General features: G+C 31.8%; 20 protein-coding genes, 1 non-coding gene and 1 pseudogene across 24 annotated transcripts; 10 read left to right on the plus strand and 12 right to left on the minus strand.

Moving 5' to 3' along the window:
* Positions 1 to 927: 927 nt before the first annotated feature.
* On the plus strand, positions 928 to 2,931 carry LOC124831565 (AAA-ATPase At3g50940-like). The gene is made up of 2 exons (XM_047305586.2): positions 928 to 2,144; positions 2,252 to 2,931. Exons 1-2 carry the CDS (start codon positions 1,152 to 1,154, stop codon positions 2,639 to 2,641), a joined length of 1,383 nt encoding a protein of 460 aa, XP_047161542.1. The 5' UTR covers positions 928 to 1,151; the 3' UTR covers positions 2,642 to 2,931.
* A 997-nt stretch (positions 2,932 to 3,928) lies between these two features.
* Positions 3,929 to 9,249, minus strand: LOC124831564 (bifunctional dihydrofolate reductase-thymidylate synthase-like). Its single transcript, XM_047305584.2, has 12 exons — positions 9,066 to 9,249; positions 8,123 to 8,581; positions 7,631 to 8,030; positions 7,511 to 7,555; positions 7,262 to 7,327; positions 6,277 to 6,338; positions 6,117 to 6,191; positions 5,860 to 6,025; positions 5,644 to 5,767; positions 5,127 to 5,233; positions 4,894 to 5,011; positions 3,929 to 4,427 (listed from the first exon to the last, which is right to left on the minus strand). The coding sequence occupies exons 2-11, from the start codon at positions 8,563 to 8,565 to the stop codon at positions 4,901 to 4,903; spliced, it is 1,599 nt and encodes a 532-aa protein (XP_047161540.1). The 5' UTR covers positions 8,566 to 8,581; positions 9,066 to 9,249; the 3' UTR covers positions 3,929 to 4,427; positions 4,894 to 4,900.
* A 7,685-nt stretch (positions 9,250 to 16,934) lies between these two features.
* LOC124831576 (phosphatidylinositol/phosphatidylcholine transfer protein SFH3-like) lies at positions 16,935 to 21,147 on the plus strand. The gene is made up of 10 exons (XM_088109491.1): positions 16,935 to 17,257; positions 17,339 to 17,438; positions 17,628 to 17,894; positions 18,135 to 18,212; positions 18,281 to 18,382; positions 18,472 to 18,521; positions 18,758 to 18,857; positions 18,936 to 19,028; positions 19,133 to 19,189; positions 19,395 to 21,147. The coding sequence occupies exons 1-10, from the start codon at positions 16,935 to 16,937 to the stop codon at positions 19,875 to 19,877; spliced, it is 1,653 nt and encodes a 550-aa protein (XP_087965617.1). The 3' UTR covers positions 19,878 to 21,147.
* LOC124831562 (phosphatidylinositol/phosphatidylcholine transfer protein SFH8-like) lies at positions 20,872 to 25,973 on the minus strand. The gene is made up of 14 exons (XM_088108986.1): positions 25,684 to 25,973; positions 25,290 to 25,593; positions 25,102 to 25,201; positions 24,696 to 24,962; positions 24,531 to 24,608; positions 24,289 to 24,390; positions 24,139 to 24,188; positions 23,916 to 24,015; positions 23,716 to 23,814; positions 23,481 to 23,594; positions 23,043 to 23,181; positions 21,908 to 22,308; positions 21,237 to 21,311; positions 20,872 to 21,152 (listed from the first exon to the last, which is right to left on the minus strand). The coding sequence occupies exons 1-14, from the start codon at positions 25,715 to 25,717 to the stop codon at positions 21,135 to 21,137; spliced, it is 1,881 nt and encodes a 626-aa protein (XP_087965112.1). The 5' UTR covers positions 25,718 to 25,973; the 3' UTR covers positions 20,872 to 21,134.
* A 20,486-nt stretch (positions 25,974 to 46,459) lies between these two features.
* Positions 46,460 to 47,982, plus strand: LOC148201829 (bZIP transcription factor 44 pseudogene; annotated as a pseudogene).
* Positions 47,983 to 70,492: 22,510 nt separating this feature from the next.
* On the minus strand, positions 70,493 to 77,177 carry LOC124839044 (coatomer subunit delta-like). The gene is made up of 12 exons (XM_088108633.1): positions 77,030 to 77,177; positions 75,920 to 75,973; positions 75,244 to 75,283; positions 74,407 to 74,630; positions 73,283 to 73,525; positions 73,026 to 73,200; positions 72,563 to 72,867; positions 71,834 to 72,032; positions 71,603 to 71,756; positions 71,222 to 71,284; positions 71,025 to 71,121; positions 70,493 to 70,853 (listed from the first exon to the last, which is right to left on the minus strand). Exons 2-12 carry the CDS (start codon positions 75,920 to 75,922, stop codon positions 70,764 to 70,766), a joined length of 1,593 nt encoding a protein of 530 aa, XP_087964759.1. The 5' UTR covers positions 75,923 to 75,973; positions 77,030 to 77,177; the 3' UTR covers positions 70,493 to 70,763.
* Positions 77,178 to 80,838: 3,661 nt separating this feature from the next.
* LOC124839045 (V-type proton ATPase subunit E2-like) lies at positions 80,839 to 82,454 on the plus strand. Its single transcript, XM_047314786.2, has 6 exons — positions 80,839 to 81,044; positions 81,232 to 81,332; positions 81,438 to 81,594; positions 81,672 to 81,877; positions 82,029 to 82,128; positions 82,431 to 82,454. The coding sequence occupies exons 1-6, from the start codon at positions 80,943 to 80,945 to the stop codon at positions 82,452 to 82,454; spliced, it is 690 nt and encodes a 229-aa protein (XP_047170742.1). The 5' UTR covers positions 80,839 to 80,942.
* A 7,050-nt stretch (positions 82,455 to 89,504) lies between these two features.
* LOC124825309 (putative nucleolar protein 5-2) lies at positions 89,505 to 93,647 on the plus strand. Its single transcript, XM_088108987.1, has 9 exons — positions 89,505 to 89,615; positions 89,852 to 89,952; positions 90,392 to 90,433; positions 90,603 to 90,782; positions 90,878 to 91,042; positions 91,934 to 92,134; positions 92,326 to 92,823; positions 92,900 to 93,034; positions 93,115 to 93,647. The coding sequence occupies exons 2-9, from the start codon at positions 89,875 to 89,877 to the stop codon at positions 93,478 to 93,480; spliced, it is 1,665 nt and encodes a 554-aa protein (XP_087965113.1). The 5' UTR covers positions 89,505 to 89,615; positions 89,852 to 89,874; the 3' UTR covers positions 93,481 to 93,647.
* Positions 93,648 to 99,026: 5,379 nt separating this feature from the next.
* On the plus strand, positions 99,027 to 103,378 carry CLV1 (Leucine-rich receptor-like protein kinase family protein). The gene is made up of 2 exons (XM_047297899.2): positions 99,027 to 101,847; positions 102,716 to 103,378. The coding sequence occupies exons 1-2, from the start codon at positions 99,210 to 99,212 to the stop codon at positions 103,072 to 103,074; spliced, it is 2,997 nt and encodes a 998-aa protein (XP_047153855.1). The 5' UTR covers positions 99,027 to 99,209; the 3' UTR covers positions 103,075 to 103,378.
* A 1,636-nt stretch (positions 103,379 to 105,014) lies between these two features.
* Positions 105,015 to 107,892, minus strand: LOC124825313 (basic transcription factor 3-like). Its single transcript, XM_047297900.2, has 6 exons — positions 107,743 to 107,892; positions 106,555 to 106,622; positions 106,123 to 106,271; positions 105,977 to 106,033; positions 105,412 to 105,450; positions 105,015 to 105,329 (listed from the first exon to the last, which is right to left on the minus strand). The coding sequence occupies exons 2-6, from the start codon at positions 106,620 to 106,622 to the stop codon at positions 105,160 to 105,162; spliced, it is 483 nt and encodes a 160-aa protein (XP_047153856.1). The 5' UTR covers positions 107,743 to 107,892; the 3' UTR covers positions 105,015 to 105,159.
* LOC124825314 (small nucleolar RNA Z159/U59) lies at positions 107,190 to 107,274 on the minus strand. Its single transcript, XR_007027775.1, has one exon. It is a non-coding gene; the product is annotated as a small nucleolar RNA Z159/U59 (small nucleolar RNA).
* Positions 107,893 to 112,723: 4,831 nt separating the features above from the next.
* On the plus strand, positions 112,724 to 120,815 carry LOC148201830 (cytochrome C oxidase subunit). The gene is made up of 7 exons (XM_088109281.1): positions 112,724 to 113,261; positions 117,389 to 117,726; positions 117,846 to 117,998; positions 118,782 to 118,874; positions 119,150 to 119,208; positions 120,175 to 120,268; positions 120,460 to 120,815. Exons 1-7 carry the CDS (start codon positions 112,859 to 112,861, stop codon positions 120,676 to 120,678), a joined length of 1,359 nt encoding a protein of 452 aa, XP_087965407.1. The 5' UTR covers positions 112,724 to 112,858; the 3' UTR covers positions 120,679 to 120,815.
* A 4,264-nt stretch (positions 120,816 to 125,079) lies between these two features.
* On the plus strand, positions 125,080 to 128,062 carry LOC148201831 (uncharacterized). Its single transcript, XM_088108531.1, has one exon. The coding sequence runs from the start codon at positions 125,394 to 125,396 to the stop codon at positions 127,668 to 127,670; it is 2,277 nt and encodes a 758-aa protein (XP_087964657.1). The 5' UTR covers positions 125,080 to 125,393; the 3' UTR covers positions 127,671 to 128,062.
* A 695-nt stretch (positions 128,063 to 128,757) lies between these two features.
* Positions 128,758 to 130,046, minus strand: LOC124820145 (uncharacterized). The gene is made up of 5 exons (XM_047291790.2): positions 129,948 to 130,046; positions 129,762 to 129,864; positions 129,546 to 129,655; positions 129,314 to 129,435; positions 128,758 to 129,206 (listed from the first exon to the last, which is right to left on the minus strand). Exons 2-5 carry the CDS (start codon positions 129,862 to 129,864, stop codon positions 128,897 to 128,899), a joined length of 645 nt encoding a protein of 214 aa, XP_047147746.2. The 5' UTR covers positions 129,948 to 130,046; the 3' UTR covers positions 128,758 to 128,896.
* Positions 130,047 to 130,421: 375 nt separating this feature from the next.
* Positions 130,422 to 132,731, plus strand: LOC124820148 (Papain family cysteine protease). The gene is made up of 4 exons (XM_047291792.2): positions 130,422 to 130,921; positions 131,003 to 131,122; positions 131,947 to 132,193; positions 132,298 to 132,731. Exons 1-4 carry the CDS (start codon positions 130,484 to 130,486, stop codon positions 132,573 to 132,575), a joined length of 1,083 nt encoding a protein of 360 aa, XP_047147748.1. The 5' UTR covers positions 130,422 to 130,483; the 3' UTR covers positions 132,576 to 132,731.
* Positions 132,732 to 134,038: 1,307 nt separating this feature from the next.
* VHA-A2 (vacuolar proton ATPase A2) lies at positions 134,039 to 146,071 on the minus strand. The gene is made up of 18 exons (XM_088108994.1): positions 145,746 to 146,071; positions 145,104 to 145,148; positions 144,203 to 144,322; positions 144,004 to 144,111; positions 141,020 to 141,130; positions 140,753 to 140,926; positions 139,896 to 140,033; positions 139,253 to 139,360; positions 138,944 to 139,051; positions 138,673 to 138,821; positions 137,579 to 137,732; positions 136,278 to 136,438; positions 135,969 to 136,175; positions 135,600 to 135,783; positions 135,417 to 135,500; positions 135,132 to 135,325; positions 134,892 to 134,951; positions 134,039 to 134,544 (listed from the first exon to the last, which is right to left on the minus strand). Exons 1-18 carry the CDS (start codon positions 145,893 to 145,895, stop codon positions 134,343 to 134,345), a joined length of 2,457 nt encoding a protein of 818 aa, XP_087965120.1. The 5' UTR covers positions 145,896 to 146,071; the 3' UTR covers positions 134,039 to 134,342.
* A 2,982-nt stretch (positions 146,072 to 149,053) lies between these two features.
* Positions 149,054 to 154,465, minus strand: MCM4 (Minichromosome maintenance (MCM2/3/5) family protein). Its single transcript, XM_088108271.1, has 18 exons — positions 154,315 to 154,465; positions 153,558 to 154,223; positions 153,341 to 153,469; positions 153,161 to 153,242; positions 152,277 to 152,409; positions 152,112 to 152,183; positions 151,908 to 152,030; positions 151,716 to 151,829; positions 151,427 to 151,639; positions 151,250 to 151,348; positions 150,909 to 151,069; positions 150,561 to 150,657; positions 150,316 to 150,477; positions 149,912 to 149,992; positions 149,756 to 149,834; positions 149,524 to 149,660; positions 149,377 to 149,433; positions 149,054 to 149,270 (listed from the first exon to the last, which is right to left on the minus strand). Exons 1-18 carry the CDS (start codon positions 154,346 to 154,348, stop codon positions 149,196 to 149,198), a joined length of 2,514 nt encoding a protein of 837 aa, XP_087964397.1. The 5' UTR covers positions 154,349 to 154,465; the 3' UTR covers positions 149,054 to 149,195.
* Positions 154,466 to 155,696: 1,231 nt separating this feature from the next.
* Positions 155,697 to 156,558, minus strand: LOC148201832 (uncharacterized). Its single transcript, XM_088108748.1, has one exon. The coding sequence runs from the start codon at positions 156,464 to 156,466 to the stop codon at positions 155,930 to 155,932; it is 537 nt and encodes a 178-aa protein (XP_087964874.1). The 5' UTR covers positions 156,467 to 156,558; the 3' UTR covers positions 155,697 to 155,929.
* A 5,664-nt stretch (positions 156,559 to 162,222) lies between these two features.
* On the minus strand, positions 162,223 to 167,898 carry LOC124822882 (Coatomer, alpha subunit). The gene is made up of 4 exons (XM_047294962.2): positions 167,648 to 167,898; positions 167,126 to 167,358; positions 165,822 to 166,316; positions 162,223 to 165,538 (listed from the first exon to the last, which is right to left on the minus strand). The coding sequence occupies exons 2-4, from the start codon at positions 167,331 to 167,333 to the stop codon at positions 162,576 to 162,578; spliced, it is 3,666 nt and encodes a 1,221-aa protein (XP_047150918.2). The 5' UTR covers positions 167,334 to 167,358; positions 167,648 to 167,898; the 3' UTR covers positions 162,223 to 162,575.
* A 2,033-nt stretch (positions 167,899 to 169,931) lies between these two features.
* Positions 169,932 to 176,424, minus strand: LOC124822883 (uncharacterized). Its single transcript, XM_047294965.2, has 11 exons — positions 176,267 to 176,424; positions 176,089 to 176,180; positions 175,014 to 175,119; positions 174,791 to 174,889; positions 174,630 to 174,695; positions 174,415 to 174,531; positions 173,501 to 173,575; positions 173,162 to 173,264; positions 171,105 to 171,152; positions 170,488 to 170,609; positions 169,932 to 170,364 (listed from the first exon to the last, which is right to left on the minus strand). Exons 1-11 carry the CDS (start codon positions 176,330 to 176,332, stop codon positions 170,263 to 170,265), a joined length of 996 nt encoding a protein of 331 aa, XP_047150921.1. The 5' UTR covers positions 176,333 to 176,424; the 3' UTR covers positions 169,932 to 170,262.
* Positions 176,425 to 190,975: 14,551 nt separating this feature from the next.
* LOC124834999 (B-box zinc finger protein 20-like) lies at positions 190,976 to 192,320 on the plus strand. The gene is made up of 3 exons (XM_047309845.2): positions 190,976 to 191,321; positions 191,456 to 191,914; positions 191,999 to 192,320. The coding sequence occupies exons 1-3, from the start codon at positions 191,136 to 191,138 to the stop codon at positions 192,209 to 192,211; spliced, it is 858 nt and encodes a 285-aa protein (XP_047165801.2). The 5' UTR covers positions 190,976 to 191,135; the 3' UTR covers positions 192,212 to 192,320.
* Positions 192,321 to 201,722: 9,402 nt separating this feature from the next.
* LOC124835193 (kinesin-like protein KIN-7D, mitochondrial) lies at positions 201,723 to 213,844 on the minus strand. Of its 4 annotated transcripts, XM_088108999.1 has the most exons (26): positions 213,643 to 213,844; positions 213,215 to 213,517; positions 212,977 to 213,074; positions 212,761 to 212,850; positions 212,475 to 212,527; positions 210,860 to 210,925; positions 210,486 to 210,539; positions 210,200 to 210,259; positions 209,772 to 209,850; positions 209,593 to 209,660; positions 209,256 to 209,312; positions 209,062 to 209,166; positions 208,800 to 208,904; positions 207,753 to 207,860; positions 207,481 to 207,612; positions 207,195 to 207,377; positions 206,315 to 206,491; positions 205,772 to 205,912; positions 205,027 to 205,146; positions 204,860 to 204,910; positions 204,644 to 204,691; positions 204,384 to 204,530; positions 203,348 to 204,082; positions 202,402 to 202,531; positions 202,212 to 202,311; positions 201,723 to 202,117 (listed from the first exon to the last, which is right to left on the minus strand). In XM_088108999.1, exons 2-25 carry the CDS (start codon positions 213,436 to 213,438, stop codon positions 202,226 to 202,228), a joined length of 3,117 nt encoding a protein of 1,038 aa, XP_087965125.1. In that variant the 5' UTR covers positions 213,439 to 213,517; positions 213,643 to 213,844; the 3' UTR covers positions 201,723 to 202,117; positions 202,212 to 202,225. The 4 variants fall into 4 exon arrangements, with proteins under 4 accessions (XP_087965125.1, XP_047166052.2, XP_087965124.1 ...); XM_047310096.2 differs by having other exon boundaries at positions 213,215 to 213,794; XM_088108998.1 differs by lacking the exon at positions 206,315 to 206,491 and having other exon boundaries at positions 213,215 to 213,794.
* Between the last annotated feature and the right edge of the window lie 2,107 nt (positions 213,845 to 215,951).

A 215,951-nucleotide genomic window follows, 5' to 3' on the forward strand; every position in this document is an offset into this window, starting at 1 on the left:
AATAAGATCCTGATATGAAGTACATGCAATGTATCATTTAGAAGTAATTGATCTCTGGGAACTTTACTGAACCATCCAACAAAGAAGCTGAAAATTTTGAATTTTGAATACATTTCAAATGATCATTATGTAAATATATACATCATGAACACTGAAAAAGGAAAGACATGATTTTAATCGTTTTGGTAGAACTAACGAATGGAGAAGAAAAGTTTTCCATGCCACTCATGTCAATTTCTGTTTTCTAAAATTGTGTCATCACAATCCATTTTTAGAAAACTATAACAAACGTTTCGTTGTTTTAAGTGATTCACCCAAAAACTCAAAATATATTTTTAAATTTTTATATGCATACAACTTCTGTATGAAAACATTAGGCCCATATACCCATAATTCACAGGCTTTTACAACGTCGAAGTGGCGTCACCAGTAGCAATGACAACAACTCAGTAGTCACAGGAGAATATAACAAATTTAAAAGGTAAGAAAACATTTAATATAAATGGTGATTGCATGAAATTAACTTAATTTAAAGTGTATGACATTAAAATCAAATGATGTATTCACATCATTTGTGAAAGTATTTTTAAACCAATCAATATTGTTTCGTTAAATGTAATTAAATTAGTTATAGTTTAAATTAATTTATACTAGTTAAATTTTAAATAGTTTATATTAAATGTTTTTTTATAGTAATACATCTCCATTCAACAAATGGGAAAATTCTATATTTTTTTTCCTTTCTTCTCTATTATTAAGTTTCTGATATCACTCTGACCTCAACAATTTTCGTAATTGGTTTTGACAAACACGGCGTAAGCGTACCTTACACTCCGAGTTAAGGGTATTTGAGGAATTGAGGTGGTAAATGCAGTGAAACTCAAAAGAAGTTTCCTGCAATGGAAGAAAGAAGACCTATTAGTCGAAGTCAAGGTCAACGAAGAGAATGCAATGAGAGAACAACAATACTGAAAACAACTAAACTCTCAAATTCAAATCAATGATCATAAATTGCATCAGTTGATAGTTTCAGATTTCAATAATAAAACCTAGATTCCCGTTATTACAATAATATTCATCAGTTTTGTTTTTCTTTCTGTTCGTAGCGATTATTACCGCAGCCCGACAAATTCCAGCCCAATCAGGGCCCAATGATGACTCCCAAATTTCAAAACGTAGTCTCCACGGCGGCGTCCGTGGCGGCCACCGTGATGCTCCTCCGCTCTTTCACCCGCAATTACATTCCCCCGGAGTTCCAAAACTACCTCCACTCAAAACTATCAAAACTCCTCTCCTCCTTCTCCACGGAACTCACCCTCGTTATCGACGAATTCGACGGGCTCACTACGAACCCGCTCTTCGCCGCGGCGCAGCTCTACCTCAAGCCGCAGGAGGCGCCGAACACGAAGCGCTTCCGCGCCACGATGCCTTCGAAATCGCGCCACGTGTCCCTTCTCATGGACGGCAACGACGAGATCACGGACTCCTTCAACGGCGTGCCGTTCCGGTGGAGGCTCGTGTCCCGACGCGGCAAATCGAATTTCGCGGTGCACTTCTTCGAGGTGCGGTTCCACAAGAAGCACCGGGAGATGGTTCTGTCGAAGTATTTTCCGCGCGTGATGAAGGAGGCGGAGGCGGCGCGTGAGCGGAGGAAGACGCCGAGGCTCTTCACGGTGAAGGACAAGCGGTTTCGGAGGGGAGGGAGGGGAGGGAGGGGGGAGATGTGGCAGGGCGTGAATATTGAGCACCCTGCGACGTTTGCGACTGTGGCGATGGATTGGGAATTGAAGGAGATGATAATTAGGGATTTGGATAGGTTTGTGGAGAGGAAGGGTTTATATAAGAGTGTTGGGAAGGCGTGGAAGAGAGGGTACTTGCTTTCGGGTCCCCCTGGAACTGGGAAATCGAGTTTGATTGCTGCTATGGCTAATTATCTGAATTTCGATGTCTATGACTTGGAACTCACTGCTGTTAATGGAAATTCTGACCTTAGGAGTTTGTTGATTGCCACCAGCAACCGTTCCATTCTTGTTGTGGAAGACATTGATTGCTCCCCTCAATTGCAGGATAGGCTTGCAGAACCTAAATCATCACAACCCCATCGCTTCATCCCACGCCATTTTCACTCATTTCCAGCACCCCAGGTATAATACAATACAATCACATCCTTTTCTTAGTTTCAGATACCGATGAGTCAGTTTTATACCCTTTCTTTCAAGCGTTGAATCTCGCTTACTGTTTTGAATTGCAGGTGACATTATCGGGGTTCCTGAATTTCATAGATGGGTTGTGGTCGAGTTGTGGGAATGAGAGGATCGTAGTGTTCACCACGAATCATAAGGAGAAATTGGACCCTGCTCTCTTGCGCCCTGGGCGTATGGATGTGCACATTGACATGACTTACTGCACCCCAGATGGGTTCAAAATGCTGGCTTCCAATTACCTTGGGATCACGGAGCACCCACTTTTTGTTCAAATTGAGAACTTGCTTGGGATGATCGATGTCGCTCCGGCGGAGGTAGGGGAGCAGTTTTTGCGGGACGAAGATCCGGATATTGCACTCAACAGCCTGATAGAGCTCCTTCTTGAGAAGAAACCAAATCATGAATTGCAGATAAAAGTACCTCTCACCGTTGAATGATTTGAGTCAAGTGAAATGAAGATCATAACATACACTTGGTGCAATTAGACTTATAACTATAATTTGTATAAAGAAACAACAAAAAATTAAGGAGAAACTATAGATAAACATAGTGTTCTAAGGATTAAACCCATCCAGTTGATTTAAAGAATTTCTTTAGTGTGACACTGAAGAGAGATAATTTTGTTTTCCGTTGAAAAGAAAAAAAAATACTTTACTAACGAAGTAAATTTCACTTCAAAATATTTCTTTATTTTAAGATATTTAATGCTTATATTTTTCTTAAAGCACGATAATACATAATTATAAAAATTCTTCTTCCACTTTCAACTCTGATCTGACCATCCTGCGCAACCGCCATAAGCGGTGGTGCTGCCATGCACGTCACCACCTAGTTTCCCAAGGTTCATATTTTTGTTTGTATATTTTGGTGACTCGTAAAAAAGCCGATTATAACCTAAAGGAATTGTTGAAATATCTTGTCCATTATCATGTAATAGAACATATGAACTAATGAACTACTCTAATTCGTCAAGGTCGACTCTAGATTCTCATAATTTATATATTTAAAAAATATCTAATTTAAATACAATTTTATAAAAACAAACTTATATAGTAATGATTCAATGTAAATTTTTTAATATATAAATATAAATTTGTATTAATAAATACTAACGTTAGTTAAAAATATTCACTGTAATTTCTTGCAAAAGCTTTATTTACTAATTGCATAATCTTACAGTCCATGATTAACAAAACAGATCAACCAACTGTTTGATTTTACACAAGTCAAACTTTTACTCGTCTACAACCTATGGTGCACACATTTCAATCACACTAAAAATTAAGTTAACTCAACTTTAAAACAAAAGAATAAGAAATACTTACTGAGATATGTTTGATGTTTCTTTAAATTTTAATCTTAATTTATTTAGGTCACATCACTTCTAACATTTTATGGTAAATCTTACTCCAACATAAAAATCTTAGCAGATCTCACTTTAATAACTTTTTTAACTTATTAAATGAAAGATTGCTCTTAAGATAAAAAAAAAACTTAAGATTTTACATTTTATGCAATGTCAAGATACTTTAATAAAGATCTTGAACATCACAAATATAAATAAAATCTTTGCTCATATTTATTCTCTAATCTTGTGCAAATTTAGCATTTGATTCACAGAAGATCCAAAAGGGGTGGACTGTGGAGACTCCAATATTTACATAAAGAAAAGAGCAGCAACACCCACCCAAACATCCATGGATAATTCAGAAAAGCTGGTAAGATATAAATAATTAACATCTTTTAAGCACCTTTGAGTTTTGATACATATATGTATTTTTTGAATCCATCCTTTACTCATTTCTGCGCTGATAGCTCCAAATCACAGCGGAAAAATGGAAAGGACAATATACAGAAGCAACAGAAATAAGAACCAACGAAGAGTGTCGAAAGATTAAACAAAGCCAGACAAAAGATGTAGCAATGCAACATCCCAGTTATTCTGGCACTTCTTTCCTCTCTGTTTCTTTTTTACTGTGGCCGGAGGAGATAAAGAATCATAATAAAATGGCCAACACAATACATATTAAAAATCCCTCAAAAGTCAAAAGTATACCAGGACAATGGAAAAGAAATGAAAAAAACCCTTAACCTAAATCACCCTAGAGCCACGAGACACGTGGACCTAAAGGATTCCCAGTAGTAACAAGCAAAGCTTAAAGTGTATCCAGCGATATTCTTTTATTTGTCCATAAATTTAATATATAGGTTTTATGGTTATACCTGAAACAAGGAAAATACCATGTTTTAGTTTGATGACCAAAATATGGAACACATATCAAGTGACTATGCTTTAAAAAAATGTACAGCACACTACCTATGCATTCTCTGTAAATTTGAGAAAAAAAAAATTAATAACGTATTTTCAGTGTGCGCCTTTAAATTCAGAAAATTACTAGTGAAATTGGTTTTCAAAATTTTTATGTCGTGTAATAAACAATTTTGAAAAGCCACTTTTACATCAATTTTGGAAGAGCGGAATTTTTACTGAATATGAATCCTAATCAGCAGTTTTTTCTGTTTGCCACAGGTGCAAATGTCAACCAGATAATTTAAAAATTCCTTACATAAATAAAATCAAGCAAATATAATATATATATATATATATATATATATATATATATATATATATATATATATTACTTGCCCCATTTCAGAAAGCATAGAAGCAGGGTTTTGAGAATCTTACAAGATCCTTAAACAGCCATCTTCATTTCTACCTTCTTGTGAGGGTCATATCCTATGAGCTTGAAATCGGTAGCAACAAAGGAATCTATATCTTTCTTATTTGGGTTTATCTTCAAAATCTGAATTGAGGTATAGGCAATCAACAAGGAAAAGGCAGTTTATACGAGTGCATAATTGTTATTATTTTGTGGGCATCTACGTTAAGCAAATGTTTTTTTTAACATTTACACCTACCGGAAAAGGTTTTGGTTGATTCTGAAGCTGTTCCTGAAGAGGTCTCACATGATTGCGGTAAACATGTGCATCCCCGATAACATGACTAAAATCACCCGGAACAAGGTCTGACAAGAACAGGATATGATATGGTTAGATCAGTCCAATATCTGATGTCAATTTTATTTTAATATAAATGCTGTATTTCTCTACGTAAGATTACAACCCAAATACATCAGAGCCACCCCCAAACTTTAAACGGTGAAACAGAACACACCCAAACCTATATCTTTCTTTTTAAGAGCATTCTAATTTTTCAGAGAATCTGATTATTGGCATCCAAAAGGACTATTTTGCCATTCCATACAAAAAGTATGCTAATCATAATAATATAAAATCTTTGTGAATCATAACCCATTAATCAGCTTAAAGTCATTTAAAATCAAATAATGACGAATCTGTATCATGAAAAGGAATTAAGATGCCATGTACGTCTGAGAACAAATTTAAGTATATGACACTGACATAATTTGCTTACCACAAACATGAGCAATCATGCATGTCAAGAGAGCATAAGATGCAATATTAAATGGCACCCCCAGGCCCATGTCCGCAGATCGCTGATACATTTGACACGATAATTCCCCATTTGCTACGTAAAACTGCAGAAATTTTTTTGTTGACAAAACTTCATGAAAGGAGAACGAGAGAAAGAGATAGTTATTCCAAGATAGACCCAAATATAGCTGCAGACCTGCGCAAACATGTGACAGGGGGGAAGTGCCATCAATTTAAGATCAGATGGATTCCAAGCTGAAAGAATGATGCGTCGATCATCAGGGTTATGCTTTATCTTGTCAATAACATCCAGAAGCTGGTCAAATCCTTGGCCAGAGTAGTCAGCATGCATGTCAGTATACCTGTAAAATGTAAGATGGAAAATTAATAAGGAACTAAGCAAGACCACCAAAATGATGCCTAATGACATAAAATAAAGGTACATCCACCTACTTGGCTCCAAAGTGCCTCCACTGAAACCCATAAACAGGTCCTAAGTCACCCTCCTCCCTTTCTCTCAAACCAATGCTGTATATAAATTGTAAATCCAGTTAACAAACGCACGGAGAAGAAAAAATTGTAGTTCCAACAAAAATTAGTAGGTCATGCTTGCCTATCAAGGTATTCTCTAGATGCATTGCCATCCCAGACATGAATGCCTTTTTCTTGCAGCACCTGTCAATATAAAATGATTTCAGAATAAAATTCACTCTGGATGTATCCAATGAACCGGACATTCTTGTAAACCACTAATATGCCTTCACGCAACTCAGTGATTTAATTGAATTTTGGTTCAGCAGCTTTTTATACTCTAACTATGTTTGGAAAAATAACTAAAAATTGTTAACAGAAGCTATTAAGCTATATTATTGAGGCATGTGTTTTGGTAAAATTATTCAATATTAATAATGCAACATCCAGGTGCTAATCATGTCATCATGAAACCGTTCTATGATAATATTTTAACCATTGCAAATAGATTAAAAAAAACTTGAGTATATGATCAATTTACAAAATATAAATAGAGACAATCCTCATCTTATAAATCGATTTTTAAAAATTAATTACCCCTTAAACTCACTTCCTAATTCACAATAATGCCAATTTTATGGACATACGGATTTATTATCAAAATTAGAGTCAACTAATGTAAAGCCCCCAATTTCATGAACATAGGCATTTATTATCAAAATTAGAGCCAACTAATGTAAAGCCAGCCTACAAATTCTCGAAAGCCTGGCTTTATCACGACGTTTAGTCACTAATAAATCGTTGAACATAAAAGGTATTGATATTTTAGTCATCAGTGCACAGATTAATAAGGATTCAAACATGTTATATCATTTTGATTCACAACACAACAATGTATAAGTCGATTAAAAATTTGAAAAAAAAAACAGGGAATAATGAGTTGGGTAGGAGACTCCAAAGCTTTCCATGTGTCTATCCCCATTCTTTACCAAGCTAAAATAGTATCAAGCAAACCAACTTAGTTGCCCAATATTTGGTTCGTGCTAGCTACTTCGTGAACAGTAACATAACTAGAAAAGGGCATGTATGCACGTCTGCGCGGAAAAGATTGGTACAGATATCATTACCTTGGCACTTGTTGAGCCGCTGATAAACCAAAGAAGCTCCTCAACAACCCCTCGCCAAAATACTTTCTAGGAACCAAATTAAGAAATCATGTCAACTTTTATATCATGAAATACGATATATATTCTTCTTCAGTCTTCATAAACATTAAAAGTGACAAAACAAACAACAATTACATCAAAATAACATAAGGAAACGAAACAAAAAAATAAGAAATTAATACGCAGTAGTTTATACAAATTCATACATACCTTGGTTGTTAGAAGGGGAAAGTTCCTGCGCAGATTAAACCTCATCTGTGGAATTATAGAGAAGGTGTAAGCATACATATAAATCATTGCAACTGCTGAACAGAGCAATCGAGATGTTACCTGGCAGCCAAATTTCGACAAGGTACCAGTCCCTGTCCTATCATCCTTAATTGTGCCTTCAGAAATAATTTCTCGAACCAAACTTAGATACTTAAATTCCTCATGTCTCTCATAAATGAACTTCGGAAGAAAAGAAAATTCATTGACCTCGAATTTTAAAGAGTCTGAACCATTATCAAAAACTGGATCAGCATTCTGACGTAGGGACTCAGCCGGAGAACTCCTTACACGCACATAAGTGTTGAAAGAATAGCGGAGGTTGTCTTCCACCAAAGGAAATGATGAATACCATGACTGAAATTGAGAGGTATCAACTCGAGGCATAAAAGTATCACACTCAATGCTTGCCTCAATTTCTGTAATATGAGCAGCTTCGCATCCAGGTACATTAAGAGCCTCTCTGAACATAACAATTATCACCGTTAAAAAAAAAAAAACTTAATATGATTACAAAAGGAAAGAAGCAGGAAGGTAACTACAATATAAATATACCTGAATATCTCACCACCTCCTGTAAGAAATACTTTCTCAATTGACAGGCAGTACGGAGAAGCAGCCAACAGTTCCATAGCAGAAGACACACTTCCACATATTATAACATTCTCTGCAGTTGCAATATCAAAGCTACCCGAGCGAGTCAGAACAACGTTAAGGCGACCAGGAAGAGGCCTATCCTCAGGAGGGATACTCTCCCATGTTTTTCTACCCATCACAACAGCATTCTTCTTCCCCGGATCAGACGTTATAGTTGTGATCTCATCAAAAAATTTGAGATCAGTGGGTAACGTCCAGGGCAATTTTCCATCCTTAGAAATGCCCATGTCTCTGGTGGCAATCACTACTGCTTGGTAAGTCCTCCGTGGAGGAGGCTCTGACTTGCCATTGTCATTGCCATTGCCATTACCATTGGAAATCACAAAAGAATCACTTGCCATCAGAGGACCAAAAAGCCTGGAGAACAAATAAAGTTGAATCTAAATCCAACAAATAAAACAGGTGCAGTATAAAATTAAAGAGTAAATAAAAAATCCATCCTCTTCCCCCGCCTTTTCCCCTGACTGCAAAAAACAAATTCTCTGCACCAATTCAATTATTCTAAAATACAAATTAGTATAAGAAAATTTTCAAAAATCCAGTCGCCTACTTAAACTAGATTAATCAGAAACACAACACTATCATCTTTCTCATGGCATCACAATAACTCAGCAACAGTAACAGAAACACACAATGAAACCATCTAAACAATTGAGAAAAACAATAAATTAAGAAGCAAACATAATTTATCACACTGTGTACCAACCAACATCAACCAACACAATCTAAAATCCATAAACAAGATTCAAAAATAATAATAAAAAAAAACTAGAAATACAGAAATCTAAATGTGCACAAGGAGACAGCGAATCTAGAACGGAGCCTGCCAAAATGCACTGACCTAACAATGCTGTGCCAACTATTTTCTGCTTCTGTCTAAAAATTGCAAAATGTGAAGCAGAAAAAAACTGTGAAAGAAAAAAAGAAGCTGAAACTGAAAGTCAGAGTGTGTAAGAAAAGGAGAAAAGAGGTTTCTTGGCAGAGAAAACAAAGGAACAAGAGAGAACAAATATATAGAGAGAGAAAGCCAAATGGAGAGAGAAGAAAATCCAAAACCACAGTTGACGTGAAGTGGCACGCAGAAACGTAGACATGCGACGTAGACATGCGTTTCTCTGCAATGTACGTTACCCCTTACCGTATAGTGAATTTCTATACATCTTTTCTCACTTTCTCATAAATGCCCTTCCGCCAAGCCCATACGCATTTATTTTATGTAAGACAAATATTTAATTATATATAACCAAATTTATACTGTACTAAATAAACGTTTTGAATTTAAAAATAAATAAATTAAATTAAAAGATCAACTGCAATGTTAAGGTGTATTAATTGAATTAAATGACAAATAGTTATTAAGAAATTGATTTTAAAACTAAAATTTAGCAGTATATTTAAAAAATTCAACAATCTAAAGGATTAATAATATTAGGATAAGGAACTTGTATTCATTTAACGCCAATTATGACATTTAAAAAATAAAAAATATATTGAATATTAGTTCAGAATAAAATATTTATTTTATATAATTATTTTAATAATAGATAAATAAGTTTTTAGTATATAAATTATATTCAGTTTTATAGTGAATACATTTTTTTACATATTATTATAGATGATTCATAAATGTAATTTGAAAGAATACAAAATTGAGAAAATTTATAAAAGGATAAAACTATTTTGGTTCAAATGGGTACATATATTAATTTAATTAGTGTTACATTTTTGTAATATTATTGTAAGAAAGCATTTAATAAATAATTAATTAATTGTATTAAATATATTCATTTTATTAATTTATTAAATCTTATTAAATAATTTCTTTGTATAGAACAATTTTATTAACATATACAACAACGCTATATAGTCCTGTTTAATCTATTCAATAGAGCCACATCTTTCTATATATATATATATATATATATATATATATATATATATATATATATATATATATATTGTAAGGTTAATTAAAAAAAATACGTTTTTAAATTGTGAACTATATTAAAATTTATAGAAATCATTTAATAAAAATTTAATAAATAGATATGATGTTTATTAAATAAATCATATATACATGGAAGATTAATCAAACAAATCATTTAGCTTTAAAAGGTTTTGCATTATAAAATTAGAAAAATATTATTAAATTTTAATGTATTTGAAAGAATGTATTAACTAATTTTATGTAATGGTTCATTTTGAATAAACTCATATGAGAATAATTTATTTCTATTCATGATTTCTTTTACCAAAATTTTAATAATGGTTTTAAATAAACAATTTTACTTTTATATGATTATATCTAAATGATATGTGTTCTCTTCATAAAACATTAATTAGAATCCAAGAATAGTGGTTAAAATTAAAAATTATTTAATTGCTGAAAAGCCTAAAATTGTATTTTTAATAATTTTTTTCTTTTTCTCATTATTTCAAAATACATACAATTTATATTGACCAGTAACTTATATACAGATAATTCAACAATCATACACGGCTAGTCAGTCATGAAAAAGTCATACAAAAGTTTTATTGAAAAATAGTTTAAAGATCATTTTGATCTTCTATCAACTTGCTCAAAATTCATTTCTTTTATTTTTAATTTTTGTATATTTTGTACATAATTTTAGCCTTTTTAATTTTTAAATGTATATAAATAGTTTTACTTTTAATTTAATTATCTATCAATAATAATGTTATCTTTAACATCACACAGACGTATTATTATAATGGTACTTCTTTTTACAATATTGAGAAGGATAGCAGTTATAAAAATCAATTACCATATATTAATTTAATATTGATTTAATATATTTAAAATTAAAAAATAAGTTCTGAATCAAAATAATAAAAGTATTAATATTAAATTATTTTAATAAATTATAAAATAATTTTAAAACCAAATTATATATTTTGTAAAAATACGTTATCAAACTTTCAACCAAAAGAAAATCAAACTAACAGTATAAATTAGCTGACTGTTACTATTAATATAATAGAAGTTTAATTTGGTAATAATATTGAGGTTGCGAGGGTATTCTTGGAATTCAAATACGAGGATAATTAAAAATGTAATATAATACAAAGTGCGGACCCCACGTTGGTAATGGCGGGAAATTCTTATACCCATGACACCTATCAAATTGCATAGTATGTTTGACTTATTGATCTTAGTCGTCCACGTGGCAATCACATCATACATCTTGTTAATTAATTGCTATTAAACACTTATATTTAATTTTTATTTAAGATTCTTTTTTATGGAATCTTGACCATGTCTTCATCAACAGAACACACCACAGTTTATAAGCTATTATTATATGGTTTCTTATATGTTATTTTACTTTTAAAAGATTCACTTATTATTATTATAATAAAACTTATGGTATGTTAAATGTATTATTTTATTTGTCATCATATCATCAATTAATATATAGTTTTACACATAAAATATGTATATCTTGACACAAAAGTATGCTAAATAAGATTAATTTAAAATACATATGTAAAAACAAACTTTACTTTAAAGTTTGCTTATTTGGTCAAACCTATATTTTATTAAAAAATAATATCAAATAATTTGTATATTGACAAAAATTTATTTCAATATTAAAAACATTATATACAACTATATATATAAAATATATATATATATATATATATATATTTAATTCATTAAGATTTTTCTTAAGAATAAGACTGTGATAAAAAAAATATTGTTTTATTGAAAATTTTATATTTGTAAAATTGAGTTAAGTTTAAAATTTATTTTATTAAAAGAATAATATAAAAAATAATAAAAATTTGTTTCAATGTATATGTATTTCTTTTAATTTATTAAGATTTTTCTAAGAGTAAGACTATGATAAAAAATATATATAACATTGCGAAACTGATAAATTTTGAATGAAGTATCATAATTGTGGTGGAATGTTGTCCCTTAAAGAACCTATAAATCTCGATTTAAATAATAATAATTGAGTAACACTAATGTTCAAATATATTATCCGTTATTGTCTGCGAATACTGTTTTGTCATTATTTGGGCATATGGCTTCCGATGATGCTTACTATTACAGTCTATCAGCATTTGTTTCTTAATGATAATATTATTTAGTTAAAGATTTTTAACGGATATAATATTTTTTTATAATATTTTAATATTATTTACATGTCATTAATTTATATTAATATTTATGATTATTTTTACTAATTATAAAGTAATTTTATACCAATCACATAATTACATGTAGATGATATTAAAATGTTGTCAAATATTATTATCAATGAAAAAAAAAAACAAAATTCATTTATACATTGATGCTCATGAAAATGCGGAAAATAAATATTTGATGGTTAATGGTAGCATGAACTTGCCTATTGCCATTATATTCTCTCTTGGTAGATGGAAGTAGTTGGAAAAAATGAACCTTCCATTGTCTTCTTCCTTCTTTTTCTTTTTGCACCAACAAGCCTTCTTAAAGTTAAAAACCATATGCCTTCACACAAATCAGCCATGGACTTTTAAGGATTTACTAAAAGATTCATTAATAAAATGTGAGTCAAAATTAAATTATTATTTTTTAGTCCAAAATATTAAAACAATAAATTTATACATATTTTATTCTATATGGTTGAATACTTTCACTTATAATATAAAATTTAATTTTTTTAAAAAATTGACTTTAATTTAATCCTATAAAACCAATTAATAAATATGAAATATTCAACACAATTCCTTTATGCTAAAACACATATATCTAACGAAATATTAAATATGATATGATAAGAAATAACACGATAAATTTAATAAATAACAAATCATCTTATAAAATAAATTTTAAACTTAATTTAATACTATAAAATAAATAAAATTTATATGTATGAAATCATCTTATTTCTAATTAATATATAATCTTATTTATATTAGTCTAAAGTCAATCAATTACAAAATTAATTATTATAGATATGCTAGCTACTACATTTAATCTTGGTATTTTTAAATGCTGGATAATCTTATGTATTCAGGTGCAATTTCAACTTTCAAGATAAGAAGAAGCTTTATTTTAATAATCATTACTTTCTTCCATTGTAAGTTTTTCCCAATCTCATGCAGGGAGCAACTACACTATGAATGGCCAGATTAGCACACAGACAAGGAGAAAAAGATCATATGGTTATGAAAATGGAAGTAGTTCATTGATGTTGATATTGTTGAATAGGTGGCATAGAAGGCGCAACAAAAATGGATGTGTTGAGAAAAGGATTTATGAGATGGATAATGATACTTTAACAACATTTTTTTTGACAATATTGTAATATCATCTATGTGTCATTCTGTGATTGGTCCATGTTAGTGTTTATGATTATTATTATTGATTGTGGAGTAATTTTGGACCAATCACAAAATGACACGTAAATGATGTTAAAATATTGTCAAAAAAATATTCTCAAAGTATCATTATCCTTATGAGATACCAAACAGAAAAGAAAGAGTTGTAGTTTTCAAAAGATGAAATACAAAAAAGGTCAAATCTTCAATATATAGATAGAATATCATATTCAAAACATAAACCAATTATAACAACCAAAACTTAACTCAATATACTGCTTTTTTGCATTATAAGAGCTCCAAATCACATACAATTTTAAAATAAGGATACTATATCATAATATTGGGCTTTCCAACTAAATATTTTGAATTTATATATTTAAACAATTTTTTTAAAAAAGTAGACAAGTTATGAGAAGATTAGACGACTTTAAATAAAAAAGTCGTGTTTACTACACAACTTCAATCTAATATATAAAATAATTAGATTAATTAAATTATTAAAAAAGTAAAGATGTAGACGTATACTCCCTTTTAATAATTTATTTAATCTAAATTATACCTACTTGATATAAATTAATGAAAATATAATTTAAATAATATAATTTTAATAAATATTGTCTACAATTAATTAATTGATAAAATTAGAAAACAAAATTAATTTAATTACAAACATAATTGTATATCAAATATATATAATTAATTATATTTAAAAACATAAATTATTAATTAAAAAATATTTAGATTAATTAAACTTTTAATTAAAAACATAAATTATTAATCAAAAACATAAATTATTAATTAAAAACATAAACTATTAATTAAAACCATAAATTATTAATTAAAATTTTAATTAATCTAAATCATTTTAATTAATAATTTATGTTTTTAAATATAACGAATTATATATATTTGATAGTATTAGTTATGTTTGTAATTAAATTAATTTTGTTTTCTAATTTTGTCAATTAATTAATTTTATATAACATTTATTAAAATTGTGTTATTTAAATTATATTTTCATTAATTTATATTAAGTAGATATAATTTAGATTAATTAAATTATTAAAAAGTTGAAAAGGATATACGACTTCAACTATAGAAATCGTATATCTTTTAAATCTTCATTTTTTAATAATTTAGTTAATTTATATTACGTTTTTTTATAGGTTAGAGTGAAATCGTGTGGAAAGATATAACTTTTTCATTAGTCGTCTTGGTCCAACAATTTACCTATATTTGTAAAAAAGGATATTACTTAAATACGTAAATTTAAAATCATTTTTTGCCTATTTCGGTGAAAAAAATCATAATATTCCAAAGCTAAATCACATACATTTATGTATAATTCGCTAGCTAACATTACCAATACAACAAGTTCAGTAAAGTAAATTATAATATTTCAAAATATATAGAAATATTTTCTAAAGCATACTTCAACTTTGTATTTAGAGAGAGTTTCATAATTTATAAAATATTCAAATAGATTGAATTTGAATTAATTTTAATTGTTTATTCAAATAAAATATTTCACTTATCATTCTGTAAAAAAGTTTGGTTAAATATCGAACAATTTTTAATAACTTAAAAAATACCAATAATGATAGTTTTTAATTGATCTTGGATTGATGTTATTTTGCTATTAAAATTGATCAATTTTTTTAATTGGCATTAACAAATTAACCTTAGTTAAAATTATTTTTAACCAATCACAATTATGTACCTAATACTATCGAAATGATTTTTTTGTTAACTTTGTTATATTCACTAAACAATTTCCCACATGATAAAGAAATCGTATATAATAATTGATCTCGCCAATAAAAAAAAGTATTACAAAGACGTTTATCAATAAATAATGCAGGATTATTACCAAAAGTTCAACCACTAATAAAATACAAAAAAAAAATGATACATAAATTTTTATACAATTACAAGTAATTCAACTACTCATAGAATTTTATAAGTTAAATTTACATACTATATAAATAAATAAATAAATAAATAAACATATATGTTAAAAAAAACCTAGAATAGAAGCATAGTAAAGAATATATAGAAAGGGTTGCGTAGTGGAGAGAATATGAAAGAATGGAGCTGCATGCATTTCGCCAACACCATCTCCATCTGTATTCCTTCTAGTAGAAACAGAAGCTCGAAAAGAACGATGCAATAATATAAGTAAACAAACAAAAAACAGCAAACCCTAAAAATGAGTTGCACCAACCTCGCTTCTTTTTCTGGCACTTCTATATATTGTCACAGACTTATTCGGATCATAAATTTACGTTTTCTTTGCTTCTGCAACGCCTATATTCCTGCAACAAGAGGTATTTCATCTACTATTCTACTCCATTCTCTCTCTCTCTCTCTCTCTCTCTCTCTCTCTCTCATGTTGATTCATCAACTTTTTGAACCCCCTTAGGTTCAACATACCTTCTTCAACTGCATTGTATCAATATTATATGTATCATTGTAAGCATATCTTTATGCTTTTGGCTTTGATGTTTCCTTTTCCAATGTATGATGAATATAATTGAAAAAGGGTTCATATTGGTGTTTAAAAGAAATGGTTTTTCAGCTTCTGACATGCATGATGTTATTTGATGGCTTAAGCTAAGGAGTAGGCGCATGAGTAAATACTGTTGATTCTCTTCTACCTTACGTCTGTTCTCATTTGAGGAGCTTACGAGGTTCGATAATTAATCATGTGTGACATTGTAGCTGTGCCCTCCGTAACCATCACAGATCGACCTGCTAAAGGTGGTAAAATCTATGTTTTCCAATTTCATTCCCTTTTCGTTCTTGGTTGATTACTTATATATGTTATGCATGTGCTGTGAAATCGATTTTTCCACACCCTTTAGGTAATGACGTTTGAATTTAACTGTTTTGTTTGCATGTTGACATGTTCTATGTATGAAGATGAGAAGAATGAAAATTGAAGAAAGCTGAAATCAGATGATTATATATATCTGACAAGCATTTGCTATTTAGAATGTTTTTATTATAAAGCTCCTTCACCAGTTAGAGGAATCATTGATGGAAATCGAGATGATTCAGATCTTTGATTGCCTTTGTAGTTGTCTCTGAACGTATTATCAATTAATGCATGATTATTTGCCTTATGGGTATATGAGAGAGATCTTATTCTTAAAACGGATAGAGTGATTGTAATGTGAGGTTCATAACAAAAAGAAAGAAGCTAAAATTCAAATTAATGTTGTGGTAATAATAGAAAATGATCGATGGGTTTTTGCTGTATTAACATAACTTATATGTTAAAGTTCATAATAATGTAGTTTATTTGAATAATGTTGTGCTATTATCGGATGTTGTTTATTGTTAATAACAAAAATAAAACAGGAGGATGAAGATGTCTAGTTTGCGAATTTCTTGTCTTCCTTTTGAAACTTCTGTGAGTAATTTGGGTTATGCAAAAACAGGTGCTGAGATGGAATACTCAGAGGATGATAAGAAAACAAAGCTTGGCTCTTTAAAGAAGGTAGCAATCAGTGCATCTTCAAAGTTCAAGCATTCCTTGCAAAAGAAGGGGAGAAGGCATAGCAGGGTTATGTCTATTGCAATTGAGGATGAAGTTGATGCAGAAGAGTTGCAATCAGTTGATGCTTTTCGCCAAACACTCATCTTAGAAGAGCTATTACCCTCAAAGCATGATGATCATCATATGATGTTAAGGTTTACCCCTCAGACCTTATGACTTAGTTTCTTGTCAATTTGCTGATTTACTAATAGCTGTAATATAAAATGGTGGCCTAGATTCTTGAGAGCAAGAAAATATGAAATCGAGAAAACAAAACAAATGTGGGCAGATATGCTTCAGTGGAGGAGGGAGTTTGGTGCTGACACAATTCTGGAGGTAACTTCCTGTGGATAAAGAAAAAACAATGTCCATAGATATACTTTTATGTTTGTTGAAAGTCTAATAGATACCACCATTTTATAATATATATAAATAGATACAAACCTAGACTTATAAGAATTACATTTTAAAATTTACATCATAATATATTGAATGCAAACCTCATTTTATCATTGTCCCGTTTAGGATTTTGAATTCAAGGAGTTAGAAGAAGTCCTAAAATACTACCCGCAAGGGCATCATGGAGTTGATAAGCAAGGGCAACCTGTTTACATAGAAAGGTTGGGTCAGGTTGACTCTAACAAGCTGTTGCAAGTCACAACTTTGGATCGCTATCTTAAGTACCATGTGAGAGAGTTTGAGAGGACATTCGCTGTTAAGTTCCCTGCTTGTTCCATTGCAGCCAAGAAACACATTGACCAAAGCACAACAATCTTGGATGTGCAAGGAGTGGTATGTATGAAAATATGCAGCAATACTATAATACCACATGTGTAGCTTTTACTTTCTGTTCCTTTTACAAACAAACCAGAAAGAGTACAAGTTCACAATAACACCTTAATTAAATTATATCATGCATAAGTTACATTTAGGAGGTGACATCTGTATCTCAACTCCGTCGAATATCATATTATCACCTGTTTTGTATGTAAAAGAAGTTTCACATGATTGCTGACTAGCATCTGTATTCAGGGTCTCAAAAGTATGAACAAAGCTGCAAGGGATCTCATCCAACGTCTTCAGAAGATTGATGGTGACAACTACCCTGAGGTACTACTTCACGTTCCTGACTAAAATGTCACATTCTGAATTTAACCTGACTGAACTTTTCTTTTCAGACCTTAAACCGTATGTTCATCATTAATGCTGGTTCAGGATTTAGGCTGTTGTGGAACACTGTCAAGTCATTCCTTGATCCTAAGACCACCGCCAAAATCCATGTAAGCAATTTTTATATACTTTTCACCTCCAAGCAATGTTGGTTTCAGTTAAGCAGGAGATCTCAATAGATTACTGCTTTATTTGCCAGGTCCTAGGTAACAAATACCAGAGCAAGTTACTTGAAATCATTGATGCCAGGTGAATGTTTTTCTCCATTCTCACTGAAGTGTTTTTTCTCATTCTCATCCGAATTCAAGTTTATCACATTGACGACATGCTGAGAGACAGTTTAGATTGAGTAAACATTAATGACAATCTCGGATCATACTCATTAACGAGGATGTTCTTTTAACATGGTGTACATCATATGTGATTGAAGAACAATATACCATTCAAGGCCATACATAACACATTGTTCTTATATCATTTACCAGTGAACTTCCAGAGTTCTTGGGTGGTACTTGTACCTGTGAAGACAAAGGTGGTTGCTTGCTTTCAGACAAGGGACCATGGAATGACCCAGAAGTCTTGAAGGTAGTAAGCTCAATTTTTTTTTAGTTGTGCGATTAGGAAAAGATAGTAATGAAGTGATGTTTTGTTTGGATGCACTAGATGGTTCAAAATGGAGCAGGAAAGTGCAAGAGGAAAACTTTATCTGGGATCGAAGTGAAAACCATAATTGAAGATGATACAGAATGCCAAAAGGTAATCAGTTACCTACCTTACAATTTCAAATTAAGTTTTGCTCTGAAACTTTCTTGCCATTGTCAGAAAATCTGATGACTTGATTTGTTTTCCTATAATCTTAGGAATGCGATTCTTTTAAAGAATCTGCAGCCATGGAGGATCCCTGTTCTGCTCCAGAAGTAAGTTTCTTAGATTTTCGATCATTTGATGTTTCCATTCTATGTGTATTTATCTATAAACTCTAGCCTATGTATCTGAATAACATTCCGTAATTTTCATGGTGAGGAACAAGAACTTTTTGCATGAAATATAAATCAAATGTTTGATAAGAACATAACTGCAGAATTGACCATCTCTTTGGGTACTCCCTTTGCACATTAGCAGGTGGCATTTGCCCCAGTGAATTCATCTTGGGAAAAAGCAGAACAAAAAGATCAGTTAGCCCTTTCTAAAAATTGTTTGTCTAGCAACAGTAATTCTAATAAGTTTAGAATCCCTTTTACTGGTGGAATCATGTCCGTTCTTATGGCAGTGATAACAGTTATCCGCCTGGCAAAGAAAGTGCCAAGAAAAATCACTGGAACTGACTTGTTTAGTAACACAGCACATAGTAATGATAACAAAATGAAAGCACCTGCAATTTGCATGGATGATCAAATGTCCATGATTAAGCGCATGGTTGAACTAGAAGAGAAGGTGAATATCCTCTCTAAGAAACCTGACATACCAGCTGAGATGGAAGAATTGCTGAATAAGGCTCTTAGCAGAATCAGTACGCTAGAACAAGACTTGGCTATTACCAAAAAGGTATTATTGGTTTTCCTTCATACTACAACCTCATCATCATTTGAGAATAACATTGATTGATATATGATTAAAAAAAAAAAAGTCTTACATTTTTTGTATTTTTTTCTGTTTCTTAGTCACTTGACGATGCCCTTATCCGACAAGTGGAGCTTCAAGGTCAAATTGATAAAAAGAAAAAGAAGAGGACGGTGAGTCATACGAACCTTGACTTTGATATAGTATCTATCACGTTGCGTTCGTGAGTCATGTGAAGTTTGTAAGATATAATAATTTGTTTCCTGTGTGTAGTGTTTTCCCTCCTTACACAAGATTTCGGGTTCGTGATTGCAGTTCCTCTGGTAAGGTGTTGGGTGTCAATTGCTGTCTGACCTCAATCAAATATTAACATTAGCATGAGTTGTATATTCTTGGAGGCGTTCCTTTTATCAGCCCCATCGGATCCTATTACATTCACCTTGTATAATTTCTCCTCTATTCCAATTAAATATTATGTATTAAGACAGTAGGACACTCTCACAATTGTGTTTACGCATAAAAGCATAACCATGTAACGAAAATGATCGCAAAGGCAACATTGTTAAATTTTGATATTATTAGAACATTGTTTTTCTCAAAATGTCCTTGCACTAACTAGTTGAACCAAATGACAGACGTTTTCGTCAGCTTAATCCCCAGTTCCTGTTGTACTAAAGTCGTCCCTGTGATGAAGTGAAGTTGGTTCCAACCGTCTAAGACACTCTACTTGCTATTTGACTGACAAACGGAACTTCACTTCAACCATCTACGACAGCAGAAAAAGGTTACGCCAAACGAATCCACATATTTACTGTATTGTATCATGTACGCACAAGCCCTTTACCATCATTACCTTCTAATTTGAGAAATAAAATTACCATTGTTCGCGTGCCTTATTTATACGGGATTTAACACGAAATATGTCCCGTTTCCTAAATGCTTCAGCACCTATGATGTTGTTGAGGGGTTATTTATTTTTTAGCTTTGTCTCCCCTCGATATCCCCCCAAATCGATTAATATTTAAGGAAAGTCATGAGATCATCAGAAGGGCACGCTTCTCCAATTAACGAGACAATCACACCAAATATAATAAAGGTGGGCAGAGAGCAAAAACAAGGGTTGTTTTTAATCCGGAAAAAAAGCTATTAGCTATACACGAGGTTGACACAACTCTCGAGTGTACGCATTAAACAGAAAATTAGTGTTCAGGGATCAACCTAATGTGCAAGGTGTCGGCACTAGGAACACCATGATTCGAAAAAATGCCCTCTCCCAGAGTCCCTGTATCAGCCAGCCAAAATTCACCAGCAAAACTTCTTCTGATAAACAGCAATAAATAAATATCAGAGATTTGCATAATATCCATAAAACTGTATTAAAAAATATAAAAGAGACAAACTTACCCGCGACTTAGCTTCTTCTTGACTATCAATGTAAGCAAGCAGCTCTTCTTGCCTCATTAATGCTTCATATAGAGCCTATCGAACAATCCAGAAAGTACAAATGTAACAGTATTCTTCAAGTAAGGAAACAGTAAGAAACTAAGTACTCATCACATTTTCACGGTCAAATATGAAATTCACACCCAAACATAAATAGGAGAGAAAAATACATGTATGAGAGCAAAAGCACAACTGCAATAACAAATTTTCCTATTTCACCATTAAACGAAACTATACAGGAATTAAAATCTAAAATAACGAAACTGCCATAACACAGATACACCCGCTTAACAACCAACACACGACATATACTCTGATTGGCTAAGAGGTGATATAGGCAAGCAAAATATCGTGTGATTTTTTAACTTAAAATAACTATCATACCTTAGTTCCATATAGACAAAAAAAATTGGTTAGAATTTAAAAAAAAAACAGACATGAAAATATTGCATTTATTCATTAAGAATGTGCTCATCGATATATTCTTGTGGCGACCAGCTAACAGGAAAGGTAAGATTTTGGTTTTGCATTTAAAGATAACAGATAAAATAAGAGATGGAAACACCTCAACGTAATTATCACGACTGCAGTGTTTAAAAGAATTATGGAAAAGCGAAAGTATAGCATACTACCTTTTTAGTTGCAATTAGCTCTGCTTCCAAAGCATCCACCCGACATACAGCAGCATTTAGCAATTCCACTTTCTCATAAGGCATCTCAGATGGCTTAGATTGGAGTGTGTCAACCTTCTCTTCAAGCTCACCTAACCTTTTCACCATTGAGGAAAGGAGATTTGCCTCTGTGTGTGCTGGAGTTTGTGACGGAGGATGGTTGTCTTCGCTTGTTGTACTAACGGGTGTCTCTGAAGTGCACTGATCCTCATTAGATGGTGAGGCAGGAAGTTTCTTGGTCACACGGTATGCGACTGAATGGAAGAGGGTAAACAGCATCATAAAGAAAGCAGTTAGAGCCCCCAACATCCGAGCTCGAACCCCTATGGGAGTTTGTGGAGGATCAGGGAGGGAAGGTGTTCCTGTAATACAAAATTCAATTTAACAATCCTGAAGAAAATTAAATCAAAAAATTCAAATCAAGAAAACAAGAAAAGAACTAACGCTTCCTAAATCTTAAAAGACAAGGACTTATGCAATTGCTTATAATCCCATATAAATCCCGCCCTGACAAAAATGCCAAGTTAGGGACCAACTGTTCCAATACCTTAAACTCTCAAGTGTGGGTCCCGAAACAGTTTGTCTCCTACGGACTAGAAATTATAGAACACACCCGATATAAAACACCATTTATCATCACAGTAAAACATTCGAAATTCTAAAACACGAGGGCATTAGATTATAAAAACAAGGGGGGAGGATTACTAACAAGAGCATAAGCGGCAAAAGAAAATCAAGTCATGCCTTCAATAGCCTATCAAAAATTGAGTTAATTTGAATCAAACGTTGATTAACCAAAATTCATGATTCAATTGGGGTATAATCTTTTGTATAATGACACAGCATAAGGCAAAAACTGATGACATTGACGCACTTACAGCCATCAAATGTCCTGCAAAAGTTAAAGCACAAATAGTGTCACTATGCTGCTAACGAAACAAGTTTTAACTGATATTTAGAACAGAATGCAGATACAAGATCTTAAACAACGCACTTATGTTTTAACCTTTGGTGTTATTTTCTTTTTATGAATAAGAACCGTGAGAAGATTCATACAACAGATAACTATAATAACAATAAGCTAAAGTTGTTTTACCTTTTGAAGTTTGAGCCCTCTGGAGTGATGCTTGTTTGTTCCAGCCAGCATCAACAGCTTTGTCCACCATCGGAACATATTCATCATACCCAGCCAAGTTACCACCACCAACATAGATCGACTTTCCAACAACCTTAGCCTGAACACAAAATGTAAATAAATTCTCTGTTTGGAATAGACCAGGGAAAATCCTAAGAACAAGTTCCTTGAGAAGTAATATATTTTGATCATCCTCATTAAATCATTAATTATAGTGAATATCTTCTGCATATAAATACAACTGATCAAAAGGTAACGAGTGCAAGAATGATCAAAGAAAATTTTGCAGCCAGTAAAATTAAGTGGAGATGCAGCACAGAAGTACTACAATCAATGAATTGAAAATTCTACCAATTTAATGAAAACTGTGAGTAAACCTAGCAGAAAATCAACACTTACTTCCTCACGAACAGGTGTCAACCTAAGGTGAGAGTAGCTCTTCATCGCTTTTGGAGAAGCAATATCTTCAGCTTCAGACCCTGATTCAGCTGTGGATGTGTCACTACCTTTTACCTGCAAGAAAGAAGTGACACAGTCAATAAGGTTACAAAATGAAAAGGGGCCTGAAGAAGTACAAAGGAATCAATTCAGCCTCCACCAGGTTCAAGCAATAATAAACCATACAACATATTACCATTGGGTATTGTGGTCTGGCATATGCAATAACCTTTCCTTCACTGTTTAGAACTTTTACAACAGGCCTTGCTCTTCGTGCTTCACCGCTAAGAATCATCTGCAAATTTCCCCGTGCAATTAACAGTACAGTTAGCATGTAGCAAGATTCGTATCATATAGCAAGTGTTGAGCCTTTTAGAAAGAAACATCAGTGCATACCTTCAAAATTTCTGGGTTTTTCCAGGGTCCCTTATCAGATCTGAGGCAACCACCCTGATCTGCACATGTACATGTACCTCCCAGAAATTCCGGCAACTCGCTTCATTAAGTGCACAAAAATATTAAGCAAAGTGTTGGTGATGGTTAAATACATTATTAATACAAGCATATAAATTACAAAATTTCTAACACTTGGTTATAGAGAAATAGGCCCATTGTGTACCTGGCATCGATTACTTCAAGCAATTTGCTTTGATACTTATTTCCAAGAACCTAAGGAATATTTTCCAAACAGGCACCAAGCAATGTCAGCATTCATAAACCAACAAAAAAAGGAGCCTTAAGCAACTACAAAACAGCACTTTTTACATACATGGATCTTTGAAGTTGTTTTGGGATCAAGGAAAGACTTGACGGTGTTCCACAGTAACCTAAATCCAGGGCCGGCATTTATGATAAACATTTGACAAAGAGTCTGTATCATTAATAAGAAAAAACATATCAATCATCCTCAACCATTGACACCTTGGTAAAAGTTATTCTTTAAATTTTTGGATGAAATCAAAACAGGAACGTAACGTAATACAAGATTACACACAAACTGATATTACTCACCTCAGGGTAATTGTCACCATCAATCTTTTGTAACCGCAAAATTAGTTCCCGGGCAGACTTTGTAAAGTTCTTGAGGCCCTAAAAGTTGAAACTACACCATAAATTTGCCGTATGTCACAGGAACACACAGACACATACAATGAGGAACAATTAGCAGCAACATACCACTCCTTGAACATCTAATATCGTGGTGCTTGAATCTATGTGTCTTTTGGCGGCAATTGTGCAAGCAGGAAACTTTATCTTAAAAGCTTTCTCAAATTCCCGTACATGGTATTTCACATATCTATCCATGGTTGTAACCTGCATAAGTTTGTTCGGATCTACTTTCCCAAGTCTCTCAATGTAAACAGGTCTTCCCTCCCTATCAACGCCGTGATGACCATGCGGATAATACTTCATAACTTCATTTAATTCTACGAACTCAAAATCCTAAAGCAAACACAAAACATTAAGCAAATATTATCCAGAGTATGCAGCAATCCACAACAAACAAATCCAACCATAACAGAGGCTAATCTTGAACCCTACACTAAACATCAAACATTATCCAAATCCAATCTGCACTAACCTCCATAATAGTGTCAGCACCAAACTCCTTCCTCCATTGTAGCATATCAGCCCACATATGCTTCGCCCTTTCAACATCAAATTTCCTCGCTTTTAGAAACCTGCAAAATGTATAAAAATCAAGCAAAAAAAAAAAAACTAATTGAGTTTGTTCATTTAACACCTCACATTTATCTGGTTAATGCACACCTTAACATGACATGGTAATCATCGTGTTTTTCGGGGAGCATTTCGTCGATGATCAAGGACTGACGAAATGCATCAACAGCCTGCTGCTCCTCGAAATTCCGAACATCCTCGATGGAAACAGAGCTGACGCGGCCATCGCTCTTCCTTCTGCTGCTCTTCTTCTTCAGCGTGTGTTTGAACTTGGACGACGCATTCAGCGCCTTCTTCTTGAGAGATCCGATTCTGGTCCTCCGTTCGTCCTCGGAGTTCTCAAAATCAGATCTCCGCTCCTTCTTCTCGTCACTCCCGGAAAAACCTTCGAAACCTGCAAGGCAGAGCCAAAACAAACCGTTTCATCAGCAAAAAAGAAAACCTAAAACCCTAAAAAAGAGTTCGATAGAGAAAGAGAAGTCACATGGTCTGGCGAAACGGTCGAGAGGGCCGGACATTGTAATGTGAAGAGTCAGTGTGCGAGCAAAGCCGCATTCAGCATTCAGCAAACCCTAAGATTTTTTACAGAAGAAGAAGAATGGCGCGAGTATTGAGAGTGGAATCGCGCGCGTGGAGCTGGAATAAGAAGAGAATGTTCGGGAATCACGAGGAGGAAGAGGAGGAGGAAGGAATGGATGTTTCACTCAGACACTGCTCTAGCTCTGTCCCTCTGCGACACTGTGCGTACAGTGAGTTTTGCTTTTCCAGTTTCTCACCTATCTGATGGAATATTTTATTTTGTTTCTTAGGTATGGTGACTGGAGTAGCCGGTGAAAGTTAGGGACAGCTTGTAGAGACTGACACGTGGCGGTGGAAAGGAAATTTGTAATGGCAAAGATCGAGTGATTTGGTGAGCGAGCAAGCCTAATCACTGGTGGCTACTGCCTACCCTATTGCTCTTGACCACTCACCAAAAATTAACAAAATTCTTCTCTTTCTTATTTATCACCAATCATCTAATTAAACTTTGTTTTTTCAACCACACACGAAAATCTAGGACGAAGCTTTCGTTCAATTATTATAATATTTTTAAATATTATAATATTTTTAATGTAAGTTTCGTATCTAAGATGGTATATATATATATACACGAAATTAAGATACGCTAAAATCATAGAGGGTCAACTACACGTTTAGTAATTTAAAAAGCAAAGTGTCATTATATGATTTACTTTAATTAACTATAACAACCCATTGCCGAAAGATAAATAAATAAGTGATATGATTTTGGGTAGAATAATTTCCATGTGAAGAAAATGGGACGTCTTAATAAATTGAAAATAATTAAGAAAGTTAGATCACGATCTTGATATAAAATAAATTAAAAGATAGAGCTGAATTATCGCCGAAAAGAAGGGTTGTAGGGCAAAATCCGTATGAAACATCCGTAACGGGACCCTCTATGAAATTTCTTTGTCGTTGTTGCATTGCTATAACAGATGTGGATGATGATGTTGACCATCTTTTCGGGTGAGGTAACTCTTTGAATTTTCATCAGTTTCTTCTTTTCTTTCTCCATTTTTTGAACTGTTACTCTTTTTATTTTTTATTTCTCGTATTACATATTAATTTGTTTATGGTAAACTCTCGTGTCATCTTCTTTTGAGTTAAATATGTTTTTAGTCTCTAAACTATTGGTCATTTCTGGTTTTCGTCCCTCTTTCAAAGTAAGATACAATTTGATCCTCATTCTTTTCGAAACGTTCGTTTTAGTCCTCGGAATTTTGGTTTTAGTCCTCATTTATTGCTAAATGAGGATCAAATTTTTAAATAGTGTTTAGTTTTCGAGGACTAAAACGAACGTTTCGAAAAGAATGAGGACCAAATTGTACCTTACTTTGAAACAGGGACGAAAACTAGAAACGACCAATAGTTTAGGGACTAAAAACATATTTAACAAATTATGTTATCACTAAATTCATATTTTAGTTCTTAATTTAAAGTTTAACTCAAATTTATAAAATTAATTTATATAAAATAAGATGTATATTCACTTTATAAATTGATTTTAATGTAAAATTTTTAACACATTTTTTTTATATCGAGATTTATATATCAAACACTAGGTGATCCAATAATAATTTAATAGGAGGTATAATAGTATGTTTAAGAAATAATAAATATTTCGATAACATAATAAATAAAAATAACGATAAATCTTGCTAAAATAATAACATTATTACTATATCAAGAATTTAGTTTTTCACGTAATAAAAATGAGTTTTTTTCTAGATAGTATACATGAAAAGCAAATATAATGTGAATTGTAGTATTTTCTATATTTTACATTTAAATGTTTAAAACAATGTAAATATCTCAAGAAAATGACTACTAAAGCGGTTTATTGATATTATAACAAAGAGTGTACATTAGTATCTTATTACGGACCACATGTATTTCTTAAAAATTGTATTTTAAGATAAAATCATAAAAGAAAATATTCAGTGTAATTTTTATTTATGTAAATTTGTGGTTTTACTTTGTTTAATTTGGTTTTTCTTTTGTTTTGCATTATATAAAAAATAAAAAGTCTTACGGGTCTTGTAATTATCTGTCTAATTTTGTGCATATATAATTTTTTTATCTTAACCTGATTTCCTTTCTCATTCTTCAATAATAAAAAAGGAAAATATCTTCCTTGTAATGAAATAATGCTTTTTACTTTATGCTAACTTCTAAACAAGTTGCAACTTTTTTATTAGTTCTTTTGATTTGAGTAACCTCTTTTTCATGATAAATGCTTCAAAGAGAGGCAATCAATGGTATTCCCGCGTGAGATCATATTCATGCATGTCCTCTAATTGTTGCATTCTTAATTATTACGCAAAAAACCATTGAAAGGAAAATTCGATTCCATATTTTTTAAATTTTGACGACTTTTTTATGATCTGGTTTTTTAAACAAACACGTAAGAGACAAAATTGTTATTATAATGTTATTTTGTCTCACGTACGATGTTTTCATAGTGGTTGTTGTCTTTATTAAGAACATGTGTTTCAAGAAAAAATGCCTGAGTTTGTGAACCGTGTTTGGTGGATTCATATTTATAATTACACTTCAAACTTCAAATTCGCGAGATTTGATATATTGTCTTCTTTTTATGAAATATATATGCTTTAATAGTATAATGGGATGAATAGAAGTGATTTTACAAGTATGTATATTAATATAATTATTTTGAGTAAATTATTAAATATTAATATAATTATTTTGAGTAAATTATTAAATCATATTTGTTTTGAATATGAGACTGAGGTTAACATTTTCAGTAATATAATGAGGTTCGAAGTCTAAAAGTTATTCAAAAAATAAGTTTCCATTTGTATTAAACTGGTTAGAATATATATATATATATATATATATATATATATATATATATATATATATATATATATATATTAAGAAAACACTATCTGATGCCAAAATTAGTTATACTCGGTCTTTAATTTAAGAGTAAATGCGTATATAGTATATTTTTGTCTCATGTCTTTATTTATAGAGTTTAGAATGAATTTTTTTATTAATGTTGACTTAATTAAGACAAAATTGTAAATAAATATATTTTAAGTTGATTAACATTAAAATTAAAATTAATGTATTCGTTCATGAATCACTAATTTACTTAACACTCAATTAAGTTTAATGAAGGTTCAATAGATGATCGGAATTATAACTTACCGTTGACTATAACTATCATACAATACTATACAAAAATACCCAATGCAATATAAATTTAATTGTAGATAAAATGTTGTCGGCAGTGTGCCCTTTGTTTGAAATTGTTGCATTAAAATATTTCTATTTTAATTCTAACTTCTAAATTAAACTGTTTCTACTAGGTTGATGGTTTTTTGTACTGATATTGATATTTCTTTGGTAATTTGTTTTATAAGTATACATGACAAAAAAATAAGTTGAATACACAATAAATACTTTATTATTTAAATGTCTCTAAAATAAATAAAAAGATGTCTCTGTTTTTAAAATATTATATTTTTCTAATCCTATAAAATATTTTAATAATATTTCTATTTTGTCCTTTATTCAAAACACGTTACTTGCACAGATGAGTTTTAAACATGTCAGTTGATTGTATGTTTTATTTGAGTAATTATCTTTTCTCTAAAATATAATATTGTATAATTAGATATTTTTTGTGTAGATGCCTTTTTGTTATCATATATCCCCCCTGTCTACATTCACAGTTATGTATTTAATTTTTAAATTTGACTTTCTCAAAATATAAGATGCGTATATCATGACATTTCAATTAGATTAACATTTAAAATTTATAAAGATTTTCCTTAAATACATAGGACTTCATCTTAAGAGAATTAATATTCTTTTTTTTTTCTTAAAAATAGAAATAGACGTATGAGAATGAAAATGAGATTAAAGATCTTATGATAAACACTTGTATGTATAGATTTTTTTTGTTCTTGTTACGTGTGGTTTAAATTTAATATAAAATGTGAATGGAAGGAAATCAATATTTTGACCTTTGATTGATTTTTTTTATTTTTGTAATTATAAAATCACTAAACATGGTCTATAGAAAAATTATAAAACATTTTTCTTCAAAAAAAATTGAAAAATACTTTTCAGCGAAAAAAAAAACTCCAAAAATTTGTTTCAAAAAGAAATAGTAAACATTATACTATGAAATTTTTTTTATTACAGATACGTGTTATGAACTATTTTTGTGTGATTAGGTTATATTCTTAATTTCAATCTTTTATATATATAAAAAAAATTGCTCAATTTTAAAGTTAAAAAACAAATTTGTTTTCTTGTTTCAATAAGTATGTATTTTTAGTAAAATACAAGCAAACCATTAAAACAGTCTGCAACAGCAGATGCTATTCATGTTTGATTCTGAGTTACTGATTAATTATATTAATCATACAACGTTACATTTAAATACGACAAAATTTGTTTTGTTAAATTATTGATTTTCAATTTGAAATTCAAACCAAATCATTCAATTTAGGAAAAAGTATATTTGAAAAGTCCCATTGATTTTTTTAATCAGTTTAACTTTGAATATTCTTAGTTTATACGATGCTTAGCGTTTGTTTGTTGATAATAAGTGTGTTTTTCTAGAGATTTTTGTAATTTAATCAATCCAGTTGATTTCTTTTTGTGTATTTTTGTTAGTTTTTTTTAATTTAATTAGAGCAGTCTTTATTTTTATGTAAAGGAGTTTAGTTTTATCATATTTTCATACTTAATAAATGGATAAATACAGTTTTTTTCTCTTTACTTAAGAAATTCATTAATACGTTTATGATTTCTCCCTTTGTCTTTATTTTTAACAAAAGGACAAACTTTTCCTTGTATTTTTTCATTATTTTTTTCATTATATTCTATCTATTCATTGAAGAAGTGATGATCCAACAATTCTTACTCAGAGAATTTTTGGACTTCGATTAAGTTATAATGTTAACTTTTTTATGTACAAATGATGAACCATGTCATTCTTTTGATTTTAGATATATTGTATGTTTTTATATTACACATGTATATTTTAAGTGAAAATAATTATTCTTTCTTTCTTTCTTTTGTTTATCTATTTTTTTCCTTGTTTTCTTGTTTCTTTTCAAAACTTATGACATCCTATGTCAGAATGCTCCGTAATTGGTTTTTCCCTTTTTGTTCCTATTTTACTGTTTTTTATTTGCTCCTCTGCTACCCTATATATAAGGGGCACTCCTTTACTTTTATATACACAATATACATTTTATATTCACATAATATCATTGTGTAGATTCTTCTTTCTTGATATTCTGCTTTTCCAAGATTACTTTTGCCGCTTCTGCCTACTCTGTAAGTCTTTCGTCTTCATTGCTTGCTCATCATGATGCGCACATTCTCACACACGAATCACTCAGTTCATAGACATGATTCTTCAAGAGCATCTTCTGTTGCTCTTCCATGATGGTATCAGAGCTCTTCCTTTGAAGAGCTCTGTTGCGCCTCTAAACCCTATTTTTTTTTTTTTGGTTCCTCTTTTCTTCTCTTTGCCTATTCTTTTACAGGATATTCCACGATGATGGAGGAACATACTCTTTCTTCCGGTCTCCTGTATCTTCATCCAAGCGAAAGCCCTGCAATTTCCCTTGTTTCCCCTCTCTTAGAATCCAACAATTACCATGCTTGGAGCAAATCAATGTGCACAGCCTTGAGTGCCAAGAACAAGATTCAATTTATTGATGGTACCGCTACACCGCCGCAAAAGGAAGCTGATTTTTATCACGCATGGACAAGATGCAACAACATGGTGGTCTCTTGGCTCGTACATTCTGTATCTCCGGACATACGCCGCAGCATCCTCTGGATGGATAGCGCCCAGGCCATATGGGACGACCTAAAATCAAGATTCTTCCAAGGAGATCTCCTACGCATTTCTGAGTTACAAAATGAAGCCGCCACTCTAAAACAAGGGGAAAGAACCGTGACAGAGTTTTTTACCAAGCTGCGTATAATATGGGATGAGCTCGACAACTTTCGTCCTGAACCGACCTGCTCCTGTGAAATCAAGTGCTCTTGCAAACTTATTTCAACAATTGCTCAACGAAAGCATGAAGATCGGACTCTACAATTTCTTCGCGGACTGAATGAACAATACGGTAACATTCAGTCTCACGTTTTGCTTATGGATCCTATGCCTCCCATTTCAAAAATCTTTTCCTATGTTGTACAACAAGAAAGACAGGTTATGACCAATAATTTTCTCAATGGGTTGGAAATTAAACACGTTGCTGCTGTCGGCATTGTCACTTGTTCATACTGTGGTAAAAATGGTCACAACGAATCGGTTTGCTTCAAGAAACATGGATTCCCAGCTAACAAAAATACTACTGGTAAGAAGATTTGCTCTCATTGTGGAAAAACTGGACATACAATTGAAGTCTGCTACAGGAAACATGGGTTTCCTCCGGGTCATAAACTCCATAATGGAAAAAGTTTCATGACTACAAATCAAGATACCAAGAATGATGGTTCTTCAGATGCCAATGATCAAGAGGTCCGCTTGACACAACATCAATATCAAGCTCTCCTGACTCTTATCAAGCCCTCTCACGACACAGGAACCTCATCAACTAATCAGATCAGTTCTGTAATATCTAATTCAACTGATACAGGTAAATCTGTTTTTACCCTTACTTCTCATGAAGGCAAAGGTATTATATCTTGGATTCTAGATTCTGGCGCAACAGATCACGTTTCCTCTTCTCTCACTCACTTAAGCTCTTATGAAAAAATTACTCCTGTAACCATTAATCTACCTAATGGCATGCAAACCACCGCCACGCATAAAGGCATTGTTAAAATCAGTGAACATATTATTCTCAAAGATGTTCTGTTTATTCCAGATTTTTGTTATAACCTCATCTCTATCTCTAAGCTGGTTGCACATAATAATATCTGTATTACTTTCACTAATGGAAAATGTTTTATTCAGGATTTGACAACAAACAACAAGACTGGTTCAGTTGATATCAATGGAGGGTTGTACATCTTTCGTGGATCCACCAACATTACACAGCATTTTACTCACTCTGTAGATAAGCACACTCCTGCTAAATCTGATTGTAAAAACATTTGGCACAATCGGCTAGGTCATTTGTCTGATAAAAGACTAGAAATTTTGAGACAAAAGTATAGTTACATTGATTTTAGAACTGAAAATTGCAATGCTTGCCACACTGCTAAACAAAGACGTCTTCCTTTTTCTCCTAGTATTACTCGTACCTCCCATGCTTTTGATCTTATACATATTGATATTTGGGGACCATGCTCTAATCCCTCCTTGCATTCTCATAGATATTTTTTAACCATTGTTGACGATTATACTAGATATACTTGGATACATTTGATGAAACATAAATCTGAAACTCGTCAACACATTCTTCATTTTATTGCATATGTTAAAAATCAATTTAAAACTAGCATCAAGATCATTCGGTCTGATAACGGCAAAGAATTTGCTATGACTGATTATTTTAATTCTGAAGGTATAGTTCATCAAACTTCTTGCATTGAAACACCTCAACAAAATGGTATAGTTGAGAGGAAACACCAACATCTTCTCAATGTAACTAGAGCCTTGCTTTTTCATTCTAAAATCTCTACTCAATTTTGGACATATGCCCTCAACTATGCTACTCTTTTAATTAACATAATGCCTACTCCTTTTCTCAATAATTATTCACCATATGACAGATTGTATCAAAATGATTTTGACATTTCCAGGTTAAGAGTCTTTGGCTGCCTTTGTTATGTTAGCACTCTTCATTCCAATAGACAAAAGCTTGATCCTCGTGCCAAGCCCAGCCTCTTCCTCGGATTACATCCTACTACTAAAGGTTACATTACATATGACCTTGATAGCCACGTTATTAAAGTTTCTAGAAATGTTGTTTTTCTTGAAACTGAATTTCCTGCCATTACTTTCCCCTCTATACAAGATCAGTGTGTTTCGATACCTTTATCTACTAATCCCTTTATGCATAATGATGATCACAATCACACTGTTGTTCCCATTGATAATGTAACCATAAATGATGAACATACTCAGGACCCTGCAGAAAATGTAAATCATGAAAATGACTCTCCTAGACGATCTACTAGAATTAGAAAACCACCACCCTATCTAAAAGATTTTCAAATCTCTTCTTATAGTACCACTAAAACAAAATACCCAATTAGTAATATCCTATCTTTTTCCAAATTATCAACTGCATATAAAGCTTTCATTTTCTCTCTAGATAGTGTTACTGATCCACAGGATTACAAAGAGGCCATACAACATGATCATTGGCGGCATGCTATGAAAGAAGAAATCATGGCTCTAGAACACAACAATACGTGGACCATCACCACTCTCCCTTCCAACAAAAAGGCCATAGGCTGCAAATGGGTATACAAAACAAAGCACAAGGCCGATGGGACCATAGACAGATTCAAGGCTCGCCTTGTTGCCAAGGGCTATACTCAAATGGAGGGTATTGATTATTTTGATACATTCTCTCCTGTTGTTAAACTGACTAGTGTTCGTTTCATATTATCTTTAGCTTCAGCTAAAAATTGGCACATCCGACAATTGGATGTCAATAATGCATTTTTACATGGTGACTTAAATGAAGAGGTTTACATGCAAATACCACCGGGGGTCCTTGCAACAGGTAAAAATCAGGTTTGTCTCCTTCATAAATCTCTTTATGGTTTGAAACAAGCTAGCAGACAGTGGTACGACAAGTTATCATCTTTTCTTCTCTCTCACAACTTTTCACAAACATCTGGAGACCACTCCCTTTTTACAAAGCATACTGGGAATAACATTACTATAATGCTTGTTTATGTTGATGATATAATACTCACTGGAAATAATATTCATGATATTGATCAAATAACAAACCTGCTTAATGACAATTTTAAAATAAAAAATCTTGGTAATCTATCTTACTTTTTGGGATTTGAAGTTGCTAGAAGCAGTGCAGGGATCCTTTTAACCCAGAGGAAATATGCTATTGATCTTCTCACAGAAACAGGAATGCTTGATGCAGCTCCTGTCAGCACCCCTATGAACTTCTCCACCAAAGTCTCTTCTGATGGTGTTCCTCTTGATGACCCCGCTGCATTCAGGAGGCTAATAGGAAGACTTATCTACCTCACCAACACCCGTCCAGATATCACTTACGCTGTACATCGTCTCAGCCAGTTTGTTGCTGCTCCTACCACGCTCCATCACCAAGCTGCCTTTAGAATCTTACGATATATCAAACAAACTCCTGGCCAAGGTATTTTTCTAACTGCAACTAATAACCTTCAATTAAAAGCTTACAGTGATTCCGACTGGGCCGGTTGCCCTGACTCTCGCAAATCCACCACTGGCTACATTGTTTACTTGGGGGACTCGCCAATATCATGGAAATCAAAAAAACAAAACACGGTCTCACGCAGCTCATCCGAAGCAGAATATCGCGCTCTTGCCCAAACCGTATGTGAGCTCCAGTGGCTTAGCAATCTTATGAATGATCTCCATCTTCCTCTTCCACAACCTGCCACCATATATTGTGACAACATGTCTGCCATCAAAATTGCCACCAATCAAGTTTTCCATGAACGAACAAAGCACATAGAGATTGACTGTCATCTCATTCGGGAAAAAGTTCAACAGGGCATTGTAAAGCTCCTCCCCATCCACACTACTCTACAACTTGCTGATATATTGACCAAGCCTCTTCCTCCTTCAACCTTCCATAGCATTAATTCCAAGCTTGGCACTCTTAACATCTACGCCAAGCTTGAGGGGGGCTGTCAGAATGCTCCGTAATTGGTTTTTCCCTTTTTGTTCCTATTTTACTGTTTTTTATTTGCTCCTCTGCTACCCTATATATAAGGGGCACTCCTTTACTTTTATATACACAATATACATTTTATATTCACATAATATCATTGTGTAGATTCTTCTTTCTTGATATTCTGCTTTTCCAAGATTACTTTTGCCGCTTCTGCCTACTCTGTAAGTCTTTCGTCTTCATTGCTTGCTCATCATGATGCGCACATTCTCACACACGAATCACTCAGTTCATAGACATGATTCTTCAAGAGCATCTTCTGTTGCTCTTCCATGATCCTACATATTCTTTCCTAAAACGTAAAACACAAAAGCACCATATATGACCCAGTAAAACTTTTGTCCAACTACCACCAATTGTCATGTTTGTAATTGTGGTTGTCGTATATGTATTTGATAAAGACTGTTGTTTTGAAAATTGAAAGAAAGAGATGAATGTGGAAGATAATAGCTACAAAATTGCATATAAGAAAAAAAAAATTAAATGTTTGATGCATGTGTATTACATAAACACATTGTTTAAAAATAGATTTCAAGTCCAAAAATGAAGAGTTAACGTGTCTTTTGTCACGTAAAAGAAAAAGCTAACACTGTTATACAAGGTAATCTATTAATGAATTTCTTAAGTATAGAGACATCAAAATTTGAAATGTGGTAAAAAACTAAACGTGCATTATAGTTTAAAGAAAAAAAACACAATTAATCATATAAATATTTATAGGATACTGAGAGAGATGTGTAGAAAATATTCTTATTTTTAAATATATTTATATATTTTCTTAAATTGAAAATATCAAATTTGAATATAATATATTATTTAAATATTTCAGAATATTAACAATAGTTTTTTTTCTTTCAACAATATGAGAAAAATAATAAATTTGATGTCATTACCTCATTCAAATGACACATGTTAATTGTTTAAATGATTAAAAGATTAAACAATGTTAGTCCTAAACCTATAAAAATGTAACACGAGAAGTCCATATTTACTTCAAAATAAGATAAGAATTCTCATTACCTAAGTTGTACCGTATGATCGACCGACTTATCATTGATCGGACGGTCAACATCTCTATAAGAACATCTAGTATTAAGTTTATGCAAACCGAACAACTATTCAATAGACCGGTCAGTCGTGTATCTATTACGCACTCATATTATAAATCAAACACATCTATAGGTAAATACTTTATCAAGTTTTGGGTTGTGAATAGGTCAACTCTAATTAAAAACTCATTTTAAAACTCATAAACACAAAAATAAAGTAAATAAATAAGTTATTGCATTTATTGAAAATTTAAGACTAATCGATGAGATATATAACAAACTTGAAATTTAGAGTACCTTTGACAAGTATCACCCGATTCAAAGGATAAGAAGAAAAGTGTCAAGAAATATTTTGATTATGATATCAATTTCACACCCAAAACATAAGTTATCACTGGTGAAAAAAATTATAGAATTAAATAAGAAACAATTAATCAATATTTAAATTATGTGTAAAACTATATTTTAAAAGCTTAGAAGTTTTATTATATAATAATTAAATTGTTGATTTTTGTCGTTACAAAACTGCTCTTCATTTTTATCTAAATTACTTTTATTTTCAACTTTTTTTATTTTCTTAAGTCTTTTCAAGTAAAACTTTAATTATAAATATACATGAAAAGAAATATAAATATACATTCTTGACTTGTATTTTACCTGTACATTATAATTTTTTTCAATTTTACACCATTAAATTAAAAATATTTTTTATTGTGATAAAAAATATTTTATGACTTAAAGTAGAGTCATACATGAGTATTTTTTATTTTATTGTTATATTAATAGGTTCCTCTATCAAGCCACCTAATAGTTTTCGGTGGAAAAAAAACAGAAAACAATATTATACAAATTAAAATATTCAAGTCCACAAGGAAATGAGTGCAGACCCGTGATAGAAGTATGAAAGAAGCTGTAAGTAAAATTAATTGCAAAGAGGTCAAACGTAGTCAGAAACTGAAAACCTCTGAGAAATGGCAGAAAACAACATTGCATGTTTTTGGCAACCAACGAAACTTGGGATTGAGTCGAAGGGTTTTTGAAGATGTCAAGGATTTACCCATCACAAGTTCATATCAACTTCTGATTTCTAACACTATGCTACATTCCAACATATATGTTCTGTCACAATCGACATAACTGTTCAACACTTCCTCTATCGTTCAAACTACTATTATTTTTTCTGAGAAAAAATAATTTGACATAGATTCTTTTTATGATATTTTGTTATAACATATATATTAATTTTTAGGATAATGATACTTTAATAACATTTTTTAAACAATATTTTAATACTGTTTACGTATTATTCTGTGATTGATCTATATTGGTGTTTATGATTATTATTATTGATTGTAGAATAATTTTGGACCAATCACATAATGATACCTACGTATTAAAATGTTGTCAAATATTATTGTCCTATTTTTTATTAGTTTATTATTTATTGAAATTTATTGAGAAGTTGTATTAAAATATTATAAAAACATCTGGATTTACATATTATTTTCTTTTTCGTTTTATACTTTGTTAACAATTTCTTCAGAAGTTCTCACTATTTTTCTTATATATTTTTTAGTGACTTACTATTTTTATATTTGTTTTTATGCGTAAATAAGTATTTTCATCACTAAATCCGCCTAACTTGTTAAAAATAATGCTTATAAGTAATATCATATAACATTTTAAATAATAGTTCTATTAGTCATTTATAAAACAAAAAATATATATATTTATATAAGAAATAGACAAACTACTTCTTCTAAATTTACCATGCTCACCGCACTCTAATTTTTTATAGATTTTTCTCCCATGAGAGAGAGCCCCCTCTAGATAATATATTATTTTCTTACTTAACTTTTTATTATATTTTTCTGTAAATAATACAATAATTTTGCATGATAAATATTTCTTACAACATTCTCAATAACATTGTATGTTAAGAGTCATATAAAATACTATATTTTTTTTATAAGAAGACAATGGAAATAATTGATATCTTAATTTACTTGTTTCACTGGTAGATCAGATTCAGTTCATTAAAATTATCAATAATTTCGTAAAAGTGTTTTATGGAGACCTCATATTGAACCTATTAAATAGTCTTATAATTTTAAATATTGTAATTTAATACTAAATTGAATGACATAACAATTAAGTCATAATAAATATTATATATATATATATATATATATATATATATATATATATATACTTTCACTAATTCATATTATCTAATTATTATCTCACCATTGAAATACAGAAAGAATAAGTGATTATGATATAAAAATTTATAACGGTGCAAGAAGAAATTTTTGGAAATGCAGAAAACGGTCTAAATTTGTTGTAATTGGGGTAATCCAACCACATAGCCCAATGGGTTCATAATTGGGCCTCAAAATCAAATATTAAAACGAAGAAACAAGGCTTTTCCGGCCCATTTATTGTTTTTGGGCAGTCTACTATCATGGGAGGTCCCTTCCATTAGCACACCTTCGGATATCAGTAAACTTATTTATAACATTGAAAAATCTTGATTTAATAACATAGTTTTTATATTATAATTTTTTTAAAATCCTAATTTTCTCTCTTAATAAATATTTTCTACAGATATTTTAAATATATAATACAAGAAAAAGCTTGTTAGTAAAATTATTTGAAGAAGGTGAACTGTGTAATTTAAGTTTATCTGTCTTGCATGACATAAAATTAAACACTATTATTATTTTTAACTCAAATACTTTAATGATGTAAGGTAAAGGTTGATTAAGAAAAAGTTATGAAAATACATAGTAACACTTCTATCCACTGTAAAATAATAGCATATATGATAAAAATTCATTATTTTTTGTAATAGTGATTAAAAAATCATATAATTTCTAATGATTAACTGTATATCTTTAACTTGTACTTCAAAATGGGTAACTGCAATTCGATTTTACATAACAGTTTGAATTACACAATATTATGTAATCCATAAATCAAATGACTTATGGATAATGTAATTAGATAGTTATTTTTCTAAAAAAAAAAAAAATTTCAAATTATACATTTTGGAAGTCAGTGTTATCTTTCAAATACGAAAACTATTTAAAATGAATTTCAGATATTATATTGCTGATTTTTTTTTTTACTTCCGAATTACACCATCAAAAAAGTCAAAAAAATTGCCTCGAAATTGTACAATAAAATGGAAAAAAAAAATTACGAAAAACAAATTGTCTCACCTATCAAATGCAAAAATATAATTTTCTTCACCCAAATACTATTTTTATAAATAGTATGTCCTTTTTTAAGATCAGAATTCAATATCTAGACAATCAAATTCTGAACGGTTACTTTTTACAATGTTCTTTTCAAAATTTTCTTCTTCCTCTTTTTTAAATAATTCTTTTACAAAAATTAAAGCTATTTTTCAGCCAATTTCTTTTCTATCCTAATTTAAAAACAGATTTGTCAAAAATTAAATTCTAACTTAAAGAAAATCATACTATTTATATAAATGGTTAGAGATTTCACGTCCACTAAAAATAAGATATTTTATTATCTATAAATTAATTATGTGAAGTTAAATTGGATTTAAAATTTATATTTTAACATTTTTTGTCGTAGCAAAATTTATATTTATTGAACATATTATTTTATTTCATCAATTTATATATAATCACAATATGTATTATTTTAATATATAAGAGTATATTAATAAAGTGTATATATATATATATATTTAAACTTTATGGAATTGAATATAAAATTTATTTTTTAACATAAATATTTATCATAATGAGTTTTTAATCCATATATACTATTAAGTGAAAAAGTCCAGAAAATGAGAAAGGGACTAAGATTGGCAATACCATAGACCAGGTTATTGAAATTGAAAGACCAAAAATTGTGCATAATTGACACAGAGCATCACAGAGAGTGACCATAACATCGTTGTCGACAACATAGAATTGTCGTTTTCTTGAGAAATTGTCCTGAACATATAATTTTTTGGTTGGTGCAGTACATTAAATGCAATGATATTTTTAACATTGCCTTCACTGATAAGAAAAGCATGCATAAATATACACACATATGGGTGGTTGCAATTGCAATTCATCAGACACTGAAAGCCAAGATTTTCTCTTTCTTTCTTCTGTGTCTTTGTCCACTTTCTACCTTTTACCTTTTCAATTACCAAATGCATGGTCCTTAACATCCTCTATTCATATGGCTCTTAGCATATTAAATCTATGCACGATACATTTTTTTTTTCTACAAATAAAATACCACATGGAATAAAATAAAAAATATACATAAATTTATATATACATAAGATACTATTTTAGGTATGAAATATTTTAAAATGATACTAATTTAATATTTTAAAATGATACTAAAAATAAATTAGTGAGTACTTAATTTAAAACAGACAATATCTTATAGTATGATGATATTATTTATAAATATATTTATATTAACCTAGACAACATTTTTTACGATTAATTAATAATAATTAAAAACGAAAATTTTCATGTCACCATAGAAATATCATTGCAACTGTTATTACATCATTGATGTTCTAGAAAGTTTAAATCATATGAAGAATTAATGGTGACGTGTAGAACAGACCCAATATTTCAGTGGTGTAAAGGAAAAAAAAAGAGTTTACTTTCAGAATCTTCTTGTGGCGAAGAACTATGTCCATCAATTGCAAGAACTTTAACGCAAACATAGACTTTTGCACATTGGTAAAAAGAAATTTACTAATAAAAATATTTTATGTATATATAATTTTATATTTATTTTTTATTTTATTTCATGTGAGAAATTATTTATATCCTAATATATATTTCATATACATATATGATTTGGGACATTTAGATTAATATAGTTATTGATTTTTTTTACAAAGTAAAATAAAAAAATAAGAATTACATGCGATCGACAAAGGGTGTCCATAATTTAGTATATGTCTCCAACATTATTAAGTACATTTATATCTAATTTAGAAAACAAATTGTAGACTGAAAATGACATGCATCATTTTGAATTATTTCTTTTCTTAAATAATATTATTCGAAATAAACCTTTTATTGTAGTAACAGGAATTCCGGAATAATACATTACGTGTTTAATTTTAATAAGTATTTAAATATGCTTCTAATGTTTAAATTTGAATGTAAAATCTGATATATTTTGATTTTAAAATTTAAAATAAATATTTCATTTGGAAAGTGTCAAGTACTGTAAAAAGTTTAAATACTACTCTGAAATATAAAAAGAAATTAACTAAATTAAATAATTATATATTTTTTTAAAAAATCTGAGACTAAATTATATTAAAATATAATATATATATATATATATATATATATATGTATATATATAAGGTCTAATATTAATGGAAAATGACACTTGAACAACCATTTTTGACAACATTTAGACACGCGCATACGTGTCTAAATTTGAGTGGTTCATTTTCATTTAATTTTTCCAACTGGACCACTCAAATTTAGACACGTGTGCGCGTGTCTAAATGTTGTCAAAAATGTTTGTTCAAGTATCATTTTTCAATATTAATTTCAGTTTAACCAAAAACGAAAACATGTTTAACCATTTTATTAATTAATGATAATTATATTTTATATTAAAATATTGTGGCAAAAACAATTACAAGGTTGAAGGGTAACATTGTAAAAACAGATGTGGGAAGAGTGTGGTGGGGCCCAGATCTGAAAAGCGAGATTGAATTGGTAGGGCACACCAACCAAGGCTACATCCCATCTCGGTTGCAGTATTTTATATTTTAATTAATTAATAATAATTTTCTGAATTGAAAAAGTGACTCGTGTCAGAACATTACCTAGTCTGGACTCTACACTCTACTTAGTGGCACGTTTTCGCCACTCGCCACACTCCTACCGTCTGTGTTGTGTAAGCGCCCCTTCTTGCGTGTGGGCGACAACGACATTTCGTGCCCACCAGACAAGAATATGGCAGCAAGTGTCACGCGCACCACTAACAGTTCTGCACTCGCGTGTATGCCACTGTACACGGTAGACTACAATTCTTTTTATTATTATTTATATGTGAGTATTCGAGTAGGATAATGATACTTTGACAACATTATTTTATAACATTTTAATATCATTTATGTATTATTTTGTGATTGATATGTTAGTATTTATGATTATTATTATTGATTGTGGAATAATTTTAAATCATTCACTCGTAAATAATATTAAAATATCATAAAAGAAATGTTGTTAAGGTATAGTTATCCTTTTTATTAATAGCTAACCAGTATTTTTATAATATGATTAAAAATGAAAATTAATCATATTTTTTTGAAAACAATTTTCACATAAATAATTTGAGAAAATATAATGTTAAAATTTTGCTGAGAGAGATTCAAATTTGGACCACTGATACGTTGTTAAAGTAATGAAATTAAGTCTAATTGAACTTCGGTATTTTAGATTACAGAGATTAAATGTGAAAATTAAGAATATTTTATTATGAATTATTCAATAAATTCAAATATTGAATGCGATAATTTCGTAAGTTGTTAAAGTAATGAAATTAAGTCTAATTGAACTTCGGTATTTTAGATTACAGAGATTAAATGTGAAAATTAAGAATATTTTATTATGAATTATTCAATAAATTCAAATATTGAATGCGATAATTTCGCCATTTCTCATATTATATATTGTAATTTGTATTGTTTTAATTAATAACAAATTTTAAAGGATAATAATTAAAAATATTTTATTAAAAAAAGAGCAGCCCATTTGCAATGTTTGAGAAAATCTGTCTTAAATTAGTGTGTATTAGATAGTTGAAATCTGGGATTTAAAATAACTCAAAGTTAATATGCTTGTGTAATTTTTCAAAATAAAATCATTACGATATCATTTTAAATTTTTTTAATAATACTTTAAATATTAAATTATATTCCTAGTATGGTATATGGGAATACGTAGATGTAGAATTTACAACATACAATTGTCTGCTTTGAAGTTGAAGCATTAGCACTGGGTGATATATAGTTTGTAATGCGACGTTAATTTGTTTTTAAATTTAACTGTTCGTTCAACTATTTGGTGAGATTTGTGGTACTAATGTGACGATTTTTCGTATTATTATTGTATAGTTGTACATTGCAAAACTGATTGTAATGGCGACTGTCTTTTATATATATATATATATATATATATATATATGATTATACTTTAATAACATTTTCTTAATAATATTTTAAATAGTCCAAATTTATTTATTCACACGTAACATTTGATTTAAGAAAAATATAAAATAAAGGAAAAAAAAGTTAAAATGATTTTTTCAGTACTTAATAATCTCAACAGGAAGTTTAAATATATTTGTTTTTTCATTAAAATTGATATAGAATTTTAATTTTAAAAGAAATAATATTTCAAATGTATAATGATTAATTTTAAGACTCATAGATTAACTTTCGATTAACTTTCTTTCTCATTGATTCTACCAAATAAACTACTTCCCATTTCATTCATTATTTTGGCCTTCTTTTACTTTAATCGAATTATCTATTACATAATATAATATTGAATAATGATACTTTAACAACATTTTTTATAATATTTTAACATCATCTACTTGTTATTCTGTAATTGGTCTATGTTGGTGTTTATGATTATTATTAATTATAGAGTAATTTTGGACCAATTATAGAATGACACATACATGATGTTAAAATGTTATCAAAAAAATATTGTTAAAGTATCATTATCCTATATAATATTTTTTAAATAACGAGAAAAAAAAATCAATTTTCAAATAATCTAAAGGGTAAATCAAAAATAATTTTTTTAAGTAAAAGAATGATTTATATATATTATTATTATTTTGTTAAAGTTAAACATACCATTTTTGAAATGTTTTTTCTTAACTCCCGAACACTAGAAAAAGTGGAGGATCATTTAATTGGTCAGACATATGATTATGTTGTGAAAGAGGTTTTCACTCTGTGAGGGACCACTAATTCACTCAAAAATATAAAATAGGTTACTTTGTCAGACCAATCTCAGCTAAAATAATTTCTGTTGCACATAATCACATGTTGTTACATCAATGTTATCTTCACCAAATTGAATTAGTTATGCAGACAAATAAAATAAGTATATTTTATGTAAATATAAGACATTTCCATTTTACATGATAGATATTTTTTATTATTAAGAATAATGCCCTTGCAGTTATTCTTTCTCGAGATAAATTATCTCTTTTTGTATTTTAAATATTATATTTTCCATTTGAAAACCATTTTTCTTTAAATTTGGACTTTCAAAACAAAGAATTTAATATATATTGAAATTCATTTTCAGCTTCTGATTACAATATTATTTATTTAATTGACTGGATTTTATATATCAATTAATTTCCTCTCGTTTCAACAGTTTATATCACGTTTTTTAACAATATTCTTTTAAAATTTCAATATTTTTCATTTTACTTAAATTAAATAAAATGGAAAGTTTGTTGTTATTAATTATTTTACTTGATTTGAAAATTAAAAAAAATACATAAATTAGAGAAAAAAAACTTATATCTTAACACATTATTCCGTCCTAAAGAATATCACTCAAGTAAATATATGCTTCAACAGAACAATATCTCTTTGTGGTTTAAAATATGTTTTGAAATATTATAATTCTTTTTCGGATCTATACGAGTAATAAAATAAAATACATGTAAGGACAATTTTAGTTAGATTTATAAGGTGTAATTGGTTATATTTGATTAATGAGAAGGTGATATTTAACTAAACGATAATAAGTGCAACATACTTCATAATTTCTTTTGTACTATTCTTTAAGCGAGTAGACTACACTCTCTTATTTCGTAATTCTCGGTAAAATTAAGAATGCAGATAACCGTATTGACTAATGTGATGACATACATAAGAGTTAAATGTTATAAAAATTATATAATTGATTCTATACTCTATGAGTGGTGGATATATAAAAAACGGTTTTTTAAATTTAAAGAATATTAGTTTGATAGAATGTATAACTTCATATAAAATGAAAAAAGTAATTATATTATTTTTAATTATATAATAAATATTTATGTTTTTGGTTATTAGGATCTATATTATTTTAATTAGTGTTATAATTTGAGTCCAACTATATAAAGGATTGATATTAATCTTTACTCAAAATTTTAAAACAATAAATTCTGAGTTCATAGGTCTTTCACTTTTATATAGTGTTTTATTTTCTCATTTTCATCAAATGAAACACTTATATTTTTTATATAAGAGGTCTTAATTAGATTACCCTATTTATTATATGATATTCTGCCAAGACTTCATATCACTGAGTCTATGGATTCTGATACATTTGAAGGAGATTTAATACATATATACATAAATCTTCACAATGGTAAAATATTATCTATTTTGAATTAACTCTTATAAATTTATTTTTGATACCAATCTATTACGTAGGACTTTGAATCCACCAATTTAATTTGATGGTTGTAGTAGTGGATACGTAGACATACAGAAGTTCCTGAAACAGTTGTTATGTGTGGGAGTGAGAGTGTGATGCCAGTTTTGGATGTATCTCAAACTGTGATCATCATTTTCTGTGATTGTTGGTTCCCAGCTGTAGTATCTCTGGACACTTGTGGCGTCTTCTTCTCTCCTTCACTGTTACAATTTTACTTCTCACCTTCCACCAATCTCTTTTATCAACCTTTAAAATCATCACTCTCACACTTTTTCTAATAAATTCAAGCTTTTCAACTTGTTTTCTCATGAAGTGATCCCAAAGTAAATTAGACCCTACTTTGCTTCTTTCTTTCTTCCTTCTCTAGGATTTCATAATTAATAACTATTTTCACCAACTTGATGCCTTTTTCTCTTCTATAAATTCCTCCCTTCATTCACATACACTCCTCTTCCTCTCTCTCCCTCTTTCCCATCACACTTTCTACACAGATCGCTACCCAGACACACAGATACATAGATATTTCTCTTTCTTCCACATCTCACACTGACTTTCTATCAAACACCTTCTCTTCAACCTCGCCATGTTTATCATCCCAAACCCCACATAACAAATCTCACCCCTTTCTATTTTTCAGCACCAAAGCTTGAAACTTTACGAAATTGGGTTGGAGAATTTTGACTCATTTTTTTCCTTCTCCTCTCCAGGAAGTAGATATTAGAAGCGCAAATTAAATGTCCAACGTCTTGTTGTTGATGTTTGAGATTCATGTATTCGATTCTCAGTGAGCTCTTCTTTTCCGGGTGTATGATCAATTCCACTGTTAGGCGCAGGACCCATTTAGTTCAATCCTTCTCAGTTGCTTTCCTCTATTGGTTGTACTACGTTTCATGATTTCTACCTCTTTCTCGCTATATCACTTATTATATATCATATAAATCTATAATATCTACTGCTATATTTCTATTTTCATTATCATCATCGTCGCCGTCGTCGTCATAAAGTAATAATTTTCCGAGTCTGTTCGTGTCTAGTGTCTGGGTCCTGCGAACTGTGTTAACTGAGAAGGGTTGTGTTGTATTGTATTGTAATATTGTGTTGTGTTGTCCTGTGTCTCATACCATGGCTTCCTCAAGCGGAACATGTTCGGGTTCATCCTCTCTGCTTCAGAACTCGGGTTCTGAGGAGGACTTGCAAGCGGTAATGGATCAGAGAAAGAGGAAGAGAATGATATCGAATCGCGAATCTGCACGGCGATCTCGCATGAGGAAGCAGAAGCACTTGGACGATCTGGTTACGCAAGTGGCTCAGCTGAGAAAGGAGAATCAGCAGATACTCACCACCGTCAACATCACCACGCAGCAGTTCTTGAGCGTTGAGGCTGAGAACTCGGTGCTCCGGGCTCAGGTGGGTGAGCTGAGCCATCGGTTAGAGTCTCTGAACGAGATCATCGAAGTCCTTAATGCGGGTTTTGGCAGCACCACCTTCGTCGAACCAACCAGCAATAACACCACCTTCTTCAACCCCATGAACATGGGGTATCTGAACCACCCTATCATGGCTTCTGCAGATATATTGCAGTACTGAGATAAGAAAACAAAAACAGCAAAAAATTTCATGATTTCTTATTCGAGTCTGTTCAGAAATTGTAATCAATCATCTGCAATATGGTGATAAGGAATAATGAATGTGTATCATAAAAGGGGTGAAATTGTTAGGTGCTGGTTCTCAGAATGGGTCCTTTCGAGTATGGGGCATGGGCCATTACTGTGTATTTCTCACCCTTCTTTCATATATTATAATAATATTAACCTACTTTTTAATCTTACTCTCTCAATCTTTTTTTATTATTCATTTTTTATGTAATTTATTTTAGCAAAACAATTTTTTCAATTCACTTATTAAAATGGAATAATAATCTCATCTTTTTTTATTATATTTTTTAAATGAGGTTTTTGTTTGACTTAACTGAATATGGAATACATTTTTGTCCAATGGTTTTGAAAGTGGACAAAGTTGAAGAATTCATTACAAGTAACAGTAATTTTTCCTTGAACCTGGACACGCACTATTGGTTAAATAGTCTAATCATGGTTTAGTCTGTCTCGTCTGTTTCAATTATGCTGTTTTATTCAAAAGATGTTCACGTTTTCTTAAGATTAGTTCATGTTTCCCTTTTCTTAATAATTGAATTTATAAATTTAAACACGTATTCCTTAAAAGGTAATTGAGATTAAAATAGATAATATGCCGATATTACTTAATATAATTTCTTCTGAAACGCAACTTTCCGACATCCTTCGTTCAAGAAGTTGATTGGTAGTGTTTGGTATTACGTTTTAAACTTAGAGTGTGTTTTTTTGGTCAGCGCTTTTTAAGTTTAGTGCGTGAATAAAAGGGGTTTATGGTTTTATTGAGAGAAATTGGTTGGTTTATTAATTTCTTTTTATTGTTAATTAGTTTAAACAAGATATTTATGGGAGAAGAAGAAAAAAATTATTAATTCCTATTTGATGTTGACATTTTCCTTAGAAAGAGAAGTCGTTAAATTGTTGGGTAATTATAAATATATAAGTTGTATATTATTTTTTTTTTCTACTTCTTTTTAACTTTCTCGCTAGATGATTATATATTTTTCATTTTTTTTTTCTTCTACTTTTTCTTCTTACAGCTTCTTTATACTTATCACTCTACCCCACCCACAGTAGGATTGAGGCTCACAATTAATGTGATTTTTTTATCAGCAATAAATGAAAATTAATGTGACAACAATAAAAGAAAAGAATTAATTCTTAATGTACAATAAAGTTCTTTTTTACCAACTTAATTATTTTGTATAATATCAAATTGAAGTTAAGTTTATCTTCATCTTCCAAATTCAGATTAATTTTTTAATCTTATCATCTTTAAAACAACTTTATTTTGATTGTTTTTCTCAAGCTTTTTTTTTAAATACTTTAAAACAAGAGAAGATATATAATAAATTATTTAATAATAATATAAATTTGAAGTTATTCGAAATTTTGATGCTAATTTTTCTAAGCCAATAATGATATTTAACTAAGAGGTAGGGAATAATTTATTTATTTTACTTCAAATTATGAATTTTCATTTTGAAAGAAAAAACAATTGTATTCCAACATTAAAGGCATAGAAGGATATATATATATATATATATATATATATATATATATATATATATATATATATATATATATATTAAAGTTAAGGTGATATTGGTTATAAAAATCGTGTAACGAGGTTTTAATATATATTTTTGTCATATTATGATTAAAATCTCGTTCCAAATGATTTTATAAGACTTTGTTTCATTCATATTTTAAAAATTACCATTTCTAAAATAAATAAATAAATACCTTTTACTATCATAACACAAATTTCATTTAAGATCTAAATTACGCTTGCAATACTCGAATCTTGAATATAAGTTTAATATGCAAAAGAGATATAAATACATTAAAAAAACTTTAAATAATAAGCAATTTTACTAATCATTTCTTTTAATAATCAAAATATTAATAATTAAACAATTTAAAGATTAATTCACTGTACTGACCCATTTAAAAACTATTTTAGTTACTAATAATCTTTAATTTATAACTTGATATCTAAATTAATCACTATAATGATTAATTGTTTTTTCTTACTTAAAAAAATTAGTGATAAAGTCATAAATAAATAGCAAGCAATAAATACGTGTATTTAAAGATTTGAAAAAAGAGATTACTAGAATTGTGATAGCATTTTCTAGAGGTATCGTGGAATGTCATGGAAATACGTATGATAATTGAAGAAAAAGTGGAGAAAAGAGCAGAAAAAGGAAAGACACGAAGAGCATATATAAAAGAGAAGGGTGTGGTAACAGAGGTTGTTGTTCGAAAAAAAAAAGGTCCTTTAAATGAGAAATATACACTAAACATGTTAGGGTATGGGCAATGTGTGTCTGCGTCCAACTCAGAACCATTATTGTCCTAGCCACTACGTGAGGTTAGGGTTCGTGCAAGACATGATATTTCAGATCCACCATTTTAGGTTTTACTTTCGGTTTGTCTAAGGAAACAAACACACGAACATGTACACTGTTATGTTACGAGTTTAATTTAAAGAGATATAAAGGAAGAAGAAACACTGAAGAACCAAAAATGTGATATACCGTATGGATCAAGAAGATAAGACGATTGTTTTGTGAGACTTTTCAAATAATCGAACGGTCACAAATCTTTAAAAATGATAAATAATACTTAAATCAAGTTTACAAACAAAATATGTTTATCAAATATTTGATTATGATTATGTCAACTACAAGTTTATCACAAAATATAAATGTGAATATAAAATAAGAAAACATATAATTGTATTTATCATGAATTTAAGATTTTGTTATAATAATTATTTGGTGTATCTGTAACGCCTCGGCAACTTACAGAGAATATCGTCCACATCACCACGATTCAATGTGCTTTGTCCTCACTCGCATATTTTCTGGGAAAACTTCCCAGAAGGTCACCCATTCCTAAATTATTCCGCTTAACCATGAAGTTCTTTTGAGTTAGGGTATCGAAAGCCATTTGCTTTTCGGTAGCCTAACTCAAAAGAACTTCATGGTTAAGCGTGCTTAGCCTGAAGTAATTTAGGGATGGGTGACCTTCTGTAAGTTGCTAGGGGAAGATATTCATCGGTGAGATATAAATACCAATGAGACTGTTAAACAATTCACTGGGAATAAAATACAATCCTTTCATTCATATTTTTTCTTCTCAGATGTACATATTTTATAAGCAATATTAAATGCTTATATTTAAAATAGGAAATAATATAAAAACAGAAAACAACTTAAAACAGAAAACAACTTTAAATATTTAAAACTTATTCCTAATTAAGTGCAACAATAATTTAAATCTAAATTATATCTTCAACACTCCCCCTCAAGTTGGTGCATGAATATCAATCATGCCTAACTTGTTAATGACTTCTTCAAACACCTTTCCTGAAACAGCCTTTGTTAATATATCAGCAAGTTGATCTTCAGACCGAACATGTGGAGTTTGAATTACTTGATTATCTAGCTTTTCCTTAATAAAATGTCTATCCACTTCAACATGTTTGGTTCTATCATGTTGAACCGGGTTATGTGCAATCTCTACCGCAGCCTTGTTGTCACAGAAAAGATTCATCGGTGTTTCATACTTGATTCCCAAATCAGCTAGTACGCTTCTAATCCATAGTAATTCACAAATGCCATATGCCATACCTCTAAATTCAGCTTCAGCACTAGACCTTGCAACTACCTTTTGCTTCTTGCTTCTCCATGTGACTAAGTTGCCTTCTACAAAGGTAAAATACCCTGAAGTTGATTGCCTTGTAGTTTTATCTCCAGCCCAATCTGAATCTGTGTATCCTTCTATGCAGGCTCTATCATTTTTTGAAAATAATAAACCTTTCCCTGGTGAACCTTTGAGGTATCTAAGGATACGATATACTGCTGTCATATGTTCTTCACTAGGAGAATGCATGAACCTACTTACAATGCTCACAGAATACGCAATGTCAGGTCTAGTGTGAGACAAATAAATTAACTTTCCTACTAACCTCTGGTATCTATGCTTATCCGTCTCAATCTGGTCTGAATATACAGCAAGAGAATGATTCACTTCAATTGGAGTATCGGCTGGCTTGCAAGCCAACATTCCAGTCTCAGATAGAAGGTCTAGAATATATTTTCTTTGAGATAGAAAAATACCTTTTTCGGATCTTGCAATTTCTATGCCAAGAAAGTATTTTAGTTGTCCAAGATCCTTCATTTCAAATTCAGCAGCCAATTTCTTCTCAAGTAATTTCATTTCTTCCACATCATCTCCTGTTAACACCATATCATCTACATAGACAATAAGTATGGCCACTTTTCCTTTGTTATGCTTTATAAACAAGGTATGGTCTGAATTACTTTGTTTATACCCAAACTTCTTCATTGCTAACGTGAGTCTTCCAAACCATGCCCTGGGTGATTGTTTAAGGCCATATAAAGCCTTTTTTAATTTGCAGACTACACTTTCTTTTGAAGGGGGTAGTTGTACTCCCGGTGGAACCTCCATGTAGACCTCCTCTTCTAAATCACCATTCAAGAAGGCATTCTTTACATCAAATTGTTTCAGGGGCCAATCTCTATTAGCTGCTATGGAAATTAGAATTCGGATTGTGTTGAGTTTAGCCACTGGAGCAAACGTATCTTGATAGTCTACCCCATATTTTTGTGTGTATCCCTTTGCCACGAGTCTTGCCTTGTATTTATCAATACTTCCATCTGCTTTTAACTTCACAGTGTATACCCATTTGCACCCAATTGTCTTTTTTCCACTTGGTAAAGAAGTTAGTTTCCAAGTTTCATTTTTCTGAAGTGCTTCCATCTCGATGTTCATTGCTTGCTTCCATCTAGGATCTTCTAATGCTTCCTGCACACTGTTAGGAATAGATACAGTGGATAATTGATCAACCGTTAGAGCATATGATTCAGATAATCTATGAGATGATACATAATTGCTAATAGGGTATTTTACTTTCACTCTCGGATCTGGTTCATAAACTGATTTTGGTATACCTTTATTTTGTCGTTCTGATCTTCTGGTTTGTGTATTGTGAGTGTTAGAAGAAGTTGGGATGAAAGAGTTTTCAATAGGGACAGAAGTTACCTCAATAGTAGGTTCGGGATGTGTTTCAGAACTGTCCACATCAGGTGATTCTGGTATGTAAGGTAGACTTGGTGCCTCATTTTGTGAAGAATGACTTGCATTGAGAAGATCTGTACCTGAAAGACCGGTGGAGACTTCAGGAGAAGGATTTTGATTTGGTGGACTCTCCATAATAAGAGAAGATGTTGGAGTAGGAGTCACAGGTAAAGGTAAGCATAATTCTTCTTCTCCAATATGACGAATCTCCCCCTGAGAAGAAGAAGAGGTGACTCCCCCTGAATAGAAAGGTTCAGACTCCCTAAAGGATACTTCAAGTGTTACATGCATTTTGTGAGTTTGAGGGTCAAAGCAACGATATCCTTTTTGGACGTCAGAATAGCCGACAAAGATACATTTTTTAGCACAAGGATCAAGTTTACCACGTAATTTTTTTGGAACATGAACATAGGCAGTGCAACCAAAAACTCGAGGTTCAAGATTCATGACATGTGGAATAGAAAAGAAAGTTTCAAGCTTCTTTTGAGGGGTGAGAAAACCTAAAACACTAGAAGGAGTTCGATTTATAAGATAGGCCGCAGAGAGGACAGCCTCACCCCAATAATGGGAAGGGACATTCATGCCAAATAATGAAGCCCGTACAACCTCCAACAATTGTCTGTTTTTTCTCTCAGCAAGTCCATTTTGTTGAGGTGTATATGTACAAGAAGTTTGATGTTTGATTCCATTAGAGGTGAAGAATTCAGAAAAGGATCCATTCTTATATTCGAGGCCATTATCAGATTGAAAAATTTGTATGGAAGTATTAAATTGTGTTTGAACCATACGGTGAAATTTTTGAAAAACATGGAAGACGTCATTTTTATGTTTAAGCAAAAAAACCCACATCATTCTAGTACACTCATCAATAAAGGAGACATAATAATAAGAATGAGAAAACGAAGGGACTTTAGCAGGGCCCCAAATGTCAGAATGAATGACTTGAAAGGGAATACAACTTTTATTCATACTGGGGTAAAAGGGAAGGCGATGGCTTTTAGCCATTTCACAAGTAGAACATTGAAATTTAGAGGAATGACAATTTGAAAATAAATGGGGAAACAATTTTTGAAGATAACCAAAGGAAAGGTGTCCGAGTCTTTTATGCCAAAGCCAAGTAGCAGAATGAGAAGAATCTGGAGTGTTAGTAGCAGATGCTCTGCAATGCAAGTCAGTACCACCCTCAGAGACATCTAAGAAGTAAAGATTACCACGTCTAACACCATAGCCAAGAATCACCTTGGTCTGGACGTCCTGAAAAACACAAAATGTGGGCCAAAAAATCACACTGCAGTTAAGTTGTGATGTAAGTTGACTAACAGATAAAAGATTGAAATCAAGAGAAGGAACGACAAGAACTGAATGAAGAGTGAGAGTTTTTGATAGAGTAATGGTACCCTGACCAGTAATGGAGGCAGAACCACCATTAGCAGTGGTTATGGTGGACTTACTGCATGGGAAACAATGTTGTAACATAGAAGCATCATGAATCATATGATCTGATGCGCCAGTATCAATTATCCAAGTAGAATTCCTAGAGTGAGTAGAGAAAGCAAGAGTTTTACCTAGAATACCTTCATACACAACATTAGCTTGAGGAGAGGGAGATGAGTCACCATCAGAAGAAGAATTGAGGGCTTTGGAGGAGATTTTTCTGCGAGGACGTTTGGTGAAGTCCCACCACGTTGGATAGCCGATGATTTCGTAGCAACGATTCTTGGAGTGACCAGAATCACCACAATGAGAACATAACAAGGGTTTCGCAGAGGAACTATCCTTGCGGTGTTTAGGAGGATAATTGGCAGCAGAAGAATGAGGAACTTGAGATAGTAGAGCTGAGGAATCCGAGGTAGGAGCAGGACGACCCATAGTGATACGTTGTTGATGTTCTCGACGGACATAGGCATATGTGCTCTCAAGATCCAATTTTGGGTCTTTACGAAGAATCTCTCCACGAACTTGGTCAAAATCAGAATCCAAGCCGCTAAGAAAGATGTGGACACGTAGACGAGCCATGGAAGAATGCATCTGGACTACGCCATTCACGGTGGTTTCAGAAGAAGACATACGATGATCAATTTCTTGAAATATGGAGAGTAGTTCGTTATAATAAGTAGAGAGGGGACGACCATGTTGTTTGGTGGAGAAAGATCGTTGGTTCAGTTCGAAGAGGCAAGTTTCATCGGATCCATCGTAGAATGTGCGGAGAGCTGCATCCCAAATTTGATGGGCAGATTCAAGGCGGATAAACCGCTGCATCAACGGGGGACTCATGGAATCAATAAGCCAACTTTTCACCCGTTTATTCTCAGTAATCCAGTTATCATAGGTTGGGTCATCAATGGAGGGTTTCGCAGTTGCCCCAGTGAGATACCCCGATTTGTTTCGAGCACCAATACGCATGTCCATTAACTGGGACCAAAGGGGGTAGTTTGAGTCATCAAGAATAACAGTGATGGGAAAAGAAGAATTATCTTGCTGAATGATAATATTGGAAGATGGGTTGGCCATGGTGAAATGAGAAATTTAGGGATTGGAAACAGTGCGGAGATGAAGATAAATATTCCCGGAATTAGAAAACATCTGATACCATGTTAAACAATTCACTGGGAATAAAATACAATCCTTTCATTCATATTTTTTCTTCTCAGATGTACATATTTTATAAGCAATATTAAATGCTTATATTTAAAATAGGAAATAATATAAAAACAGAAAACAACTTAAAACAGAAAACAACTTTAAATATTTAAAACTTATTCCTAATTAAGTGCAACAATAATTTAAATCTAAATTATATCTTCAACAGAGACTTGAGTCTAACAAGATTCACATCACTATTTACTCAAAACGTTAAGATATTAAGTTAATGAGTTTTTCAACTTTATACAGTGTTTTACTTTTTTATTTTTATCCAATGTGAGACTTAGATTCACACTTAGACTATTTGAGTGTTAAAATGCTTATTACATGTACCGTTCGCAGAGCTTAAAGTTAGAATACCAACTACTCATGAAAATTTTGTGAAGAAAAACCTAAACAACGTTAAAAAACTTGAAAAAAAAAGTGTAAAAAGATGTTTTCACCGTTATCTCCGACCCTACGTCCGAAAACTATGACAAGAAAAATTGTAAAGAAAAGGTGAAACTTTGGTTTAAAGATGGTTGGTCAAGTTATTGGAAAAAGAAACACATGTTTTTGGGAGAGAGGAAGATGGGTGTGCCCATGTTGTTAGGGTACAAGATCCACGTGCGAGGAACCAGCGAGAGAATCTAAGGACATTGTAGTTAAGTTAATTGAAACCTTAGAACTTTGAAATCCCCAAAAATATTGTTCAGTACTGAAAACATGGTCGTCCACGTGTTCTTTTCTTACCCGTGTTTCATATAGAAAGTCGGAAGAGAGAAGTTAAAATATCTTAAAATAGTTTTAATTTTTGTATCATATATAGTTTTATATGTGTTGCCATTTTTTTGGGGATACATGTTCGAGTATAGCACATAGTTTAGTTTTACCATATACTCTGATAACATTGGGAAATCTTTTCAGAACATATATTAGAAATATTTATTGAGAGGTACGAATTGTCCTTATATTGTACTGTAAGTTGTTTTTATGTATATGAAAAACTATTGAAAAACATTTATTACTATCCTTCTTTTATTTTTTAAATTTTCATTCTAATTTTAATCTAATTCTAACCTTAAATTAAAAATATTTAATAGAAATATAAATTTTAATAAAAATATCAATATAAATGTTAAAGGAAAACACAATTATTTTATTTTAAAAGAAGAGATTAAGATAGAATTAAACAAGAACAATAAATATAAAAATTAAATTAAATACAAAACATTAATTCAGACATATTGATATTTTTTTTGTGATCCTTTAACTATAAAAACAACCTTTTAATACCAATTTATGTTACAGCCATAGATGCTCAACATCGAATCTCTAAATGATATTATCATAGAACATTTCTCTTTTTAAAAAATAATAACAAATTTTGGACAAAATCATACCTGGCATTTTTTTTTTTCAAATAATTCGATGTAGAAGGTTCAATTTCTACGTACCTTCAATATTTTGTTAAGAGAATTAAAAGTGCAAATTTTTTCCCACGTAATAGTAAACTCGATCCATTATTATTATTTTTTTTAATTTGAAGTTAGTGTAGAACAAAACTTTGTAGTGGTTAATTAATTTACGCAATAAGTTTATATTTATTGTTTAATCTTTTCATGCATTAATGCACGTGTAAAAATGCTGAATTGTAGGTAGAGAATTTTGTATTCCCCACATTGTATTTTATCCATTATATATTATATTATTAGTGTTTCTTTCTTTTGAAAAAGAGAAAGAGTTTCATGCGATAATATAGTAAAAGCTGCTTACTCCTGGAAATTGTAGTTAATAATCCTAAGAAACAAAAAAAGTTGGCACGACATGTTCTTGTTATGACGTCCTTTTTGTTCAAACATAAGATAATTTTTTATCAGACACCCTTACATATCAATATATAATTGCTCTTTTTTCTTTGGGTGGGGAGCACATTCTTTTTTCATATTTCATCAAACATACAAGAATATCGCACTTTTGCAAGGATATTCAATTATATAATTTTCATTAAACAAGTTTTATGATAAAGATAACCTAACTTTCTCTTCTTCTTTTTCTCCAATATTATTAAAATAATTGTTGAAAGTTTTATATTGAATACTAATTTAAAATATATATAGATACAACTCACATTTTATAAACTGATTTTTTAAATTTAGTTAGGTTCAAAATTTATTTTTTTAATATAATTAAAATTTATATTTGTTAGACATATAATTTTATTTGTTATCGGACGTTATTTGATTACAAATTTTTCAAATAAAAAATATATATATCTTAGTTCGAAGATGGTGCGTTAAAAGTTTTACATCGACAAAAAAAATAAAATTAATTTAAAGAATATGCATTGAGTTAAACTTAAAACTTAAAGTGTTGTTTTTTTAATTATGATGATGATTAAAAATTTGAATAATGCTTCGTTAATTAATCCAGGTAGCATTTTTCTTTTTGCTATCAGAATTTTTATGATATTGTGGGTAGTCGTAAGACAGTCTAATACGCAAAAAAATATAAAGATGGAGTGCGAAATGATGAAGAAAAATGTTCAGAAACACTACACCTGTATATGAATGATTTGTTTTCTGGGATTGAATGGTGAGTCTCGTGTAAACACCGAATTAATTTACGTATGAAATTGAAAATAGTATGAAGATAATTTTTAAAAAGATGCAAATACCAATTAAATCAGAAATCTTTGAGACGTGTTACGAACATATGCTTTAATAGTTTATTTTCCCAGATTTATTTTCTTACTTCTGAAGTCATTATTATCAAATTTTCTATGTTTTTTTTACCGAAAAAATTTGAATTTATTTTCTATTTAAATATTCACGACCTAAAAAAAATTGGAAATAGAAAATTATTTGAAACTATTAAATAAATTTTGTAGCCTGTGATATGTAGAACTTGGGTGAAGATGAAATAATTGAACTAATTTAACATTTATTTATTTTGTTAGTTGTAGTATATGAGAACGAGTGATTGGATTATAATTTAAATTAAGAACTATTAAAAGAGTATAGCATGAAAAATAAAAAAATGATATATATATATATATATATATATATATATATATATATATATATATATAATATTATATGATACAATGTAAACAATATCCAAAATAATTAAAAAAATAATTAATCATTATAATAACTAATTTAAATATAAATTTATAAATTAAAATTTATAAACATAGATCTAAAATAGTTTTCATTAGGAAATAAAATATTATAATTTTTTCATAAATTATAATTTAAATTGTCTTATAGCGTTATTTATTAAAATTTTAGCTACCAATAAATTAATATCTAAATTATTATTTAAATTACATTAAAGATTAACTCAGACATTAATTTTTTGATGGTTAAAATATTATTAGTTTATGATAAAAAATAATTTAAATTTTAATTAATAAATACAAATAATTTTTAATTTATATATTGGTTTCTAAATTATTCATTATAATAATTAATTGTTTTTTGTTTTTAAAGTTAATTGAGTATTTAATGATTTTTTTAATGTTATAAAAACAATTCTCAAAATTAATGATAGATTTTGAAATAAAACTTATAAAAAAACTCAAAAAAAATAAATTTTAAACTTAATCCAATTCTACAAAATTAATTTTCATTTCTATATTATAAATCTTATCTTATTTATCAAATAATAACTTATGAAATTCGTACTTATTATTTTGTATGATAAAAAAAAATCATAAATTTGTTTTATCAAACCTCTACCAAAATATGTTATAGTGTGAATGAAATCAAGACTCAGACCTCTCTAAATTTAGTTGGTGTATCTTTTCACACAATAATGTTTAAAACTTATACTCTACAAAGGTTTTTTATAAACATCATGATTGAATTAAAATGAAATGGTTAAAGATCCACATCTCTTCCATTTGGATTGACACGTGTAATAGTGTTTGTGACTGAGCACAGACCCACACTCACTTCATTCCTTGAACCTGTCCTTACTTATTGGATTCTGTGAAGAGGACAACTTTAAATTGGTTTAATAATTTAGAGTTTATTATGAAAACTGAAAAAAAAAACAAGATAATTCAAAAGTTTTTACAAAAGAAAAAAATAACAAGAAAAGTCTGCAATCTGAAATAAATCATTCAAATTATGAAAAATTACATGTCATGATATATCATTAATTTTAATTTTTCACGTAATAATGATTTTAGTGAAAGCACGTTAGACTAACTTTTAAATAAAAGAAAGGGCAGAAATATTAAATAAGTAAAATCACACGTCAATCTCGTTAAATGCTAAAATTGTTTTTGATTATGAATGTGTTTAGGGTGCAGGGAATAAATAAATATCTTTTTATAAATAACGATATTTTAAAAATATTTTTTTACAATATTTTAATATTATCTACGTGTCATTATGTGATTGGTTCAATATTATCTATGTGTCATTATGTGATTGGTTCAATATTATCTATGTGTCATTATGTGATTGGTTCATGTTGATGTTTATGATTATTATTATTGATTGTTGAATAATTTTGAACCAATCATATAATGATACGTAAATAATATTAAAATATTATCAAAAATTTTTATCAAAGTATCGTTATGTTTTTTATACTAACGTGCATTGGACAAAAAGAAGGGGCATGTAACATGGCCAAATGGGTCGAATTTGAATTTTAATGCTTAAAAAAGAGGCTCTAGTTTCAACAAGATTCCAACATCTGTGCACTCCTCCCTCGTAAATATTGAAAGAAAACAAAACACAATAATTAAGAGATTATTTTTTTAAGGATTTTATATCACTATTTTTGTCTTTGAATGCCCACAATTTTCTTAAAAGAAGACAAAAAACATTGTAAGGGGTCGACTATGGAGTTGTCAATGTTTTAGTGAGAGATGATAGATAATTAAAAACTATGGTCTCGTGGCCACCTACGCAACTTCCATTGTTTAAATAATGTTCTTTTAGAGAGTAACCATTGTTGTCAACCTTCAACATTTGGAAACAGACAAGACCACCACCCCATTTATGCATGTTTCAAATCACAAATTAGGACTTTCAATGCCCTAATAAAACAAAATTAATTGCACCAAGATTCATCAACTTTTAAACTTATTTCTCTTCTTTCATTTTGTTCTCTCCTAAACATACACAACTTGGCCTCCGGATTTTCTGTGATTGGAATACATGAATTATCTTCGTTATTAAAAAACTACACAACTGGAAGTAATGATAAGTTGAGTATATTGAGAAACAATTACGACACTAATAAAATTTAAGTCTAATTATATAAAAAATTGAAATTATCTTTTATTTAAAATTTTAAAATAACAGGTAAATGGGTATTTACTTTTTTTTTCTATATATATTTTGTCCAATATAAAACTTAGATTCATTTTTAGAGTTCTAAAATAATAAATCTAGATGCAAAAATAACCCACTATAGTATAACAATTTATATGCAAGTAAATCTTTTATACACTTAACCTGACATAACAATCTACGTATTCATCAATGGTATAGCATTTCAACAAAAAATGTTCTGAATAAATAATAGTAATATCATCTAAATCAATAAGAATGTTTAACTCAGTCTAAAAACATTGTCAATTGCATTTGATTAAAATTTGAACTTATTTTTAATTGATAGATTTTCAACACTTGATTTTTAAATTTTTAAAAAGTTACATCGATATTTTATTTTATTTGTTTCCAAAGTAATTTGAATTTTTCTTGCTTTATTTTATAAAAATATAATCGTATTACAACATTTTAAAATATTAAAAATAGAGATGAAATTTTCATGAACAAGAATCATGTTATTTAATATCATTAATACTAATAAATATCTATTAGTATAAATGTGTTTTTAGAGATTTTATATTGATTAGATAGAACACTAAATTATAATATATAAATTAATGGAAATCTTATTTTATAAGTTATATTTATGAGTGAGTTAGATTTAAATTAGATTTGTTATTGAAATTTTCATATGAACTATAATAATAAGGAGATTTTTCATTAAAACGATGAACTTGAAAACTTTTATGTTGGAAATCTGTGGTCTAAAGGGAGAAATTATATTTTGTTTTTCGTTACAAAAAAACAACATACTAACTTTATTCAAGCTAAGTATATATATATTTGACTACAACATCAACACGAGATGAACCTAGACAGAATATGTACATAACAAGCATACAAAACCCTAAAAAATGAGAAGGAATATAAGAATTTCTGCAACTTGCAATAAAGAAACGTGAAGAAAGGAATTGGTGTCAGTTGGAGCGAAAAAGCATGCTGAGGAGTTAGCCAAGAAGTCACATTTTGGCAACAAAGGTCGGTTAAAGTGGTGGAATTATGATAAAAAAATCTGACAAAATGATATCAAAGTGTTTATCTTTTTTCAATTTGTTTATGCTATGATCAAGAATGGTAGCCTTAGATTGACTATCATGGCTGAGTGGCTGCCGCACAGTAGCAGTAGCCACCACTGCAGAAAACAAACAACATACTTCAGTTTAATTTATCCACAAATAGTTTAAAGGAGACATTCCATACAGTAAGTTCAGAAGAAAAGCTTTTTCTAGAGGAAGATATTTTATACTGTGGTTGAACAACCTGCGTTTTCTTTGTTTCAGTTAATGATCCATGAAGTTGTCGATACAGAACCTTAAGATGTAGACAGAAATCAGAAAATTTGATAAGAATGAAAGAAAAATGATACATTTCCACACATAAATTTTTTACATTCATTTGATACTATCTTTTCTTACTTTTTGCTTTATTTCTTTTCAAAAAAATACAAAAATTTACGTTTTTATGACAATTTTATCTTTGTACTATTTGTCAAATGTAAAAATATGTCATGTTACTATTATTTAAGAATGAATTATAAATAAGTCTATATAATATGAATAATGGTACCATGATACACTTTTATGTTCACTTGACACATAATACAAAATTAAAATGGTTATAAAAGTGTAAATTTTTATATTTTTTAATAAAGAAAAGAGTAAAAATAAAAAAGAATAATATCATGTAAAAAACACTAAAATAATATATCTGGTATTTTTAAGTACATCAAAGTATATATTTTTTATATAATATATCAAAACACTAAAATTTAATGAATTTATAAGTTATTTTATTTATATACTAGCTAGTTATCTTTTTCATGTTTATCTGGTATAAAACTTTCGACTCGATTAAAGAAAGGAACCCACATAATCTGTATTAGTTAGATTGGCGTATATATTTTGTGTGAAGATAACAAGATTTGGAATGGAGGGTTGGCAACAAATTTGGAAGAATAATTCGAAACTTTGAGAAGAAACATGTAACAATACATGATCTGGTGTTTGGAATTATCTGAAATTTCAATGTTGTGTTGAAGAATAAAATCTTATCCAGATATGTTTTACAGGGTGAGGATCATATATCTTTTTCTTTCTTTGATTAAGAACTCATGCATTCAAAGGGAAAGAATAATTCTCAATATGCAAAAGGAAAACGAAAAGAATGGTGGGCATCGAAATGAAAGCAGAGAGTTTCTTTTTGGGATGCTCTATGGTACTATATATGTATATGTTATTGTGTGGGATCAAAACAAGCTATAGATTGCTCTCTAAGGAACGAAAATAAACGAAAATGGAAACTACAGACACGAAAGTGCTCAGGAAATAATACTTGAATAGATTGATAAAGATAAAGCTTTGTCTATCCCCAACTCAACCATCTAGCATTTGGGACCGTTCATAAAAAAAATGAAAGCAAAGGAAGCACTATGGTGAAAAATACTAGTTATGTCATTTTGTCGAACACTTGGTAGGCCTCTTGTTAGTGCAGTTATTACTCTTCTGTAGAAGCGAAGACTTTGTTAGAGATGTGGAGGAAAATGAGTGGTACAGCAGATTCTTTGTTTTTTAGTAAATACGTGTGACCAATTAGATTCCCACACATGCAATACAAAAAGTATCGATCGGGTTTTCATAATTTGTTCCATTGTAAATGGCATATGAAAAGAAGACGTGACACTCTAAAACCCCTGTTCATATTTTTCCAAAGTTTTCTGGTGATATAAAAAATTAAGATAATGATACTTTGACAACATTCTAATATCGTGTTATTATGTGATTGGTTAAAATTATTTCACAATTAATAATAATAATTATAAATACTAATATAGACCAATCACATAATGATACATAGATAAATTAAAATAAATAGTTTATTCATCTTGAAATATAAAGATGAATGTAAAGTTTGATTGGATAAAAATGAAGAAGTTGAATAATTTATAAATGGGATAAATTTGTAAATGCAATGTCTTTAAATTTCAGATCACTTTAAAAGCTTTTCATGAAGTGAAAATAGATAAATTGAACAAATTAAATAACATTTTAGTTTTTTATTCCATTATTTATCTTATTATTTATTCTGTATCCATGAACTTTTCTTTTTATAATCGAGACATTTAGGATATTGATAAATGAATTTTTTTTACTTTTTATTTTTAAATAAAATTATTTAAAAAATAATTTATTATGTATAATTTTTTCTTTGATAGTATGAAAAAATATTAAGGAAGTTATATTATTATATAGATGTTTATAAGTTGAAGATATGGAAAGAGGAGACAATGATGGCTTCTTCTTTCTGGTTTTGATTGCATGTTAGGAAAGTTAATTTAGTACACTTATTTATTTCAAACAGATAAGAGCATGTGGCCAACTATGTCTAAGACTTCTTTTTTCTTCTATTGGGAACAATGCAACTATCTTATGCTACTACCTATACCACCTACACTCGTCTACAATTTCTTAATTTCCTAAAGATCAGATCCACTATTTTCCTAATAATAAATAAATAAATCGAAGGATACAAGAATTATTATAAGTGAAAATATGCATTTTTTTAATATTTAGTTCCTTATAACAATCAAAGTTGATTGAGGTAAAAAAAGACAATTATTTAGATTAGATTTAACAAACATTGAAAATAAAATAGATAATATTATATAATTGTGTTCGAAATAATAAAGAAATTTACAATTATATCATAAGATTATCTTGATGAATGATTGATCATCTCAATTGAGGATTCAAGAGAGAGAGGTGATTTTATTATATATATATATTTATATATATGAAGTATTTTTTATTTTTTAGCGTAAAATGTCACATATTTGTTCTTAAAAAACGTATCAAAGAATAAAAGAAAGAAGAAATACATAAACTACCTTAAATCTCGATTCTTAAACGAGATAAAAGTATTCAGACACAATAAAAACAATATTAAATATATTACATTATAAATTTGAGTTAACCTAAAACAAAATATTGAAAAAAATCACAAAACACGAATTGAGATATCATAAAACATAACCGAAAAGTAAAAATAATAATAAATGTTTACTTAAAATTTTATCCTTAATCAACAAAATAAAAATAATCACTCATTAGAAAAAAAAAACAAAACTATGATAAATAACACTTTATAAATAAAATCACATTTTTTATACAGAGAACACATTAAATAACATTTTATTGGTGATAAATTGACACCAATTGACTTGCTGGAATATTTTTTTTGTCAAGTACATTCTTTTAAAAAATCAAAACCTACTTGAACAAGAACATTTATCATTTTATTTCCTTACAGAAAGTTACAAGCATATTTTGGTTGTTAGAGAAGAGAACTGTATAATTAACAAGAAGCTAAGAATTCTTTTCACTGATAATAAAGAAATTTTTTATACTGGTTATTTTGAAAATTTTGCATCGATTATTGCATAATTAATGTACAATTTTTCTATGTAAAAGTTAATAAAGTTTATACATCGATTTAGCACGTAACATATGTATAGAATATGGTATTATCACTTAGTATATATCAAAGTCATTGTAGATTTAAAATTTTAATTTACAATAAAGTCTCATGAATTTCTCAAATTCATAAACACGCGACATGTGACACCCGGGCACTGACGAGGGTAGGAAGTGATCGTCGATGCAAGCGGCATGGTGCAAGGGGCGACTCCTGGCAGACTTCCAGTGGAAGGGACACAGGACGAATCGAACATACACCGGAATGAGAGGGATCTAGAGACTGTATAGGTATGGGACTATACCGTTGAAGGACAGCTTAAAGGGATTGATTTGACTACTCATATCACCAAAATGCATTTGCTTTTCGGTAGTCTGACCCATAAGAACTCCATGGTTCGGGACTTTACACGACACTATTACACCAAAAACATCTCATTTTTTTCTATGAAAAAAAAAGAATAAGAATATGTTTGGTTTGAGATGTTATGATTTGTTTACTTTATTTTATGCTTTTAGATATTTATTTAGGAAACAGTAAAACTAAAAGAGACACTATTTTCCTGTGCATAAACCTTTTAAAACAGAACATAAAGTAACATTTTTGTTATTTGTGAAACAATTGAAAATTTGTACAATATCAAGGGAAAAAAGAGAGTATGATAGCTATTTAAAAATCATATAAAGTATAATTTTAAAATAATTATTGCAAGCTTATTATTAAACTTATTGTTATTATTATTATTAAATAAAAAATACATATTTTTAAGTTAGTTTGAATTTGAACCATGTAACAATCGTGATTTTAAAATCACGATACACTTTAAACTAAATTAAGAAAAAATATAGTACACTTTTTCTTCTATACTATTTATAGTTAACTTTAAACGCCCTTATTTTATTGCGGCTTTACCCTAATTATATATCATTATGGCTTTTAACAAGGTGGATTACATTAAAGCTAATAGGGATTAATTATAATGTTTCACTTTTCTTACTCACGATAAAAGGCAAAATTAAAAGCATTTTGATGTGGTTGATTTTTTATAAAGTTTTTCTTTTGGAGTGGATGCACATAGCGAGCGCAATAAAATGGGATACAAATACGGAAATATTGAATTGAAGAATCTAAACCAAACTATGATTTAAGCTTTAAGAAGATTTTCTAAAACAAGAAGAAAAACATCCATTTTAAATTCTTCATAGATCGATTTTAGAATCAATTTTAAAAATGTATTATAAAAAATAAGATATTTTGCACTGCTTTTAAATTAATTTAGAGAGGAAATTTTCGTATTTGTTTTGAGAAAGGATTTTAAAGAGATGGACTTCATTGTCATATCTATTTCTTGTGAATAAAAGTGACAACGACTTTAATAAGAATGAAAAGAAACCTTTTAAATAAAGGTTTATTAAGTGTGGATGTTCAATAAAAAAAATACAAAAAGCACATTTTAAATAAACTATATAGAATACATTGATTTAATGTAAATATTATGTTCCTTTCAGTCCTTTAAATGATTACGTAATACTCAATTAAAACACTCCATAAAATTTAGAGGATTACTATTGTATTTTGTGTTAAATAGGTTCTTATAAATATTCTTATTATGTTGTAAAAGATACTTTTCGTAGTAGTGAAAGGGAAAACCTTAGGGAGGGTAAAGATTTAAAATTATTATTTAAAAATGTGAAATGAGGTTGTGTGGTAGTTAAATTAGAAAAGAAAAGGCTACATAACTTTGTAGGGTAGTAGCGTCTCTTCTAGGTACTAGGATGTTGTAGTGTCCAAAAATAGGTTGTTTGTTCTCTACATAGAAACCAAACACATACAAGATTAACATTAATATTATGGATCCAAATATATACAAGATTAATTAAGAGACAAAAATAAACTATGTCAATAAACATTTATAAATGGAATTTGTAACGAATAATTGATATTTGTAGATATTTATTTACTATCAAGAGTGAATAAAATATTTTAATATTTTAAAGAGTTTAGATGTTGATATCGTATTATTTTTATTTATAGATATTTATTAAGATTCAAATTTAATTTATATTTTATTATATGATAATTAATTAAAATTAAAATTTAATTTATATTATATTATATAATTTTATTTTAAAAATTTATAAAATATATATTTTAAAAGATTCAGATTTTCATGTGAATTCTAAAATATATAAAGATATTTTTTTGAATGAATATCTTATCGATAACAAAATGATGATAGATGAATTTTTATTACAAATTGAATAGGGAAATAAATTCTATCCCATATGACCCGTTATAAGATATGCATAAAGTTTTTATTATCAAGAGTTTATCAACACATTTCTTTTTGCTAAAAATCACGTTAAAAGAATGCCATTGAGATACTATTATTATAATTAATCAAAGTTTACGAGCACTTTATTCAATTGAAAAATGTGTTTGTTGGCATTTTCTATTTTATGAAAAGATGGAAACGAAAAGATAATAGCTAAGTTGAGTTGGTCCATTAGGTGATATAGGTTTTGTGAACTCACACCTTTGATTGAGGAGAAAAGGTACAGTTACGAGAAATTAAAAAATAATTAAATTCAAAATCTTATCTTCAATAGATTAAGGGTCACAAACAAAGTAATTGTTCATATTTCACACGCTTACCCATCTTCCTCAACCAGTCCAATAATTGCAAATAAAATAATTATATTTAGTTTGTTGAATGTGATAAAGTAGGTTAATAATTTTTCCTATGATAAAGGTTGGGCTCTAATTCCAAATCTACTTCAAAAAGTAACCCAATTTACGCAATTTCTTCCTGAATCTCCATAAGGCTTTTCATCCACTTTTATATAAATAAACTCTTATTTTGTTCTTTTTTTAATTATTTAACTTATTAAAAAAATAATATTTAGATTATATAATCTGAAACTTTTTCTAATTGTGGAATCCATAAATTTTATTTTAAAAATTTTAAAAACAAAAAAATATTTTTTTAAATTAGACAATCCGAAGAAAAAAGTAAAACAGAAAGTTTTTTACATGAGAAGTGTAAAATGAAAGTTATGGAGGTGCAGAAAGAAATTGTTCTCAATTATTCCTGTCAAAATTGAAAGTAGGCCGAGTTAAATCGAAGCAGTACACTTGTTACTAAGGGCACCCCAACAACTACTATAACCTTCTTTTTTTTTCTTGATCCATTAATAAAAGGGTGTTACTCCCTCCACCCCCACACGTCTCTTCCTCCACCTCCCCAATTTTCTAAAATGCCAATTATATCCTTCTAAAATGACAATTATATCCTCAAAAGTTAAAATTTTTTATTTTTATTATTTTAATATTTTAATTTATTTAAAACTTCTGATTTACTTCCCTCTGCACCTCTTCCTCTCTTCCATTTTCGTTTACCTTTCTCTCTTCCGTTAAGCTTCTTCTCCACCTATAACAAATTCATATTTTAACAAATTCATATTTTAACAAAATTATTACGTTTAAAAACTAACCATATATAACATTTAAAATTATAAATTTAAATATAAATTACTGTAAATAAAATAAACAAATAAAATAAAAACGAAACGTAAAAGGAACACTGCCTCTGGACGGATGACATCCTTCAACGGATGTCAACATCCGTTGAAGGCAAAACGGATGTCGACATCCGTTTTGCCTTCAACGGATGTTGACATCCGTTGAAGGATGTCATCCGTCCATAGGCAGTGTTCCTTTTACGTTTCGTTTTTATTTTACTACGTTTTGCGGCTCATGCAAGGATTATAGGCTTGGATATTAAAAGGATTATTGGAAGTATGGGAAGGATTTAGGGTTTAGGATTATTTGAAGGATTATGACTACGTACCTGGAGAGGAACCACGACAAGGACACTACACCATAAACGCACTGCACCACGTACTGCACCGAGAACAAGAAGAAGATTGTTTGATAATTCTTTTCACGATCACCAAGCTTTGTAGAAAAATATTTTACTCATACAAGAAATTACGTAGGTTATCAGTGAAATATATTATAAATGAATAAAATTAAAAAACAACAATTTTAAAAATAAAATTTTACTGAGGGGCAAAATAGTAAAGGAAAGGTGGAGGAAGGGGCAAAATAGTAAAGGGGAGGTGGAGGAAGAGATGTGTGGGGGTGGAGGGAGCAACACCCTTAATAAAAACAAACTTGGTTGAAGAAATTATACAGCACGAGACCGGGGCAGAAAGTTTCCTGTTGTACTTTTATACTGCTCTTCATCTCTGATTTAGATCTAATACGCGAGAGTTGGGTCTGTATAAGACAGAAATATCTTAATATATTCTCTAAAATATTTTATTATTCAAATTTCTTTTATTATTGAAGTAAAATTCAATTATAATATATTACAAATTTGTAAGTCGTAGTATACATATTTAGTGAATTTTAATAATTACTTTGCAGTTTTCAATAACTAATATTATATGGGAAAAAAAGTAAATATTTAAATATTTTAAAAAAATAGAGTGAGAGATTGTGTCAAATCAGAGGAAAAGCTTTTTTTTTATGTCAATTGTTGTGTTAGCATCACACTGCGAAAACACAATCAAGCTATACATTTGAGAACACAAATCTTTTTTTTTCTTACTCATAAATAACAGCCATTTAATTCAAGTGAATTCCTAGTTAATAATTAATATAAATCCAATAATAAATTGTCATATAGGTTTAGATTACTGGTTTTTATAATAACTACTTTGAAAATCACGTATACATCCCATTTAAATAAAGAATTCTAAAAACACTTGTAATAGAAAATATTAAAATGAAATTATTAAAGTTCCTCAAAGATTAAAATGAGCTTATTCACTTGATTTTTTTTATAAAAGAATATCTAAATTCTATAACCCTCATGTAACATTATTACGTAGATTTATTAAATTAGTTCGATTTATTTATTTTTCATAAATATTATTACTTAAAATTGGAGATAATATTTTTAATCATAACAGTACAAAATCCTTTATTTGATAATGAGTAAAATAAAAATTAAACTCAATTAATCAGGCCAATATTTTAAATCCACCATCAGTAGTGGTTTTTGATGCATGATTTCTTTGAAGGAGCGCGTCTGATTAGTTTCTGTTATAAAGTAAAGAGAACTTTTGCCTATTTTGCGGTGTAACAACATATTTTATTTATTCCATTCTCAAATTCAGAGGACAGAGAGATGGGAATGGCATCCCACCGTATAAAATATAGAAGCTAAGAAGTAAAAAGAGATTTTTAAGTTTCAAATTGTGAAATTTCTTACTTTGGACTGCGCTTGCAAATAAACTGAGTCGAATTTAATAAATGATGCAACGTGGTGAAGGAAAACCCTTTGGTAAAAGAATCGCATTGGTAAAAGCCAACCTGTCATGGTTCAGCCTCAAGAGGGAGAAAATGAATCACACAACCATGTAGTTTTCTGTGATCAACTGTGTCCGCTGAAAAAATTTAGGAGGATTACCACCCTTTAGCGGTATGGTGTTGGTGACCTACAAAGAGAAGTGAATGCGTAAGTGTAAGCTCCCATTCAATCAATATTAAAAAATGGCATGTCAATTATAATCCACTATTTTAGATGATGGCACATGAATTGAATTAAATGATATAAGATTGCCCAGCAAATAAATGTTTCGGATTTAACTTTGAAAATACAAACAAACCTTCAGTTTGCTAAATGTATCTGTTGCCATAAAATGAATGTAAATGGGGAAGAATGCTGATGCATCAGCTTGCGGAACAACAAATTCCATTGATCCACTGAAATTATATTACGTCAGACAAAGCAAGTTGAAAAGTTTAACATAGTAGTAAATACTGCACGTTAACTTTTAAAAAGATCATCCAAGATTTAGCATACCTGCGGTTTGAATTATCAATCAGAAGGATAGACCACTCTAAAAGGGAATTCCTGGAGTCATACCTGTAAAACCAATTTTATAGGGGATTATAAGAGAGAAAGAAAGAAACAGTAAAATAAAATAATTTCACAACATAAACAATATGTATGCTAAGTCATCGACTGATGGTGATCTTGGGAGGGGAGGGGAGCAGAGTTGATTCTGTGAAGCTTTCTAATTCATCCAAAGACGGTCAGCATTTCAAAGATTGCCAACCGTTAACATAACACATTGATTTTAATAGAAACCGGCTCATTTGCAGCAATGTCCAATGCAAACCACAAAAATGTTGGCCCTGACATTTATTCAGAGGGAAAAAAGTAAAGAAAGAAATCCCACACCTCCATTCCCCATCAATCTGGTTAACAGATGGTGCTTCCCGAAGAGATGGAAGAGGTACTGAAATCAAAACATCCCGCAAATCAAACATTGAAGAAGCCTCATACTCGATGCTGACAGAAGTATTGTTTCCAGAAGTAGTAGGCCAGCAGTTGACTGCAACAGGCATCGTTATTAATGCGGTAATACAAATACAAAATAGTGGACCATATGAAAAGCAGTTGTAAACCCACTTGTCAGCGGTACCATTGATTCATCAGTGCTTTGCATTCTCCACTTTAAGAGACCGACACCTTCAGAACCACCAGTTTGACCAGTGGGGAAAGGTCTATTGGGATCCTTTAGGCCTAGTATATTTTCATTGGCAAATAATTCTTTATTCATGTTGGGGTGTGTCTTGAAAATAATGGCTTGATTCTCACCAGTCTGGACCTGTAAAAACATGGCATAGTACGCAAGTGCTCATAATTTTAATTGTCCTCTAGAATTGATTTTTGAATTAAAAATCGTCTCAAGCAAGAAACCCTAACAATACATGCTGACGAAAATTGTTCAGTTAAACTCTAACTAACAATACATGACATATCGAAAGCACCAAAATACTTCATATTAATCAAACTACGGAAGCAGCACTAATATCATCCTGCAGGAATTTTAACCGCCAGTATCTTCCACATCATTTCGTCCTTTGTGCGTAACTGAATATATCTGATCCACCTTCTTTTTTTTCTTCCTTTTATTTTTGTCCTAGTTGTCATGATGACATCATGCTTCATTCATAACTGTGAGTTCTTTTCATGCAAGACAGAAGACTAAGACTGATATGTTGTAATCCAACTGTATTAGTTAATGGTTGTTCACGAAAAGATCCTTTCAAGTTACTAAGGCACACCAAAAGTTATGAAAACCAGAAGCTCACTGGAGACACGTCGAGGTAGAAAGAGATAGTGAGAATGTGATACCTGAACTTGAATATGTCCATCCTCTTTGCTGCGAATTTGGAGGGACATTGTGCCTTGAACATCAAAATTACCGATTCCACCGTCTCGCTTTAGTGTCGCATTTAGTTTCTCTTCAACAGTTAAAGTGATGGGATCCGTAGGTGGTGGGGCAGCTGCCTGAGACTGGCCAAGTTTTGGCTGAACATCTTCAAGAAAGACCTCACCTTCTGCTTTCAATGATTCCAAAAACTGATTTGCCTTTTGGGATTTACCAAGCTTCATTCCAAGACCTTTTGGTGGAGCAGTAGCAGATGATGTAGGACGACCTAAGGATGGGAATAATACAGAACTACATAGATGAAAATCTTAATTTGGATATAGAATAAACCACAGCCAGGATACAACATGTTGCGATGGCCTTTCCAGTCATTATTACAGTTAGAAGCATTCTAGAATATTTCATGAAAATTCATGAAGACCAAACCTTTAGACTTGGTAGGAAAGGAATCAACATCAGAACTAAATCCGAGACCAGAGCCACTTCCAAAAGCAGTTCCGCTGCTAGATATGCTCAAATCACTAAGGCTATTTTCAATTTTTCCAGAGCCTAGTGACTGTAAGGGACCAAATCCCCCTTTATCCGCTTTGTTCTTTTCAACCTGCAGAAAACATACATTAATTTGAACAAATAATGTCACTCCTAGAATATAAAACAATGTAACATAGTCCCTCCAATCATACCTTGCTTTTATCAATCTCACTAGCTTTCCGCTTCATAACATCCTTAGTTTCATTGATTTTGCTCTGCATAACAAGTTTGTGCAGTTTCTCTTCATGACTCTCCATCTCACAGTAGTTCTTAACTTGTACAACAGTCACATTTTCCTTGTGCCCAAGAGAGATGACTTCATCAAATGCAAAAATCAACTCAAATGCATGTTCGCAAATACCCTCTTCATCGAGGGAGTAAGAATATTCAGGCACCTAAAAAAGTATTAAGGAATGAACTAATTATAACTATGCTTGATGAACTTTTAAGTCTCTTATAAATTTGGATACTTTTAGTAGAGTCTCTATTTAAGAGGATAACGTGGCTGCTATTTTACCCTTTGTTCGTGATCTCCTATTTTCACGTGTTAAGAAATGTGAGATCTTATAGTTAATATAAAACGATATTGCAGTTAATGTAAAACAACAAGTATTTTGTATTGCTTTCATTGAAAAAGTGTTGGATACTATCGACACCTACACCAATAGTGGTAATGACAATATCCTCTTGGTCAATCTAGGGGATGACATGTAAGACATTGAAGAGCATGACGATGTCATTATTTAACATGTTTTCTTAACATGTGAAGATAAGTAAGCAAGATGACATGACAAGATAATAGCTATATAGTTAATGAAAAAATTAAAAAATTTAATTGAGTACTCAATACATAAATAAAAAATAGGAACTGAATAAAAAATACTCAATTTGTTGAAGGATTTGAAACATAATTAAGCCTTATAACTATAAGCACAATATTTTGGCAAAAGAATATATAGATATTAAATGACTCTAAATCTGACCGATAAAGTTTAAGAAGATCCCAAACTTGCAGTACTAACCAATTGATCAATCCTAAACCATCCTGAACCTTCCTATAAAAACTAACATACTAAATGCCATGTCTAAGAAAATCCTACATTGATTATTGTACCTTTAAAACTCTAAAAGAAAACCAAAATGAGTAGACAAGGGCACAAAACAAATCTAAATTCAGGGCAGCGAGTCTCACCAAGTTCAAGACAAAGCCAAGCAATTAAAAAGAAATTGAGCTAATGGCATAATACATTAAACATAAAGCATAAAAAAAGGATACAAGTCTGGAGAGGAGTCTCAGAGTTGCCAAATCTTCCAGTATGTTGCTACTTTTGTTTGTTATAATAAGTAGATAGAGTGCTTCTATTGGCTGGTAAACATAGCGTACATTCTCCGTCTCAAAAAATGTGTGCTGCTTTCCGGTGCCTACCAACTTGGGAAATGCTGCTAGAAGACCCTCAATTCTGATACGAGACATGTCCACAAACTGTCTTGAAACTAGCACTGCAAATAACACAAAATGGTGCGCTGGTAAAAAAGAGCATAGATGTTGAATCCATTCTGTTTAGGTACACCACCAAATTCAACATTATAAACGATGCAAATTAAGCTTTGCAGAACAAACTAAAAATTAATCTTGAATTTGACAATATTAAATAATGGACCAATTGATAAGATATAATATTTGAGTAACATACACAACTTAACATATTGAGTTATTCAGTAGAAAAGGATTTCGTAACTCCACTTATGTTGCTGACGGAGAGTAAAGGGAAGATAGATTACAGATACAAGAAAAATAGACTAAATGTAGATTATGCGTACCAAATTTAACAATAGGAGTATACATCATATATTAGTTTCTTGGTTATCTAAAAATCAGGAAACACAAACCAAATCAAAAGATATGGTATTGAGAGTAGATTCCTACATATCAACAAACTAATGTATATGGTTTTTAGTTCCTAAAACCATATATCAGACTAATATATATGTTTTTTAGTTCCTAAGACCATATAGCCTGTTTTTCAGGTTCAAATTACTAAAAAGGAAGAAGCCAACTATTCTTTCAAAGGAAAAGTTCAGGGACTTTAGTAGAAAGCTACGAAAAACTCACCTTTTCCAGATTTGCTCACAATGGATGCAGCAAGGACAACCTGATCAACAAGTAAAACAAAGTTTTAATTGATCATAAAGAAAGTCAATAATAGATCGAAAGAGAGAATACCATTTCCCTCCATTTGAATTATTTTTCCTAAGTAAAAAAATAGTACTTCTTTCAGTTACAGAAGTGAACTGTCTAAATCTAATCCCAACCCCGCATTTTAGTAACATCCAGTTGGCCTTTGACACGCAAATTGATCAGACAGTCAAGGCCAACATTAATTTAGGATTAAATTAAACATTCAAAACAGCATAGCTAGAATTGAGATGAAAATAAGAAAAAACAACACACATAGAAGATCCAAAATTAAGAGTAATCTTGAAGCAAATTCAAACTTCAATGTTACCAGAGGATGCAGAGGAAATATTTATACAAGATTTCAATTTCAAAGCAGAAAAAAATATATATTAGAAGGCTCCTTCGGGCTGTAGTTCGAGATCATGGTTTAAAACTAGATGTATAACAATTTGGAGTTAGTACAAAGAAAATATATTATAAGAAGTAAAAGAAGTGACAATTCAAAGAATTTAGTGGAAGAAAAATCAAATAATTAATGTTAAATAGTCAAGCAAATCAAGCAAGTCCTTCAATATTTAACCAGGGGACTGTAAGGAGACAAAAGTGTTACCATCTTTTCACTTGATCTTTGAGATGAGGGAGTGCTTCCAGTGTCAAATTGAATCTGCAAAATAAATCCATGATGTTGTTAGCAGCCGCTAGCCGCCAGATCCTGATGTCAAATATACAATTATAGTAGTCAATATGAACACCCCCTAGCTTTATCCGGTCATTGTTGAGAAAGCTTGCAAAATCAAAAAGCCTGTAAAGGCAAAGTTCCCACAGGTCTAGAATCAACCCTTGCATATCTTTGGGCTTTTGAAATCAGGCACATTATGTTATTAACCAAAAAATGAAAAGCAATCAACTCAACAAATTATTTAAAAAAAATTCCACCATATATATTCTCCAATACCAACACCTAGACACAGTGACACTTGACAAAAAAAGGAAACAGTGTAAATGATCAAGGTTCAAGTCTATTAAGTGAAAAATATCAACAACAAATGCTGTAATTTCAAAAGTTCAACAGTAAACTCATTCATAAAATGGCAGCTATTACACAGGTGCAAGTCGTGCGTTTGTAGGAAGAAAGGTAAAATCAGTTTTTCCAAAAAGTTAAACTAACTTCCATAGAAGTTGATTTGCAGAAGATATCTTATCACATGCTCCACAAGTTGGCTTTGTGTAAGTTTATAACTTATTGAGAAGTTTGCGCCATAGTTCTTTCTTATAGTAGACTAACGTAATTCACATCACACACCCTTGGAAGACCGCCTTGAGAATTCATTGTTTATCATCTCAAGGGAACAAAAGTAGCTAAAAACAGAACCACATAAAATGAAATCGCTCGTTTTCACGGCATTTATAATTGACTCTGTCGAATCTAAAGCTACGCAACCAAACACAGCGACATAAGACATTCCATGCGGTGGAGTCTAAATCTAATCAACGATGACTCAAATCTCATGCAGCCTATATAGGCGTCCTGATCCTATCAAAATGGCTACATTCCCAAACACGCATAATTAGAGCGAAAATGATACAAGATTAAGTGCAGATGGATCTCTTTTAGCAAATCAAAACACAAAAGGAAGAAATTATCGCTCACGAAAACTAAAGCGAGACGAAATCATTGCGAAGGAACGAAATGTGCAAGAAATAAGAACAATGTTACCACCTGGCGCTGGATCTATGAGCACGGCGCAGCTGAGAGTGATCACGAAAACTGGCAGCAAGGCTTATAGTTATGATCGGAAATGAAACGGAACCAAAACAATATAACATTTCCTTTTAGCTCGGTTCAGGAATTTATAGATTTCGTAAATTCATCTTTTCGCTCGCTTCTCTCTCGTGTCGTGTAGGAGAATGGTTTCCGCTTTTTAATAAATTTTATTTATTTTTCAAAATTGAATTATTAGTGAAGTTGGTCACAATTTTGTTTTATTTGTTTAAACTAGTGAAAATATGTGAGTTCAATTTTTTATATTGATAAAAAAAAGTAAAAAAAATTAATGAGTCCTCTATTCATTAAAATAATATATCACTAATTATCTCTTTAATCAAATTATCATCATGATCTCGTTAATAGTATAAGAAAAAGCATAATAATAATTGACAACAACATTTAAAATCTTTCCGATGCAAAATAAGATAGTCGCGAATTAATTCTTAGAAAGGTCAAAATTCTAATTTCTTTTAATTTTTAAATCTAATTTTTCTGGAACAAATTGTGTAAAAAAGCTTCTATTTAATTGTTTAAGACTAAAACTAATCTAGTTGAGATAAAATATCAATATTTTATTATTGAAGTATAGGTTTGCAAACAGAAAAAAAATAAATCAACTAATTTTTGTTCTAGAAAAAATCACCATATCTTTAATATATATATTCTCTCTATTTTTTCTATCTTCTTTTATTTTTTTCAAAAATTTGTATCGTCTTATAGCATGTAATAGATAACAAAGTAAGTTTGTTTTTTCACAATTGATCTCAAAATAGGTTTCTTATTGTCTTTTTTATTAAGTTGATTTTGAGAAATTTTGCCCGCATAGATATTAGAGATTTTGCATTTGTTATTTTTAAGATAAAATGAATTTTTATTGGTTTATGGATATGTTTAAATTATTGATAAGGTTTTAATTTTCAGGAATAAATAACTTAAATTTGAGCAAATGAAACTAGTTACGATAGATTATTTAGACGTGAATAAGAAGATAATATTTGATTTTAGGTATGAATATGTATTATTTACATGAATTTTAAATGAATTTTATTGTATACTTTATTCATGTTGACTTTGAAATTTAAGGTTGACACTTAAGCATTATCTTTGTAACACTCATGGTGATAACAACCCATGTAGATAATGTAGAGTTTTAATTTGTCCATTGATCAAATTGGTATTTCTCTTCTTTTTCTTAACACGGTTTATTTTAAAAACATGTTTTATGTTGTTCTAATTACTTAAGTAAAACATCCAATCCAATCATATTACCAAATCACAAGTTAACTTCAAACACACACTTAATTTTTTACAAAAAATCACACAACACATTTGAACACTCATTCAATGCAAATACAAAGACAAATTCAACAAGCAAAAACAATGAAACTCTAAGCAAGCTAAATTTTCAGAATTACACTACCACTGTCATCTTAAGAAAACACAACCAGGTAATTAAAATAAAAAAATCACAACATGTAAAAGTTTAATTAACTCTCATGAATTGGACATAATCCACCTTTGCTAAGTTGCTCTAAGACTCGCAAGCTTCAAGGTACCTCTAAAACCATGAAAAAACTAAAGTGAGTACTCCAAAGGTTTGGAGCACAAAAAGGAGGAGATTCCCAATAGACTTTCTAATGACACCCGAAAAAGAAAAATGTGACTCCAAGGTGGCTCAACGAAGGACATATACATTCACTTACACTAAGGATGATACGTGACGAATGGAGTTTGAGAAATTGTCGTCCTTTGGTTGTGTTACGACCCTAGCCAAGAATAAAAGGGAAAAAGATGAGATGAAATTAAGATGAAACTACATGGAGAAACTTCTACTTAAATCAAAACAAAGAGAAAGAGTTTGAAGGGTGTGCATAAAAGGGATTTGTGTATTACATGCATGTAGCAAAGACAACGGTTAGGTTGGGTAGCGGGTAGGGTAGGGTCGGGTCAAACACTTTCTAATCCGGAAAAAAAATTCCACTGCAACTCACTCGTTACTCGCGTAGATACTTGTTTAAAAAATATTTATGCGTATTTTAAAATTCGTGGGTACTCGCGTAGATACCCACAGATATTTTTAAAAGTATATTTTATAAATTTTTTAAATAAAATTATAAAATATATATATAAAATATAATATAAATTATTTTTTTATTTTTATTTTTTGCAGGTAGTGAATACCCACAAGTACGGGCAGAATAATACCTGCACCAGACCCATTTATAAGCGAGTATTAGAATAGCTGTTACCCGTTATCTGTGAGTATCAATTATCGATCGCGGATTTTATCTTCAGATACCCATGAGCACAAGTATTTTTGTCATCCATACATGTGTGTTTACAATTTTTTTTATTATTTGAATTAAAATTAGTTATTAAAAAGGTAAAAGTGAGAAATGGTTTTTCATTTTAAATATTCTTTTAAATTTAAAATGTAGTTACTAATGACAAAAAAATTTCCTTTATTACTGATATGGAGGTATAGATTGTTTAAGAATTTTTAATAATAAAATCAGAAAAAATTATTTAAACTAAAACATTGGTTTTGGTTATATTTTATATTTAATTAAAACTATATCAAACTAAAATTATTTTTTTACGAGACTATTTAACTGGTAATTAAATAAAGTAAACAAAATTTGTGAATTATAAAATATAGTAATTATTATAATTTTATTTCACTTTTTTTGTCTGTTTTAGTTCCTTTTATGTAGAGAAAAGAGTGTGCTCAGATTGTTTGGAAGAGACAAAAGACTATGAATTACGAATGAGGTGTGTAAGAAAATTAACTTATATAGAGATTCAATTTGCCACATATCTATCTTAACTACCACATCAATATTGTGTTAGTCGTTTTCTCTTATGCAACTAGGGTCATGGTCAATTTCACACGAGAAATCAAACGAATGTGTTTTACAAAAAAAAATAATTAAGTTTTTAAAAAACGATAGAGACCCAATTCAATGAACTAAATAATTGTGGTACAAGTCGGTATATTGAGTCTATTACTTAATATTTTTTGCATAATGATCAATTTGGTAGGTATTTTAAAAAACATACATAATTAAAAAAAAACTTAAAAAATAACAGACCACTGGATATAAAAAGTACTTACTAATTTGATATTTTTATTGACATATTTTCGTTTTAATATTTATATATTACGTTATTTTATGCTTTAATTTTTATAGTATATTTTAAATCGTCACTTTTAATTATATTTCAATACTCTTATTTTTTTTAAGAGGCCATGAGATGTGTGTTCCCTGTGTTTTCAAGTAATATGCCATAGTGTGATATTCAATGATTTAATTACGCATATAGGTTTTATAAACTTTGCAGTTTAGTCTCCATGTATATGTATTTTTTTTTTAATTTCATTCCTTATTATCAGTTGTCAAATATATAACTATGTTAGATGTAAAATCTTGTCAAGTAATTAAAATTGACCATCATGTAAAATTGTTTAAAGATTTTTTCACAAAATGTCAAAATTGCTGATTTTTTTAAGGACAAAAAAATGTCGTAAGGATATAATAGGAGGATTTTATTTTATATTTGTTTAATTACCTTTTGTTCTCTTTAATCTCTTCTGTCCTTGTTTTGCTTGTTCAAATTTCCAAAGATAGGTTAAATTTGTTCAAGATCCAATTCCTAAACAGACCGAAATAAATGCTCTAATGGTATTATCAGCTTTGTATATGTTTTTCCTCTCCTTTTAAACTTCTCACTACTTACTTATTATAACACAAACATTAAACTAAAACATAGTTACATTTTCCTTTCTCTCTCTTTTCATTCTTTTGTTTGAAAAATCATCAAAAAGTTCATTACATCTTCCCAGGTTTTGAATCTGAAAACAAAGATGAAGGACGCAGATGTTTCAAGGCAGATCCAGCAGATGATCAGGTTCATCCGCCAAGAAGCCGAGGAGAAAGCTAATGAAATATCCGTTGCTGCTGAAGAAGTATATATGAACATTTTATTTTTGTTTTTTTAAATTTGAAAATATTACTGTTTTGATGTTTTATTGAATGGTTTGGATTTAGATCTTTACTTTTGAAAATATTAGTGCTTTCTTGATATGATTATTATTATTATTATCTTCGGGGATTTTGATTTATTAATCACATTGTTGTTTTGATTCGTTGCAGGAATTCAATATCGAGAAGCTGGAAATACTTGAAGCTGAAAAGAAAAAAATCAAGCAAGAGTATGAACGAAAAGCCAAACAGATTGACGTTCGTAGAAAAATGTAAGCTCGTGCGTTTCGTTTTTCATACGCTTTGATCACAAATTATCAATGATTTCACGTACAAATTTTTAAAATGTTCACAAAACTTGTTTATTACATGAACAGTGAATACTCAACACAATTGAATGCATCCCGAATAAAAGTGCTTCAAGCACAGGATGATGCAGTGAATTCCATGAAGGACGCTGCTAGAACGGGTCTTTCGGGTCTCTCAAATGACAAGAAAGTGTACAAAAAACTCGTCAGAGACATGATTGTTCAGGTATTTGAAGCACAGTCATATAATTATGGTATTTAGTTTTTTGCACAAAACACAAAATCTCATTGTATATGTTGTAGGGTTTACTACGTTTGAGGGAACCATCTGTGCTGATAAGATGCAGAGAGAGTGATCGTAAGCTAGTTGAGTCGTTGATAGAGGAAGCCAAAAAAGAATATTCAGAGAAAGCAAACGTGCAAGCCCCTAAAATTACCCTTGATGATCGTGTTTATCTCCCACCACCACCTAAGAAAAATGCTGCCACGGATTCCCATGAACCTTTTTGGTATCTTCTTTTCTTAGTTTTTACCTGTCTGTCATTATAACAAACACTATATGTGCACTTTTTTCATGAACACAATCTTCAATCTCTAATAATATAATTTTAGTATTGCGTTAAACCTAACTTATGTGTGTTCTCAAATGCTTCAATAAAGCTCTGGAGGAATAGTGTTGGCCTCAGAGGATGGGAAGATTGTGCTGGAAAACACCCTCGATGCACGGTTGGATGTTATTTTTCGACAGAAACTGCCCGAGGCATGTTCTTGTTAATCTCCTATTTATTTGTTTCAATTTTTTCAATTAAAAATTTAACTTTTACATTGACACGTAATTAGATGAGTAATGGTTGGATGACACATTTTTATATTTATTTAACCCACATAATTAGGATAAAATGATGATAAAAGAAAATTATATATTTTTTTAAAAAAACAAGAAAATAATGTTAAATAAATATAAAAATTTGTGTGGACACAACATAAATATAAAAATTTATGTGGACTAAAGTATCGTTTCTTATATTTATGTGTTGTTATTATTGATTGGTGTTCTTGCAGATAAGAAAGATGTTGTTAGCTTGAACACAACATGCTGCAGTTTGAACTCTCTCAGCAAGGGATCCATTTTTGTTGTTATTTCACTTTGTTTTTCTTTTAGACCAAGTTTTAAATGCTTCCTCTCTCCTTTGTTTTTGTTTTTTGTTGTTGTAATTTTTTAAATTTTAATAAGCAAAACTAAAGGAATAATATTTCATTAATGCTTTCGAGAGTTCAAAATTGATCTTGACACAATTTTTACTTAAAAAAATTGTTATACACAATTTTATCATTTTTAACATTTGCTTTATTTTCTGTACGATTGTTTTGATTTAATAATGAAAAAAATATAAAACTGTTTATTTTAAGAAGAAAAAAAATTATTCTTTACTTCAACTTCTTTTTTCAAGATAAATACAAATAATAATATGGCTAGAAAATTTATGTATTTAATTATAAAATCATTAAATTAAAATATAGAAGAATAATTATGTAATCGTATGAGTACAGAATTATTTTATGTACAGGAAAAACTTGAAAACGTTTACAAACTTATTAAGGTGAATTTAATTGAATCATCTTATTTTTAAATTAGATAAATGAGAATCTTTCCTAACAGTATAAATAGTAAAATACACTAAATATAATTATTAAAAAAATTTAAATATATATTTTTCATTTAAAGTGAAAGTTAAAATTAATCATTTTTAGAACCTTTTTGTCTAATTTAATATTCTAAATTAAAAAAGGTATGAATTTAATCATCCAAATCAAATTTTATTAAATTATGATAAAAGACTGAATTGAATCAACATTTAATAAAATATTTTTAATTTTTAATTAAAGTTAAATGATTAAAAAAATATTTTTTTTTCAAATTATATTATAGTTGAAGACACTTAAACTTTTCAAAACATGTTTCATTTCTAATATACTCAACATTTTATAAACTAAACTCGTTACATTAACAAGATTTTTTTACGAATTACATCATATTACACTTTTCATTTTGAAAATACTAATAATTGTAACATACTGGATTATCTCATTAATTAAAATATTACAAATTAAGTATTAAAGATAATGTATAATATCTATTTAGTCTTTCATAAAAAATAAAACTTTGAAACTTATATATATAACGATAGTAAATGGTTTTAGTTCCTTTCATATTTATATGACATGAATAGCTTACGATAACATCGTCATAATGGTGTTTCTTCACATTAATTTCGCCCTAGTAATTTCATTAAACTTTTATCATCTAAAATTCATTTTATGCATGAGTATGCAAATTTAATAAATGTTGGATGTCTTTGCAAACGAGACATTCTTTCTAAACATGCCCTAACGTAGTACAATACGATAATTATTCTTTATATTACCAACATTCTTACAATATAAGAGTTAACAATATTTTTCAATCACAGTAAAATAAAATCAGATAATTATCGCCAATATAACACCATTATTTCCTTCTCTCATTTATGTCATATACATAATAATTCTTATATCACATTTATACAATATATTTCCAATGAACCTCAAAAAAATAAACTATTATCAATATTTTTTATTAATTCTTAATTATAGAAAGTATTACGATAATCATTAAAAACTTGTAAATAATTCATTAAAAGTAAAACATAAATATAAATTTTGGTGACTTTTACAATACAGATATTAATGTAATACTATATATAAAATTATTATCATTTTTAAATTCTAACTTTGGGTGGCATTATACTGATAGAAAATTAAATTATGATTAATATAGAGTTATAATAAATTATAAATATAGTAAAAATATCACATGTTTATTTATAAAAAACTATCCAGAGTTTTTTTTAATGTAATCAACATTTATTCTATAACAAAAACTGATTATGACTACTGAATTAACTTAAACCTAAAAAAATATATTAATTTTTTATTCGTTATTTTAAGTAAAAAGTTTCCTTAGTCTAAAAATAAGATTTGAGATTATGCTTCACTTTTAAAAAACTTCTGTATTGTGTAAATATTAATAAAAATAAAATTGATTTTAAAAGGTTTTAGCTGGATGCTAAAATATATATTTTGATTTAATCTATAACCAAGGCTTTAAGACAAATTTGTGAATTTTATAACCTGTCAAAATTTAATTTTTTAGTACACATTTTTGTTCTTTTTTTATTGACAAATATTAATATTTAGTTATTGAAAGAGTTGAACCATAATCTTTTCTGTGCTTTCAATTTCTATCTTAAGTCAACTTTATAAATCTTTTCCATACTTTCTTTCAATTTCTATCTTAAGTCAACTTTATAGCTCACAGTACATATTTTTATAAACTAATTAAATGTAATTTTATAATATATGTTATCATATAAAAGTATTAGTTATATAATATGAAAATTAGTTCCTACCAAATAACATAAAAATAATAAAAGAAACTAATGAAAAAAAACCAGATGAGAGAAGTTGAAAAATGAAGGTGAACGTCTCAATGGGAAAATAAATAACGTCTCAATGGGAAAATAAATAGGGTAGAAGAAAACAATAAGAATCAAGGCTCTTTTCGAATTTGAGTGAAAAATGAAAGATAAATTGATAGTGTATCTTTTAAGAGTCTTATAAGTAAAAATACAGAAATGATAGAATTTATAAAAATTTCTTAATTATTTGATGGACGTGACAAATAAATATTTTTTAATAAATTAAGTGATAAAATTATATATTTTTCCTTGTGATCAAAATTAATAAAAAATGAAATATAATTAGTTAAAATTATTTTAAAATAAAACTTAGATGATTTTTTATAAAAAAATTAATAGATATAATTAATTTAAAATAAAATGTGATTGATTAAAGCTAATCTTAAATAAATATTTTGATTTTGATTTTTGTTATTATAATTATTAATTATCATAAATAAATGTTGTAAATTAAAAAAAAAAGAGTTAAGGATCATTTTATAGTTACATTTTTTTATCTCATCATACCATGCAACTTTATGAGAGATAGAATCTCACGTCTCTCCCATAATTACTACAAATCCTATGAACATGTAATTCCAATTTACTCTATCACAAATAAGTATTATCCCAGAAAAACAAAACCTATACTATAATAAGTTATACTAGAAATAAATTGGAAAGAGAAAATATATAATATCGATAATAAGAAAATATTTTGTATGGTTTTTGTGAGGACCTGGAAAATTATAAGGCCATTGGGCCCTAGTTGGAGGCAGTCAGGCCCAGACTAAGGGAACCTTAACTTAGCCAGGGTCATTCCCCAAAAGCTAGAGTAAATCCATTTCTGCCTTTCCCTTTCTCTCTCTAAAAAGAAAACATTTTGCCCTAAACTCTTCTCTGCCTTCTCTCTAAATTTTTCAGCTCTTTGAACCGTTCAATCTTGGGTTGGAAGGTGCCCAGGCGTTCATCTCACCGAAGGCTTCCTTTTGAACCGATCGCATTTTCGATTGGACCAGTGAGTCAACTTTTCCCTTCTCTGTCTCCATTCTCAAACCTAGAACATGCAATGTTACTGGTTGTATGTTACTAGGGGTTTTATTTTATAATTTTTGGTTTGTTAAATCAAGCTCTAAGAGCTGTTACTGTCACCACCTTGGTGGTTTGTAGGGTTTGGTTCAGTTCTCAGTTAGTGAAATACCGTGAGGGAGCGTCTCTGTGAGCTTGGCAGTTCGACTTTGAGGTAAGGGGAGCTAGTTATTTGGCTTGAAATTAATTTATGAGATATATGCATGTTGAATCCTGAATTTGGTGTGTTGATTTAAACTGTTATGTACTGTTGAGTATAAATTGTCTTGTGTTATAATGCTGAAAATTGAGCATGTTGATTGGAATCTGTTAAATATGTGAAAGTGTGTATCCATGATATATTGAACCTTGTTTGACTTGGATGAGCATTGTGTTGGTTGTACTGGGTTCTGGAATTGGAGTAAGAACTCTGGGAAATAGTCAATATGGGTAGTACTGTTTTAGCTTACTGTAAAGGGAAGTGAGATAGGGAAATGGGGAAATTGGAGTCTAAAACACAATAGGACAATTTGGAGGACTTAGATAAATAATTTGGAACTTGTTAAGAGCATTGTGTTGGTAGGATAGAAGAATCTTAAAAACCTGAGTTGGCACATCCCTGATCATAGAGCAGCCCTGGCCTGGTCCAGTACGTTGTGACTAGTCATATGTGTTGGCGGCGAAGGTGAGACTGATGCGTTCAGACATCTGATTCTTCTCCGGTGACCAATTGGGCAGTTGGGATAGTTTAGTTGAGTCAATAGAACTGGTGAGGGGTCAGAGAACTGAGTAAGTCCTGAGATAATGGTTGAGATGAGAATGTGTTCATAAGTTGCAAGGATTGATGTTTTAAATGGTAAAACTGAATTTAATCACTTTACATTAGTGCTAGGGAGGGTTTGGATCATCTAGACAAGAAGAATTACCAGTAATAATCGAATAAGAGGTCTTAGAAATTAACCAAGAGTCCTAGAAATGGTAAGGGTTACTGTAAGTGAGTGATTATACAGAATTCACGTACTGCAGATTATGTAGTGTCGCTATGCGAGTCCTCTCGCATAGCGAGACCCTGAAAAGGGGTGCTCACTGTTTTGGAAATTCGCTGTGCGAGTTAGTGCGCTGTGCGAATTTCCAGAGGGTGATGCTCACTGTTTTTGGACTCGCCATGGCGAATCCTGTCGCTATGCGACTGGTGGTGGTTTAGGATCACTGCCTATTTAATTCGAAGAGCGAGTGGGGTGCATAGCGAGAGGTTTGAAGTTGATGTACGCTGCGAATTAATTCGCCATGCGAAATAGGGTGCGCTATGCGAATTTTAGCAGTCCTTTTGTCTGGGAAATTCGCATAGCGCACAAGGGGGATGCGCTGAGCGAATTATGTGTCGCAGGTTGAGTGTTTTTGGTGTTTTTGATGTTTTGGGAGTTCCGGAGGTCCGTTTTGGACGTTCTTTAGTTCGTTCTGGGGGTTTTTGACCCTTCCGGAGCCATTGGTGAGGGTCTCCAAGCTGTTTGAATTACTTAGGTATTGAACATTAAAAGTCCTAAAGAAATTTGTGTTAATAAGTGATGGTTTTGTGAAAGTATGTAATTTATGAGTTGTTTTTATGACATGGTTGATGTTGTATGATGATGTAAATGAATATGAAGAGGACATCTCGGGGAGAGATGGATGAAAGTGATGTGTGGGGTGATGATGTTGTTCTGTATAACTGTATGGAGCTTTGAACTGGTATGTCTATCCCTACACTCGAAGCACTGTTCATACTCAGATAGAGGAGAGCAGTGTAAGTGGTGAGAGTAGAGGGAGGTCCTCGTCTATAGTCTTTGAGTTTAGACATAGACAGGTTGGGGGATTTACCTTGCTAGAGTTGGGGAGTGCCAGCTGAACTATGCAAGTGCAAAGACGACCAATAGTTCGACAGTTATACAAATCCGGATGAGTCGTGGAAGTGTGTGAGTCGTGGTTTAATGTGTATGCTTTAATTGTTCTTTTACACGTAACTAAGCATGATAACATGGATTGATTGTACTATATATCTATTGCTTGTTTACCTAGCTCACCCTTGCATTGTATGTGTTGCATGTGTTTGTCTTCTCCCTTGCGATGATCATCCAATCCTTTGGATGTGAGCAGTAGGTGATGATGTACCATTGGAGCAAGCTTTGGAAGTTGAGGAAGACCCAACCCCTAGTGCTTAGGATTTCTACTAGCTCTTATTTTAAATAGCTCTTTATTTTGGAAGACTTCTAGCCTTCATTTTATCATGATCAGTATTTTGGAAACACTCTTTAGGTCCCATTGAATCTTTATTCAATCATGTATTTTGGAGAATTATGAACTTGTTCTTAAGTTTTAAGACTTCCCAGCCAGACTTGGATAACTGTACTCCTTAATCCTATCTATTGTGTACTCTTAACTGCTTTCTATTATTATAATCGATACATTCTACATATATACATTGCTATATATTTTGGGATGTCACAGTTTTTTTATTACAAAATCATCATATATGAAAAATTTCATGTTTTATAGTAACTAGTGTTTGGTTAAAAGATAATGGAGTGGATGAAAAAACTATATTTTTAATATTATTTTGTTTGTTAAAAAACGAACAAAGGTAAATGGAGGGGAGAAAAATCCCTTTTCATTATTTTTCTCTCTTATCTTCTATCATTAAGATTAATTTAGAGAAGAGAAAAGTAATTGAAAATATTTGTTAATACACAAAATATTAAGTATCACACCTTGTGAAATTTCAATAATAAAACTAATTTTAATTTTAAACACAGTGATTTAATATATAAATTATGATAAATACATGTGTTTTAATAAACAATTATTATTATTATTATTATTAAATATATTTATCATTTAATGAAATAGATGGTTCATGAACTTAGAATTTGAGTCCACCTAATCCTATTTAAATTGTAAAATTAAAGATCAAATAAAAACTGACTCCATTAAGTTATAATTTTTCTTACTTGGCATTACTCATTTTTTGATGGAGTTTTTGGATCAATATATCGGACAAACTCATTTTGACGGTCTTGTAAATTTTCATAGCATTTCCAATGTAACATTTTGTTTGTAAGAGAGATTTAGATAATTATAATAAATTGAAATCTATTCTATTTTAATAAGGACTTGCAGTTGATTTTTGTTTTTAAACATTTTATTTAAATAAAATAATTGAAATATTTTCTATCTAATTTTTTATTTAAATTGAATACATAAATTTATTTTTCAAGATACAATTTTATTTCAAAATTTTAACAAATATTAGTCAAACATTATTGAATTTTTCACATTTTTAAACATTTATATATATATGTGTGTATATATATATATATGTGTGTGTGTGTGTGTATATATATATATATATATATATATATATATATATATATATATATATATATATATATAATTCAAACAATTCATTTTAATGGAGGCGCAATGCTATTGGGTCAGCCCGATTGATAACTGAAGTAAAATTTGGGCCGTCATGACAATAATTAGGGCCCATTAATAATAGCATTCTTTCCGTTTATATATGATTCATGCCTAAACCCAAAATTGTTTGGCTGCCGCCTCTTCTTCCTCGACGTGTACCCTCTCTCTTCAACCCTAGCTTAGGGTTTATGCTCTAAAACCCTCTCGGGGGATCGAAATCTTATTCCAGGTTTTCCTCTTCTTCCATTTTTCGTTCTTTTTATGCTCCTGGATTCTGTGTAGTTGTTAACTTTGTTACTTCTCACCAGTGCTTGTTATGGTGATCATCGTTTTAGTGTAACTCTTCCACCAAAGAAAAAGCGTTTACTTCGTTCGTGTCAGTGTTAGCAAGTGTTCCGTGCTTCTTCTTTTTGGACCTTTGCTTGTTCATTAAACTTACGCTTGGTGTTTTTGTTTTTCTTACAGGTTTTGTCGGAGCAGAAAAAAAAATGCTTGTGTTGTTTGAAACTCCTGCGGGGTTTGCCCTGTTTAAAGTTCTGGATGAAGGCAAGCTTTCAAAAGTTGAGGTATACATTCTTCATTTTTGTCGTGAAAATTTAAAGATTGCATTGCTGGATTTTTTGTAGAGCGTTTTCTGTTGGTTTTTCTTTCTTTTCTTAGTTTACTTGACTCCTTCCGAAGGAGGCATGCATTTTTCTTTGTCAATTATTGAAACGATTGGATCTTTAGAAATTTCTGAAGGGGAAACGATATTAATTTCTGATTAGATTCTGAACCTTAGTATGTTACTTTAACGAAATGCATTGCTTGGAACTTTTACTACCATCCGGTTTTTATTAATCATTTCCGGGCTCTTTATTCTTACTTACTCTTTCATCTATGCGTTTGAAACTTGGAACGTAGTTGAGTTTGTATTATTATTAATATGTTATGTCGTTTGTTTTTCTTTCCCACATTCTGAAGCTCTGATCAAGAAGTTTAATTTATGCTTGTTTCTTAACGCAGGACTTGTGGAAGGACTTTTCCAGTGCAGACACTGCTAGACAGGTTTTCCTCTTTCTCCATTTCTTGTCACCCATTTTTCCCTCGCTATTTGATGGTATCAATGTGAAAGTGTGAAAACTGTGTTCAATCTATTTATACGAATCCAGTTTTTTTTTCTCTGGTGAAGTGTTTTAATTGCTTGTGAAGCTAATCCAAATTTCCCCAATATTAGGTGGTCAAGTTGAAAGCGTTTTCTAAGTTCGAGAACACTTCAGAAGCTCTAGAAGCAGCGACTTTACTAATTGATGGAAAAGCAAGCAAGGGTCTTCGCAAGTTCTTGCGTGTTCATTGTGAAAATGAAACACTTGGTGTGGCCGATTCAAAACTTGGGAATGTTATTAAAGAGAAATTGGTGGGCCAGCTTATTTCCCAATAGAACATGTGATATGATAATTTATGTTCCACTCATCTATCTGATAAGTTAATTTGTTTTGTTGATCCTTTTAGAAAATCGATTGTATTCACAACAATGCAGTCATGGAGTTGATGAGAGGTGTCAGAAATCAGTTAACTGAACTCATATCTGGTCTGGCTGTTCAAGACATGGCTCCAATGAGCCTGGGTTTATCCCATAGTTTATCCAGATACAAGTTGAAGTTTAGCGCAGATAAGGTGTAATTTCTGTTGACTTGATGGTTATAAGAACTTGACGTTATAATTGTTCTTGTACCATTTTTAATTATGTTTTCCTATTATGTATTATGCATATTGACATCCTTTAGTTATATCCTACTCTTGTATTCACAAAGAATTCTCCCCAAATAGTGTATTGATTGGTAGGAATGAAGATATCATTGTTTTCTGAAGGCTGTGAAGCTTTTGTGAATCATATAATGTGAGGAGACTAGCATGGTTAGAATATGAGGAAAGTACACATGTTCCCTTTGATTTTTTTCCCTGAAATTGCACATAATCGCCTACCTCTTTTAATGGTTACTACAACCTTATAGGAGTACACGGATTATTGCTTTTTGAACAATTTACGGTATGGTGGGGAGTTTGATGAATTATTGGGGGTGTTATTCTCATTTGCTCTTAGAATACGTGTATGCTTCAACTTCTTAATAGTCATAATTTTATCATGTATCTAATTCCAATGTTTTGTCCTGCTATTTCTATTTTAACGTTTACATCTTACATTTTAGAAATAAAGTATGTCTCATACATCATTGGCACGAATTTGTGTGTTTAGTGCCCTTGTTTAGAGTTCATAGTTTGCATGTTGTCTCACATGTTATTTCCAATTTAGGGCCTTATTTTTTGGGTTTAATATCTTTAGGAGTTTTCACTGGCTACATATTTTACATGTTCGAATAACTGATACCAAAGTAGCAGTTTTAGCATTTTCATGAAAATAGTTGGAGTTGGAATACGATGAATCTTTGACCTTCTGATGTAGACTTATAAACAAGACTGTCAATTTATTTTTGTTATGGAAATTTTTACCTTCGTGAATGATTGTTTATTGAATAACTGTTGGCTGACTTCAAGATGTTTGTTTAGGTGGATACCATGATTGTGCAAGCTATTGGTTTACTTGATGATCTTGATAAAGAGTTGAATACATATGCCATGAGGGTTCGTGAATGGTATGGTTGGCATTTTCCCGAACTTACTAAAATAGTACAAGATAACATCCAATATGCAAGGGCAGTCAAGTTGATGGGTGATCGTGTCAATGCAGCTGAGCTTGATTTCTCTGAGGTATATCTCAGTTAAATGCTGCCCTTTTCTTTTTTGCATTTAAGCACACATGTGGTTCACAATGAGTTGTAATGTTCAACTTTACTCCACTGGTGAACAATTTGGGCATCCTTTTTTGTGAAAAGTGATATTTCTATCTTTAACTATGTTTCTTTATAGATTTTTAATTATTTTCATACGTTTTGTCCCAGATTTTGTCTGAGGAAGTGGAGGCAGAACTTAAGGAGGCAGCTGTAATATCTATGGGAACTGAAATCGGTGATCTTGATTTGGCAAATATTAGGGAACTCTGTGACCAGGTTTTGGCTCTTTCGGAATACAGGGCACAACTATATGATTATCTAAAGAGCAGGATGAACACCATTGCACCCAATTTGACTGCGATGGTTGGGGAGCTTGTTGGTGCTCGTCTCATTGCCCATGGTGGTAGCTTATTAAATCTTGCAAAGCAGCCTGGTAGCACTGTGCAGATTCTTGGTGCTGAGAAGGCTCTCTTCAGGGCACTGAAAACTAAGCATGCTACTCCCAAGTATGGTCTTATATACCATGCATCTTTGATTGGTCAGGCAGCTGCAAAGTTCAAGGGGAAAATTTCTCGGTCACTTGCTGCAAAGACAGCATTGGCTATTAGGTGTGACGCACTTGGAGATGGCCAAGACAACACCATGGGATTGGAGAACAGAGCCAAGGTACATGTGTTTTGTTTATATATATATATATATATTTTTTTTTTTTTTTCCTACTTTTAACAAGTTTTTTCTGCAGCTTGAGGCGCGATTGAGGAACCTTGAAGGCAAAGAGTTGGGTCGTTTTGCCGGTTCTGCTAAGGGAAAACCTAAGATAGAAGCATATGACAAGGACAGAAAGAAAGGAGCGGGAGGACTGATCACCCCGGCTAAGGTTTGTTTCTTGTTCCTTATGGTGTTGTTAATAACTTCAATTTTATTTTCTGTCTATGCTGATTGTCGTTTTCCTTGTAGACATATAATGCTTCGGCTGATTCAATTATCGGACAAATTGTCGATTCCGCCATGGATGAGGATAAACAAGAGGCTTCTGTTGCTGATAAAAAGAAAGAAAAGAAGGAAAAGAAGAAAAAGAAGGGGAAAAATGAAGAGGAACCAACTGTTCAAGCTGATGTTGCTGAGGAGCCAGAACCCGAAGTTGAGAAGAAAGAAAAGAAGAAGAAAAGGAAGGAGGCTAGTGAGAGTACTGAGTTGCAGAATGGGAATGGAGACATGAATGCAGGAGAGAAGAAGAAAAAACGGAAAAAGCATGCAGAGCAAGAAGAATCTCCTGAAATGCCAAGCAAGAAGAAAGGAAAAAAAAAGAAAACTGAAAACTAAAGTTTAATAGCGGTGTAGTCATCTACTAATCTGGTGAATGACAACCATTTTTGTATACTTCTGGCAGGTCGGTAGTTTGTTCGGTAAAATTTTTGTTTTCATTTTTATGCAACTTGTAGCCTTATATACATCCTTATTATTTTTTAATGGGATACATTCCTTCTTTCCGGACTTGAGTGATAATTTGATGCTATCATGTTTGTGAATCATCGAAGATACTGTGATCTACCTTTTGTAATTCTATTTTCACATGTCCAACATCGCTAGTCGCTCGCTCCTTTCTGTGGTAGGTTATGAGCTGTAGTATTTGCAGGGCTTCTTACATCATTTTTGGTTTGTTAAGCCCAAAACCTTAACTAGCTTGTTCATACAGAGGATTGTGGTTTTACTTCAGTTACTGAGGGTATATGTTTTTTTTAAATTATAAAAATGTTCAATTTGTCATGTGAGTGGTAATGTAATTGTAGAGTCTTCAAATTCTTTGATATTTCTGTGGCTTTCTAGTAATTTTTTGGAGAAGCACCTTAGTGTCGAACCAACGTTTTAATGGTAAATCTAACACCAGTTAAATGCATGTATGGTGTGACATTCATTAAACTCTCAAATATGTATGCCTAGGTCACAAACTTAGTTTTCGTTCACGTGATTTCAGACTACATATAAATTAAAATATTATCAACATATAAAACTTCAATTACGAATATTTTTCACCATAACAAAATCAACACAAATATTTAAACTTTTTTTTTTATCGAAATTTGTTAGTTATAAGATACATGAAAATTAAAATATCATTTACTGAAAGTTTGCTTTAGCAGCAAATGTTTAATCTATGACATGACAATTCTATAGACTAATTAACTAATGTAGTGTCGTCAATTTTCTTTAATTTTTTGGTTGACTATTTCAGTCCAATTTTATTCTGTAACTCCATAATTTGTACTTTTATTAGCTGTTAATGTTGTGATATGGTATTAGTTATACTTTATTCAATTTTTGAGCATTTTTTTGCGTTATGTTGTGGAATGACAAATATTAGGGTACATCGATTTTACTTCATTTTAACTTTATATAGTATTTGTAACTCAGATTATATCTTTTGATAAAAAATGTGGAGCAAATAATCAAACTTAAGAAAAGTTGAACCAACTTAAATCTTTGAAGCATTTCAAATTCATTTTAATCATTCTAATCAGAGTGTTTATGGTCACTGGCATGAAGCTTTTCTTGTCACTGTGTGAGAATCTGGACCTTGTACAAAACGAAGAATAAAAGAAGAAAACAAACGTGGAAAGAAAATGCATGGTAAACGAAGAAAATATTGTCCTCGATAACGTGTTTCTAACTACAAGAAGTTTAGAAAACTCCAATAATTTTACTAAGAAACATATTCTTGAAAAATGACTTATTTTATTTTTGGAATGTTTTCCTCCTTAAGACAATGGAGATTTACATTTTTAAATGGCAATGTTTGGTGCCAAACCATTTGAAATGAATAATGTGACACAAATAGAATAAGATCCTACACTATTGTTAGTGTTTGATATTTGATAGAACAACTTAAACAAAAGAAAAATGATATTTTGATATATATAAATTTTTTATATTTATTTTATACTATCATTTTTTTAAAATATAAAATTTTATTATTTTATGAGCATTTAAACTGTATATTATATATCAAATAAATGTAAAATGTGTTATCGTAGAACTTATTATGCTTTGGTTTTTCCACAGCAGTAAGTATCACACTTATACACAAAACAGAAACTAGGAAACTTCCAAGTAAGAAAAACTTTCTTTTATTCTTTTTTTTTTCTTAAATTTGCTGAATTATGTGAAGCAATTTTTGTTTCATTCCAAATTGAAACCTCCACAAATGTCAGGAATATAAACTGCATCTTTGACTTGAAAAAGATTGTGAAGTGCATGGCCACCTAATACACATTAAAAATGTAAGAATACATTAGTCTTATTAAAAAATATACCAAAAATATTTAACTTTATACACATTTACATTTACTTACAAAAATTCCCCTTTAAAACCTTTTGTCTTGAGATTTTCTTCGTAAGAACATTATAATAACCTCTATTATGTTGTTGGAGAAGTACTTCTCGACATTTTTTTTTTAAATTTGGAAGCAAATTCAAACAAAGTAGAGAAGTGAAAAAATTCTGCAATATTCGGTAAAAAGTATGTAGTTTTATTTTCTATAGTTTTTAGTTCAAGGTATTACTATCTGCCATCAATTTTAAATTAAATTAATGTTATACACAATGAATATGTTATTATAAAAATATTATTCCGAAAATTATTACTATTTATTTAAATTAAAAATTAATAAAAATAATGAAAATAAAAAAATATTCATATCTTTATAATCTAATAGGTGGTGTTATTATATGTATATACTTTTTGTGGATTCTTAATTATTTTCTTAATCAACCTAACGACTTATATATTCTCTTGTGTTCTTCATTGTTCATGAACTATGTGTCCTCATGACCCATGTAAGGGATGAAAAAATGTTAGCACGTAAAAGATAAAATAAGTAAATAAAAAAATAGAGATATCAAAACAACATATTAAAATCCAAAAAATATTTAAAATCAATATTTAAGTAATGAATGAAAAGAAGTAAAATAATTATAAAAGAGTAAATGATCAAGAGAAATTGTTAGATAGTTATTAATTGATTATTTGACTATATTATATTCATATGATTTCATCATAAAACAATTATTTTTATATTACTGACAATCTTTCAAAAATCTTCTATCTTACAAAATATTTTCTTATCTTTATTTAATATAAAACTTAAATCATCATTTAAATTCTTATAAAATAATTTTTTATTTACTTAATGTAGGACTTAAATATATAATATTGGTGTCAAATTTTTGTCATCATATACTTAAAAAACTGAAAAATTATATAGTTGTAGACTTTTGTCGATTTAAGATTTGATGATTGTATATGAGTGAATATTTATTTGCTTACACTCGAATTAAAAATTGTGTATTTGGTAAACATTTTATTAATTCGACTAATAGTCTGTGCCTCCGGATTTATTGAATGAAATGAAAATATAAAAATGTGGAGTTTGAAGACCTCTTCGAGTTATTATTTTTAAATTTAATTTAATCAACACAATAATCAAAATAATTAATTAAATAATAAAGAAAAATAAGATACTATATTAAAAAAACCTTAATTATAATCTTAAGCAGAATAACAAATTGTAAATACATAGAATGGAATTAAAAAACACCCAAAAATTAAATATTTATCTCCTATTTTTTTAACTATAATAATAATGGTAACAGCGATAAAAAAAATTATTACAAATTATAAACTAATAAAAAATTCCTATCCAAAGAAAACAGTTTCCTAACAAAAAAATTGGAGAACCATAAATTGCAACTTATCTTAACCATTATCGATAAAACGAATTTATCGATAAGCCTAACCCAACATATTTTTTATCATTTTTGTCTTATTTTTCTCTTAAATTTTTTCCTATACCTTGATTAGATTAGCAAGTAGAGTAACTCCTAAGTATAACAAAATATTTAAGTTGCTTAAAGGCTGTACCTTCCCACATCTAGCTATATAAAAAATATATTTATTATCAACCGACAAATTAATGATTTTATCAATTATATTAACAAATAAAAACTCAAGTATTTCTTAATAATGTATACTTTGTACCAATTCAACACATTATACATAGTCCAACCACTCAACCAATGATAATTATATTCATATTTATCTCTGAACACTGAAAAGCCTATATAATAACCATGAGTGCAATTTTAACTATTCTACATATTAAAATTTCTTGAAATAAGTGGTTTATTTCCTACCAAACGTTTTACTCAATTAAGAGAAAAAGAAAATCAGGACATATCAGTAAATATAGAGTGTATCTTTAGCAAATAATGTGTTGTTGGATTCAACTGGATATTTAAAAACTATAGAGTGAAATAATTAAATATAGAAGTTAATTAGGCTTAGAGAATTAACACTGTCTGCCACGTAAAAGACGAAGTAACCAAAAGGGCCAATGATATGAGATTTTTGTGGGCACTTCAACAACACTAACTCACTGTCGCTATCATCATAGGAGTTGACAAACCACAATTATTCAACACTTTTTGAGAATCATGTACCACTCTTCCGTTTATCAGTGCCTACCAATTTCAAAAACTATCTAATAATAAGCATCATGCTGTAAGAATCTTGACCTTCTAACACTTTTTTAACCATTCAATGAAAGAAAAAACTTGTCTCTAGCTATTTTCTTTTATCAATGTTCTTTGAGTTTTTTTTTTTTATATGCCAAATACGAATAATCTAAAGTAGCTACAATCCACCCAAATACACAACAAAAGCCTACGACAATTTTGAGGAATCCCTAATAAGAAAAAATATTAAGAACATGTATAAAATTGAAAATATGAGAAATTAGATAACTCTATATAAACAAAAGTCTCATTTTCAATATACACATTATATATTAAGAGTTTTGACAGAAGGATAAGGTTATTCGTCAAAGTCGATCACCAAAACGAATTATCACGTTAAATAATAGACTTTAAATCTAATTAATCCCCAAAACTTGATTTATAAGATAAAATAATATAAATTGATCGTATCTCTAGTCCCACGTTATGTGTGTTAATCCTCTTTGCATCCCCATCTTAAAACAATGCAGAAAAGGGAACATGAAAAGTCCAGTTGTAATAACTTGTACTTATCTACATTTATATCATCTAGTTTGTGTTGATTCTCTTCTAAAAACTCCAAAATGGTAATTTGCATTTAGCTTAATGTTTAGAACAGAATTTGCTTTAAAATGTTATTGATTCATATCCATTAATCGTCATGCATTTGCATAGAATACGATTCTGCAATATATCTGGTTCTTGATCGTTGACAGAACAACTTAAAACACGGAATTGATGCTTCGCTTTGCCATAGGCAATAATTATCCATGTGATATAGCAAAGAACAGTAGCTAAGAAGACTTCTACGTAAAGGAACTTTCTTTTATTCCCTTTTTCCATTTGGTGCATCACGTAAAATCACTTTCGTTTCATTCCAAAGTTAGGCTCATCAAAAGATTAGACCTCCATAAATGGTGAGAAAGAAATTTTGCATCTTTGTGTTCACAAAAGCTAACTCCACCTTCCAGCTGACTCGGCTGCTAGTGGTGAGCCAAGCATATTTCATCATCAAAATGTTTAATTAGTAGAGTGTAAGAATATTACAGTCATATTATAAAATACAATTAATATACCAAGAATAATTAACTTGATATATACGTACCGAATAAAAAGATTTGACAAGCTTTGCATAAACTTTCTCCCCTAGACTAATTGCTGGTAGGACCTCACCCACCACTAAAATCAATATATATATAATATATAATTAATCTACATTAGAAAATTGGTATACAATTTTCTTCAAACATAATTATACTTTGATGTTTCACAAGCTTATAGTGGATCTCGTGCAGCTACTGGTGCTACATATTAATATTCTTTTTTCTTTATATTTTTCAGGGCATCCACTTGGAAGAACGTTTATCATTGATTGCATGCGATGTCACCATGCACACATGGTATTTGATTAAATATCTACACATAATATTTATAGCAGACAGGAGGAGGTGTGTGGTGTCAAAAGAAGGAGGCAGCCAAATGTATGCATTTGGCAAAGGTATATGAGAAAGGGAGTAGTAGTAGTAGGAAGCAACACAGACATGAGAAGCTCAGCGTCTTACACGCTACTGTTGTTTCTTTTCGTATGGTTCCGCCTGGCCGAGTGTTCTTCTTTCAGTGACATGGATGCGCTGCTGAAGATGAAGGACTCCATGAAGGGACACAAAGCCAAAGAAGATGCGCTCAGCGACTGGAAGTTTTCCACCTCGCTTTCCGCACACTGTTCATTTTCTGGCGTCCAATGCGACCAAGACCTTCGAGTCGTTGCCATCAACGTCTCGTCCCTTCCACTCTTCGGCCACCTTCCGCCGGAGATTGGACAGTTTGACAAACTCCAAAACCTAACCATCTCGCAGGACAACCTCACCGGCGAGCTTCCCAAGGAGCTCGCTGCCCTCGCTTCCCTCAAGCTCCTCAACATCTCCCACAACAGCTTCTCCGGTGGTTTCCCCGGCCAAATCGTTCTTCCCATGACCCAACTCGAGGTCCTCGACGCCTACGACAACAACTTCACCGGACCGCTTCCGGAGGAATTCGTGAAACTGGAGAAACTCCGATACCTCAAGCTCGATGGAAATTACTTTTCCGGCAGCATACCGGAGAGATACTCGGAGTTTGGGTGCTTGGAGTTTTTAAGCTTAAGCACTAACAGTCTGTCGGGGAAGATTCCCAAGAGTTTGTCTCGGTTGAAGACGCTGAAGTTTCTAAAACTTGGATACAACAACGCTTACGAAGGTGGGATCCCACCGGAGTTCGGAGCCATGAAATCACTGAAATACCTTGACCTCTCCAGCTGCAACCTCAGCGGAGAGATTCCACCGAGCCTGAGCAGTTTAAAGAACCTTGACACGTTGTTCTTGCAAATGAACAACCTCACAGGAACTATTCCTTCGGAACTCTCTGCCATGGAGAGCCTCATGTCAATGGATCTCTCCTTCAACGGTCTCACCGGAGAGATTCCTGAGAGTTTCTCCCAGCTGAGAAACCTAACTCTGATGAACTTCTTCCACAACAAGCTGCGTGGTTCTGTTCCCCTCTTCGTCGGCGAGCTTCCGAATCTGGAAACGCTGCAGCTCTGGGAGAACAACTTGTCCTTCGTGCTGCCCCAGAATCTTGGCCAAAACGGGAAGTTCAAGTTCTTCGACGTCACGAGCAATCACTTCACCGGGTTGATCCCTCCGGGTCTGTGCAAGAGTGGGATGTTACAAACCTTCGTCATCACCGATAACTTCTTCCACGGTCCAATCCCCGATGACATTGGAAACTGCAAGTCACTCGTCAAGATCAGAGCCTCCAATAACTACCTTAGCGGCGCCATTCCGTCGGGAATTTTCAAACTGCCTTCCGTCAAAATAATCGAGCTCGCCAACAACCGTTTCGACGGCGAACTACCTCCCGAGATTTCCGGCGATTCTCTCGGGATTCTCACGCTTTCCAACAACTTACTGACGGGGAGAATTCAACCGGCCTTGAAGAACTTGAGGGCACTGCAGACACTCTCACTCGACGCCAACGAGTTCGTTGGAGAAATCCCGGCGGAGGTTTTTGTCTTACCGATACTGACCTCCGTCAACATAAGCGGCAACAATCTCACGGGAGAAATCCCCACGACGTTGATTCACTGCGTTTCACTCAACTTCGTTGACCTCAGTCGGAACATGCTGGTGGGGGAGATTCCCAAGGGCATAAAAAACCTGACGAGCTTGAGCGTTTTAAATGTTTCTCAAAACCTGCTAACAGGACCAATCCCCGACGAGATTCGCTTCATGTCTAGCCTCACAACGCTGGATCTCTCCTACAACAATTTCAACGGCAAGCTCCCAACCGGCGGTCAGTTTTTGGCCTTCAGCGACAGGTCCTTCGCGGGGAACCCCAATCTCTGTTCCTCCCGCTCTTGCACCAGTTCCTCCATGTACCCAGACGACGCCTTCCAGAAAAGGCGAGGCTCATGGAGTTCGAAATCGACGAGGGTGATAATAAGCGTGATTGCACTAGCCACCGCAGCGCTGCTGGTGGCAGTGACGGTGTACATGATGCGAAGGAGGAAGCTGCTCCGGGCGATGACGTGGAAGCTGACGGCGTTCCAGCGGCTGAACTTGAAAGCGGAGGACGTGGTGGAGTGTCTGAAGGAGGAGAACATAATAGGAAAAGGAGGCGCGGGGATCGTGTACCGGGGGTCTATGCCGAACGGAAGCGACGTGGCCATAAAGCGGTTGGTCGGGGCGGGTAGCGGGAGGAACGATTACGGGTTCAGGGCGGAGATAACGACGCTGGGGAAGATAAGGCACAGGAACATAATGAGGCTTCTGGGTTACGTGTCGAACAAGGAGACGAACTTGCTGCTCTACGAGTACATGCCGAATGGAAGCTTAGGGGAATGGCTGCATGGAGCGAAAGGAGGGCATTTAAGATGGGAGATGAGGTTCAAGATTGCAGTTGAAGCTGCAAGAGGACTCTGTTACTTGCACCATGATTGTTCTCCTCTCATCATTCACAGAGACGTCAAATCCAACAATATATTGCTCGACGCCGACTTCGAGGCCCATGTCGCCGATTTCGGACTCGCCAAGTTCCTCCACGATCCTGGCGCCTCTCAGTCCATGTCCTCCATCGCCGGCTCCTACGGCTACATTGCTCCAGGTTCCATTTATCCTCTTTTACCACTTCATATTCACATCATCATTCATGATTTCATGGATAATCTCGATCATATGAATTTAGCTTACTTTTAAGATGATTGATGTAGATTTTGATTAATTGATTTAATGGAAAACTACATTAGTGTGACTAATGCTACCGCACTACACTTTTATGTTTGGATATGTTAACAACTTTTTTAACAATTTTTTTATAATAAATTACGTGGTAGTATTTTATTGATCAGTAAATTTAAAATAGATCAAATAGATCAATTGTTGTAAAAAAGTTTTCAAGAGAAAAAGTTGTTGAAAAAACATTTTTTTTATATTTATTTCACACTCATACAATAAGAATAAGATGATCCTAAAAATATAAATTTTCAAAATATGAGTAACTTGACACTCTAATAAATACACTTATTTGATGTGGTAGGTGTCATTAAATTTTAAAATTGTACACTATGATAGTCTAGAAATTCAGTAAAAATGTCTCACACTATATCAAATAAATGTTAAAAATCAAGAAAGAAGAAAAGAGAATAAAAATTAAGAAAAAATAATGTCAAATAAATATAACAAATTTTTATTCTCACATGATACTTAAATTTTTTACCAACTATTTTTACTTTTTATTCTCTTCTTTGTCAAAAAAACTACAAACATTTATACTTTTATCACATTTTATCCTTATGCTCTTTATATTACTTAATTTTTTATATTCATTTGATAGTATCATTCTTTATTTTATTTTTTTTGGAAAAAATATAAAAATTTACTTTTTTTGAAACCATTTTATACTTGTTAGACGAGTTAAATGTCATACTATATTTATTCTCTTTTTTATTATTTTTTTTGTGATGGGTGGACAGAGTATGCATACACGTTGAAAGTGGACGAGAAAAGCGATGTGTACAGTTTCGGGGTGGTGCTGTTGGAGCTGATAATAGGGAGGAAGCCGGTGGGGGAGTTTGGAGACGGAGTGGACATCGTTGGATGGGTGAACAAGACGAGAATGGAGATATCTCAGCCGTCGGATGCAGCGTTGGTGTTGGCAGTGGTGGATCCAAGGCTGAGTGGGTATCCATTGACAAGTGTCGTTTACATGTTCAACATTGCTATGATGTGTGTTAGGGAAATGGGCCCCGCCAGGCCCACCATGAGGGAAGTCGTTCATATGCTCACCAATCCTCCTCGCTCCACCACTCACTCACACTCACAGCCTCATTAATCTCTAAACACATCATTATGATCTTTGCTCATCCACATTCACTTCTCTTTCAAAACAATAAATTAACACAGAGGAAACTCTATCAATAACTTCATCTGTTGTTTCTTGAAAGTGGAGCATCATCAAAAACTGTACTAGTATTGTATGTATCTATCGAAATGTAAAATAGGTTTGAATTATTTTTGCATTCATGTCAACTGTCATGTAATTCCAAGGTTTTCGTCGTTCTGCTTCTATCAAGAAATTTTGTACAAAATGATTGCTCTTATTATTTATAGATATTTGTCACTGCTATTATTTCTTCTGTCCCAGACTATATTATATATTAAATACATGCGTAAGTACAAATTTGTTTAAGTGTTGAAGGATCGAAACAAGAGTGAAGATTTTAATGAAAGTTAACATTTTGTTTGAAATTCTTTAAAAGTGAAGGGTTTGTTATATGAAACATGTAGTATAAAACTACAGTTTTGGCATTAGGATAAACTACTTTGTCTTAAAGAGATAAAAGAGACTATATAAATTGGAATTTTTAAGTGTGTGAAGCGTAAAGTAGCACAAATCTTGTATGACAATATTGATATCCATATTATTCGGGACCTTATCTTTTAAGAAAAGGAAGATTCCGAATTATTAAAGAAAAACATTTAATTTGGTGGTGGAAAGATGTTATATATCCCAAAAAAAAATCATTAGTATAAAAATAAAGTTGGAAAATAAAAAATGATTATTTTAAAGTGTGGATATTTTTTGTCATCTAATCAAACACAAATTATGATTTAAATGTTGGGGTCTGACATAATTAAGAGAAAATATTTAATTTGAATTATTTAATATGAATTTTTTAAAAGATTTTATCTACTTTTTCATTAAAAAGTATTAAATAAACTCTTACGATTGCAAATGTGAATGCGATACCACTTATTTATTCTCCATCCTTTTCATCTAATAATTTTATGAATTAAGTAAATTCTATTATAAAATTATACACTACTTTCACTATCGCAATCTCACAATCACCACAAAAATAAATAGTCCGTAAAAGGAGAATTCTTTTCTACTAACTTAACCCTAATTCCCCAACTAATACACGCGACACCCACCACGAAAGAGTAGTCACAAATATTAAAAAGAAAATAAAATAAATTATGTTAAACAATAGTAATGGAAAAGTAAGGAAAAATTATCTTTTCATCCCCTAAAAAGAACGTAACTTCTAAAATTAAAATTTTATAACAGTATAGGCATTTTTTTAAAAAAATACACAATAAAAAATAATATAAACATTAAAATTTAACTTACTACTTGTTGGGCCACGTATAAATACACAATTTATCTATGGTTAACCACCAATTGATGTCAAAGAAAATAGTAGAAAATTTAGTTACATACACGGTATTTTTTTTCGCTTTTATTTGAAGAACAAACTATTTAATGATATTTTTATTAGAGCTTTTTAATTGATCCAGTTCAAGTGTTTTTCAAGAAGCCAAATCAAACCACTGTATATAAATAATTCGTCTGAACCATTTTACAGAAACAGTTCATACAGCAAATTACAGTTGGGATCACTTCGAATTCTAAACCAATGTTCAGTTAAGACAAATTTAGACAACAATTTTCATTCTACAAGAGACCATTACAACCACGTTCGTGAAGACTGAGTACCTGATTCAACAAGGAGTTAGTGGGCATGGACTGTTTCTGTTTGGAGTACATCAATCATAACATAATTAAATCCTAAATGTGAATTATGATGTGCACGATATGAATAGAAAAGCGCAATATACTTGTTCCATCTAAATTTTCGAAAATAATCCATCAAAACTAACTTTATATCAAAGCCAAGAGTGAGACAAAACAGGGAGGATTTGAATACTAGAGACTAACTATCAAACAGTGAATAATGCAAGATGACATGTCAGGTATACCTAGTTAGATGGAGGAAAGCAGATTTAATAGAGGGTTTTAAGTGTTTAAAGTATATGACAGGAGAACTGAACACCTGAAATACTTAATGGTAAATCAAGAAAAAAAAATTAAAAACACAGAATATATAACGATGGGCACAATAACAATAACAGTCTAAGATGCCTTGGTCTCCTCGGCAGCTGTCTCAAAATCCTGTCCTGCAACAAGCTCTGGGACGTCGTCGTCATTCTCCTCTTGAGCTTCTGCTGAGCCAGCAGCTCCTTCGGGAGCCTGCTTCTGAAACTGCTCCGCAAGCTTCTTAAGATTTTCTAGGTTATCTGGTCCTGCATTTTAATAATCAAAAATATTAGATTGAGGCACGAGAAACACCATTAGACAACTTACAAACAAATTCAGAAAACATACCTAATTGGTGGATAATGCTGGGGAGTATATCCTGCAACTCTGTAAAGGAAAAAAGTTTCATGTCAAATTTCATTAATTACTAATTGCTTGTTTTTCAAAAATGTTGATAAAAATAAGCAAATACACGGCTGTCTAGTACTCTAGAAATTAGAGGAAGCAATGCGTTGGTATAGTCCAACTTATAACAATTGCCGGATATTTCAATGTCAATCTAAACAGAGGCACTTGTGTTCTTAATGCATTAAAGCCTAATGAGAAAAACAAGCAAATATCTGTCTGAAATAAACTGAACCAAATACACGTCTATCTAGTAATCAAGAAATTGGACAAAGCGAAGTGTTGGCATAGTCCAACTTATAGAACAATCCCCGGATATTTCATTTCCAATTTAACCATAGTTGCTTGTGCCCTTAATGCATTAATGCCTAATTAGAAAAACATGAAGATTTGACACAGCCACTTTTTTTTTTAATTTAATATTATTTTGCAACATTTACAAATAAATTGAGAATACTCGTGGAAAAGAGGGCATACGACAATAAAGAGAACAGAAATAGTTGCTTACTCTTTGTTTGTGGAGAACCACTGACAACCCAAGTGTTTGCAGCAATAGATGCTTGAACTGTAAGAAAAAAATCCAACTTAATATGATTGAAGCAAAACATATAGCCTATTATATTAAAATTTATAAGTATTTTGAACTGACACTACCTTTGGGATTTAGAAACTGGATAACTACATCATCCTTAAAGATATTGACCTCCTCAATTGCAGGAATGGCATTCACCCCTATTCTCTTCAGAGTGCTCTGAAGCCTTTTGTCATCTGTGGTTGTGGTCTTGTGGACGGCCTTCTTCTTTCTGAAAAAAGAGAAAACATCATTTGAAAATTCAACCTAATATATGATGCACAGTGTTTATTTCCGAAAAAAGAAAAAGCCAACAAATTGATAATAATCCCTCAAATAAGTGCATAGTGAAAAGGGGGAGCGAGGAGAAAGCTAAAAAAAGAATGTCTGTACAAGATAATGTCAAATCCAATCACAGATGATAAGGTAAACATGTCAAAATCCAAAATTGTCAGTACACTAAGAAAACTAGCTTTAATCGAAATGAAAAAAACAAGTTAAATGTATGGAAATACCTTCTCACGGTACCCTTCCCTCCAGTTCTAACCGAACCAGCCATCTTCATCAACTTTTCCCGATTCATCTGGGTAAAGACAAAGAAGGAAAAAAATAAATTTCATCCTAGTCAACTAGGAACATAGAAAGATCCAAAAATGAATGGTGAGGAAATTTAAGACAAAAAACAAGACAAAAGACCGATTTACAAACTTGGTTGTAGATTCAATTTAAAATGCAGTGACATGCAACATGCAAAAGTATAATCAGGCTACATTGTATAATTGAATCATGCATGAATCAAATGCTAACAGCACAGCAGAAGTAATTTTATATGGACTTTACTTAGCACCCGACAAATAATTAAATGCACACCCAAATTCAGAACAGATCTAAAGTAGATATGTTCAATACTGAAACTAAATAAATGGTTTTTGACGATGCCGTGCTGCTCATCAAAACAAGACAAAACTCCTAAACTTGGACACAATGTGAATTCATCTAAATACAAGCTCATATCGTATCAAGGTGATACTCCTACGTTAAATAAAGCGTTACGATAAAGAACATTGAGAATTGAAAAAAACAACATGCAACCCGAAAAAAAAGAAGAAGAATAAAATAACATACAAAATACATAAGAACATTTCACACAGCCTCCTCAGTTCAGGTCTCCAGTAATTTTCCGCATTGGAAACAACTCAGAAGAACGAAAGTTCATTTTGTTCATCCTCGGAGGAAATGTAAAATACAATTAACAATCTTCACTAAAATCATCTTGCCCTACACATTATAACCCTCAATTGATTCCATGTCACAGCTTCACACAACCTATCCACTAAAACAATCTTCGATATACTATCTACCAAAAACCAGTTCGAAATTGAAAAACAAAAATTGTGATTCGAAATCCTACAAGCCCTAAAACCAAATGATGCAAGAAATCATTGCAACTTAAAATCCTTTATTTCCAAAATCCCACATGTTAAAGAGGAGATAAATGTTATACAAATCCCAATAAAATGACCAAATTCAGATAAATGAAATCAGATAGAACCCGCAATCATGACATCATCAAAACAGTACAGGAAGGACAAAACAAAACCGCTTAGAAACCGATTAACCCAATAATTAACGCAAAACTTGACATGGCACAGCGAAAGAAAGATGAAATTGGTGATAGAATAGTAGAGCAATAAAAGCGGTACCTTTGTGAAGTTGGATTAAGCTCAGTACTGAGAGCAAAGGGTAACACTCGCTAAGAAAACCTAAACAATAAGAGGAGATAAGGACTACCTTTTATATCAACGAGCAAGCCTGCAAAAACCCTAAACTTTTTTTTTTCATTTTTATATTAAAAATAAAAACTCTATGGTGTTGGGTTGGCCACAGTCAATGTTTAGACCCAATAATGAAAGCCCATTTCCAAATATGAGTGTGAAACGAGCTGCAAACTATTCTGTAGCTATTATAAATGTTGATTAAATTAAAATTTATAAATAATATGATAAAAAAAATAATATTACAAAAAATTTCAAATAAGAACGCATGACAATAAATGAATTAGAAAAATACATGTAAGAATACAATTAAAAGGCCTTCAACAACATATATAATGAATTAAAATGCCTTAAAAATACCTTGTATGTATGATGAATTAAAATATTTTAAAAGTAAAAGAATTAAAATAAAATAAAAATAAAACTTTAAATTTCTTAAGGAAAACAAACATATTTATTGGACATGATATATATAATATATATATATATATATATATATATATATATATATATATATATATATATATATATTTGTATGTGTGTGACATTAAACATGTTATCAAACAAAACATTTTACAAACAAGTCAAAGAAAACATTACATAGCAACAAGAAATATAAACTAAAAATAAAAATATATGTATTAGTATTAGATTTATAATATTAAAAAATATAGCATATATAAAATAAGAAAAATGTGTGTTAATTATCACAATATTTAGTACCATTTGATTTTGTCATCAATTAGGTTGATGTGATTATAAATTTAAGTATTTTTATTTAAATTCTTATTAAAACATTTATTGCATTGAATATTTAAATAAATTGTATTTTTTAATTAATGTTTTGTCATCGACTTCTCTTAAATATCATAGTTTCAAATACAACACTACAAACTCAAACAATAGGAAAAATTAACCTTTAAAACCTTAAGCATCCTTGTCAAATGACTTTATTTACTATACGTGGTTGGTTTAATTTACGTTTCAGTATTTAATTTCAAAAATTGATATGACATTATTTTTTATAAAAAAAAAAAAGATTTAGGTGACTTGTTATTCGAGCATGTGAATAATCAAACAATTATGTCACTTTACTTGAAAATAAAATAAAATAATGAAGACTTAATTTAAAAATATAACAATTTTAGATTTTAAATACTTTCATATAATTAATTTTTTAAGTAAAAAATAAAATAATTTGAACTAACAAAATTTATGAAAGATTTCAAATTTAATTATATTATATTTATTTTTCACGTAAAGTATACAACAATAATGGCATGGGATAATAATTAATAACAAAATAAAAATAATAGATACTTAATAATTAAATTACTTGATTAGTCCGTATAAAATTGTATTATTTACTCAATGTATTTTGAATTCTTTAAATATCATTAAAGTTCAAAAGGCACATTTTTTATAACTAAAATATTATATTCCATTGACAAACACGATACAGAATAAAGGACATTCATAAAAAAATATGATTTAATTTTTAAAAAACAATCAATGTAATAAAAAAAATGAAAAGTTTAACAAACAAATATCAATGACAAAATAAATTGAAAAGAAGGTTGTTCCATGAGAAATCCATCACGAAATAAAAATATTTGATTAAAAATAAATTCCAAACCAACACTATTTTTGTCACTAGAAAACATTTTCAATTTGTTTTTATGCAAAGAAAAATGAAGAGAAAAAATCTATAAGTGAAAATTAAAATAAAAATTATATTGAACTTATTAGTGACCGACGTAAAACAAATATTTATATTAGATCTCACTGATGTAATTTTTTTGTTGTACCTAGTCTAATATACTAATATAGTGTAAATTATTTTATATCGTAAGTTATGTGGTCTAATATAGTGTTTTATAAGTTATTTTATATCGTAAGTTAGGTGACTAAATGACTATTTTATGTTATTATATTTAGTTTGCGTATTTGAAACAAGATACTAATAAAAGTCAAGAAAAAATAAATATAAAAATTGTTTGGAATAATCCTTAAATAATATCTAAGTATTTTGTGTCTCCATTAATCGTACTTGTAATACGTATGTGTGTTTGCTTAGTTTTAAGCAAATATCAAGGATAATGACAACAATGGAGTGTCTCACCCTTAAAGTTTATATTCCTAACTTTCTTAATTTGGATTGCATTCATGATGCATTTCACGTGCTCGACAAAATGCTTAAATCAAATTTTGAGTTTCCTTCAATGAAACAAGTTACTTAAAGGAGTTGGTGAGGATGGGACAAAATGTTGTGGTGTTAGTTGTTCATGGAGTTTTCCCTTGCACATTTAAACTTTACTCAAATTGAGATTGGTTGAGCAGGAATTGAAAAAATTGTCAAGGGTTTTGCAAATATGGTTTTAGTTGGTGGAAAAAAGGTAAAGTCAAAGAATAAAAGTTTAAGGTTGCAAATACTAAGAAGATTAGTAGAAGAGATTTTTCTTAAAATGAAGGTTAAACCCATTCGGAGGTCCTTATTTTTGTGGGATTGTCCCAATTACATTCTTGTCTTTTCATTTTTGTCAATTTGATCCTTTTTATTGAAAAATTGACTTAATTGAGTCTCTGCCGTTAAATCAAGTTAATCCCGTTAAATTTTTTATGACGTGTGAGGGTGGAGTGGATATTATTTCAAACATGGCTTGCAGAGAACGTTATACGTGATTTTTATTAATCACGTGGCATTTTCTAAATGAAACATTTTAAAATTTGGGGTTTTTTTGAAAGATTCTAAAATTAAGGTTCATTTAAATTTTAATTGGGTTTAAAATTGGGCATAGCGGTTCTGACGCCATAGTTGGCGACCCCATAACCATCGGAGAAGCTTTGGAAGCGGCGGCCATGACGACGGGGAATAAAGTGGTGGACCAAAACGACGCAGCTGCTATCAGCGCGGTAGAGATTAGGGCTTCCGGAGAGAAGAGCGTGAGGTCTGCCGACGTTGGTGAAACGGTGCAAGGGGAACAAAGTGTGGCAGATTGTGTCCGGGAGTGGATTCAAGTGTAACAGTGCGGTGTGGGAAGCTCTCAGACACGTGAATCCCTCACCCAAGAGTCCCTGGGAAGATTGCATTCATAAGTACTCTGTTCAGATTGCATAGTTTCATCTGAAAAACTCTGGGCTTTGATTTCAGATTTCTTGTGTCACGAATATATGTCTCCTCTTCTACTACCTCTTTTCAAACTCCATTGTAGTCATCGATTGTTCTGTTTTCATTGTTCCTTGAGTTGAGCTTTCGACGTTACTGTATTCGGATGATCATTACATGATTTTTTTAAAATCTTCAGATCAGTGTTAATGTCGTTTTGTGTGCATTTTTGTTGCTGGTTCAAACGATGTGGTAGGCAGGCAAGCAACTGGTTAAAGTGTTTGGATTTAGTCAGAAACCTGGTGGAACTTTGGTGCCCCTAGAGATTAAGTTCTTGTTGTGCATTAAATTGTGGAATTGCGAAGAACAACGAGTCTTCAAAATTGGGTTTAAAATTGGGAAGAGAATTGGCAAGGGGAGAATGCTCTCTTGCTTTTGCGGCGGCCGCTCGCGTTCTGCCATGACTTCAGTGAATTGGACTGGTGTTGATGGTTTCCTGGGTGACGCGATTCTGGTTTGATTGGTTGCCATGGTTGTCGGATGAAGGTTTGAGTGGCGCGAGATGGAGAAGAGGGGTAGATGAAATTTGCGCTTAGGATTCTTCACAGGGTTTGATTTGGGGTTCTTGGGCTGTTGTGCGAATTTTCTTTTCTCTGGTCCCGATTTCTAATGCAGGTTGTGCAAAGGAGATGACGGTCATGCGAGGAGCTTCGCGTCTTTTGGTTCATGATGAAGATGGTGATTTTTGTTGTTGTGGAGGCACAATTATGGGTTGGTTTCTGTTTGCAGGTGAATCTGGGCTTGATGATTAACGCAGAACGAAGATGCTTCGATGGTTGACGTCGTGCCAATTTGAAGCTTTAGAGTTTATCTTCTCAATTCAAATTTCAATTAATCATAATTTTAAAATCTTTCAAAAAAACCCGAATTTTTTAAATGTTTCGTTTAGAAAATGCCATGTTCAAGGGTTTTGTTAATAGAAAGCCACGTATAAGGGTATCTGCACACCACGTCTCCAAAATTATCCACGTCACCCTGACAGGTAAGCAAAAACTTAACTCCGCTAAGTTGATTTAACGGTAGAGACCAATTGATTCAATTTTTTCATATTAAGGACTTAATTGACAAAACTTAAAAGACGAAGATATAACTATGATAACTCCAAGAAAATAGGGACCTCGAAATGAGTTTAACCTAAAATGAACTAAATTCTTCATAATCAAAAGACAAATAATATCAAGTTGTATGTAAATATGTAAACAATATTTCTTTTATATTACAAAATTGAGTATTAGAAATAAAATAGAATTAAAAATATATTTTGTTGTGTAATTACTTTTTTATTACTTGTACCATTTAGTCAATTAAAAATGGGAAGGTCAATTATCTAGCAAGAAAATAATCTGTTTGAAAAAGTTATTAATGGATAATTATTCTGAATAATAACAATTATTAACGAATAGTTAATGAAAATAATTGTAATTAAATAGGTTAGAGGAAAAAGATAATTAAGTAACTCTCACTACTAATTCTATTATAAGAATTATTAACTAAATAACTGACTTACTTAAAATCAACTAAATTCTTCGTAATCGAAAAAATAATTATTTCAATATCATGTTGTCATGTAAATACGTAAACGATATTTCTTTTATATTACAAAATTCAGTATTAAAAATAAAATGGAATTAAAATATATTTTAGTTGTGTAATTTCTTTTATATTACTTTTTTTTTGTGAAAAATAATTTCAAGAGAACGAGGAATTGATAAAATCGAATAAAAAGGGTAGAAAAATTGCTGGTTTGCTTTGTTTGCCTTATCTAACAAACAACAGAATAGGAACCAGAAACCAGATGGCTCGGTTGCTCTGCTTTGCAAACACTGCGACACATACTTGTTGGTGCTGATCTTTCGCTTCCTCTCACTCACATCACGCATGGCTTGTTTACAGCCTCCATGGTTTTCTTCGTTACGCGTCGCACCTCCAACAAAACTCGCAGGCCCGCCTTCAGCTTCTCTTAAGCCCGCCAAGCAGCTGTGTTGGGCCTTGGGTCCCGACAATACCGAATCTTCTGAACCCTCACAGGAAGCCCCAACGGGCCCCTTGGATCCCGTGAAGCTTGCGTTCAGCAAGGCCCAAGCTTATAAAAAGTCCAACGTATCGAACTCTGGGTTGGGAACTACGCAAGGGGCTGACGATGACAATTCCGTCGAAAAGGTAAACGTCGGTGGTGAGGGCCAAAAGGATTTACCGGATTCCGTGAAGATTGCAATGGAGAAGGCCAAAAAGTACAAGCAGAACAAAGGTGTTGCTGATAGCGAAACAACACAAACACAAGGTAATACTAATTAGTGCTTGTTGTTGCTCATAAATTCATTCACGTGTTCGATTAATGTAATATTAATATAATTCTCAGTGATTAAGCCATGCTCATCTCCGATGTTCTTAACAATTATTATAATTCTATGTGATTATGCGATGCTTGTCTCCTCCGATGTTTTTTAACGAAAATGTCTGAACTCAAACTTTGTTTGAATAAACTTGTGGAAGAAGAAAATTAGAAGATGAAATGAATTGGGTTTTCTTTTTAAAAAATTATGAGGGAGGATTCTATTCCGATTTATTTATTTTTTAATTCTTTTAATAAAATAATAGGCTTGTAGTATTCAATCAATACTTTTAAACATTGAAATGATATTCACATGTGAGTATTCGTTTAAAAGTTACTGTAATTCTTTTTATATTTATTTTTCAAGTCTCTATACACATTTATGAAAATGTTATAAAATAAAAAGTCTAAAATAGATATTTTGTAAGGTTTAAGTAAATAAGTATGACAAAAATTACTAAGAATTTATAGAATAAAACGTTGTAATAATAATCATTTTTACTATTTTATTGTCATTGTTACTATTGTGAATTTTCTATTAAATTAGGAAGATGAATCTTCATGCATAAAATTATTGGATAAGAAAAAATCATGACTATCAACTTATTGTTCAGACTAAAATGTAAGGATGATAAAATGTTAGGGAAATTATACTTTAACAACAGAATTTGATGCTAGCGGTCCACGAGGAAAATGATTTGAGAATTTTTAATGATGTGGAAAGAGAGTTCGCAGAAGAGGTTTGAAATTTTGAGGCTCCATTTCCAGTTTTCACATTTTGAATTTGGGACATTGGTAGAGAGAGAAGAGAAGCTTGAGAGAGAGCGGGAACCCTAGAGTGAGAGTCCGTCTTCCTCCGACCAGCCACGAGTGCCGCTGGAGTTCGTCTTCTTCCACCCAGCCAGTTCCGATTCAGGGTCGCCGCAGCTCCGGCGTTGGCAGACGAAACGAAGACGGCATCGTCTTCCCTCTGACCCAGCCAACTAAGGGCGCGTTTTGAGTCTCAATTCCTCCCCCTCGCTTCCTTTCCTGTGCCGGACCCTTGCGGTGGCCACTGGAGTGCCACCGGAGCATCGCCGTCGCCGGAGTGTCGCATGAACGGAAGGAATCGTGAACGGTAGATAGAGTTCCTCTTCCTCCGACCTAGGCAGACATTGTGGTTTTTTGAGGTAGTAGCGTGTTCCCACTTGGTTCCTTCCCTTGACCGACGCAGTGCCTTGTCTGTCGGAGTTCCGGGTGTGGAACTATTGTCCGAACCCGTGACCGACGGAGTGTCGAGCGTGGCAATCCTTTGTGCGTAGGTGTGTTTTATTCGATTTATAATTTTTTAGGCCCGATTTTGGTAACGTTATTTTGATGGTTGTGGTTGATATATTGTCTATGTTGTTTTGTGTTGGTGTAGTGTGATGGATGAACTTGGTGAACAAAGTAAAGGTCGAGATACAACGAAGAAGGTATGTAGGATTGTATTTGATTTGCATACATTTATTGTTTGACTGTATTTAAATAGTAAGCATGACTTCGTATGCAGTTAGTGTTCAGACACTACTGCACAACCAAGATGATAGGTCTTTTGAACGAACCGTTGACTTCTGAGCAAAAGGTTACATTGAGAAGACTGTTTTTGGTTGGTTGTTATACTTGCCAGGTTGTATTAAGATAGGTAGGAATTTGTTATCTAAGTTATGTGGTCAATGGGTAGATAACATGAGTGAGTTTTATTTTGGTGACAAAGTTATTAAGTTTACTGAATTTGATGTGTGTCTGTCGTTAGGGTTGCCTATTGTTGGTGAAGTGATAGATTTAAATAAAGTTGGACATCGTAGTGTTTGTAGGGAGTACTTCCCTGAGGGGAAAGTAGATGTGAGCATGGTATATGACTTTTTGTTAGAGGAACATGAAAATTTTCCAATAGAACATTTTTGCAGCTTGTATATATTGGTAGGGATATCACAGTTCTTGCTTCCCAATCGAAGTGGAGTTTCCAATTCTTTTTGACCTTGTTTAGGAGTTGGGGTGTGTGGGTAAGTACAATTGGGGCAGTTTAGTTTTTCAGTACTTTGTTGAAAGTGTGTGTAGTGCTTCAACAACAATGAAGGATGAAACCAGCAAAAGCCATTTTCATATACCCTCAAAGGTTGAACGATTCCCACATAAGATTCGAGTATGTGGGTAATAATAATTTTCATATCACCATATATTTTGGTGCTTGCTCCCAAGAGAGTAGGGAATCTTTCATTTTGCTGGTTTCATCCTTCATTGTTGTTGAAGCACTACACACACTTTCAACAAAGTATTGAAAAACTAAACTGCCCCAATTGTACTTACCCACACACCCCAACTCCCAAACAAGGTCAAAAAGAATTGGAAATACTACTCCACTTCGATTGGGAAGCAAGATATCTGATATCCCTACCAATATATACAAGCTGCAAAAATGTTCTATTGGAAACTTTTCATGTTCCTCTAACAAAAAGTCATATACCATGCTCACATCTACTTTCCCCTCAGGGAAGTACTCCCTACAAACACTACGGTGTCCAACTTTATTTAAATCTATCACTTCACCAACAATAGGCAACCTTAACGACAGACACACATCAAATTCAGTAAACTTAATAACTTTGTCACCAAAATAAAACCCACTCATGTTATCTACCCATTGACCACATAACTTAGATAACAAATTCCTACCTATCTTAATACAACCTGGCAAGTATAACAACCAATTAAAAACAGTCTTCTCAATGTAACCCTTCTGCTCAGAAGTCAACCGTTCGTTCAAAAGACCTATCATCTTGGTTTTGCAGTAGTGTCTGAACACTAACTGCATACGAAGTCATGCTTACTATTTAAATACAGTCAAACAATAAATGTATGCAAATCAAATACAATCCTACATACCTTCTTCGTTGTATCTCGACCTTTACTTTGTTCACCAAGTTCATCCATCATACTACACCAACACAAAACAACCATAGACAATATATCAACCACAACCATCAAAATAACGTTACCAAAATCGGGCCTAAAAAATTACAAATCAAATAAAACACACCTACGCACAAAGGATTGTCACGCTCGACACTCCGTCGGTCACGGGTTCGGACAATAGTTCCACAGCCGGAACTCCGGCGGACAGGACACCGCGCCGGTCAAGGGAATGAACCAAGTGGGAACACGCTACTACCTCAAAAAGCCACAATGTCTGCCTAGGTCGGAGGAAGAGGGACTCTATCTACCGTTCACGATTCCTTCCACAATCGACACTCCGGCGATGCTCCGGCGGCACTCCGGCACAAGGAAGGAAGCGGGTGGGAGGAATCGAGACTCAAAATGCGCCCTTAGTTGGCTGGGTCGGAGGGAAGACGATGCCGTCTCGTTTCGTCTGCGAACGCCGGAGCTGCGGCGACCCTGAATTGGAACTGGCTGGGTGGAAGAAATACGGCAATGTTCAATGTTGTCCGTAAGCCGACTGAACGTCGGAACTCCGGCGGCACTCCAGCGGCTCTCCGTCGGAACTCTCTATCTAGGGTTCGACTCTCTCTCTCAAGCTTCTCTTCTCTCTCTACGAAGGTCCCAATTTCAAACTCTAAAAAGTGAAATTGAAACCGCCAAACTTCAAACCCCTTCTGCACTCCCTTTCCACGTCATTTAAAATTTTCAATCCAATTTTCCACCTGGACCTGTAACATTTTGACACCTGTCCCGTGTCAAAATGTTGTCAAAACCTGTTGTTAAAGTATCATTTCCCTTTCTTTAATCCCAACTGAATACTCTCGTTAAATAAACTTGTATACTTATTGCTGCTATGGAAGGTTTTTCATCTACAAACTAATTTAATTTTAACTGAGAAAAAAGTTTAATTAGTTTTATTTATTTTTCTTTATAAGTACATAGAGAAACTGATCCTTTAGAAACAAAGCAGAGGGCACTTGTGTGATAGATATTAGATGATATCTTCCATCTTACCAGGACTTCCATTGATTTTTCATTGGTAATTTTTAGCGACAAGGTATGTATCTGTCCTTCGATATGCATGTGGTGCTAAAATGGGTGCTTGGATTCGATTTTAGGATCCTTGGGAGGGAGTGAGAGAAGTTCAGGGGGAAATGTTATGGACGACAAGGTTGGCAAGAAGGGAGAACTTTCAGTTTCAAAAATGGATTTTGTGGGGCTTGACTTTGCTGATAAGAAGACGACAAGGGGATTGCCACCTGGGTTGGTTCCTATTGCGGACCCTTTCTTTGATGATGACTTGCCTGAGGTGGAGCTTATTGTTGGAGACACAAGCAAGTTTGGTGATGCAATGGCTCCAGAACCTGAACAAGCTAATGAAGACGAGGCTGAACTTTACAAGCCAAAAGTTTCTACCTGGGGTGTCTTTCCTAGACCTGCCAATATATCAAAAACAGTATGGTATTTAGCGTTTGTCAAATGCTCCTGCCTAATGAAACCAATTTTGTCCCTTGTTTTTGATTCCCCTTTATCATTTACCCCCACTTTTTACACTTTCCTTTCGGTCACTTTCAGTTTGGTGGTGGGAGAGTTATACGTCCAGGAGATGTTCTAGAGACTGAAGAAGAAAAGGCTGCTAAAGAAGCACGCACAAAGCAACTACTTGCTGCCTACAAAAAGAAAATGGGATTGAATATTGATCCAAAGCTAAAATCTGAGTGTGAGGAGGTACACATATATAGCGGTATCCCAATTATTGCTCTAATGATTTCCTTCGTTTAAGATTTTCTTTTTGTAATATTTGTACTGACTGTTCATTATCATCATTAACAATTGATTGCTATGACCAGTATAAAGAAAATACAAATCAAGATGCTCTGGTTTATTGGCTTATTCAAATCATGGACATAACTTTGTTTGATAGAATATAATAGATTGACCTTCAACTTACATGTTCAAAATGCATTCAGTGGTAATAAAGTAAATTTAGAGCCTTCTAACTGTTTTCATCTTAAAGCAATTATGTTTACAAGAAAATATAATAAGTAATTTCAAAACTGATGATTTTAAGCAAAAAAATTTTTTTTTGCCTGCTCATATCAAACAAATTAATCGAGCAACATCAAAATGGAAATTTGGAATGAAATGGTTTAAGCTTAACCTTTATATTGACGGACATGTTAATAATAGTCTCTTGGGTTTGCAATGTAACCGCAATTTTCCTCCTGGTTAGTAAACTCTATCTTCACTGGTTATGGCAATGAAGCCTTAAGTTCAGTATTTGATTGAACGATTGAAGAAAGGGGTTGGACAGAATTATGTGATGAGAATGAAAATTAGCATGCACAAACTTTTTTGATCCTTTAGCTAAGATATCTTAAATTCTCAATGCTTTTTTATTTAGATGGTTATCTTTGCAATTTAATGTGTTATTGCCTCTTCTTTAGTTGATTATCTTTTGCTTGATAATCCCAGCTTACATACTTTCTATATTGTATGTGATATTTATAGACATTGAAGGACGGCGACTTGTTAATGAATGAGGGAAAGCTGAACGAAGCATTGCCCTACTATGAGAAGGTCATGGATAAATTAACCTTCGAGGTAAATGTTTTAATATAAAAATACTTGTCAGATATGAAAAAAAAAACATATTTATCTTTTCCGTAAAAGGCTAATATCACCCCTCTGAAAACCAGCTAAATTCATGCTTGGTGAAGGTGAAATAGGGACCATAGGAAGATGCTCTTTTCTTTTGTACTTTTACATTTTATTGAGCATAGCATCACATCTATTTTTTGAACTTTAACATATACTCTAGCAGGGAAACTAAGGAAAAAAATTTGGAGGAATGTATGAGATTAATCATGTCTTTGCAGAGTGAACTCCATGGGTTAGCTGCTTTGCAGTGGTCGATTTGTCAAGACTCCCTCAGCAGGTATGTTCAGAAACTTCACATACCCAAACTTCTAATGGGAACTGCCAAACTGTGTTCTACTTAGAATTGATGACATCCTAGTATTGAATATGCATGTGCAAGGTTGTAACTTCAACTTGTGTTGTGTTCGTGTTGATGACTGTTTCTTATTCAAAATCATGCACTTTGTTTGTTCCTGTAAGTTTAGCTTAAAAGGATGAACAAATTAAACGGCTCTGAAAAAGGTGTCATATGTTGTGTGTCAAATTGGTTTATTATATATTGCCTTGTAGTCTGCAATATTGTTATCCTTATCCGGGTCAATTCACAAATTTGAGCCCTCAATAGATGTTTATTTTCATTTCTTGATCATGTCATCATCACCCAATCCTACTGTATAATTTTAGGCTTTTGATGCAAAATGATGACGTAGGACCTCCCCTACCCCCTCCCCAGAATTCATAATGTTGGGAATAGAGAAAATGGTTCTAAAAGTAAACTCTAATTGAAGCGTTGGTTCTCCTGGATGAGATGGCTCAGACTGTTGAAGTTCTTTCTGGAAAAATGGATCTTTGCCATTGAAGTGGTGAAACATTAGCCGCAGTCACAATCAGGGATCCATTGTTAATTTTGTTGCCTGGTGCAAAGGGAAAGATAAGATCTAGTTCATAGTGAAATAGAACTTTCATCAATGAGCTACCTCATTTAGATATGGTCGCTTTAACTATTTAACTGTTCCAAAGGTGAAGTTGCAATAATGAAATCCTTGTAAGTTTCCACTGCAGCATACGAAACCCAGCTAATATTTATTTAGACCTTGTTTTTCTTTAAAATAAGTTCTATATTTTTATTGCCATGCCCATTAATCTTAGTGGGACTTTGTGTAGGAACAATTACAGCCTGAATACTAGAAAGTGGTTATGTTCATTTTTAACTGACCCGATTTTTCCTTTTTCAAGATTTCCAACATATTTTGATGATTGACAGGTCCAATGAGGCTAGAAGTATGTACGAGAAGCTTCTATCTCACCCAAATCCTAAAGTAAGCAAGAAAGCAAGACAGTTCATGTACAGCTTTCAGGTAATTTCTGGTGTGATGTTTGCTTTTCAGCAAAATGATACTCTACATAACAGTTCAACCTGAATTTAAAAGAACTGTACTTTATCTAATGTCTAAAACATCAATCTATGATGTTTTCTACGCACATCATGGAAAAGAAAGCACACATTTTATTATTTCTTTTTATCTTTTGCATTTACAAACTCTGTCAGGCTATGGAAATGATGAAGGTGTCAGCAAGTTCTCCGTTTTATTTAAAGAACACAGGCTACCAGAATTATTTTGATGCATTTGTAGAGAAAAAGTCTAATTACCCTCAAGAAGATGACCTGGTTCAAGAAAGTGCAATGAATCAGGTTGTGCCGTATATTCTTTTTCTTCTTTCTCCTATTTTTATTGTATTATTAGTTGCTCTTAAGAAAGGAATATAAATAATTCTCTTTTTTTTTTGTTTTCAGTTTGTATACGTGTCCCTTTTTGTTTTTCTTCATATTATTATTACATACATGTCAATGATCAAATCCTTTGAACAGAAGAAAATTCTTCCAATTTGGACTGCTTCATTCAATTTTGGTGCAAAATTAACCTCTACTATTGTAAATAGGGAATTTTGAGGATTATTACAGAAGAAAGAATTTTTGAGGATAATAAAAATCTAAAGAAATCCAGAATATTGGAGAAGAATGATGAGTATAAAGAAACTTTAAGAGATAAGAAAACGTATATCACAACTTATTGAATTTTTATCTTTTGGCTAGAGCAATTATAATTGTAATAATATTAATTCTTTTTTTCCGTTCATGTTAGGTTATACAGAAGCTGTCATATTTCAGGATGCAATTTTCAGTTTTTTAGAACTAATATCCATGATTAATAGGTACTAATTTTTGAAATGATAAAGTTGTAAGTATTTTTGTGTGCTGACTCTGTAATTAAATGTTACTGTTCACAAATTCTTCAAGGAAAGAGTACAAAAATAAAGAGTACTTTTTTAACATAAAATTCTGGTATGTAAATATTACGAATGCGTTTCTATTTTTAGTTCTTTTATAACGTTTCGTATATTATTTGGTTAACCTTTTTTTTTTCTGCACTAAATGGCTAAGAAAATTCTTCTACTTTTTTGTTGCTTAAAATGTTCTTTACTAATAATAAGACTGTTAATTATAATGTTTTATGCTTTATAAATAAAACATTATAAATTATTACTAAATTAAAAAATTAAAGCTGGAAATCAATAAGCATACCGCCAATGAATATTAAAATAATATTTAGCTAATATCTTGTGCATTTCATGATTACTTACGAAGTTAATTGATGGTTTAAATGTTAATTAAAAGTAAATTTAAACAAAAAAAATAATTCAATTAAATAAGAAATAAATAATTTGATATGATAAACAAGTCTAAATGATGCTTGTGGCATAAGAAGAAAAGCAAGTAGCTAAATAGGTTCTTACACCGTAAAAAAAAAGCAGTATACACATTGACATCTATTTCTTAAAATCATTATAAGTTAAACTTTTTCTACTTACACATATTAGTTGCTAGTTATTAAATTAATATGGTTTTAGTGTTTTTTTATGCATCAGAATTAAAAAAAAAGGCATTATCAGTCTAAGTGTTATGTAAATATTAACACATTTAGTACAAATACAAATGAAACAGGTAATGTAAATATTAGCATTAAAGTGAAACAGATTTTTTAAAAAATCAGTTGAACTGATCTTTAAATCAAATAAATGAAAGGTTGAAAAAGTATAAGAAATTAAGGATTATCTTTCCCTGTCACAATTGACTCAACTTTTAAAATGAACTTCTTTGCTTACTGATAATTATAATTAAATATAAGCATTAAATATTCAATAAATAAAGTCTATTATCTAGAAATTTGTATTCATGTTAGACCTTTGGTCACCCTCTTTTCAACACTGATTTACACGATTTTGAAATTAGATAATGATACTTTGATAATATTCTTTTAACAATATTTTAATATTGTCTACGTGTCATTGGTGTGATTGATCTATATTGGTGTTTATGATTATTATTATGGATTGTGGAATAATTTTGGACCAATCACAGAATAACATGTAAACAGTATTAAAATGTTGTCAAAGTATCATTGTCCTTTGGATTCTACCCAGAAACATCTTCTTTCACCTTATTTTAGAAACTACGTTTTTAATTTATCATCATTATCGATTGCTTAAGAGAGCATTTGTTGGTGGTGTTTGGTTACCTCAAAATCAATATAAAGATACATTTATTATATATTTTTGTTTACTGATATTATTTTTTGCATAACCTTAACGGTGAATCATATTATAAATATGATTATTATCGATTAAGTCTTAATTAGACATCATTTATCTAAAATTTATTTTAAAATTTATAAATACAAATTTAAGGTAAATAATGACATTTAATATATAATAATAACATGAGATCAAAGTGCTTTTGCAAATAATCTTTGAGACAACTGCAACATTACAAACATTTAGATTTAGATTATTATACGACGATAAACCGTTGATTTCAATTTCTATATCCAAAACACTTACCATTTGATTTTAAGTTTTAACTTTTTATTTATTATTTTTTTGTGGGCCATCCCATAATTATCATTAACCATTATTTGAAGGAGCTGAGACGTTGGTTTGAGATGGACCCATGGCCCATTTAGGCTCACAGAAAATCCGTTTTAATGAACTTTTCTTAATATATTTTAAAATTTCAAAATCATATCTTCAATGTATTTTAAAGACACAGTAGAAAAATGAAACTTAGAAGAAAATCCAAATTCTAACCCATATTTACAGATATCTTTGACATCAAAAGAAAATCCAAATCCAAACAAACAACTATACAAACTTCCAAAATTTGAATCATTGTGATTAATAATCATGAAGAATACCATTTATTAATCGTTGAATTATTAGAAAATGTATATTCATTCATTATCAACTTCTGACATTGCATGTGATGTGAGTTGCACCGTTCATTTAAACACAAGAAGATCCAAAATAATGTGAGAAGAAAGTGGGTATACTGAAATTGAAGAAAACGGGTTTTGGCAGAGCCATAATTCAAATTTAAGATTAAAAGACTATTTTTTTTTATTTTATTTATACATCAAATAATTTTCTTTTTCTTATAAAGATAGCACCCCAGTGAATTATATTTTCCCTTTTACACTAAGTCAATATTTTGAGGGATTCATCGAAAAAAAAAATATTAATAAGCAATGACAGATTATATTTTGTTGAACCCATTTATTAGTATATTTATAAATCAATTTTCACACTCTTTTATAATATTTAGTGAACATCCGTCACTGACACGAATTTAACTTATGTAAATATTGAAACTATTTATAATTATGAGAATGAATTGAAACTTAAACTTACAATTTTGAATAATTAGAGCAGTTATCAAATTTATGTGTAGCATATGTGATTGGTTAATACAGGTTATATAGTACATACAATTTTTTATTCTATTAGAAAGGAATTTCGTATTTTTTATGCAAATTTTGTGTTTAAAAATTGAAGGTGCCGCGTTCTCCACAACTTGTAGAATTTATGAACATCTGTTTTTCCGTTGATGTAGTTATTTCTATGTAGCAAATTTAGCTACTTCGAACTCCTCAACAGAAAACTAACCCCACACTGTACGAACTGAAGACTTCTCTCAATGAAAACTGAAAAGAGTTATTCATATTCGATAAAATACCTACTACCATTTTTATAACTAAGTAGATAATTCAAAATGATATATTAATATATATTTTTTTGACAATATTTTAATATAATAATTTGGTCTTATCTCTAGTCGATGTGAAACTTTCAACACACCTCTTTCATGCTGAGGTATAAACATATAGAATTAATGGATGGTTCGATGACCCGATAATGGATGATTCAATATTTCTTTTATTAAATTTATGTCGGTTTGTACAATAAAGTTTGCATTCCACTTATAAATTATAATCTGGTCTTATCTTTAGTCATCTAACTATTTATAATATAAATAATGAATTTATGAAAAAATAATGTGTTAAAATATTTTTTTTCTTGAAATCTGTTTATGTAACACCATTAACATGCAATTGATTGAAAGCAAAAAACCGTTGAGGCGATTTCGTGAAGCAAAAGGCAGCTTTAATAGAACTTAATTGCCACTGAACAAAAAAGCAATGCAAAGTAGAAAAATTTGTGTTGTCTTCGCCTGTCGCCTAGAAAAGGCCTTCAAGGTTTTCTTTATCCAAATGAAAGATAAGATAATATCTATGATGAATGTATGTCTACGTTAATAAGTTTATTTTGAAAATAATATTATATAAAATATTATATATGTATATTAAAATATTAATATATTTTAAAAAAAATATGATTGTTATTCTTACCAAAATAAAAAATTATAAATTTAATTATCATAAAAATACTTTTGTTTTATAAATTAAATATTTCAAGTATATATTTATAAAACACTATGATTATGATAGATTAATAACTTTTTTTTAACAACTCTTTTTTTTTACAATAAATTGTATGTTATTATTATTAGTTTGTATATTTGAAATGAACGAATATCATACTATATTACCAATTGTAAAAAAGTTATAAAAAAAAAAATTGTTGAAAAAACATTTTCCAAAACACTAATACATGATTCACATATACACATTAAACATATTAAACACCAATACATAATTCAAATTGAAGTCTCTATTCATTGTAATATAAGGAGAATGAGTTAAGGAATCAAATCAACAACGATTTTATGCTTTAAATATACGAAAGAAGTCACTAGCAAATGGAGAGTTGTGGTGTTACAAAGTACTAATAATGCTCAAGCACAAAGTGTCAGTACGCATCACCATGGAATACTTGTATCAGCCTTGTTCAAATTCCATTACCTTACCAACAACTGAGAATAATCAAGAAGATGTTCAAGAAGGAGGAATCTTTCTTGCTTCTTTTGGGTATAGTTCCTTCTTTTCTTTTGCAATGTGAACTTCCTTTTTGTGGAAAACAAAAGCACAAGAGGATATTTTTTTCTTGTGCTTGAATTCCACCACAGAAATGGAAGACTGATTTTGCTTCAAAATCTCTTGTTATTATGTATGTGGTTTTCTTTTGAATATGGTTCAAAGAATAGTTTTTGGAAACTCGAAGCCATCTTCCTCTCAGCACCAAGATGGCAAAACCAGAAAAACTGATGTGATGAAGAAAATGATGAAGTCAAGGTCCTTTCATCTTTTTGATTTTGAGTTTTCTCATTCATCGTCTTCGTTAAGGAGCTTATCTCAACCGAGAAAGGCACCCAATTACATGAAGCCCACCAGCAGTTCAGAAGCAAAGAAAGAGCTTTTCTCGCTTAGTCATCGACATACTCAATCTAGTTCAGATGGTAAGAGTCTACCACAAAAGGGTATGAGAAATTCAAAAGCTACTTTCGTTTCTTGCAAAGAACCTGTAAAAACTTTGTCTAGATCGAGTAGTTTGAATTCAATGAGAACATTAACAAAGAGTAATAGTTTAAAGCCTTGCAAAGCTTGTTCGAAAAATCTCACATCGGCAGTTCTGTTCGAAGACGTGAATGCACCAGAGAGAGCTACCTGCTCTTCAACTTTGAAAGAGTATAACTTCCCCGAGTACCTCACGCTTCACCCTGGAGGAACTGAGTCTGAGGGAGTTTCAGTCATGAAGGTTTGCCCCTATACATACTGTTCTCTTAATGGCCATGGCCATGCTCCTTTGCCTCCATTGAAGAGCTTCATGTCAGAAAGGAGGCATCTTTTGGAGACTCGGAAGAAGGATACGAAGCTGGAAGTTGTGATCCCTCAAAGATGGAAGGTGACCCGCTGTGATACAAAAGAAAACTCTGATATTGAGCAGATTTTCTTTCATGAAAAAACAGCATATGATGAAGCTGCTACAGGTAATCCAACAATCTCTCCCTTGGCACAAGAAATTGGTATGAATTTCATTTTTCAAATCTATGCCAAGGAATGGGAAGGAGATGAAGAAATGAGAAAATTCAACACCGTCAAAGAGATTGAAAAGCAACAAGATATCAATTTTGCAAAGGATGAGAATGGCATTGCAGCAGAAGAGGATGGTGTCAAGCAAGTTACTCCAGGTATGACTCATGATCTCCTAAAGTCTCAGATGAATTTTGAAGGGGATTTCAGAAACTACTTCACTGCTGCTGCAACTGAAGTAGATAACAAAGGGATCTTTCATCTAGGAGAAGATGTTGAAGATGCAGAAGAAAACCATCCAACTAGCTGTATTCATGAAGAAACCTGTACAGAAAGGTACAGCAACGGTGAACACATGGAGGATATTGAGTTGGATGAGTCCTATTCTCCATGCTGGGAGGAACAACATTTCCGTGAATTCAGCTATGAAGACACTACCGATTCTTCCATCTGCTCAGTGGAGGAGATCAACTCAAAACTCGAGTCGCTATCCGAGAGTTCGCATGATATATCTGAAATGTGGTTAGATGACATCTTTAACAGCAATAATGCAGACATTATGGTTGAAGATGTCAGACTCCAAGAAGCCAAAGAAGAGAGGTCAATCTGTTTTCAAGCACAACCTCATTGTACTAATTTTGTTCTGCAAGACACAAGTGAAAGCATCGAGCTTCTCATTCAAGAAAAATATTATCCATCCAAAGATATAGATTCTAAGTATGACGAATCTACTTTGAGCGAGGAAGTATTTCAGAATCTAGCTAATGAAAAAGATAACAACAGAGTAAATGAGAAACGTTTGGATTATGAGGTTAGTTGTGTCTCAATGTTACTTGATGAAGAGATAGTTGAAAATAGTGAAGGCCACAGCAGTAGTGAAAGTTGCAAGACTGATGAGAGCTATGAAGACAAAGATGAAAGCCTAGAAAATGAAGATGATGATGAATTTAACCAGGAGCACATAATTCACATGTCTAAAGTGCCTGAAGAAAGCACCACCATTATTATTGAGGAGAAAAAATTATCAGAGGAAAATAAAGTTAAAGGTGGTAAGTTGAAGAGCACAGGTGGTGAAGAACAGCACACAAGCAAGAATTGGCAATGGGGAACTAAGAGGAAGAGACCTGTGGAAGAGGAAGAAGAATTGAGAAAGATCAACCCACGAAAGCCAAATTTTCTGCCCTTAGTTTCTGAGGTAGAACCAGAGAAAGTTGATCTGAAGCACCAAATGATAGAGGAAAGAAAAGATGCAAAGGAATGGATGCTTGATTTTGCACTGAGACAAGCTGTCACAAAACTTGCTCCAGCAGGGAAAAGGAAAGTGTCATTACTAGTTGAAGCTTTTGAAGAAGTAATGGCAATGCCCAAATGCGAAGCTCATATAAGAAGTGATTCACCCTTTGCTCATGCAAGACCTATTCAAGCGTGTAGTTGATGTATGCAATGCATGCTACAAAGGTAAACACTGAGAGTCTTCTCTGACTCCTTACATCAAGTGCTATCTTGCACAGAAATCAAAGACACCAGGAAAAAGCCAATCTCCACGACCAGGATAAATCTGCAAGTACCCATTTCAATGAGTAACTTTCTATGCACATCTGCTTTCTCAAGCTTGGAGAAAATTCAACCGGCAGGGTTTTGTGGCTTTTACATGAATACTGAAACACAAGAAATGGACGTGGATTTGCCATATGAATTTGTTCTGCGTACTTTGGTATTTGCTTTTCTTAAGTTGGGTTTGGTGCACTATTACTTTTATGTATGATACATGCAAATCACCCTCGAGATTTGTTAGTTCATTTTATTTCTATCAGTACGTGTTTTGTATGGTTTTGTTTTTTATTTTACTCATTTCATACTAAGGAATTATAGAAGTACAACTTGTGAATGAATGTGTTCAGTTAATAATTCCAATCAATCAACTGTTGAGGTTTAGTTACCAATAGAAGAATCTATGGCTGGTGAAAAATGAAAAAAAAAATATAATAATTCTTAGTTAGTCGCTGAGGTTTTATAATTCAAATTGTGGTTGGAAGTTTGTACTTGTGTGCACCTGAAAACTATTAACTGCAGTAAACTTGTATTTTTCGAGATCAAATTAAAAAATAACCTTTTCTTGTATGTTAACTCAAGATGACGTTCTGATGAACTTGCGTGCACCTGAAAAGTATAAACTGCAGCGAACATGACGTTCTGATGTGAAGGAAAAAACAGTCATTTGTTGCTCAAGTTATATACTAGAATTATAAACAAATAAAGGTATATAAGGGAAACTTAAGTTAAACTGCTTTGTGACGATATATAAACGTAGTCATAATAATTTATGTCATAAGGATGATGTTTAATTAACTATGATTCAGAAAACCAAATACAACACCATTTCAACTTTTTTGTTGGCTTCAACTGTGTTTTATCAAGCAAAAAGTAGACACGAATAACATTATCTATTTGATTAAGTTAGAGAACATCAATTGGTAACACCTATAACTAAGAAAAAGGTAAAACTGCACACTTACAAAAAATAAAAATAAAGCAAACTTTTAATAAAACTAAACAATTACAAAGTGATATGTTTTTACAATCATAAAGTCGGAAAATATGTCCCACAAGAAGCTCTTATCATTCGATGAAGCATATTACATAAGATAGAGAGATCACCATTTATTTTGGTTCAGGTAAATGAATATCAATGGCCGGAAAATCACTAATCAGAGATTCAAGTTGTCCACGATAATTTCTCAGTTGAGAGCCATGGGAAGGATGCTCTTGCAAACCTACTGTGTGATGGCTAGCTTCTGAGCCTTCACTATGTTCCAAAGCTTCTTGTGCTTTGATTTCTTCACCAAACAATCCAAGGGCATCTGGTGTTGACAAAGAATGCACAGATTCATACAGCCCTTGGAATTCGTTCCTCTTTTCTTGTGTTGGAATCAACCTCTCTTTTAATTGGAGTGGAAGATGAGAAAAAGCACTTCACAAGAAGCAAGTCGCCAAAAATAATTAATTTTAAAATACAATTAGTGAAACAGTCACAGTGCTAAAAGTAAAATAAACTGCATGTATTCCCTCTGAGAGTACCTGGTAACACCTCTTACAACACCCCAACTGTAACCATCAAGAACCGATTGCTTAAAACCAATATTGAACCCCTCTTGAGCAGAAGCTTCCTTCCCAGCTATAAGACCATCTCGATACCCAATCTAAAATACGATGGAGGATTGAAAATGCATAGTTAGATAATCACAATATACAAGTGTAGAATTGGAAACAAAACTAAGAAAAAGTAATTCCACAATGCCAAAACAAACACCGTATGGAATTGGTCATGCCTCCTCTGCCACTCCCTGTCCAAATCCAACGAACTATCCAACTTGTCATCAGAATCATCCCAGAAACTCAAATCATCATCACCACCACGATCTAAAACCATAGTGAGAAATTAAAAGCCTTAACTAAAGCAAGAGACTGAAAAACAACAACGATAGATGCATTCATTCCAAATCAAATCACTCACACTACATCTTACCGTTTAACTTATCTTTATCATCAACAGCACTGGTGGATGTGAGTTCTAATTTGGACAGTTCTAAACTTTCGGCATAAAATTCTTCAGCAAACCGACCCTCCATCTGCAGTGCACACAGACTTTAAGAGAAATTACATCAATAAAACAAAGAAAAAGCTAAACAGACAATAAGAACAAATACTCAACAATAGGCGTCAACGTGAAATGAAGGTCGAAGAGAAACGACGAATAACGTTTTCACCGTTTGCTCGCTGCTCTGTGAAAGAAGAACAATGCTGGATTTGAGGGAGGATGTTTTTTTTATGGATTATTAGGACTATTAGAAAAGGCCCAATTAGTTAGGGGCTTCTTCCTGCAGCCCATGTTTTTCTTCCTACACTCCCAAACCTTTCCCCTTTTTCAATTTTACCCCTCAGTAATCCTCTGCGGAATTTTTCCTTTTTCTTTAAGTAAAATGGGAAAGAATGAAAATTTTGGGAGTATAAGAAAAAAAAGGTGGGGTGCAGGAATGGAGTTTGAAGAAATTAAGCCCATTTATTGTTATTGGGCTTTTTCGTGAAAGACAGCGGAGAGTAGGTTTGTGTCGCGTAGGGATTGGGTGTTACCTGTTAGAGCTTACCTGTCTCCTAAGCAATCGCAGGTTGGGTTGTTATTCTTAGCATGACCGTTACGTTATAAAAACTAACTCCTAAACTCACTTTCCACACTAAAATTATTCCAACATGAATCGGAATCTTATCTTCGCTGGTCTGTTCTCCGTCGTCGTTCTTGTGGCGGCTGCCTCTTCGGATGTCGGCGAGGACCCTCTGATCCGCCAGGTGGTGGGCGGCGTCCGGCTCGGAGCAGAAGAGCACTTTTTGGAGTTCAAGCGTAGGTTCGGAAAGGCGTACGCTACCGGGGAAGAGCACGATTACAGGTTCACTGTGTTCAAGGCTAACTTGCGCCGTGCTCGGCGCCACCAGAGCCTGGATCCTTCCGCGGTTCACGGCGTGACTCAGTTCTCCGACCTTACGCCGACGGAGTTCCGAAATAAGGTTTTGGGCCTGCGAGGTGTGAGGTTGCCCTCCGATGCGGAAAAAGCTCCCATTCTCCCCACCGATAATCTTCCGAGTGATTTTGATTGGAGAGATAACGGTGCAGTTACCGCTGTCAAGAATCAGGTGCCAATAGTACTAATCATGATGATATGATTTGTGAATGTTTGTTTTAGAATAATTGATTTCGATTGGTTGGTGAATTAGGGTTCATGCGGTTCGTGTTGGAGCTTCAGCGCTACTGGGGCTCTGGAAGGGGCTCACTTTCTGGCAACAGGGGAACTTGTGAGTCTTAGTGAGCAGCAGCTTGTTGATTGTGATCACGAGGTTTTTTTCCTTTCTTTCTTTCGCCCTTTATCTTCTTGCTAACGACCTTTAACTCATTGTTTGTTCGTGCAATTTTTTATGTAGTCTTATTATTGCTTGATATTGTGTAACTTTTGTCTTGGTTTAAGACACTTCATGTCCTCTGTAGTTAGGAAACTAACTGTTCTGGAAAAATGATAAACTTTTAGGACATGAAGATCAAGCATGTGTGTTTTTACTAGGCCTGTGTCCTTTCAATTGTTCGTTCTTTTGGGGTTTATTATTGATCAGGACATGTCACTATATTGCGCTGAGTTTGGGAGGTGAAATTTTGTAATGGTTTGTTTAGAACGAGTGTCCTGAGATATAATTTGGCTTTACCATTTAAGGTGCTTTTTCTGAACTTAGTTCTTCTATGCTTATTGATGGAAAAATTTAGTCTACCTTAATTCTTTTATGGCTGCCAATTAGAGAATATGATTTCGAAGGGTGATACTTTTAGAGGTTAAAATACTTTCATTCATATATGTTCAGACGTCAATGCAATAAATGCAGTCAATTTTCTAATGTATATCCTCCATCTTAAAAGGTGGTGAATCTAAAATGGTCCATGTTAAGGTCTTTTCATAGCAATGTGCATACCATGAGTATGCTTTGCCCTATGTTTGGAACATTCAATTTTAGACGTGACTTTGAAACTGAATTAAATAATTTTATTAACACCCTTCAAAATAGTAAATGAGTGAAATAATTCTATTGAATCAAACACAACGAGGGAGAAATATTATTAATTACTAATCATTTCCTTCTGATCTTCTCTAAGTTGGATCCATTTCAATGTGCAGTGTGATCCGGATGAAGCAGGTTCTTGCGACTCTGGGTGCAATGGTGGATTGATGAATAGTGCTTTTGAGTACATCCTAAAATCTGGTGGGGTGATGCGCGAGGAAGACTATCCTTATTCTGGTACTGATCGAGGGACCTGTAAATTTGACAAAGCAAAGATTGCAGCATCAGTGTCAAACTTCAGTGTGGTCTCACTTGATGAAGACCAGATTGCGGCAAATCTTGTGAAAAATGGTCCTCTTGCAGGTGAGAACTACTACTGCTGTTATTATAAACTACTATTACTATCCTCTTGCAGATGAGAACTACTAACGCTGATATGTTGTGACTTTAAATGGGCACAAAAACAGTTGCCATCAATGCAGTATTCATGCAGACATATATGCATGGAGTATCATGCCCATACATATGCTCAAAAAGGCTGAATCATGGAGTATTACTGGTGGGATATGGTTCTGGTTCCTATGCACCCATTCGGATGAAGGAGAAGCCATATTGGATCATCAAAAACTCCTGGGGAGAGAATTGGGGAGAAAATGGATACTACAAGATTTGTAGAGGCCGAAATATCTGTGGAGTAGATTCTATGGTTTCAACTGTGGCCGCAGTTCATACAACTACTCACTAGGACGACATAAACACACTGTTTGCCATGTATGATGACTTTTCTTCTCAACTATTTAGATTCAAACCTTAGGCATATTAGTGCCAAAGACCCCATGCCAAAAATTGATGACTTATACGTAATTCATTATTTAGTAGTAGAAAAAAATATATTTCGACATTTTCTATCTATAAAACACACACATTTGTTTTATTAATATAATAATATATATTAATAATTAATGTAAAAATAAAATATATAATTAAAATATTAATATTATTATTTTTGAACTGATTGGTTAATATTTTAGTAGCGTATTCCTGTTTTCTGATAAATATGATATTTTATATCATATTAACGTAATACTTATATTTGAATTATTTTAAATCGACATTAATAGAATAAATACGAGTTTCATGATATCAGTATTCCTTATATCTATTAATTGTTGTTAGTGATTTTTCTTTGAATTTTTTTTAGATCAAGTTAAGAAAAACATTAACAGAATATTCAAGAATTTTATTTTATAAATTTATGCTTTTTTATTAATACTTATAAAATTAAAGTTATAAAGAAAAATATTCAATTCCTATTGGAGAGCAATGATTAATTCTTTTATTCCATTTTTCTTTAAATTCGGAACCATAAATGATCAAAATCTACACAATTCCTAAAATTATCAAGAGTACAATTCCTATTTTTCTATCCATCCACCCTTTTACATTTTTTATTTTAATTAAAGAACTTTAAAAAATACAAAAATCAAACTGTATCAAAATTTTTACCATAGACTATGTTTAATACATCAAAAATATATTTATCCCTAAATTTTAAATTTTATGTATAATGTGTAGAGCTACTGAAATCCTTATATGAAAAAAAATCCATTCAATTTTGAGCTTGCTCTTAATTGCTAATTTATCTATCTAGTTTACATCTGCAGAATAGTAGGTGAGTTGATTACTTTACTGCTTATATTATTTCCGAGCGAATTCTTGCTGAACCAATGACTTCTAGTCTAATTTTTTTTTCATATATCCACCACCACCATAAAAAAAATTGACAAAAAGTTTCACTTACAATTAAATCCTTCTTTACAACTAATATATCGAGATTATTTTAAACATAAACCCTTAAAAAAGCATAATAAATAACACGAATCACAAAACTGTGTCCATAAGCAACTTCTTTACACTAATTTTTTAGAAAGATTATTGTATTTATATTAATAAATTATAACATAATTTCATTTAAACTATGCTCCAAAGTACCTTTTTTATCAATGTGACTTTACATTTTTAAAAATATAAAAATATTCACAAATTTGAAAATATAAAATAATTTAAAAACATTTTTCCAACAGAAAAGGACGACTTTTATAATTGACATGGACCAAAACAAGTCTTAACTGAAAAAGGGCATCCAAACTTACAAATTCATTTCAGATACTAGTAAATTAATTCCAATGTTTTATGCATATTAAGACATCGTATAAGACATTTTAAAATTAAAACACATAATAAATACATGAATATTAAGTGTATGTCGCAAGTATAATTATTATTACACATGGCCACCCTGCCTAGCTCAAGCGAAGTTACTCCCCTAATTGGGAATATTTATTCCCTCAATGGATAAATAAACAAAAGAGGACGTTTGATGAAAACCTTAAAGGATTCCACCGCATACAATGCTGCAGATAGTAATCACTGACTACTTACATCAAATAAAAGAATCAATACAGGTCCAAAGCTACATAACTACTCCTTATTAATGCGATTTTAGAGCATATCATTCCTCATCATCCAGTAAGGAGAACGAGAAAGGGTGGAACTTGTAACCATCGCCCTCGTAAAACTTGTTTTGAAACTCCACCCAGTGAAGTCGTAACGCATGCAAGAAGGCACTAAGTGTTTCCATGACAAGTAACACTCCGACTGTAGCGAAGATGAAAACAATGAGACCCACTATCAAGATTATCACATTATTGTACCTGTAACATCAGGCAGAGAAATTACCAGTCATTCTCCGTTCAAATCATTGCTAAATTTAACGGGTAATACTGACCTATTCTAGAAAATAAATCATGAGCAACAAGAACCAGGCAAATTTAAGAAAGCATTCAATAAGCCTATTGCATAACATTTCCAATTATCCTTTGCTATTAAAAGCATAAAATTCAAAAATCAAACAGTTGCATTTTAACCGTAAGTTTCTAAGTTTCCACTTGTATAGGTCACGCTGAATAATTTCAATTGGTTTAGCGTTCACAACTCTTCCCTCCACTATCGACATCACGAGTCACAAAAAAGACGTAATATATTTATAATTTTAACATACCCCCATGCCATCAGCAGAACCTTCTCGTAGAATACACTTGATAATTCTGAATGAGCAAGACTGGATACAAAAAACGAAAAATCAGTCAATGCATAATTGCAATTTAATATATGCATGAAACATATCTATAGACAAACAGAAACAAAGGTAATGTACTGCTTGATGTGAGGTTCTAAACTTGCTTCTCTAGTGACACTCCAACATCTATTAGAATAGAATAATTGCGACATATTGACATACCTAAGGGCCCATAGACGGAGGTAAGAAGCCGTATTAGACACTGCTCCAAGCACAAATTCAATGGTATGTATAAGTTGATGTACAAAGACTTCACTGAACTCAAATTCCTCATGACCATGGGATTCGTGGTTTGACTCCGGTTGCAAGCTCTCGTCTGTGCTTTCAAGTGGTGTATAGGATTCAGCCCCGTGCCTCTGAAGTAGCATAAATATTACAAGTTAGAACTACAAATATAATAGTTCCATGTAAACAAGGAGGAACCTTTAAGTACTAAAAAAAGCATACAGCTTCATGTTGCTTCTTTAAGATAAAAGGTTTTGGCAACAGCATCCAGGGGACAGAGATAAATGCCAGAAGCAAAAGCACAAGCTGGTAAAAAATAAAACAAAGAACGTAAGTACTATTCATATAGAAGTACATTCTTAAGATTTACAAAGATGCCCGAGGGAGTGTTGGAAGTTAACCAACCTGCAAATTCTTCTGACCAACAAAGAGTTGGTTCTCACCCAAATCATCAGTCGGGCTAAGGAACATGTAGATCAAAATATGGTACAAATCAGCTTGAGAACCAGTACACCACTTCACAATAATAAGAAGGGCTAGATAGCCAAATAGACTGTTGAGAAATATCATCTGGGGAATGAACTGGAACCTGAGAGTGAAACATTGAAGTAAAAGAATACTGCATCAATACTAATGAGTGAGAAAGTGTACTGATAGAATCAGTGAATTGATTACAGAAGCAAAAAACTGCAAAGTAACTGTTTTCTATCCCCCACCCAACTTGTATTCTCTAGAATAAGATTTCTCCATAACAAATATTGGTGATTAACTTACCACACATTCACCCTGTTTCTAAAGAATATGGCATTGCAATAGCTCATCACAATTCCAAGGTTCATTTGAGCAACTCCAAGAAGAATTGACATTTTCATTTTCAATGAGTTCAGAAATGGTAGTTCACTTCGTGTTCCATGCCATACAGGATCAACTCCGAAAGGATAAGCGTCCCGCACTTTTATCAAGCCCACTGTTGTAGCATCCCTGCATCAGAAAGATCGCATTAAAAAAACAGAGATGGTGGCTTAATTTTTAGAAGCATAAAGCACAATATTACAATGTTACCAGTCAAAAGGTTTGATTTACCTGCAAGAGAGGTCACGACAATCATAAGCAGAGGGGGCAAAGAGTGCAAATGGAACAGAAAAGAACTCGTTATAGATAAAGCCAGTGTAGATTGAGAACAGCGCCATCAGCAAAATAACATAACGACCTCCAAAAGTCATCTCCGTGATGTCATCAAGCTTCTGTTTTTTACACCAAGATTCCGTGTTAGAAGACAGATTGAAAACATGCAAATACTTAAAATATAAGAGGAACAGTGAAAATTTAGGAGTAGTTTGATTTGGTAAATTACTTTTTATTTTTACATTTTAATTATAAAAGCATCACTTTTTTTCACTTCAAAGATTTGTATAGGGAACAGTGAAAACAATTTCATTTCTGCAGAAAACAGCAGAAATTATTTTCATTCTTTCCTCTACAAACATTTGAAAATGGGAAATAAAGCATAAGTGGTACTTCTGAAACAGAATATTTTCTCAGCTAAAAGGTCACTTAATGTCAATCAGAAATGGATTTCACCAATTTTTCTTTAAAATGCTACTTATTATTTGGTTAATAGCAATAAATGAAATGATAATAAAAAAGCTAGTTAGCTTGTTGGGAACGTCCTTTGCAACAATTCAAAGGGACCAAAAGCTGAATACCTAAATCCAACTTCATCATATAGGGAGAGGAGGACTGCCTCCAGCTCAAAATGGAACTATAATCTTTTACAGAAAAATAATCAGTGACCTGAATTATTTAAAGTACTCTTGGCACTCTCAAAAAAATCCATGCCCCAATAAGTTTGCAGCAGGAAAACAGTTACTGGAACTCCTAAAACAATTAAGGTCTACGAAAGAACAGTTTTGCACAGATACCTAAACCTATAGACTGCGGCAGATCTTCGTTGATACATAAGGACTCTAACCTAGATAAAACGTCAGCATTAGCCACCAGCTATGAACCCCAAAACGCTCTTAAAGTCTTAACATGGCAAGGTAATGGTATTGGACTTATATCAAATATTAACAAGAGTACAATAAGTCTAGTTCAATACCAAGAAAGTATAGTTCAATTTTTCTTTTTTTAACATTTGAAATATTCAAATATGGCACCAATACTTTGAATAAAACTAGAATTACAGAAGGATCTAGTTTTTCCTCAGAGTATTGCATCTTTATCATATCAAATATCCAAGTTTCACAGATTCCCAGGAAGGTGATGCATAGATATTTTCTAATAAGGTGGAGAAGCTACTTAATTTCTCCTATTAAAATATAAAATCTAGCCTTTTTCACTTTTCTTAAAGGAAGGTTCTTCAAGCTAAACCAAAGGGTTACCTGACTAGATAGTTTCTTCTCCCTGATTATGAAATATAGAGCTGCAAGTAGTAAACATATTCCATGTCCCCAATCGCCAAACATAACAGCAAAAAGAAACGGAAAGGTAACTACAGTATACACGGTCGGATTTGCCTCCTGATACTTAGCAACCCTGAAATATTAGTATAAAGTTCATAGTATGAGATTAATATCAATACATCGAAGTTCATTGCAATAAAATGCTGGACAAATACATAGTGGAGCCAAGATACACCTTCAACCATGTCTAAACGAGATGTAAAATTGATAGTTATATTTAATACATGAAATGAATATTTCAATGTAAACAAACTCATTTATAAGTCAGATTTTTAAGGGTGGACCATAGTACTGAACCATAAATCGGAGATGGTATACTTGTAATAATAATAAAACATACATACATACATACATATATACATACACACATATATACATAAAAATAAGTCAACATTGGTAGAGCTAGTGTAAGGGTCCACTTCTTAAAAGAGCACAACAAATATTTCATAGATGGGAAACATGACTCATCTAATCATATTGGTGACGACCTGCAACTATAAACAGTATTATTTTGGCATGTATAAACACATGACCATGAACATAATATGAATGATGCTGTCAAAAGAATTATTGACGAAATCTGCTGGTCATTAAAACCAACCTTAATTGGCAAAATATCTGGTCATCAAAACCAGCTGGACATTTAAAGTCACCAAAGTCTATGCGATTGTAATTGTAATTTTGTATTGTAACTATTATTCTCTTTTATTCGGATACCCAGCTGTAGAATAAATATATATGGCAGTTTAGCTAATTTATAGGGTAGAGTATCAGTCTGTATAAAACAATATATATATATATATATATATATATATATGTGTGTGTGTGTGTGTGTGTGTGTGAGAGAGAGAGAGAGAGAGAGAGAGAGAGAATTCTCCAGCACGAGAACACACAATTTTCCCTGCACATTTCTGAAGTTTAACAGATGCACATATTATCAATAACTAAACTCCACACTACAAAGGGATAAGAAAAAAGGAAAGGGCGGGAGGAGAAAACAGTATGGTCCTCACCCATATGAATCAATGATTCCTTGAAAAGAAGAAGTAAATTTATTTGTGCGGAAAAAGGTAGGCGGCAACTCCCTGGTATGCAGAACTTGAAAAATGGCATTGACTTGAGAATTAGAGTCCAATGCTGCCCGCTGTAATGCATCCTGGATCTGAAAATTCAAGGTAACAAGTCTCATAAAATCAATATCACAAAAAACCACAAAGGAATTAACTCTGGTTAGGTAAAATGAAAACTCAATACAAAATAAAGCATCACAATAACGACAAATACCTGCTTATTTGCAAAGATGGGACTCCACCCCTCAGCCACAAGACATTTTTTCGTCACATCAAGGCTCAGCATGTTCAGGGTATGATGAATAGATTTCTCCTTCCTCACCTTCATGAATGTATTGTCAAGAGAAATTAAACAGTAATGTCAACAACAACAAAAATCAGAAAAGTAAATTGAATACTTGAGAATTAAAATTTATAACCAATCAAATCAAAAGAATGATAAAGTAAAGTAGGTGATAGGCATATAAATTTAATTCATCACATGAATAATAAAGAACATTGTTAATTTTTATTTTTGACATACCAGAACATCCCATTGCTCAAATTGAGCCCCAATAGTATTTAGCAAGTGATCCCGGTGATGTAGTCCAGCATCTATAGTGGTCTTCAATTCCAAAAGTCTTCCAGAAACCTGCAGGTGAATTTTTTGAACAGTTGGGGGAGAAAGCCATAAACTATAATGCATTGAGCAAACATATAAAGGATGAAGGATCATCAAAATAAGACAAAATAAAAGTAACTTGGCTAGATATATGTTGTTGACACATGGAAAGGAACGATTAGGCCTAGGCCTAGCAACTATAATGATTTATTCTATCATTCCATAAATTCTTTCTCCAGCAAGAATTATTTATCGACCACGTATGCAACTACAAAGGAAGAATATCTAAGTTCATCAATTAATCACTGACTGCTGACTAATCAGCGTTTTCAAATAACATGGCTTGTGTAACATCAGAATCAGTAATAGTACACCATATCTCCCACACCCACAATTAAAATGTAAAGAGAGGCTTGTCAGTACTCCACCTAGGAATTTACAATCCAATTGTTTCTGGCAATCAATTCACATGTACTACATTAAACAGTGTGGCAGCCAAAAACTTGGGCTGACACACGGAAAGTTCAGAAGATTTTCCTGGGGAAAATTGAGAACCAATACCAACCTCTGTGATCATTTGTGCTTGTTTTCCAAGTTCCTCAGCAAAAGGGTAACGATTAGCACCAAAGGCTTCACATATTTTGAGAATCTTGGCTTTTGCTTTTTCTCCAGCATAGAAGATCACAAAAACATTTTTCTCAGTCTGCAGGTGAACATCCATAAGTCACCATAGAATAGAATATTAAACAATACGCACACACATATATATATATGACAACAGAGAGAAACTTATTTAAGCAAAAAATGAAGAATCTTAATTATTATAGGTTCACTAGCAATCATAGATCTATAGGCAACAGCAGATACATGTATTAATTAAAAGCATAATACAAAATAGAAGGTAGCCAATCTTACTAAAAAACAGAAGACTATAGAGCTTACGACTCAATAATTGCTTCTGTTTTCTAAATTTTCTAATCACAACAAGCCAACATGCACAAACAATATTGAGTATTAACATAACGAAATATAATTAGAAAACCCAAGATACAGTACAACTAAAGAGGCTAATCTTATATTCACATTATGAAAAGTCATCATTCAGAGAGGAATCTGTCAATACATCTCTGATGGCATGGCAAGCTGCAATATGCACATCAAAATATGCACATCAAACCTAAGTAGTTAAACCAACAAACTACCTTCATCTAATAGGGTTTATGTAACTATTCACAATAGCAAACATTACATTTACAGACTCAAAAATGAGCCTACGAATGTATCTATACTAACATGCATCAGCACAGAATTTCTGTATGATCTTTCCATCAGCTAGAAAGAAAGCAAAATAGCCTGTTGCATAATCCAACTATTTATTTTATTTCAAACATTCTCTGTGAAAAAATGGAGGGTGGGATTCACCTTTTCTCCAGAAACAGGGTCTGTGACAGGATCCTCAACAGTAGCCTGCCTTAAAAATACATTTCCTCTAGTAGCACGAAATAAAATTCTCTCAAATACCATGGACTTTTCCCTGGGAACAAGACCTGCTAAAAACCCCAACTTAACTTGCTTTGACGAATCACCTACCAATTCCTTCACAACACAACAAACAGCAAGAACCAATTCATTAAAAGCTTAGTATCAATAGTATAAAAGAAAATTAGAAATGAGATGTAAGAAGTCTACTTGGTCCTGTAATAAAGGTGTTTCGATAGAGTCATCCCCCAGATGACGGGATTCATATTCTCTCTGCTGCTCTATGGCACGGCTTTGAGCTGAGCGGAAAAACTCACCAGCCTGGAAAAAGACAATTATTAGTTAGTGATTGGTCTGCAGTATAGGTTTTATACACTTGAGTACATAAGATGGAAAAAACATAGTGTATTCAACTTACACAGTTGTACCTCACGTTGGGTACATAAAAAAAATAATAATAAAATAAAATTTCATTTAAACACCCCCCCCCCCCCCCCCCACCTCCCTTCAAACTGGAACTTGTAGATCATATGCACCAAGCTTGGAAAATATAAACTCAATCTTAGGGCTACAAGTTGTTCATTAGAGCTGACAAACTCAATAATAAGATATTGAGCAACAACTTCTCTCAAACAAAATGATAATCAATCGCTATATGTTTAATTCTCTTGTGGAACACCAAATTAGAGGCAATATGAAGAGTCGTCTAATTGTCACAATACAATTTCAACTACTCATTTTCACAAAATTACAACTCTTGAAGGAGTTGTTTAATCCACACAAGTTCACATGTAACCAAGGATATAGATCTATATTTGGCTTTGGCTTCTGCACTAGATCAGGCAATAACACTTTATTTCATACTTAAGACACTTAATAGCATTTGAAGAAAGCTTGTCAAGTCCTGAAGAACATTATGAACAAAACAAAGAGACATGATTCATTTGGAAAAATTATAGAGTAAGGAAGAAGGCATCCTATTGAATAGGAAACCGGCACTGAGGATTGCATCTCCCCCGATGATGAATAGGAACATTATTAAGCTTGTGATTTCAATAAAATGTTTATTCTTCCTCTCTGTTGCAGTGGAATGTAAGAACATGTTGACTGATGTAAAATTCCCTAGGAAGATAAGAATGAAAAAAACTTAACAAAAAATATTCCTTAACGTTATCATTTTTTAGAATTTTAACTATCTTCCTAAATTGGTTCTTAATTTCAATGAAGAAACAAATAATATCTCAAATTTGTCTTTCATTAAATAAACTCAAGTACATCAAAATAATTCATCAATGAAATACAAAATAACTAAAACAAAAAGAAATAACAACTCTTTTCCAAATTGTTGAAAAGACAGACATCGATAGAGACAATGAAGGATAAGACAATGCGGCACCGTTCCCCTTGAGATACCAACTTGAATAAATCGGATGGAGAAAACACAATATATTCAACCTACATTGTCGTACCTTTTATTAATGTGTGTGCGTCTTACAAAAAGAGGCAAGGAACTCACCTTAAACCCTAACCCTAAAGTTGGGCACACACAAAAGAAATAATAATAAAACAACTTTACATTTCAACACAGATCTAAAATTTCAATCTTACAAAATTAACAAGAATACAACATAAAATGAAAGCACATATACCTCTCATTCGCTGATTTAGATAAAATTGTGTAATTTTGTAAACATTATGCAAATCTAAGTTTGTATCTCTCCTTAGCTTGCAGAAAGCATGTATGGACACATTTTCTTTCTTCATTATATCAAGCATATCCCATTTTTAGACCACCAGATTTTAGGATAGGAAGATAGGGAAGAGTAGCTAAGGATTGTTAGAGCAGTCAGTTAGTTAGAGAGGATGTCAATTAGATTGATAGGGAGAAATAGGGTTGAAGGGATACACTGAGAGAAATAGTGTGTACAAACGAGAAATCCCTTTGAGAGGAGAACCGATTCAAGAAAAGTTCTTTCTCCTATTTCCAGTTGTTCAATAAAACTGATCATTCTATCAATTCTTCATTTCTCTTCCCTAAGCAGCATACAACAATTACTAACGCTAAAATTAATTTTAATGCATCAATCAAACAAGGAAGTGGAATAGTATAAGTCAAGAAGCACCCCAATGCAAGCATACGAAAATAAATTGAGTTTGGCTAAGGAGTACAAAGGGAAGAAAATAAAAGTTCAGAAGTGATTCAAGTGCCCATATTTGATTTTAGTTAAGTTCTATAAAAATAGGAAAAACTATATTTGAAGCACTTTGGTTATATGATTTTTTGGAAACAAAAAGAGAAGATCCAATACACAATAGGTAAAAATGAAACTTCCATATATCCTATTTCTAGTACAGCATATATCAGAAATACCCATAGTAAGACATGAACCATGCCTAATTCAACCCCCAAAACTAGCTTGGGGCAGGTAGATTGCCTAGGTCTTATTAGGAGAATCTAACTTTATTCCTTACCAATTTGGGATATCTTAACACACCCCCTCAGGGTCCAAAACTGGACATGTGAAGCATGAGGTTTGTAGGGATGAAGATCTGCAGATGGCCCGACATTAAGATTGGATAGGCTCTAATACCATATTAGAAGTTAAGTAAATCAAGCCTAACTTAACCCAAAAGCTAGCTCTCGGGGGGAGGATTACCCTAGTCTTATAATTAGTGTTTTGATCATATTCCTAGCCAATGTGAGACATTATAACCCAAATATTTTCTATTTTCACTTTTTGCAATATTATTAAGGAAAAGACATTAGTTACTCTTTTTTTAATTATTTTCATATTCCTTTCTGGATATTTCTCAATGTGCGAACTATTCATGGAACGTGAGAAGCAAGATGAATAATCATATGCTTCCTGAAGAAATCAAAGAATTTCTTAAGAATCCTGCAAGAGCCACTCATTCTTTTTTATCTGACAGGTGGTCAAAACTTTCGAATCCTACCCATAGGTCTACTAGAGATAAAAAATTGTTTAAAAAGGAACAAAAGAAACATCTTGTTTTTTCTAGGCAATAGGAAAAGAAAAAAATAGTAAATTTATTCAAAATAATTATGTACCTACAAAATACCGTCTCAATTCATCCTATTGAGGATCTTATATGGTTCCAAAGGGTGAACTGGACAGTTCCAATAAGATTTCATTCTTGAACAAAAATCATAGTATTCTTTATAGGCACAGTACCTTCTGTAAAACAAGCTTATACTCCACAAGCTCATTGTATGACCGTTGCAACTTCTCACCATTTGCGTTCATCTCAACTAACTCTGACTCAATTTCTGTAAGTTTTACCTGTTACAAGACAGGCCAGATGTCAAATTATAAACTATAGAAAATAAAAAGGAAATGGAAACGAACTCTGTCCACAAGTATGCTCATGTACCTCAAGGTCATCAATGTTCACATCAACTGGTGTTGTGGAATATTTTGGTGAAACACCTGCCTTCAACATTTGCTCCTTGAAGAAACGCAGTCTCCGAGCCATCTCTCCACATCTTTTTATCTTCACAACGACCAAATATAAATCCCCCAACAAATTTAAAAACATAATATCAATACTTTTGTTGGTAAAACAATAAATTGAATGAAAAAAAGAGAAGAAAATACAATGAGTTTGCAGGACAACAAATCCCCTTAAATGTAAGGGCAGGATCACAAAATCAAAGAGAAAAAGAAAACATCAATGGAGAAAAGCTGCCCATTTCATCAGTAAAGCTGCAGAAGAAAACTACTTAAAAAGTCCATATGATTTACACCAAATAGATAACAACCAGTCTTTACCGAAATCAGTTATTGTGCCAACCACACAATCAATATATATAGCAAAGCTACATTCCAAAATTAAGTCATGTGAGAGAAACAATAACTCCAATGGAGAAGCTTAATCCACTATGAAAAAATTCTACTCCCCTCATTCTTCGCTACCTAAGCCATTCTTGCCCTATGGAAAATTTTGGCATTGTAAATTAAAATGATATGATACAAGTTGTGCAAATGTAAAGACAAAATTTGTATGATTTTCAAATCATATCCCAAAAACAAAGGCTGACAAAGAAAGTCAGAACATTTCCGCATCGATTGATGGCTTGGGTTTTTCAGCTGAGTACCGTTCCCTTCTAGAAGATTTTGTAGAACAGAAATACTGAGTTACAGACAAGACCAGTAATAATCATCATTAAAAACAAATCATTGCAAGACATCTCCACAAAACTTAATAACAAGAAGACCATGTACAGGTTCCAGAAACAAAGAACTGACTGACAAATAGCATAAAAACAAAGTACCTGAGTTGCATATGTTCGCTGAAAAGGACTCTTATCTGCATTGAGCTGGAAACAACACAAACATTAAGCTTAGAAAGGTCTCTCAAAGCAGCACACCATGCTTCATATCATAAAAACAAGGAACAACTTGCTTAATTAATTGCTACGATAATCGTTTGTCTCCAATCTAGTCCAAACAGCCCTTTGTAACTTAATTAAAAACATGTATACAAACCAAAATTATGAAAAAACAAGAAAAACTGTATCACGCTGCTAGATTACTACAATAACATCGTCCTGGCTGTTTCAGCATTCCAATATAAAAAACCTATTATCAAACTGTACTCTCCCCATCCACTCACCCACGATTAATGAATCACCGGGATTAAGTTCAAATAACTAATCAATTTCGAGAAAAAAACATCAAGTTAAGTTTAATCATCACTCAGAAATAGGCCAATTAAGTACGACAGTAAACCTGCACTCCTCAGCGAACATAAAACAGAATCCAAGTCTCTTTTCAGATCAATAAGCAGATAAATCATGCGATGAGAGAGAGAAACCGATTTGGAGAAGACGGAAACCTAATTACGAGTTCGCGACGAAAAATTGAAAGACGAGGGAAGTGAGAAAGGGTTTATCGGAGAAGAGAAGAGTACTAACATCTTTGAACTGAAGAAGGCCAAGGTCGCCGAGGTAGGAGACAGTGCGGTGAGCGGATTCGATTGGGATGATGAGCTGAACCAGTTGCATCGGCTCCGAACGAAACAGATCCATCGGAGGACAACATCCTCTGCGCGCTACCTCTCCCATTCTCACTCTCTCTATCTCTCTCTCTGCTGCGAAATCAAAGACAGATGATCGAGGCAATGATCGATCTCAGTCTCAACTACGGCTTCAGAGAGACTTTCTCCGTCTCTTTCCCTCCCTCTCTTTCTCTCTCTCTATAATCCCCTTATCGAATCACTACCTTCCAATCTCTTCAAGATCCTTCCTTCCTTGCTCAATTTTGTTTTTTTTTTTTTACTTTCACCTATTTTTCCCTGGCACTAAATTTAACTATTATATCTTTTAAGTTTTACATAATATTATATCAGTTAGGTTTTTTCAATTAATAATAATAATAATAATAATAATTATTATTATTATTATTATTATTATTATTGAAGAAGAAAATAAATTATCATTGCTTGATTAATTCGTTACTGTTATTGATTTTATGGTGCTTTATATTTTACTTTTATCAGATTATCTTTATATATATATATATATATATATATATATATATATATATATATATATATATATATATATATATTGTGTGAACGTGTGAATCCAATATATAAAAGTAAATTAAAATCATATTTAAGAAAATTTTAAAAGGAGAACAAGTAAAAAAGATGAAGAGAAATAATTAATCGTTTAAATTGTATGTCACATAAATAGCTGAAAATTTCAAAATAAAATAAAACTAAGGTTATAACTTTTTAATCACGTATAAAAACGTAAAGTAAAAATAAAAAAGTATTTTCTTAAATTTACGTGTGATTTTAATAATGAATAATTTGATAACATTCTACTTATCGTTTAATATAGTCGTATCAAATATAATATAAAATCAGAGAATATTTTCTTTACATATTTCTTTATTAATCTTCAATAAAATAACAAATTGAATAACATATTTATTTTTTGAAACATGTTAGAATTTTATCACATTATATAATATTTGATTCAATTTAAGATATTTAGATATTTTTTAGTGTTTTAAACTTATCTTCTATAGTATAATTTATTCCGTACCTAAAACTCTCTTTAAACTTTTAAAATAAAATGTGACGTGCATTAACTCCTGTGGGCAAGGGTGCTGCGCTGGCGATCGTTTAAAATTAGGAATGTGTAAAAACTATCTACTTCAATTTTTATTAATCAAAGAGAAAGTTTTTCCTTTTTGTTAAGTACATAATTTTAAATTGGATAATTTATACCAATGTTGATGGTATATTTAATTTTTTTTGTCAGTAACATTTGTACAAATTCTTGAATCTCGCTTTATTTTAAAATTAGATTTTAAATTTAATTTAATTTTAAAAAATTATATAAATTTCAAATAATAAGCTAAGTATTAATTGATTTGATAACCGTCCAACAACTATTAGAACAATAAATTTAATAACTAATTAATTTTGAACTGTAATACATGTAAAAAGTGATTTTACTTTTTCTTACTCTATAAGTATCCATTAGTCATCATAATATATATTTCTTTTTCCTTATGATAGCATATTACCTAAAAGTTGAATTTCTAGTGGTAAATATGAACAATTGATTATGAAGAATAAATACTTCAAATATTACATGGTTATTAATGGACTATTATTCTAAATACCACTTTGGCAATTATCTTTGTAAATAGTTAGATGGTTAAGCAAGGTTGGAGATTATAGATGGTGCCTTTCTAAGTAACCTGGGAAGTAAACAAAAATATTTCCCTACTAAAGGCATCGGGATTTGTATTTTTTAAAACGAAATGTTTTTTTTCGATAACAGAAAAGGGCGCAATAATGTAGATAATTGAGGACATGACAAGATTTTTCAGTGGGTGTCACGGACAAAGAAACTACCCACGTCAACCATGCGTAATTATGAAACAGTGACAGTTTGCAATAATTGGACATTGCATACATTGATTTGTTTCATCTGCAGTATGAGCATATATAGTATACAATTATTCTGTTATAATATACAAACTGTTATGTATGCAATATTTCTTTTATAATAATTATTAGAAAATTATACACTTACATTATATTTTTTAAAAAAGACAGACCATATGATTTATAAATCATTAAAACAAATTTAATGGGAAAAAAATTAGCCTTAATTTGGTATGATATTTTCTAGCTTCCTTTTTTAATTCCCTAAAACTTTCAATTGAATTTCACCATATTCATTATTCAAATAAAAGGAACAAATTTTCAACTTTTACAAAATGGCCTTTTTAGTGTATATGCATACTAAGTCAGCAATATCTTACACCTAACAATATATATTAAAAAGTCTAAATGTATTTTTATTCCTTAATTTTTATTGAAAATTGAAATTAGTTCCTCACTTTATTTGATGTTTCAAACTCATTTCTCATTTAACATTAAAACAAAAATGTATCAAATTGTATAAACAACTCAAATATTATCATGAAACACACTTGAAACATCAAATAAACCTAACAAAAAAGGACTACATTCACACATTTCTAAAATTTGAAAACTAAATTAGACCAAAGTTTTAAAGATGAACTAATTTCAATTTTCACTAAAAATTAAGAGACCAAAAACATATTTAATCCATATTCAAATGTATAATAAAAATATTTACAACTTAAAATATCCGTTTACTATAAAGCTTTCTTTATTAAACTTAATTGTTCTTTAAATCCCATTAGATCAATAAATGAATATTTATTGTTCTTACCATTTGACTTGTTTCTTTTATGTCTATATACTTTAAACCTCACAATTTTTAATGTCCAATTATCGTTCATTTTTTAACCTATAATTTGACATCAATATTCAACTCTTATTACTAGTACCAAAATTACTAGTTTCTCAAAACTAAATCACTTATTAAATTATTAAATAAATTAAAACATACTAACAGTAACAAAAATGCATTATCCAACTTAAAAAAATAACTATTGAATTACCATATTATCAGAATGTAAAGGGATATAACAATGAACTAAGTCATACAATTATAACTGGAGCCAAAATTGCCTAATTAAAAAAAATACAACACAGTAAACTCCTGCTACTTTATATCTGAAACTAAACTCTTCTACTAAAGAAAATCCATGTTAACAAATTGATTTTGTTAAAGATGTCGACGTTTAATTATGACATGAGATGTCTGATTAGTATCGTTTACTAGGGTAAAGGAAAAGTAAAAAGAAAACAAAATGACTCTAAAGAGGCCTATAAATGCACTGTATAAAACAATATAAAAAATATATGTACTAAACATGAGCACAAGATACATACTGTTAATAAGGCTTTTGGACAATCTAAAACTAAAGGAGAAATAGCAGCATACACGGCTAGAGCCTGCCTCCGGTTAAGATCTTTTTAGGCTGTCACCGTGCATGCTAACAAATCCTTCGGTAGCCAGGGTAGCTATTGCATTTCTTAGCTGCATTAACAAATATTAGCCAAGTAGTTAGCTTATCCTTTGAAATGGGACATTCGTAAAATAAGGTTAAAGGTTTCCTTTTATAAAGGGGAAATTACAGACTTACATCATTGAGATGAACTTCGCTAACACCAGTCTCCTGTTTCTTCAATTCTTCCAATAACTACGTGATCATTTTAATTGTATTAATTAAAGTCATAGGAAACTAAATAATCTATATAGTGCATGTTTCATATATAACAATTAACCATACCTCTAATAACCGCATAGAAGGTCCCCCAATCTGCATCTTCTCCATGATTAAGTTGCGTGTTGCTTGCAGCAAACTTTCTCGTCTTATCCTCTCACTTGCCGACACTCCAGTAGTAATAAGATCCATATCAATGGTTCCTGCAAAGGGGAAAATACGGCATGAAAATTAAACACATTTTCAATTAATTTTTTTCCAGGTGAAATTTAAGAACTAGGCTTGACCGGAAACCTACCAGTAGAGTGGTCCGTTGCAGACTGCTGCATTGCAACTTCCAAAAGCCTGAAAGCCTCCGTTACATCATTCTTTTCGACCTGTTCGTATCAGGTTATTGAATAATTGTGGTACAATTCCATATATGTACATCATGCGAAGATTGAGTGTTACTAACCCATTCCGAAAAGCGAATACGAGCCAATGCTTCACTTAGACGAATCACACTCTCAATCTGCCTCGGCGTTGCTGTTATCACCTGTTTAAATAGATTGGTAAGGTTGAGCAAACATGTCAAAGATACATTATAAAATAAAAACAGAAACCTTCACAATTCCAACATGGCAAATTCCTTCATTCACATTACAGATATCAATACCAAAATACACAATATCGGTGCCCGATCATGCACGTCATTCTTCGCTGAGAAATTTACTCTAGTAGTTACATCAAAATTGGTGTTCTTGTTGGCTAATTGATTGGTTAGAGCCATTGAGTAAAATTTTAACGAACAAAACTTAGCTCCGTGCAAGAAGCAAATACTAAAGAGAGTGAAATGATTTCTGAAGTGAAAAGCATTACCTTTTTGCTACTCCCAGGAAAATTTCCTCTTTTCCTTATTTCCACGTAACCTCTAGTCAATTCTTCAGCAGCTTCATCAGAAAGTTGAGGGTGTATGTACTTCCGGGCATAGCTAACATAATCTGTTAATGTAGAAAGATCCAACACATCCTGCTCCATATTCTGCATAACACGGACACGGAACAATGTAGGCCATAACGCTTAAATTTGAATCTTAACCTTGAATAAAATAATTGCAAGTTTACCTCGGGATTGTCGAAGTGTAGGGACACAATATGTTTAGCAAGGCGCCTATCAGTTTGCTCATCAGCCTTGTCAAGGATCAAGTAGATTAAATCAAACCTGCATTATAGTTCAGTGACACTTTATTTTAACCCCTACTTCTCACACCATAGTTTGTTGAAGAGAAATAATTCATTTAATATAGCATGTTTAGTATTTCTTTTAATAAACAAATGAATAAAAAATATTAGAGGCTCCCACTGTACAACATAGATAATATATTTAGTAAGCCTAGATGGGAGCTAGCATAAATGTGTTGCCAGACCCATAATCTAATAATCTAGTTATCACAGCTTATGGGCAAAGCCTACCTGGACAGAAGTGTGGGCGGAAGGTGTATGTTGTCAATGACAGACAAGCGAGGATTATATCTTGAACCACTTGGATTTGCACAAGCCAACACCGAAGTCCTAGCATTGAGGGAAGCAATTATACCTGCCTTTGCTATTGAAACGGTTTGTTGTTCCATCACCTGGATAAAACAGAGACAAGTGCATTAGTCACTAAACAGTACGGCTGAGAAACCTGGCCTCAGTAAAATTTGCAGCATAATTTTCAACTAAGACAAATTTTGAAGACAAATTTTGAAGGAAAAAATATGTATATGACTGCAGAAATAGGCTAAAATAGGGAGATGAAAAATGTAATCAACCTCATGTAACATGCTCCTTGCATTTTCAGACATTTTGTCAAATTCATCAATACAACAGATACCTCGGTCACTCAAAACAAGGGCACCACTCTCAAGAACCTGAACCATAAGCAGAAAAATTAGGTTCCAGTGTTGAACGTATAAAAGGCAGTAAAATATCCCATTCATGGTCCATACAGTTTCTCCTGTTTCAGGGTCCTTGGCTACATATGCTGTCAATCCAACTGCAGAGCTTCCCCTTCCGCTGGTGTAAATGCCACGTGGAGATAGTTTGTGTATGTATTGGAGTAGCTGGGACTTGCTAGTCCCAGGATCACCAACTAGGAGAATATTTATATCACCACGGAAGCTGGCACCAGAAGCCAATTTCAATGCATTTCCACCAAAAAGCTGCAGCCAACTATATATTAGCACCCTCAGAAAATTGGTAAGAAATCAAAGAATGCATAACTAAAAGATGCCTAACCTGACAAAGAAGACCTTTCTTCACATCATCTAGCTCCCAGATGTTTGGTGCCAATGACTTTGTCAGTATTTCATATATATCTGGCCGTTTCGAGATCTCCTTCAATCGAGCCACCTGCAACTCAGACAAGCATACAATTAGCAAGTTATAAAGCAAGCACTGGATTTCACAGTAAATATATACAAGCCATACTTTATCTTCTTCAAAGACAACTTCCTCTTCATTTCTGCCAGGGCCACTATCAATATCCATAGCGTCCTCTACCTGCATCCTAGACTTATCGGTCTTCTTTATGTGAAGACAATCAATATATGTCTACAACATCAAGAGGACAAAATAAAAACGTCAGTTACACAGCATAATCAGTGAAAAGTGCTAAGAATATTTAGCGCATACCTTGAACAATGACTTAACAGTCCTCTGAGTTGGCCCAACCCTAACACTCATAGCCCTATAGATACCAGTCACCTGATAAAAAAACAAAACATTTGATGGCATGATTAGACAATCTTATGCACATATAGATATCACAAGTACATTAGTACATCACTAAGGTCTCACCTCAACTCTGTCACCTGGCTTTCCAGTATCCACCAGCTTATCATGTAGCAGCAAGCTAACTGTGTGAGGTGTTCCTCCTTCAGGTATCTGGTCAGGTGTCTCCTGGAGCCTCACAATTTGCTTGTCAGTAAACCTGGTTGTAGAAGAAAAAATACATGTGAACTGCAGTTTTATGGTTACTTACCAGAACTGAAATCTAAGCTCATAATTATAATAAAAAATAAACATTTGTAAAACAGGGTCTGACTGCGACAGTACCCCTCTATTCCCGAAACCAAATTCTACCCAGTACCCATTCCACTTCAATTAAATTATCTTTTAATGCACCGCAAACCTCTTGAAAAGAAAGTATGGTTCTTAACCTTTAATTCAACACAGTTAACCTATGTCACAAATTACCCGATTATAGGCCGAGACTTGAAAGACAGTAGACTACACAGAAAGCTAAATTTTATTTAAATTTAAAGTGGGCTGATTATGTTACTAACATAGAAATATTTTATCATCTTTACAAAATAAAACCAGAATTATAACCAAGGCACAATACGGATTATTAATTAGTCTGCTAGTTTTAAAAGGTGTTTAGAAGTAGGTAAATTTATAGGTGAATAACAACCGATTCAGAAGCTTAAGTTTTGCAGCAAGTTGTTCAGGTATCTTTTACTTTGCCAGAAAAGCATTAGTTATCCCAAATTGTACAAAAAGCAAATAAAGGAACCGAATCAACGAGGTAGAAAAGAAATAAAAGATGTCTTCGTTCAGAATTTTGCTCCATAAAAACCATAAAACATTTCAACGAGCTTTTCTTTATAAAGAAAAGATTCTCCATTTCAAATTGTTAGGTTACAAGCTTCTCCTAATACATAAGGAAAGATTTGCATTACCTGCATCGGTTGTGAACAAGTGTCATGGAGTTCCTGGATTGACATTCTTCCCTCAGACATCTAGTGGGCTCCGTTATTCGTCCTACAAAATCGCAATAGTCAGCAAAACATTACTAAGGTAAAGTGACAGTAAGTGGTTAATCACTAGAGGAATAAGCATAAACATCCCATTAAAATTACCTCTCTCCACAGGAATTGGGTCACAGCAAAATCCACACACAAGACACCTAAATATGGCTTCCCTAATTTCAGGTATAATTGAACTACACCTTATAATCATTCCTTTCAATGACACCATCCTCTCAATATCTACAAAAAAATATGTCACGGTATAGTTATATCAACCCAGCTGCCAACAATAAGATAGATAATTTCGAATTATGAAATGAAAGTTCACCAGATGGGTTCAAATTTCTCATTGAGGTTGAGTGTTTGAGATTGAAAATCCGAGTTTGAATGTGCTTCTCAAACATCGGCTTCAATCGGCTAACCATATTCATCAAAACCAAGTCAAAGATAGCAAGCACCTCAAGAGGGTATCTAACCATCTTGGTGTACAAATCAGGGTCATGATCAAACACGTCACGCGCATTAACGTCAAGAGAATCTCCTTCAACTTCAATAACCTGTCTGATCAATTTCTCATACTTCCCTTCGGTGTGCAAGTTCAACCCGTCATCCTCACCCTGCGACGAAGACGCTTCCCTAAAGTCCCTCAAAAACCTGTGAATCGCATCGTTCACGTCTTCCACGCTTATGTTAGTGCCCCACACAAAGGTGGGCCTGGCGTCGTCCATGTCGTAGCCATCGCCGCCGTCAGACGAGGCCGCCGCGTCATCTGTTGTGGATGTAGGTGTGACGGGACCGCGCCCACCTCCGCCGATGCCATGGCGGGAGCGCGGCGCGGTTGGGGTGGCTTCGGAGGAGGCGAATCGAGATCGACGCTCCGACGGAGTGGCGAATGCGGAAGGAGTGGAGGAGCGGCGGCGGCGGCGCCTACTTCCCGGAGAAGAGAAGGTGTTGCCGATGGGGCTGGAAAGGGAGTCGTCGGGGGAAGAAGGACCTATCAGAAAGGAGGTTTGAATAAATTAACAAATCAGAAAATTTGGAAAATGAAAACCGAAAGAAGAGACAGAGAGAGGAGCGGCACGAACCGTTGTTGAAATTCGGAGAAGAATCTGAAGCCATAGATTTGGTTGTCGGAGAAAATCAGATACAGAAGCAAGAGTGAGTGATACAGAAAGGGCGGTAACTGGTGAGTAGGGGTCAATAACGGGAAGATATGGCGGGGAATGATTTGTAGATTCCCGCCAAAACCTGTGGGCTTGAATCCGGGCCTGGGGGTTTCGTGTTGGCTATTGCTTTCTGCACCCCTTACAATTACATCCCAGCTTAAGGTAATGTTTATTTGAATGGTTGAAGTTTTAGAGAGTAATTTTTATATAAATAAATAAATATATATATATATATATATATATATATATATTTAAATTGTTATTTTAATTGGTTCTGAAATTTTATTTTAATGACTTTTGTTTATTGTGTGTTCTTCTTTAGGGTTTATGTTTTACAAATTAAAAATATTATTGTATTTTAATAGAGGTTCTTTTTTATATTTTCTTCTTTGGTCTTGGGTCTCTTCACTTCCTAAAGGGTCGTCATAGTTGGAGGAGAATACACAATCAATGTCTATACGTGAATCTCGTTTTTCCTTCTTCTTTTTTTTTTTTAATTTTCACTTATATTTATTAGTTCCAATGTTAACAAACAGTGTTGTTTTCAATTACTCTATTATTTTTCACGAGAAACACAAATTTGTCTTAAAAAGTTAAAATAAAAATTAGTTCTGTCAGCATGAATTAAAAACAAAAAAAAATTATAAATGCTATATTTAAAAAACATGGATTTATTTAAATATTAAGTTGGAAACATAAATTTCTCTCAAAAATGATTTTATAAACATGAATTAAAAATATGAAATAAAATTATATTTAAAACCAATTTCTTATTTAAATTTAAAATTATGTTTAAAACACAAATCCTTTATTTTAATTTATCGCATCTGGAAACAGTATTTACATATTAACTTTTAAAATTTAAATATTTTAATGTTCTTTAAGTGTCGGTACATCTTAATCAATCCTTCGATTATAAAATAAGTTGCTACACTAAAATAAAAAATAAAAGTATTCCGTTAAAAGAAAAAAGAAACAAAATTGAAAACAAGAATTTCATATATTTTTCTCTCGACGAAAAAGTTAAGTGTCGCTTGATAACAGAGACGTACCAGTCACAGATTGCATTGAAAGAATGAGAAGAAACTTCCACGAATGGCTCAATCTCAACTTCCAAAAGCTTGAACGAATCAAACAGGTTTGAATGAAAGCCATTTCTGACTCGTCTGATTCAACAAAAATTACGAAAGAATTGAATTGACTAATGTTCCCTTTCAAATTTTGCCCTTCCTCTATAGAAACAGACTTTTCAGCACAAAATCAACCGATTCAAAATCAAAACAAAACTCCAACTCCAAACATAAAATCAACAAAACATATGCAAAAGCATAAGAATTTTTTGCATTTTCCATTGGTAAATACATTGAGAATCAGTGCGAGGTATGCACAAAAGAGAGAGACATCAATCATTACATGTCCTAGAGATATATCCACCTGATATTAAAATACAAATGATAATCAGGGATTCTAAAAGTTAAATTAAGCAGCCTAACATATTCAGGAGAGCCCCCAAATCAATAATCCATAACCCTAATTAGGAGTCAGTAACGTGCTTAAGGCCCAAACCGTGCTTGCCACGGACACACCCAGGCCTCACAAACAGATAAGGAGATTTTTTGGAGCTGTGCATTTTCGAAAATGCCCTTTTCCCCAATTTCCTCATCCTCTGTCTCCCGAACTTGTTGCTCACCGTCCACGGAACAAGCTCATCATCCAAACCATAGCCATCATCGTCGTCGTCATCCTCATCCTCCTCATCATCAACATCACGATGGGGAAAGTAACGTTGCTGATGATCGTAGTGCCGAACATCTAAACCCGATTCTTCTACTTGCGACTCGCCATCAACATCGTGATCGTGTAAACTCTCACGAAGAAGAAGGCGAATTTCTTCAATTGGAGCACGGTTGGGACAGGAATCGGAAGAATCGGAAGAATCGAACTCGTCGAATTCCTCTTCTGCGTCGACGACATCGACGAGCTCCCACTGCAAGAGAGAATCGTCGTTGACCTTCAAAAACTGAACCTCTTCGAGGAGAAGAAAGTGCATCTCTGAGGATTGGTTTTCCATGGTTACCCTAATTGATTCTTTCTTCTTCTTCTTTTCTCCTTCTGTTTTTTTCTCTCTTCTTAGTTGCGTTGGTGTGTGGTGTGAGTAAATATCATAATAAATAAAGTATTTATAAAATACGTTGCTTGCAATGCACGGATACGTGTCGTTAAGGGACAACGTTACAACAGCTTTTATTACGTGCTTAAGCCAATACCAATTCGACACGTGGAATTCCGTACGTGTAGGTGCTTGCTAGTTACGTCTTCTTACCCACTCTTTTTTTTTCTCAAAAATAAATAAAGTACTGATATTTTGTGGTACGACGAATTATTAATTCAACTGGTTGAAATACTCTTGGAATTTCTAAATACAAAATTTAAATTATAATAATACGATTTGATATAAAAAAAAATGGTCATTATGAATATAACTAAATGAAGTGAAATATTAAATGAGATTAAGTTATAGTTAATATAAAAAAATGATTTTTTCATAAAAAATAAGAAGCTTTCCAAAATCAAATTTTATAAATAAAACAGTACTTCGTTAATATTCCTTTTATTAGGCGAGTTTACTGAAAGGTGTCGGTTTTACTGAATTCAACAATTGTATATTACTGATAGGAAAATGACACTTGAACAACCATTTTTGACAACATTTAGACACGCGCACACGTGTTAAAATCTGAGTGGTCCAGTTGGAAAAATTAAATGAAAATGGACCACTCAGATTTTGACACGTGTGCGCGTGTCTAAATGTTGTCAAAAATGGTTGTTCAAGTATCATTTTCCTTACTGATATAAGTAACTTTATTCTATAAATATAACTTTTAAGATCATTATATAAAGTATTGATATTTTATGATAAATTTAATTACACTGTATATATATGATAGGTTTCAATAGATTATTTAAGATTAAATACTCTGGTTATAGAGTGAAAGTTTGGTCCTAATATCTTTATATTGTTCGCATTGAATTAAATTTAAGTCTTATATCTTATATTTTATAATTTTAATATTTAATTAAGATTTAGATTAACAAAATAACATTTTCGTTGGAAAAAGTGGCGGCAAGGGATTTTGTCGGTGATACAAGAAGAGTTGGCAAGCACGTTTTATATAATATGTACATGCATAAATTTTTATAAAATGTTAAAATATTTTTTATTATATTAACACATTAACAAAATATTAATTATAAGAAACTATAAAATAGAGTATTAGAGTAGATAAGTGTATTAAAATAATGAGACCGGTTATTTTACTTTAAAATAATCTTATAATAGAATTTTATAAACGCGTCTCGTTACTTTAAGAATACTTTAAGAACACTTCATCTCTCTAAAACATTATTCCTTATCATTTCTCTATCTTCACTCTATATCTTCTCTCATTTGAGTTGTCGGTTTGACGATCAGGAAGTGACTAGACGATCCTGGCATCAAGGACAACAATCTAGACCGATCAATTTATTGATTTGAGTCGGTAAGTCATTTTTCCCCTTTCTCCATACGTTTCTAACCTTGATCATGCAACAATTGTTGTTTGCATGTGTTTGGGTGCTTTCTTCTTCAATTTCTAGCTCAATTTAGGTTTTAAGAGTTATTTTCTATTGTCAATCGGTGATTTGTAGGTGTTCCTAGCAATTCCTTGCGTTGTAAGCAAGCTGTCGGGGTTTTGGTAGAGCTGTCCAGAATTATTCAAGGTAAGGGAAACTATATTTCTGCTTTTGATTGGTAGTTTGGCATGTATGTGTGATGAAGTTTGTGATATAATAGTGATTGAACTGAATTTAGGTATTTGAGTAATATTGTGTTCTATGTAAATTGATTGCTTGATTTTGAACTTGTGAAAATGATGATTTTGAACTGAACTGAATGTGGTGCAAAGCCGTTTTGATCATAATGGATGAGGGTAATCTGTCATAAGGATAACTAGATAGAAGGTTAAGTGAATTATGCATGTTTTAAGTCATTTTGGAGGAAGTGAGGTAGTGAAAATGAGAACTAGAGGTTAAAGGCTCAATTGGTCTGTTGGTAGTGAAAATGAGAACTAGAGGTTAAGCGCATCAGGGTGCACGGCAAGACAGCAAAAATTCACACAGCGCACCACCCTTGGTGCGTTAAGCGAATTTTCCTGACGGGAGAGCCTTTCACCTAAAATTCGCATAGCGCACTGGGTGCGCTATGCAACTCTACATAATCTGCAGAACGAAAGTCTGAAAATTTCAAGTACTCAACACCCCAGAACTCGTTATAGACCTCTTCCTTAACTTCTAATGATCCTAGATCGTAGTATAAGCCTAATTAAACTTGTCTATTTGATCATAAACATTATTAACATGATTCTAAAGTGATCAATATCCAACTCTTAGCTTAAAACTCTGATTTCATTAACCCAAGAACCCAATTTCAATTCTACCATTTTGAAAATGACTTTACTCAGTTTTATGACCCTAACCAGTTCTAATTGACTCATCCAAGCTAGTCAAACTGCCCAATTGCACTCAAGACCACCTATGCCCAATTTCAATACCTCACTTCCCCTCACAGTAACCTAAAACAGTACATGTGTACCTACTTACTATCCATATTAACGATATTACAGAATTCTTACTCCAAACCTCTCTAACAAAATCAAGTACAACCAACAAACTCATCCAAGTCAAATAATAATAAGCACACCATGGTTACACAAATTTCACATTTTCAACAAATGCAACTCAACATGCTCACCACCAAAATATAGTATATTAGTAAGACAATTCACAATTTATCAAACATGCACACCATACAACTCCTAAAAAAATATAACTAGCTCCCCTTATCTAGGTTTCTCCAAGCACAACTAATTGAAACTGCCCTAACAGTACCCTTCACAGCACGAGAACTCAACCTGACCCTACAAACCACCAAAGTGGTGACATCAACGACTCTTAGAGCTTGATTTGACAAAAAATATGAAGACGAAACCCCACTAACAACATGCAACTAGTAGCGTTGCATGCCCTAGGCTCCAGAAACAGCAAAGGAATGGAAAAAATCACTTACCGGTCCAAACGAAAATATGATCGGGTCAAAAGGAAGCCTTCGGTGTGGTAAATGCCTGAGCACCTTCAAATCCAAGATTGAATGGTTCAGTGAATGAAAATTTTTAGAGAGAAGACAGAGAGAATTTAGGGCAAAAAGAGTTTTAGAGAGAGAGAGCTCAAGCAACTGAATCAGACTTCTGAGAAGTCTTTCTTAAGGCTAAGTTGTTATTGGTTTGATGGGTCTGACTGCCTCACATAAGACCCAGTGGCTCCTTTATATTTTTACATGCCCTCACATGCAACTATAATTTTCTCATTAATACACACTTTAAGAGAGAAATAAAATACATATCTAACAAATAAAAATATGATTAATTTTTAATAATAAAAAAGCAATAATATTTTTTTGTTAAAAGTGAGAAAAATAGTAATAATAATTAAATAATGTTATCTAATTTCAAATTATAAATAACGATCTTAAATATTTCGAATTACCTTACATTGCTATGATGGTCTTTTGTCTGTGATTGAAGTCATTTTCTTTGTGATGGTTTTTAGGGAAGCGGTTGTTGAATTAGGTTTTTAAAGAGAGAGTTGAAGGAAGAAGATGAGAGTATGGTTTAAAATGGTTGTTGGGTGGTGCAAAAATGGAGTTACGTGTTGTGCTCGCCACTCACCCATGCTTCTTATAGTCATGTATAAATTTGGTGTGGAATAACGTATAAAATAAATTGTTAAAAAATTAAATGCACCTTTAAAAATAAAAATCAACGTTTCTTGATTAAGGAACGTGGATGTCTTATCATAATTATAATTATAATTCTAAATTGTAATAATAATAATAATAATAATAATAATAAACGTGGATGTATTATTATTATTATTTGAGTCTGGGTGAGTTACGTGATATTAATCTGTCTTGTACAAGAGTTTGCTGGTTTAATTTTATACTGTAAATAATAATTATAAGTGTCAGTAATTTGACTTTTATTGCAAATAATATTTTTATTAAAACCGATCTTTCTAATTTAGCTTCATAATAAGGAAAATAGAGGAAAGAAATTGTTTCACTTATTTCTTGATTCTTAATGTAGTAGGTAAATATACTCGTGATTCCAAATGAGAAACTGACATTTTTAAATAGTAAGATTTAGTTAAGTTTTAAATTTATAAAAAATTTATATTTGTAGTGAAATTTTCATTATTATTATTTATTTGTTGAGTATTGAAAATTGTTATATTTGTTTCTTTAATTCGATTATGGTTGTTATTTTTTTATTTGTCTTCATTATGAAATAAAAAATGTAAAATTATATGATTAATATAAAATAATATTATAAATAATGTAAAATAATCAGTGATTTTATTATTTTCTATATTGTCATGGTCTTCAAATATTTTCACATCTTCGCTTATAATGATTAATGTATATTTTATCGTTTTGTCGTCGTATTTATTAATGACTTCTATATTGTCATTTATAATTGGTTATGTTATTTGTCTCGATAATGATTTCTATATCATCATCTATAGTTATAATAAAATTGTCTACATCAACACCAATCATAAAATTGTTATTGACAACACAAATTAAAAGAATCAAATTTATTCATTATTTTATATTTACCTAGCAATCTTTTTTAAATGTTTTACTTTTGTAGATTAAAAAGTTTTAAAAATAGAAAGAATTCTTAAAAAGTTTACTTTCTTAAATAAACATGATACATGCAATGCATGGTAAAAAAAATTGTTGTATATATTAAATCAATATATTTCGTTCCGTTTTATATTACAGGACATTAAGATTTTTTAATTCAATAACTTATTTTTTTCTTTTCTTTTACACAACAAGAAAACGAAGTTAGCAGTGTCTTTTGTTGTACGGCTCAGCTTTCAAACTATTATATTATTTTTCTTTGAATAAATATTCATTAATAATTTGTTAGGTCAAACATTTTTTCAATCTAATTTTGCTTGGAAAATTAATTTAAAACAGAAAGAAGTCAATGATTGATTAAAACGGAATATAAATTAAGAATCAATATTTGTTCTCGTCTATTTCGACTGACTAAATTATTATGTTTTGGTTATAATTTATCTATTGTCTCAAAAACACTTGAATATAATTTTGAAGTTAAAACCATTTGCTTATGTTAACACGATATTTTGGTCGAAACAATAGACACACAAAGATCAAATATGTAAAAATCTCACAATTCTTCAAAAATCTCGTTGAAAAAGGATGAATTAAAAATGTGAAAGAGATGAAAGAAAGTGAAATCGAAACAAATTAAGAGAAGAGAAAAAAAGGCCATCGTCCAATAAAACTCAGATGCAGACTTATTTGTATCTTTTATGCTATTTTCCAATTAAAAAAGTTTCGAAACAATAGTTTTTATATTAAAGTTAAATTTACATATGTTAATATAACTTTTTGTTTATTCAACTAATTAATTTGAATTATACAATTAATACATCGATCATATAATTTTTGAACCAAAACCATTATTATTATTAAAAGAAATAGGGTTAACATTTAATTGAGACAAATTGGAGTCTTCAGGACAGGTAAACGTTTAATAGGATTTATCATATTCACAACAAACGTTTTGACACAAAAGCTATAATGTAGTAGGGCATGCAACCTAAACAGGACGAGGAGGAGTACCCATATATTGGGGACAATTGGGCAATTAAAAAGTGCAGAAAAATGGAAAAATGGTCTATACTGCAAACAAGTCGTTATTTTAAAAAGTAATCATGAATTACTGTATAAGTTCGTTTATTAAAGCCTCAAAATGTTACTTTTTTCCAACTCAAACTAACAAAATTAATTCAACATAATACAAGAAAACTTCACATGCACGAAAGATTAATAATAGGCTTTGTCCCCTTTCTTCTTATACTTAGATGAGGGGGGAAAATCATAAAGGGAAACCATGGAAAAAAGGAAAGACAGAAATTCACTCAAACAGTAACTTTTGACTACTTCTAGTTTCTACAGAAAAATATATTAATTGATGAATAGGACTCTTATCTGCTGTTGAAAATTGACCTGAAACAAAAATTCATTAATCGCTCCTGATCCAGTGCAATCAACGAATCTGGGAAGGAGAGCAGAGCAATCCAGAAGCATCCGCCCCAACCACCGAAAGCTCACAAACAGCACATAGCTGTCCCTCTTGTGTTGGCACGAAACGGGAAGTACAGTAGGGGCAAGAGACATCCTTTTGTCCACGATAAATGGGCACATAGGTTGCCCCACAAATTACAAATGGGTTCCGAAAATCATAGTTCAATTGTAAGGCATCAGTCATATTTCTTTCTGCAGCTGCCAGCACTTGCCTTGCTGTCTTAGCTTGGTTTTCAACAGTAGGATTGGTCTCAAGTAATCTCCTGGCAAAGTTAGCTGCCGTGGAAAGGTTCTTTGCCTTGTAGCAGACAGTCATGGCATTCAGCAAAGCTAGCCTCAAGTGAGGCACTTGAAGATTGCAGTGGGTGAAATAAGCGGCAAGTTCTTGCTGGCGTGCTGGACTGTCCTTAATTTCCCTTCTTTTTAGTTCCATCCGCAGCCCCAAAACATACTCTTTCACTATGACAATCAATTCTTTCACATCATCAACCTCCCTCCTTGACTCAACAACAATTAAAGGAATGGTATGAAGAATATTGATAAAGGTGCGAAGAGCATCAGAAAATTTTCCAGCAGTTGTTGACTTGTAACCGGCTTTGAGTTTTTCATCTAATTGAGACAATTTGAAAGGAAGTGCCGGTGGGCCTCTCACATTTGGACTAGATGACTCAGTCCAACCTCTTTCAACAGCAATTGCTACAACCGGTGCGGATGAAAAGGCACGCAGATAGGAATGACTGCCTGTATGCAGATCTAGGAACATAGATTTCAAGGGGACAAAGTTCCTTATCCCGAGTTGCCTGTTCAGTAACCTCATCGCAGTATCAAAATTGCCAGCAGCTACATGATCAGCTGCAAGAGAAGATCTCTGAATCCATATCTGACTAACGGCCATCCCGGCTGTTGGGGCCACAAACACTGAAGATCGTGAACTGACAGAAACTTTTGGTGTTTCAGCTTCAGGTGGGAGCTCTAAATCTTCCAGGTCCCATCCCCCTTCTTCGTCATCCTCTTCAGCCACTTCTACTGCATCCAAAATTGCAGAAACATCTCCATTTTGTAATGCATCAACATCAACCATGTCAAGTTCCTCGCCCCAATCACCATCAGCAGCCTCGAACTCTTCATCGTCTGCATCTCGATCTGTATTGTTAAACCCACCATCAAATATTCCCCGCATGACCCTGAGAAGAGGCCAATCACCACCACACGACACAGGTGACGGTGGTCTCAAGAGAGATTGTACTTTTCCCTTGGGAACAGATGGAACATTATCGCCAAGTTCAGATGCAAGCCTTTCAGCAACATCATGTAGTCCATGCACTGATGCAGTGACGTAAGCAAGAGGCAAATGTCCAACATTCTCCAAGATCTTGACACGCTCTCTTATGTCACCCATATATAGGGCATTGTGAAACTGGCCCATGACATCATTCTTCACTTCAGCAATTTTCAACATTTTTGAAAGTTTGTCCACGTTACCAGTAATGAGATAAAGGAATGATAGTCTCTCAAAATTTTTGGTCCTCTGGTATGCATACTCTACTATACCAGAGTTCCCTTGTCGAAGAGCTTCTACCCCTAATCGATACCAGTGATCTTTTTCATCAATTGCAGTTGCTGATGCAACAGCAATTTGAATGTTGCCACTCTCCAAAGCCAAATTGAATCTGATTCTCTCATCTTTAACAAAATGGAGGGCAACTTCAGGAAACCCTTTCTGTTGTAGATAAGCAATCACAGCCTGCCCACAAAGCTGTGAATTCCTTATCATGTTCATTACCTGGTCATATTTTTTCTTCAACAAGGAAAGCTTAAAGATGTATTCTGTTGCATCAACAGTTATAGCCTTGTTTTTCCCATCCCGACCCAAGCAAAAGATGGTGTTTCCCATAACCTTTGTGATATAGATGGGGACATCCAGTGTCTTTATTATCCCACTATCTCCATTGGGGAGGCAATATTTGATATGATTTAATGTAGTATAAATAAAAATGCCGTTGTCATCCCAGGCTCCACTTTTTACTCGGATTGTCTCATGAAGGGTGCATTGATGCACAAGCTTCTTGCTAGCAATGACAATTGCATGTTTACTGAGCAGAGCAACATTTTCCATGTCATTAGACCAGACTACATACTTTATAAAAGGGGTCTGCAGATCACCCAGAACAATCCTCTGCTGTAGATCAAATATAAAAACCCTATCCTCTGACCTACATAGCAAGTTGCCTGTTCCAGCATAGAATATAGCATCTGCAGCAGTTGGAAGGGCGCTCTTTTTCACAAGCTCATTTTTCAGATTTTTTACAGAGACTTGGTTGCTTCCTTTGTCAAGGACGGCAAATCTATTCCTAGCCACAAAGACTGCAGATCCTCCAACACCTTTCTTTGGATCTTGCATATCCCCCCTACCAAAACTGTCCTTTGTGCTATCTTTGGATATGCAATATAACTCATAAGATCCTCCATCCACGTCTGAACAGAGAAGAATTGCATTTTCAGAAGGACTATAGGAAAGAGTCTTTGGACATTGATTAAGAGTTGAGGAGCCAGGTCGTCTGATTGTAAGTACTTGTGTCTCTCTCTGTGTAGAAAATTCATAGAAACGCAAGAATCTGTCTTTCGTATAGAATAGTGAATCGCCGCTGACTGCAAAAGCAGGTCTTTCTCTCTCCAGCTTAAAGACTATCATTCCGCTGTCATGACCAGCTGCCAACAAATTCATTTCAGGATGTGTTGCAAGAATCCAAAACCGATCATGCTCTCTGCGGAAAGTTTGTATTCCAGTCCGCTTTGTGGCATCCCATACTCGAATACTCTTATCCTCGGAATTTGACACAATGATGTCCTGTTTGGCATGGAACATAACACATGAAACATTATTCATGTGCCCTCTCAAAGTATCCACTTCCCATGCCTTAGTGTCTGAAAACAGGTGAAAAATATTAGGAACATTGAGAAGGTCAATAAAAATACTATACTTGGTTCGGATAACTAAGCACTAACAAGTTAATGCATGAAAGTACTGTCCTGTATGAAAGGTATTGCTACCAACAATGCAAGAAAAAGTTCGCCCAAACACTGTTTTGTTAATATTCATAACAATCAGAATAGCATTAATACAAAATTCGGAACAGAAAGAATTTGACATTTCTAGGTAGTTACTATTTAGGAGAATATAAAGTAATTATCTTTGTTTAAAATTTACCATTCATCCTCCAAAGTTTCACTTGTCGGTCATCAGCTCCGGAGACAATGAGAGGCAGTGTAGGATGAAAAGCAGCCCAGTTGACACCCCGATCATGACCTTCCAATACATACTTAACAACTGCATCAACACCTCCAAAAAGATCTGTGTTCATCTGACTCAATCGTAGAATGTCATCTGCAGGAGGCCCAGCCTTCCTTTTGAGAGAACCAATATCCCAAACACGAACAGTCTGATCAAGGGAGGCCGACACAACAATATCCTCTTTTGGATGGAATGTAGCACACATAACATAATGATTGTGCCCGGTTAAAACAGATATACAGGTCCGTGACTGCCAGTTCCAAATGCGAATTGTTTGATCATCACTGGCACTCACAATCCATGGGTTTTCATGATGAAATTGCACAGTGCGGATATAATCAAGGTGTCCCAAAAGAGTGAACAAACACCTATGCATCTTATAGTTCCAAACCTTAATCTTGTAATCATCCCCTGTCCCAAGAAAAAAAATAGTCAAATTGTATAAAGTACAAACCCCTCCCCATTCTACTAGAACAATAATTTATTTTATCAAAGTACATGACACATCAAAATCTTCTCCACTCCAAGTGACAAATGAAACATTCAGAAGATCACACTGAACCCAACCATTAGAACAAGATGCCATGCACCACTGTTTTGTTTTCAAAAGCCAGATTTATACTAGTTATTAATTTGCAGATCCAGAGCATTTCAACTACACTAAAACATATATGCAAATCCACCATTCTTACTGTTCATGCTATAATCCTGTTTCATCAACCAAGGGCGAGCAAAGAGATATGAACTAATAAAAGAAGCATTATATATAATGCAGTAAATTCCTCTCCAAGACACCCAAATATGAGTCATCAGTCATAATTTTACTTTTATTCGTTCAGCATGGCAGATCTAGAAAGAGAGATGCTTCTTACACAAACAAATCTATATAAACCGGCAAGATTTACCGGATTATAGTGGAGTTTACATGTCTCCTTAACAACTAATATTTTGACACTAATATTTCAAATATGCGCAGACCAACAACGATAAAGGATACACAACTTACAGATCAGAGATAAGCAGTATGTGGGAAATTGGAGATAGAAAATTAAAGATGGAGAAACATAAGGAGGTTGTAATTAAGTGCCCCCATTCAGATATAGCAGACCAACAACAATAAAGGATATATAACTAACGGATCAGAGTATAATCAGTGTAAGGATAATTGAAGATAGTAAATTACAGATTCAAAAACATAAGACGGGTTGTGAAAAAGGTACCTCCAGAGACAAATAGGGGCTGAGAATTATGGAAATGAACACCTCTGACCGGACCATCATGCTCGTCGAATCTATCAATAAGGGTGCCCATTCGGTAATCCCATAGCTGGATCACGCCACTGTGAAGACTCGCGAGGATCCAGGGTCTCTTGCTGTGGAAACTGAGTCCCTTCACTCTATTACTTTTGGTCTCGAACTTGGTAAGCATCTTCCCTCGATCACAAACACCGTTTCTGCACGATCCAATCAAATTGATAAAAACTCCAGTTTCCAATGCCTCAATAAGAACCCGAAACCCCAATCCCCATTCCGACACACGAAAAACGTTTCTCTCGCCTCAAATGGAACCAACCTCGGACACTAATTTCATTACAAGATATAGTAATTAACAATTAACATTGCCCCCACCGATTCTCACTGATTCCGACTAATCAGAATGAAAATCAAATCTCATTGTTCGGAATTACCATTACTCGGTGGATTCGTAATGCAACGCGGAATTGAAAAGTGGAGCGAATTTACCTCAGATCTGATTACAACAAAGAGATCAAGTTCACCGACAGAAGAGTGATGATAAGCATGTATGAGAGATGAGAGAGAACGAGAATATTCACTTCTCTTTTCAGATGAGATCTGGCTATGGTTTTTGGGTATGTCTGTTAATTTACGAAGAAAAAGAACAACGAGAGACACAGAGAAAGTAAGAGAAAGAGAGAGATCGGAATCAAATTTCTATAAGTAGTGTACTGTACCCTTCAGAAGTTTCAAATGGTACATTGTTATTGCATTTCTGCCATCATCGCCATTTATTACATATTTATCAACCATTAATTTCCGGGAATTAATATATATTTTTTATTTTTCTATAATTATTTTATTTTTTATATATTAAGAAAATTATAAAAAAATTTATATTAAAAGTAAACAAATAAAGTAATTCAAATACAAACTTATCCGTCAATTTCAACATTTGTTCTGTTACGACAATTGTAAATGGTGGTCAATGACAATTTTTTTCATTCGAATAAACATCGACTGAAAGTAGAAATTGTTCTATGAGGTCTATGTTATAAGTTTTTTAAATTGTTTTTATCACGATTCATTTTTTAATTCGTTTGATTGAATTTGAAATTATCTATCAAAAAATATTTCGATATGCAAATCAATATTTAACATTTATAATTGTTAATAGATAATAAATATAATCCCTTATCTTAATTTATATTTATAATTTTTGAATTAAACTTTAGATTAATAATGACTTAATCACAATCTTATTAATAATGATATTTTGTTTTAAGTTAATTAATGTTAATATTAATATTGTGATAATTTGATAGTGGTCAATAATGTAAATATACAATTCAGAAATTGATTTATTATGAGTGGAAATTCTGAACTATTGGTCTATTAGTTATTTTTTAGCTTTAATTTGAAGCGAAGTGTGGTAGTGTTAGTATGATGATGGAATCATACCAAACAACCGAGGAAAACAAAGGTGGAAGGAGATGAGTGTTTCGTTCACTAGAAGCCACTTGCCAAAATTCTATGCAATGCACCATATTTCACTGTTTAAGCAAGAGTCATAAATTAAAATAAGTTTTTGCTAATTAGTCTTCTTTTATATTAAAAAATGTAACATAAATATAATTATGTTTTAGGAAAATGTATTAGTAAAAATATTGTAATCATCTCAAGATATATTTCAGGTGCAGTTTCAATAAAAAATGAATACATTAATATATCCACCAAAAATGGATATGCATTTGTCATAGTAAACATAGTCTTCAATGTGGCTTTTCCAACTCATAGAATCATCCAGCCTGATACAACACTCACAAATTGTATATTATATTAATAAGATGATGCCAAGATTTATAACACTTTAATAATAGCGTTCATAACAATTATAAATTCCGTATATTTTTAAGAAATATTTAGAATACCCTTCTCTGGAAAACACTCATTCACATGCTCTTTCACAATTTCAATCTGGAATCCACAAAAAAAAGGAAAATTTAGTTACATTTCTTTTGTACTAAATAAATAACACCAACTCTGTATATAGTCCTTTTATGTTTTTAACCAAATCGAACTTACTCTTTGTAATTTTTAGATAAACATCTACCTTCTCATATCTCCTTTATATAAATTACATTACTTTTTTCCAATAAATGAGACTTTATCTCTTATATTTTTAATAAATGATATTTATATTTTTTATGTTTTAGTTTTCACAAGTTTTAATGTTAGGGACATTAATGTCATTTAATAAAAAATATAAGAAAAGTAAACATATTTAAAAACATTTATCACTTTAAGACCTTTTTATTCATTTAAAAAGTCAAATTATCACAATTTTAATTATCAAAATGATATACACCCTATTTCAATGAATACCCCTAATTTTTAAAAAAACTATGATGCTACGCTCAGATTAATCACTTATTATACTAATTGTTGGATTATTTGAGATTGGATATAAATTTTAAATGGTGCTAGAAAGCTATAACAATCTTTAAGCCCTATATACATAACCTACAATTATTTGCCCGGAGTTGTATCACGCACGTGAATTTGATCTAAATCCTCTGCAATTCTTTAAAGAAACAGCATGCTGAAAATTCTTAAGAACACTTTTCATCAATAATAATAATAATAATAATGTTATATATTTATGTTTCAAATTTCATTGTCTCAAAAAAGAATTGCAACTCACTCTAGGTGCATATCTTCAGGTTGAGAATAAATAACCAGATGCAAGTGCCTAAGGTTATAGAAACAAAAACTAACTAAAAAGAAAACATTAACAAAATTTAAGCCACAAATGATTATATTTATTTTTTAAAATAATTTTTCCAGATTCCAATATTACAATAAATATGTATATTTTCTTCCAGTAGAGATTACTTAACCTGCTACCTGAATATGAAAGTCGACAGATACTATTCTGAAAGCCAATCTTCTGATCCGTTTGAGTATTGCTACTGATTGAAGATATGTGATTATATTTCTCCAGCTCATTGAATCAGCTTGATCTGCTTCACAAATAATAACCCACTTCCAGCACCATGCAGAACATTACTTTGGTTTATGACATTCTAACTGCCAAGCCATTTTCAGGTTCGAAGAAAATGCTATTGTGGTTTCCCCTGAAGCGCTTGAACAATCTCCTCTGTTCTTTTTTCAATGCCTCTCAGGTACTCTGTCAGAATGCGCTGTCGGTAAGAGCCTCCCTCCTTTGTTTTTTAGCAGCACGAAGTGAATAGAAAGAAGAAGGACAAATCAAAGAAACATCATCAGTTAAGTAGAGGACGAAAATAAACAAAAACCGCACGAATAAAAACGAAGCTCTGTCTCACCGTTCGAATCAAAACGCGTTCAATTCGTTTCTTTAAGACAGCGAAGAGCTCCTCTGCTGAAATATTCCCCGCACCAATTGTCAATCCATTGATCAAAATATTGTTCCACTCTTGTTCAGGAGCTGCAAGGGATAACCAATGATTGATCATTGAAACAAGCTATTTATCAGTAGTCGGAGATAAAAGACGTCACAGTATTAATCAGTAATATTACAAAAAGATGTTTTACTAATTTGGTTTGCCAAAATCCCTTTCATATAAACTATTTTCCATGATTCTTGATCAGATTCACAAGATGTATTGGTTTTAAGATAAGGTTATTCATCCAATAAGAAATTATATTTATGATAAAAATAAAAATTCATCATTTCAAATGCCATTTTTTACTATTAAACCAAGTGAAACGAACAATCCATAGAAAGATACTTATGGAAAAATGAAATCAAAAACCACATAATACATTGAATTAAAGAGGATGAAAAAAGACAAAGAAATTAAACCCAAACTCGAAAATTACGACGTCGATTCTTTGTCAAGAAACAGGGAGAGAATTCTGATATCAAATTTATAATTTAATGTTTTTCAACAACATAAAAAAATTATGATAACTAAGACACCTTGGATTATGGTTTCAAGGAACTGCTCGTCCTTTAACACTTCCTTCCCTGCAAAAAGAACACAACAACCTTCCAAATTAGACATAAAAGCCCTATATTTCTGGTAACCCACAAGCAAGAATTCAACAAGATGACGAGATTTCTAGTTGAAACTGATATTTTGCGCGAGAAACATTATAGTGATCAAATAGCAGCTCAATGGCTGCAATAACAAAAAATAGATCTCACTACGTGGGAGCCATCCCAATGCATCGGTAAACCTGATCCTAGTTCCCAAATGAATCAATCCAACCAAACGCTCGTCATATATTTCCATTGTTAAACTCTTCGAGTAAAAGCCTTACCCCACTAAGTGAGATTAGCTATATAAATCACATGATGCCATGCTCGTCATATATTTTACAAAGATATAATTTACCATGAAATTTCTCCGAACAAATTCCTCCAATATCTTTCTTTATCTTCCTCCTCCCCCCTCCTCGTGAACTAAAAACCATTCAATCTAATCTACGCACAGGTGTCATAGTAGCCTTTCTTGATTGTGTCCAACCTACCTTAACCAATTTTTCGTCATCTTTTCCTCAATCGGGGTCACACAAATACCACCTTGTATACAATCATTTTGCATATTTTTCTGTCTTGTTTAGCTGGAAATGCATTCTTATTTATGCCACTCTCATTTTTTCCCTTGCCCCATTAAAAACCCAACATTCAATACCATATAGTATAACCAGATGCATAGCAATACCACAGAGTGTCTTAAATTTTGATAGATACTTTGAGATAAAAAATAACTCATGATGCATTTCTCCCGTTTAGACATCCCTTTCCCATTCTAAATGTGACATTCTTATTAATTTTCCCAGAGCTGTCAAAACGGGTAATCCGGCTCGATCCGGCCCAGCCCACCACGGGTTGGTGGGTTAAACGGGTTGACTCACTAGCTCACTTAATTATAAGTTTTTTTAAAATAAAAAATTATATATTTTTTAATTCAAATCTAAATAAATTTCATTTTAAAATGATGTTAAACTCAAAGACAATTAAAAAAAAATATATCATACTGTCCAAGTGTAGTACAAAAACAAGCATAAAAGGTGAATAAATAAGTTTTTAATATTGATAATTTTTTTATCACTTGTCCATCTATAATATTAAAGTCTTGAATAATTAAATTATAATATTTGTCTCTCTTGAAACATTTTATTTTATCCCATCTACAATATAATAAAAAATGTTAACTAATAATATTAAAACACAAAATAATAAATAATTAAATTAAATTAGATGGGTTGGTGAGCCAACCCGGCTCACCACGGGTTCAACCCGCGTGAGCCGGGTTGAAAACTAATCCGCATAAAAAAATTACATTTTTTTCAAACCCAACCCGGCTCAAACCCGTGATGAGTCGGGTTGGCTCGCCGTTTACAATCCACTTTGACAACACTAAATTTTCGCATCGTTTTGCAATGTTTATCCAATATATTTGAACTTGGAAACTTGTATTACTCTTGTGTTATATTCTTCTTGTCTTTTGTTAAATTTGTAATATACTCTTCAACATCACGAACCAACCAAACGTTATCTCCCTCTTCTGTTCCCTCTAGCACCTCACAATTAACAGTCAATACGCTTATTTTTATCCCATGCCTTTCTCCATTCAGGGGAGAGTTTTCAGAACGGCCATTCAAATCTAAAAGGAAAAAAAATTGTAGAGCACCTAGAAAGATCATATACAAACAAGAGAAAAAAAGAGAACTAAAAATCAACCATGATCGTGTTAAAAGAAAAAAATAAGCATTTAATTATAGTTTGACCATAGCAAGTAGAACGAAAATTCCTGCATTTAACTGAATTAATTCAAGTTACTTTGTCTCACCTATTCTATATCCTGTCCAATGAAGCGAATGTACTCATAAATTTAGAGTACAAAAATAATTAAATAAAAATAAACAGCAAAACTAACACTTACACTGATTGGTGCCATTTTTCACAAGCAAATACTCATCTAACTGGAAATAAATTTTCTACATAAAATAAAAGAACTACGAACATACCTTTAACGGCATAACTACGTTTTGAGAGAACTTTGGAAGCATAGAGCTGCAACACCTTTTGCAACATAGCCTCGAGCCCAGGCTTATCACCATCTTCCTTTGCCTGCTCATTATAGGCATGATAAACAAACAAGTAATTTGTTATATGTAATATTGCAGTGAAAAAAAGGGGGGAAAGTGTGAATCAGATACAGAATACACATCAAGTTTCAAGAATAAATACAGCAGAGACAGTGAGGATTGGACAAACGTTTGTTGTTACTAGGGTATAAGGTTCTGTTGAGTATTGACAACTGAAAAAGTTAAACAAAAAGCAGTAAAAGAAAAAATCAGACTTACTTGTCGAAGCTGTGCATTAACTTCAGCGAGGAAGCCTTCATCTAGTTGTCCTTCTTGTTCCCTTTGACTTATTTCCTAATGATTGGGAGTTAAAATTTATATTGAAAGTGGATTTACCGAAAATATTTTCAAATAACCAAAACAATCCACTAGCAAATAGAATAGCTAAACAAAATGCAAGCTCCTCTTTAGAAATTATAAGGGAAGAAACCCAGAAACAATAACAAATATCACAATTTAGCCTACACCTTGTTTACTTTTTGAATTCCGAAATGACTATATGGTGCTCATCTCAGTTAAGCTTGCATTAACAAGGGAATAGAAGAATAAATGGAGTCGTTTTAGATAAATTTATTTATTTATAAGCATTTATACAAGAAAAAAATGACACGAAAAAAATGAAAGAGTTTCTCCATAAACTAAAATTAACTCAAACATAGGTTAATTTGTGAAAGTTCTCCAATATCAAAATATGATTTTAACTTATACATAAGTTAATTTTAATTTATGAACAAGTTTTTTTTTCTCCTTGAAGTGATTATGGAGAAGTTTATGCAAACATGCACATAGACATCACCTAGTTAATTATCGCTATCAATCATTTGGTCTCCAAAGTCTAATCAAATTCAGTTTTTACAAAACCTGAAGGTGAATGAAAGACTCAAGACACAATGCGTATATCAAATGTTGGGTTTTAGAATGAAGGTAGGCAGTCGGAAATCCTTGCAACAACTAAAAATCAAATAGTACGCAAATTAAGCTTAATGTTAACACATGACACGAATTGTGTATTGTTGCCTGCTTTACCACATAAGGAACTGAGAGGGGCACAAGGGCATGATATAAAATTTATAAGAAAGTTCTTGGAGTTAAGTAGGCAAGTCTTGGTAAAATCAAAGAGAAACAGAACACACCTTTTCCATCAATGTTACGGCATGGGGATCTCTAGGAGGCCATGGAATCTCTCCTTCCTCATCAATCACAGGTTTTAGTACTCCCTTCAATACATCGGTGGAAGACTCTATCTTCTCCTGCAAAACATGCGCATGATAACAAAATTACTGTTAGAAGAAGCTACAAAGATAACCAAATAACTGTTTAACAATGTTCAGTCAAGAGAGAGGGTTACCTTAGTCTTATGCACCACACAATCCACCACACTCATGACCGATGCAGCCAATTCTTCATAATCTTTCTGTATCGCAATAACAAAAACCAAAAAATAGTGTAATGTAAGAAAGAACTATTCAAAGACTAACACATAAATATTTTGGAAAATTAGAAGTGTACTTTATCATCCTCAGACTTGCAAGTATCAGTTCTTGCCGCAAGTCGAACCCAAAAGCTAGGATTGAAAGCAAGAATGTTTTCAACAACAAGTTGCTGAAGCTGTTTGCAAAAAAGGAAAACAACAAGGATGCCGTTAAAAAAGTTATCTAAAACCAATCAATAAAAATATTAACTGAGTTTGAATCACAAGTCAGCTATAAAAGTTGCTTAAAATGAATCTTACTTCGCGAGGATTAGCTTCTCTGAGTGTATCTATGAGCCTATCAATTTCAACTGTCTTCTTAAAAGCATCCTCAGCTTCTTGATTGGCTGCACAGATGAAAGTTCTCCTGTTTTTAGATCCAAACACGCCATTTCACAATTCTGACTCTTAATAGCTTAATCACACACTAGAATATATTAGAATAAAATATAATTAGAATACAACAGCAGAAGTGAAAATAAACCTTCACGTCACAAGATATAATTAGGGGTAGACAAAAATTTTGAACTGCACTGAGTTGGGTTATAATTAAATTAAAGTGAAAAAAATAGCTTATAGGAATGAGACCGAATTGAAAAACAAAATTGAGTATATTGGTGTAAACTGTTTCTAAATTTGGTGAACTTTATTTGAGATATTTGAACTGAAGTTTATTTTAAACCAAACTGTAAGTATTTCTTTTAATATAAACTGAACTGCATTTTTAAATAACTATTTTTCAACTTCAACTCAACACTTTTCTTACAAGTACACTTCATACTAATTGAATTGAATTGTGCCTAAAACAGTTCATTACACCAAAGAACATGTTTTAGATAAAATACTCAAAATATTGCAAAGCTACTAATTTGCTACTACTAAATCCAAAAACTGCAGGCTTTTAAGGTTACCAAATCTGACATTTTTTTCTCCAAAACTCTTCACGCAGTCACTGCATTTCTGTGTGTAGCAACAGGTTTAAATAATCATCAAGAAGTTGAACTGCATTGCTGTATATAGTTAACGACTTTTAACTTTTTCAAATAGAAATAATTTATTCATCTCGTTTAATGTTTTGATATTGTTTACCTTGCTTTATTGTTTGATATTGTACAATTAAACACAACAACAGTTTCATGTTATGTTTCTGTTTCATTTGTGAACCGTCATAAAACAATTCAGTAGGTAAAATTCTAAACAGCTTAGAATTTAAAAGTTTAATCTAGTGCAGTTCTTAGAAGTTCAATTCAATCCAGTTTTTTTTACCACAACTAGATATAATAGTTAATTGAACAATAATAACTGATCAGTGACATCGAACACGAATAGCTGCTACCTCCTCTTTCTGCAACTTGAATTCCAAGGAAATGGCGTGAGCCTCAAGCTCAACGCATGCTTTCGAAGTTTCCAATCTTGCAAAAGTGCACCCTACAGATAACACAATTTAACGATAAGCATCATAGAGGTTAAACTGAATAGTGTAAATACATAAACACGAATTTGAAAAAATGTACCTTAGGGTTAGGAAAAGGAGAAATCGTAAAAGCAAAAGCGGAGACACAAAATGCGTGTATTCTCATTCTCAGAACGATAGATAGCTACTTCAATGGCGGGAGAGAGAGACACCTCTCCAGTGATGCTTCAGGTTTTACGCATCCAAATAACAACCATATACTCACTACCTGTCCAAAAATTTCTTTTTAAAATTTAATTTTTTATTGTCCATACAAAATAATTCGTAGGCCCAAAACGTGCTATCAGGGAAATATGGGCCATGTGAAGCAAGCGCTTCGTCTTTTACTTCTTGCAACCCCACAATTTGTCAGCGCACCTACTCAAATTAAATGATCATTTTACCTTTTATAAAAATGGCTTTTGGATTATATATTTTAAATAATTTATAGAACAAGATTTCAGGAACGAGACTTTTGAAATAAAATTTTTAGAATAAAATTTTCAAAACACACGAAATATATTCTATAATAAAAATTTTAGAATGAGATTTTTAGAATAGATTTTTCAAAAATAATAAAATATTTTTTGGGATCAGTTTTCCAAAACATTCTTACATAAAATATATTTCAGGATAAGTTTCAAAAATACATGAAATATGTCTCGGAAAAAAAAGTTCAAAATATTTTTTTCTATATTTATTCTTTTCTCTTTCTTCATAGTATTTTTCTGGACCGCCTTCAGAAGCCCAGTCCAGTTAGTTTGGCATAGGCCCACTCTTAAAAATAACACTGCAGCCCTATTATAGCCAGCGTTTGTTATCATTATACTCATTGCAGACATGAAATATTTTTCGAAAAAGAAAGATAAAAGCAGTATGATAATCTAAAATTCAACTTTAATTTATTTACAAAATATTCCAAGTCTACCTTGTGTCAGAACCCTTAAATTCAGCAGTGATTGTCGAAGCTAGGTGTTGATGCAGGGAATTCAAAATTTCAAAAAGTGGAAGACAGGTGTAAGCAACAGAGTGGACCGTCCGGTTTTGACGGTCGTATTTAAAGAAAAATTTCAAATCGCACTCCACTTTCTGCATGCACCATCTCTTCTCCGACTTTCTGAAAATCTCATTTTCTCCTCCTTCTCTCTAAATTTCTTCTTCTTCTCTCTACAAACTCTTATCTTTTCTTCTTCCTATCATCAATCAGGCAACACCTGAGTACTCCTGGTGTCAAGGACTTCACTTTGTACCGATCAATTTGTGATTCTGAGTTGGTAAGTTCCTTCTCTTTCTAAGAAAACTAGTTTCGGGCACATGCAAGCCAAAGTTATGGTTGCATGTGTTCATCAGCTTCATCTTCACAAATCCTTATCATATTATGGTCTTTTAATTGATCTTTCCTTATTATTCGGTGGGTTATAGACATTCTAGAAAGGTTGGTGTTTGGTGGACATATTCTGTTGTTGATTAAGTAGTTGTGTTGTTAAAAAGGTAAGGGAAGCTTGTAATTTAATTATGATTCTCTGATTGTGAATGGTTGCATGTTTGAATGATGTTCTGTTTGGTTATCTAGTTGATATTGAAATTGAAGTTGTTGCATGATTAATCTGTATGTGTTGAGGATTTATAAATGGTGGGAACTGTGTAGGAATAAGGTTTGATCTTAAATCTGCAACATTCTGCGTAATTATGTAATTATCGCCGAGAGTCATTCATAACCGTTCAGTTTTTCATTGGACATTCGGTCTGGACTGGATTCTTCTTCTGTAGAGAATTTCAGTTAATGACTGTTCGATTTTTCATTGGGCATTCGGGCTGGACTAGATTCTTCTTCTGTAGAGAATTTCAGTTAATGACCGATCGATTTTTCTATTAGTATACTTGTAAATGAGCGTTCGCCCTAATTATAGTTTCCTATTTCTTCTTAGTAATCAGCTTAGTTAAGATACTCGATATGACTTAAGTCTTAGATACTATACTTATCCTCATTTGTAAATAAGTATTCGTAATTGTATGGGAGAATCTAGTTATTCATTTTGTATAAGTTTAGTAGTGCTCGGTCTTGAACCAAGCGCTTGGTCTCAATAGGGCTCGGTCTTGAGCCAAGCGCTTGGTCTCGTCATAATACTCAATTATGTACTTGTATTTGAAACTAAGAGTGTTCGGCCTAAGCTCGTAGTGTTCGGTCCTAGTTCTTATGTTTCGGTTAAAAGCTTTTAGTATTTGGTCATGTTTAACTACAAGTGTTCTATAGTATTCAGCAAATTCTTTTAGTTATATCTAGCAAAGACCGTTCGGTCATAGCTTTTGAGTAGCGAGAAAACGTTCAGTCTCACAATAAGTATTCGGTTTAATCTATAGTATTCAGCCTGGTTATAACGATCGATCATGTTGGTCAATAAAAAGTACTCTTCCGTTCGGTGTGATTCATAGGAATGATGATATCTCTTTCGGTTTTGTCAAAGATTGGGATCTTATTTTATTTTGTGGTTTGACTATATTGAAGGCTAAGTATGATGGTATTTAAAGTGTGGCATGAATTGAATAATATGGATATGAAGGAGTATTCCAGGGAGGAATATCTCGTGATTTGGTTATTGAATGTTAAAGTATGAATGTGGTTATGCTTAGTTGGCGTTTATCCTGATATTCTGTGATTACTCATTCTCAAATAAAGAAGAGTAACTCATGCGTGAGAATGGCAGGAGGTCCTAGTCCATAAGGTGAACTTGGGTGAGGTATAACAGACTAACCTCAGGTGGTAGCTGTTGAGGGCATCCCAGCTACTACACCATCCGGGTGCTAAAACGTCGTAATAATTCATAAAGTCCAGACAGTCAGAGTAAAAGTGGTCGGTTATTATCTTTATGTGTTCGGTCTTTATTTGAATGTATATTTATGATGATTGTATGCTTTGGTTGTGAATGAATTAGTTTATATTAATATGATTAATTAAATTACTCAAGCTTACCCTACTCTCCTGTCTTGTCTTTGTTTGTCCGTTCGGTCATACTTCCTGTTGCAATGATCATCCTGTGGATGTGAGCTGAAGTGGACGCGGGTTCGTTAGAAGATGCTCTGGAAGGAGAGAATCTTGAAGTTGAAGCGTAGGACCGTTCGGTCAGGAGGATTAGTATAATTCTGTATAGCCTTTCGGGTTAGGCTTGTAATTTTGGAATCGTTCAATTTATTATCTTATTTGACATTAGACTTTGTGTTTTAATATAAAGTTTTAAATATTCAGTATTTTAGGTTATCTAGAACTCGATCTGTAAATCTTTTAAGTGCCCTGTCATATTGTTATATGTTGACTCTTTTAAATATTTTTAAGCTATATTTTTTAGGATGTTACATCTTGCAATTCGAACATGTCTAATTTAACTTGTAAATCAAATTAGATTAAAAGGTATATTATTTAATAAAATTGATAAATTAATTTTAAAATTTTAATCGAGACATAAGTAGCTTTGTACAGAAATACTGATGGCGATAGAAGAAGAAATTTAAGAGGGCAATGAAACATGTTTCCATATTACATTAAAACGTTCCATAAGATCATGTAACCGTGCAACTCCTGGAGAGGGCCAAGCTGCTTCCCAGTATGCAAACGTTTTGAAAAACATTCATAAGGCTCTTGTTTCATGGTCAACCAGTGAATCAAATGCATGAGAAAAAATAAATCTATTGAGGAAAATGGATAATAGGAGTGGGATAGGGATTAAAATTTTATGGTGTCCGATCCAATTTAAATTTATTTTGTAATATTAAATAATTTGTTGTTTTATTTTAAATTTCATTTTTTTATAATGTTTTTTTAATTTAATAATAAATTGGTCGTAGTAATCACTATTAAAATCACACGTGCCATATTTTTAAGTTAAAGATTTTTTCTACTTATTTCATTTATTTAAAACAATTTTTTAAAAAATTTACTTAAATAAACACGTAATCCAAATAATTCGGCTGAAATAAGGCTTAATTACCTACTTAGTCCCTATGTTAGGAGGTAATTTTTTGTTTAGTATCCAGTTTTAAAAATATAGACATTTGGTACCTATGTTTTGAAATTTGTATCAATTCAATCCTATCCAGTTAACGGCGTTATAATTGATGCGAGAAATTAAGGACGTTAATGATAGCCTGGGTGGAATAGCTATCAAATGTTTGAATGCATCTTCGTTAACGTCCTTAATTTCTCGCATCAATTATAACGCCGTTAACTGGATAGGATTGAATTGATACAAATTTCAAAACATAGGTACCAAATGCCTACATTTTTAAAACCGGGTACTAAACAGAAAATTACCTCCTAACATGGGGACTAAGTAGGTAATTAAGCCGCTGAAATAACTATCAACATAACAATTTGTATAATACTAATCCAATAAATTAAATCATTAAATATAAATTTAATCACTATTAACAATTTAACTTCTTTTTTAATATAAATAACCTATTAATATTTTTTACTATTGACAATTAAATAAAAATAAAAATTACATAATAACTAAAATATTTGTCTAAAAATCAATCACGTTGGATCAACTTAAGCCTGGCTATGCTAAATTTACTCTTTTGCTTTTTTTTATACACTTTAAAATTTTATTGCATGATTTCCACTCCTATTCTAACTATGGATGTTAGGTCAGTTATGTTTACTCGCAATTTAATAAAAAAATCATTTTCTTAAAAAATATTTACAAATATTTTAAAATCTGTAATACCACGGATACATGCAAATATCTGATAAATATTAAAATAAAATTATAAAAGATATACAAAATATAATATAAATTAAATTAAATTATAATTAAATTTAATTTTATAAACTATAAATTAATTTTAGTTTAATTAAATTTAATAAAATATAAATTATTTTTTATTTTATTTTTTGTAAATAACGACGACATGATAATATAATATCCACAATCCGTTTATAAGTAAGTGTTAAAACCTCACTGTCTGTAACTCATAGTAAATATCCGCAAATTCATTGCAAATTTTATTTACAAATATTCACAAGTTCAAATTTTTTTACATCCCTAATTCTAACTCAGTTTCGATATTCTTGATATACTACATCATCATTTCTTTGATAATATTTTTTTATTTCTTCGTTCCTTTCGATCTATTAATTTCATTAGATTTTTCATGATCTCGACACTTTTACCAAAATCATCTGAAAAAGATACTAATTAATGAAAAGATATTTTCCTGATTTTCATAGAAAATCTTAAAAGAGCTAACGCTTTGTGTTACTTAACATTCATGTCTATAAATTGACGGAACAAAAACGTCACCTTTATTTCTTCAACGCACTCAACATTCATCACTTCCTTAATATTTTCTTCGATTTCTTCGTTCCTTTCGATTTAAATTTATTTAATTGCATTTTTCTCGATCTTTATACCTTCATCAATTAGAAAAAGTTTTGTCCTAATAAAATATAATACTTACTTCAATCACAACCAAAGCAATAAAATACAACACCACATGCTAAAGTTTCGTTTTTTATTATAAAAAGGATTCTACTGAATATAAAATCCATTCTAAGAAGATATTTCCTAAATCATTTGAAATTTGACAATACTATATCAATGCTGTCAAAATTAACTTGATCCATCACAAGTTTAAATAAGATTGAATAAAAATAAATAAATTTTAAATATAATTTATAAGAATCTGATTAATTCATCAACGTTTAATTTTTATTTTTTGAATTAAAATTTATTTAAATTAAAATTAAAAATTTACTATTATTTAAAAAAAAATTATAATTAAATAAACAATCATTTAACCTAAAAATTTGTAATAAATAAAACCACATTCAAAATTTTTAAATGAATGAAATTGAATTAATTCATTAAATAATTAATCATTATAAATGAAATTAGCTTTTGACATCATGACACAATGTAAAGACGATAGGTGGTTGAAAAAGTGATCCATGTGAGGAATGAAAAGGGAAATATTCCTTTCTTATCTTTGTGCCGACCTTTTTCTACAATATCATGTTTCAAAGATTCTGAAGCAAGATCATAGTGTAAACCCTGCATATCGAAAAAAGTGTTTTCTGTCGTTTACTTTGCCGACTTAGTTATATAATCACTTTCCCATTTTCATTTTGCACTTCTCAGATTTGCTTAATTCCCAGGCTTCGTTTGGTCCATTATTATACACTCAAAAGGAGCAAATTCTGCAACAACCACTCCTTATTATTTTGACCAGCGAAAGAAAGCACCAAGAAATACCAAAAGGGATGTTTATAAGTAACTTATTCTTCAAAACGGGCTTTTAAAATCATGTTGCAAGTGAGATTTAATATTAGTCAGGAATTCGTTCGGCTTTTAAGGACTTAAATTTAGATTTAATTTTTTTTTTATATATAAAATTAATTTATAGCCATATGTCGGGCATAAGGTCAATATCAAACATTGATTGGTCATGAGATCAATCGAGACATTGTGTTGACTAAATGGTTATAAACTCTGAAAAATTTTAAACACAACATATAATCAAGTTTACAAATAAGTCGTACTTATGAGATATTCGATTGTTATTATAAATTTATTAATCATAAATTTATGTAGAAAATTATAGATCCAAATGATAGGATCGATATTTGTGAAAAAGACACTTTGATGTTCAAATTAGTAATATGATAGATCGATAATCTTAATAAAAATTAAATTTACAATAAATACAATTACCTACTTTCTTGTCTCAAATTTATTTCGTAATCATAAGCTCATGTTGAAAACTATAAATATAAGTTTGAGATGAGAAAGTAAATAATTATATTTACTGTGAATTTAATCTTTATTGAAATAAACTATCAACTATATCACTGATTTGAACATGGGATGAGTTTGATTTAAAGATACTTAAATTCATTTAAGTGTAAAAAAATATTTAATCATGATCTTCACTTATATCCAAAACAATTTATAAGATCACAAGTGTTATAAATTAATTTTATTTATGATCAATATAATTATATAAAATCTACACAACATTTCATTTATTGGTTGACTCTAATTCTTTTAATATATATTGTTTTGGTTTGTTGAGACAAAATCAAATTTTTTTCTCTTTATGTGTAAACGAGAATTCAATAATACCATCAATGTGTAATAAATTTTGTCACAATATCTCAAAATTTAGTTTATAAATAAATATGTAATAAATTCTATCACAATATCTCAAAATTTAATTTATAAATTTCTGAATAAATTTCATATTATCAGTAACTTAAATACAGTTTAAATGTGTAACATCCCAAAATACAGTAATCACCATAAATCAGAATTAATTACAATTAACAGTAATCACAAACAGTCTTTGTATTAAATCAGATTCACAAAAGCCTAAACGGCATCAGTATAGGGAACGCTTATAAACGCATACAAAGGAAACCCAAAACGGACGTTCTTATATGCACAAAACAACGTACGCAAAATAGGGGGATACATGATTAAGACGAACGGCCTTACAAAATACTTGGCCGAACGTTCTTTAAGCACTAATATTTACAATTCCTATTCTAACGAGCGCCTCTAAGGCTCGGCCTTCACTTCAACCTCTACCAGATTGGCTTCATCCAAATTTTCTTCTTCCAGCACTTGCTCAAGGGATGCACCACCATCTGCTCACATCCACAACGGATGATCATTGCATTTGGACAAGACGGATATACATGAACAGTAGACAACACAATGGAAATGCAAGGGTAAGCTTATAATATTTAATTTATACAATCAACACATACATTTACATTTCAAAACACACATACAGCATGTGATTCATCAAATAATAATCATAGAAAAATGTAATATAAGACAGACCGTCCGGACTGTATGAACCATGTAGTTACAAGCGTCCTTGCACCCGAGTGGTGTAGTAACTGATCAATCCCCAGCTGCCACTCGAGGTTAACCCTATCTGTCCGGAGTACTCAATGGACTAGGGCCTCCTGCCATTCCCACGCATGAATACCCCCTTCTACTTGAAGAGGCGTATCACGGAATATCAGGATGGACCGCGAGGCTTAACTTATCCAGGTTCATACTTTACCATTCAATATTTCACACATCTGAGACGTTCCTCCTTGGAACGCTCATTAAATCCACTTCCAATGATTCATTCAAAATATCATTCGCCCAAAATGACCCGTTCTCTTTATTCACATTTTCATTCAGTGTTCCATTCTCTTAACATTAACAACATGCATCCTTTAATCAATTAAAACGAAAGTATTCCAGTTTGTTTGACCACACGTTTCTGAACAAAAGAAACAAACTCTTTTCCATTTACGGACGTTAAGAAAACCTAAATAATTTAAATGGGATTGAATTTAGAAGATCAGTATAATACTTAGAAGATTTGGAGTACAAGAACTTTATGTTGAATAAAGAGGATAAATACCTTACAAAATGACTTGGATAAATAATCAGAGTAATTGTAAATCAGAAAATAACACTTACTGTCAATGACCGAACGTTCCATAAATAACCGTGGACGAACGCCAGATATGTTCGCTCAGAATTCAATAATAAGGACGAGCGTTCAGTTATAAAACCGAACCCTACTTGGACGAACGCTGGGTCAATGACCGAGCACAAATCAGAACGAACACTTCGGTATAAGACCGAGCGCCAATTGGGACGAACGTTCGATATAAGGCCGAACGCTCTGTAGAACGAACGTTCGACACAAGGTCGAACGACATTAAGGACGAACGCTCGACTTAAGGCCGAACTTCATTGATGACGAACGCTCGACTTAAGGCCGAACGTCATTGAGGACGAACGCTCGACTTAAGGCCGAACGTCACGTATTTATAAAGTTTCAAATATTTATCTATACTGAGCTGAACCGAACGCTCATTCACTAATAACGGGGACGCTCGTTCTCGAGCAGAATTCTTTCCAAATGAAAGAATTCCAATCTAAGTTATTTAATGAAAACCGAACGGTCTAAGACCGTACAGTGACGAGCGTCATTTAGCAAAGGGGATGATTTAAAATTTCAGATTTCACAAACTTAACAGAATTTTCCAGATTTCCATCTTATAAACCTTATAACTTTCATTCCAGATTTAATTCACCTTCAACTTCACCATCATACAGATTTCAACATTTTAATAATTCCAACTATACAATAATCATATTCCATTCATACATAATCAAATCAATCATGCATTTAAATCAAGATCAACAACATATAATACATACGAGCAGTGTTCGTTCACAACAGATCATTCCAACCAGAATTCATATCAGTAAATTTCCATAGCAGCTCAAACTTCAGAGGTATCATACATGCAAATCAGAATATAGAACATACAGTATAAATTAAACATATAAGCTTCCCTTACCCGGATTGGATTTCAAGCTTGTCCTAGATAGAAAATGGCTTTGTCCAACTACGCTTTTCTTACGTTCTTGACTCTTCCAAAATAAAATCTAACCACGGAATGCAGATCACTTAGAATACATGTTTGCATGCAACCAAAACCCTATTTTTTTTTTCCAGAATCCTAAGGATGAGCTACGGAATGAAACTTACCAGTTTCAGTTCTTGAAGCTGTTCGGTCCAGTGAATAGCTCTCAATGCAGTGGACGTTTCTACGGTGCTGGAAATGGAATCGGAGGAGAAACGTGAGAATTACAGTAGAGAGAAGTTTAGGGTTTTTAGAGAGAAGTTGGAGAAGATGAAGGGGTGAGCTTCGTGAGGAAGAAGGTGAGTGGCGAGAGTGAGAGGAAGTGTTTTTAGAGAAATCATTTTCTCCCCCCACGTCAAACGGTCCTGCACTCACTTACTGCCACCTGTTTCCCACTACAGATTTCCTAAGGTTCTAAAATGACACATGGCAGGCTTGCATGCGGTGCAAAGTGGGTTTTTAATTTCCCTGAGCCGTGATGTGGCGTGTATTAATGGTGATGTAACAGGGATTTGCAGTGCTAATTTTCTAGGGTCTCACAAAATGGTAATAATCTTATTTAAATTTAACCTTAATTTTCCTTTAAAATGACCGCCAGAGTATGTGACAGATTTTTTTAAAATTTGAAATTAGCAAAACCGTTCAGTTTTGAATTGACGAAAGCAAATTGACCGAATCAGTACGGAATGATCATACCATGCCGAGATCAACTTCAATAAATATTTAAACATTGTTTTATTTCGTATAACATCAAACAAACTTAAGTTTTTGTCAAACCAAAATTCCAGTTGTGCACGCAAGATGGGCACACTTTTCAATATGAGATAAGTAAAAAAAGTCTAAAATTTCTGTTATATAAGAAAAGCTAAATGCATATTTTAATTTTTTTTGGTAATGTTAGATGGGAATGACACCGCATTTTGATGATTTTGAAAGTGGGGGCCGATAGCCCATAAAAGCGCTTTTTTATATTGAAAAAGTCCTTTTTGAGGCATGGTGCATTACAATCATTGATGGTTGGAATATTACAGTATAGACAAGAAAAACGTGATTTTATATTACAATATTACTTTTCAATGCGTTGTTTGAGACATTATGATTGAAAACAGATAATTCAATTTCGGATTCTGAACCCGTTTTACAAACACTGTGTTTTAGGCTTCTCTGGCTCTGCCTCCATGTTTCGTCAAATCTTATCATATTTTACATTTTTACATGCAATACCACAAAAATTATTTAAAAAATATATAAACTGTACCGTCCGGTCCTCCCGACACATAGACCGAGCGAGCGGTTAACCTAATGCTGCTCATCCAGGTCACAATCAAGACCGCACGTCCGAGCTAAGACTGACCTATTGGCCAACCGTACATAGAACGAGCGGTCCTCCAAGGTCGTCCATTTAGGTCGACCGATAAGACTGAGTGTCCATCATGACCGATTGGCAGAATCGAGTGGCTTCCCACCCAGGTTGACATCTTTGGTCGGTCACCCTGCTGACCAGCCGTCACGCCCGTCCCTCACTATGTCGACTACGCGGTTAAATACTAATGACTCATTAAAACCCTTAATGAAGATTAAGGTATGATTGGACCGTTTTCAGGCCTACAAAAGGTAAAAACCCATTACAATCAGTATAAATAAAGGTCTCAGGTATGATTTCTGGACAGATTGCTTACAATGCAATATGCACATGCATTACAGACCACTTGGTCATGTTACTGACTTAAGCGTTGGAGTGCCTTTGACAGGTACACGACCGTCCGGCTTGGAGAGCGATGAGGGAGAGGACGAATACGACAACCAGGACTTGAAGACGAGAAAGCCCATTCGGCCCTTCCCAGCGCGTCCAGCCCTCAGCCAAGAGGTTACCGTCCAGTTTTCACCAGCTTCTAGTGCACCTAGAGACAGAGCCGCTCAATCTGCTTCAGCTCGTGAGAAAGCGTTCGTCCGTCACCAAATACCCGTCCGATCCGTAGCATGCGATATCATTCGTCCGCCACTCTTTACCGTTCCTGAGTGTTTTCACAGGGTTCCACTAGATCCGGTCAAAACATAAACTAATTTTTATTTATACTAAAATTCTTTTGTAATACATTGAGCAGTATCAATATGCTATTGTGTGTGTGTTTTAAGTATATAACTTGGTTTTTAATTTATTAGAAAAACAATATAACTTTTTCTTAAAGTATATAACATTTTTTTAATTTATTAGAAAAATCAATATGCTATTTTGTGTAACAGTTAAAAGTATATAAAATATGCTAAAAAATTTATCAGAAAAAAATCAATTAATAACTTGGTTTTTAATTTTTCTTTTACTGAGTTTTAATATTTATTAAATAAAATTAATTTGATTTATTATATTAATATAATATTTCTTTTAGAAATAATTTAATCTTTATATTTACAGGTTAGGAAAAGTGTTCGTGTTAAAATTTGGAACCCATATTAAAACAAAAAATTTCAAATATAAAAAGATATACAAACTTTAACCCAAAACATATTTCAGAAGTTGTTAATATCAATATAATAAAATCAACTATTTTTAAAATATATTAATTAAATTGAGTAAAAAATTAAAAAAATCAATATGATGGAGTGTATGGAACAAAATATTAATTAAATTTAAAATAATATTAAGCGATAATAATATGGATGAGATATTTCTTTTGATAGAATATACCACTTCAATATACAAATTAAAACGGGAATTTCAAACTGAAAATTTGTTGGGTATTGACTCATTGGGATGGAGCAATTTGAATTAAGAAAAAATAATTATAAATTAAATAAAAATAAAAAATAAAATATTAAGTTAGAAAGTGATTGAAAGCTAACAGGATAAGGGAATACAAAATAAAGATACGCTGATTTCTTGAAAATGAAGACGTGAATACAATCTTTAAGTAACGTAAATTAATAAATAAGTTATAATTTATGAGGTTTAAGCTTATACGATGTAATCTTTCAACCATTTTATTATTAATTTTATATATTTTTTACTACATTCTTGGAACTTGGTGCCTCCCTTTTGTCAAATCTAAATTTAAAAAGCTCCACATCAACCTTATTAGTAAGGAAAATGATACTTGAACAACCATTTTTGACAACATTTAGACACGCGCACACGTGTCAAAATCTGAGTGGTCCATTTTCATTTAATTTTTCCAACTGGACTACTCAGATTTTGACACGTGTGCGCGTGTCTAAATGTTGTCAAAAATGGTTGTTCAAGTGTCATTTTCCTATTCGTAAATCGTGTAAATTGTATATCGTGTTTAATTTGTGACGTGTATTTCTATTTGAGAAAATAAATATAGCTTTGGGGAAAAAATTAACATAACTGAGTTCAAATTCTCAAAATGTAGAATGAGCGCATGCTTCAATTATCTTTTAAAGTGTGAAAATAAGGGTTTTTTTTTTTCTAGCAATAAATCATTATAAAAAAAACTCATATAACATGATTTATTAAAGTAGATTTTTACGCACATTAGGAGTTAAGATTTTAGAAAATTAAATTTTGTAATATAAATTATATCATTATGTCAAATGTTGAAAACATATTAAAAAAAAAGTGTTCTATGAGAAAACGAGTTACGTAAAGTTTTTCAATTTTGTCTTATATACAAAAGTGATATATACATATTTACTAACTTTAAAAATTTTAAATATTAATTAGATATGTTCAGAAATGAAAAAGTTAAACATATTATAAAAAAAAAATACTTAATATTTTGGATTTGAGTTAATCTAAGTATAAGTCTCTTAGGTAAATTCTACTTATTTTTAATTTCTAGAATAAATCTATGTAAAGATCTATCATTATAACTTGTGGTTTATTTTGGTAATTGATTTCCATAGAGAATGTTATATATGAAGATTCTATATATAAGTTTTTTTTTGTGACAATAATTTTATCAACCTTAATATATTATTTTGACAAAATAATAGTATATAAAAGTCACAATTAAAGTACTAATGATTGGTATATGGAAATATGAAAATGACATATCTTAACAAAAAGATGATTAAGAATGGAATATAGATCTAAGTCTAGTGTTAATCAAATATATAATTTATAAATAATTTAAAGAAAAAAAATAATATAAATTTGTTACATTAAATTTATCTAATTCTTTTAATATTTATACCCAATTCAAAAAATTATAAATTATTTATATCTATATTTAATTTTAAAAAATATTACTCATACTCTATTACAGTATTTTGCGAATACGAAAATTAAAATAAAACGAGATAATAACTTGAAATAAGATTCTAAAAAGATAAAATAAAAACTTATATTTCCAAAATCTGACAACGCTGCAGTATCCCCGTTCCCTGCTGTATATCTATGTAGCTGGCAAATGCATAAAGATGTACCATGATTTTCATAAAATAATAATATTGTAAAATAATTCATATTAACAATAAAAAAAAGAGACATAATAATTTAGATTACTTTAATAATTTTTTAATTATTCATCGACTATAACATTATTTTATATTTTTATATTTCCTTAGGTGGTTGAATTTTCTTAAAATAAAAAACTTATATTTTTATTTTATTTTTGTAAAATAAAAAAAACATTTATTTTACTAATAAGTGAGTAAATTATTTTTTATTTATTAAATAAAAAATATTTTTAGCATATGCTAATTTAGAAAATAATTAAATATACTTTTATTCTTTAATTTCAAGAAAAAATAAAATTAGTTCTTCTTCAAAATTTTGAATTATTACAGTATTTAGTTTTTTTAACCAAATTCTATTAATTTTATTAAAAATTTTAAAAATATTTCTCAACTAACATTTGAAAAACATGTCAAACGATTAAAATATTATCATAAATATATTTAAAAGTTAAATAAATTGAACAAAATTTAATTAAATTAACATATTTATAAAAGTTTGATATTATAAATACATTTAAATATCAAACAAATTTAATAAAATTTGGTTAAAAAAATAAACTCACATATTTAAAAATTAAGAAAATAAATTAGTCAATTTTTTAGTAATATTTGTAATAGTTTTATACGAAAGTTTGGTATAACTTTGAAAATCAGATATTTTATTTATTTTAATTCACAAAAATAGTTTTACGAGAGAGACAGTAAATTATTACATACTCCACCTTAAAGTTGTACCCGAATAATAATAGGTCCGAATCAAAGAAACTGAGAAAATTTTTGCTATAAAAAATAAAAAAAGAAATTAGGTCAAGTTGCTTCCTTGAACTTTACTCAAAGAAAGAGAAAAGAAGAGACAGTCATGGATACATCCATGTCTTTATCTCTTAAGGCATTCATCCAGAGATGTTCAGAAAATACACACTTAATACCCTTACCTGTTTTTCCTGGACCACGCGAAAACCCCATCATTTTTTTGTCTTTATTATAATTCTCTTCACCTCATACTCAAAACAAACCAAACCAAACCCATCAAACATTCAACAACATAAACACAACACAAAGCAGAGAAATGAAGATCCAGTGTGATGTCTGTCACAAAGAAGTCGCCTCCTTCTTCTGCCCTGCAGACGAAGCAGCTCTCTGCCATGCTTGTGATCGCACCATCCACCATGCCAACAGGCTCGCTCACAAACACAAACGCCTCTCTCTCGGCCACCCCACCTCCATAGCCGCCACTCTCTGTGATATCTGTCATGTACCTCCTTTTTTCTTTCCCTTCTCTGTCACTGTGTTTTTAAGCTTTAAACTAGTCCCATATTGATCAAGAATCAAATCTGCAGAGAAGACATACAGCATAAAACATCTCACGTTATTTAAATTCTTTGGCAGGAGAAGCGCGCCTATGTCTTCTGCAGACAAGACAGAGCTCTCCTTTGCAGACAATGTGATGTTTCCATCCATGATGTCAACGAACATACCAAGACGCACGACAGGTTTCTTTTCACTGGAATAACGCTTGAAGAAAAAACCAGAACAACCTCAACCTCGTCAACCTCAAACCCCGCACAAACTTCACTCTCGAACGAGAACATTGATTCTTTTGCTTCTTCTCGCACACTTAATAACTCGAGTTCGGTTCTCACTGGAATAACGCTTGAAGAAAAAACAACCTCAACCTCATCAACCTCGAACGAAAACATCGATCCTTTTGGTTCTTCTCGCACAGTTTATAACTCGAATTCGGTTTCAACAAGTAGCTTATCCGAGTACTTGATTCAGACCATTCCCGGTTACTGCATGGAAGACCTTTTAGATGCTTCGTTTGCTGCATCAAATGCTTTCTCTAAGGTATCATATTTAGTTGCAATTTAATTAATAATACTCATTAATTACGGTTAACTTTAATTAAGTGTTTATTTTTGTTTCATTCAGGATTATGAGTTTCCGAATGAAGATGTTCAAGTTAGCATGTGCTCCATCCCACTGCAAACTCAATTTAACACTGCTTCGAATGTTTATCCTGAAATGCCAAAAGCTAAAGCCGGTGAAGGATACTCAGATTGGATTCATAATTCTGATTCCGCAGCCTATAAAGTTCCATCGATTACTTCTCCTTTAGTAAAAAAAATTAAACGCTCTCGTTGATCTGATCAATTCTATGTGAAAATTTGTTGCAGAAATGAGTTATTTTTCTGCAATTTTTCTTATTTTGTACGAAGATTCATGGAAACCACCAAAACCCCTACTTTCTCGAGATCCTAGTTGGATGGCTCTTGTTTTCAGCATTTTTTTCTTTCAAAATTTTAATTTTTCTTCTTTTTTCTGTTGGAAGTTCACTTAATAAAATTTACAAGTTAAATTGAATTTAAAGTTTATATTTTAATATTCTTAACATGATTCATGAATTTGAATATATTATAATAAGATTTATTGTTGATTGATATATTATTTTAGTTATAGATTTATTTACTAATATTTAGTTGTAGACTCTAAATATATATATTTTAGCATAAGAAAAACGTGTGGAAAATAATATCAGTTTTGAATAAATGCAAACTACATCTTATAAATTAAAATTTTAAAATGGTAAATTCGAGTTAAACTTTGAAGTCTAACTTTTAGGATTTTCCATTATACTTTTATGGAACGAAATACGCCTTTAAGTATAGTACTCTTGGTTCTTAATAAAATGGGTTCAGCTAACACCTTTTTGCACTTCTATGAGAACAAAATATCTGAGGGCCATCGTATGTGCACTGTTGTGTAAATATCTTATCGTTTTATTAATTTTTTATTTTGTGTTTTGTTTTGCTTTTACAATAATTGAGTAAACGCTCATAAGCAAATAAGTAACCGACAGTTGTATAGTTGGAGAAAAATAAGCATGTATTGCAATGGAGAAACTTTAAATAAACAACAAAACCAAATAAATATAAGGATGGTTGCGAGTAAAATAATTAGAGTTTATCATTATATATTATATTTAAAGTATTGTCAGTTTTGAAGAATAAAATTCTATTACAGTTTTATATTTAAAAGGCATATATTAGAAAATAGAAAAAAGAAATAATATTGAAACTGCTTTATACTTTAATTTTTAAATAACTTAAAATCATTAAGTGTGATAGAAATAAAGATAATTTGAAATAAAATAATGTTAATTTGCTTGTAATTAACTCTTCATTAATCCTCTGAGAACCCAAAATTTGAGATTTAAAAGAATGGGTTAGTGTATTAGGCTAATAGAATCAAATTTTTATTTTAGTATAAGATAGATTTTTGAACGTTCATTTGCTATTTTCACTATCTCTCTAAAATCTCAAGTTCTTCCAAGTTCTCTTGTTTCTCTCTAACCTCCACACTTACTGACTCAGTGCATGTCCGTTTAGGTGGTGTCCAAGCGTCCACAGCGTAAAGGGCTTTATTTTGAACCGATTAATTCTTTCATTCGGACCGGTAAGTAGTTCTCCATTTTCCTCTGCTATTTTAAAACCTAGAACATACAGTTCTACTGGTTGCATGTATCTTGTGTTCTCCCTTTGCTAAATCTTGAGCTGTAAGAGTCGTTTTCGTCACCAATGTGGTGGTTGTAGGGTTTTGTCTAGGTTCTTGCTGAGTCCGACACTGTTGAGTCGTTTTTTTGAGCTGGGCTACTCAACTCTAAGGTAAGGGGAGGTAGAAATACTTCTTTATAATTAGTTGCATGTATGTGTATATACTGAGTTATGTATTATTTTTGCTGCTTGGTTTGGATGTTAAGTTTTGAGTAGATGGAATGATATGTATTGCATGTGTTGAAGTGTTGAATTTGTCAATCTGTGAGTTGATGTTAATAAACTGTATTGGATGCGTTTGACTGTTGGAATGGTTCATGTTAGAAGTATTTTGAGTAGAAGGTTGTTGTAACCTGGTTTTGGCAGAAGCATAGTGAAATATTAGTGTTTTGAAACTGTTAAAAGGAAGTGAGATAGTAATTTTGAGCTTTGGATGTCCAAAGTGTATTTGGGCTATTCGGGAAGTTTCAGCAAGTGTATTGTGACTTGTTTGAGTCACTAAAGTGGTCCAAATAGGTGCAAAGTGTTAAAATTGGGTTTGGGATCCTCAAGTGATGATAATTGAAGTTGAGGAGTAAGAGTTGAGTTGTAATCACCTTAAAATTGTATTATGATGGTTTAGGAACATCTAGACAAGTTTAATTAGGTGTAAAACATGAATTAGGGGTGTTAGAAATTGGAGAAAAGGCCTAGAAATGGTAAGAGAGTGTGTGAGTTGCATAATTCTGCAGAATTTGCGTTCTGCAGATTATGCAGACTCGCTGAGCGAACTGTTTCGCACAGCGAGTCACCCTGGCGAGATGTTCTCTGTCAGGGCATTCGCACAACGAGTTGGTGCGCTGTGCGAATGGCTAGAGATGGTTTCTCTTTGTTTGGTGATTCGCATAGCGAATCTGGGCGCTGTGCGACTAGTGGTTGTCTGGAAAATGCTAGTGTGATTCGAATAACGAATTTGGGGCATTATGCGAGGGTTTAGGGTCTGATAATGTGTAGCAGAATTTTCAGTTTAGCATAGCGCACATACTTGGTGCGCTGTGCGAATGGAATTTAGCATAGCGCACAGACTTGGTGCGTTGAGCGAATGTGAGTGAGTAAAATCCACTATTTTTGTTATTCACACAGCGAGTTTGGTGCGTTGAGCGACTTGCCCAGAACCTATTTTTATTCTTTTTATTCCTGTTTTATGATAACTTTGAACTATGTTTTGATTATTGGAATGGTGTAAAAGTATCTATGATATTGTATGATCAGTGAGGTTATATGTTTGGATTCAATGTGATAATATTATGGTATTTGGTTGTTCATGTCTTGAGCTAAGTTTCAAAGTGACAGTATGGTTGATAGACGTAATTCCATGGATCTCAAAGGGAGCTTACATGGTGGTGTCCTATGTCATTGAACGTAATTCCATGCTCTTCAAGGAAAGGATTCATGGTTATGCCCTTAGTATGTTCTAGAATGATTTGCATGGTAGCTCAGTCTTGGGGGTTATCCTAAAACTACAATGGTCAATCATTCTCAAGTAGAGAGGATTGAATCATGTCGTGAGTAATAGCAGGAGGTCCTAGTCTTGGGTGCTTCCAGTATGGTCCAAGGTGAGTGATAACGGACTAACCTCGTGAGTGTGGTAGGGTGAAACCCATTACCAATGGCTTTGCAAAGCAGTAGAGGCCACCACGAGTGCATGACCCGTAATAGCTCGGCAATCATTCTAAGTCCAGACGAGTCAAGTTTAAAGTGTAACAAGTTGTGTTAAGTGACCCAGTATATATGAATTAAACCTGCATGTTGTGTGTGATTGTTATAACATGATTTTTGTATATCTAGCTCACCATTCTGCTTGTGATTTTTTGTTTGTGTTGTGTTTTCTGTTGCAATGATCAACCATTTGGATGTGAGCAGAAGTAGATGAGGTGCCTCTGGAGCATGTTTTGGAAGGAGATGATGTTGCAGCTTAGTCTAATTAGGACTCTTAGTTCTTCCTTATTTTTTTGAAATACTCTATTGTATGAGTTTTAAATTATGACTCAAATTGGGATGACTGTAAACTTAACAACTTTATTTATGGTCTACTCTAACTATTCTCTTATATTAAAATATGAACTTACTATTGTATACTTTTATATAATCTGAGATGTTAAAATAGTTTAGTAATTTCAATGTTAAACTTCTGCTTTAAAATATAGTATATTAATTAAAAAATAGCGTTTTTATATTTTAAGACATACTATTTTGTATATGTTTAACAATACCGAATAGTGTGTCTCGCATAATTTAATGCATACAAAATAATGTTTTATTTTAATCTCTTAACTTTATAATCAAAATTATAGATTTATTTATTTTATCAATGCGTTACTTTGCGTGTAAGAAGAGAATCGTTACAATAGTATAATATAATAACCACAAATGTAAGTCATTGATTTATGTAACATATATATTTATTTATATCAACAAATGTTGATTAACACATTAATAATTGAAGTGTTTGTGCATGTCATCTTAAAATTTACGCATATCATTTTATATGTCCTATAGACATCACATTCACATATAATATCATGAGACCAATCATAATATACCCTTAATAACTTTAATTAATTATACACATGTGTTAAGTTTAAACATTAGAAAATCTACATATATGATATTATCGTCTTTTTTTATACTTGACTGAAAGTAAGAGATATTATCATTCATGTAATTAATAAAGTTTCATGTTCGTGAGATCTGTTTTTGTTGTAGCTTATTCGACTTTCGATACTTAATATTTGGCTTAATACTTTATTTTGTCTCCAGTTTTGTTCGACAATGTCAAATTAGTCCATCCTTTAAAACGTACGTCAATTACGTCTCTACTTAATAAAATTTATATCAATGAAATCCTTTCCGTTAAATCCGTACAAACAGCATTAATAGAAGAGAGAGAAAAATAATTAACGCCCTTTGTACGGATTTAACGGAAGGGATTTCATTGATATAAATTTTATTAAGTAGGGACGTAATTGACGCACGTTTTAAAGGATGGACTAACTTGACATTATCGAGCGAAATTGGAGACAAAATAGAGTATTAAACCTAATATTTTCTTTAAAGGTTCAATAAGCAAAAAGAGCTAAGATACGTCTTTTACAAACATCACAAATTCAATACTTGTTACTTTCTTAGTAAATACCTCTCAACATTATATAATCAATTTCACATTACATACACTCGCATTTCACAACTCATCATTCCCAATTATATTTTTTTATATGACACAATTAATCTAACAAATTAATTTAAATACAAAATTTTTCATTTTCTATATGACCGTTGGATCATTGGATCAAATGGTCCAAACAATCTATCACCTCTTTAACATTACCATAATGCTTTTTTCGAGACTGTACGGTTATAATTTATAGTCTACCATCATTCAAAACAATTCTACATAATTATAATTAACTTATGACAAAATATGATTATCACTAATTTGAATCATAATTAGTCTGCCAATAATTCTAAATTCATTCTAAAATCTATAATATAAGTTTGATGTGAGGACGTTTAATATACATTAATTGTTATAACTGCAGACCTTTACATTATATCGGAGTACCTTATACAACTGATCTTTCATTTTGATTTAAGGAACCTTTAAGATGAACGAGGACGAAGACATACATTCGAACATTCAGAACATAGTCAATAAATAATCTCAATCCTAACTCGAACACATATAAATACTTAACCATGTTTTTCTAAATATAAAAACACATTCTTACAGATCTTTAAATTTTTGAAGGGATATTAGCTTGAGAAAAAAAAACTCTTAAATTCTAGAATTATGGTATAAATAAGATTTGAGCCATATCAAATCTCTCTACGCTGGAATTCTTTTGTTTCAGTGAATTTTTCTTTCTCTTGAACGAAAATACAAAGTTATGTAAAACATTTCTTCATTGGAAGACTTATGTTTAGAGCAAAATTTTCTTTTATTGAACTAAAACTAATTGTGATTGAGTTTCTCTTTTCTGTTGTATTTTGCTTAAGCGAAAAGTGTACATGAATGAAAAATATAAAATCTAGAAACTTATAAATGAAGACTTATACAAGTTATTTAAGTGATACTAAAATATTTTAATCTTTATAGACAGAGAGAAAATAATATTTAATGAAATAAAAATTGAATGGATATTTTTATTTATAATTTTTTTAACTTAAAATTAAAATATTCATATTTTATCATTCAAATAACTGCTATTTTAATAAACTTCACTGACAAATTTAATTCATTAATTCGTTTCTCATAATAAAATGCACACATCTCCCAGTATATTACCAAGTGAATAGCATACATAATAAACTTCCCTCACTTTAATTTAAAGTTTTCACATATAAATCTTGTAGCTTGAATTGTAAACATGTCCGACAAAATAAAATCTAATGACACCACCTTCTGAAAAAAAAAGAAGATAACAGTGTTTGTACAACAGCTAGATGATGAAACAAGCATGGGCATTTATATAAAATATTTTTTTATATTAGGTGACTTTAAGATTATAAATGATCAATAATGTTATGTATTATCTCACCAATAATTCAACATTTGTTTTAATTTAAAAGATATATAAGTAATATTAATTAATTAATTACATGTTTACTCAATATATAATAAGTTGCACTCGCAAGTCAACCGATTTTAAAATTAAAACCCTTAACCTAACAAATAGAATGAATTAGGTTGGATTCATTCGACTAATTCCAACTCTCAAAATACTATACCTAAACTAATTTGATCCACAAATATCTACTTTATAATTGTTTGTAGAAAAATAAACAAGAGCCTATCAGTATTGCGGGTAATTAATTGAGTTTAAGAGAACAAGTACAAAATTGAAAGGTAAAAAGAAAATAATTTTTGTACATAAAATCAGTAGTTAAAATGAATAACATTCATTAATGTTATAGATGCAGAAAACAAGTTTTTTTCAAAGTCACCAAATGCTTACCCAAATATATTGTAAATTATTTATTCAAAATATCTTATGGTAGGAACTAATGAAATTTTAACGAAAAAATTATAAATGAAACCAAATATCTTATACTTAAATATGTGAGTAATAACACGAAAAAATAAAACAGTTTAGACAATTTTTCTATAAATACTTTTTAAAAATATATGATTATTTTCATGTATTACAATTAATATAGAAATAAGTAAAATGTGAAAGTTTAAAAAGATATATATTTTATAAAATTAATTTTCGATAATTAAATTTTGACGCGTGCAAGTTCCATTTTAAACATTGCATTCCATGTTTTAAATGCCGTAAGAATCATAAATAGTTTAGCAAAAATTACAACCGAACGTCATGCTTCTCTCACCACTGACATAACCTATGTGAACTTGTATGATTTGGAGAATCACTTGGTGTATAATAATAGTACACAGCACCACATTCAATTTGACTTTTCTCGAAATATCTGAATCATTGGATTGTCCTTTTTGTTTTAAAAATTAAATATTTCAAATCTTGATAACTTGTAAATTACAAGCATTAATAATGTAAATGATTAAAATTTGTTTTAATTTTAAAGTATAATTTATTTTATTACTTTAAAATGCTATGTAAGCCACTTTATTTGGAAAATTTTTAAAATAAAAGAAATTTAGCAAGAAAATGTATAAATTTTAAAAAAATTACGATGTAAAAACATTTTAAAAGAGATATCACAATCTGTGGAATATTCTAACAAGATCCTTCCTTACAACCTTCAGAAGCGTATCAAGTGCCACAATAGATAAGCAAGGTGTAAACGAATCAGCATTTCCCCACCATTTTTTTGTTTTTTTTCCACGAGAACGATATTTTTAAAAATATAGATATAATTTTATTCGTCTGAATTGAGATCCTATTTATTTTGTTTCAATGATTAAGAAAATGTATTTTTCAGTCTTTCCAAATAACGATTTATTACTTTTGGTTTATGTAGATATAATTAGTTAATATATACATTATAACGTGCTTTTAAAAATAATATTACTTTTTTAAATATAATTATTATTTTATAAAATAATATTATCTTTTATATTTTTAAATATAATAATTATTTTATGGTTTGATCCGATCTAAACCCATTTAGGTTGTGGGTAAAGAAAAAATTAGGGGTGTTGCTCCCTCCACCACCACACTTTTCTTCCTCCACCTCTCATTTACTATTTTGCCCCTAAGTAAAATTTTATTTTTAGGGTTATTTTTTAATTTTATCCATTCACAACCTATTCCACTATGAGTAAAATATTTTTCTTTCATTTTAACATTATATTTCTTCCTCTCTTTCTTTTACAAGTTGCAAAGGTTGGTGGTGGAAAGAATTATCAAGCAGTCTCCATCTTGTGGTGCAGTGTCGCTCTCGTAGTGCAGTGTGTGGAGTGGTGTAGTGTGTCTTGCTTCCTCAAGGTGCGTATTCAAATAAACCTTCAAATAAAACTAGGTTTGACATCCGTTGAAAGATTTTGACATTCGTTGAAGGATGTCTTAAAGGTTACGTTTTTTATTTTAGGGTTTCTTTTATTAGTTTATTCTTTATTTTGGAAATATTTTAATAATTTAATTTAAATGTTTTGATTTATTATTTTTGAATATATTTTTAATGTATTTTAATAATGTAAGGAAAATGAAGAAGAAAGAAACGGAGGAGGAGAAGTGAGACGGAGAAGACAGATTGGATTGCAGAGTAAAACGAAAGACAAATTATTAAACGAAAATGAGAGATGGAAAGATTGGGTGCAAGAGTAAAGTAGGAGAACTAGGTTTGAAATAAATTAAAATAGTAAAAGTAAAAAATTTTAATCTGAGGATATAATTGGAATTAAAATAAATTGGGGAGGTGGAGGGAGAAAGGTGTGATGGTGGAGGGAGCAACACCCAAAAATTAGTTCAATTTAGGTTACAAATTTTGTAGGGACTTTTTTCCTGGCCCCATCAATTTTCTTCCTGCACCTAGCAAATTTCTTCCTGCACCCCATTATTTTGGAAATATTCTTTACAAAGTCACTCAACCCTCCTATTCCGTAAATATGTTTTCGAAATTGATTTAGTGTGTTCTGGAAATAAAATCCGAAATGACGGAGTGTAAGGAGAAATTTGATAGTTTACTGGAAGAAACTTTTTAATATGGTCAGACTTCCTTTTTAGGCATTTCAGTCATAGTTAGCTATAATAAGTAATGAGAGATGCTTCTCCAATGTGCTCTGAATGAATTGTCAGTTTTCACCAAAAACTATTAAGAAGAGACGTCGCATAAGAGATGAGTACCACAGTTTCTTGGAGAAAAAAGCAATCAATGATGAATAATTATACGTCATCCTTTTTTTTTCATAACAAACTCACTGTGTAGAATAATCGTTACAATGTGGTAACTAACAAAAAAAGCTAATAATCTTTCGAAAAAGTTGTCACTCAATAAAATAAAATCCTGATAAGATGTATTCAGTAGATTATGACTTAGAATATCATCTGCAGTAAGAGTCTATCCTCAAAGATTAAGAATAATTTTATCAAAAAGCGAGGGATTAAAAACAACTCTTTTAATCTTAATGCAAAAAAAGAGAGAATAATACTTAAATTTGATAGACTAAAAATACACTTAAAACTTTAATAAATTAATAAAAATGTCCCAAATAATCCACCTAACTACATCATCATAAACAGTGTTATTTAACTCCCAAAACTGAAAAATGTATTTGGCAAGAATGAAAAGTTCTAAGTGAAGGAGAAAAGATATTTAAACTTTTTTTAACATCAAATTGTTGTTAAACTTAATAAATATTTGAAAAATAAAGCATTCAAAAGGGTAATAATCTTGATTCCAAAAAGCACTTAGACTTCTGAACTACCTTCACCGATAACAAAATACGTATTCTACATTTTTCTTGTCCTGCCAATCTAACATTTGGTAGTGTTTTTTTTTTTTTTTTTCTTTTTAGTTTAACTGTGTAACTTGGTAAGTTTGGTATAATTGGCGTTCATAAAAACCACAAACAACCTTCGACCGATCAATTAGTAAATTTCAATTAATAATGTTCTACTAAATGGGTTCAAAAATACTCAAGCTACTACAAAAAATTAGAATCATGTTTTACTAAGTAAAGTCAAAACCCTGTATCACAAGATTTTTGTTAAAACACCCCAAATATCCTAAGGGGAAAAATAGGAAACCTAGTTGTTATACTCTGGAAAAGACACACAGGATATACAACAGAAAATCTGCTGTATTACATAAAGAATAGATAGACTATGTGCAGATGTACTTCAGCAGTGTTGTTTACACCCTTTCCATTTCCCTCTTACATTCCTTTTTCCCACCCCTTGGTCTCCCCTATTATACAATTTCCAGGGTAGAGTAAAAAGACATTATCGACATACCTTTCAAACAGTTTTACATACAAAAATTCTAATGAAAGAATTGCACCTGTGGCCGCGAAGATATATTATTTCAATGAGAAACCCTGGAAATTTTTAACATACAAAAATGAAAACATGTTATAACTTTGTAAATGTACAGCAATTGAATATGGCTCGTATATAGAAAAATTGCAAGACCTTTAGTTAAAGAGTCAAGAAGTAAAAGCAAAAAGCCTATCTGCAATTTTTGTGCGGCATATTGGACATTCAGAACAAGCGAGTGAACAAGATTTACACACTGCAATGGCAAACAAGAGGTTGCAATTCAGGCTGAAAATAGAGTTAAAACAAGGAAATTGCAAAAGATGGAGGCAAAAAAAATACTTACAACAAAAATGCCGGCATGGAAGAAGAATTGCTGCGGTTGACGACTCAAAACATACTTTACAAACATGGGAATTAGTATCTCCATTGCCAAGATGCTTGAATTCTTTTTCCCTCATCTCTTGCATGCGTGCCTAAAATAGGAAGTTACAGATCAAAAAGTGTACCTATGGAGCCTTTTGTTAAATTACAAACCACAAAACTGTACAGTAAAATTGAATGCAATGCCTTCTGAGAGCTAGTCACCAAAAATATGAAGATAATTCATCATGCAGGTAAAAGTAGCAGTCCAAATACTTCTACAGTCTGCACATTGCTATATAATTTAGACCTCCTTCATACCAAACATTTGTTACAAAGAACTGTTAAAATGTAGAAAAGTCATTGGTCCTTCAGAACTTGAAAAAGATTGTTTTAGAGAAAAAATGTAAATCACTCACTGGTTAATCTTGAATTTCACATAATATGTACTGAGAGAAGTCTGAAGCATATTCTAATATTTGCTAATTGAGTTTTAGGTTAAATAATTTTTGGTACATTCAAAACTAGTCCACAATAAAATTGGAAACTACAAAAAAATTTCAGCATTTTTATTCCTAACATTGAATGCAAAGCCGGTCATAGCAATAACTTTATTGGTCTAATGATATATTCCAAGTGTGCTAATACAAATTCACATATTTATTAAATAATGAGAATAAAAATAATGAAACAACTATGTAGGTACAAATTTTAACAGTATATTTTGAAGATACCAAATATTTATTTAACTGTAGTTTTTGAAACAAAATATGTGGAGCGAGGTCTAGACATCCAAATGTGTTCATCAAGGAAGATTTTATGGCCATTTAGAACTAACACCATAAAATACTTGGGATCTATATAAAAGTAGCCAGTTCCACATTTTCCATGTTGAAAGAAACAAACAGATAAACGTCTATGGGTGTTACCTTAAGACGAACAACCAAAGGGTCTTCATTGGTTTTTTCATTTTCTTGTATTGATATATCTAAAACCTGCTCCTTGGGGACAATACTACTTTCAATGTCATTAGTTTTCAGATCGTCTACTTGAACGTCTTCATCACATTTTTTTGTATCATTGTTTGATTCCGGCATGGCAGTCCCTTCTTTCTTTAACTTAGCCACAAGAACCCACATATTTGCTAAATCATTCTCCAGCGAGGCTTCTCTTTTTTTGGCCTCTTCAACCTTTTTCCTGTATTCGTCTTCCAGAAATTCCTTCTCAGATAATGCAGCCTCAAGAGCTGCCTCTCGCTGTCTCCTAGCTTGCAATTCCATCCTCAGATCATTAGCGTCAAGATTCCATGACTCAAACTCATCCATACCAGCTCCGAAATTTTCATTAGCACGGCCAGAAATTCTCCCCTTCCTCCCAGATCTTGCATCATTGTATTTGCGGCCAACACCATTAGCTGTTTGTACAACAGAATTTCGAGTGTTAGCCTGGTCTCGCGCAGCCATCAATTCCTTTTCCAATTTTGCGTTCTGCAATGAAAGTTTAGTAACTTCCCCAGCTAAATTTTTCAACTCCACAGCAGCAGCAGAAGCCAGTTCTTTGGCATAAGAAGCCTCTTCAGAGAGTTTCTGATTCTGAACATGCAACCCGCTATTCTCTTCTGATAATTGAACCTGTTCGAGCTTCAGCTTTTCGTTTTCAATCTCCTGAATAGTGAATAAATATGACAGGCAATTCAATCAAAGCAAAACTGCAAATTGGACAAAAAAACTAAACCATTGCTAATTCTAGTAACTTCAAATATCTAGTTTCCACAGAATCCTTAAAATTAATTTTAAATAATAATACTTCATTTTAGAACTTGTAACTAACAAACTGAAGACAGAGGAAGTACGAAGAGAAGTAGGGAAGCAGTAACCAAGGGAAAAACAAAAACCTAATGTAAGGATTTATAAAGCACGTAATCCTCTTAACCATGGGGCTTCAAAAGAATGAATTAATAGTTACCTGGGATTGTATTTTCCTTTTCAGCTCATCAATGTGTTCTCCAAATGTACACTGATCAGCAATCACTAACGAGGTACCAATTGGGACTGTTGCAAGTTGCTGCTCTAGCAGCCTCACCTTTTCCTGCAATTCTCTATTTTCAGAACACTGTCAACAAAATAACAAAAGAAGGGGTGTCAAGATTCTCGTAGCAATAAGCGGTTTCTATTGCATCTTTAACTTAAAGGATGAAGAAAACAACCAAAAAGATAAACACAAACCTTATTATCTAACTGTTCTTGAAGGACACGGTTGTCTGCCGATTTTATCTATAGAGATATATTAAAAATTCTAAATTATTGTAAGCTAATAATCATTGACTAGATAAATTCATAAACTCATAATCCGTATTATATCAAAGAAATTAGCTGGAAAATATCAGAGGGTACAAACGTAATGGAAATAAATTGATGACTAGTGATGAATAATAGACATACCTCCAGCTCAAAGGCCTTTTCATCACACTGCGTCATTAACCTTGAGATTGTCTGTAACAAAACACCAAAGAAATCAAAAATTAAAAATTACCTTTATTGAAGCATTTATAGAAATACAACTTTCCAGATGTTAGAATACCAAAGAATTTCAATATCAAAATAGCCACCTGCTGCATTTCAATCAGAGAAGAGTTAGCTACGGAAGATTCACCACTCTCAATTATTCTTTGCTCTAAAATGCTCATTTGCTTCCTTTTTGCTTGGATCTCTTGCTCTAAGTTCTCAATCTGTAAAAAGAAATTCAGATTTCATATAAAGGGTTTCTACCAAAAAACTTAAATCTGCGAAGTGTCATATCAATTAGAGTTAGGTACAGAACTTGTTGTAACATGGAGCGTCGAGGTCACTTAAAAAATGTGCGTACATAAGTTTGTAGAAACATGTGCAGTCAGTGGTTTCAGGTGTAATTACGTAATACTTGTAGATTCATATTTATGGGATATATTATAAGCACTTTTTTAATTGCACAAACAGAAAAGAAAATTTATTTTATCATAATTTTCGATATTGCACACACTATATGAAATAAGCGTGCTGCAATACTTTAATAAAAATAGTAAAAGTATTTTTTTTTAAGTAATAAATAAAAAATTTGAGAAGGAAGGAGTCGCATAAGGGCTTCCAACTCCATCATTGCGTTCTGCACTGAAAATTTGGTAACTTCCTGAGCTAAATTCTTCCTGCCATGAAAAACGTAGAGTACGAGGTACACACGCATGATTTCCAAGTCATACTTTAGCACATCCGCCACTACTCTGAATTCCTTGTTTTTACGGAAAAATTAAATTATCGCAAATACTTTATTAGTTCTGCTCCGCATCTACCAATATGTTCGAAAGGTTCGCAGGATACCTGTATTTTGGAGCTTTCAGGATCATTTATAGACTGCTCCATTAAGCGTTTCAGAGTGCTGGTACTGAAAGCGATATCTCCAGCAAGCATTTTGACTTGCTCGACAAGAAGATCCATCTCATCAGACATTGTCATCCCTCCCTACAATTTAATATGCAGTTAGAAAGGAGATTTAATAAAAGCCAACACTTTTGAAGAATGAAAATACAGTGAGATAAAATAAGTCATAAAAAAGGCAATACTTTTTTAGAAACATCGCAGCGAAGGATATTGTATCAGTATTTACATATAAAATATATATATATATGTACACACACATATAGAAATCGATCATAAGTCACAAGGGAACCCCACGATGACGGCATCGAATGAGTATGAGGTTTTCACTAGCTTTTGAAATTTAGATAGGCCCTCTAACAATTTCACTATGCATTATTTTAGCCAGGACTATGACACATTTACGCAGATGAGGCATTTAATATGCAGATTATGGAATGAGACAAGCAAACACATTGTTGAGGGGGAATGGGAACATAAATCTACCGCTGGTAGTCGTATTGGTTCAGTGATGATACTGCTAGTTGGGGAGAGTTCTTCATTCCGTCTACTTGACGATCTCATATGTCTAACATCATGAGACAGATCAGATGACACAGTGGAAACATCTTTTTGACTCTCACTTTCAATCAAAAGTGATCCATCACGTAGGGCATCATAATTCTGGAAGAAAAAGGAATAAGCTAGATTTATATGGAAGGAAGATATCTTTCTGATAATAGCAAAATACTTTAATTCATATAATTAAGAAGTCAATAACCAACTGAGCCTGAAAGCGTAAAGAAGTAGAGGCTTGAATATCGCATACCCCTCACGAGAACGCCATTTGTGCTTGAAATATGGGCAAAGCTTATGCTAGATTTACCAAGGGTTAAATTTATTTATTTTTACCAAGAAAACTGTAGCAAGGATAAAATACTTGACCACTTCATTACAAATATTTACACTTCAATATATTGGGAGTGGGGATGAAAATTGGCCACAACTGCTTGTGGAGGTCAATGGCCTAGCCTCTATCAGGCAGGCTCAGGTAAAGTAAGACCTACTATAAAGCCAGGCTCGACTCTTTCATAAAAGTATATTTAATTCAAAGATCGTTTAAACTGATTGTGTCCTAAATTTCAGAACTAAGTCACGCTAAAACATTCAAACCCAACTTATATCCACCCGTAGGTGCAAAGAATTAACTAAGACTAAAATGAGCTACACGATCACGAGGTGGCCAGATTTAGAATGAGAAACTCAATCTGCACAAAAATATTGCATTACATCATGACTAGGAGCTTAAAGTACTTGCACTTTTAGAATGGTTATTAATTTAAAAAGCAGTCAAACACATTTCACACCAATTGAAGGAAAAACTCACATCATCCTCACCAACAGAGTGACTCTGATGGTGACTGGTAGCTTCAGTTACATATCCCGGAATTGCATTCTTTGATGAAACCAGAATGAGCTTTGTTAGCTTCTGGATCCGACTCATAAGAGCAACCTTCGCTTCTTCCTCTTCTTCCAATCTTGACTGCATTTTAACTTGACCTTCTTCCAACTACTCATGTCAATTGTACCAAATAAGAATCAGATCTCGAACACAAATACAAAAAACCCGATTAAGAAATGAAAAATTAAACAATTCAGGGCAAGCTAAAAACCTTTTGTTTTAAGCTCATGATCTCCTCGTGATTGACACCAAGTTGCATTCCCTTCTTAAGATGATCAAGTTCATGTTTAAGGACAGAAATTTCTCTCTGGTATTTCTTAATTAGAGATTTTTCGTCAATAATCTGTTTCAACAAAATATTCAATAGTCAATCAAAACCTCACCGGCATGATAATAGTCACCTAGTTCATTTTATGAATAATAGCCAGACTGTTATGTGGCTAATTAATAGATCTTCAGAGAACACAAAAAAATGAACCGGACCTTATTACGTGAGGCATATATCTCTACTCTCTTTGCCCTGCTAGCAAACTTCAAGGTATTATGAGTTTCTTCCATATTACTGGACGCTGGAGTTACGGTGCAAATAAGCTGAAATTTCCATGTTAAAGACGACATTAATATGGTGCAATGGTGCTCATGCAGACATTCTAACATACTTTGTTCAAATACATCCATTATGGTGAATAAAGAGAATGGAAAGAGTTTCAAAAGACCATGCCCTATTTCAAGAATCTATTGCAATAAACTGGGGTTCAAATTGAAATTGTCATGTTAATTCTGAATCATAGTTCATACCAAATCAATAAATACAAGAAGCAAATAAAAAGAAAAATCTCGAAAGGTTTCATATAAATGCTAAAAGATGTATAATGCTTAGTATAATAAATTTAAAATTACAAAACTGCTACGTAACCATAATTGTCAGAAAAACAAAAATCATGTAATTTTTTAGTGAAGCCTTTATTTCAAAAGATTGACAACAGCAATTAGACAGCCAAATTTAGTGTATAGTAATAGAATGAGTAAGTAATGTCTGAAAACTATTTCAAAAGAATAAAAATAGAGGATGAAACTGATAAACTAGAAAGCATTTCAATAGGGTTTCCTCAGTTCCTCTTTACAATTTAAAGTTTAACTTCTTTATTTCATTGACGAGGAAAGGTAAAGAAAAAGAAATAACTAAGTTGCAGAATCATGCAGAATTACACCAATCCATACAGCTAAGCTATCAAATGATTCTAAATGCCGCTATTCATCATTTGATATGAATTGCAAATTGTAAGATTCTAATATTTATGGTCTATTGAAATAGAACACTCAATAATGTATTCCTCTATCCTTAGAATATGTTGAATGTACAAAAAAATGGTTATAATGGAAATTTATTATTCGTATTCAAATTAACAACCACTTTAAGACTGATTTTTTAGGTCCAAGATGTCTCAACAACTGTGTAAAATAAAAAGGGACACCAAAAACAGATAAAGATTTTTTATCATTAAAGGTGTAGTAGAATCCCAAACTCACCGAAACATGGCCATGTCCACTAAGCGAAGACTGCAGGAGGCGAGTAAGCTTTGAGTCACGATATGGAACATGAGATGCTTTCCCTTCACTTAATTTTCCAATAACCTTTAAATTGAAACCATAAAATCAAGGCTTTCAGGAGGCGGAATTTGTGATCTTTGGCAAAAAGAGAAACAGTAAATTATCTAACTAGTGATCAGGTCTCCCAAAAAGAAAATCATAACATTAATAATAGACAACAAATATAGGAAATGACACCTACTGTTCCAAGTGTCAGAAGACTTTTGTTTATGTAAGATCCTTCTTTTCTTCTTAATCCAGTAGTTTCAGTTTTTGAGCTCTCAGATCCCGCAAGATCGATCAAGTTCTAATCGAAGAATGCAAGTACAAAAATAAGAATAGTAGGCAATGTATGTATGCATGTTATCTGAAAACTTCTTAATAATGTTCACATACAAGCTGAGAGAAGACCACTCCGTCATAATCTTCACCGTGGGCACTGCTTTCAATCATCTGCAAATGAATTGGATAGCAATAACAATGCAGATTAGCATTGAAAGAAAAAATGGCTTACCAAGGTCCAGGAATCCAAATACATTAGCTGAGGAAAAATTAAACATTTAACCAGTACGTAATAAATGCAGCATGTAAGCATAATTTGAGTCCAACTTAGCCATTAAAAATCCTGAGGCCTCATGCTGTGATGTAGATATATTTCCTTTGGAAATAAGACACCGTGTACACATGTTGCTACAACACAAAATTTCGATACTGTAATTCCAAGAATGCTTACAAGTGTAAAAATCGTGTGACTTCGGCTGCTGAAAAGATTAAAATTATTTGATCCAACATGACGATGCTCTGCCATTATATAACATCCTCATTAATAAAGTAACATTTAACCAACAATTAACCATGAGAGCTTTATTATTAAAAACACAGGCAAATGTAACTCTCGGTATCAACTTTAACCTTCCCCAGCAGCAATAAAGGAAAGGGCATGTCCAGGTGACAAAACAACTTCTTCCTTTATACCCTCCACATATGTTCCCTGAAATACATGCGAACATATATCCTTGGTCACGACTACAACTAGCCTTAAGAAAACAAGAATTCTTTGAGAAGTTCAAAGTAAAGAAATTTCTATATGTTCTTCTAATAACAGATGGTGTCCTTGAATTATCTCGGTGGAAATTTTAACAGGAATGTTAGCTCTATCAAACAAACTTCTAAAATAAAAGTTCTTATACATGCCATGCCACGTTTCAAAGGCAACTATAAATATCCATTTGCCTATTGAAAGACAATTGAGAACAGTGTAGAAAAGAGTTCATTTTAAAATTTGGGAAGAACTGGTATAAATAATTTTAATTTCAATTAACTAAAAATAAGTAAGAAACCTGTGCATCTTCTCTAACACGTAAATTTTGGCCAGTAGGGTCGAGCAAATCATTTATCACCTGACAAGCAGAAACAGGAAAACATCTATTAAAACAAAAAAGAAAAAGAAGAAATATATCAGACAGTATAACATGTAACGTGATAATCAGTATCTCAAAATGCAGATCATAGAAAAATATAATTGAGGTAAGGCCTAAAGTGCTGCATTTAGTGATGAACTATGTTTTAAACCGTGTTCAGAGCACAGAAGGTGGGATGTGTGAACACAGTTTGTTCCATTTTTACCTCATTGTATATTTCTAGATAGGAAACACGGAGTAAGAACTCTCTTCCTGGAGTCTGCATTAAAAGCAATTAGTTATTCAAAAGTAGTCATTTAAATAAAACAAGTACTGACTTATCAATCAAGAGTCAAGACGTACAACTAATGTATTCTGGGGGATAAATGGTGTGCAAGGTAAGTAGATGCCTACTTGGCCACAAGTACGGCACACAAAATAATAGAGAACTGATAATAACATATACAAAAGACACTGCCTATAGTTCAAAGCACGATATTGTAGTGAATAGCAATGGTCAGAGCCACACAAGTACTTCTAAATAAACCCACAAATAACAAAGACTTCATCAACATTTACTAAGTTAGCATGAAAGCTCACATCTTGGATAATGCTGAAAACATCTTTGATAGCCAGCGGTATGATACCAGGACAATTCTGGTCTCCCTGCAAATATCATTTTTAAAATGCAAATAAGAAACACAACTTTAAAGATCAAGTAAATTTATAAAAGTACACAATGAAGAAGATTCTAGGAATGAATGAATTGGAAAGGGAAACAATAAATATGTTATTGTAAATAGTCGTAAGACTTTAGAGTCATCCAAAAATTTGAATCCCAAATCATGCTACTGAATTTCAAAATTGAACGTACAAAGTTGCAATACTGAATTACACTACATCTACTTGAAACCATATGATATGTAACAAGCAACACAACCATAAAAATGGCTGCTAGTTTCATATGATAATTAATAATCTGCTCTCAAATCGCAAGTTTCAGTTCTCGAAAGTTTCAGTTTAACTGACCCTTTACAAAGCAATTATTGTATCTTTATATGAATAAAATCTATATTTTCTGTTAATGAATTGGACCTTCAAACTAATACAAAAATTCTGTTCAATACATTAAAATAAAACTTTTAGTTGTACTTCTTTTAATTCGATCACCAGTACTTATGTCCCTCAAGTGCCACGTAAATTATTAACTTCTAAGATGAATGACAAGGAACTTGTGGCATTTGTTGTTTGTAAAATGATAACTGATAACTAATGTAGTGCACAGTGATAATTCACTAAAACGTGTAAGAAATGACAACTAAATATCTCCTGCTATCCGTAAAATATCGATCTCAACCGTAAGTAAGTTTATAGAGTTAAAAGTTCCCCCGAAACTTCTTTACCGTTTGCCAAAGAATCATCGAACAAAATAATATAAAAAGTAAAGGCTTAAAAGAAAGTTGCTTTCATGTAACATGTTTTACTGTATTAGAAAATTGAAAACAGAAAAAATTAGTAATTCATCAAAAAGACCTCACAATTGACAAATAAACTACGACACAAAATAACTACTCCCTTTCGTTCAAAATACCCACCGGTAAAGGTTATTCACTCAAAAGGATAAAAAATATAAAATAACACTAATAACAAGAAAATACACATTTGACTAACTTACCTTCATTAAAATGCCAAAATTATTGTCACTTCATTGATATTTATTTTTTTTCCCAAAATAGGCTGAACCAACACGCACTTAATGAAGATATTAAGAGATATGGATAAAGGTGGAAAAAACATAATTAAATATGAGAAAATAGCTCATACAATGAGTGAAAAAGATTTATATATTGTTGTTCAATCACAAATTAATATGTAAGGTAACTCAATTAATTGTTCAAATAACTGTCTCAAAAATCATATCTAGCATAATTTCCAATCGTGTAATAATAATAATAATATATAAAAATTAATCCCAGTGTATTTAATTAAATCCTTATGCTAAAGTTAAATTCAAACAAAACGATTTCTAAATAGTCAGACAGGTTTGAATCGGAGAGAGCAGGAAGACGATAACCCGTAATAAATATCTGCATAATTTACTAATTCAAACGACTGACTATATGGTTAAATATAATGAAGAGATAAAACATAGACATTTGACTTTCATAGTATACAAGATTCAAATCAGTACATTAATTTTAAAGGTGACACTTACATGCATAGTATGTGTCTTACCACTACTCGTCACACCGTATGCAAACACAGTTCCTGCAATGTTTATCATAAGTTATCTTCTAAACCCAGAAAACTCCAACAGCACTAAACACATAACCAGTACGTATTAACCATTGAAATCTAGCTATTAACTATATGCATCAGTGGAAACTGAAGCAGCTTCCATCAAAGAAATAGAACGACTCTACAATTGCCACTAAATGGGACACTGCCAGAGAGGCATCACATCCCGTTGTGAAAAATTGTCTTGAATCCAGAGTTCATACCGTTTACACCATCCATGGCAGACTTCACAACAGGTTTGGCAGCTACTTCGTACACCTCGTCGGAATTTGTATGCGGTCCGAACACTCTATCTGTCACAAATCAATTCAGAATTCTAACATCCATATCCATAATTTTCTACACAAAGACCAAAAACCCAATTGCTCTCTACTAGTTCCACAAAAAATCAAATGAAGAGGAGTTCAAAATGAAAATACCAAATGCATAAGCAGTAGCTGGATTATACTCGTTTCTCACAATCTTGTCACCATCCGCATACCACGCGATCTCGTCTCCTCTATGGTACTCTCTTTCACTACAGCCACACAACACCGTAACACTCATGCGATCACAGATAAATCAACGCGGAAAAGATAGAAACAAACCGAACGATTCGGTTTCTCTAAAACTCACAGCTAATGGATCTGATTTTATAGCTACAGATCTAAGCATTACCTCAACGGCCTGAACCGAATCGTGACCGAAATGCTATCCCGAGACCTGGAAGGATCCACCGGCTCCATGATCACCTCGTCCTCCATTCCGAACTCCACCGGCGAAGGATTACCGTAACCATAGCCGATTGAATCGCTGCGACCGCGACTCGGAGTCATGGACGGACCGCCACCGCCGCCGGAGTTGTAAAACGACGACGTGGAAGAAGAACAGGAGCGAGGCATTACGCGTCCGTTGGTGACGGAAGAAGTGGATGAGGATGAGGAGTGAGGAGTAGAGGATTTGCGGTGCGAAAATGGCGAGCTGCTCCTTGCACGTGAGGGCGAGGCCATGAGTTGACTCACCGAGTTGGTGAGTCAATAGAAAGCAGCAAAAATATGAATTAAAGAGAGAACACGAGAAGAAGAATAGAATGTGTCAGAACTCACATGGCGATGGAAAGAAAAGTCGAAGAACATTTAGTTCTATTTCCTCTCTTTTTCTTTTTCTTTTTTGTTTGTCTGCTTTGAAGCTTTGAGATATGATTATCACATAGAGTGAGAGTTTCGTTTTCTCTCAGACAGACGTGAGTTGCAGGTGAAGAGAGAGAGAGAAGTGGGTGAAGAAGATGGTGAAAATGGTGAGAGATTGTAGGGCATGTCTCGGTTTAAATTTTTTTTTCTATGTAATTTTATTTTATTTTATGGGAAGATACAAAAAAATAATTTAGAAATTTCCAAATGCTGACATGGCGGATGACGATGTTGAGATGGGTTTTTAAACTAGCGGAACAGTGGAAGTGCCCGCGCAATAATATCAGAGAGGAATTGCTTTAAATAAGCCTAAACCTGAATTTGAGCGGGAGCACAGCAACAATAAAAATATGAATGGCCAATTTCCATAAATGCTAAACTTTATATAATTAAAATCTTTAATAAGTAAATATTATATATATTTTTATCAACCCGCAATATTTTTGTTCAAAATCTTTTAGAAAAAATAGAAATTCAATAAAACTTCAATCAATAACCTCCCTGTTCATAAGTATTTTTATAAAACTAGTGACAATAACTTGAATTAACAATAATTATATATATATATATATATATATATGAATATATTCAATGAAAATTTAAGAAAACGGTTATTAATAAAATAATAACGATGAAATTAAACTACAGAAAAATAAAAAATGTAAAAACATTATACACGAAAACCATACATATATATACATATAAATATTTGCTAACGCACGTAAGTCTGTTTTCAGTTGATACATTTTATCAAGGTGTACCAGATTTTAGTAGACAAAAACATCCTCATATATCAAAAATTCTAAGTTTTAAGGTTAACTGTATTTTAATAATTTTCATTCTCAAAACAAAAAAAAACAACTCTTGTTCACCTTCCTCATTCCTCTCAACCCTTCCACTTTCATTTCTTTAATTCTAACATTTTCTTCAACTGAAAAGATTTATTATATAATTTTTATATAGGCTATGTTAATAAACTTTTTTAACAATTTTTTGAAAGGGATCAATCACGAATTATTACAATGATTGTAAAAAATTTGTCAAAAAAAATTTTAATTTTTTTTTCGTTTTTATATATGTTAGTATCAGTTGTGATGGGGAAATTTACTGTGTCAGAAAATAGATTTTGAAATCTATAATTAGTATGTATACTAAATTATAGGTGTAACTTGAGTTGTTATACACAAATAAGAAATTATGTTCTTTTTACGCTATAACAATGTATCGTGGTATGGATATATTAAATTTTGTAACTTATTTTTGTATCACTTGAATATTTTGTTTCTTATTGCATAAGTAATTAGCAAATTTATTTTCTTACTATGGCAAGGGAAGTTAAATTGTGGTGTATTTTAAAATTTAAAATATAAAAAATTGTAATGTATAAGAAGTAAAAGAATATTCCAAGAACTACAACAATATAACAATACATGCTTTTATTTTACTTTTTCTAAATCCTTAAATTTGGTCCTCCTTATTCAAATGTTTTGTTCTCCTATTTTAAAATTTCCATACTTTAATTTAATTAATCCTCGGTCATTTAATCTGTAATGAAAATATATATATTTGTTATAAATAAATTGTAAATTTTTGTATTTTAAAATTAATAATGTATTAATATTATGAGACTTTATTATTTTTATATTATAAATTTTAAAATATAAATAGAAATTTTATAAACAACACATATTTATTTTATATATTTTTTTAAGTTTTCTCTTTTCTTTTTATATTACTTAATTTTTCATTTATCGATTTATAAATTAGAGATTGTTTGAGTGATCATTGTGACAAACTCTTTATTTGTGACCGATTAATTTATCAGTTTGAAAAAATTTGTCTTTTGTCTCTTTTTTAGGTTAGAGTTACTTATTCCTTTTTCATGTGGACAAAGTCTCCTATGCATAGAGTAGTTTATAATATTTATTGATTGATATTTTTAATGGCATGCTCTAAATTGTTTGGCTGTTATCAAAGCAAGGGAAGCTAGTACTTAAGTCTTTTATATTGGTATGTTAAGTTCATTAATGCATGTCATTCATTGATTTCGAGTTATAAATAAGGTGTGATTGTTTTAAATAATTGGTTTTGTGGTAACCATGATTGTGTGCGAATATGTATACTATATGAATTGGTTGAATTGTGATTTATTGGTTTGATTTGGATTTAGTATGTTTAAGAAAGTTGTAATCTGAGCAATCGGTAAAAATGTACGAGTTTTCATG

Source organism: Vigna umbellata, chromosome 3 (genome assembly GCF_029865625.1).
Source record: "Vigna umbellata cultivar VRB3 chromosome 3, Vumbellata_1.0, whole genome shotgun sequence".
NCBI classification, from domain to species: Eukaryota; Viridiplantae; Streptophyta; class Magnoliopsida; order Fabales; family Fabaceae; genus Vigna; species Vigna umbellata.

Excerpts from the sequence above, each read along its gene's own strand:
- LOC124831565 (XM_047305586.2), top strand. The coding sequence starts at position 1,152 with ATGATGACTCCCAAATTTCAAAACGTAGTCTCCACGGCGGCGTCCGTG. Across the intron at positions 2,145-2,251 it reads ACTCATTTCCAGCACCCCAG|GTGACATTATCGGGGTTCCT; the intron begins GTATAATACAAT and ends TTTGAATTGCAG.
- LOC124831564 (XM_047305584.2), bottom strand. The coding sequence starts at position 8,565 with ATGGCAAGTGATTCTTTTGTGATTTCCAATGGTAATGGCAATGGCAAT. Across the intron at positions 7,556-7,630 it reads TGTCGAAATTTGGCTGCCAG|ATGAGGTTTAATCTGCGCAG; the intron begins GTAACATCTCGA and ends ATAATTCCACAG. Across the intron at positions 5,012-5,126 it reads ATCAACCAAAACCTTTTCCG|ATTTTGAAGATAAACCCAAA; the intron begins GTAGGTGTAAAT and ends ACCTCAATTCAG.
- LOC124831576 (XM_088109491.1), top strand. The coding sequence starts at position 16,935 with ATGTCTAGTTTGCGAATTTCTTGTCTTCCTTTTGAAACTTCTGTGAGT. Across the intron at positions 17,895-18,134 it reads TCTTGGATGTGCAAGGAGTG|GGTCTCAAAAGTATGAACAA; the intron begins GTATGTATGAAA and ends ATCTGTATTCAG. Across the intron at positions 19,029-19,132 it reads ATGATACAGAATGCCAAAAG|GAATGCGATTCTTTTAAAGA; the intron begins GTAATCAGTTAC and ends CTATAATCTTAG.
- LOC124831562 (XM_088108986.1), bottom strand. The coding sequence starts at position 25,717 with ATGTCCGGCCCTCTCGACCGTTTCGCCAGACCAT. Across the intron at positions 24,609-24,695 it reads TATTAGATGTTCAAGGAGTG|GGCCTCAAGAACTTTACAAA; the intron begins GTATGTTGCTGC and ends TTCAACTTTTAG. Across the intron at positions 24,016-24,138 it reads CTTGAAGTAATCGATGCCAG|CGAGTTGCCGGAATTTCTGG; the intron begins GTACACAATGGG and ends CACTTAATGAAG.
- LOC124839044 (XM_088108633.1), bottom strand. Across the intron at positions 72,868-73,025 it reads CTTTCCTACCAAGTCTAAAG|GTCGTCCTACATCATCTGCT; the intron begins GTTTGGTCTTCA and ends TCCCATCCTTAG. Across the intron at positions 71,757-71,833 it reads ATCAATGGTACCGCTGACAA|TCAACTGCTGGCCTACTACT; the intron begins GTGGGTTTACAA and ends TGCCTGTTGCAG.
- LOC124839045 (XM_047314786.2), top strand. The coding sequence starts at position 80,943 with ATGAAGGACGCAGATGTTTCAAGGCAGATCCAGCAGATGATCAGGTTC. Across the intron at positions 81,045-81,231 it reads TATCCGTTGCTGCTGAAGAA|GAATTCAATATCGAGAAGCT; the intron begins GTATATATGAAC and ends GATTCGTTGCAG. Across the intron at positions 81,878-82,028 it reads GATTCCCATGAACCTTTTTG|CTCTGGAGGAATAGTGTTGG; the intron begins GTATCTTCTTTT and ends GCTTCAATAAAG.
- LOC124825309 (XM_088108987.1), top strand. The coding sequence starts at position 89,875 with ATGCTTGTGTTGTTTGAAACTCCTGCGGGGTTTGCCCTGTTTAAAGTT. Across the intron at positions 90,783-90,877 it reads ATGTTATTAAAGAGAAATTG|AAAATCGATTGTATTCACAA; the intron begins GTGGGCCAGCTT and ends TGATCCTTTTAG. Across the intron at positions 92,135-92,325 it reads CTGAGCTTGATTTCTCTGAG|ATTTTGTCTGAGGAAGTGGA; the intron begins GTATATCTCAGT and ends GTTTTGTCCCAG.
- CLV1 (XM_047297899.2), top strand. The coding sequence starts at position 99,210 with ATGAGAAAGGGAGTAGTAGTAGTAGGAAGCAACACAGACATGAGAAGC. Across the intron at positions 101,848-102,715 it reads CTACGGCTACATTGCTCCAG|AGTATGCATACACGTTGAAA; the intron begins GTTCCATTTATC and ends ATGGGTGGACAG.
- LOC124825313 (XM_047297900.2), bottom strand. The coding sequence starts at position 106,622 with ATGAATCGGGAAAAGTTGATGAAGATGGCTGGTTCGGTTAGAACTGGA. Across the intron at positions 106,272-106,554 it reads GGGAAGGGTACCGTGAGAAG|AAAGAAGAAGGCCGTCCACA; the intron begins GTATTTCCATAC and ends CTCTTTTTTCAG. Across the intron at positions 106,034-106,122 it reads CCAGTTTCTAAATCCCAAAG|TTCAAGCATCTATTGCTGCA; the intron begins GTAGTGTCAGTT and ends TTTTTCTTACAG.
- LOC148201830 (XM_088109281.1), top strand. The coding sequence starts at position 112,859 with ATGGCTTGTTTACAGCCTCCATGGTTTTCTTCGTTACGCGTCGCACCT. Across the intron at positions 113,262-117,388 it reads CGAAACAACACAAACACAAG|GATCCTTGGGAGGGAGTGAG; the intron begins GTAATACTAATT and ends ATTCGATTTTAG. Across the intron at positions 117,727-117,845 it reads CTGCCAATATATCAAAAACA|TTTGGTGGTGGGAGAGTTAT; the intron begins GTATGGTATTTA and ends GGTCACTTTCAG.
- LOC148201831 (XM_088108531.1), top strand. The coding sequence starts at position 125,394 with ATGGTTCAAAGAATAGTTTTTGGAAACTCGAAGCCATCTTCCTCTCAG.
- LOC124820145 (XM_047291790.2), bottom strand. The coding sequence starts at position 129,864 with ATGGAGGGTCGGTTTGCTGAAGAATTTTATGCCGAAAGTTTAGAACTG. Across the intron at positions 129,656-129,761 it reads TGATAAAGATAAGTTAAACG|ATCGTGGTGGTGATGATGAT; the intron begins GTAAGATGTAGT and ends CTATGGTTTTAG. Across the intron at positions 129,436-129,545 it reads GGCATGACCAATTCCATACG|ATTGGGTATCGAGATGGTCT; the intron begins GTGTTTGTTTTG and ends ATCGTATTTTAG.
- LOC124820148 (XM_047291792.2), top strand. The coding sequence starts at position 130,484 with ATGAATCGGAATCTTATCTTCGCTGGTCTGTTCTCCGTCGTCGTTCTT. Across the intron at positions 131,123-131,946 it reads TTGTTGATTGTGATCACGAG|TGTGATCCGGATGAAGCAGG; the intron begins GTTTTTTTCCTT and ends TTCAATGTGCAG. Across the intron at positions 132,194-132,297 it reads GAAAAATGGTCCTCTTGCAG|TTGCCATCAATGCAGTATTC; the intron begins GTGAGAACTACT and ends GCACAAAAACAG.
- VHA-A2 (XM_088108994.1), bottom strand. The coding sequence starts at position 145,895 with ATGGGAGAGGTAGCGCGCAGAGGATGTTGTCCTCCGATGGATCTGTTT. Across the intron at positions 141,131-144,003 it reads ATAAGCTTGTTTTACAGAAG|GCTGGTGAGTTTTTCCGCTC; the intron begins GTACTGTGCCTA and ends GTCTTTTTCCAG. Across the intron at positions 136,176-136,277 it reads TGTCGTGACCTCTCTTGCAG|GGATGCTACAACAGTGGGCT; the intron begins GTAAATCAAACC and ends TTTCTGATGCAG.
- MCM4 (XM_088108271.1), bottom strand. The coding sequence starts at position 154,348 with ATGGCTTCAGATTCTTCTCCGAATTTCAACAACG. Across the intron at positions 153,243-153,340 it reads CCCAATTCCTGTGGAGAGAG|GACGAATAACGGAGCCCACT; the intron begins GTAATTTTAATG and ends GCGATTTTGTAG. Across the intron at positions 151,830-151,907 it reads TTGTCTTTGAAGAAGATAAA|GTGGCTCGATTGAAGGAGAT; the intron begins GTATGGCTTGTA and ends TCTGAGTTGCAG.
- LOC148201832 (XM_088108748.1), bottom strand. The coding sequence starts at position 156,466 with ATGGAAAACCAATCCTCAGAGATGCACTTTCTTCTCCTCGAAGAGGTT.
- LOC124822882 (XM_047294962.2), bottom strand. The coding sequence starts at position 167,333 with ATGCTTACCAAGTTCGAGACCAAAAGTAATAGAGTGAAGGGACTCAGT. Across the intron at positions 166,317-167,125 it reads GCCCCTATTTGTCTCTGGAG|GGGATGATTACAAGATTAAG; the intron begins GTACCTTTTTCA and ends TTCTTGGGACAG. Across the intron at positions 165,539-165,821 it reads GAAACTTTGGAGGATGAATG|ACACTAAGGCATGGGAAGTG; the intron begins GTAAATTTTAAA and ends ACCTGTTTTCAG.
- LOC124822883 (XM_047294965.2), bottom strand. The coding sequence starts at position 176,332 with ATGAGAATACACGCATTTTGTGTCTCCGCTTTTGCTTTTACGATTTCT. Across the intron at positions 176,181-176,266 it reads CTCCTTTTCCTAACCCTAAG|GGTGCACTTTTGCAAGATTG; the intron begins GTACATTTTTTC and ends TGTTATCTGTAG. Across the intron at positions 173,576-174,414 it reads CCGTAACATTGATGGAAAAG|GAAATAAGTCAAAGGGAACA; the intron begins GTGTGTTCTGTT and ends CCCAATCATTAG.
- LOC124834999 (XM_047309845.2), top strand. The coding sequence starts at position 191,136 with ATGAAGATCCAGTGTGATGTCTGTCACAAAGAAGTCGCCTCCTTCTTC. Across the intron at positions 191,322-191,455 it reads CTCTCTGTGATATCTGTCAT|GAGAAGCGCGCCTATGTCTT; the intron begins GTACCTCCTTTT and ends ATTCTTTGGCAG. Across the intron at positions 191,915-191,998 it reads CATCAAATGCTTTCTCTAAG|GATTATGAGTTTCCGAATGA; the intron begins GTATCATATTTA and ends TGTTTCATTCAG.
- LOC124835193 (XM_047310096.2), bottom strand. The coding sequence starts at position 213,546 with ATGGCCTCGCCCTCACGTGCAAGGAGCAGCTCGCCATTTTCGCACCGC. Across the intron at positions 209,313-209,592 it reads GTCACACGATTTTTACACTT|ATGATTGAAAGCAGTGCCCA; the intron begins GTAAGCATTCTT and ends ATTCATTTGCAG. Across the intron at positions 209,167-209,255 it reads GAGTGGTCTTCTCTCAGCTT|AACTTGATCGATCTTGCGGG; the intron begins GTATGTGAACAT and ends TTCTTCGATTAG.